Source organism: Emydura macquarii, unplaced genomic scaffold (genome assembly GCF_026122565.2).
Source record: "Emydura macquarii macquarii isolate MOO-44397 ecotype Brisbane River unplaced genomic scaffold, CSIRO-AGI_Emac_v2 contig_1390, whole genome shotgun sequence".
Lineage (NCBI taxonomy): Eukaryota > Metazoa > Chordata > Testudines > Chelidae > Emydura > Emydura macquarii.
Window position 1 is genome coordinate 19,044,812 of NW_027131527.1, and position 249,490 is coordinate 19,294,301.

General features: G+C 40.5%; 1 protein-coding gene and 3 long non-coding RNA genes across 11 annotated transcripts; 1 reads left to right on the forward strand and 3 right to left on the reverse strand.

Annotated features, from left to right (window-relative positions):
* Positions 1 to 20,377: 20,377 nt before the first annotated feature.
* Positions 20,378 to 187,384, reverse strand: SGMS1 (sphingomyelin synthase 1). 6 transcript variants are annotated; one of them, XM_067552770.1, is made up of 10 exons: positions 187,023 to 187,384; positions 116,758 to 116,810; positions 74,167 to 74,223; positions 60,991 to 61,077; positions 59,738 to 59,938; positions 55,004 to 55,858; positions 30,949 to 31,066; positions 24,647 to 24,800; positions 22,870 to 23,036; positions 20,378 to 21,958 (listed from the first exon to the last, which is right to left on the reverse strand). In XM_067552770.1, the coding sequence occupies exons 6-10, from the start codon at positions 55,642 to 55,644 to the stop codon at positions 21,791 to 21,793; spliced, it is 1,248 nt and encodes a 415-aa protein (XP_067408871.1). In that variant the 5' UTR covers positions 55,645 to 55,858; positions 59,738 to 59,938; positions 60,991 to 61,077; positions 74,167 to 74,223; positions 116,758 to 116,810; positions 187,023 to 187,384; the 3' UTR covers positions 20,378 to 21,790. The 6 variants fall into 6 exon arrangements, with proteins under 6 accessions (XP_067408871.1, XP_067408874.1, XP_067408872.1 ...); XM_067552773.1 differs by lacking the exons at positions 59,738 to 59,938; positions 60,991 to 61,077 and having other exon boundaries at positions 116,758 to 116,812; XM_067552771.1 differs by lacking the exons at positions 74,167 to 74,223; positions 116,758 to 116,810; positions 187,023 to 187,384 and adding an exon at positions 66,873 to 66,948.
* LOC137156115 (uncharacterized) lies at positions 165,855 to 173,790 on the forward strand. Of its 3 annotated transcripts, none has more exons than XR_010920671.1 (5): positions 165,855 to 165,940; positions 167,042 to 167,151; positions 168,048 to 168,460; positions 170,139 to 170,235; positions 172,443 to 173,790. It is a non-coding gene; the product is annotated as an uncharacterized lncRNA (long non-coding RNA). The 3 variants fall into 3 exon arrangements; XR_010920672.1 differs by having other exon boundaries at positions 168,048 to 168,125; XR_010920670.1 differs by having other exon boundaries at positions 167,042 to 168,460.
* A 10,330-nt stretch (positions 187,385 to 197,714) lies between the features above and the next one.
* Positions 197,715 to 202,600, reverse strand: LOC137156239 (uncharacterized). Its single transcript, XR_010920720.1, has 2 exons — positions 202,478 to 202,600; positions 197,715 to 197,781 (listed from the first exon to the last, which is right to left on the reverse strand). It is a non-coding gene; the product is annotated as an uncharacterized lncRNA (long non-coding RNA).
* Positions 202,601 to 206,389: 3,789 nt separating this feature from the next.
* Positions 206,390 to 238,103, reverse strand: LOC137156114 (uncharacterized). The gene is made up of 3 exons (XR_010920669.1): positions 237,320 to 238,103; positions 227,110 to 227,319; positions 206,390 to 206,518 (listed from the first exon to the last, which is right to left on the reverse strand). It is a non-coding gene; the product is annotated as an uncharacterized lncRNA (long non-coding RNA).
* Positions 238,104 to 249,490: the final 11,387 nt, after the last annotated feature.

Below are 249,490 nucleotides of genomic sequence, written 5' to 3' on the forward strand. Positions count from 1 at the left end.
CACAATGTCTGACCATAACTTTTCCTTCTATTTACCATTTCTAGAGTTCAATTTTTCATAATGCATGAGTTCACTAATTCCTAAAACCATTGCTTTAGCTAAATATTTTTCCTGTTTTCATTTACATACTGGTGGTTGCTTGCTGCAATTCCATTATACCAAACCTTTCTATATGTGTAGGGTCCAACCTGTGATTGAAAACAATTTGCTGCCCAAATTGGTTTCCAAAAAAAAAAAAAAAAAAGTACACCGTACAAATCTTGTTCTTCACTTCCTGCAACACCCAAAACTCCCACTAATATTGTGAATTCCCACTGAAATCAATGAATGCAGGTGTAAATCCTAATTTTTCTTAAATGCTTAGTTTGTGCATTCTGAAAACCAGGAGTTTCTGACAACTGCCTCTTAAAATTGTTACATACTTTTGTCTAATAGGATTCAAATAGTTAATATCCCAGTTATCCATGAGAATGATGAATCAAACTCAACATGCTACAGTCAGATAAATAATTGTATGACGCTGCAATTTTCAGAATAATCTTTTCAAGATATAGCATTTTCTGATATATTATCTTTTTGCAATGATACCAATAAAGAATTTATTGCATCTGCCCCATCAGCAAAAATAGGCCTGTTTTGCCATATAAGGTTTCAAACATACAAAACAAATGCATTTATAGTTATCACCGTATCAGTGACACTACATAAAGTTAACGTGTGCTAATAGCAACTTTCAACGAAGTATACTTCTGCCTTCTTTCTCTTCACATTAACCTCGGTAAGTGCTACTTTCTGATAGATACTGTATGCTTTATATAATTAAAATAACCAAATCCTAGGAAATCTCATATTTTTTACTAAGATATAAAACCTACATTGAGTGCAAAACTGTTAATCTGAAATTTTATTTTACATAAACAAATATATACACAGTATAATTCCAATCATCTAAATTCCCATTAACCAAAAAGCCTCGTTATCTGAATCCAAAATGTGTCCTTCCCCCCACTACCTTATAGCCTTTTGTTAGTTAATCATCTACTAATAAAGTCTCAAATAGCCTGTTAGAGCTAATCAACGGCTTTGTATGAGGAGTTACATTCAGTAACTGAGGCTCATTGTGTTAGCTGCTGCCTCTCAAGGAGGTGGATTACTCATGCCAACAGGAAAAGCCCACCCTTCAGCATAGATATTGTATACACAGAAGCACTACAGTGGGGAAGCTGCACCGGTGCAGCTACACTATTGCAGCAGTTTAAGTGTAGACATACCCTGAGACCTAATACTGCAGCGGCAGCAAGAGCAGCTTGGCAGGACAATATTGAAAAGAAAAATACCTATGTTGCATTTAAAGCAGAAACTAGAGATTCTCAGGGACCTAGAAAGGAGAAAAAGTTGGTGATGTGGCACAGAAGTACAGCATTAATAGGTCTACTATCTGCAATATCTGGAATGTGAGGGACAAGCTGAAGACCTTTAAATCTTAGTAAAATATTAGCTTAATTGCAAGTCTGCAGGACTAAAGAAAGTATTTTTAGTTGTAAAGCAATCAGAGACTTCTAAGGTTCTTTCAGCTCAGTAGATAAGATGGATAGTGAAGCCTTTAGTTCTAAGATAAATGGATTATAGCCAAGACTATTTTTCCTGCACTGGAAAAATGTAATGCGTTTGAAGTTTATTCTCTTAGCTCAAAGGATTAAATCAATGCTCTCTTCATTACAGATAACAAACCTCTGATGTTCTTTGATTCTAGCATTCCACTAAAGAAATCAACAAAGATGAGAGTAAAAGTAAAAAAAGTAAATATAAATATACTTTATAGATACATACTTCCTTGAGCAGTAAGATTGTACTTCTAAATCAACAGGAATGTGACATTCAAATGCCCTGCATACATTAGCAGTCTGAAAGATTTAAAATGCATATGCAGATGTAAGCACATATAAATGAGTGGAAAGCATCTTTACAACCCTCTCTCTTAACTCTTCATCACAGCAGAACCATGAACATTAAATGTCCTTTGGATCTTGTTTGAAAACATGAACAATCATTGCGTTGTTCTCACAGGAGAAAATAGGATACTATCCAGGAAGTTGTTACACACCAGAACCTGCTGCATCAGCTGCTTCAAACTTCCTTAAACTCTCACTACAAAGTGTAGGAACAATAGAAATCACTTTTGACTACTAGTAATACTTTTGAACTTAAGTAGCACTTATAGTTCAAGGATCTCAAAGTGCTTCATAAAAATTACTTAAGCTCTGATGTTAGGTATTATATGCACTGCATAAACAGATAAACTGAGACACAGAGGGAAAGCAATTTTCCCTAGATCACCCAGTACATCAATGGCAGAGCTGGGCAATATCTATAGCAGTCCTGATTCCAATTGCTTTTCTCTAATCACTAGAAAATACCATCTACTATGCTTCTGCTCTTCAAAGAAAACAGGGCATGTTAGAGTCTGGGTAACCAATAAAGTAACTAGTAACCAAGGGAAAAAACATGGAACACACTGTAGCCAGACTGTCTTCTTGGAAAGATGATGAAAGGGGAATGTTCTATTTCCATCCTCCCATTGCACATTTCATGAATAAACCTGATCAGATATAGTGCCCCTCTGTGTGTTTAATCAACAATTCATAAAGCTAACCAGTTAATCGTTACACTACATTAACCCAAATTTTTGCTTCCAAATTTAAGAATGTAGATATGTTGTTTCCTTGAATCTTGATCTCTCTTAGCTTGGGCTGTATGCAGCAATAGAGCTAGCTAACAGTCAAGAATTAGGTAGTTTGCCAGCTAGGTTCTGTCCTAATAAATTCATGTAATGCCTATATCTTCTCTATACATCTCATTAAGGTGAGCCCTTCTGTCTTGATTGTCCTCCTATGTCAGTATGCAGGTTTGGCTGTAGGAAAAAAAACAAACCTGTATACAGCACAGTTTAGTTATCATTTGCCAAATTTAGATTGTAAATTCCTTGGGACATAGCTCTAATTATATGATGTGCACAGCACCAAGCACATTATGGGGCTACAGAAACAACACATAACAAATCCCACTAGTCTTGTTTTTCCTGGACATCATGAATAATAGATTATTGGCCTTGAGATCCATTTGGAGTGAAATAAGCCAAGAACCAATTTACCCACATTCAAGGTGTAAGAAATATTAAAATAGCCAGGCCAAAAAAGGACCTAATGAAAAATATGCTTTTTCACACATTTTGTTCCTTTGCCTCCCCACCCCCCAACTTTTTCAGATATTGAATCTGGTTTCTTTTTTCCCCTCTTTCTAATCCTGCAGTTATTAATGAAAAATCATTTCACAAACAGAAATTAAGAGGAATAATTCATTAAACCTTTCATGAAAAGCCACATTGGTGTGTGTATCTAACCCTGCTGGTTATTACAGTGCAAAAATTTTAAGTGAAACAACAGCAGTATATTGAAACTTGTTATTTTAAGCTGTTTCTCTGTGCTATATAAAGTGAAGCATTGCAACTGATCTCCATTTTAAACTAATAAAAACTAAATGGAACTTATGCTAGTCAATGTGCATAATTGTGCAGACCTTGTTCAGGTTGCATTTTTGCATACTTATTGGCACAAGTGAGTAAAAGACACTTATTTTACTCAATAACAGCTTGGCATCTACAAATCTTTCCGGTGATTGATTAAATTGCAAAGAACCACTAAAAGGAGTCTCTGGCAGAGCTTACATTGCATGATAGGTAAATAACTGCTAAATATCTTGACACAGCAGAAATAGAAATAAAGCATGGTATACACTACATCGTGTCTTCTGATGATACATTCAGCTTGTTAAACAATTGCACAGCATTTATTAGACATCACATTATTGAATGTACTTGTCAAATTGATCAATGGCTTTACTTTAATGCATCATTTTTTCTTGGTCCAATGAAATGTAGAAGGAGAAAGAAAAAGATTACTAGCTTTAAGGGAGGAAAATCTATGTTGAATTCAACTGTGTCAAAGATCTTAAAGATCAACATTGTCCAAAAAACGTAATGAAGCCAATCTGACAGTGGTTTTGATCTTCATGCTACACCATTTCATTTGCCTTTAGGTATATGGTTATTGACAAATTAATACTCAATTTATTTATTTTATTTTAATTAATGTGGAACTAATGAGATGAACTAGACTGAAAACCCTGAAGACTCAATTCCACTGTTAATCCACAGCATAGCTACTGGATGGGGAGCACAGTTATAATGTTTTTCATCAGTGTGTCCTGGAAGAACCATATAGGAGTGTCCAACTGCAGTATCCAGTCAGTATTTGGGCACTCAGCTAAGACAACTAGTAAGAATATGAATTGCAATGGTACTTCTCCCTCTCGGAACTGGACTGAAACCACAACCTTTTACACTGGCCAAAGAACAGTCATTGGAGGATAATGGCTTTTGATTATTAATGATCTGTGCCGGATTCTAACTATATTTAATTTTATTGTTTTTTGGGTGTGGGAGGAGAAGTGCGAGTGTTTTCCTTCATGCTATGTAGAACAACAATTTTCTTTTGTATAAAGTAGTTGCCTTTCTGATATTATATTACTGTTCAGACATCAGTTAGAACAATAATCTGAAAGTAAAACTCTCACCATGCTTTCTTGCCAAATAAATCAATAACCCCCAGCTTACCTCTGATTTCAGCCAGAATAGTTTCAGGGTGAGTAGTATGTAGAGCAAATGTAAATGAACATTGTTCACATTTTAGATGGTCTTTTAGTAACTTTTATGGGTCTCAAAAATGACAGGGCCTCACCTAAGTCCTATGCACTACTTACAACCGCCAATGTGTACATGTGCAACACTCAATGCACATGTGTTTTGGTTGCATGATTTCACAGGCATTCATGCTTTTGCAAGTGTGGGCCTTCTTCTGCAACTAATTGTCAAAGGTGTTTTGTTTTTTGCCATGTTTATTTCAATACCTGAAGACTTCCTTATTAGCGTATTTGTAGATTCATAGGCCATGCCTGATTTTAAGTTAATTAAATGTTTCTAGAAATAATAGCCAGTTTGGGGAGTTGATATCTACAAGGAACCAAGCTTGTACAACAATCTTCCGTGATCATGATGTTCTGAAGTGACATTTCAGCTACCTGGGGTATAATTTGGATGTATTTATTTTTATTTGCTTCACACTGAGTGAATGTTAATGGTATGTAGGGGTTATGCGTGATGAATAATGCAATGACATTTTCTTTTCCTGAAGAAACACTGAATTTTTAAATACATTTTTTTAAGATTGGAACATTTTGTACGTTCTGCTGTGGAACTATAACTTCTGGCTGCATTCCCACCTCTACTGCCATCTGCTTATTAATGCTGCATGGTTTACATTCTCATTTTTTTAGTTAAACTTTCATATGTAGGAAGTTCACTTTCCATACCTTCAATGGTGAATCCTCTCCTTAAAAAAATACTTCGTGTAGACTTTTGCACTCCCATATCTGATACAAGAATCTTCTTCCATAAATAAATGCTCCTCAGCACTGGTATTTTGATGGCACAAACTGGACAAAATGTCTGTTCAAACCACTGCCTCCGCTTGCTCATCAACAGAGTCTTCCTGCAGCAGTAATATCAAGACGCGGTAAACTTTTTTGCTTACTATTTAGAGAAAGTCGAAACTGGGACTACTCAGCAGCCTCATGTTTTTGCATTAAAAGCAAATTCCACTGTGTATTGTAGTGCAAAATCTTATCTTGTCTTGCACAGATACATTCAGGTAGGGGCAGACTTTTCCAGAAACTGCTACCTTTTCTCACCTCCAACTGCACATATACACCAGCTGAACAGGATTCCAAAGGAAAGACACCTAGGTCCAGCTAATAGTTGTAATCTTTCAACTGTGTTGCAAGATAAAAAATAAAAAAGGGGGGAGAAATTACAAATACAAAGAAAGAAGAGAGCAGCCAGTCACAACTGTGGCGAGGCACCACCTTCCTCACCAGGGTTCAGCATTTCCCTCTCTGGTGGTGGGGGGCCTGGAGTAAATCAGTCCCACACCAGAGAGCTTTTATTCCTCACTTGGGTTTTATTTTACAATGATTTGCAAGGTGGGCCTCGGGGTAGGTAGAGTACTCTTCAGCCAAACAACAGAAACAAATTCATATCCAACAAGGGAATATTTTTCTCTGTCCCTTTTCCAGGGTGTTGCCTTGTTATTCTGGCTTCTGGGGGCCAGTTCTTGCCTAAACAGGCAGTTAGCTGGGTTGCTTTTCCTATAGTGAAGAGAGCCGCCTTGCACCGAGGAGAAACCTTTTCTCCCTGTTGCCACTAACCCTGCTGCAGCTTGTCTCTCATCCCTCCTCCCTCACCAGAAGAAGGGGTTTTTAAAGGTCACAGGCAACCTTTAATTGGACTCAGCTGAGGTAACCGCTTTTCAGCTCATGGGGCATAAAGCCTTTACATTCTTGGGCTGATATACCTGCCTTCCTCCACTTTCTTACAGCTTTCAGATCTGACTTTGTCACACGACATTGCTGACAAGGCTTGTCATAACATCTAAGAGGAACTTTAATGACTTGTCCTTGCAAAGGTGCAACAGAGGACAGCATGAATTCTCAAGCACACGGTGTGGTCATTAGCTAGAAAATTCTGGAACTGGAATGACTGGATGGAAGCTGCTGTTTCTAGAAAGGTATTTGTTTATCTTAGGTACTTATATGTGGCCCCTCTACTACCATAATAGCTGAGCACCTCACAATTTTATTTATCCTCACAACACCTTGATGAGGAACAGAAGTATTATCCCATTCTGCAGATTCATCGATTCCAAGACCACAAGGGACCACTGTGATCATCTAGTCTGACCTCCTGTAATACAGGCCATAGAATCTCCCTCAAATAATTCCTAGAGCAAATCTTCCAGAAAAACAACCTATCTTGATTTTAAAATCACCAGTGATGAAGAATCCACCACAACCCTTGGTCCAGTAGTTAATTACCCTCACTGTTAAAAAATTGTGCCTTATTTTCAGTCTGAATTTGTCTAGTTTCAACTTCCAGTTATTGGATCATGTTATACCTTTCTCTGCTAGATAGAGGAGCCCATTATCAAATATTTGTTTCCCATGTAGGTTTTATAAACTGTGATCAAGTCACCCTTTAACCTTCTCTTTGTTAAGCTAAACAGATTGAGCTCCTGGAGTCTATCACTATAAGGCAGGTTTTCTAATCCTTTCATCATTCTTGTGGCTCTTCTCTGAACCCTCTCCAATTTATCAACATCTGTCTTGAATTGTGGGCACTAGAACGGGACACAGTATTCCAGGAGTGGTCTCACCAGTGCCAAATACAGAGGTAAAATAACCTCACTACTCCTGCTTGAGATTCCCCTGGTTAGGCATCTAAGGATAGTTCTTTTGGCCTCAGCATCACACTGGGAGCCCACGTTCAGCTGATTATCCACCACCACCCGCCAATCATTTTCAGAGTTGCTACGTCTCAGGATAGAGTCCCCCATTGTGTAAGTATGTCCTACATTCTCCAGTCCTTGGTGTATTCAATTGCATTTAGCCATATTAAAATGCATATTGTTTGTTGCACTCAGTTTACCAAGCAATTCAGATCACTCCATGGCCTGGGTACAGGATATCTAAAAGACCGTTTAATGTTCCAGGATGAAGACTGTGGCCTACAACAATGGAACTTCCAATAATAAGAGTAAAGCTCATCTATGTGGGATGGTATGAGACAGTGCAATGAACTCCTCAAGAACTAGGGTGACCAGATGTCCCGATTTTATAGGAACACTCCTGATATTTGGGGCTTTTTCTTACCTAGACACCTATTACCCTCAACCCCCTGTCCAGAGTTTTCACACTTGCTACTACCTGGTCAAAGTATCAGGAACTAAAAAGAACTATCACAAACCTTACAACTTTCCATTCCAAGTGCTAGGTGTATTTCTTTGAACTTGCCTTCTCTAGTATAAACACAAACATGCATGTAAAAAAGATCTCAAAAAAACAACCAAACAACCTATCAAAACAAGACACTGCACTCCATATCTCCCTCTGGGGCAAAGATGAAAGAACAAACGTGACAGATGTGTAGACACATTGCAATATGGGAAGGTGCTCAGATCCTGTAGTGATTAACATAATGTAAAGAACTACATCTAAATTAGAAACGTGAGACATCCAAGCAGGCATGCAGAGGTGTGACAGAACTTCGGAAAGCATGTCACGCCCAAGCCAACACATGGCAGCCTGAATCTGACCAAACCCATGGGAAGGTATAAATAACTGTCACCCTTCATCCACACACCTGAGTGCTGATCACCAGATCAGGCTGAGATGCATTTGGCAGAGGACCTAATGGGTCTGCACTCCCCTGAGTAAGAGGGATTGATATTTGATATGTATCTTTCAGGTCTTGTGTTCAAGCCAATCTTTTATTGCAAAGCACTAGGAGTAATTGGCCTCTGTATTGCTCTAACCATCCCAGCACACCCAGGTTGTTGGGCCATTTCCATACTCACACCATTCTTTTCCAGGCTTTTTAGGTACAGTTTCTAGAAAGCAATTACAACTCCTTTTTGCTCTTGACTCGATCTCAAACTCTTACTCCATATCTGATTCCAGATCCTCTGACTTTAAATTCATTCTCTTTGAGCTGCTCTAAAAGTAATTGAGCACAATTTACAGTTTTGCTGTCCAATTCTAGTTATGGGAAATAAAAGCAAATTTTATTAGAATAGTACAGAAAACATTGCAAAATAAAAGACAATTGGACATAAATACATTAATAAGATTCAAAACAAAGTGTTGATAGCCAGTCACAATGTTTGCTTTACAAATGTATGGAAACACTAGCTGGTTTCATACCAGCGCTTTGAAGACTCTCTCAATCAAATATTCAGCTGCTCACATTTCTCACTTTTCCCAGCCAGGATAATTTTGATCATGTTTAGGATCATTCTGACATAACAGTTTTCAAGTATGTAAAAGGTTGTTATAAAGAGGAAGATGATCAATTAATTGGTTTTCTGAACCACTGAGGACAGAACAAGAAATAATGGGATTAAATTGCATGAAAGAAGAGTTAGATTAGACATTACAAAAAAACTTTCTTATCGTAAAGGTAATTAAATTCTGGAACAAACTACCTAGGGAGGCATGAAATCTCCATCTTTGGAGTTTTTTAAGAACAGGTGAGATAAACACCTGTCAGGGATGGTCTAGAATGCGCCAATCGACTGTGAGGGACAGTGGACTAATGAGAGACATTTCACCCCGTATAGACCTATGTACTCTTTCTATTAAAACATGCCCCCAATGGTTCTCCTATACATTGAAATGCTCCCTCATGCCCATATATCTCCTTGTAAACCTTAAACCTAACACCACCACTCCCCCATCCGGGATACTGCAGCCCACCCCACCACAGTCCTCCACAGACCCACCACCATGCATGGACTCGCTTGCTCCCCTTGCCAAACACCTCTCAGGGATCCTCCCCACACGATGGATAATGTCTCCCCCTCCCCATATATCGCCCTGCACCCTATTGTACTCCCCAGACCTCCACTCCCACACATGGACTCGCTTGCCTTCCTTAGCAAATGCCTCCCAGGGACCCTCCCCCCATGCTGGATAGCGTCCCCCTCTCCCCACGTACCCCCCTGCAACCCTCACGTCTCACACTTCCAGCCTCTCCTATGGGGCCACAGATCATCATGCTGCTGCCACCCCCTGATCCCCGATCACCCCCCAACCCGCCACTGCATACCATCCCTGGATATTGTATTACTGTGCCTTGTAAACCTTGACCATTTCTTTTTGTTTTTTTGCTTAAACATTTTCTAATAAAACGTTTAAATTTATTCCTGCCTCAGTGCAGGGGGCTGAACTAGACGACCTATCAAGGTCCCTTCCAGTCCAGTCCAGTCCAGTTTTGTGGTTCTCACCCAGTTTCAAAATGCCTAATACTTAACTTTACACTTTTCAGCTGCCCCATCGCCCATATAAATCAACTATATTTTTGCTCATCATTAAAGATTGTGGTTTATAGCCCAAAACAACATTTTCAATGTTACTTTTAAAAAGTCATTTAAAAGATATTCACCAACTGGAACTTCCACTGACGTCCAGACTCCTCAGTGCTCACTCCAGGCTCACCATTTGCCACTCATCTTGAGAAGCACATTCACTAGCTACCTCTGTATTTATATCAAACCAGTACAGCACACAAGCACTTTGACCTTCTTACCAATTTATTCAGTCAGATGACCATGCCAGTGACTCACTCACACCTAACACTCAGAGACCTCAAAGAGACTGGTTTGGAATGTCAGCCTTGTTAAAACCTTGCTCCTACAGCAGTTGCACGCCTAACCACCTGTTATTACCTTTTTACTTGCTCATTGTTGAACACAGCTCTACAACTCCTCCACAAATTGTTTAAATTGTTTAAAGAAAAGATCGTCCTTACTGGAAATCCCAGTCAGTTCAGACTCCTGTGCCAACTCTGCCAATTGCCTCTCACACTATCTGGGGCCTCTCAGATTGAGTGGTACTACATTTGTATTGCATTTGTGTTGCATTTGTATTTGCAACTTACTACTACTATTTCCAGCTGCTTTTGCATCTAGAGCACAATTATAAGCAATGCTCTTTGAAGACACCTAGAAACAGTTTCCATTAATAAGATATTTGAATTAGTATGTAATGTTTATTTTCTGCAGATTGATCTACTGTCCTATTTGAATACATTTCAGAGGGTTATTCTGCAATACCCAAAGCATTATTAACAACATCTCTCAAAACCAGTGAAGAGCATTCATTGATTTTCAACTCTTAATTAACTGAACGTCTATTTATTAATAAACTAATTTATAAACTAATTCCGTCAACTGGAATTTAAGGATAGCTTTTTTTTCTTTATGGCCCAGGGTAAGATTTTATACTGTAGTAACAAAGTATTCTCTCTAGAACAGTTTATCTAGGCAGAATTCGTATTGCATACACGCCCAGGCTACGAGACCAGTCCTACAAACATGTATAGCAGCAAGCAATATGATTTGCTGTAAATGCTTGGAGGATTGGTCCTTGTGCTTTCACCTTATTCACATTGTGTAGTGCCTTACTCTCTGAGTAGTCCAATCAATGGCAATAGCACCGCTTGTGAAACAAAGATAATATACAATGTAAGGGTGATAGAACTGAGCCCTAGTTTAATTTAATCACAGTTTAACTACTTAGAAGGGTCTTGATTTGGTGTCTAGTATTTGCAGGACAGAGGTTCTGTATGAGTTCTAGGAATATAAGACCCTAGACAGACTCCTGTACATATGTTTTTTTTTTTAATGAAAATTATTAGCGCTTTATAACTTCTTTAGAAAATTAGAATGGCAGAACCAAAACAGATATATTATATCTGAACAATTTCAGAGACACATGAACAAGTTTTCCTTGACTATGGGGAATGTGCAATATGTTATACTGGTTATTCTCTCATCATTGTAGCAAACCCCATATGCTCAGCAGCTCCACATTGATTTATGGTCCCTGCATGTTAAATTTTAACTTGTCCTATCTCTCAGAACTCCTACAGCATCTGGTCCTAGTGACTGGTTGCTGATTAATTTATCAATTTGTTCTGGTATCACCTCTTTTGAGGCTTTAGTTTCTGATGGTTTTTCATCTTTATTACTTGTAACTAAATAGGTATCTTCCCAAAATTCAACGTAGTGGATATTGATGCAAAGAAACCACTTAGCTTCTCTGCAATGCTTTACCCTTCTTAATTGCTCACTTTATTCCTGGGTAGTCCAGTTTTTGTCTCATCTTGAATTTTATGTTCCATGTTCCCAAATCCTCTCCATCTCATTTTCACATGGTATCCACTGGACAAAAAGTAACGCCAGTTGCCCAATGGTTATTAACTACAACAGAAAGTAATAATCAAGACAGGGTTCTTTAATTTAATGATAACTCGTGTAAATCAAAACATCTTTAGCAAAATTCATGCAGTAAGTCAGACACTATAATGCAGAATTGGGCAGATTCAATTTAATGTAATGCTCATACATATATGACCTGTGCTTGCTGATAGCAGGGAGATTGGGAGGCAGGGGGCAGAGTGAGGCAGACAGAGCCAGCAATACAAGCCAAGCAGCAAATGGGGGGCGGGAAATGTAACCGCACATGCCCCCCCTCATGCATTGCCTCTGCGCTCATACAGTCACACAAACGCCAATGATTTTTTGTGTGTGATCATGAAAACCTAGACAATCTAGTCACATCTGGGATCTTTCCCAAGTGTTATCAGCTTCTATGTTTTGTTAATTTTTAGATCAACTTTATCTCTGTGGTTGCAAATGTTATGATCTGGGTTATATTGTATTGAAACTCCTAAAGCATAAACACACCCTTCATTTAAAATAGATGTGAGAGACATTAGAGAGCCCCACCTAAATTAAGGCATAATGGAGACTGCCCAGCAACTGTAACCATGTGAGCAGAGGGTTTCACTAGGTCCCATTTTAAGTATTGGTTACTCACTGTCTCATAACTACTGTTCTTCAAGATTGGTTGCATTATGTCCATTATACTGTAGGTATATGTTTATCTCAGTACTCATGCCAGAGAGTTTCCACTAGTGGTACCAGTAAAGGTGGTCCCACTTACTCCCTGGCTTCCTCATGCTATGAATGAAAGGTATAAAGAGTGGATCCAAACTGCTCATCCTTCAGTTCCTTCGCAATGGGATTCCAATGTGTTGGGGAAGGAGGATAGGTAATATAATGGACATATGTAACGCAGCTCAAAGAACAACTTACAAGAAGCAGAGTAACCATTTCTTCTTCTTGTAGTGCCTGCATATTTCATTACACTGTATGTGACTACTGTGACAATAAGGGGCCAGATGGGGAGAACAGGGGATGTGACCCCCCCCCCCCAAAACAAACAAACAAAAAAAACCAAGCAAGTGAATCAACTGGTTGTATACAATATTATTGTGTAAGGTCTTTTATAAAAACTTGTAATGTTTTGAACTTGTCATTCGAAGGTGTGTACAGGTTAGGGTTATGAATATATGCATTTATGTGCAGAAAACTGTAATTGGTGTGCAACTACAGCATCACCTCACAGCAGTATGGGGACAGAAACAGGAAGGGAGGGGCACCTCCCTAGTTAATTGCTTACACAAAACTAATTCCAAACACCTAGCATTGTAGAACCCAGGGAAAGACAAATGTGGACCATTAATGTAATGGACCATTAAAACTGAAAAGAATACACCAATCTTCAAAAACTGAGGAAGGAAGGAATTTCCCTCACTCTGAAACCATGAATTACTACAGTCTGAGAAAAAAAAACCCCAGAACACTGCAAAGTTGCAAACCCTGATTAAAGGGAAGGGGCTTGAAATGAAGGCTATTCAGAAGCTGTCTGTGAAAACCTGGATCCCCTCTATGACAGAAGGCATGCCAGGAAACTGTTCAGAAGCAACAGGTAACTTGTGTTAGAGAAGGGAAATTAATGAATATAGAAATGGAAAGTCTGAGATTGCAGCTTTATGTATATTTTCTGAGTAACTTGTATGTTTGCCGCTTACTATTTCATCTTTTAATCTGTGATTTTTCTATCAAATAAACTTTGTTTCTGTTTATCCTAAGTAGATGTCTGTTATGCAGTCTGGATCGACTGTGTGGCCCCAAGTGGACTGATACCTGCAGGCAGGTTTCACTCCTTTGGGAGTGACAAACCAGAAGGGAAAGTGCAAGTATCTGGTAGTTTAGAACTTGGGGACCAGATTTGGGGAGACTCAGGACCAGAAGGGCTATTAGGGTATCATGAAAGGAGCAAATAGGTGGGTGGAAGCCAGCGCAAGACCTTTATGCTAGTAGGCAGGCTATTGGTGTCAGGACCCTTAGTCATGAAAGCATAGAGGCATCCAAATTTACAAGGCAGGAGGTAGAAGCCCTTTCTGTCCTGGGTGATCCCCAAAATGTCACAACTACCAAGTAATTATCGATGGAGATAGGGCTAGGAGTCTCATCAGAAGATGAACTCTGATTTTTCCCTAAATTTGTGTCTTCCCTTGATGCTGCTGTAATTGCACAGTATCTAACAAACGGGTGGACTGAAGCCTAAGTCACTACTCTATAAATGTCATCGATAAGAACATTTCCCACAAAAGCTGCGGAGGATGAGACCACTCTGGTTCAATGCACTGACAGCTTCACAGGAAGCTTGATACCTTTGGCAGCACACTGTGACAATGCAGCCACATTTAGAGAGGCATCATGCTGCAACAGGGTGATCTCTCACTTGTTCTGCGTAGGATATGAAGAGCTGGTAGAAAACCCAAGAGTTTTATTCTGTCCAGGTAAAGGGCTAGGATTCAGTGCACATCTATAAAGTGTGCAACTTTTGATTCATCCTTGTGAGTATGTGGCTTTGGAAAAGAGACTGGCAAGTATATAGACTGATTTAGGTGGAAATCACCTTGGAAAGGTGCACCTTTTTTCCTCATAAATTATAGCATATGGAGGGATCTGTTAGCAGCCCTTGCAGTTTCCCCATTTCTATACCAGAGGTGATGGTCTCTAACACAGCTACTTTTGCTGAGATGTGTAATGGTGAGCAGGAGGCTAGGGGTCTGAATGAGGGATGACAGTAATAAATTCAAGTCCCAAAGAAGTGCTGAATTCCTGATAGAAGGAAGAAGCCTATCTAAATCTTTTAGGAACTTGGTTGTCATAGGATTGGGGAAAAACAGCCCTACTGTAAATACAGTGGTGAAAAGCTGAATTTGCAGCCAAGTGCACCTTAATGAAGCTGACTGCTAGACCCAACTCTTTGTAATGCATAAGGCAGTCCAAAATCTTTTGTATTGTGGATTGCACAAGAGACTCAACAAGGCTAGCTGCCCAGATGGAGAAAAGCTTCCATTTACTACATGAAGTAGTTGTTGTGGAAGGTTTCCTGCTAATAAGCAGGACATTGGGAATTGCTACTGAGTAGTGCACCTCCTCTGTATTTAACCACTGAACCATGCTGCAAGGTGTAGCACTGAGGATTCGGGTGCAACACTTTACGTGTGATTCTGGAATATCAAGTCTTTGATTAGTGGCAGAATCAAGGGTTCTCGGGTGGATAGCCCATGGAAGTCTGAACACCACAGCTGTCTTGGTCTGGCTGGAGCTATCAGGATCATTCTGCCTTGTTCTTGCTTCAGCTTGATGACAACTCCGGGAATAAGTGGTACAAAGAGTTGTATGCATACAGCAGGCCCTTGCCTCACAGGAATAGGAAAATGTCCAAGATGGACCTAGGACTGGGCCTCACTCTTGAGCAGAACTGAGGACATTTCTCCTGGTCTGTTGAGTTGTGAACAAATCCACTGTCAGAATTCCTCCCATTCAAAATTCCGCTCCTAAAATGGCAATGTTGAGAGACCATTCGTGATCCAAATTGAAGGATTTGCTGTCTGAAGCCATTCTGAACTCCCAGCAGGTGAGAGAATGTATCCCTGTGTCACACTATACACACCACACCCACATTAAAAGTTTGCATCGTGAGATGTAATTTAAAGACTCAATTTGCTGATCAGTAATGTCATGGGATAATGCACATAGCAGCATTATATGTAAAGTTATAAAACATAAGCTGAGACCATGATTAAAATATTATTTTCCAGAGAAGTCTGGGGAGTGGCCAAACCAGTTCCTCAGAGACAAAGGTCAAGCTGATGGCTCAGCCAGGTGTAAACAAGACAGATGGGCCATTAGCTGCTATGTGGCCATTCTTTGGCAGGAAAGGGGGAATGGGGAAAAAAAAAATCTACATCTTCGCAAAGGAACAGCTTGGAGTTCCCTTCCTCACAGACTACCTTGTTCCCAGCTGGAAATACTTCTCAAAGGGAGGACAGGACTATAAAAAAAAGGGGGGCAAATGCCCCAAGGCACCTCCTCCCCCTTCCTCTCTCCCTGTTCATCGACTCACTGCACAAGAAGGGACAAAGGAAGCAACTATTGAACAGAAAAAGGGATCCTGACCTAAGAAGTTTGGCCAGTTAAGACTGTTGAGAGCATGTAGTGAGAAAAACTTTGCTTTGACTTTAACCTAGCTTGTTAAGTTAGGCACTAGCTGCATTTTATCTTTATTTTTCTTGTAATCATTTCTGACTTTTACACCTCCCAACTTGTAGTCATTTAAAATCTCACTTTATAGTTAATAAACTAATTGTATTGATTTAGCTAATCCAGTGTGTTTAAACTGAAGTATCTGGGAAACCCCATTTGAGATAACAAAGAATGCATATTATTCCTATTAAAGAACTATAGACTTTATATTAATTTGTTTTGTCCAGGAGAGGGCTGGGTAGTACAGGACATACATTTTTGGGGCAAAATCTAGGGTTGGGGGTGTGTTGGGGTCATCCTGCAATATAATCAAGACTGGTAAGAGCCAACGTGTGGCTGACTAGAGTACACGGGCAGTCTGCAGACATAGCTCGTAGTGACTTGCAGGCTGGAGGCTGTTTGTGAGCAGTCCAGAGTGGAGGCTACAGCAGCAAAGCAGCATAAAGGGCACCTCAGGTTAGAGGGCAGTGGTGACAGCTACTCATTAGTCTGGATTTTACCTCAGGTATGTCTCAGATTCCTTGAAAGTTACCAAGTTCCACAACCTGATTGCCTCCTAACACAGGCTGCCTGACCTAGCTCCCACTCCTGTGCTCCCACATAAAACACTGCTGTGGCGTCACTGGTGAGCACCTGAATGGTCCTGCTTGCAATGTGGGGCAGGAGCTGTTTACGTGCTCAGAATACTGCACACAGCTTGACAGCTTCAAACCATTTATGTATAACCTGGCCTTGTGGTGGCCCACTAAGCTTGAAGATTGCTCAAATGAGCTTCCCACCATATGCCTGAAACATTTGCTACTAAAGACAGAGGGGAGAGGAAAGGGATCCCTCCCCCACACATACTGTCCTAGCTCATTCACCAATTCAGAGATGACAATGTCTTGTCTGGGATGCATAATGGATGGTCTGGACTAGATGGTCCAGATGGTGAACCGCAGAGTGGTAGATTGAGGTGAACCGTGCCTGCATTCCCCAGATGTGCAGCCCTGCATGAGTGGTCCTGTGTGTACAAGCAGCCATGTGACCTAGGAGCTTGAAGCAGTTCTTCACTGTGGATCATGGTTGAACAACACATGAAGAGACTGATGTAGGGCCAGGAACTTGGGACACAAAAGCCCTGGCAGAGGTCAAGTCCAGGACTGCGCCAATGAACTCTATCCTTTGGAGAGGTGACAAGACTGACATTTCTCTATTTATTTTCAGGCCCTAGTTGCTGAAGAGATGGAAAGTCTGATGGATACTGGTCTTTACCTGATGACTAGAGTAAACCTGTACCAATTGATTATCCAGATAGCGATACCTGTGAACAGCCCCTGGCAGAGAGAGAGAGACTGCCACCACTGCCATGCACTTGCTGAAAACCCTGAAAACGCTCAGTGTTGATTCTAGTCCAAAGGGTAGAATGGTGAACTGGTAAATGATTTTCTCCTATCAGGAACCTCAGAGGCCTTCTATGGCCAGGGTGGATTGACACAGGGAAGTAAGCATCCTATAAGTCGAGGGCAGCATACCAGTCTCCTGGATGTAATGAAGGAATAATAGAAGGAAGAGAAACCATTTTACAACTTTTTGACATATCTGTTCAATGTCTGATGGTCTAGAATAGGTCAGTGAACCCCCCCGCCCACCCAGCTTTGGGTATTAGGAAATACCAGAAGTAAAACCCTGTGCCCTTATGTTGAAAAGGCACTTCCTCCGTGGTTCCCAAAGAATGTAAAATCTTCATTTCTTGTCTTAGCAAAGATTCATGAGTTGGGTCCCTAAAAAGGGACTGGGAAGGAGGGTGGGAAGGAGAATAGAAACTGTTGGGTATATCCTGATTCCACTGTGCTTGGCAGGCACTTGGCTGAAGTAATAGTCTGCCACACATTTAGAAGATGGGATAAGGCTGCTTTGAGCCTTGCGATTGCCTGGATGAAGCAATCTTTGTTTGTTTGTACCTAGAATGTCAAGCAGGCTGTAGGGGTAGAATTGTTATCTTGGATCGATCTGAGGATGATATTTTTCTCCTCTTTGTGGCTGGCGTGTATAGACCTAGGGACTTTAAGACTGCTCTAGAATAATTAATATCTGTGAAGCCTCATTTTTCTACCAGGAAAATAAAGCACAGCTTGAAAAGGAAGATCTTCATCGTCTGCTGTACTTCTGCAGGAATTCCTGATGACAGCAACCACAAGGAACGGTGCATAGTTACTGCCATTACCATGACTCTTGAGGGTGAGTCAATGGGCTGAGTCACTGTGAGCTGGTACTGCAAGGCAGTGAGCCCCCTCAATCTTTGGTATAAGAGTCGCCTTTCACTCCACAAGTCCCATACCAAGGACTATGAAGAAGTCAATGCCATCTTCTTTTTATGCTTCAGAGGCCAGGAGTGATCACACTTCTTATACCTTAAAAGGGACAGCCCCAGTGAAAGGGATCTCCTATGGTCTTTGCCTGCCTGCAAGGCTGGGAGAGCATTCCTAGAAGGAGAGGTTGATTAGCTCCCTTGTGATGATTGAGGAGAGTCTGATGCCAGGTGAAGGGCGGCTTCCGTGAAAATATATCTAACACACTCTTCTCTTGCTTCTTCATTCTGGATTTGAATCCATGGCAGATATGACAACTGTCTCTAACATAACCCTCACCCAAGCACTTTAAACAGCAGGAGTGTGGTTCACTAACAAGCATTGGCTTTTAACAGCTGAGTCGGTCTTAAAACCAGGGTAGCTTGGAATAGGATTCCCCTGGTACCAGGCAAGGCCTGAAGGCTCACTGGATCCAAAGAAAACAATAGGAAAAGAAAATTTGAACAACATAAAAAAAGACATCCAGAGGATAAAACAGCAAGAACTACCAGATAAAATGAACTAATTATAAGCAACCTTGTTCACAGAGGAGTGAGGCTGTTCAGCACAGAAATGCTCCAGCTATGGACCACAGACAGTAGAGAAGGAACTGAAGGACAGGTTGAGGTGACAACTCTTTATACCTTGGTTAGGAGCATGAGGAAGCCAGGGCACATGCAGGTCTGCTGCTAGGGAAAACTCTCTGGCATTGGTGCACAAGATGGACTCATCTACAGTGAAATGGACATATGCAAGCACCCAAAAAACATGTTTCCAAGAAGAGAAATTGTGAGTTGGTATTTTCTTTGATGCAATCTTGTTTATTTGCAAGGAATAGCCAAAGTAAAGTTTCTCCAAATGCAGGAAGAATCAAAAACAAAATGAAGCAGCTTCTTAGCTTACATGACCAAGCTTCTTTCAGTCAGAGTCTCTGACCCAGAACCTCCTCCAGACTTCTCCCAGGACCACTGCCTCTCAATCTCTCTATTTCTTATCTCCATCCACTTGTTTTTTTGTTTTGTTCTACCCTGCCCATACAAAACAATACCAGTGGAATCCTCTGCCCACACAGTACTACTTTCGGGCCAAAATCCATTATGACTTGTTTTAGGTTGGGTGCCTTACTTGTCTTTTAGAACTATTTGAAATGATGCAAGTGTTCACAGCAATCTATTTCAATGAGGTTTAACCAAAGAACCTTGCAAACATGAACTGAATGTAAATAAAGTTCTAAAGTTTGCAGATCGTCTCTACAGCCTCTCTTGCAGCTCATAGTTTTACCAAAAAATCAGGGTATGAAAAATAACCCTCTGGGGAGCAGTGAGACTGCTAAAAATCAGATCAGTTTCATTCTACTGTTGCGTAGAGAAAGCTATGAGAAGAAGCAGAGATGAGCACTGGAGATATTCACAGAGAAGGAGATTTTGTGACTGGGAAAAAGGATAGTGAAGTGCAGGTATAATGCAGAACTATCCACAGGAAAAAATATAGTAAGTTATATTTGTATCAAAATGTATTAAATCAAAAGTTGACAAAGATTTTTAGTTGTTTAATAGCAGAGGGCATAGCTTTGTGCGTATGGACACGAGTATTTTCCCCAGCTATGAGGTTTACATCTTGGATTACTAATTTTTGGGTAGATTTTTCAAGGCCTGGTAATGTTCAAATAATGGTTCAAAAGAAGGCTTGTCAGACCTACTATCACACCTTTAAATATTAGTACTATTGCATAGCATTTATTTAAAAATAAGGCACTGACTTGTTAAATGTGAACACTGGCTAAAAATGAATGTTGTTTCCATAAAGTCCCCAATTCTAAGGACCTGCTGATCAAGAAAACACATAAGGTAAGGTTCTGAAGTGTAAACCTACGATATTTAAGACATATTGAAAAGACAAAGGAAACTATATTTTTTAAAAGTCTCTTTATTTTCCTTCACCATTATTGTTTTACAATACAAATATCATCTTGTGAATACACAAAAACTCTACAGAAGATAATTCTGCTTCACGTAAAATACTGGCTGGATATCTTCTTCATTCTTAAAAAACTATTTTGTTCTGCACGTTGGCAAGTATAGGATAGAATACTTCCCCAAACATACAGTATGTATGGTAGGAGTGAAACTTAGAGGTACATGCAGTTTCTGCACAAATATATTTTAAAGAAATAGATTATTTTTGTTGTTTTTCAACAACATTTTCATTAAAGGATGGAGAAACTATTCAGTTTGAAGTCAGTGATCAGTAAAACGCCTGAAAAAAGGAATCCATGGCTGTTGTCTTGATACAGTTAAAATCCAGCTACTGAGTAGATAATAAAATAATTTAAACGGTACATTTCACCATGATCTGCCCACAATGTGTGAACAAGATCCGAGCCTTTGATTTGGTTTTTCCCCACTAATAGCAATTTCAACATTTTAAGTAAATTTCCAGTTTAATTTAGCTATAAATGTAAAATTTATTAATGTATACAGTACATATAATTGCATTTTCATGGAATATTTTATTTTAAATAAAAACATTTAAGACTGCCTACTGACCATACAATCAAGACAAGAAAGGCACTAGAAACATAGACAAATCTCTCTCTCTCTCTCTTCCAAGAAGCAGTTTTTATTTTAACTCTCTTTTCTCTGACATGTAAAAATCTTTTTAAATTTAATTTTCATACACATTTTGAAAAATAAAGTTAGGAAATACTTAGAAAATCACTTTACAACAGAATATTATTTTTTGCACTTTTTGACACTGTCACTGCAGATTTTACAAAATCAAAAGTTACTAAAACCTTTCTGTGTCTATTATTTTATTTGTAACATTGCTGTAACAGGTAAAAAGAGTTTTAATTTTACCCCAGGTCAGGTATTTAGAAACCTTCATATAGATATTTGCTAGAAAATGGCTTACAGCCCAATCTTTGGGGCAAGAGATATGAAAAGTATGTTTTCCCAAGAAAATAATATGCTTTATTCCCAGATGTGACTGGAAAGACCAGAACATATGATATAAAAGTTTTCATTTATGCTGTTAGATCATATACAAAGGAACATGGTGATGGGTAATGTAAATACCAAATCTATTAACAAGAAATGTATACAGTGCATGATAAGTTAAATTTTCTTTATTGTTGTCCAACGCAGATACTTTGGAGAGAAAAAAAGATCACAGTGCTTACCAGGTAACTGAATAGGTTAAGTCAAGGTAATGTTTAAAAGATAAAGGATTAGGGAGCAGTTCACTTTTTTGTTATGGCATCTTCTCTCGTGGAGTTCTGAGCATTTTGGACAGTTCCTTTCCCCCCACTTTTTATAGCTGTTATGTGTCATTCACCAGTCTGCTGTATTTAGCTTGCCTACCCAGATGCAGCACTGGCCAACTGTAAGAGCGAGGTACAATTCCTTGAACATTCTTTTCAAAGTACTGGAAGGGCCTGTACCACCACACCCGTGCAAGGAGGTTAGTTTGGGAAGCTTCTTTTAGCACCTGTACAGAGATAATTAGGAAAAAAATAATTACAAACAAGCTCAGCAATTTCTCTTCTGATTTTAATATACACTATTTGCAACCATTCTTTTGCAGTTCTCCATAAATTTATAGTTTCAATTTACATAATGCCTGCCTCATATCCCTGAGCACATTTACATTAACAATATGAACACATACCAAAAGCAATCTACATTGACAAAACTTCAGCAGGATACAAATAATTATTTTTCATATGCTTCCTACCCACTGCTCCCCAAAAACTCTCCGCTAGCCTCCCTTCCTCCAATAAAAGTCTGAATAAACAGAACATGTCCTAACAGTCAAACTGCAGCTCCACTGGACCAAGTGAGAAAGCAAATGATGGATTTGAGAGCCCTATGGCAACTCCCTATCCCCTAGGGGCTGTCAGCTGCTGTCAGGAACAGCAAGTTTCAACTGTCAAGAAGGAATCTTAGATGAGAGAATGTTTAAAGACAGCTGGAGGATCCACACTATAAAGAACTTTCCAGATATAAAGAAACATCTATAACAGGACCATATATAAAGCAAGTCAGTGTTATGGAGCACAGTATGCTTCTTGTGTGAAACACCAGTAAATAATTTGGTATTCAAGCAATGCAGTAGGTAAAGTTTCCAAATGGTTAGCCCGTAGCTTTTCAGCAACCCAGTCTGGAAGTTACTAAAGCATGAATGGCTATCGAGAGATTCATACCTGAAGGGGGAGGGGGGGGGAGGAGGAGTCACAAACCTGCATCCAAATAGGAAAAAAAAAAAAAAAAAGCAAAAATCCAAAACAGCATATTTCCTGGTTAAAAGTCTTCAAAACAACATATCAGAATTCATCCTTTGATGGTCTAAAAAAGAAGAAGAAGAGCCAAGGAGAACCAAATATTTGAGGAAAAACTCACTTGCTGATTGGCCATTGTGTGATACCACCAGAAAAGTCTTGTAGTGATGTAGTAAGCCACCACCACATCCACAGTGTAGTGGTCATGAGCCAAGAGAATACAGAACATCCCAACTATGCTAAGCGTCCAGCAAATCCAATGATACCACCAGAGTCGCCGAGGTGAATCTGAAAGCAAGCAAAAATAATTACTATTTCATCATATAAAAGTGTGTTGATAACATTACTTAAACTTTAATTTATTACTCAGGAAGCCAGTAATTTATAATCAGAAACTGGAGACTGTTAGAGAATTATACACGTGAATTGCACAATACGGTTTATGACAGGAATGACGGGATTGCAAAATAATTAATGTTTACTTCTCAGTGCGAAAAGTAATCAGAATAATTTTTTAAAATGTATTCATAGGTGTAGGAGAGAGAAAGCCTAGAGCATTGGGTATGGTGTAAGATCTGGGGCCTGAACCATAGTCTGCAAAGTTAGGCCATGTCATGAACCAAAATCATGTCATGTATCAAAAACAGATGCTTACAAGTTTACTATCCAGTACATGACCTTGGCAAAGATACTGCTAGTGTTGCTAAAACACTAGCACTCCTAAGAAGCAGCAAATGCTTGGTATGTGTGTAAAAACACTCCAAAAAATTAGCTCAGGTACATCCTGACCTAACACCAGATAAAAGGGTTTGACAAAAGTGATGAACAGGGATGTTTTGCCTGAGAAACCTGGAGCAAGATACAAGGAGAGGTAACAAGCAGATGTCATGAAACATGTAAGGTGATACTTAAATTGTTTGCCTCGGTCTATAAATATCAGGGTACCTCGCTTTAACCCTTTGTGTGGCCAAGGAGACAGCAGAGACACCCACTGCTGACTAAGCCACTCCTTGCCACTGGGCAGTCATGTGTTAGTGTACCTGTAATCACAGAGCCATGGTGCTAGTACTGTGCCTTGAGGCCAATAAACCTGGCCTTTGCCATTGAACCATGTGTGTGGTCTTTCTTTCTGGTTAGTACTATCGAGGTCTGCTGAACCAACTATCTGTGCTGGGCTGGGAGAGTATACAGAGAGAGCCTACACACATGACAACTGCCAACAACAGGCAGTCATATACTAAAAAAAGGAAAGGCTAATTGAATCTTCAAAAAATTACACCTGTGAATATTTGGCTGGTTTATCTCAGACTTCAAAACTCAAAGCCCCTATAGCCATATATAGTACTTTGAGTCTGTAATTATACATACTACATGGCTACTGTAATTCCTTTTTTCTCTTACTGTGTGTGAGAGAGAGAGTGTGTGTGTATGTTTACATGTACTTTTGGGCCCGATCATCCCTTCAGCTGTATGCACACAACTTCCAGTATCTTTGGGAAAGTCACTTAGCTTTTTTGTGCCACGTTTCCCATTCTGTAAAACAGATCTGCTAATATTTGCCTGCTAAACTGAGGTATGAGGAGGCTTGTGTTTTTAAACTACTGAAATACTTGGATCAAAAGCACTACATTCAGTGAGCATGAAGCAAGGTTCATATAATGTTCTACTCAAAATATACTTTAATAAGAATGAATGATCCAAGTATAAATCATACAGTAAAGTGTTTTATTCCATTTTTACCTGTTTTCATATTCAATAAAGCATTCATTATTGTTTTACATTACTGAATAGACTTGAACAAGCTGGGTTAGTCACTATTAATGGATCAAGACAGTGAACATTCTTTAGTCATTAATTATATATAAAATTAAATTCCACAAACATTGTCATGAACTTACACTCTTTGATAAATAAATATGTAAGTGTTAACATGACTGTGTGGCCACTGTACAGATAGTCGCCACACATGTTGTGGGATCCTGTGATAGATAACCCTCCTCCAGCAAGCAATTTCATTATCCTCCTGAAGTGGGACTCCCAATCTCCAAAGAGCTGGTGGAAGAAGAAAAGAACATATTTAACCACGGTTATTGCACACTGTGTTAAAATATGAAAGGTTAACACTTGGATTCTGAGAAAGGGAATTACACTGCAAGGTGTCAAGCATCTCCAATACAGTGCTGAACAATTCTGACTCTCACTGTTACCAATAGGACTTGAGAATGCTTACTAATTTATGTGATCAGACCCTTTATCTTGATAACTTTACATATGAGATATTTAATAAGAAAACTGCTTCCAAAGACTACTGCCAAATATCTATGGGACAAAAAAAGATAAGACTTTAAGACTACAATTACAATACATAATAATGGTGAAAAAAATAAAGGAATTATTTTGGGATTATAACATGCAGAAAACATTACTGGGATGTTACTGCAGCGTTACTCTAATTAAATGGATTTGTATTTTCAAAGATAGGAGACCAAAAATTATGGAAACTTGCCTAAGAAAATAAACTGTCAGGGACCTTCCCATTTCACAGCAGACAGCAAATAGTTTGGGGATATATGGAAACTAACAAATACCCCGCAATTAACTCATTCACCTTCAACTGAAATAATCAACATGATATCTTTTTGGTGCTGTATTGGATCAAAGTAGTAACTCCATCGGTACTGCCATTACATCTCACAATTAATATGCCATAATTTTAGTGTGCTATCAGTTATGGTAACACTAAAACAGGTAAGATGAAATCATTTCTGGTATGCATAAATATTTATAAGTGCTGCCATTTAAGACATTCCTCTACAGACATTTTGCTGGCAACATTCAATAATGTTCATTACTGTAAGGAAAAATGATTCTAGTGGGAGCCTTTAAAGTTAGGTAATTGTTTAGTTTTCTCAGTGGGAATTACATAGTCGTAACTATGAATACTTTGTAAGCCCTGTACATATATTGTGAAATCGTGGGAAAGAAGGAAAACAACTCTTAGCAAAACAGCTTTTCTATCTTCTTTACGTGAATAGCAAAGGAATTTGTATAGCAATAGAAAAATATCTTTTACATTTGGCTTTTTTCCCCCTAAGAATTAAACAGCCCAGAAACTAAGGACAGGTGGTCAAAATACAGATCTGAGACTGACAGATTAATCAAATGTATATAGTATTGCCTAGATCCAATTCCTAGAATTCAGGGTTTCTATTGGTAAACGGATGTATTTGTGAAGGAAAAAATCAGGTTATGTTACTACATTAGCTGTCATGCAACTTACAAATGTCTTCCAATGACTTATGGACCAATGCAAAGCAAAAAAACAATAGCTAGAAAAACATGGAATAGTTTCCTGGGATGATAAGATGATGGGCTAAGCAAATCAAGCAGCAGGAACATCTGTAGCACCAGTAAAATTCCATGCAATGAATGCCACAGACTGCAAATGTCTGGGTTTTTTTAAATCTCATCTAACAAATATTCTGAATCCCAACACCGTCACAAAAAGAAAGTATGTTAAATATAAATCAAATTCTTCCAGCTACAATCTGCAATTTTTGGGTGTTTTCACTAACTTTTGTAAACTCCCCATTTTCCTTTTCATTTGATAATGATAAACTGTAAACAATTAGGATGAATTAAATAAAGTCCCTTAGTGACAATGTTGTTCCTACAGAAGTTAATCCAATAGTAAATTGGATGAATTGTCCAATTGAATGAGCTTGATCAAACAGTAAATACCCCCTTGACATTTAATGTGGTCTGATAACATCTCAAATTTGACATAAAGCTCTCCATAAAAAAAGGTGTAAGCTATTATAGTTCTGATTATCCATATTCCCCTATTATTACCCCTCCCCTCATATGGCAACCAACCAGTGGATCCAGTGTTGAAAATGATTCCATAAATGACATACAGCATTTCCAGCTCTGTTGTATCATTTCCACAAGTTGGCTCGAACATCAGCAAGGAACACAGGACATTGGTCCTGTATTCAGTGAGTGCTAGACAACTGCGCATTCGCTCACTGGGCTGGCCATTTCCCTCTGGCTGTGGAACCAGGCTACCCATGCACAGGTTCAATACAATTCACTGCCTCCTTCATCAGGCTGCTGAATCTTCACAAAGCAGAACAGATCTCACACAGAAGATCAGGAAACACCATCACTTATTGGTTGTTATTCACTATTCCCACCAAAGCAGAAAAACTGAAGGCTGGTGCCTTGGCTATCTCCTGGAGAAAGTCAATCTGTGAACTACCTATCTACACCCTCCCTCTCCCCCAAAGGAAGATAAAACCATACCTATACTAATTATACCCCTCTGAAGAGGGGCTGAAAAACCCATTTGTTCCAGTAACCCCCTCTGAAGCAAGGATAGGGAAAGAGCAATTTACCCAGCCCAACCTTCTGCTCCCATGAGTCTGTGTTCTACAGCTGGTGTAAAATTCCCCTGCCTATCACAAGTGCATAAATGCACTGGGATGAGTAGGATGTGTAAGGTGACCATATGGATAGGCTGGAGAGACAGGTTAGAAAAAAGAAGAAAGAGGGTATTTGTGAAGAAGTGAGATTACTGGAGAGGAGAAGAGTAAGCAAAGAAAAGATAATGACTGAAGGAATGGAGGGGACAATGCAAAGAAAGAGAGAAAGGAGAAATAGGCGGAGGGGGAGAAAAGTGTTAACAATGGACAAACAGGTAATGAGAACTGAACAATGGAAGAAGCCAAACACTAATAACTACATTATGAAGGGAAATTGTGATTTGCAAGACAGGAAAGAAGATAAAACACAAAAGTCGGGGTGTCACAATGTTGTTTTCAAAAACAGTTTATTAAATAGAAAAATGATTGCTGAAGTACTAATACTAACTAGATACATTCATACTGTTTCCACACACAAAAGCTTATTAAAATCCAGTTAGAACTGCTAAGGGCAAAACATATCCACACAAATCCATAGAACAAAAGAATTTACAAGTTCTGGAAAACTTGTTTATAATACTTTAACACCCAGTCACAACACTAAATATACTCCACACATCCAAAGAATACAGACACACAAGAGACTCACCAAATTCATCCAGCTCACACTGTAATGAAAGCTCGACCTTTTTCAGTAACACTGTCATTTATATTTACAGCAGATATAAATGGGAAAGTGTATGACGTGTTCTTCTTTCATGTGGGAAGTACAAGTTTGGCGTTAAAATTCAGCATTACAGTGTCTCCTTGCCCCCAGCCTGAGGCAAGAAACAGTGTGCAGGCTTCTCTTACCTCTGGCGAAGCTCTAGTTCTTCAGAGGCTTACTATCTACCACAGGCTTCAGCTAGTCCACTGGAATGGAAAACCTGTCTTCCATCCCAAGCACAAGGAGTTATTAATGAGACGGATAGGGATGACCCTGCCTGTCTTTTTACATTTAGCCCCTTCCTCTCCTTATGATCCCTATTGTTGACCTCTGTTCATCTACACTCCCTGGAACACATAGATGCACTGGAGTATCCATATCCCATATTGGTCCTGGGAATATGCTTCCCTTTCCTTTCAGCATTGGCAGTCTGAGGAGCCTTCTCTAGCTCACTGGCATGGGTTTCACTGCCAGCAAACCACAGGCAGTCTGACTGTAAAACCTAAGAGGCCTCAAAACATTAGTTTCCATTCTGAAAGAAATTCAACTAGTGTAACCCCCCAGAGAAGGTACAAGCGTGTGCACAAACAACAATTAATTTACTTCAATTCAAACAGGAGGTGGGAGGGCCAGGTGGATTCCCACACACCTCTGGCTGGGTTTCTCTCTTCCTCTTGATGTTTTAACTATCCATGCCTATGGATGATTTAGGCTCAAATATACTACTGAAGAATATTTTTTATTTGCCTTTGGAATGCACCAGAGGGGAAACATATTTTTAATAAAATCTGTTTGTGAAGATTCTACTCCCCCTCCAAACAAAGGTTTTTGCGCATCCCCTGAAAATCACTATTTTATGGAGTGTTCTTAACATACTGCCTGGGCTGCTCACACTTGCTAGAGTGATTCAGATATTTGCATTCATTCAAAAGAGGCCTCTCACAGAAGTAACGGAATTTTTTACACTCTTTTGCAAGCATAACAGGGGCACATTAGGGTCCTTATTTGATTCAAAGAAAAGAACGTATTGCATGCCCACAAACTGCCCAGAAGCATAGGTTCTAACGGATTAGTGTATTAACCAGCTAGGATCTAATTGATTAGTGTAGTAACCAGCTAATTTTTCATGCTGGATCTTAATCTAATTTTTAAAGATGTTCACAGTCTAAAGTAACCATGGTAACCATTTGATAAATAGAACAAAACATGCACCATTGGAATCAGTCACTACGGATATGTTCATCTTCTGAAGACTGATATTCCTTTATTTTATAGCTCATACTTGTTTTAAAAATGCAACAGAAGGTATGAATTGTACTTTACAAACAGTTCTATTATTAAAGATCTGTTTAGTATCTTTCATCGTGATTATAAACACTTACATTACCCATAAAAGCCTAGAATGCTCCCAAGCCCCTAATCTTTTCCTTCAATGTATGACTAAGTGAAGAGATGACAAGTTATTTTTGGGATTGAAAATGTAAATCCCGTAGTAAGATTAAGAGAAGCTAATTAAAATATTAAAACGCTCAGCAGTACCAGAGTACAACGTAGGTTAGCCCTTGTTACAATGGGTATTTAAAATGTTGGCAAACCTGTGTAATTTCTGTTGAAATAAAGAATGCTCCTTTTCAGAAATGACAGATTTACTCAAGTTTGGAACTATAGTATCTGGTTTGTTTTTGTACTTCATAGTGGCTCACTGTTTGACTGGTGTTGATTCTCCTTTTCAAGTCCCCACCCATTCCTCAATTTACAAAGACTCATGTCTCCAAGCAGCCACATATGGTTTGGCAAACTCTCCACTGTCATCAAATAAGCAGTGTTAATTTTCCACCAATGAACAGTACACACACTGGAACTTGTTCTCTTAGAAGCCAAACATCCTGGGTTTGTCTACTTTAAGAACACATAAGCACTTTTCTTCATCAGTGCAGTTCCACCCATAAAAGAACAGTGAAAATACTGGTGTAAACTAGGTTCAGGGGTGTCGGATTTTTAAGATGCCTTGTCAACTAATTCTGCTTTGTAAATGGAGCTTCACCAGCGCAAAAAAATGTGGACAAAGCCATAGAGTGCTCGTGTGGGGGAGGTTTCAAATAGGGTGATTACATTATTTCTCTCAAGCTTAACAATTGCCATAATTAACATCTAGGCTGGCTAGGTAGAGAAATGCTGTAGAGAGATCAAGCCAGCACTATGTTTGTCTATAGTTTTTGTACCACTTAAAATATATTGGTTTGAAACTGGCATAGTGAAGTCGTATAATATAACCTCACCCACCAGTGCAGATGCAATTATACCCATATAAAAATGCTTATACCAGGATAGCTTATTCTTGTAAATGTAGGGGAGTATGTAGAGTTGGTTAGGAACCAGCCACCAGAAAATCATTAAGATAAAAAATGTATTGTCCACAAAATCAAATTTTTTTGTTGGAAAATTTTCATTTTTCCAAGAATCTTTGATTTTCTATTAGGAAAATGGAAATTAGATATTTCTCCTTGGGTCAGGTTCAAAACAAATTGGAATATTTCACTTTGTTTAATTGACCTGAGATGTTTTGTTTCAAATCAGTTCAACAAAACATTAAACTGCACTTCCCATCCAGTGTATTGCTCCATTGCTACAGGTCAGGTTCCCTGGAGAATTCTCTCTCTCATAATGTCATCTGGATTCCCCTTTGATAAAACTATATGGGGAACTGCGTATATTGTAGATATACTCCAGCTGTGAAACCTGGTCCATGGGGAGAATGGGGATCAACAGAATGCCATACTACAACTTCTATGTGGCAATGTGCCATAACACAGTTTAACATTGAACTAACTCATAACGAAGCATCCCAGCTAAGTTCAAGCAACAGAAAAGAAACCTGTGATTTCATAAATGTTTTGTTTTGATCGAAAAAGGAGAAAACATTCCTGATTTGAAAAGTCCCTGCCATTCCAACTTGTCATATAAGAGTTACAACGAAGAGGGCTGTTCATAGCTATTAAGGGTCTCTGGAGTACGGAGAAAGGAAAAAGAACAGAAGCTACAAAATAGAATTGCAGAGAGAAAAACTTACCTTTGGAGAACAGTTGAAATGCAGGCCGGGTACTGGGAGAGTAGTTACATATATTGTAATACACCGATATAGGTATAATGTGCCAACTATACAGAAAAATCTTCTGCTAATAATAGACCTAGGGACAGGGGGAAAAATGTGTCATTCAAAGAAACCAAATTGTACAAAGATTTGTCTATCAAACATGAAAGGTGTCAGTCTAGAATATCATATTGCCAATTCAAGCTCAGTAATTTTAATACTGCTTTATGCATCTATATCAGCTTTTGTCTAAGACTATTAAAGAACTTTGCAAACAGTAGTAAATAGAAGAGATTCCCCATTTTACAGGAAGAAAACAGGCAGAGAATGCAATTAAGATTACACAGTAACCTTGTGGCAGAATTCAGAATAAACCCAGAATTCCTGCCTTTTAGTTCTGTGTTCTAAACACTAACTTATGACCCCCTCCCATGATTACCATCATTCCTTATAAATACAAATAACTCCTAGTTTAAAAGTAGCAAACAATAAAGTCAGTCCATCTTTACTCTCTCTCACATGCCATATTAGACTAGTAAACTTAAATCTAGTTTGTGAGCATTTGTGCAAACACCCATAGCGATATTAAAGATAGCAAACAGAATTTTCTCCAGAAGATTAAATTTATATAAGAGTTGGAATTTGAAATTAAAGTTGCATTAAACAAGGCAGCAAAAATCAAAACATTTTCATTACAGGATTAGTAAAAAAAATTTCATCTGAAGCTCTAATGTGTTAATTGCAAAGGGCTTGTTTTAAGTGAAATGGCTAATATTATCAAAACTAACATAGGTGCCTAGCCAAAGAGGCAGAATTCCTTTAATCTCTGCAGAGTATTTCTGCATCTATGAACAGTGAATTATCTACCAAAAGGAGCAATCATATTAGATTTATTCACATACATAAAAAATGCAACTCAGGAAAGAGAATCAGCAATCCACATCACCAACAGATTTCAGATACAAGTATTACAAAGCTGAATCAGACCAAGCAATGACTAATGGAGGTTATTTACAATAAGATGTGTGGTCCGTATCTGTAGTCCACATGTGGGTACGCCTGGGCACCATGCACTTGAGTCCGGACATTTATAACAAGCAGTGTCCGCTGGCGCGCATATGTGCAGTAGGTCTCATTGTACTTCCGAGCAACAATATAAGAGGCAGTATCAGTCCACGCCCTCTCAAGTTCCTCTTCTCACCGAATCCAAACAGATGCAAAGCAGAGGGGATGAAGAGCAGGTAGTGGAATACAGATAGGGACCACACATCTCAAAGAACTTCCATTTACAGTAAGTATTCCTCATTTCTTCAAGTGGTGGTCCCTATGTGTAGTCCACACATGGGTGACTGGCAAGCAGTGCTTAGATTGGAGGTGGGTGCAAGATATTTGCATTACTACACATCCCACTACTGCAACCACAGCAGAGGTCTGGAATAGTGCACAATGTCTAGCACACGTGTGCATGGCACTCCAGGTAGCTGCTCTGCACATGTCCGATATTGGGACTTCCTGCAGGGATGCTACAGGGTGGCCTGTGCTCTCATGGGCTATTGCACTGCCAGGAGGCAGGATGTGAACTAGCCTGTAGTACTCGATGACAGCGAGAAACCCACTCAGAAATTCTTTGAAAGAACATGGTTTGAACTCAGGATCTCTCTGCTAATCTCTTTCTGATTGATTTGGTTCTTTGCAGGTAAAGAGTCAGCACACACTGGACATCGAAGGAGTGAAATCTCTTCAGAAGCAGCATGGGATTTCAGAAAAATGACAGCTAAGTCAATACCCTGGTTGATATGAAATTCGGAGATGACCTTAAGGAGAAATTTGAGGAGGCAGTGAAGGGATACCTTGTCCTTCTGAAAGGGGTGGATCTTGATTGGAGAGTGGGCTGACATCAGCAGAAGCTCTGAGAAACAAAACTGTGGGTCAGTAAGGTGCTAGGAGAATGATGCTGGCCCCGTTGCAATGTATGTTTCTCAGGACCTGTGGAAGCAAGGGAATGAGATACCTGAAACTGTTCATCCATGACAATGGAACATTGCCTTGAGCAATAGAGGGGGAATTTATTGGCTAAACTTGTGGCTAAAGCTTGATCTTATTGTATATAGGTTTGGTATATGCTACTACATATACCACGGCATGAATACGTCTGTCAGAACTGAGTCGTGGATTTCCCACTCATGGTCTGCTGAGAAGTGTCTGCTGGGGTTGTCTGCTAAGGAGTTGTGAATATCCAGGAGATATGCTGCCTGGATAGTTATGTTGTGGCTGATGAGCCGGTTCCAAAGCCTAACTGCCTCCAGATAAATCAGGAGAGGACTTGCTCCTCCCTGTTTGTTCATGTAGAGCACTGTGATGGTATTGTGCAACATCACTTGGATATGGAGGGAGCATATGAATGGGAGGAGGGCCTTGCACAGAAGTCAGACTGCCCACAGCTCCAGTATGATCATGTGTAGTCTGGCCTCCCATGGGGGTTCATGTGCCCTGTGCAGTGTAATTGTTCAGATGGGCACTTCTCCCCAGAAGGGAAACATTTGTTACAGTGGTGATCCTGGGAGTGGGAATAGAGAAGGGGACTCCCACTCTTACCTTTCCTGGGTTTGACCACAAAGCAAAGGAGGCGATGATCCTGGTGGGAATGGTCACCTTGGAGTTGAGGTGATCCATGTTGGGCAAGAAGACAGAGTTGAGCCAGGCCTGTAGCATCATAGATGAAGCCTGACAAAGGGTGTCACGTGGATACATGCTGCCATATGGCCTAAAAGTGACAGACACGCTCTCACTATAGTCCTTAGTCTGCAGGAAATCAAAGAAATCAGGTTGCACATCATTTAGAATTATCCTGGGGGGAGGAAGGCTCTTGCAAAAGTGCTCGCAGCCCAGCATAAATCATAGGAACCTCCTGTGGGAATATGCATCTTTCATGTTGAGAGCTGAGAATTACATGTCCTGAAGAGAGAGGATTATTGACACCAATGTAAGCATCCTGAATCTTAACTTCCGAATGAAGATGTTGAGTTGCTGAAGATCCAAAATGGGTATCCACCCTCTGTCTTTTTTGGGGACTAGGAAATTTGGCAAATAGAAACTTGTTCCTTTATACTGAGGATGGAGGTGTTCTATCACTCCTTGGTATAATAGGGATTCTGCTTCCTGTTGAAGAAGCACCTTGTGAGAATGGTCCCCGAAGGGAGAATGGAAGAGGGATTCATGAGGAGGGAAGAAGAGGAACTCTATGGAGTATCCCTGATGGATAATCTCCAAGATCCAACTGTCTGTCATGATTAACTCCTAGTTGTGGGTGAAAAGAGTAAGACAGCTCCCAAGAGTGATAGAAGAAGGGGTAGGTGGCATCAGAGACGGTAAATGGGTCCCGAATGAAATGTCAAAATTGGCTCCTAGCAGACGACTGGGAATGAGAAGCCATTGTGCTGGTAGAGGGGGATGAAAAGCGGGGCCTCAGTCTTCTGACATTTGCACAGAGGCTCGGCAGGACACTGGTGATACAAAGCATGAGGAAGAGGAGGAAGCAGTCTTGGCTTAGAAGTTTCCCTCTGGTGCTTCTCCACCCAGGGTTTCCTAAGGTGAAGCTAACAGGCTTCATGATTTCTTGGTGGAAATGAGCAACAAATACTGCACTTTGCAGAAATATGTGTCTCATCCAGACAGCAGACACACCATTGGTGTTGCCACTGATGGGAGAAAAATCTAGGGCAGGACTCTGAAGCCTAGGACTCTGGCATACGTCCAGACTGCAGGGAGGTAATCCCCAGTCCTGGGAAGGAAAGTACTCAAACTATACTAAAATTACAGCTGTACTAAGATAAAGAGAATAACTATTTACAATTCTATTTACAGGTTCACTGAAAGCTGAAGAAAGAGAAGATGCTGGATTCTGACTCAGGCCATGAGGTGGTAAGGAACTGAGGGGGGTGTCAACCTGCACTGCCTCTTCTACTCTAGCTCAGAAGCATGAGGAGAACAACTGCACGTATGCGGACCAACAGACACTACTTATTAAAATTTCCAGACTCAGGCGCATGCTGCACATGTGTACCCAGGTGAGGGTTACAGATGGAAACATGCACTTGAAAAAGAACTGAAGGTTTAAATACAATGGATCCACAGTGGTCTCATGAAAACACAATCAGTCATGTGTTTTACAATTTACCTCTATAATTACACCTGCAAGTTTTATCTATGCAGGTCTGTGAGTGGAAAACCTGCTAATTAGCTATCACTCTAATTTGAATGCACAAGTGCAAATTCATGTTAAACATGAAATGCAGGCTTTACAAGTACCAACTGCACATAAAGTACAAGCACAACTAGGTTACAGGCTGATGCCAGCCCAAAATTTGGCCCATTTAGCCTTCTGCTGCCAACTTTCAACGTAATCTTCAAAACATGGTAATAATAGTAGTAATAACATGATATGACAGACATAATATGCGGAGCTTTTTCTATGAGACAAAGACTCTCTATGGACCAAGCTCATGTAGCCTCATACCACTGAGATATGAAGATGGTAGTACCCTTCTTAAAGGCAATGAATCCTTCAAAGAGCACTGGAAGGACCACTACCAAAAGCTTCTAAATCGAGACTCAGCTATCACTGATGACACCACTGACTCCACCTCTCAGTACCCAGTCTGGAAAACTCTCAACAACCTAACACGTGAGGAGGTTTGTAAAGCAGATAAGCAAATGAAGAACAATAAAGCATCAGGTCCTGCTGAAGTACTGAAACCAGGAGGAGAAACACTGACTGACAAGCTCCATTTGCTATTCCTCAAAATCTGGCACACTGAAGAAATCCCCACTGACTTACGCAATGCTAACAATGTCACCATTTTTTAAAAGGGAGATAGGGCCAATTGGCATTGCCCTCCTCTCAATCATCTGCTACCTCTTGCAAAGGAAGTACTCCCAGAGTCCTGATTTGGCTTCAGACCATTATGATTATGAAGCACCAGTAACATGATTTTCACAACTAGGCAGATCCAAGAAAAATGTTAAGAACAATACCAGGAGCTGTGTATGGTCTTTGTCAATCTGACCAAAAGCCTTCGACTCTGTCAACTGTGAGGCTCTGTGGAAAATCATGTCAAATTTGGTTGCCCAAGCAAATTTACTACCATTGTAAGACTCCTCAATGACCAGATGACTACCTCCACCTGCATAGCAGCTCTCCTCTGAGCCCGTCAACATTCAAATTGGCGAAAAAGCAAGGTTGCGTACTGGCATCCACTCCCTTCTCCATTTTCCTAGCCGCTATGAAAATGTTAATCCAAGACCATCTGTCACAGGGCTTTGGGATCCAATATTGGACTGACAGCAAACCCTTCATCCTATCTTGCCTTCTTTCATAGAGGGCAACCATGGACGTTGAGATTCAGCACAGAATCCATTGTGCCAGCCTTGCCTTTGGCAGACTGTCCCACTGGGTATTCAACAACCACAATATCAGAACACATACAAAAGTTTTGGTTTATAAACTGGTGGTAATCTCAACTCTCCTCTAAGACTGAGAGATTTGGGTGACCTACAGAAAACACCTGAAAAACCTGGAAATGTAAGCACCAGCACTTTCTTTGGAAGATCCTCAATAAAGTGGAAGGATCGCTGTACTAACATCAGTGTCCTCATGGAGGCCAACATCTTCAGTGTTGGGGCCTGATTATCCAGAACCAGCTGAGGAGGAGCGGACATTGTGTGTGCATGCCTGATGCACACCTACCAAAACAACTGCTGTATGCCCAATTCACCAAAGGAGAAAAGAAACAGGGTAGAGGAAAGAAATGCAACACAAGGAATCTGGTGAAGATCTGGTACAGCTTTGTTAGTTACATGTTTTGTTGGTTTTGTTTTTGTAAAATAATCAGCATTTAAACCTGTGAAAGGGATAGCAAAATCCAGCTGAAAGTAGAATGCATGGGCAAGATAAAACATTATCCTTTCTCTCATATCGTCTCTATTTGCCAAACAAGGCCCAAGGTTACCCTATAATTATAGTTCATTTTCTGTAGAATACTTTAAGGAAAGCTGTCTGCAAGAAAGATATATAGTAAATATACTGAAAAGTTATCCCTTTCCTCTCTTGCTGCTCCCTTTCCCCAGGACTGTCTCTGTTAAAGTAAAAACTACGATCTTCAGCAAGGATTCCTATAGCGTTTACCTGTGACTGCTTTCAAATTTCACTTCTTTAAAAGTGTTTAATCAAGAGAGAAACACATCTAATACCATTTAAACAAACAACATTACAAAACAACCAGTAGCAAACTGAGCTTTCTTGAAACTCACAATTGGCTGGCAGTTTGATTTTTAATGACTTTTGGCAGAGTCAGTTAGTTGCAGTACTATTGATCTGACAACAGTGTGACTTACCAATGCCAGATCAATATTACAAAAGAATTTTAAATGCACTGGTTTGTCAGAAAGATTTCAAACAATTTATTATGTCTACACAAATGTTTCCAACAAAGAAGGATTACTTCTTCTTGAAACAGTAAACATTTTTGCAAACAGGAATACACTAAGAAGGCTTAATGTTGTACTATAGCTCCATGAATTTAAATATAGCAAGCTGGGATAAGGGAGTTATTCCATTAGAGAGATCAATTTCACTAAGGAACAAAGATGTTCTACTCAAGGCTGAACACTCCAGGCTACATCCATTTTTATTAAAATATGGCTCTTTGGTTTCAGTTTATTAAAACTAACTGGTTTAGCTGACTCTGTGGGTAAAGACACAGGCTACGATGTAGAATAAACTGTAAAAGGCAATGTGAAGTAAAAATTCAATACCACTGTTTTTCTGAGGCTACAAATGCTGACAAGGTTAACTTTGCTGCAACTACTAATAGTATTATAGCACATCAGAGGATAGATACTCAGACAATAGCTTTAAGATCACTAATTAAAAACCCCTTCTAACTTATAATATACTTCTAAGACCCAACTGTGAGGAGTTGCACTACTGTGTAATGGTTGCTATGCATTGTATGTAGGTAGTTTAAATTACAGGTGGATATTGCAACCATTACTCATACTGAGTAGAGCTGTGCCAATTGATTTTTGGTTGGTTAGTAGTTCTAGAACAATAAATACAAATTTGGTTCTAGTTGAACAGAAACCAATTTGTTTTTTTAGAGTTTTCAGTGAACCTAAGAAGAATTTCATTTGGGGTTGAACAAAATGTTTAATTTGGGGGTATTTTTAATAAAAGCAAAGAAAATGAAGGCTAGATTGACAAAGCCAAGGTGATGCCCTCTTTATATGCAATAATTCAGTGATTAGCGTATTCACTTGGGATGTGAGAAAGAGATCCCAATCCCCACTCTGGAACTGGGACCTGATCCCCCGTCTCTTCTGTTCCCAGATGCCCTAAACATCAGGCTATTGGCTATTCTAAGGTGGGTCTCTCTCCTGTTGAAAGTGTTGCACTTTATACAAAATACTTAAATATTCATTGGGATAGAAAGAATGACTCCAAAGCTCAAGTGGTTAGGGCACTGGGCTATTAGGTATAACAGGGGCAGCAACCACTGTTTTTGTGAATAGTACCTTAAATACCATTGGGAATCTAGCCTGAAAAGGCAAAATATTTTATTCATATAAGAAAAAAAATCCCACACTGCACACACATCATTCCTTGGGAAGAGGATAAGAGAACAAACACATGACAAACATTAGTTATGATGCTTAGAGCACTAATCGGAAGGCATGCAAGCACTATGGTGATGAGGTCAGTATACAAATCTACATACAATAGAATAGAATCCTCTCAGATAATGCTGTCAACATATGTGTCAGTAGTGAGCACAGTTTGCTCTTAAAAACAAAAACAAAAAAACCCCTCATGTTAAACTAATTTGCATTTCTTAGAATTATGAACAGAAATGTCAATTTTAAATTCAGGATGGTTCAGCATGTTTGGCTTTAATTAGGGCACGATTTTCAAAGAATTAATTATTGGTTTGATGATAGCATAGAATAAGTGACTAAATATTAATGCTGATCAAAAATATTCTCTAGAACCTGATAAAATCTCAAAATTCCATATTATTATTTTTTTATATAGTTTTTATATAGTTTTATATAGTTGTATCACATAAGTGATAAGAATTAAGCCTCTTAAGTCACTTCTTTACATGGTATGGCATTATTGCTGTGAAAACAAGAACAGGTCAAATCAGATTATCTCAGATAAATCCTCCTGTTAAATATATTTAGGATTAAATGTATTTATTATGATTTTAAAAAGTTAAAGGAATAACTGATTCACAGGGAAGCATGACTGCCAAGTTGTCAGAAAACTCATTAGGAAACTTGGACCCCAACACATTTTCTGGCACCAACTCACTATGTAGCTTTTAGCAAGGCTCTGATTCAGCAAAGCATTTAAGCATGTGCTTAACTGTCCTCCCTAAAAAAACAAGGTTACTTACCAGTAACTGTTGTTCTTCGAGATGTGTTGCTCATATCCATTCCAATGTAGGTGTGTGCGCGCCCCGTGCACAGATTCCCGGAACTTTTTTCCCTAGCAAGCCCCGCATGCCAGCTCAGGCACCCCCTGGAGTGCCGCGCTCATGTCGCGGTATAAAGGGCGCTGCTGGCTGCGCAGGTCCCCAGTCCCTTCTTTCTGCCAACTCCGACAGCGGGGACGGGGGGTGGGTTTGGAATGGATATGAGCAACACATCTCGAAGAACAACAGTTACTGGTAAGTAACCTTGTTTTCTCTCTTCGAGTGATTGCTCATATGCATTCCAATGTAGGTGATTGCGTAGCCGTACCTTGGAGGAGGGTAGGAGTTATTGGTGACCTGCTCTAGACAGCACGGCTCTGCCGAACCCTGCGTCTTCCCTTGCTTGTTCCACGATGGCGTAATGCGACGTGAACGTATGGACTGACGACCAGGTCGCTGCCCTGCAGATGTCCTGCAGGGGAACCCTCTCTAGAAAGGCTGCGGAAGAGGCCTGGGCCCTAGTGGAGTGTGCTCTCACCGGCCCTGGGAGGGGTACTCCTGCCTGCTCATAGCATGCTTTAATGCAGGCAGTAATCCACTTGGAGATGCGCTGGGTGGAGACAGGCAAGCCCTTCATCCTATCCGCCACGGCCACGAAGAGCTGTGTCGACTTCCGGAAAGGCTTGGTCCTCTCGAGATAGAAGGCCAAGGCTCGCCTGACGTCCAGCGAATGTCCCCTCCTTTCCTCCTCCGACCCATGGGGTTTGGGAAAGAACACAGGAAGGAAAATGTCCTGGTTACAGTGGAACTGAGACACCACCTTAGGCATAAAAGCCGGGGAGGCCTCAGCCGGACCTTATCCTTATAAAAAACCGTGTAGGGGGGCTCCGAGGTTAACGCCCTCAGTTCGGAGACCCTTCTGGCCGAGGTGATAGCCACTAGGAAGGCCACCTTCCATGACAAGAGTAGAAGGGAGCATGTAGCCAAGGGCTCGAATGGGTGACCCATCAGCCCGTTGAGGACCAAGTTGAGGTCCCAGGGTGGCACCGGGTCCCGCACCTGAGGGAAAGTCCTCTCCACCCCCTTAAGGAACCTCACCGACATAGGGTGAGAAAACAGTGAGCGGCCCTCCATGGGTTGGTGGAAGGCCGAGATGGCTGCCAGGTGGACCTTGAGGGAGGCCAAAGCCAGGCCCGCAGTTTAAGCTGCAGTAAGTACTCCAGGATGGCCTGAATAGGGGAGATGCTAGGGTGTAACCCTCTCGCTTCTGCCCACCCCGAAAACCTCCGCCACTTAGCTTTGTATGTTACTTGCGTGGACGGCTTCCTGCTGCCCAGGAGGACCTGTTGAACCTGCATAGAACAGGCCCTCTCTCCCTCCGTCAGCCACAAAGTCTCCAGGCGGTAAGGTGGAGGGAGGTCAGGTCGGGGTGCAACAATCTCCCATGGTCCTGGGAGATCAGGTCGCACCGTCTGGGTAGCGGAATCGGTTCGGTGATGGAGAGGTCGAGCAGCATGCTGTACCAATGCTGCCTCGGCCACGCTGGAGCAATCAGGATAACGTCCGCCCTGTCCCTCTTGATCTTTAGGAGGACTTGGGGCAGGAGCGGGACAGGGGGAAAAGCATACATTAACTCCCCTGTCCAGGGAACCAAAAAGGCATCGGACAGAGAGCCCGGCTCGCGACCCCTGAGCGAGCAAAACCTCGGGCATTTCCTGTTCTCCGCTGTAGCGAACAGGTCCAGACGGGGAGAACCCCACCGTTGGAAAAGGGAAGCCACTATGTCCTGGTGTAAGGACCATTCGTGGCGGGGAGAAAAATTCTGCTGAGGCGGTCCGCCTCGCTGTTTCGTACCCCCGGGAGGTGAGAGGCAGATAAATGAAAACCGTGTCTCACCGCGAAGTTCCAGAGGTGAATGGCTTCCTGGCAAAGTGCCGAGGAGCGTGCCCCCCCTGCCTGTTCATGTAGAACATGGCTGCCGTATTGTCCGTAAGGACTTGGACCACTCTGCCCCTGAGGAAGGGGAGGAAGGCCCTGCAGGCCAACCGGACTGCTCTGAGCTCGCGCACATTGATGTGCAGAGCTCTCTCCTCCAGAGACCAAAGCCCTTGGGTGCCCTGATCGTGAGAAATGTGGGCTCCCCATCCCCGATCGGATGCGTCTGTGATGAGCGTCACAGATGGGGTGAACTCTCTGAAGGGGACTCCCATCATCACTTCCCTGGGGTCCCTCCACCAATCGAGGGACGACAGCACCTGTGGGGGAACCAGGACCACTCTAGTTAGAGAATGCCTGTGTGGTACATACACCGAATTCAACCACGCCTGGAGAGGTCTAAGCCTCAATCGGGCCAGTCTCACTACATATGTAGAAGCCGCCATATGTCCCAACAGCTGCAGGCAGTGCCTGGCTGTCGTCATGGGGGACAAGTGGAGATCCGATATTATGGCTGCCATCGCCTCAAATCTTGCTTGAGGCAGGAAGGCTCTGGCTTGTACTGCATCTAACCTGGCTCCAATAAACTCAATACATTGAACCGGAGTGAGTGTGGACTTTTGCTCATTGATAATCAGCCCCAGTCTAGCACACAAGTCGCGTGTGAGGAACAGACTATGTCTCACATGGGCACTCGACCTCCCCCTGATTAACCAGTCATCCAGGTAAGGGAAGATTTGAACACCTTTACGGCGCAGGTGGGCTACTACCACAGCCATGCACTTAGTAAAAACCCTGGGTGCTGAGGAGAGCCCAAAGGGTAGGGACCGAAACTGATAATGGTGTCCCGCTACCACAAACCTCAAAAACCGCCTATGGGCCGGTAATATCGAGATGTGAAAGTATGCATCCTTCAAGTCCAGGGCGGCATACCAATCCCCTGGGTCAAGGACCGGAATGATTGTGGCGAGAGAGACCATATGAAACTTAACTCGCCTAATATATCTATTTAGGCCACGGAGGTCCAGAATGGGCCTAAGGCCTCCCTTCACCTTGGGGATTAAGAAATACTTAGAATAAAAGCCCCTGCCCTCTTCGGCCAGTGGGACTTCCTCCACTGCCCCCAACGTGAGGAGCGACCCAATCTCCTGCACCAGGAGCTGAACAGAGGCCGGATCCCCAATGGGGGACAGCCTTGGGGGGGTGTTGGGAGGGGAGGTTGTAAGCTGGAGGGCATACCCTTTAGCAATCACCTCCAGGACCCAGCGGTCCGTAGTGATGGCTTCCCATTCTGAAAGAAAAGGGCGAAGCCTGTCCCCAAACGGCCGACCAGGATCCCAGAGAGAAGGAAGAGTACTACCCTCCTGCTCTGGGTCAAAAACGTTTATTAGCCTGATTACCCCCTTTTGCAGGCCCATGCTGGCCCCTCGCAGAGGACCCCTGGCGGCCTCCCCTGCTGGGACCGCGGTAGCGCTCACGACCCCTCCTCTGCTGGGGTGGTCGAGGAGCCGGCCTGGGCGGGGGCGGTGGTTGCCCTTGGACCTGCGGTCTGGACTGCTGCCTGGAGGCCTGAGGAGTATACAACCCCAGAGACTTCAGGGTGGCCCGAGAGTCCTTGAGAGCGTGGAGCTTGTCGTCTGTCTTTTCCGAAAACAGACCCAGGCCATCAAACGGCAAGTCCTGGATAGCCTGCTGAACCTCTTGAGTGAGGCCAGAGGCTTGAAGCCACGAGCAGCGGCGCATCACCACCGCCGAGGCCATTGCCCTACTGGCTGTGTCAGCCGCGTCGCTAGCCGCCTGCAGCGCAGCGGTAGCCACCGCAGATCCTTCATGCAGAACCGTGGAAAAATCCGCCTCCTGGTCAGGGGGCAGCTGGGAAGCAAACCTCTGCATCGAGGCCCACAGGTTCTTATTATACTTCCCAAACAAGGCCTGGTGGTTCGCTACTCTAAACTGCAGCGCCGCAGTAGAGTAGATCTTCCTCCCGAACAAGTCCAGTTTACGGCCCTCCTTGTCCTTAGGGGTGCTACCCTGACCCCCCTGACGGTCCCTCTGGTTGGCCGCATCGACCACCAGAGAACTGGGCGCAGGGTGGCTGTACAGAAATTCAAAGGGTTCCTTGGGGACATAATATTTCCGTTCCACCCCCTTAGAGGTGGAAGGCAGGGAGGAAGGGGTCTGCCACAGCTTCCTCGCTATCTTCATGACATTGTCATGCACTGGCAAGGTCGCCCGGGAGGGTCCCAGAGAGCCCGAGGGCCCAAAGAGGGAGTCCTCCTCCTCAGACATGAGCTTAAACTCCATGCCCAAGTTCTCAGCAGCCCTCTTTAGGAGGTCTTGGTGGGCCCTGAAGTCAAACAGGGGCCCTTTACGATCCCTTGCTGCTGCCTCATCCGGTGACGATGAGGAAGAGAAGGGTAGGGGTGCGGAAGAGGGTCCCTCCCCAGGGTCCGAGTCTTCCGAACCCTGCTCATGAACCTTAGGGGCCGGGGGGACTGGGGGGGCCACCACAGAGTGCAGTGACACCTAGCCCTGGGGCATAGAGGCATTCCAGGGTCCCCAATACGGCCACTGCCAAGGTCCCTGGGCCCACCCCGCAGCCTGCAGGGAAGGCTGATGGAGCCGCACCGCCCTAGTGTCACCAGAGCCCCCCGTGCGTCGCTTATGTCGCCGACGCGTGGAGCGGTCCGATGAGGACGACGTGGACCGGTGCCGACGTCTGCGGTGCCGGCGATGAGAGGAGGACGCACCCGACCTGCCCCTGCGGCGAGAGGACTTGCGATGCCGCTTGCCCCCTCGAGACCGAGAGCGGTGCCGACGATGGTGACGCTGAAGGGAGTCCAGCCGTCCCGAGGTCGGTGCCGGTGCCATCACCGGTGCCGGTTGCAACGGTGCCATCATCGGTGCCGGCTGCAACGGTGCCATCATCGGTGCCGGTTGCACCGGTGCCGGAGCCGGCAACAGTGCCGAAGCAGGCGTCGGTGCCGGGATCGGCGGTGCCGCCAGATGTGAGTCGCTGCCTCTCGAAACGACCGACAGTGACCTCGATCGGTGCCGGGACGGGCTCCGCACCGTAGATCGTGAGCCCGAATCCCGGTCCCCGCTCGAATCGGAGCTGGATCTGCGGCTCCGGCGACGGACTCGGGACCGCCCACGGTGCCGCGGTGCCGAGTCGCTCGACGACCTAGAGTCGGAGCTCGGAGGGGAGCCGACGCTCTCCACCCTCCGTGACCGTCTGGCAGGAGACTTAGATTGGGAGCGTCTCCAACCACCGGGACCACCCAGCGCGGGTTTGCCCCGAGACGCGGGTCCCTTGTCCCTCGGCCGAGGGGGGACGGAGGCGTGGGCAAGGCCATGAGGGCTCGTGCCGCAGTAAACGCCTCCGGCGTCGACGGCCCTTGCAGGTGCACTCCCCCACTACCAGGAGTCGGGGGAGGCAGCCCGCGTGGAGACCCCGGTGCCGGAGTAATCTCAACGGCGCTTGGCTGGGGCGTCTCCGTACTTCCTCCACCCTGCGCGGGCCGGAGGGAGATCTTGGGTGCGGCCGAAGGCCGTGCCGTCTTCTTGGCCACTTTAGAGGCCCGCGGCGGTGCCGAAAGCGGTGCCGGTGGGGGGCGCTCCGCACCGACGACACACTCGGTGCCGACGGAGACCGGGACGGCTCGGAAGCTGGACGGAGCGCCGACTCCATTAGAATCGCCTTTAGCCTCGCGTCTCGTTCTTTCTGGGTCCGAGGCTTAAAGGACTTACAAATCTTACATTTGTCTCGACGGTGTTCTTCTCCAAGGCACCGGAGACAGCGGTCATGCGGGTCACTAATAGGAAAGGCTTTAGTACACAAGACACAGTTCTTAAAGCCTGTGGACCCCGGCATGACTCCCAGCAGAAGAGGACCCCGTCCGGGGTTCTAACTTGTCACTACAACTACAAACTAACGAACTCTATAACTACTACTATAACAAGAAACGTTGAAAACAGTCAAACAACTAGGGAATGAGCTACTTGCACACAGCAAGAGGCGATAGTTCCAGTAACCGTCACAGGCGGAAAGAAGGAACTGGGGACCCGCGCAGCCAGCAGCGCCCTTTATACCGCGACATGAGCGCGGCACTCCAGGGGGCGCCTGAGCTGGCCATGCGGGGCTTGCTAGGGAAAAAAGTTCCGGGAATCTGTGCACGGGGCGCGCACACACCTACATTGGAATGCATATGAGCAATCACTCAAAGAGAGAAGGGATGCTTTCCTGAATTAGGTGCCTCACCTTTTCCATACAAAAATGGAGATAAATGTTTAAGCAACATGTCAAATTTCATTTGATATATCAACAGGCTATATCAGGGACTTCCCAGTTATCTTCACTATATAGTGGAATAGTTATGTCTATGAATGTTTTTTCTTTGTTGCTATAGTTAGATCCCTTCTTAGAAGGTCAGGGATTACCTCTGACAGTTTGTCTGAGAATAATCCAAACTGTTTTTTTTATTACTAACAGCTATAAAGATAAAAGGCAATGAAAAGTTGTATTATAAATGTCCAAATTATGATGTCAGAGATTTCTCGTCTCCTAATTAGAAGGCCAATCACTTGATTGAGCGTATGAGGGTTTGGAATACTTACCCAAATGTCAGGCTTATAACTCATTACATAGCTCTCAAAATCTTCTTCCTCTAAAATGCTCAATTAGTTATGTCTCTATAGGGAGAAAAGTTTAGCCACAAATCTAGGAGGCAACCAACCCAAAGAACTGCGGTTCATCAAGATGTTGCAGTCGGTGTGGAACCCACACTGCAGGTGCACATGAGCCTTATGTGCACAAAATCAGATTTTTTAAAAAAAAAGTCCGTGCACCTCCTTGTGCCCCTGTGTAAAGTCAAAAGGGCAGAGAGGCCATGACCCTTTCCCTCCCCATTCAAAGGCTGTGGTAGCTGAAGACTCCAAAAGTGGGGATGGAGGGTGGGTTGTGGGATCCACACTGTACATCAGCTTGAAGATCCACTTAATATAGCAAAAGTAACTGTTTTATTTGAGAACATGTCTGTGGAACCCACTGTTGGTGACTGGCTAGTAGTATCCCCTTAGGATGGTGAGAATGAGTAGTGTCAACTATATGTAATGTAGTAGCCATGTTAGTCCCAGGATACTAAAAAGTGTGTGAGGTAGTATCTTTTATTGGAGCAACTTCTGTTGGTGAGAGACAAGCCTTTGAGGTACACAAAGCTCTTTCTCAAAAGTCTGTCTCTCTTAGCAACAGAAGTTGGTCCAATAAAAGACATTACCTCACCCACCTAGTCTCTTTAGTATCAGTTATAACAATTAAACAGTGATTGTAATACTGCTGTCCTAAATTTGGCATCTGATCTAGTCACTAGGTCCAATGCATTATGCTTGAAAAAGGTCAATGGGCTGGTTACTCTAGCAGATCTCAAAAATAGGCAGAGGATGTTGTCTGAGCTGTGAAGAATTTTTCACGCCCCTGAGTAACGTAGACATGCCAATGTATGTTCAGTGGGAGAGGTATACAGTGAGATATCTGGTGTTGTCCTCATACAAAACCAAATTGTAAAATGTGAAGGACAGCCTATACCTTAATAAATAGTTACATTTGCTACCTAATAAAGTAGGCTCCCCATCCCCACCCAAAAGTTCAGTCTGTTGCACAGCTGCTGGCTTTACAGGAATCAGGATCCAAACTTTCAGAAAACACCCCCAATTCCACAAGATGTTTTCTCAGTTAATGGATTCCGAGTGCCTTTCCCCATTCTGTGCTACAGTGAAACTATCTTTTACCTTTATTCATAGACAGAGCGAACCCTGTCTGTTGTAATGTTTCTTTTTTACTTTCAAGTGGTTTTGTCTGTTTGCAGTTCTCTGACTGTTTTCCTTTGATAGTCTTGGGATGGAGCAACTCTAGTCAACAGAGCCTTGCATTAAATCACTGGCTAACCAGGGAGTGGTGACAACTGCATTCTCCTTGAATGGGCCATCCAGATATATCACCCCCGATGACTAACTTTTAATTTAAGATCTCAATGCACGTTTCAACATAGTTACATTATTCCTTCAAATATTACCTATACATAAATCTCACAATAATTGAGTCTTGATAAGTTATGCAATTTCTGCAGATACCTTGCATGTTACCCCTTATAGATAAATACCTTGCAAGATGTGTTTGGTGCAGCGAGTTTGTCAAATATGAAACAAGAATTGCCAACCAGCAACTATGTCACACACCTCTTCATGGGGGCTGGAACAATTTTTATAGTGGTGATGTTGAGAGCTATTGAACCAAACTGTAAACCCTGTATATAATGGAAGTCACTTCAAGCCGGGGGTACAGCAGCACCCCCTGCACCCATAGTTCCAGCACCTATGGACCTCTTGTTCTTATGGACCCACATACAATTCTGGTGTGGATGGCCTAAACAGTGAAGCCACGGAGAAGCATGATCTCCTTTGGAGAGAGTGATATGCTCTGAGATGTGGGAGAATGGCCAGCATGGCCACAGTGGCCCATATTATACAGGTAGTGGCCAGGTTGGGGTGAGCAGTTCCAGTGCCACTCCTAAGCCAGCTGGGATGGCACTCTGACTGGAGGATTCCCAACACCCTCCTTGCGGTGCTTCTGCAATAGCAGAGAAGAGGAATATCTGCTCTAAGCTGGCAAGAAGGAATATGTCAGCAACGGCGTGGAGGAATACATTCCCTCATCAAAGGGCAGCACCAATAGATGGTATGGGCCCGGCATCCGGCACTGCTATTTCAAAACAAATTAATGTGGGCATGCATATCCACTGTAGGATACACACTGATGCCTATTCAAAGAGTATAAATTATAGTGGGGTGGGGGGTTTGTCTTCATTTACAGGACAAAGCGATTCAGAAATCAGGACTACTATGCTCACTAGATTTATACTGAAAGTTTTATGACAATACATGGAATTATTTTGAATCAGTATTAACTGTACTGTGCTATCAGAAGTTAATACTGTAACAGAATACACCCCTGTATTCACACCCTACACCTTACTGTAATAATCTTTGCAAGAGGTATATCTTGTAAGGTATGATTTGAAAACTCAATCTGCTGGCAGTATTGTCCTGATAAAATGTGTGGCAACATAGCATGTGGAGTTATAAGATTCTCCTGTATGATGTTATTAACACATTCCAAACCCGTGCGACAACATAGCATGTGGAGTTATAAGATTCTCCTGTATGATGTTATTAACACATTCCAAACCCCAGAGCCCTGCCTAGACAGAAGTCAGCAAACTGGTCTGTCCTAAACAAAGGAATGTGCCTTAATTTGCATTTAAGCAGTAAAGAGAGTCATTAAGCAGAAAGGGAAAATAAAGGAAGCTCAGACAGGCAGGGGGGAAAAAGCCAACAAGGGATATGCTTCCACACAGACTTGTCTCCTGGTTCTCAGCTGAAAATATTTTTCAAAAGGGAGCCTGAAACGATAAAAGTGAAGGGAAAACACACCAAGGCACCCCCCACCCCGCCAATCATATTCTCTGCACCTAAGATGACAAAGGAAATAGCTGTTGGACTCTCAGGGGGCGGAAGGAGGGTTCCTGACCTAAAGAGTTTGGTCAATAATCTTGCTGGAAGCAGGTAATGAGAAATGTTGCTTGTTAAGTTAGGCACTAGTTTCATCTTTATTTTTCTTGTAATCATTTCTGAATTTTATGCCTCATTACTCTAATACTCACTTAAAATTTCTCTCTTTGCAGTTAATAAACTTGTTTTATTGTTCTATATAATCCAGTGTATTTAAATTGAAGTGTCTGAGTAACTAAGGTAACAGGCTAGTGTATATATACCCTGCAGGATAATCAGAGCTGGTGAAAACCAGGCTGTACTGGCAGGCTGCAGTCATACAAACACATCTGAAAGTGGTCTGCCTGCTGATGGCTGGTTGTGAGCAGTTCAGGTTGGAAGCTACAACAGCAAGGCACTGCAAGGCACCCCAGGTTACAAGCCCACATGGGTCTGGATTATATCCCAATATGCCACAAACACAAACAAAGCTGGAGAGCAAGACTGTGTCAAATCTCTCTCCCACACTTTCCTTTGTATATGTGTAGAAATTAGTTGGTAATTTGCTAGTTTCAGAAACAGTTGTAAGAATAAGTGGCGCTCAGGCGCTATATACCTTTCTTTTATACTATACAATGGGGCACTATATACTTTTCTTTTAGCAATACAGCATTCACTGGAAATATAATGGAGTTTCAAGTATAAAGTAGTCTATTAAATGGGTAAAATGTCAAAAGGAAAGTTTGCTCAATTAAATCATTATGGGGGCACTTTTCAAAATTAAAATAAATGTATTTTTTGTTACCAGCAATAGAGAAGAAAACTTAATAATATGCCCCAATGCCACACAGAGTGATGGTAGTATACCAGGAGTTTGAAACGCCATAGGGTTGCAACAGTTTCCTAGGAAAACAGCATAACTAAAACACCAATGTATCAAAATCATAAGCTTTTATATCAGACTAAAAACATAGGAAACACCACTTCTTTTAAACTCCATTTTTCCATTCTGATCTTCAAGAAAAAAGTTCATCTATCCAATATAATGCATTTCAATTGGGGCTAAAGATGTGTTTTCCTTCCTAGATATACTTACTAATAACTATCAAATGATATCACCTATACCTCTCATCACTCACACTTTCGACTTTATTTCTTGTCCATGTTGGACATGGTAGCAGTTCAGGGTGAGTTGAAACAACAAACCCACCACCAGAGCAGGTTTAAAATGCAAACTATTTGGCAACAGATCAAGTACAGTAGAATCTCAAAGATCGGAAGACCAGAGTTAGGAACTGACTGGTCAACCAAACACCCTGTGAAACTGGAAGTAAGCAATCAGGCAGCATCGGAGAGGAGGAAAACAAAAAAACAAAGCAAATACTGTGCCTATAATTGCAAGCTCGGCATGCAGAGCAGAAACAGTCCAGGGTCTGCGCTGTTCCTAAGCCAAGGGTGCTGTTTCACCCCCTCCCACCCTATCCCACTGGGAAGGGGAAGCTGTTTTCACACCCCTGCCCCCACAAATGAAAGCTCCCTGCTTCTGCTGCTGCAAGGAACTGAAGGTTGCAGCCAAAATCTGGCCTGGAGCGGGAGTGGGAGTCAGCTGCACTCTGGAGGAGTTTTAAAGGGCCACAGCCTGTGCACTGATCCGGCCCAAGTTTTGCCCAGATCCTGGATCCTGCCAGCACCTCTGGGAATGCAAGGGACAGGGGAGCACCAACCCCCTGCCACCTGCTGCCTCTGGAGCGTGACAAGCAGTGCACTGAGCCTTGTAGTGCCAAGGGTGTGGGGCAGGCCATCGCAGTTCAGCCCAAAGACAAGGAACAGGATTCGGGCAGGGAGCTGCTTGCAAACCAGGCAGTGCTGCCACCTGCCACCTTTGCAGAGATCTCTCCCAGCCTGAGCTGGAAGACACTGACTGCAAGGTACTGTATCAATGTTTTGTTCAGCGTTATAAACATTTCAGCATTACGAACAACCTCCATTCCTGAGGTGTTCATATCTATTAGGTTCTACCGTATGATTATTTGACACATCACTATCCCAGGCAATGACTAGGGATAGCAAGGCATTGGCTGACCTGCGAGTCACCACAAATATGCGTGGAAAGGAAGTAACATCTAAGGAGGCAACACAAGAGAAATTAATCATTTCATTGTGTGGAAGTGTAGAAACTTTTGATCTGTAAACCACAGGAGATGACCAGAAAATAGAAATTTGCTCCTGGACAGCAGATAGGATGTGGGTGGTTGGAAGGTCTCAGGTGTAAAGTTCTTTCTTCTCCTTAAGCCAGCTAGCTAATAGGGGCTTTGAGGCAGTTGATACTCATACTGATTTGTACCCACATTTTGTGCCATAGTCCTTCATCCCCACCTTTCCAAAAAAAAAAGGAAATATGAGTGAGACTCTGGCACAGTCACTTTAAGACCTATAAAAATAAAACAATGAAAATAGAGACTCCATGGAGCCACTCAAAAGCAGAACAGACTTATTTCTTGACAATGTCTTTTGTAAATATAAAAAAAGCTATAAAATAGTCTATAGCTCACCTCTCTCACTAGAGAGGCAACTCCTGATTGTATTTTATTCTGTTCCATATATAGTGTACATAAATCTAGTCTGCATATATGAAACTGATACTTGTGCACAGCCTGCATGAGCATATTGGAAATTCGGCATTAGATGAGGGATTCATAATATTTTGGGGAATATTTTTAAAAATAGCAGATCCTCCTGAGACAAAGTTGAAGTGTATCCTCTTATTTATGAGCTCTAATTCATTTTCTTGAAGATAGCAAAAGAGCCCTTTGGATGGGTAGTACTCCTTAAAATTACTCCTTAAAAAGAGCTGGAAGTCTTAATACAGTGATTCCAATGGAAACAAAACTCACTATTCATACAAATGCCGCCACCAACATCAAAGAGCAGAATGGCAAAACAGAGGAATGGGTGGAGAAAACCCCACCCATCCTAGGAGCTGAGTAAAATTTTATTGCACTGAATTTTCCAAGCACCCATATTTTGTTCAGGGCCACATATGTCATGCCTGAGAACATCTGGAAATTGCTCTCATGCCCACCCACACCCTGATGTTGGAAAGACCTTTATATATGTCTGCAGAAATACAGGAAAATTACACAATTATTTAAACAGAATTTTTTAAAAGAGGTTTTACAATCTAAACACTACTCTATCAGAAGCTTGATTTCAAAAAAATAATATAAAATTCAAATTTGATAGTGTTTCTTTGAAATTGGAGTTGCTGAGATATTATAATACATGTAAACTTTCCTGGAATTGTACTCCTAATGGGAACATAGGAAATTCCCTAGCAGATCAGGGCCATTGCCCATCAAGTCCATTTTCCTGTCTCTAATAGTGGTCAGTACCCAGATGCTTCAGAGGAAGCTGCAAGAAACTCTGCCATAGATAATTATGGAACAATCTGCCCACTGATAAAGTTTCTTTTCACCACATGATTGGTTAGTGATTGGCTTGTGCCCTGAAGCTTGAAGTTCATATCCCTTATTTTTTAAACCTATCTGGCATAACTGCACATGTTCTCATTTTATATCTAAATATGTAATCCTTTCTTGAATTTTGCACAGAACTTCATCTCGACCATATCTTGTGGCAATGAGTTCCACATGCAAATATTCACTATGTATTAAAATATTTCCTTTCATCAGTTTTAAATTTATTGCCTTTCAATTTCATTGGATGTTTCTTTGTTCATATATTATGAGAATAATTTACCTTTCCATTCCCTATTAACTATTCATATCATGTGCCTGCTCGCTCATCTCCTCTTTATGGAACAGTCCTATTTTTCAACTTTCCTCACCTGGCACTCTTTCGGTGCATTTCTACACTGCGAAAAAACTGCAGCACTAAGTCTCAGAGCCTGGGTCAAGTGACATGGGCTCCTGGAGCTCAGGCTGCAGGATTATTATGGCAGTGTAGACATTTGGGCTTGGGCTAGAGCCTGGGCTCTGAGACCCTGAACATCTATACTGCAATTTTATAGCCTCACAGCAGAGCCCTGCAAGCCGAAGTCACCTGACCTGAGCCAGCCATGGCCAGGCCACAGGTCTTTCAGTGCAATGTAAACATACTCTTAGTGTCTCTAATAATCATTGCTTATTTCTGAACCTTTATAATTCTTCTCTCTTTTTTGTGATGCAATGACCAGAACTTCACACACTATTCTAGCAAATGTATGTAATATTATACATACATTCTAAATTTTTGTTCGATTGCATATATTTGATTTGCATTTGATTGCATATATTGTTTGACTGCAGGTCTATATCCCACTGCCAGTCTCTCACATAATACCTATGCCATAATGATATCTTGCCCTAACTGTGCCTGCAGCTCCTCCGTCCTTCCTCCTACGAGGCACACAAAGGGAGCTTCGGGTGGCGGGGGGAGAGTGTTGAGCAGTTGGTTGGGAAAGAGAGAGTTTCAATCACTGGCCCATTTCCCTCAGGCCCGAACTGCTCAGTTTGCTTGAAGGAAGAAGTGGAAAGGACCAGCAGGGAATTACTGCTGAGAAAATAAGCCAGGCACCAGAATCTAGGAGAAAAGATGAAGGGTTAGAGGTAACATGTGGAGATGGGGAAGGCAGAGAATACTGATGGACTGTGGGGAATGAGGGGATTAATGATGGGGGCTCAGATACATTGGAGATGAGCATAGTATGAAACCTCTCTAGAACAGAATGGAGACGGTTAAAGAAGAATTGTTTTACTGTATGAAAAGAGGAAATTGAAGGAATGTGCAGGCAGCAGGATGGATGAGAAAATTGATGAACTGATGGGAGGATGGATGGAATGCAAGGGGTATAATTGATATTGTGATGGGGGTAATTTATGGATTTTTTTAAAGAGGAAATTGTCGGAACCCACTTCGATTTATTTTGATTTATTAAGCAAATTATATGACAGTGTCATGCAATTTTCACCCCTCAGGCTTTTTTTTGGCCAAGCCCAAGTAGACAATTCTAACATGCTTTGTAGTCAAGGGCCATGCAGGTTTATGGAGCATTCCATTCCTTCCAATGACACTCTTGAACACATCATTTTGCCTGTGGCCATATTCTGTCAGCACCCACTGATATCATTAGTGGTCAATTCTTTCTAATGCAGATTAACAAGATTGCTATTTTTGGATGTTTAATAATTAGTTTCTGGATCTCAAATATGTTTATTCATGTTTGAAAAGAAAAGTGACCAGCTATGAAAAACCTGATACTGGTAAAAGTCAATGCTTTGAATACTTCACTGACTGAGCTTTAACATCAGATTATTTTATGTTAATCAGTTACCAAACTGGTTTATCTAAAAGTAACTTAAGTTAGGTATTATCTGCCCCATCTAAGAAAGACAAAAACCATACATCTTAAAATGCCTAGCTAAAATGCAGAAATCCCAGAATTATTCATGTGGTTCCATTCACATAGTATGGTTTGTGCCTTTTGCATGCATTTTATTATGCTGTTTGTTTAGCTTCTTTTACACTTTTAAAAAAGTGATATCATTTTAGCATATGTCTTTACTATACAGTTAGCTTCAGTTATCTACATTTCATCTGACCTAACTCAAGTGAGTGGCCACACTGACAAACTGAACACTTGAGGTACACAGAGTGATTGTGAGAGCAGCTGAAGAGTTGTGCTATTGAGCTGTGACCTAGCTTGAATTAAAAGCACCACCATATTCAGATGTTAAGGGTTTTTGTGTGTGAATTTGAGGCAACACTTGAATTCACTCTAAAGTGAAGACAAGCCCACATATTTATCAATACTTAACCATGGTATTTAGATATAGCTTCCTTCTGTACTTTATGAACAAAAATATGTACATTCCCAAAAAAAATCTATAGAGTATGTGATATATATTTAGATTTTTCTGAGTTTGCCAGGACTACATTGACTTTAAAAAAGTCAGCACCGCAAGAAAATGGAACACTTAAAAACACTTTAAAGATTTCAATTTTATGCCTTAAATACCTGCCTCTTCCAAAAGTGATTAGTATATCATCAAATACCAGCATTTCCAAAAAATTGTACTTACTTGTATTTTAAGAGCAGCCACTGAATTAACCAGAGTCCCATAAGGATCATGCCATTAATTTCACAAATAGAAAAGGCCCATTGTACACGGTTAAAACGGTCAAAAAATGCATCTGGTAGGGGAGGCTGCAACTCCTTAGGAGGCACTCGTTCATGGACGACTGAGATTGTCACTGTGGTAAAGATGAAACAGCAAAGTGCATAAAGAAAAGCCAGGAAAGTCTTCCCCCACTCCATAGGAAACTGGGAACGTTCTGGCTCTGGCATGGGGATCTTTATCATCTCCTTCTTATATCCATTTGGCATTCCATTCAGTCTAATTTTAGTGCTGAAATCATTTTCACTCGTGGTGACATCCATACTGATGTTGAGGTGCCCACTGGCATGCCCATTTTTGTGTGCCTCAATGTGATGCTCCATTTTTAAAGTTTCTATCATGTACAACAACCTCTGCCCATTGTCGGAAGACACACGTGACAAAGGTGGCTTCTTAAAATCCTCTATGGTTAGATTGATCAAATCCTGCCCAGTGAAACGTTCTAGTGGTTCACAGTATTCTGGAACAGCATTCTCCATCAGCCAATTTGCCACCTCTTTGGGTGACCAGAATGCCACTTCTTTCATTTCGTCAGGCAAATGCATGCAGTCTTAAGTTTACTTTAAACAAGGCAGCAGTCGCTATTGTTCCAGTACAACAAAAAACCTCTCTTTGGCTTGTTCATCCTGTCAGATGTAAAGCAGAAACCAGTTTGGCAAGTTCACAAATACATGTTTCTAAACACTTCGTAGAAATGCCGATATGTTGTGTGGCAAATCCAGGAAATAGTTCACTTTTCTTGCATTTATAGTTTTCTTTCTGTAAGGAAATAAAAAGAGGGATAAAGACATTATTTACCAGTAAGTTTGCATTTTACATTCATAAGAAAAAATTACCCCCAAAGAAGCAATATCTAGATAGGAGCATGAAGAAAGAAGTACTATTTTAAACTGAGACAAATGCATGACTTTCCTTTGTAAGTTTGTTTCTGAATACTCAAGACAGTTACTAGTTTGCTCTTCTGCATGTTTTATTTTAACAGTTAATGTAAGCTGTCTGGGGCAGAGAACCACTTTTTGTTCCATGTTTGCACAGCACCTGGCACAAGAGAGTCCTGGTCCATGACTAGGGGTCCTTGGAGCTACAGTAATACAAATAGTAAATCATTACAAGTCCATACATCAACTGTGTGATCTTATTAATGTAGCTCCTGTTCTCACACACCGCTATATGTTATGCGCACTCATTGTACGGCACAAGAAATTAGACTGTAAATGCCTCAGGGCAGGGACCCTTGCCTTTGTTCTGTCAAGCACCGAGGAAAATTTTGGGCACCATATAAACTAATCATTATAAGTGTTGTTTAAAGTTAGCAAACAATTAAAAAGCAGCAAGTGTGGGTTTTTTAGGTATGAGCTTTTCCCCTTAAAGTAATAATTTACTAATTTATAAAAGAAAAACTTGCAAGTCATCTCTTTTTATCAGTTTTGCAGCTTTATAATGAAAATTATGGCAGCTTCTTTAAAAGAGTTAATTTAACATTCTAGCTAGAGATGCACTAAGGAGGCAACATATAATTCTGATCCAAATCATGTTCATCTCAAGCTGTTTTCACAGAACTTTTAGCTGAAAATATAGATAGTTGACTGATGATGTGAGATTTCAGCCATCCTAAAGACTGAAAATCACAAGGTTTTGATCACACTTAAATCAGAACTGGAAAACTAGACCTTTTCAATTTTAGATGTGATGTGAAACCTAAGCAGAGGGAGTTGTTCAGATCCTTGATGTAAATATTAACTGTACAAACTTTGCAATAGTTCTGATTTTAAGTTATAGTTTATTTTCATCCGTACTTTTAACAACTCCATAGTGACTGCTCATTTCTGAAACAAACAACAAAATAAAATGTACTATATAAAACAAAATGCAAGCTCTAGATCATAGAAATCTAGGGCTGGAAGGGATCTCAAGAGGTTATTGAGTCCCCTCCCCCAGTGCTGAAACAGAACCAAGTAAACCTAGACTATCCCTGACAGGTGTTTGTCCAACCTCTTCTTAAAAACTGCCAATGATAGGGACTCTACATCCATCTGTAAGATTCAACTCAGGATCAATACTATGCTTAATATCACAGCACTTAGGCTATGTCTACACTGACAACGGCAAAGTCGCCAGCATCAGATCGACTTATTTGGATCGACTGAGCGGTCAGTGAAGACCCGCTCAGTCAATCCAGAAGTCGATGTTATTAATCCACCCCCACAAGTGGCGTAGCGCTGCGTCGACGGGAACGCGGTTCCCATCGGTACAGTGCAGTGAAGACAGCGCGCCGAAGAGAAGCCCAGCAGCCAACGGGAGTTCTTTGCATAACTCCCATCGACTGCTGCCAAATTGCAGAGGTAAATATAGACCAAGCCTCAGAGATGTTTATAGCGAAAACAAGAATAAATTTATTATCGAAGATTGAAGATCAAAGGGACAGTGAGTAAGTATACTGGAAACAAATGGCTCCATGTAAACCAAAATTATAATACACTTTATAGAGACTAAACTTAACTAACAGGTTAACCTCCTGTACAAAGAAGCTTATCTCACACAAAGTCCTCTACAGAGTTTTCAACCAAGTTTGGCTGAGGTCCTGTTTTCATCAGTGTAAATGTGATGATGTCCATTTACTTCCTAGATACAGGATAAGGAGTGTCTTCTCTGCCTCCTAGATATAACCCCAAAGTTAATTGTCTTTACTCTTAGCCAGGATAACCCCCCACGGTTTGTTTTTTCCTGTATGCTCTTTCCTGTTGACTTCACATCTCTTCGTTAATATTTGACTCTGTATGTAAATGGGCATTTATTGTGTTAGTTTACAAAGCATAATTGACATAACAAAAGACACAGAGGTGAATAAATATCTCGTCTGACAGGAAACATGTTTTTCACCTCCGCTAGTGACTGACACCTTGATATAGACTCTAAGAATGTATGTGCAGTATATATGCACAGCTCCTTACATAGCATCTGTACATATATTTCATGATGATACCAGTGCCACACTGCTTTCATTTGATTCTTCACTAGGGTATTTGGTGAACCAGAATGTACATACCAAAATCAGGAGATACCAGTCCCTTTCTGTGTCCCTTTGCTAGATGGCATTAAGAGGTTCTTGGATCATATAAGACTATGAAAACCAGATTTAACCAGTCTTAAAAACATAAAGGAATATGAATAAGCTAAAAACGTGTGATAGAGCTGCGTAAAGTAATTTTAGGGAAGTGGGTTTTGCCAAACATCCTACTGGAATAGGGTGTTTGGAATCAAACCTCCAAAAGAGTAGAATCAGTTTGCATAGTCAGCTGAGTAAACAATATACTTTTAAAAGTTTTCTAAAGACATACTAGATTAACAGTTTATGGAACAATAAATATTTACATAATTTTCAGAGTGTCCGTTTCCTCAATGCCAACATTAAACCCACAAACACTCCATGCTGCTAGTAAAGTAGATATACATTGGGAAATTTCAAGTTGAGACAAAAGCTGCATCTGAAATTCATGGAATTCTGTCTGGGTATTGCCGCTCATATTTTAGAGAACTCTCAAATATCTTGTCCAAATGCAGCACAAGAAAGCACTCCATGGTTCCATCCCCACATATGTATGGTCTACACTTGCCACTCAGCAAGAGCCAGTTTGGTAATTTCAGTTTCTTGATACCCACAATAGCAGACTATACTCTTCCCTTGCATGATAAAAAACATGGGAAACGCAGTCAAGCAGGGATAGATTTTGAAAGCTGGGGTGGAGGTGGGGGCAAGGAATGGAACCAGCAGGTTCAGGAAATGGTTTGAGTTAATTGACTAATATGATGCAGAGAAAAATAATGCACATTCACTATTTTTCTATAGATAGGAAAATTAACTAGATATAGCCAGATGTACAGGTACTTGCTGTCACAGAGTGACTGGCTCCATTAAGGGGAATCAGGCTCCAGTGTGCCTTCTGAAGACCTACCTGGGAGTAACTGACCGTTGGCTAACTAAAGATTAATTGGTGCCTGGACTTAATAGAAAGGTTACCTGAACTTAGGGCGGACATTTTCAAGGAGGTGGTGATTCTAGCTAGAAGGTTCTCACAGAGAGGTACACTCCTAATGACAGGGAGAACCTAGGACAGCTCACTAGGGTCACTCCTGAGAGAAGAAATCCCTAAGGAAAGATCTACAGTTGGCACACCACCAGAAGGGCTTGGTCCCACTGAAGTGATTTCCCAATGAGTGGCAGGAAGCCCAGTCTGTCAGGAATTATGGGCTGTCCTAGAAAACATGTGCAGTTGGCAGTTCTCCACAGACATTTAAAAAAACTCAGATTCTCATTTCATCACAACTCCTGGGGCTGCACCTTTTAAAAATCATCAAATGTGAGACACACAATATCACTGTTAGAGCTGGCAACAGTGCTAATGCAAAAACACTTGTGATAAACTCAAGATGTTTACATAGGCTTATTTTCACTTGTGTCTGCAATTCATGGTGTTGGCAATTACCTTTAAAGGTGGCCAGCAATAGAACAAGCTGATCTTATGTTATTTTGCCTCTTTATAATGTACAAAGAGAGCCTTTAAAAGGGGTTTGGTTGGTTTTATTTTTAAACTGTAAAGAAAATCACCCTCTCACCACCCCTTGCTTTTTCTCACTCACTAGAAATCCAGGTCATCTGCTCTGGAAGACTCTGGATGGCTGTAGAATGAGTAGGATTATGACATTACAAGCATAAAGGAGTGAAACTTCATTAACTGAAAGGGAAAAGTGATAAACTCTTTGGTGCAGGGATGGTCTTTTTCTTCTGCATTTGTACAGCACCTAGCACAGTGGGGTCCATGTCTGGGCTCCTAATCACTGCTGCAATACATACAAACAAATAAGTATTATTCAGCTGTTAAACTCCATTTTTAACATGTAGTAATACACTTGGGGGGGAAGGGGAAGCTCTTTTTTAAGGATACAATACCTTATTTTGTTTCCTATATAAATGTATGAGTCATACAAGAAGTTCTCTAACAAAAAAAGGCAAGACAATACTAGATACTCATATTTCTAAGAAAAATACTAATCCCTTTAAAACTTCATTAAATATAATCTCATATGGATAGGATGGGGAGGATAAGGAGGCACTAACCTTCTCCCCCACACCCCACCAGGTCTTCCTAAAATGCCTCTCATACTATATTCCATTACAGCAATTAAGATCAGTTGCAAAACATTTGCTGTCAGAATCTATTTGAATACCCCCTCTTTGCTTGTATAGCTTCCTAGGGCAAGTCTACACATAAAACACTATATCCGTGCAGCAACACTGATGCAGCTGGAGTGCTTTAATGAAGACATTCTACTCTAATGGGAGAGAGCTCTCACGCTGATGTTAACCCACGTCCCCAAGCGGCAGTAGCTCTGTCAACAGGAGAAATTCTCCTGCCAGCATAGTGCTGTCTACACTGGAGGTTAGGCCAGTACAACTACATCACTCAGGGTGGTGGATTTTTCCGACATAGTTACACCGATGTAGGTCTGTAGTGTAGACTAGACTTTAAGATTGTAGCTTCAGCCTCTGAAATTTGATTTCTTTGGTGATTTGTCAGAGTCAAGTGTAGTGACTTTTCAGGAATAACATGGTATTGCCAACCCCAAAAGCTAAAAACAAATCAAGCTTCTGACATGGGAGCTGGAACTCAAACTGATCTGATATACAAAAATCAAACTTCCATTAGATGGGAACCATTTTTATTCCCTCTTAAACAGCAAAGGATTCAAACTAAAGGCTTACAGATAAAAGGTGCTATAGTGCATTAGTAATGCCCTGAGTTATTAGTGTTAATGTTACACGTTTCAGAAAGAGGCTGATTTTCTGGAAAGGTAAGTTTATTAAATCAAGTTCTGATATTTTTGGAACTTACATAGGTTGCATCTTCCACTTTCTGGAAACAGGCTTAAGCTTCCAGGCTTTGCTCTCACTTTCAAACACACTTTCAATCTGCCATACCCTATTTTTAAAAGGAACAGCTCCCATTAACCAAGCGCAAATAATAAATGTAGCTGTAAAGCCAATATTAGAACAACATCCACAATCATTTTAAATGCAATGTCTAGCAAGATAAAATTACAGCAAGAATTTTTCCTACCCCCCCATGAGTTATCAGCAGACTTTGAATTCACAACCTTCAGATCCACAACACAGATCTCTTCTACTTCAGCAATAAGAATAATTTGTACAAAGAAAACATCTTATTTTCTGTATGGCTCAGCCCATAGAGTGAGCCAACACACATAGTGAGTTACACAAATACTTGTGAAGTGGCACTGAAACTCGAGGAATTAGGATTTGTTTGTTCTTTTCCTGGCTCTGGGAGCAGATTTTATAGACAGCATAGCCATCTGTACCACCACCCACATTTGAGTCATCTGCAGTGCCTGAATCTGGGATCTCTGAATCTGGGATCCAGCATTGCCAACTATTTCAGATTTATCCTGAGTCATTAGATTTGGCCCCTGCTGCAAGCAGTCTTGCTGATGGGCCAAGATTGGGCCAGTGCATGATTTTGAGGAAGCAAAATCAGAGAGAGAGTGATTCCCCTGCAATGCCTGTAACCTATAGGATAGGGCACTTGATTGCAAGTCCAAATACCGTGAGTTCTAGTCGCAGCTCTTCTACTGACTGCTGCATCTTTTGTGCACACCACAACCTTTATTATAAGCCAAGATCTCATATTGTTGTCTTGGGGGAAAACTATTATTCACGCACTTTGCAGATAGGATAACTGAGAACTTGCAGAAAGACACCTCATTCACCCACTTTGGGCAAAGCTGAGAATAGAATCAGAGTTTCTGATATAACTGAGCCAAGTCTCATCGCTTTTGCTACGCAATATTTCAGAAGGAACATGGCAAATCAGGTGCTTAGGTAAGTATGGCTCTGTCACACTTCATCAGCTAGACCTTGTACAAAGGTTTATGACTCCAATGCTGCTTTCATGCCCTCTAGCTTAAGTGGTAGAAGCTTATGCATTTACATGAAGGTTGCCAAGAAAGTCAGTGAAAAATCCAAGAACAGAACCCAGATCTCCTAACTGCCTGAAGTACAAGATCCTCATTCTTGTTTTGCGTTTTTATTCTCTAAATGAAGCCCTTTCCTATCAAGGCAGCAGTCACTACAGAAATTAGTGAAGTAACCAACAGCCAGTTCAAAGCTGTGAATAGCTATTCACCAATAGCACTGCAGCCGTGAGCTTCACTTTTATTTTTAAATAGCTTAATATCTGAACAGGCAGTAACAAAGTATTTTTTAAAACAAAAAGCTCCATACATCACCATCTACATTATATGCATTCTGAAACTGCACATTCTGCAACTGCACACGGTGATAGTGGCATTACTTTTATTGTTAAGATGCAAAAGCAAGCAACAAACAAAAAAACTTCCTAAAATTGAGTTTATCTTCCTTTAGCAAACACTGATTTTGAAGCCTAGTCAAGTCAACAATGCCTATTTAACAAGTATCAAACTAAAAGAAGACAAACAAGAGACTGTAACAGTCTGAATATTAATTAGCGATAGATTTTAGTGCCTAAATATATATATTACCAAAGTTATCACCGATATTGGCATGAAACAGTTTGCCCTAGTACTTAGATTGAAAACTCTCTGGGGCAAAGATCAACTTTTTTGCTCTGTATTTGTTCAATGACTATCTCAGTGGGGTGCTGGTCCATGACTAGAGCTCCTAGATACTACAATACTACAAATATTAACAGCAATACCAACACCATTCCACCACTCCAACTGTAATATACCAACAAGCCTACAAACCAACATCCCCCAAAAAAAATAATAAAGCAAGTGTATAACCAGAGCATACAACTCTAGCATGTGCATTTCATATCAATGAGAAAAATCTATATCTACAGGGAATATTCCAAAATTGCTGCTGCTCCTCCCAGTCCTTCCCTGTCCTGCCCTGCCTTCAGTCATCTTGAAATTGTACCCTAGGTGATTAGCAGCTGATTTCTACTGGGATGTAGTGTCTAGGAGATGGCCTCTCAGGTAGACTGATTAAATAACATAAGGCTTTAAAACCTCACAGTAAAACTTGAAGTTGGCTTAGAGAACTGCAGGCCTCACCAAATCTTGAGCAAGAGACTCTTCAGCAATTTTCATGTTGGATTTTGAGATAGTTGCAACCTTTGAGTGGATTCAAAGGGTAGCCCCATGTACAATACAATGTAATAATCAGACTAGAGGTCATAAAAACCTGAGTTACAGTTACAAAGTTCACATTCTGAAAGGAAGACTGCAATGAAGATGAAAAGATACTCTCAAACACAGCTGAAATAATTTACATGTTCATCTTTGGAAAGAAAAAAATCTGTTTAATACCAACTTAATAATTGATCAGCACATTTTTAACATTCCAGGGAAGAACAGAAATCTTTTCTGAACTGTTAATATAAATCCACTCACAGTTAAAGAATGCAGTTAAAACCTATGCAGTTAAAAGGTATCTAACAGAGAAAAAATGACACAAGTGAGAAAAACTGAGTTACAGTTAAACTGATACCTTAGTTATGTCAGATTGATAGTCACTAATACAATTATCTTCAAGAGGCATTTGGGATATATGATAACGAATAGTTATCTAATAAATGCTTTTAAAAATAACATACATTCTTTGTATTATGACAAACAAAGAAGATGAAGATCTCTTTCATTCAAACCTCATTTGGCTCATTTCCTTTGACTCAGTTCTTCCAGTCATACCCATAAAACTGGTTTATCTATATAACTTTTTCTCTTCTTCTGCCTGCTTCTGTGAAGTTGTTATGGCGACAACAACTTCTGCCTGCTTCTGTGAAGTTGTTATGGCGACAACAAACATTATTGTGCTAGGTTTTCACCAGACCCACAAATTTATTAACCAAATAGTTGCTAAGCAAGCCTTTGTTATGTTGCTATGGAAATACTACTTTATCTGATTCACTGTTGTTGACTAATATATGCTGGACTAGTATATATACATATACACATATATATATCACTTTACTAATACATATTATCAGCACAGTACATATATCAGTATGTATTGTGCACATAATAGTAATATAATAGCAATTATATAGCCTAAATTGGCCTATGTTTTTTATATAATCTTGCTCACTTATGCTAAGTACCCCATAATTCGTTGCATTCACTGAAGTGAGTTATGGTTTGAACAAATAGGGAAGTTTTTAAGATCAGGAGATGAATGCTTTATCAGAGCAAAAAAAAAAAAAGGGGGGGGGGGGGGAATTTACTCTCACAGGCCTGTATGGGAATGTCCCAAAGGAAGATGACATATGATTGTACTACCCTAGTACAGACCTAAGATGTGTCTTCATGTCCTTTAGTACCTGGAATACGTGTGTTCAGAACACAGATATAAAGGGTACAGCATAGTACTACAAAAACAGGGTAAAAAGCGGTTGGTTAAATCTAGTGTCAGATGACATACACAGTACCTTTTTATTTGTAAAGAGGTGGATATAAGAAGGCATAACCTTGGGAGCACACCTTCTATGTGCTGCATGAGACAGCTTTCAGAGGCTGGTATCATACTGAATCTTTTTCCTGAACTATATTATTGGCTTAAAGCAATAAACCTGACTGATATTGATTATTTGGTCTCTTGAATACATTTTCTAACAAACCAAAGTGTAGTCAAGCAACTAACTATACCATTTATCAGCACCGTTGAGTTTTCCTGACAAATTACTCTCTTTCTATTGTATAACAGAAATCAATTGTGTTTTCCCACAATGTATATAACCAATACACAGACTTACTCTGTATTACATAAAAGAATTGAAAGAATATTAAAGATTTAAAATCAAACACAAATTATGGTTGCCCATGTATTCAATCCCATTATATGCATGCATTAAGATAGTGTTCAATTACATGATTACACACTTTTTTTCCCCACTGTACAGAACCCTTGCCTCCTACATTCACCCTTTCTCCTGCAATCATGTATTGCCAATTCTCACATATTTATCACAAGTCTCACACTATTTTGAGAGATAAAGAGTTCTAATGAATTTCTCATTTTTATTTTCTCTTACCTAGAATTTCTACCACCTTCCATTACTGTCAATGAGACTAAAGCCACCAACTGCCCTCAATAAAATGGCTGCTATGCTTCTTTAATCTTTGCAGGTGCAGGAGAGGCTCCCATTAGCAAAGATAGTCACTTCCCATTGTTCCCAGTGAGGTTGAAACCCAGGCTAATCTCAGGGAAGATGGTGGTCGTTTAGGTGCCATATGAGGGGACAGGAGAATGCGGAGGTGCTGAGAATGAAACTGTGGATGCAGGTGTTAGGGTAAATGTGTTAAGAAACAGAGCGGATCACTGAGGAGTGAGGGGAGTCTGAGGAGCAACAGGCAAACTAAAGTACATGGGAATGAAGCATGGCAGAGATGATAGGAGAGGGAGGGAAAAAGGAGGGAAACATGGAGAGCATATAGGGGCAGGTGGGGGATCAGAGATTGTGGGGAAAAGTAAGTGGGGCAGCTGTCTAACCTGGCTAGGTAGGGAAGGGGATACAATAGCTGCTCCCTACATGCTAGGGGATAGAAGAAGCTAAAGTCTGCTCCAACTAGTAATGATTGTGGGAGTGGAGTGGGGGGAATGCTAGGGCTGGAATCCCAGCTACTGCCTTTTTTACACTCAAGGCACAGCCATGAAACACATGGAGGTTTTTGCCCAACAGCAAGGAAAATTCATGTTAAATTTCTCTCTCAGTCTTTACCTGGCCGTGTTGCACCTATATACTGTAAAACACAACCAAAGCATTTATACTGAGCCAATCACCACTGTAATGGAGTATCTGCAATGCTAGGCATAGACTGTGTGATAGCAGATAACTAACTTACAATAACTACCTTGATCACTAAATTAAAAAGTTATTTCAAAGATCCTGAGATAAAATGAGCTGAAATCTAAGTTATTTTTGAACAGCTGAGATATGGTACCAACCTTCCACTCCGTTAGGGATATAAGGCTATTTTAAGAGGAATAAGATTGAGACAGGACTAACATAATACACTTACACAAAAGTCAATTTAAGATTGCATGGCCAACCTCAACATTGATATTTCTTAATTTCTGAGTGCTTGACTATGGAACATGAAGGTTTTTTAAAAATATAGTGTTAATATGTAATTTCCTACTTTAAAAAAAAAGCAAACTAACACTCAAACACACCTGAAATTCCACCATGTGAAACCATATTAACCCCCAGATGATCAGTATTTGAACCCAAGACCTTTAGCTCTGCCGCAGAGTCCTCAACTACTTGAACTAAGAGTAGTAGACTTTTTTCCTATATGTGGACAAAGCCTCTGGAGGATGACAAACTTTACTTGTAACCTTGTGCAACTTATCATTTATCTGTAAAAAAGCAGAAAGCGATGCTTGCTTGTCTCCCGAATTTATGGGTATGAGGTCTTGCTGAATAATAAAGGATGTGTACCTCACAGGTACCTGTACATAGACCAGCTAAGACTAGAACTGAGAGTCTTCTTCTGGTGCCCAGAGAAGCATCATTTCCCATAGGTAAAAGGGGTGTTTGCTGCTGGGTCCTGTCCACAGCTCAAGAACTGTGGAGCCAGGAAGCATGCTTAGTGCAGATGAAGGGTCAGTGATGCTGGAATATGCTCACTGCAGAGTAATGGTCATAAGTTTTAGCAGAAAACTTCTCAAAACATCTACCAATTGTGTGCAAATGACAATTTTTGAGGCTTATACCTTAGTCAAATCTGGCTGAATTTTCATGGGCACAATGAAAGATCCTAGCATGAGCTCCATCAAGGTTCTAGTTCTCGTTCCAAACCATGGAAGAGCTAGAGTTCAAAGAAGCAATAAAAAAAATGAATAATACCAAAACTACTCTTCCCCCCAATATACCTCATTCTCGGAAATGGCTGTGCTTTGCCCAAGAATTTCAGCCTGTAGCAGAAAGCAAGAACAGAAAGCTTCATTCCAAATGGTTAAAATTTGGCAAAGTTACAAGTAACCTAAAACAGGGGCTTATCTTGGGAAGTGTTAGGCAATCTTAAATATATGTGTCACCATCAGCTCCCCCTATAATAGTGTATCTAAGGTTTATTTAAAATATTATTTTATTAGCTTATTTGGGAAATAGTACTACTATGTAATAAAAAACTCCTGTATACATTACGAAAATGAAATCAAACTGCCAAGTTTCTCTGTGCTTTATTTGGTTGTTGAAACTTTGGATAATTATGATTTGCACTTACATAAGCATTGTGTCTTATTAACATGGAAGATAAAACTCGATGCCAAAAACCCTATTAAACCCAGCTATCTGATAGTTCAGAGCAGTTAGATGCATATCACACCATCAATACACTCATGTGTAAAATGAAAATAAAGTCTTTTTCCTTAGTTGTTTGTGAATGATTGCCATCTTACAGACACTGAAAATGGAACCCCTTTAAACTTCTACAGAAGAAAATGGTTAAATACATGTACACTATTTCTCAAACCAGAGGTAAGATCATTGCCCAAATCCACAACTGTCTGCAGCTTTGCAACCTCTTTCCTTTCTCCATTGCAGAGCATTATTCTCTCAATCACAAATGAAAAAAATATTCTGACCACCAACCAGTGTACAGCAAAACCACTCTCAGCATTTTTATTAAGGTAGTTTGCTAATGTCAGAACTAGTTAGTGCCTGAGGAGGAGCTGTGCTTATTTTGTGAATTAGGCAAAGTCTTAAAAGTAAAGATGGACTGCAGTGCTGTGGAGTCTGTTCAAGAAACTCCCAGGAAGCAAGAACTATTACACAGACAAGTCATTTGGCTGCCTACAAAACTGAAAACTCTATGGTGAATGACTAAATAAGTGGACACAACTAAAAGCTTTCATTTTTACAGCTTAGAAAATATAAAGTAAAAACCTGAAGAAAAAGTATACACTGGAAACCAGACCACTGTTTTAGCTTTATCTAATTAAAGATGCTAAATGTACTGACAGAAATTCTTTGAGTCCCTGAGTATATATGCACTTGGTTTAAACAAGGTAGGTCAAGCCTTGTGAGCCACATGTACTACATCACCCCTTGAGCCACTGGCAGAATATTAAAAGTTGTGGAAAAAATTCTGACCTATCCCTGGCCCAGTGACAAACACATTAAAACACATTCTGCCAAGGTAACCCAGATAAGACAGAGTGTTGTAGCACACATATATAAAAATTGAAACATTTGTCAACCTTCTTTTGTTGATCATCCAGGGTCACTTTGTGTTTCTGGTGTTTATTTGTCCAGGTAGATAGTGAGGTAGGGACAATATCTTCATCTGTATTCTACATAGGCGGTTGCATATACTGTCCACACCCAGCAAATAATAATAATGTAGCAGCAGTATCTGGGAAAAGGTACAAACACCGTGGTTTCACCCTGCCTTCCACATCACAGACTCCCTTCCCTACAGCAAAGGAGGATTGGCCATGCCTTCCTCTAAAATGAGTAAAAAAAAGTGCGAAGAGCGGAAAAGATGCGATCAAGGCACTGTTGTAACATTACTGGAAGTCACCAAATGGTGTTATTGGAGATACTTTTGCTAGTTCTGCTTAATCAAATGTTCAAGCAGTTAGCCATATAAGAAATGCATAGGCAGCTGTGTGTTACTTCTTTTTTTAGATATTGAGAATAGCAGCAGCAATCTCTCTGATTGAATCATTTTCTTAGTTGCAAACTGCTGACTATACTTACACAAGCAAATACAACATTATAGTTGATTTTTTTATTTTCCCTGGAAGAGGGTGGGAAGAGCTTGTGAAATTAGGAGGATCTCAAATCACTAAGATTAGGATTAAAAAAAAAAATCCAGGTCATGGATGTCATATCTGTCTTCTAGAAAAACTGGAATATTACAATTTCTCTCAGGTTTCCAAAAAGTAAAAAAAAAAGTCTGTGTCGAGCCTCTGTTGAAAAATAAAGGGTTGTATCCTGGCCTGGTTTTGTATCTTTGCTAACACTAGCAAAGTAGCAAAGCACACATTTGAGTGAGTGATTTAACGTGAGTCAGAAGAAGTCACTTAACAAGTGATAACTTTCCTGCACGGAACTAGCCCTGATGTACCTTACTGGGATCAAAAGACCCCGTCAACTATTAGTAAAAGGAATAATTAAAGGAATATTTCAAAATATGATAACTCATGTCACTTCAGATAGGTCCAGAAAGAAAAGGTAAGTTAAAAAGCAGAACTCACTTACTGTTGGTTATTTTTAATATAACCAACTTTAAATGTTTCCTGGACTCTCTAGAAGAGTAGCTTTTCCATTCACTTCAGTCTTTTCTCATCCCTCTGCCTGCCATCTCACTTCCCCCTACTGTCTTGGAGGCTTCTGAACTTCATCTGCTTATTCAAGCTGCAGAAAATGGCAGATCAAGTAGGAGGAGTACACCCCCTGGGGTTGCCAACACTGTATTTCAAAGATAAGGTACTGTTTTCTTAGCACCTCCGCTCCAACCCTCCCTCCTAATATTATCATCATCATTAATAATAATAAAATAATAAGCAGCAGCACTCACCTACATTCACATGGGGTATTTCTTGCTGCTTTTTGCAGCACTCAGCAACTCCAATTTTGTTGTACAGAGATAAAAAAAATAAGTGACTGTTTACAACCCTCAGTGAGCTAAAAGGCAGGAAGGAAGGAAACTGCTTTTTCTTAGACGCAAAAGAAGAGGAGAAGAAAGTGAAAAAAAACCTAGAGAAAATTGGCAAGAAGGAGATTAAACATATTAAGTCAAGAGCATTTAAAATGTATTATATACACAGATTTTATTTTTAAAAGTTAATATGTAAGTAAAGAAGGCCAAAAATCCTTAATTTAGTATACCAAAAAGCCATTATTGCTGGAGGGTCATCAATATTTGTGATGAGCCTCAGGCAATCTAAGTAGCAGCAGTATAAAAAATGTTTCCCAAATGAAAAATTAAAAAAAGGAAAATTTAAAGGAAAATATGAATAAAAACTATCAAATGGTCTATGAAATACGTACACTAATTCAAAATATTTTACAGAGCCAGCCATAAAAAGTCGATACAAAAACAAAACCCCCTAAAAAACCCACAGTACAAATATGCACTATTAACAACCACCTTAGTGCATTTAATGTTTATGAGAAAATCCACTTTTTTTTTTTTGGCTAGGATCCATAGAATGGCATATCAAATAGCTCCTTTAATATGAGAGAAAAAGTACTTCATTCAAACCATTCTTTCGTTATGACTAAGGCAAAAGCAAACTAAGTTTTCTTACAGAACTGAACTTGCACGCTCATAGCCTCAGCCTCACAACACCAACATTTATGTTTCCTTTCTAATTCACCTAGAAAAACAGCTGACACTTCTTCTCAATGTAAACCTTCCACATTGTGTTTTCGGACTATACTGTGCTTAATATAGCTTCATATGAAAGCAGATGTTCAGTGGAAACTGTTTAATATTTCATGTGACAAATATTTTATTACCAGTAACATATGACTTTAAAAAGTAGTTTCTGGTGGGGAATGTAAACATCCACAGATCCATCCACAGATCCATACTACAGCTGGAAAGAGACCAGGAAACAATACTGATTCCTAATTTCCAGCACAAATCACTAGCAACAATACTTGAACACAGATCTTCTCTATGCAGCATTATCTGTATGTATTGGTTTATTTATATTGAGTCACACAGAAAATTGGGCGTTTTGGTTTGTATTTTCACTATCTTCTGCTGCAACAATTGGCAATTGTGAAGTTGTGAGCAGCCTAGGCAGAATCCTATTGCATGAATAGTCTTGGAAAACCAAAAACCCAGTTAAGAGAAGAAAAAATAATTCCTGATAGACTGTTAATCTTTCATTTTAATCCTGGATGCATTGCCTGACTACAGTTTGATCTGCAGGTCCTTTGCTTCCACTTCCTTGTGAACACTACCGATCTGCAAAATAAATAGGTGATTTTCCTGCTGGGTTTGCTACTACACAGTCTTTTCAACTACTTATGGTGTTGCTCCCTCCCCTCTTGGAACAACGGGATAGCTCTTTTCTGCTCCGGTCCTTCCTGCAATGAGCCATCTGGGAAGTGGCAGAAGAGGAGCCTGCTGCAGCTTCCCCCTGAGGTCTGGGAGAGGTAAAGACACCCAGCAGCTGCAGGAGGAGCAGAACTGATTTGGGGACTGAGGGCAAGCAGATGTGAGATCTGGGAGGCAGAATTAATTGCTGGGCTAGAGGAATGTGGGAGTGAGGAACACAATTAATTAGAATTTTAAGGAAAAGCTGGAAACTGCACCATCAGGCAAGCCAGTGACAGTTCTGACCACAGGGGCCAAAGTTACTTTACTCAATAAATTTATGAGAGTTGGCAACAGTAACAGTCACACATGTTGGAGGAGGGCAAAGGGATTTCCAAAAAAAAAAATCAAGAGACAGACCAAAACACATAATCATCATCTTTTTTTTTGTATTCCATATGGAATTTGGAAAGAGTTCACATTAATTATTATGTATGTGCCTTCTCAAAGCACAAGATGGTTAGTGCACAACAGTTCTTTGGTAAAGTTTACATGAAACTGTGGCAGAAATAAGGCCAGTTTTCCCTTTCAGTGTCAGGTGTGACATGCTAGTCAGTCAGTCAACTAGGGTTTTTAATTATAGGCCAAATCAGATCAGAAATTTGCCCTTAAAAAAGAAAGACAACCTATATTTTAACTAATAGCCTATGTAGAGAAATCACTCCTGCTATGAATATCATAATTTAAAAATAAATCAAGACAATATTTAAGATGCAGCATTTCGTGTTACCTAGCTACAAATTATGTACAGTACTGTAAATCTAAAAATAACTTAGATAAAACCAAAAACTCTTAATTCAATGGCAATACCCACAACAAATCTCAGTCTGGACAACAGGCAACAAAACAAAATTGCAAATTATGATTCATCAACACTACAACACAATTGTGTGGGCGAACCTGTTACAACACTGTTGTCCTGTTATGGTTTTAAAATATAATATTATGTAGATGGCACTTAACCATGTGTTCATAATTCATATTTAAACAGTAAGCACATACATATATGAACAAAATATCTTAATTGCAAATCTTAAGTTTCTTCTACTACTATGTTTCTATTTTAATGTCTCTTCTCTACAGAACAAGGAAACTGTCACTGGTATTTAATTTTGCATGTGTGATTAATTAAATTGCTTATGCAAATACAATTAAGTACCAATAACCCTGTTTTTATAAACTTAGAGAATCATTTGGGATGGGTGAAACTTAGACTGCTAATGATATATTTTAATTATATTCTTTAACTTTAAATTTTCTATTGCTGAGTACAACACACATGACAAATTGGAGACCTAAGAGACTGATTGATTATTTTGTTTTCACATGTGACGACAATATAGAGAAAAGTAATCTAGATTTTAATGTAATATTTTCTATCCAAATTCACTTAGATTCTTCTGGCATAAGGCTGAGTAACATGTCTGTGTAGTTTCACAGCTCCCAACCCACCTTGGATTATGCAAAATCACTACAGTCTTGTTTTCTATGCCAACTCAGCACTTAATCATATGCACACACAACACTTTGTCCCAAAAGTGTGCAATATTCACACAAGAAATTAGTGTTTTCAATATTCTTAATATTTCTAGATGTCATGTGGTAAACAATTCTTTTTTAAATTTGGAAGAAAATTTTAGAAAAATCTCACTTCTATGAAGCAAATGAATGCCCATTTATGTCTTCCACATGAGAGCAGTTCAGTGATTTTCAAGGTCATAATCTATGTTGCCCAAAGGAAATAGAGCTTGTTCAGTGAGCAGTCACAAAATCTGGGAAGCATTTCTTGTTTTAAGTATTAGTATCAACATATTTTAAAAGTTACTGAGTCAGTATATTATGTGAGAGATTTACACAAATAAAAAAGATACAGAAAACAGGATTTCAGCCATGTTACTTATATCAGCTATAGCACTGTTATAGAAATTCTGAATATTTTAATGAAATCATACAGAAATTAGAGTTTCAAAATGAAATTCTTCTGACCATCCCTCTCCCATGCTTACTTATTAACATCTTGTTTCTTACTTTTTCTTTTATCTTCTGTTTTACTTAAAGATATTGGAATTGTCACAGAGGAATATGAAAGAAATATTAAATTTCTTCCTACCGTATTTATGAAAGTATACATTAGCAACCTGTCAACTCGTTACTGATTCCCTGACATACATTATGTAGAATTCTTTTCAGTCATCATCCCTCTTTCAAATAATTATTTCATTATCTGCCATACAAAAAACTGAAGTCTTGTTTTCTTTTTTCTATAGCAGTGGATTTTAGTCAGTGATGCATGGCACGAAACTGGTGTATTTTGAATGCTTCACATTAAAATAACCCAAAAGCCCTAGTGCCAGCTAAAACAAGAGATTTGCAGTGTACAGTTTCAGTCTACTATTTAAAGTACAGTATAAAATACTACTAGATTTCACTCACTTCCTCTCTCTACTGGCCTAGAACGTAGTTTACATCCAAATAATTTCAGATTTAAAAAGAAACACACTCTTGGGGCATAAAAAAAGAGTGATACTTATGCTATTTCCATAAAATTGCTATGAACACTCAAAACTCAGAGCATTTCATTAGATGTCAACCAGCAGGTGGCTCAAATATTCTACAACGCATATTAATGAAAAATAGTTAGTTTTCCTTATGTGCATTTGAAAGTTTAAATACGCTTCTGAAGGTTTATAAATGCTTTACCCTATAAACTGACACAGAATCCACAGCTATCTCCAAAATCTTTACTGATTTAATATTTAAACTTGATATACTCTAGTTACCATATACCTGATTCCAGACCTGATTCAAAATACAATGTACAGTTAGGGATCAATGGTATAGTAGAGGTCTGATTTTTCGCTTCACTGATGAGGTAGCAGTAACTTCACTGAAACTAAGTCAGAGACGGTACAAAATTCAGAAATTATTCATTAAATCTGTATACTTACAGTAACTGAGCTTGCTTTTTCCTTTCGTGTATTTTAAAATTTGGAAATTAACATCATCTGTAAAAGAAAATTAACGGCGGGTTTTATTTGAACATTTCAACAGACTAATATTTTCCCCAAATTGTTCTAAAATCCCAAATCCTAAAATCCCAAATTGTTCTAAAATCTAAAATATTTAAAAGTTTGTAATACCATAAATAATATTACCATTATAGAAACCAATATCCCAATAATTTTTTTATAATTTTTATAATATTTCTCCTGTCTTCCACATTATGATTTCTCAGGACCAAATGGTAGTTGCTGAAGAGAGACAAAACATGACTAAGCAGAAACTGTATTTGGTGAAGTAAAATACGATCGCCTATTTATTTACAGTCCTGGCTAGTTTTATACATGACAAGAGGTCTTTATAGATTCCAAGATTAGAAGGGGCTTTTATGATCACCTAGTATGATTTCCTTTACATAAAAGGCCACAGAACTTCCCCAAAATAATTCCTAGAGCCTATCTTTTAATAAATCATACATCCCCTCTAATGTATCCACTTCAGAGAAAGAGTCACATGCACAACTAATTTTTGCCTAGCATTTTAGTAATTTCTGAGATCCTAGCTTTATGTAAAATAGTTCCTAGTGTTATCATAAAAAAACCTAGTCTTTAAAAAAGATATTTAAAACCATTATCCTGATAAGGATATTAAAAGAAATTGTGAAGCCCTAGTGAAAAGTGTCAGTTTATGGTGCTAGAAGATGAAAGTACAGCACTGTAACTCACAGGAAATACCATTTTAACCCTATTAATAGAGAAGTTGAAAAAAATAACTGGTTTTGAGAACTAATTTGCTTTTTTTTTTTTTGTGGTGCAACTAAAAAGATGCAACATTTCACTAAAAACAGGGCCAGGCAAAAGGAACAAAATGGAATGGAACTTCAACCAAAATCTCAAATCAAACAGAAAATGCTACAGTCGGTCAATCCATGATTCACCTCATCCAGTATTCTATCTTTGACTGTGGCTTATACCAGATGCTTCAGAGAGAAGTACAAGAAACTCCTACTGGACAAATATGGAATAATACTCCCACTGAGGAAATTTCTTTCTAATCTGTCAGTCAGTGGTCCATTTGGACCCTGAATATAATGGTTTATACCCTTTACACAAAAATACTTTATCCTACCTAGCATAAATGTGGATGCTCTAATTATCTATATACAAACTTATGTGTTTTAACCTTTTTTTAAACTAAGCTCTTTGACTTAACGTCTTACAATAATGAGTTCCACAGGTTAATTATGCATTGTATAAAAAGTATATCCTTATATTAGTTTTAAAATTTATTGCAAATTACTTCTGAAATTTTGCTTTTTAAAAGACATTTCACTATGTGATGGTTTGACATAGAATACTTTGTTAGGACGGGGTTTTGATATAGGAATAACGTCTTGATTGCACCAAAAAAGTCTTAGTTCATTTAAACTATCTGGGCAAATCTGACTTCTGGAAATAAGACTTGCTAACATCACAGAAATAGAACAAAAATACTGGAGCTTCAAAAGCTATATATCAGTAATATCAGAAAAGGCAATACACATGCATCCAGAATTACCACTCACAATTAAGACATATGGCTGACTGCTTTAAACATTAAAGAAAATAACACTTGTTAGGGTAACAAAGCTTATGAAAAAGGTCTAAAATACATGTTTTATTCCATAAAGGCTCAATCATTGCTGGTAGACACAAACATGAAAGCAAGGGAGCTGGAGGAGTCCCTTTACTGCCTTGCATGTACTGGCATTGCCAGACACTGCATGGGTGGGTGAGCTGCTACTGTTGCTTCCGCTTCACCAGGGAGTAGGTGCAGTCCTGATAATTCCACCACCACCACTGTGCGGTGCAGCAGTAGAAGTAAGATGTGGCAGGGGAGGACCACAAACTGAGTCTCAGTCAAAATTCAGTATCCACCTTGCTTCTTGAGCAGCATAGGTACATACTGCCCCTTATTTAGCCTGGACTGCAAGCTGCCAATCTAGCCTTAAATGGTTTTCTTTTCCCACCTGAAGACAATGTGTTTTGCTTTTGCTGGTAATGAAAGTCACATATACTGAGCTCACCCCCAATCATGTCTTCCCCCCTCCACTAACTCTTCTAAAAATGTTTAGCTTTTAAAAACTTGTGGAGAGGTAGTACTAAACACTTCAGATATCCAATAAATGACATAAGAATAGTTTAAAACTTTACTTCCTCTTTATGTTGACTTGAAATCCTCTGGCTATTACCATGTTAGGTCATCTTTGCACTAATTACAAAGAGATGAATTCTCCATAACTCACTAATTAGAGGTTATTAACCATCTTTTTCATAGTACATCACTCTTGTGTCAGCGTAATGCTGGTTATCTTTCTGCTCTGCTGAGAGAGTACCCACACTCTACATTACTTTGCTATAGCAGAAGAGGCCTCGGGAGAGAGAGGTACAACTATCCCATAAATTAAGGATGTGACTTTGGTCCTGGTAATAGTTCACAATCTATCATAACACAACCGGCCATGTACAGTGCCACACAGCTCCAATTTATTTTATTCTGCCACTACTAATCACTACTTGCCCCAAAGTTTATGATCATACAGCCCTTTATGAATTATGTAACATTATCTCTTTCTATGTTGCTCTCACAATTAAAAAAAAAAACTTACTGAAAGATAAATTATTTGGGCTGGATTAGAAATTGAAAAGCTACTTAAATCCTTTACTTACTGGATACACAAATACAGACATCTGAATAACCATTTAATCAACCAATGCAGCTACGTAATTCTAAAGAGTATATTGGTAAGTGGACAAGGCTTACACATAAAAGCAACTAAAAAACCCCCAAGCCCAGAGGATAAATTCTAAAACAGGACAGGGAGCTAAAATCTGTAGTTGGTGGATGCTGTAGCTTCATGAACAGCAGCTGGAGTAAAACCCAAATTTGTAAAGTTGTTAATGAAAGTAAGGTGATAAAGTCAGTGAATTCTGGATACACTCTGGCCTGGTGAAGATACCTGTACAAGATTGCTGGCAATTGCTTTCATTGGAAGATTACCTGAAAGAAGCCACAGCTCCAACACTCTTGAGGAAGGCAGGGAGAAAGAAGCATGTTAAAATATGACAGAAATATAGCACAATGATGAACAATACTGTAGAGCTTGGCAATTTATATACCATGCATTTGTCATTTTGATTTTTGCTTAATGAAGCAGCAATGGTAATGTGTTCGATAGGGTATAACTGAAGGCCTGTCTACACTTAAAATGCTACAATGTAGATTCTATCTATGCTAACGGGAGGGATTCTCCCATATTCATAGGTACTCCACCTCCCTGAGAGGTGATAGCTACGCTGATGGAAGAATTCTTTTGTCAACCTACCGCTCTCTACATGGGGCCTCAGGTCACCTTAACTATGCTGCTCACAGGTGTGGATTTTTCAGACCCCTGACTGACGTAGTTAAACTGACCCAAGTTTCTTGTGTAGGCCAGGTCCGAGATACAGTGATATTGCTAACCCAACCTTCAGCAATAAAGACTGGTAAGAATGTTGAAAACAGAAGTTGAGACATGCCAGATAGTCCTTTTCTTCACATAGATAAAAGCAGAGCATCCTTAGATTGATTCATCAATACAGTACAGGAACCTGTTTTGGGGTGGTTTTTTTTGGTTTTTTAGAGGATTGAAATCAGTACTGTACACCTCAGTTTTAGTGTACAGTATCTGGAACGGAGGCATTTTTATATAATTCATCCTAGTACATTTAAAGCACTTTTAAAAAATAAAACAAATTGAGGATCATTAAAACAGTGTCCCCCAAAGTATGGGAGGTACAAATGACTATCCAAGAAGGGTGTCACTGGGAGTCCACTATACTCCAGAGTGCCAGCTCTTTTTTAAAATATTTTTCTTTAGTTGTTATGGTAGTAAAGGAAAACCTTGAGAACCACCCGCATGTAACTGATGCAGTGATGTCTGCCTGAAACAATAGCTCTGAGGAGTGAACAGCCCCAGTCATTTCAATGGGTGCAAATTCAGATGTCAGTGATGATAATTCAAAATGTCAACTTTGTGAACAATTTCATTGTACATTAAAACATGTAAAAACAAGAAGTAGCATCACAATATGAGTATCTACACAATCTACTCGGAGTGACTGTTCATTTTGTCTCGGCCTTTGATACTACATGATAGGGACAAAGGGAGGAGTATCTGGTTTCATTTTCCTGAAGGAGGCAAACACTGACTTAAGTCATGCATGATTTATAATTCCACAAACAAAAGGGTGAGAAAAATATTTTTAAAAACTCTAAACAAAATCTATTATAGAAAGATAAAAATCCATAAGACAAGTTATAAAGATTGCCAGAAAGACCTTCAAAACTGTTAAATCTTGCCATGTAGAAAATATTGACATTTTAAAATACTAAGAGAAACACTGTTCTGGTTTTTTTTGGAAGTTGTACAATGATTTTTAAAAGTGTTAAAATATTATCATATTCTGTCCATTTGCAGTTAATCTGCACAGCACAAATACTTACAAAATTATTTTTAAAAGCAAGCACAGTATTAACTGTCCTAAATGATAAGGCAGTTCAATATTTAATTTAGTTTTAAAATACTTATTCAAAAGTTCTTACTATGGGAATACTCAATAAGTCATCAGAAATCCTGACTGAACATGAATGTTATTTGTGTGCTAGAGTGAGAGTACAAAAAATGTGCTTTGAGATGGAGATTTTCACAGCATTAAGGGCGAAAATGAAGCAACTTCAAATATGTTTTTAAGAAAACATGCTCCATACTGAATTGTTCTTCAACAGCCAAGTTATAAACCCATATGGGGTCTAAGACAGATATGCTGACTGACCAATATATACTGAGCAACAACTAATATTGTACATTAGTTGCACAAGAAAAGCATCTCAGACACAACTCTTAAATTTAAGAATGATTACATTCATTAAGAATTAGCACTTTTACTGTGTTCCAAGCTTTAAAAAAAACCCAAAACACCACATCTTCAATTTCTTATTTTGGTTGAGAGTGAGTCAAGTGTAAATGAATAAAAAGTGATGATTATAGTGTGTGAACTATACTAGACCACTCACTGCATTTATAGATCTAGAGCAATTTATGCTGTCAAGCTTACATACAAAATTGCTAAAAGTGACAATGTATGAGTTAAGACTTGAGGGTCATGACTAAGCATACAGGACCAGTGGCTGCAGCAGAACAGATAGTACATCTCACTCTCCTCTGCCTATGACATGTAGGATCATGTGGCTTCTTAAGCTCCTTAAATGTCACAATGGAATTTTTAAGAAATGCAATGTGAGCAGTAATGATACCCGGCGTCACCCTCCATTCAAATTAGTAAAATGGGGAAGTGTAACACTTTGGAATCATCACAAGATTCTGGGAAAGAGGACCACTGTCAGATCAATCCACCCTCCTCTTATCACCAAAGGATGGTAAATGTAGGAAGGAAGAGGACATGAATGGTATCACCCCAAGTTGAATGAGATTTCATGAAACACTCTGATTTGATGTTGGGTCAAGATTGTAGCCAAATGACTGTAACAGCACTAATAAAAAAAACACAGCTTGCCTAACTGTGGTTTTATTTTGGAGACTCAAATTTGATTACCAATAGCAGTCTTTTGCTGCCTAATTCATTAGGACCTGGTAGTGCTGCACTTTAAAAATTTGAGACTGATTTTTTTTAAAGAGCTATGGTTACAAGTAACAGCTAAAATTACTATAGCTGGAAGACATTACAGAAAATTTTTTCTTTCATTACTTAATGCACTTCACAGCACTTTGTGGATTCAGTTTCCTGTTGTGTAAGGTTTGCCCCCAGCAAGAGAAACATTTTAAAAATAAGACACTGATTGTAAAGTTGTTGAAATTCTCATTATCCACCAAACTGTCTGAACTTTTTTTTAATTCCACCAAACATTTAGTCTACATAACATCTAGGAGCAACTATGTTCAACAGAATAAAATATATGAAATTTAGAGTAATATTTCCTTTTCTCATTTTTAAATTTGTTGCATTTTCAGTCTCACTGAATGCCCTCTTGTTCACATATTATAAGAAAGGATAAATAAGAATGCTTAATTTCGTACCATTCATGATTCTGATGGCAAATTTTTTCAAGCCCCACCTATGCCCAAGATTGTTAATGGGTCAGCTTGCTAACTAGGATTTTAACAATGTTTCAGCTTTCATTTTAGAGAACATATTAAACCTGGGTGGTTAAATCTTTAGCCTCACTTTTCCAAAATGAGGACTGTGTGATTACAATCTTGATGTGTTAGCAAGGTGACTGAGCTTGTAGTTTGGGGAAATCAAATAAATGACTCTTTTTTAAAAGAATATATAAAAAACTTGTGAGTTAGGATACCCTATATTAGGCATTAAAAAAAAAGCAGGGAAGGTAGAGGAATTATGGTGCAACTGGCAAACACACTCAAGCCAGTTCAACTCTGTTAAGCCTAACTTTACGTTTACCAGTCTTAATAAAGCTCAATATTTTCTTTCCTTTTTATGTTCTCACCCCTTCCACCCTTATTCTATAACATAGTAACATTCATAAAAAAAAAGTCATTTCTGACAGGAGTATTTAGGAATATTGCTCAACAGTTTTAATGGCAATTTTCTGCATATTATTCCATCCGTCCTATGAAAACCAATTCCTTTTACAAAGTAGCAGCTTCTATATTTTCCAGACTACTAAATGACAAATTTTATGAAGATCATCATATTGGTTACTCGCTTTATTAAAATATGCATTCCAGATAAAAGTGAAAAATATTAAATATAGACACATATGTGAGCAACAGACCCTGTTATTGTGGGCTCACCACTAAAAAACGACCTGAATGAGAGTTGTGTGCCCAAAGGCAAGGATTCATGAGCCTCAGGGTCAATTAAATGGTAGAAGAGTTTATTTAAAAGCGACTGCTGTTAATGCAATATTGTTTTTAAATAATGTAGATTTTAAAAAATATGTTTCACATAACCTGATACAGCAAAAATCTCTCCCTTCTATGAATTATTCACGCAAACCAATGGGGTAAAAGACTGTTGAACATTAATTGTTGTTTGCAGCGTGCGAGACAAGCTCTGTGCAGCTCAAAAGCTTGCCTCTTTCATCAACAGATGTTGGCCCAATGAAAGATATTACCTCACCATCCTGTCTATCTATTGAACATTAAGTCACTTCTCAGATTATTCTTAATGTCTCCGTAGCAATTATTAAACCTCTTACAAGACAGAAAGAACACCTATTAGCTTAATAATTAAACCAGACTGGCTGAGACAAAAGTTTCTCTAGACGTTTCCTAATAGCTCCTTGGAAAGATGAAAGCAATTTCAACTGCCTTTTTGAAACTGACTGTGTGAAAATGGGTGAAATATTTAGGCACATGCACAAAATGGAACAGTGTGTAGTGTGTGTTTGCAATCTCGTGTCAGTGATTACTACTGACAACAAAAATGTAGCAGCTTTGCAAACACAGTTAAATTCCTTAGCAAATTTTCACAGGAATATAGCAACAATGTATATTCCTCGAATCATGAACCTCTCTCAGAGCTATTATTGCAGCATGCGCAGATTCAGGCGTACACTACATCCATTTTACACTCTTCTTATTTTGAAAGGTTATTTTCACAGCTTTGAGGATTACGGACTGATTTTTTTTTCCCCAAAGAAAACTTGTCTACATGGGAATTTACAGGAAAATTAATCTGAATTAACTAAAGGTATGAATTGAAAGTGGATTGGTTGAACGACATTAAACCCCTGTGCGGACATTCATGGTATGTCTACACTTAAACTGCTATGCTGGAACAGCTGCACCGCTGCAGCTGTGATGCTGTAGTGCTTCAGTGTAGACACCACCTATGCCAATGGAAAGGATTCCGTTGTCTGCATAGGTAAACAACCTCCCTGAGAAGTGCTATCTAGGTCATCAGAAGAATTCTTCCATCGACCTAGCACAGTCTACACTGGAGTTTAGATTGGAAGAGCTGTCTCTCTTAGGGGTATGGATTTTTCACACCCCTGAAACACACAGGTATACCAATGTAAGTTTCTAATGTAAACCAGGCCTCATTCAGAATTAATGAGCCCTTAACCTGGTTTATCTTAATTCACTTCCAAAGTGAATTGAGCTAAATTTAATTTAAAATATTTTAATTCTGAATGAGAGCATCCACATTGGGATTTAATGAAGTTTAACTAATTCACTTTCAATTCACACCTTTAGTTAATTCGGATGACCTTTCCTGTGTGTCCTTGCATAGACTACCATAGGTTCTCAGATACAAAAGGGCAGCTTCAGAAAATTACGGTGTTTTGGAATTTTATGATTTTTTTTCTTTTTTATATTATTTTTACTATTACATGATTTCATGACATGTTGATAGAAATTCTGAAATGAAAATGTTCCAAAATGAAAAAAAAAGTTTCAAAATATCTTTCCCCTCCACAGGAACTTTTGCCAAAACGGACACGTTTTAAAAACATTTAAATGAAAAAGGCCATTGTAAAAAAAAACTCCAACCACCTCTACTAACAGTGGTAATAGTAATTTCCAGAGGTTTGCGGCATGGCCACACAACATAGGTGGTTCAGAGGAGAGATGAAGGAGTGCACAGGACTTTATGTAAAAGTGCAACAGAAGCCATCACTGTCTGTCCAGAGGGACTGTTCCTGTCTGAGGCAAACTACCTCCAAGAGATGCTGCTGCTGGCATGAAACACTTGTACAAAACACCCCTCCCCTCTTTATCTATGTGGCTTATGCCTTAGCCTGCAATCTAGCCCCGAATATGTATAGATGATAGATTAAAATGACTACAGCCCTGCAGGGCAAAGACAAAGCAGAAAGAGCTGGTGAAAAGGTTTAGTAAACAGAGAAATAAAAAAAGAAGAGTTACAAAGTTTATATTTTCCTACAGACTTTTTTGTTCAGAATGTATGTGATCTTCTTATATTTGAAACTGTTACAAAGGCAATGATTTTATATCGGCCAATGAAACACTCCATAGTGTCACACAAAATTTTATATTCCTAGAAGCCAGGAGTACCGACCAACATATTCATTTAGCAGTGAAAAATCATCTTAGCCTCTTATGGATTTAGAAAGGCATCCATAAAAGTCTTGTATATTCTGAATGCCAACTGAAGTTTAAAGTTTACAGCATCATTAAACTTATCAGAATTCTGAGTAGCTAATTTCTACTATATTCCATTTCTATTTCAATTCATTGTAATACTGGGACACCTACTTAAAATTTGTATACAACGATCGTCAACCACATATGCAACAGGTCTAAAAGTTATCACAAATATAAGGAAACCATCACACTTCTTTTCTATTTCCCAAAGATAAAGGTCTGACCACAGTGCTACTAAGCATCCTGGGCTAAATATGATTATATAGGTCCAGAGAAGTAGCACTAGCTTCTTCCATAGCAGTTCCTGCTTTCCCTGTGATGCTATGGTCTACATGCTATTTTAAATCCTTCTAATGTCGCCTGTTGCATCAGGAGCAGCCCATTGCCATGTTGGCTGCTTCAGGCTACACAATATTCTTTACCTAAGTACTATACTTGGTATACTAAGTGCCATACTTGGTAGTATAAGCTATGTCAAGTCCTTAAAAAAACCTGAAAGGGAGATTGCGGGCATGTCTGCACTGCCATAGCGGCAGGCATCGATTGAGTGGGTCTGTGTAGACCTGTTCAGTCGATGGGAGAGCACTCTCCCATCAACTGAATTAGTCCACCTTCCTGAAAGGCGGAAGGCAGCGTCGACAGGAGACGCTATCCTATCGGCGTAGCATGGTGAAGATGCTGCGTTGTCTAGACGCAAGTACGTCAACGTGAGATATGTTAGTTACATTATGTAACCAGCATAGCTCTCGTCAACCCAGCACAATAGTATAGAACCAGGCCTATGTCTCACAGTAACAACTTAGTTTTCCAAAGACTCTATTCCAGTCTTGATTCTTCTCTTTACCTTACGACATGGAACAATCTACCTCACTTGGCTTGAGCAGAAAATTGTCGAGCATTTCTAATTTTTCTCCTCCTTTAATGTTTAAGAAACATTTATCGTCAGCAAACCACCTTAAAATTTATGTTCCTAACACTGTTTTAATCTCTCCATGGGATTTTGGCAAAAATGATACTATTTGCATCTCTGAAGTGACTCAGGTGCTTTCTACTACAAAAACTTTGAATGGGATGAAAAAATTTCATTTCCACCTACCTATTTGTTCTAGAAAAGGCTTCTGGTAGCAGTCCCTCCGCCCAAAAACATATAGTTTTGTTGACTGTATAAAGACAGATTCATTGGTATACAGCTAATTCTTTGAGGACGGAATCATTCAACTGTTCATGCTTTGGCTGATTTCTGATTGAGCCTCATTACATAAGTTGCGTAACAGAACTAAGCAGAAAAGGAACTGTGCTGTAAAATTAGCTATCCTTCAAAACAACGCTAGCTGTTTCAGAACTTATTTTTCCAACTTATCTGCCTTGTTTTTTGTTTTTCACTTTAGCTCTGGTTTAAAACCTGTATGTCTGACTCCCTCCCCCAAAATGATTCAGGTCCACAAGCAGAAACATTTGAGGCTAAAAGGTCAATTGACATTAAAAAAAATCTAAATTTTGAAAGGCTACTAAAACCAAGATGGATGAAAGCAGTGCAAAATCATCATGCAAAATAAGCAAGAGAATATTTTAGACAGCTTTCTGACAGAACAGCCTCAACAGTCTAGTAATGAAATTCTCTCTGAACCATACAAGCCCTTTTTCTTCTTTTCAAATAACATTTTTAAAAATGACTGGAACTGTTAATCTGAAATGAATTTGACCATTGTAAGTAAATTATGGCATCATTCACCAATTAGCTCATCAGACTGCATTCAAATGAATGCTGCAGTAAGCTTTATAATCACTCAAACCAAACCACACTGAATGGGTCACTAATGTGCTGATGCTCAATTATTTCTGTGAAGAAAGCTACAGAACATTAAACATTAACAAAAGTCTAAGCCTACATTACCATTCTCCAAAAATAAATCTAATTCAATACTGCATGCTTCTAGTTTAAATAATCTTGAATTACTGGATCATTTCCCCTCCACTTTCCTTTGTAATGACTGAAATGGAGCGAAGCCATGATGTACTTTGGTGCAACACACGATTAACTTGACTCATTAAAATAAATGTGCTGAAATTCTATTTTCTTTGATACAATATTAAACCTTTAGTGTACTTCTCAGAGAAATAATGTGTGATCACTTTAAAATCCCACACTCAGGACGTTGGCAGCGTTTACTAGGAAGTTTGTGTTTTACAGGATTCTGATTTGTTGTTCAAGAACTGCCAGAAGAATGCTTCTCCTACTAGCTCCAATTCTACTACAGTGATCACCAGAAACAGACTCCCTCCTAACCATGAATCCTCCTCTCCAGCAATTATACTATTTTGGAAGCTCTTAGTATTATCCTAAGATAAAAGTAAACTTATTTTATTGCAACATATGTGCTTATTTTCTCTTCTTGGTTGTAAAATGTAATGGGACAAAAAATCTTTTCATTGCCTGCAGCAGCCCCAACCTCTCTAAGTTACTTCAAGTTTGATTATGGTTTATTTACATGAGAAAGTGTCTACAGAGCTATGTAAGGTGCTAAAAGATGCTCGGGTTTAGACAGTCAGAAAGGCTCTGGAAACTTTAACAGTCTTTAACTGAGGCTACAAAAAGCAGGAAGCTTCACCACTGTAACAGAAGTTCCACAAACTGCAACCACTCTACTTGAAGGAAGGGCAACGTGTCAGGGATTTTTAAAAAGGCAGAATTTGAAAAGACAACTAGCCAGTATCATTTAAAAACATACAATAAAGCTATTATAGACCACAGAGACAAGGAATATTAAAGTGGCATTATTTTCAACTTAATGAGTTGAACTTCTTGCTAGAAATTTCTTACTCACCTTGGATATCTAACACCTACAGTCCCAAGATCTAGATCCCTGATCATAACTGAAGATTTTAACCTAACAAATTATTACTGTTCTCTCTTTTATGAAGAAAAAATAGGACATTAATTTTTTGCACAACAGAAAGTTGCAATCAAGAAGAAAAGTTATATCTTTCCAATTTAAAAAGAAAGGAAAACGAAATTTAACCTGAACTTAGTTATTTTTAATGGAACAGCCTAGAAACAATGAGAGAAGAGTCTAGGGCAGTGTTTCTCAATTATATTTCGCCGCGGCACCCTTGTGCGGCCATGCAATACCCTCCGCCGACAAGTCCAGGAAATCTTCCCCTTTTCAGCAGCGCGGTGTAGGCTGGTTTCGGCAGTGCGCTCTGTAAGCAGTTTTTTGCGGCGCGATCAGCTGTTCGGAGGCATGTTCACATTGGTTCGGCGGCGCCATCTGCTGTTCCGCGGCGCGCGATTTGTGTTGATTTCGGCAGCGCAGTTCCGCTTTTTCGCGGAACCCTTCAACTCAGCCTGCAGAATCCCAGAGTTCCATGGAACACTTTGAGAAACACTGGTCTAGGCCAATGATTCTCAAAAGCGGCCACCAGGGCGTTTCTGTGCGTCCACGAGCAGCTTGGGGGGGGAGGGAGGGGCAACGATCCACCAGGCCCAGCCAGGTTTCACCTGATCACAAGCCGGGACTTGTTGGGTGCAGCGCCCGCAGAGTGAATAACCCCCAGCCCTTGGCTCCCAGAAGCACCTTCCGCCACCAGACTGCAGTGCCAAGGTAAGCGACCCCCCGCGTCTGCCCTGGGGTCTGCACCACTCCCTGCCAGCCCGCCAGTGCCTGGGGTCCCGCCTCCCATCCCTTCCCTCCCTGCCAGCGCTCGATTGTCTCTGCATGTGGGTCTGACTCCTTGCATTCATCCAGTCACCCCAATGCCTCTGGGTTCCGACTTCCACCCACTTCCTTCCTTGCCTTTCTGGCACCCACCTCGATTTCCTCCTTCCCTCCCTGCCAGCCGCTCGATTGCCCCCAAGGTCCTTGCATTCACCCACACATCCTCCCCTCCCTGCAACCATGCAAGTGACCCCCCAATAACCCCCTCCCTAAACTGCAATTCTTCCCCCACAAAGCAGCCCCCTCCCTGTCTCCTGCCAGGTGGCTCACTGCAGTTGCTGCACATGTAGCCAGACTGGCTGCTCTGCAGGGAAGAACAAGTAACTCCCTCCAGCCAGTGCGAGAACCACTGGTCTAGGGAGGGAATCCAAAACTGCAGAAACCTTATCTCAGGCCTGGCCTACACTTAAAAAATAAATTTATCTAGCCATGAAGCTCAGGGCTGTGAAAGAAGTTGTGCCCTGTATGCCATGGTAAGGTCAACCTAACCCCTAAGTTAGGGAACTTCTAGTGCGCACCAACCAGTTTTACATGAACCAATTGATACACAATACATTACAGTGCTTTAACAGTCGCACCACTGTAGCACACACTACTCCACCATGTAGACATGCCTTTAGAAAGACAATAAAGGAGGATTATTTGGTCTAGGGAGATTTGAATTTCTCTGAATTTCTGTAAATGAATGTAAAGAACAACAAATGCACATTATGGGAAGCCTTTCAAGCTCAGAGTCTTCTCTCCCTATTCACAATTTTTCTTAATTATTTTCTTATTAAATGACCACTACATGTGTAGTTAAAATATGGTTTGATATTTTCTCTAGCGCATATGTTTACCTGAAACCATTAAGTAGTTTGAGAAATTTATCCATTTTCAAACCATAGAAAAAATGTACAAAATATCAAGTTGGGCCCTTTAGCCCCAATAGTGGATTGCTCTGATAGTTGCCATATTTATTTGGCCACTAAGCCTAAATTCAAATATTGCTTGGTGCCTGAAAGGACTAAAACCACCAGGAGGGATGCTGTTACAATTATATGCCCTTACCACACAAATTACTCCATGCAGACAGACCCCTACACACATGCAGCACCCTAGTGAAATCTTACTTCTGGTCTTATGAGCGGAAAAGACATTTACAGTGTATTTCAAGAGAGAAAGTGATTCTGTGATAGTGATATTTGTGGGTCTTTATTATTCTTAAAACCTTTTCCTTATCTGCCAGTGTAAGATTGCTGAAAACAGCATAAATCCAGTCTACTTGAGAAAGCTCAGTTACTGTAAGATACAGATGAGAACACAGGTAAAAAAATCCAGTTACTAGCCTTCCATAATTCACTGAGATGTGTTGCTCACATCCATTCCAATGTAGGTGTGTGCTCACCCCGAGCACTGCCATCAGAAAGTTTTCCCTTAGTGATATCTCTAAGGTCAGCTCTGGTGCCCCCTGAAGTCATACCCTCATGGCGCCAGTATATAGGACCCTGCTGCCACTTCAGCTCTTCCTTGCCAGCTAATTCCAACAGAGGGGAGAGGCAGGGTATTTTGAAATGGACACGAGCAACACATCTTGAACAACAGTTACAGAAGGTTAGTAACCAGTTTTTCTTCTTCAAGTGCTTGCTCATGTCCATTCCAATGTAAGTGACTCCGAAGCAGTTGTGCAGGCGGAGTTCTTTGGCTTACTATCTGTGGCACAGCATGGCCAAAGTCCACATCATCTCTAGCTTGCTGGATGATGGCGTAATGTGATGCAAAGGGTGGACTGAAGACCACGTCGCTGTTCTACAGATGTCCTGAATTGGAACTTGCATCACAAATGTAGAATGGGCTGTCAATGGAGGAGCTGTGACCTTTGCTGGGTCATAGTATGTGCAGATACAGAAAGCAATCCATGATGAGATTCTCTGGGCCGAGACTTCTCATTCTGTCCGTGATGGCTATGAACAGCTGGGTGGACCTCCTAAAGGGTTTAGTACTTCCACTTCTAACATCCAGCGAGTGGAGTGTCTGTTTCTCCCTGTTAGCATGTGGCTTAGGATAGAAGACTGGCAGAGATATCCTGGTTACTATGGAATTGTGAGACCGCCTTTGGCAGGAAGGCCAACTGTGGCCTCAACTGTACCTTGTTCTTGAAGAAGACATTGTACAGTGGCTCAGAGGCAAGAGCTTTGATCTCTGAAACCCTTCTGGCAGAAGTAATGGTGACTAGGAAGGCCATCTTCCAAGACAGGAAGAGCAGAGAGCTGCCATTGGTTCAAATGGAGGTCCTGTTAGCCTTGCCAGAACAAATTGAGGTCCCAGGGAGTGGTTGGCGTACCTGCGGGTACAGCAGTTCTAGCCCCTTAAGGAAATGGCTACAGATTGAGTTTGAAAAGATTGACTGGCCATTCACCCCAGGTGAAAAGCTGAAATTGCAACTAAATGGACTCTTACAGATAACACTTATGTCTTTTTGCTTTAAATGGAGTAGGTAATCTTAGAATGAAGGGCAGTGATGACTCGGTAGGCGAAATGCCCTTTAGTGCTGATCAGATCGAGACTCTCTTCCACTTTGCCAGGTAACTGGCTCCAGTAGATGGCTTTCTGCTCCCTAAAATCACCTCACAAACAGGCCCAGAGCAAGCCAGTTCCAGAGGGTTCAGCCAGGAATCTTCCATGCCGTGAGGTGAAGAGATTCGGATAACGTAGACAGCTGTGATCTTCAGAGATCAAATCCGGAAACAGGGACAGTCTGATTGGTGTGTTCACTGAGAAATCTAGGAGGGTGAAGAGGCCAGGCTGGGGCTATCAGGATAAGACATATACCTGTCCCTTCTGACCTTCAGCAAGTCCCTGTGTATGATAGGGATGGGAGAGAATGCGTAGAAGAGCTGGTCCATCCAAGGGAAGAGAAAGGCATCTGTGAGTGAACCTGAGCTATTGCCTAGGAAGCAGCAGAACTGAAGACACTTCCTGTTATAGCTTGTCACAAACAGTTCTACCTGGGGAGTTCCCCACCACTGGAAAACAGTGTTCACGACATCTGGGTGAAGGGATCACTCGTGATGGTTGGAAAAGGATTTGCTGAGATGACCCTGGGAGGAAGGAGGCCTCGAGGTCGATCGAATGGGCTATAAAGAATTCCCATAGGCAAAGAGCCTCTTAGCACTGGGGAGAGAAGCGCACTCCGCCTCGCTTATTTATGTAAAACACTGCTGTTATGTTGCCTGTGAGGACCAACGCACAATTGTCCCCCGGGGGGTTGGGATGCCTGGCAGGCTAGATGCAGCACCTTCAATGCCCTCACATTGATGGGTAACAACTGAATTGAAGGGTATATCCCACTTCTATCATGCGTAGCACCAAGCGAGTTGAGGTAATGCAGGCCATGCCCGGTAGAAGTAGGATAACTGGTCCACAAACGTAGGGGAAATTGGATCCGTATAGTGCCCTGGTACATTGTCCCTGAGCATCCCATCAAAAGGCCTGCTCATATCCCACCGAGTGTCTGGGAGGGACAGGTATTGGGGCAGATGAGGATTGGGACAGAGGCCCCCTCTTGTAGCCTTTGTTCCTTTTCTTGCTCTTCTCCAGTCTCTATTGTGGTGGATAGAAGCAAGCTATTGGTTAGGACTTGTAGTGCTTCCTGGGGAGGGATGGACAGATGCAGCCCCAGGGATTTAAGGGTGGCTCTAGAGTCCTTTAAACTATACAGTTTTGAGTCTGTCTACTCCAAGAAGAGTGATTTGCCTTCAAGTGGAAGATCCTGAATTGTTTGCTGGACTTTGGGCAACTGCAAAGATTGAAGCCACAAACTTCACCTCATGACCACTACCAAAGCCATGGAATCAGCTGCAGAATCTGCCGCATCCAGAGCTGCCTGGCCACTGATTTCCCCTCCTCAACTAGGGCTGAGAACTTGCCCCTGGACTGCTGTGGCTAAAGCTCCTTGAATTTTGCCATTGCACTCCAGGAGTTGAAATCCTACCGGCACCTGATGGTTAACAATTCTGAGCTGGAGGCCACCTGTTGAGTAGATCTTTCTGCCAAAAAGGTCAAGTTTTTTGGCATCTTTAGCCATGGGAGTCTGCCCCTGTTGACCTGTCTCTCCCTCTCCTTTGCCACTGAAAAACCAACGAGCCTGGTGGGGGAGAGGGGAGGTGTATACAGAAATCCGTACCCCTCGGAATGGACAAAGTACTTCTTCTCCATCCTCTTTGCAGTAGGTTGGAGGGATGCAGGAGTTTGCCACAGAGCTTTTATAGGCTCCAGGATGGCATCGTTCAATGGCAGGACCACCCATGATAGTCATAAGGCCGCTAAAATATCCACGAGGGTGTGGGAGGATTTGGAGATCTCCGCTGGATGCCCAGGTTCGGGCTACCCTCCTCAGGAGCTCCTCATGTGCCCTGTTATCCTGGGAGGGCTCTACAGCTGTTCCTGCCACCATCTCATCGAGAGAGGAGGAAGAAGCAGCCTGTACAGGAACAGATCTATGTTCTTCTCCCTCTGCCCTGGATGGGTCCCATGGGGGTGAGTCCTGCAGGTAGGTACCAGGCTCAGGACTGGGGATTGATCACCTTTCTAAAGGTGGGTGGAGGGAAGCTCTTGATTCTGATATAACAGAATAGGACCTTCTGGGCTGGGGGACCAGGAGTGGATGGAAAGCTGAGGGGTCCCAGAATAGCCACTGCAGTGGCATTTGCCATTGCACCTGTCACCAAGCAGTCAGCGGCATGCCTTGGCTCATGTCAGCTGTAGGGCATCGCCGATCAGAGCGGTGTCTCCTGCAATTCCACTTCAGAACTGGAGTCTGAAGAGCCATTTCTCAGCGACCAGGGCAGAGCGGTATCAATCGGTGCCGGAGAACAATGCCAGGAGGGAGGAGATTGGTGCTGCACTAACATGGCCGGCTTGCCTTTCAACGGCACCGGCCTTGGTAGTCCTTGTTTCTGGTGCTGCCACTGTCAGTTCCTGAATAACCAGGGATGGCAGTACCGAGAGGGATAGTAAGTCCTTTGCTGCCTCAAACAGCTCCGGTGTAGATGAGCCAGGGTAGTCAATCCCCGATCACTCTCATTCCAATGGCACTGAACTCAACAGTGCCGTTCCTGGGGCCAGAGTCAACGGTACCACATGTCCCACTGGCATCTCTGAGTGGTCTGGCATGGGTCGCATTCTATTGGAGTCTCTATGGCCTGTAGACCTTGGGGTTGGAGAATGCCCCAGTCAGTCTTTCTCTGCTTCTTTCTCAGCACCAGTGATGGAGAGCGGTGCCAAGAGTCCCGTGCCAGAGTTGACTTCCTCGGCGCTGGGGATGTGTGTCAGTGCTGGGGAGGTGGAACAGCACTGCGCCTCCTCAGAGATGCCAGGACACACTTCACAGAAGTCAAAGTGCTCGGTACTGAGTCCACATGACTCAGCTCCAAAGGGGGATGGAGTGCAGCTTCCATGAGGAGGAACTTAACCTTAGTGTCCTTAGTGTCCCTGTCCTGTTCTGGGCCTGAAGACCCTGCAAATCCTGCAATGCTCCTGCATGTGGACCTCCCCCAGGCACATAAGGCAACTAGTGTGCAGGTCACTAACTAGCATCAATTTGTGGTACAACGTACGCAGTTTGAACCCCAGGGACTGGTGCCACTGAAGGGCTAAGCAGCGTTTGCTACTGACTATACTACTAACTAACTAATTAACTAAATCTTAACTCTAAAAGGTAACTATTTACAATCTACACACAAGTCCACTGAGAGAAGGTACTTGTGGAAAAATGCAAGCACAAGCAGAAATTCCAGCAATCGTCATGGGTGGTAAGAAGGAACTAAAGGAGCGGTGGGGCGCTATATACCTGCGCTATGAGGGTGTGACTCCAGGATACCACTGAGGGAAAACTTTCCAGCGGCAGTGCTTGGAGCGAGCACACACCTACACTGGAATGGACATGAAGAAGAAATGAGAAATTCATATGTAGGAATCAAAGAAACCTGTAGTGCTAAAAGTGTTCTAATAATATTCTCCCTGTAAAGATTTATAAACTGGAGCAGATAAAATCCAAAATACAATTACCTGTAGGAATAAGCAACTTTATTGCCAGGATAGGTCTATTCAGATACAATCTGCATGCAAAGTTATGATTTACTAATTAATGAAAAAGACTTCTGGTCAGTAGTGACTTGCTCAAGGTCACACAAGGCAAGGGGCCATATAACCTTGAAGTCCTGCCTTCCATTCACATACTCTACCCACTAAACCACAATGCACTGTTGAATGATGGAAACTGCATCCAGCGAAATCTGTTCTGGCAAATTAGATGCAGGATAACTTCATTATTATAACTTCATTATTTATTTTGCAGTAAGTGACAATGTTTAACTCTAAGACTTCCTTCTGAGAAAATCTACAGAAGTTCACACTGCCAGCAAACAGATAAAAAAATCATTATAACAACTCGTTAAATTGACAGCACTATAAACATATAGTTTACAAAAAGTATAACATCAGTAAAAATCAGCACACACGTGATTACAATGAAAACCCAATTTTAAGAACTAATTGCGGATGGAGGACTTCATAAAATTGAAAATCTCAAAGCTGCAGGACAGTGCATCACATCACTTTTTTTCTTGTCCTTTAAACCCTTGTAGAGCAATTTCCAATGCCCTGAAGGCATCGGACAGTGAAGAATGATTGACTTCTTCCTCATCAATATTTTCGTTATGTGAATTTCTTTCCCCGTGCGGAAAATGGTTCATATAACTGGCCACCAGTAGCAGTGAGTTTCAACTGTATTGCCTACTAGATGTTAGATAGCATATTTAAATTAGAGCAGTTTCAAAGCTGCTGCAAATTGTGCTTCCTGAACAACCCCCCAATGGCTCTGCCACTGCCCCAGGATTGGCAGAGCACAGCATACTCCTACCACGGCATGGCATGCCCACTATGCAGGTGGGCCATGAGTGAGTGGTGTAAAGCCAGCATTTCATGGAAGTATCTTGATCAATTTAGCTAATCTGCTACATTGTTAAATCACTCAAGGGTGTTTTTTTAAGATTCTCTTTCCCATGGTGAAAATGTCCCAAACAGGTTTGCAAAATAATGTGTATTCTGGTTAGGACCTGGGTTTTTTCCTCCTATACATTATGAGACCTGGTAAATCAAACAAATCTGTGTCTGCTGTGTGTCTCAGATGCCTGGTTCCAAAAGCACATCCAAATATGCCAGTCGTGTCAATGAGGAATTGTACAAAATGCATATATGGAGAACTGGAAAATCCTGGAGGATGAACCACAGAATGAAAATGAATGTTCATTCCTACCATGAGTTGTATTTCAATCACAGCAGCCAGTTTAGTTTAATTGACCCACCTCCCACTCTGTCTCTATAAAAATCACAGCAGCCATTTTCAAACTAAGAAGGTTCCTCACCTAGACAACTCCTAGCTTGGCAGCTTATCTGACCATCATGTAAAATACCAACAAATCTCATACCACTGATTCAACATTGCTCAAGAGAAAAAGCTGAGACAATTAATTAGACAGTGAAGGAGAATCTGCTGAGGTTTTTTAAAAGCTGATTAAAAACTACTGTATTTTTAAAAATCTGTTTAAAAGATATATTTATATACATCACTTGATACTCTTATAAAGCACAGCCCTGGACTCTGTGCAGTGCTGTCTTCACTTGCAGCTAATCAGAATAGGGGCAGGGTTCAGCACTGGAATATTCTACAACAAGGTGGTGATTATGCAGGCAAATCCACAACCACTAACTAATAGCTAGGGACTGTGCCCCAAGGGGAAGATTTTCAAAAGTTCCTAAAGGATTTAGAAGTAAAAATCCCATGGAAGAGCTTTTGTTTATAAATTAATAAATAATATCAAAACACTAATTCCTAAGCTTTCCTCTTCAGTGGGAGTACCATGGAAAGCATAAATCCCTACAAAATTATTAAATTTATTTCCCTTTCCTTTTCCAATATTACTTTGCAAACTAAGCCCTGGTCTACATTACAAATTTATATTGGTATAACTATGTCGCTCAGAAGCTTGCGATGTAGTTATACTGACCTAACTCCTGGTGTAGACAGTACAGTACTGTGTTAAACATAAATCACTTAAAAAATAAAGGGAAAGTTTAAAAAAGATTTGACAAGGTAAGAAAACAATTTCTGTGCTGGTTTCATTCAAATTAAGATGGTTAAAAACCACACTTCTCTTCTGCATAGTAACATTTCAAAGCTATATTAAGTCAATATTCAGCTGTAAACTTTTGAAAGAATAACCATAATGTTTTGTTCAGAGTTACGAACATTTCAGAGTTATGAATAATTTCCATTCCCAAGGTGTCCATAACTTTAGGTTCTACTGTAGCTACTGCCTCTCAGCAAGATGGAGTACTTATGCCGATGGGAGAAGCTCTCCCATAAGCATAGGTAGTGTCTTCATTAAGTATTACAATGACACAGCTGCACTGGGGCAGCTACACCACTAAGTGTAGACAAGCCCGTAACTTGCAGTCCAAACCTAACCCAATGTTTTCCTCTTGAAGTTTTAGAAAAGAATTATGGTCATGATAATAAATTTAAGATCCTAATTGAAAAATATTTCTAATATATAAAAGAATATTCTTTGAAGCAAGAATCTTATCTAAATCTACTGCCTCATTGTATATCTAGAGAAGTCTGCTGCTGTGCTTCTATGGTGATGTGCATCTACCATCAGAGAGTGAAGTTTGCTCTAGCTATCAATTATCAACCTTCACTAAAAATTCATTTTTGTCCACCAAACCACATGGCAAATCTCTTGATTTCTGTTGAGATCTTCCTAGTTTCATGAAACCCCTATTATTTCAATGCAGGGACTCAAATTTTAAAAGCAAGTTTGATAGTCCTCCTCCTAATCCATCTGACTGACAGTGGTACAAAATGCTGCCCACTGGCCAGACTAATTAGTGTGGCCTGGAACAATCCACTTGCCAGTAATGATTGGGAAGATTTATTTTGCAAGGTGGAGGTCATCAATCTCTGAAGAATTTAAGGTCTGATTACAAAATATTTCTATTCCTAGTGAGATTTCTATGTAAAAGTAGTATGTGTTGTGTTCTGTGGTTTATGTATAATTAATATCATATAAAGAGCACTGTCTACTGACCAATATAAAATATAGAAAAGATGGGCAATAAGAGTAAAACCAGCATGTAAAGAAAGACACACATATCTTAAGAGCAATGCCAAGCTCAGACACGTCAGTACAAGGACAGCTCTACCACCAAGCAGCAGCAAGCAGACACAATAACACGACTGTAGTCACAGTCTTTGTGCTGCTATTCACAACTATGCAGACAGCATATCACTTTCTCACTAAGGCTTTGGAAAACTAAGCAAGCAACGGAAGCATACAATGGATTTATCCATAGTGGAGGAGAACCCAAAAACAGATGCTGGGAGAAGTGGGTGACTGAAGGCCTCTTCCCTCCCCACTTCTGATTACAGGCAAAATGTCAGATTCGGTGGTAGGAGTAGTGGTAACCAGCAGAAGGTAGGAGTGAGGTGTAATGGAAAGTCTTTTCCCTTCCAGAATCTTGAGAATACGGAGCTACAAATATATCAGTTACCTACCAACGTAAGACTAATATTATAGATCAACCTTAACAGCAGGATCCAAGAAGAGCTACCAGATAGGAATTCCCTCTTCCTTTCCAGAAGATTAAGGGTGGAGGGTAGTAAAGGGGGAGCTGCCTTCTCACTAGGAGAGTTCCTGCTTGACTTCAATCCTAGGGTCTCCCCTTCACCTACACCTGTCTCTGAGACCTACTTCATTAGGCATATGTTACTATTTTAAAGCCCTGCTTACTGACACCTACTAACTCTATAGTCACTCTACTCACATCTTCCACATGGACAGAATCAGCAGCTTCATTTTAACGAGACACAGAAGAGAGGCTGAAAATGCAGTGAGTTTATTTGCTCTTTCTGCAATCAATCAGAGCAAGGTCACTCTGCCATAAACATTTGCAAAGCTGCTATCTGCCCTCCTGAGGAAAGAGCATAGCACTCACACCAGTTAGACCATTAGCCAAAGTTTTACGTAAGAAATTGTTTTAAAAAATATTGCTAATTCAGCCTTGTTCCATTCTTTTCACAAATCAGGTACTAAAATGTAGGACCCATAAGAAATAAATTGATGTGCTTTTACTTTCCATATGTTCTCCTACAGTAATTTATCTTTAAATGCAACTTGCTCTCCTCCTGGTAATACAATAACCATTACAAAACTTGGATTTTATTCTTCAACCAAAATATATGTACTTGCATACAGTATTTTAAGTTCTATTTAAATTTCATCAAGAAATATAAGCCTATGAGAAATCCCATTTATATGTTTTAATTAATATTGCAATAAGGAAAGGAGAAAAATGTAGTAGACAAAAATTAACAAACAGTATTATGTATTAGGAAAACTTTACTAAATAGCTAGTTAAAACACAGAGTCTAGGGCCAGGGTTATATTCTCTCCTTGAAACTTGTTCAACTCAGCAACAGGTTTTCCCTAGCTCCAATGAGGGAAGAAAAGTCCCATGAGTCACCAGGTTTTCTATAAAACCTGGGTCACCTAGTTAAATGCTAGGACACCAGTTCACAAGCTAGGGTCCACACACCAGTAGTGGTCTATATAAAGCTTCCTAGTCACATGGGTCAGACTCACCTTATTTCCAACTGATAAAATCATATTGAAAGAGGCTAAAATACATTAATACTTTCCTGACGAAGTGGGTTGCAGCCCATGAAAGCTTATGCCTGCAGAAATTAAATTTGTTAGTCTTTAAAGTGCTACAGGACTCTCATTGTTTTTGCTGTATACAGACTAACACGGCTACCCCTCTGGAACTTTCCTGCTATTATTTTTCTACATAAGCAATTGCTGCAATTGCCTCAGGAATGTTATACAGCTATTAATTGGACAGGAGGAGGCCCACATACATACCTGTGAGAAGGAAGAGAAGTGGTCCATAAGACTTTTAATGTGACACCCATGCTATGAAAATGTGAGAGACCCCCTGCTCTAGAATATCTCACAAAAAGATACCTACCAAAATTATTTAAAAATAAAAAACCACAATCCAAAACAAAACACCCAGTATTTTCACCACCATTTTCAGCCTGAAGTAAAGTCAAATATTCACTAAGGAAACTTGATAAACTAAAATAATATATAAAATTGAAAGTGTGTGTGAAAACTGCTTCCCCTTTTGGAGATGTTTACTCCAGCTAATGATAGGAAAGGCACTTAACGTTCTAGCTGGCCTTGACCAACTAAGTGTCTTAATGCAATTCTTCTAACACTGCCATTAAAAAAAAAAAAAAAAAAAAGCATGTACTCTTGACACTTTAAGATGCAATAGTAGTTTATTCTCTACCCTTACTCCATTGTGCAGTCTCAGGCCTTCTGTTTTGCTTTGGACATGTCTTATGATTAAAACAAGATCTTTCAGAATTTAAGATTTACTTACATTTTGCCATCTAATTCACATGACATAATTTTTCTCTCTTTGGCTTTGCTGCTAATGGTCTGGGAATTACCCTTTTTTCTTATTTTAAGTGTAAATTCATTTAGAGTTTGCCAATTCAGCAAGGACCGATATCTATAAGATCAAACTTCAGAATTCCAGTTCAGTGTTTCAGCATGCTTTTTACATACTAAGCTTTCTCTTCTCCAAACTACAAAGTTCACATTACACTTCCTCTCTTCTCTACTGAACACTCACAGTTCATACAGTTTTCAAGTGCTACAGAACTCTCGTAGTTTTCAAACTGTTTTCCTCTGTACTTCACTTTTAAACTCAAAAGAAATCTCTAAAGCCTCCCTGAAAACAGTTACAACAACACACACTACCTTAATTCCACATGTACAGATACAGCATTTAAATAAAGCACATTCTCACCGAACACACGCCTGGTTCAAAGATTGCTTCTTCTCCAGCTGTATTTTCTTATCGTACTGTGTACAAATGACATCAGCAGCACTTAGGGAAAGAGGAGGAGAAAAAAGCATACTGGGAAATCCAGTCCAAGTGGAGAAAGCCTGTGACTTTTGTGGGTGGGTGGAACTATTTCCCATTATAGACAGCTTAAAGCATATAGCTGCTCATCTGAGGGAGCTGATCCATTTCACTACAGTTTGCAGAGGTTAGAGGGGAGATGACGTGTCTACAGAAAGCAGCTTTCATGGTATGCAGGGTGTGGTACTGCTTAGCTGGTTTGCCTTTGCTAAAGCTTAAAGAGAATGAATCAACCTAGTGGATTTTTAAAACTAAACATTTTCATTGTCTGCTAAAGAAATGCAATCTTTCTAGCTTTTTTTTTTTTTTTCAAACGAGTTAACACAATTTGGAGTTTTAAATTTCTTCTGAAGTTTACCATGGTTTCATGTGGCAGTTTACATTTCACTTTAAATTTGTTCCAACTCTTTATCAGTAAAACAATCACTAACATGAATTTTTATGAATCAATTTACAAACTTTAGTACAGCTAAATCTGGTAATTGTATTGAAGTATCTAAGTTAATTTTATCAAAGCTAAAACTCAGCATACACGGGAACTAAACTAATAAGAAAAACAGAAAGCAGGGCTAAAGTGTTAAATCACAAAGTTCAGAACCAGCAGAGAGAGGAAATGTTCATTCTCCAACATACAGACAGCTTGTATTTCAGTAAGAATCTGAGTCTAAAGCTGGTGCCACACCTCAGCAAGCAAAAACTCTAACTTAATTCTTTGACCTCCCTTCCAAACTACATACTACTAGGCGCCACATATGTCAAACTACTACAAAAACCAAGTTTCTAAGGCAGACAACATTGTTATTCTGTGAAGCAGTATTTCCTAACCCTCCTCCCCACTGGTCATGAGAGAACAGTTTGAACAGGAAGGGGCAGGAAAAAGAAGTGGATGGGTCAACTTTGGTGTAGAGAGACAGAGAACAAAACAATGGCCTATTGGACATAGTGGCTCTTTCTCAACAAGGAAAACCAGAATTAGAGAAATGAACAGATGAAAAGGAGGTGACAGCAACTGAATCTGTGCAAAGGGAAATGGAGGGATATTCATCTGCTATTCAAGCTGGGGTAAGATCTCATAAAGTTGGTAAACATTTGTTATGTGGAAAGAAAAACAAGAACATTACTGGATGCATTTCTACATCACAACTTTTCAAATATCATCACTAAACCTCCAAACAGATGAGGAACCATCTGTTTCGAGGAAAAAGTACAGCTCAGAAACAATACAGAGAAATTCCCTCCACATGGAGTGCAAATGAATCCATGAGTTTGCGGGCAGTAAGTCTCATATATATGAGGCCTGGCAGTCTTGCCTGGTCTATCCTCATTTCCATTAAGATTATGCAACCCTTCAGTCACACGTTAAAAGCCACAGTGTTTCTATAGTATGCATTCCTCCATGCATTTTTACATAGTTTGAGGACATAGAATCATATAACCATAGGGTTAGAAGAGACTGCAAGGGTCATCTAGCCTAAGCCCCTGACAAGTTGCAGGATTTGTTGTGTCTAAACCAACTAAGACAGATGGCTATCCAGCCTCCTTTTGAAAACCTCAGGTGAAGCTTCCACAACATCCATAGGCAATTTGTTTCACCATCCTACTATTCTTACAGTTAAGACGTTTTTCCTGAGATTTAATCTAAATTTGCTATGCTGTAGTTTAGTTAAAGGAGTGGACTGTTGATGTTTTAATGAAGGCATATTTGCTGCTAATCAGTTTTTGGGCATTTGAATTTAATTAGTTAACAAAAACAGCTGTACACAATACAAACAAAATCACTTTCACTTCTCAGTTAATCAGATCTGACCTGCATGGTATCAGACGGCTTGTCTTCACTACATGGCTCTATCAATGTAAGGTACAAATAATGTAACTGAGGTCAATGTACCTTACATCAACTAGCTGTGTTCTCTTCATCACACTATGTGGATGGGAGATGCTTTCCCGTCAATATAGCTTACGCTTCCCGTTCCATTGGAGTACCCGAGTCATCAGGAGAGCACTCTCCCATCAACTAAGCGTGCCTTCACCAGACAAGCTGTGGCACTAATTTAGCACTGTAGTGAAGACAAGTGCTAAGAAAAACAGGACAGACAATATCCGATTTGCTAATATAAAAGAAAAACATACAAATACTATTTTTAACACACAAACATCCCAACTTTCAAGCTTTTATTTAGCATAGAAAATAAAAAATAGAACAAACCTATTTTCTTTCTTTCTTGCAGGTCAACTTTAATGAAGCAGTCAGACCCTTGTTCAGAAATTATCACTGATTATCACACTGTTGTGAATCTTCCTTTTGGAAAAGATTTTATATTAGATTGTGGTGAAAATTCTAGCAGAATAGAGTAAAGTCTGACCCCAGTCAATTGATTTTAAGTCCGGGTACAGAGTTAATGGTGGTCTCCTGGCTGTGCCCATGTTTCTTTTATATACTAGCTGCCTTGGACTCCTGTCCATGACACACTAATAGATGGATTTGCTCAAGTTGGTCCATCTTGTCTCTGAAAGATCACGGTCATATTGGTCAATTGTTCACATGCCTCAAGAGCTCACTTATTCAAGGTCCCAATAGGTTCTATTCTATCACTTCCGTCAAGTCAACGTTCATGAAACATGACTTGGAGGATTAGTGAGAAAGTACATTACACGCTGTAAAGCCTTCAATATGCTGAAGAAACCCAGCTTTATTTTCAGCCAATTCATACCTGCTGTCACAGTAAAACTGCAGTCTAAAAGGGACCAAGGCATGGATAAGGTTCCTATTAGACTGTGGTTTTACTGCACCAGCAGATATGGATTAGCTGTTAACAATACCCAGTTGCTTCTGAAGATCCAGATAAGAGCATTTGCCAAAAAAAAGCTTTTTATTAGCAGTAGTGGACAAGAATGATGTGATTTTTTTTTTATTTCAAAGGCACAGTAATCCATGTCTTTGTCACCTCTAAAGTAAGTTACTACAGTGCCCACTACACAGATAATGTGATCTTAAAATATATTTTAAAATAGAAATGCTTAGATCTTAAAGCCATTCAGAAACTCGTAGCTAGGACAGATCATGTCTGGTTACTTCCTAAGTAGTATTTTCTGACAGAACTGCTTTGCTCTAGTGCTCAGTGAGCCGTATTATCTACCAAATGATTTCCAGGTCACACTTATGGTTCTGTTTGTTGCCTCAGCACTGAGGATCATCTGACGCACACAAGAGCTTTAAAAAAAAACAAAAAAACCTAATTTGAACAGCAGTACATTCTCATCTGGTGGTTGTAGGCTTTGCAATTAAATTCCACCATGGTCCACCATAACCTCAGAGCATAATGCAAGACACTCCTGTTTTCCCATTTTCTTTTCCAGGAACAAGGGGTGGATTGGGTTTGGCTGGTATTATGTGGGTAGATAAAGGGCAGTTTGATTTTGGAACTGAGGTAGTCTTTAAGGAATGCCTTTTTGATATGTTTTAAAGTGCTTTTTCCAATGCATCATGCGGACTACTTTTAAAAATGATCAGAAATGCATAATAGGGTCTCTCGTACACAGGGAAGTTACTGGATCATAATTCTGCAAACGTACGCATCTATTCATTTTAATGTAAGTATTAACAGGTGCATTACTTTGACATTTTACTGGATTCAAAACATTTTCAAAGCAATCTAAAGTAATATTTCAAATTAGAACAATGTTGAGCACAATACAGGTCACATTAAAATATATGATACTGAAAAGCAATTTAAACAACACTTTTAATACTGCAACAAGCAATCAAGTCTCTATGAATATGTACCAAAGCCACTTGTTTCCTCAACCATTAATAAATCAAACTAAGAAAGAGGTAGTTTCTCATTATTAAAATGTTACCGTATATGCTGCATTTCGCCTTGTGAAACAGTTTTATTCCACGCTGCAATAAATGCCACCGAGTGCTTTTTCAAGAAAAATCAGTCTTTCATTCGGAATCTCTCTCTCTGGTTAAGATAAAGGAACGCAAGAATTCAAGATGCATAAGAAATCCAATTTGATAAATGATTTCTCAGTAGACTTAGGCAGGCAACTAAACAGCTTGCAGGATTGCATCAATTCATGTCAACTAGTGCAAATAGATTGTGTGTGAATATGTTATGGGTATGTTTGGCATCAAACTATGCATGGCCTTATGCTTGCTTGATTCCTCTAAACTTCAGCATCTTTCCTTCCATGTTGGTATTCACCTGACTTTTAATTCAAACTACTTTTAAATTTTAAGTTTACAGAAAGTGAAAAATGAACCAAGTAACATGCGCGCACGCACACCTTACGATTTTTCAGTATTGACTTCAAAGGGAGCAGAGTCAGGCTAGCACTGACCACACCTGAGAATTCAGGCATTCTCTTACACTTCTATAATCACGGTCTACCAGACACAAATTATACACCGATAAAACTCTAAGATAAAGTCACACTCTAGGTTTTTCTATAAGAGTAAAATACACCATTTGGGAAATATTTTCTAGAGATCCCCCTTAAATTGACAAAACAGAGATTTAGAAAGGATGTGGTTCACATCCCATTTTTTGTACTACCATCAAATGGAAAAATATTTTTAATGTTTTCCAAAACAGATATTTTAAATGGAAATTATGAAGGCCTTTTAAAATGATCAATTTTTTATTCTGGACAAAGTATTGCCAAAGATCCTGTGAAATGTATGGCAAACATAGATACTGTAATTGTAAAAAATCCAGTGTCCTCAATTTTCTGGGTATCCAGCTCACGAGCTGCAGTATTAAACAGGCTAAAACTATTGCTGAAACTAAGAGAGGTTTTATAAAAGAAATGGGAACTTGGTGACAGAAAAGAATTTTGTATGTCACTTGCATCATTCACTGATAACAGCTAACACACTGAATAATCTTTTGAAACAACAAGGAACTGGTTTTATAGACAGCAATGGAAATTCAATAAATTAGTACAGTTTCGAAGCGTACATCGCTCTCAATTTTAGCTCTTAGTGAACACTGGACAACAAATACTCTTTGAAAGGAATTATTTAAAACAAAATACTTTTGACCTACCTAATGAGCAGATAAATCCTAATTACAAAATTACATTCTAACAAACAGATAAATATGAAAGAATGAATTCAAATAACCATCATTTTTAACCTGTATGTAGATTTATTGCACTTTTCCTTGGTGATTATTCTTGATGCAGTCTAAATTATTTTGCCCAACTGTGCTTTTTTGAATTTTTTAATGAGGTCTGACATAGCAAAGCTCAGTTAAGTCTCCTACAGAAAGAGAACATTGCTTACCTATAATCTTCTTTGTTGTACACATCACTAAGGCTAAGATTTAGCCATGGGTATTTTTAGTAGAAGTCATGGACAGGTCACAGACAATAAAAAAATTCATGGCCCCTGATCTGTCCATAATTTTTACTAAAAATACCCATGACTAAATCTTACCTACTCCTGGTGTGCTGCTGTTTTGGGAGGCCCTGAGTGCTGACTGCTGCCCCCTGCTCCAGGGGTGGGGGCTGACTGTCCCAGCCACCCGCTGCTCTGGGGCCCCCAGTGACCGCTCTCCAATGTCCTTTAGGGCCACTGCTGCCCCAGCAGTCCCTGAGATGCCCCCCAGGACCGCTGCTTGGACAGTCTCCGCCCCACTGCTTGGGCGACCCTGACATCAGCTGCACTGGCCACTGCAGCTGCGGAAGTCACGGAGGTCACGGAATCAGTGACTTCCAAGACAGACTTGCAGTCCTACTCATCACATCTTCCCTGCATCCTCCCAATTTGTTAGGTGTTCTGTTACTGTATCTCCACCTATCAGAAAGCAAGACGACTATGGAAAGTAAAAGGAAGCCTAAATGAATAACAGGGGTTTCCCATTAAAGTCTCTGAGCATCTGTCTGAGCAATGCACTTTGTTACAATTAGCTTGAGTAATAATGAAAGAAAACATCAGTGAACACTTCTATATGGCTACATTATCAGCAGTATCTTTACTTTGGGTACAATTTATATCTAAATTTTGTGTCGACACTGGGTATGTAGCTGCAAATAGGAATATTTCTTCTCCTCTTCTTATCTACAGTACATCATTTGATGACATCAGGAGTTGTTTCTGAAAGCGATAGGCACCATTCCCTGCATCTTATGAACAATAACATGGTATTGGTAGGAGAAGCAGACAATCAAACAGGGAGAAATCTGAAGTAACAGAAAAAAAGTTCTCAAGTAACAGAAAGAAAGTAAAAAGCAGTGCATAAGCAGAGCAGTGTTTACGGGATGAGCAATGTTGGATGGTAGTTGGAGGAGTATTTGAACCACAGGGGCTTGTGACAGAATGGTATCTCACTGAGAGGGTTAACTGATTGGCTGGCATTTAGCTGAGGCACAGCAGATGTCAGACTCCATCTGGATGGCTGGGAGCTTGGTTCAAGGCTTGCTCAGAAACTCCAAACCTGAAAGATTTTGCGAAACTTAGGAACTGAATTTCGGCAAAGGCCTGCTCCAACTTTAGAAAAACTTAGTCTGGAATTTAAGTTAGCTTTTCAGAGCCTGGCCTAAGTAGAAACCTCTTCCAGCCTTGAAAGGAAGAGTTTAGCCTGGAGACATGACAGAGAGCCAAGGAGAAGATGCGAAATCCACATCACATGTAGGTTCAAAACTTTGGATATCAAAATTAGAGAGACAACCATTTCACAAAGCTCACACCTGGATTCCAGCTTTCCCACAGCTCAGGAGTGTTCAGATTACTGTATTCTGATGTGAGCCCATCTTTAGTCAGAATGTTAGGTTTGGTAAATGTTGCTGTATCCAGATCAATCTTTGAAGGGAGATGGGGAACAAAAAGGGAGGCAGAAAGCCTGGTTAGGATTGCAAACAATTCTGAGTTCCAACACCTATCCCCTTTCCTCCAATATTAGATTGCTTATTGGGAAACTGGAGAAAGCAGGAATGAAGCTAGATTTAAAAAAATATAATATAAAAGGAAAGTCCTTTAATTTCTTTAATACTTCTGCTTCCAAGAGTCAAGACACAGTAAGACAAAGGCACAGCTTCTGCATGTTACATTGCAACTTCTATTTTGTTCTGAACAAATTTTGAAGAGCACAGTAATCCCAATATTCTCCTCCATCCCCAAATAAAAGTAGTACCTCTCCCTAAATTCTGACCTAAATTCTCTGTAATGAAATTCTATTCAAGTAACTGTAATTTAATAATATTGCCAAAGAACAAAGGTACTGCATGAGAATTGATTCAAAAAAGCCATTTCTTTACCTAAAAAGTTAAGTGCTGCACTGACAAAAAACTGTTTTCTCTTCCAGATTAAGTTACAAATCTAATTCTCTTTCCTACTGAATGATTATATCTGAATGACAAAGTGAAAACTCTGAAACTGCAGTTTCTCTATAATACAGCAGTAATAGTGCTATTTTAGCTAATTATGACAACAGATGAACACAACAAAACTGTCTTTTTTAAGACAGCTTTAGTCTAAAATAGATGATGAGGTACAGATAAATAGGGACATAAAAAACAGATGGTTTAAAATTCCAATAGAATATAGTCTTTATTAGAAATGCTCACCAGAAATTTGATTTAATTTTCAACCCATTTACATAAGAAGGGTGTTTCCCTTCTTATGAGAAGGGTGGAACATATCTCATGCTTTGGCAACTAAAGTTCCAAATAGAAATGCTACATCATACTCCACGAGTCACTATATCTTAATGTGCAAAGGAAGCAGTTTCTGTTCCCCTTCCTATATACTGATTAACTTAATTCAACCATCCCCTCCCCCCCCGGCGCGCGCTAGTTTTCATTCCATTTGTGACACATTTGTGACACATGAGAAAAATAATTTGCTCCAAAATCTCTAAATGAATTTAATAGTCACAAATTTTCAGATAACACTGATCTAAGACTGTCCTACTAAATATATATTCACACACATAACAGCAGCCTTTCACTGTGTAAGTTCTTCTGCTGTTCCTAGTTACACATGGCTTTTTCTTTTTGGAACATCCTTAAAGTTGTGAAGATTTTCCCTGTGGTGGCTGAACTATGGCAAGCCTGATTACCAACACCACAATTTACAGTATGGAACTTTAAAAATAACGTCTATAGATTCTTTACCAGAGATTATTAATAAAGTCATATTGGATAATACACGACACAGTTACAGTTTCACTTTCAATCCGTTTGAAATTTTTTCAAAATGTACAAGGTATTATGCAGTTCAAATAAAACAGGTATTCAAACACTAGTATGGTAAGTTTCAGATGTGTTTTAACCAAGAATAATGAAGCTTACAATAAGTTTACTCTGTGAAACATCTCCATTTCAGTTCAGCATCATATGATTGAAATAAACATTTTCACATAGTAGGGACTTTGTATGGTGACCTGTGGCACACAAAGCTTCATTCTTGACTGGAAGATAGCATTCTCAGCATGGGAAAGAAAAGGAGCAGTTGCACTTAGTACCTTCACTTCTCCTTAAAAACCAAGGCCTTATTGCTTTGAGGAGTCATAGTCCACAAGATACAGAGCTTATAATGTATAGGGTTCATTCTGGTAAAATTCTTCCTCACAGAAAATAAATCATAGCACAAAGAGCATCTCACTTTTATAGGGAGAACACATTATTCTTAAAACTTCCTTACTAAGTGCCACAAGAGGCATACAGTGTGGTAACTAATCCATATTTGATGTTCTCTTAATATATTTGTTTTTTCCAGAAAAATTATGTTTTTACTGTTTCCTTTTGAATTACTATCTATTAATTTGCTTTTGTATATTGATGGCTTGTCATAAATCTGGTGAATAAAGTTTTAAGTTCTGCCTCCTTTCAAAGTTTAGGTGACCTGAACATTTTAACATATATTAAAATTTTAAAATGTAATGCTTTAGGCCAGATACTGCCACTATTACTCAGACTGAACAAGAAGCACTTTATTAGGCAAATGACTCCTCTGATTTAAAATAGGACTGTGTCTATAGTAAGAGAGTAGTTAATATGCATACATTCAAACATGTAAGTAGTGTCACTGAAGTTAAATGTTTGCAAGATTGGGGCTTTGACCTTTTTGTTCCTTTGATTATTATTTATGTAATTAATTAATTTTTTAGAGGAACATTATCTGACACCCTGTCTACTATATGCACAATACCACAAGCACACTTTTCCTTCCCATTATACATTTAGAATATATACACTTGTTCTCAGGTCCAGAAGCAGGTGAGAGACAGACCAATTGAGAGTCTACAGGCAAGATAAAAGGGGTAAAAAACAAGGGTGACATCATGGCAGAGGTCAACCATAGACCACCAAACTAAGAGATGGGAGATGTGGGATGCATTTCTAGAACAAACAACAGAAATACCCAAAAAACAAGACCTGGTTAGTTATTGGGGACTTTAACTGCACAGACATCTCTTGGAAAAATAATATGGCAAAACAGAACATTTCCAATAAGTTATTGCAATGTATTGTGGACAACTCTTTGCTCAGGTAAGTGGAGGAAATAACTAGGGGTACAGCCACTGTAGACTTGATTCTGACCAACAGGGAAGAATTAGTAGCAAATCTGAAAGTGGAAGGCAATTTGGGTGAAAGTGATCATGAAATAATAGATTTCACAATTCTAAAGAAAGGAAGGCGTGAGAGCAGCAGAATTAAAACAATGAACTTCAAAAAAGCAGATTTTAAACTCAGAACTGGTAGATAAGATGCCATGGGAAGAAAATCTAAGGGGAAAAGGAGTTCAGGAGGGCTGGCAGTTTCTCAAGGAGACAATAAAGACACAACAGCTAATTGTCCAGATACAAAGGAATGAGAGGAAGAATAATAAGAGGCCAATATATAGCTCCATTAGGAGCTCTTTAATGACCTGAAAATCAAAAAAATAATCCTATAAAAAGTAGAAACACTGACAAATTGCTAAGGAAAAGTACAAAAGAACAGCACAAACTGTAGGAACAAAATCAGAAAGGCTAAGTCACAAAATGAGTTACATTAGCAAGAGACATAAAAGGCAATAAGAAAAGCTTCTTTAAATACATTAGAAATGAGAAAAAGATGAAAGAAAAGGGTAGGCCCTCTTCTTTGCAGAGACGGAGAGCTAAGAACTGATGACATTAAGAAAGCTGAGATGATGTTTAATACCTATTTTGCTTCAGTTCTCACTAAAATGGTTGATAGTGACCAGATACTCAACACAAATAATATTAATAACAAGGGGGAAGGAATGCAAGCCAAAATAGAGAAAGTTCATGTTAAGAATATTTACATACGTTAGATGTATTTAAGTCAGCAGGGCCTGATAAAATTTATTCTACAGTACTTAAGGAACTAAATGAAGTAACCTCTGTACCATTAGCAATTATCTTTGAGAACTCATGGAGGATGAGTGAGATCCCAGAAAAGTGAAGAAGGGCAAATATAGTATCTATCTTTAAAAGTGGGAGAAAAGAGGATCTGGGGAATTATAAACCAGTCATTCTAACTTTGATATCTGGAAAGATACTGGAACAAATTATTAAACAATCAATTTGCATGCACCTGAATAATAAAAGGTTATAAGAAACAGTCAGCATGGATTTGCCAAGAACAAATCATGTCAAATCAATCTAATTTCCTTCTTTGATAGGGATACTGGCCTAGTGGATAGCGGGCACGCAGTAGATGTGATATAGCTTTATTTAAGCAAGGCTTTTGACGTGGTCCCTCATAACTTTCTCATAAACAAACTAGGGAAATGTGGTCTAGATGAAATTACCATAAGGTGGGTGCACAACTGGTTGAAAGACCATACTGAAAGAGTAGTTATCAATAGTTTGCTAGTTGTATCTAGTGATGTCCCACAGGGGTCAGTCCTGGTATGCTCAGCAATGCTTATTTATATTTAAAAATAACTAATTTGGTAGAAGAGCACTAAAAATTGAACTGAACACATTGCAAAATGGTTTCTATCTTTTTTAACCATGTCCCTATCTCACCTTAATATTTATATTCTCAAATTTCCTCTGCATTTTTCTAGCTTCAGAGCACAATTAGACAAGTGACAATTGTTCAGTTCTATTGACACTGTCTCAGTGTTCAAATATGAATCTCAGTTTCTTTTATCTAGAACTACCCATCTGGAGCCAGCACTTTCCAATATAAGAATCAATCAGGTGCCAAAAAAAAAAAAGAAAAAAAGGTACAGTATGTGATTGGCCTTGGATGATCTGGGCTAATGTTAAAAACAGAATGAGTCAATTTCATTGTCTATATACCCTTTGTGCATCCCCACTGATTCTTTTGGAGTTGCTCAGAGTGTAAATCTGAGTAGAGTTTAGCCTTTCATCTGCACTATATTTTAGCTGCATGTAAAAAAGATGTTAAAATATTAATACCCAAAATACACTATTTATAGACGTTGTTCAGACATGTCAAAAGACAGTCTCTGCCCTGAGAACTTACAGTCTGAAAGGCAAAATAAAAAACAAGGGTTAGATATGGAATAAAATTTACAATATATGTGAACAGGGTAATAATTATGAATGCAATACAGTATTATTACTGTATTATTACAATAATACATTATTATTGGTGATCGAAGTAAGTAATAAATAATCCTTACTGTGATCTAATTTTCAGAACATATGATCAACGATACTGTAATACTAAGTGTCTGTACACTAGGGGAAAATGACAAACATGCACACACATGTACCTCTCGCGGAATTAACTAGGAGCCACATTGACTCAACCCACGGCAGAATATGTCCATTAACATGTGCAGAGAAAAGAGCCAGCTATATAGTAAACACTATATTACTGCCTTCTCTATGTTACACACCATAACTCAAATTATTTGGTAAACAATTGTGCAGTTACATCCAACAGTCACAGGTTAAACTGTATCCAGTCAGCTCATTTAAAAGACCTACTTTATAAAAATATAGCTGATTTATGTTGCAGCAATAAGAAAGGCTTCAACTATCAACATTTCCACCCCTTTGCTCCCATGACAAAACAGACTAAGAAAGGTTGGAGTAACAAACAGGACTAAGTGTTTTCTATTTTTAAAGCCATATACAATGATAAATAATTAACCTTCAATAATCCTCTGATGTACACTTATATATAATAACACTCATTTTTACAGATGAGTAACACAAAATCTGAGTGACTTGCTCATGGTCACAATACGTATGATGTAGAGCAGAGTACAAAACTCAACAGTTTATGGTTCCTTGTCTCCCACCAGCCTTCTAGTGCAGGTCTTTTATGACCTTTACTCATCTGATGCAGATTAGAGATAAAGATCAAGGGACTTTCTGTTTGCATCTGATGATGTGCTCTGGTATAGAAACTCTTGATGGCTTTAGGTAGTGTAGAAAGCCAGTGTGGTTCATGTGGGTCAACTCCTGTAGGAACTGGTATCACCCTGCTAGGAAAGCCAAGGACGCGGACAATGAAAGAGCTCTTCATATTGTTAAAAATAAGGAAACAATGTTTCATTTGCATCAAATCTATAATACACTGTTTGCAATTCTGCCCTAAAAACAAGTTTAAAAACTACATAGTAACCACTCTAAAATACGAAGAGTATGCCTGCCTTGATTCACAAACCAATCCTAATTACCTAATCAATTGAAACTTGCACTGAAACCCCTTCTGAAGTTTCTGAATAAGAAGTTGATTATTAAATACAGTTTTCCAATTACAGCTTTGTATAGTTGTTTTAGCCATCCTGGTTTGACCATATATGAACATAATGCTCAACAATTTCTGTAAATATTAAAAATTACTAATTTATCCCTTCTATGCCAAAGTCAACCACAGAAACAAAATTAGGCTTCAAAACGCAGGAGTATTACATCACCTGAACATGCTGCCATCAAGTGGTTATACATTTTCTTAAATTCATCAAGTCTCTTAAGAAGATGCCTAGCTTTAAATACTTGAGTAGTCCTATTGAACTCCATGTTTAGTACCTTGTTGAACTGTGACCTTAATGAATAAAAGAACTTGCTGCTGCTCCCATTCAAGTCAAGAGCAAAGCCTACCTCTATCTTTAACACATACAGGACCAGGCACAAAGTTATAGTTCACTTGAGTTTCTAATGCTGGAATTACAGAAGCATTTTTTACAATAGTTTTTCTTGACCCATGCTAAGAGTCTTACTAAGGTACAAGTTATTAAGCAGCAGAAGTGCCATGTCTCATCATCAGTCTGTAATAAATCAAATAATTTTCTTAAGTTCCCAGACACTATGAAACAGAAGTACTGCCAAGATTTAGGTGAATCATATCCTAGGCTCACTAATAAGATGTACAAAAATATTTCTTAGTGACACAATTCATTTAAATGCTTCTCATGGAACTTAAGTACTTAGTTGCTTGCATTATTCAAATGTCAGTTTAATTCTAACTCACACTGTGCTGGATTCACACTTTACAGATACAGTCCCGTATATCTGTGGCCAGATATGTTAGTATTATATTATAGGAAAACATATACAAGCAGATTACAACAGATTCAGTTTTTATACAGGGAATTCACAAGCATTTATACTCAATGCAGATTCTCTGTTTAAGGTCAAGTATCTGTTCACAGAGTAGCATGGCATAGGGTTGATGTTGACAAGTAATGGTGATTCTGCTCATGGAAGCTGTTTGAAGTAAAGATATCATGGTTCTCAAATAGAAATAGAATGCCTATAAGCTTTCAAACTATGGCTTTAATTTTATATAAAATGTAACAAGCATCCCCACAATTCACGCTTGAGGATTCAAATAGTTTACTAAATATTTTAGGACGTTACCGATTTTTGAAGTTGGAATTTAAGATTCTAGATGTGCACATTTTTGCTGCAGGTGCCTATTAGTGCAACTGATAGTTCTTCAGCTGACAGATATCATCTTGACTTGCTTCATATTTATATGATGGATCTTCATACGCAGTACATGGTACTAAAGCTATTCTCATTATTCCTTTCAGCACTCCAAAACCCATGTACACCTAGGTCTTATCAATTCTTTCTGCATAACATCTCTAAGATATGGCTTTTCCTATCCAGGCACACAGCTAAAACTCTTGTCCAGATTCTCAGCTTGCATCTTGATTTCTGCAACATCCTTTTCTCAACAAACCATTAATAATGTTGCTGTAAAGGTAATTTTTCTAGCCCATTCTTTGACCATGCCTCTCTTTGCATTCTGTTCACTGGCTCCCTGTTCTCAATCCTATCAAACTACTTGTCTTCTCTTTGAAGGCTCGTCATGATGACCTATCTCCACTCAAACTATCATCTCTCATTCAGCAACAGAAGGTCAACTCCAGTCTCCTATCAGCCCATCATGCCAGCCTCCACTGCCCACTGAAAATTGTTAAATTTTCAAACAAGCACTTAAGGGTATTGTCTACATTGCAGTTAGATACCCATGGCTGGCCCGGGCCAGCTGACTTAGGCTTCCGGGGCTCAGGCTAAGGGACTGTTTAACTGTGGTGTAAGCATTCAGGCTCTGGGGCCCTTCCATTTTACCAGGTCCTAGAGCCCAGGCTGCAGCCAGAGCATGAACGTCTACACCGCAATTAAATTACCCACTACCCCTAGCCCAAGTCAGCTGGCATGGGCCAGTCATGGGTTTTTAATTGCAGTGTAGAAATACCCTAAGTACTCTCTCCTTTGCTGCCCCTTGTGCTTGGAAGGAGCTCTCGGTAAACATCCACAAAGCTACCTCATTATCCTCCCTCAGATCTCTCCTTACAACTTTCCTCTGCTATGAGGCCTCAAAAAAAAAAAAAAAAAAAAAAAAAAAAAGAAAAGGAGAACTGACAAGTTAGGCTACTGATGAACGGAGACCACAGCCTGCCATGCTGACCACTACTGTCTCATTGTTTCCTTGTAAGTCTATCTGTTATCTCTTGTTGCATACTTAGATTGTAAGCTGCTTGGGGCAGGAACAGTCTTTTTGTTGTGTGTTTGTACTGTGTCTAGCACATTGGAGTCCTGGACATAGAATCATAGAATATTAGAGTTGGAAGGGACCTCAAGAGATCATGGAGTCCAACCCCCTGCTCAGAGCAGGACAAACTAGAGGTAGGGGGGATTGAACCCACAGCCTCATACATGCAAAGCATGCGCTCAAACCACTGAGCTACAGGCTCCTAGACACTACTCTGATAATTCTCTCTCTAATACATCTTGCTACATTCAGAAACACTCAAAACTGGCCCATACTCTAAGATCCTTTAGCATAGCACTTCTCAGATTTCAGATCCTCTTTTTGAAAACAAGTTCACAAAATAAACTCTGGTTACACTGGTGACAATCACAGTTACCAGATCACATGCAATCCACAAAATCTGATATCACTCTCCTCAGTAATGACCCTTGCAAGTGCTCTGGACCTCCAACCAGCAGTGATGGGAACCCTCTTCCTTTTGACTGCAGTCGTTTACAATATTGTAGAATAGTTTTATTTTAAATAAACTGAGTAAATGAGAATTACAGAGACAATGCAGAAGCAGGACAGGTAAAATATAAAAGTTTTTTAAAATTCAGTGATGGTAGAAGTATACCAAGCAGGTATTAGACACAACAGCAAACCCAGAAGAAGAGAGGTCAGTGAGGCTGAATGGATGCCTGAGTGGCAGCAGAGCCACACATGAAATCTTGTACTCTGACATCTTCTCATATGCTGTACTAAGATCACAGGAAATGGTAGTTTCACACTTTGTAACTTGGTGCTGCAGTACTTGTTTTCTTAAAGACCAGGCTATCTTTTATTACACTTGAGCTAAACGAATGGTGTAATCTCACTGTGTATCATTTTTCTTGTATCACAGAAGTACTTCCAAAGCAAAAAATTCAACTGTTTTCTTCACAAACTAGGGGCCCAATACCACACACACTTGGACTCATGAGCACCTTAGAGTTAAAAGCCAAAACGGACCAACACATAATCTAGCCTCACCATATGTGTATCACAAGCCACTATACACCACCCAACCACTCCCACACCCCAAACCCAACAAGAATTAAACCAAATTATTACAGATTTCAGGAGACTAAACTATTCCATGCCACAGGCAGAGAACAAGAAGGACTGATGCCCTAGACCCCTGCAATGACTCAGAATTGATTTAAGTAAAATATACCCAGATGATGCTAGCAAGTAATCCATGCCCCACACTGCAGAGGAAAATAAAGTGGAATTTCCTTAGGTCATTAGAATGGCTACAGTTTATTTTTAAAAGGTCATTTTCTATTACTTTGATCACAGAAACCATGCAGTGATAGTCCACAAGAAAACACGGTGTTAAAATTCTTCACAACTTGAAAAGATTAAAGACAAACAAGTATGGAGCGCCAAGTCTAAAATTATGGCATTTTTAGTTTTCCACAGACAAATACTTGCTGTTGTTCCCCCTTTACTTCTTTTCCGTTAGAAACCTCGGGCAAGATTGGGAAGCAAATGAGAGCTGCTAGGTGCTCAGAACTTTTAAAAACCAGGCCGATAATTGTACTGCCTAATCGCAAACTTAGAATCTTAACTTTAAGCACTATGTTTGGCAAATTTTGGCATTAGAGTCTATTTCATGTTACTATCTCTTATGCACATCTCCTTTTACAAGTTTACAAGCAGTGAAAGAACTCCCTACTACTGTAATCTTTGTAAAGAGCCATCCAAAAACCCACCTAATTTCAACTAAAAATCCATCATACCCTTTTCAATACAATCATAATTATACATTTAAGGGCATAAAACGGCAAAAAGTAAACTCTCTATTTTTTCAATGAGAGAAAAGACTAACTGGTTAGGAAAAATAAACTTCTGGTTCACATTTTAGATACAAATGTGAAATAGTATCTTCTGACAGACTGGAAGTGTATCCTTTGACTACTTACCAAGAAGCACAAAGGGCTCTTTACAAAGAATACAATAGTAGGGAAGATCATTTACTGCCTGTGAACTTGTAAAAGGTGATCTGCATAAGATTTAGAGAGCCATATCCTGCAGTCCTTTCTCAGTCTTTACTGTGGCAAAGCTAATGAGAGCTTGAGCAGAGTAAGAACTGAATAGGGACTGCAAATCTGCATCCGTGCAACTGAACCTATGAGGTGTGGAGCACTTACCTTAAGGCTTTACTGGAACATAGTACAATGATTGCTACTGTATATTACAACTATTATTTTCTTAAAATAAAAGATATTGTATCAGATATATCACTGTATAACTGTATTACCTTCACACACAAGTGTGTATTAAACCCAAATTGCCAAATTAAATTTGTTCAGCATCTCTCAAATAGGTCTAGACACAAAACAAATGTCCACTGAAAGCAGACTCTCTATACTTGAAATCAACAGCATATCCCATAATGGATTCAACACTATACAGCAATGTGTCGTAAATTTTCAGGTCCTAAGCCTTTGAAGTAACTGGTTTCTCATCTCTAAAAACTCAATTTTAATGGAATTATTCCATATTAATGGGGTTTTTAAATTAACTTGATTTAAAGTATTTTGTCAAAATTTGTTAAATGATTCAATGACAATTTTCATACAAGTATATTCTTTGTTGAACAGCATTCCTGAGCAAAAAACGGAAAGAAAAAGGCCACTTACTTTTACAGTGTCATTCACCTTCCCATATTAACAATCACTCTTCAGGCCTCTCTCTCTACCAGAAAACATAAAACAAAGATCATTTTACTTTTCATATTCTCCTTTAAACAATTCTGCTGATTAGGACAGATTTCTTAGCAAGTATCTTTAAAAAGTCACTTTTATATATATATATATATATATATATATATATATATATATATATATAGATGTAAAATAATGACAAAATAAAGCAGAAACTTTCAGACAGAGAGAAAGAAAGAACAGGAGATGGGAATAAGAACTTTCATTTTGTATGCCCGCATTTACCACAGGCTGTAAGCAACAAACTGGTTCAAGCAGTTAAATTCAGGTACACACTAGCTTCAGTCCTCCAAGATACACAAGTATCCTAAAAAGCATTCAAACACCTATGGCTTTTTACACAGCAGTCAATTTACCTCGCCTTGTGATTAACTGAAAATTTCTTGTTTTTATGACTAACAATGTTTTGCATTTCCAATTTACTGAGAAGTTGTGTAAATAGCCAGCAACAGCTGATCTTTAGCTACAACAACTTACAACACTTCAATGCAAATGTCAAAATACAGGTAGTTTGCCCATTCAGTACAACGTTTAAGACGTATCCATGTAAAGTTTTCATATTACACAAATAAAATGGTATCAGCGGAAAAGTCATCACTCTCATTGAACAAACATAATTTATAGCTATACACTCATCATTTGTATAACATCATTGTACAGATGGGTCAAACACTGACTTGGCAAGTTAGAATGAGATAAGCTACACTTGTTTTAAGAACTGTCATTCAATGTTATTAGTCTTGAAGGTTCTGCTTGGACACAGATTAGAGAAAAATGTCATACTCTGCAAGTGCCACTTCGTTGGAATGCCCTTTCCGCTTGTACTCAACAACTACATCTAAATCCTGCTGTTAGAGGCCAGAAATAGTGAATATGATTATTAATGGGCTGCTGGGAGAGATTTTCAGAGGCTGTAGGGGTTTTATCTCCTAAATCTGCCAATATGGCCTCAATCCTCAGTTGGATTCTGTACATTTCTACTCCAAATATTTACATTTACAAGTTATATCCTAATATTCTCCCCAAAAACTTTAAGATATAGCTATTTAATTTTAGAAATCTTTACAGCTATATAAAGAGAGAAAAAACTCACATATGGCTCCTATGACTAATGTATTTTATAACCACCCTCCACCTCATTTTGTTAATCTCATTTCTTTGAGGAATGTTTTCCAAATAAAAACCTTTCATTTTCAGTACAGTAATATCTAAACTCACCCTTTCTCCCACTCCCACAGTCCAAATTAATTAACTCTTTTAGTCAGTTCTCTTTGACCTACTCTTCAAAATCTTCCTTAATCATGTGTTTGTTCCCTTTTTGTACAATGCATCTCTTTCTGTACACTTGTAGGCATTATTTGCCAGAACTTCAACTTCATCTCATCTTCAGATTCTTCTCCCTGGGTTTCACTTTATTTCTGTTTTCTCAGTTCATGATTAGAGGATCTCTTTACTTTCTTACAGGCCCCTGAGAATAAAACTATATTGTAGAAGGTCAAATCCTTACGTCTCTCTTTCTAAGCTCTTCACTGATTTACTCAGATCCTGCTTTAGCTATAATGCCAGAGAACATAAGTCATAATACTTATCTTTATATTAACATTTCCTTTAACTTCTTGTCTTTCCTCATCACTGCATTTTTTTTTTTTAAATTAATCCCGGGGGGGCGGGCCTGCAAACACTAGCTGAGGAAAATAGAAAGTGTGCCTTATTACTGAGACCTGACTCTTAAAAATGCAGATTCAACACCTTTTCCTACACACTGCAGAAACAGTGAACTCCTTCTCTTGAGGTTCCTGGCACTCCCTGGCCATACCTCCTCTCTCCTCCCTTTCCTTCCCACCACACATACTTGATTTTATTTGCTAAATACATTTATCAGCATCTGTGTCCAAAGAGCTCACTTTTTCTTTGGTACATTTTTTATCAGTTAATTTATTGAGTATGCCTGTTCATTGGCCTTAAAATCCAAATAACAACTGTGATCTTTGTTTTTGTCCATGACACATTTTTCCTTTTCAGCATTAGCAGCCTTGTATGTCACATATTCCACTAATCCTTCAGATAAAGGTCCATCTTTCTGCTATTACAGTCTCAGCTTTTCTTGCATAAAAACTGTTTCATGCTTTTAGGGAAGGTTATTGAGTATCTGTGGAACTGGATTTTAGTGGAGTGCATAAGCATGGGAGGAGAGCCTGATGGAGGCAAACTTTGTATCTGCTATCTTGGAGCAGCTTTCCTCTGCTTCTATATTTAGGCGATCTTGCTTCCCCAAAATGGGCTTTTGTTTACTGACAGGAGTACACTAAATTAATTTTTATCTTTAGAAATCCTTTCCTATTATCAGAGAAACTGATCTATTTGTGAAAGGGACTAACAGTGGCCACCACAACAAATTCAGTTTGTGCTGCTTGCTCTAACAAGCCAACAAAAAGAGGCATAATAATGGCCCACAAACTCACATGAAAATGCCAACTATTTCCTAATACGAGGAGCTGTCAATGTGAAACCATTACAATAAACCCTCACAGAGCCTTGGAACATGTCAAGCTGATGAATTATACTACTGGAACTTCAGGATTTTGGATTCTTCCCACTTCTAACCCACACAACACACAACAGCAAGCCCATTTTCTCTTGGCAGCAATAAAGAAAAGTATAAAGTACTATATCATACTAAAATTAAAATAGAAAGTAGAACCAACTGAACACAAAAAATAGCAACAGCACACTCTTGCTTTCTGGACTTGAAATGGAAATCAAGATCATTACCATAATTCTGGTCAAGCCAATTTCCTTCAGAAATGCCACAAAGAACATTGATACCAAAGTGCTTCTTTATATAATACATTAACACTGGTGTTTTGTTAGAAAGGTAATTTTAGTGCTCATGAATGGTGTCCAACTGATAGGACTTGAAAATGAAATAGACTCTTTGGTTCTTGTACCAGAACAACACGAACAGCAACTGTGTAAAAACTTCCCCTTTGGTACCCATCCATTGTATCCAGCTTTGACCTGGAAAACTGAGGATACTCAGTTTCCCTGACCACTCAATCCTCAGTCAGCTACCATTTGTGCCAAATGTGCTGTTAAGTTTGTATAACATGGGCATTATCCTCCTAGGAAATTGATGGACCAGATAACGTTGTTTGAAACATGAGCCTAAGGGAAAAACTGAAGACTCCAAAAAAAAAAAAAAAAAAGGATGTCACTAAGCTGTTCATTGTAACAACTGCCATTAATTTATTTTTACTAGGCAAAAATGTAAAGCCACTAAACTTAGTTATATTTTAAGCCATAACTTAACAGTAAGGGATATGTAGGATTGCAACACTAATCTTGGAATATAATATTTACTTTCATTATGTACATGGTGGGAGTTGTTAACTAAATGCAAATGATTTATTCTAAGAAAGTATATTTTATTCATAATGATAAAAGGATTTATTTTAAACTGATTCTTCAAGAAAGGAACAAGAAACCAAGTTTGAATCTGGTACCGTACTTCCGCAACATTAGTGTGCGTTTGGATCACGGTTTTAATATGAGCCCATCCCTATTAAAATGACTACAAATGTCTCCATTTAAATAAAAGCCCATGCATAAAATAAGATTTTCCCAACATTTCATAAACTAACTCTGATAAAACCCAGAGGAAAATTGAAGTTTAAAGTAACATAAGAAAATATGGCCTCTCTCTCTTCACAGATTCCCCAAAGTCCATGCCACTTATACAAATTTATTAGGAAACACAACACCTATAAGGCACGACTCAATATTAAATTCTAGGTAAACAGTGTCAAACCGTTTCTAGATCCAAGAGGAATAGTCAGCTTTTTCAGCATCCAGGTTCATCATGAGGTATCTTGCTCCGAAAAGGGAAAGAAAGTGGGATTTCCATTTCAAATTATTTTTCCAGCCACAGAAAGAACTTTACCTGTGCTTTATTTTTTTTTAAGCAGCAGTATACAAATATTATACAATGAAGATTGCTGGAATGAAGCTGAGGACCAAGGTGCAATGGCCTAAAGCCTTGTCTACACTTAAAAAATAAGTTGACTTAACACAGGCCGACTTACAGCCACCACTGTAATTACAACGCCAGCTCATAGCCACACTGCTCTTCTTGGTTTGGTGGAGTGCATTCTCACCAGGATACTTCCACCAACCTAAGGGGCAGTAAGGAGAGCTGAGAGCCTGGGGCTTTTCTGTCCCCCTCTCCACTGAACAGGCAGCCATGTCAATTTCAGGGCTCAGTGTAATTGACAAGGCTGCCCTGAAGAACACTGGCTTCTCACCCCAGCTTCCAGCTGAGAGCAACAACCAGCTGCCTGGGTTTACAGCAGAGGGAGGGTTGGACTTTCCTATTAATTTCACTGCTCCAAGTAGACAAAATGACAGCCCCAACTCCAATGTAAGGGGATCCAGTGTCTACGTTGATACTGAGTCAGCCTAACTAAGCTGACAAAAGCTCCCCTACACCTGTCAAGGTGGTTTTATTTTGTCGAAAAAATAGGGAAGTTTTGTCACCAGGGGGATGATTGCACTGTGTACACCACCTTTGTTTTGTTGACCAAAGCTGACTTCAGTTGACAGAACTCTCTAGTCTAGACTAGGGCTAAAAGAGGATTTGTGTGTTTTTCATAGATTATATGCCTGAAAGGACCATTCTGATTATCTAGTCTGACCCCCTGCACAACACAGGCCATAGGACTTTGCTGAATTAATTCTTTCTTGAAATAGAGGATACATTTAAAAAACAAGAAACATAACGTCTTGATTTTAAAATTTCAAGTGATGGAGAATCCACCAGACTTGTTAAGTTGTTGCAAAGGTTAATTACCCTCACTGTTAAAGGTTTGCCCCTTATTTCCTGTCTACTAAATTTGTCTACTTTCAAAGTGTGTTGATGCACAGTACTGCAAAGCAAAAGATAAGAACATTCAGATTTCCACTAACACCAACTAGCACTAACAAACAGTTAATAAAACTAAGTTGCAAATATTTAGCCTGACTTTTTCCACCTTCTTGTTGCCAGGTTGCTCATCTGTGTTTTCTAAATTTCTCTTCAGTATCCAAAAAGCAGAACACTACTTTTCCAAAACCTTACCTTCCAATAATTTTGTGGGTTTAGCCACTACACATTTAACAGCAAATGTTTGTTAATGGCAAAAAAAGAAATTTAATTTTAACCTGTGGAGAAGTTCTGGGCAATAAAAACACCAAGGGACCAAATAATTCAAACATACATTCTCTCTGTTTTCCAGGTTATTTTAATACTGTAGAGGTGTTTGGTGGGTTTGAGTATTTAAATCATGTTTAACTTCTTGTGGTGTCTTTCACTTCTTCTGGTACTATCTCTGGGCAATCAGACTTTGCATGAGGAAGCAGGCCTCTGAGAGGGGAATGGGGAATTGATTTTTTTCACACAAGGATCAACTCCTGGGCAGCTATGGAGCTTCAATGCACACCCTCCACAGCCATTATTGCAGCCTCTGGTACAACAACCATCCCTCTGCGTTCCCCTGTGCAGGAGTTTGAGACACACTAGAACTGCATGTGCACAAATGCAGTAGCTTCCTGCCCCAGTCCACCCAGGTATGACTCTTTCTCGGTTGATGTATTTGGGGCTGGTATAGAGAGTTGTGGTGCACAGAAGCAGTGCTTAAAGTGTATGTATGGCAAGAGGGAGTGTTGCAAGGGATGGCAGACCCACCAAAAAAATTTAATTGAGCAAGGTCACTATGGGGTGCACCTTAAATATTATCTTACTAAAGCTGCTGCTTCCAGATTATGATAAACCTCCCACTTTAGACCACTAAGTACTGCACAGAGGATGCAAAGAGCTAATCCATCAGTCCACTTCACTTCCCTAAAGGGATTCAGTGGTGCATAAGGATTTCCACATGGGTGAATTTCACCTTTTATTTCTGACTAATCACAGATCATACTACCAGAACGCAACAACAATTATTTCTGACTTGGCACTGTCAGTTCCATTTCCAGCAACACAAAGTGCCACATTGCAGGTGCAAACTTAAGAATAAAAAAATGTATTCATTCACTTCAGATCTTAATTCTCCTGGGGGCACAGCGAAAGAAAGCATACAGGTGTATGTTTTAAAACCTTATTACTATATTCTGTAACTTCACCTTTGTAGAATAAAATAAATTATCTATGTTCTTAGGCTTTAATTCTTTGAGTTACTGCCGAAAATGCTCTGTAAGGCCCTTCCTGTCCAGATCTCTCCAGAGCTACCCACCACCTAGAGCAGCAGTCTTAAAATAGAATGTTCAAACAATTTATATCATTTACAGGAGCTAACCACTGTTGTAACATACAAAATATCCCTCCTCTTTTTTTTAAACACACTAGAGCTGATTGAAAGAATGGAGGAGGAGTAGGTAGATCAACAAAATATTTCCCATTTTTCACTGAAATTTCAAGTCTGTGAATTTGAAGTCAGTGAAGTATGACATCACTTTCTAAAAACCCACAAATTACTTGTACTACACAGGGATACAAAATTTAAAAATACAGAAATCACACTGCAGTATCAGCTTAGTAGTGCTCTGAACTGCCATGAAGAATAACAACGCTTGATTTCCTGATCACGGCAGGCTCTTTTCTTTTCATTTCACACTTAAACAACAAACATCGCTCCATCATTCATTCATGCACATCGGGTGGATTTTATTTGTAGCATATTAGGGTCAGACAATACTCGGAAGATACTCCGTTTAATTTGCCAGGCACAAAAAACTGGGGCTCCAGCTGCTATCCTAAAGTTAGATACTGAAAAGACCTTTGATCAAGTGGAATGTCCATATCTATAAACAATCCTGAGAAAATTAGAATTTGGATCTAAACCGCTGACCTGGATTGATATTATTTACAAATCACCCTTAACACCATTTGTCAGAACAGAGACATCTCCACTTTTTAGTTATATCAAGGAATGTATTGGGGTGCCCCCCATTGCCTCTACTATTTGAGATAGCCATGGAACAACTAGCAGCAGAAATCAGACACCTCTCCACTGAAAGAACTGCCATTAGAATAAAGACTACAAAGTCTATGTGCGAATGATATTCTTCTCCTCACTCTCAAAAATCCTTCCTCTTCGATTCCACCACTGCAGTACACTAATTTGGTAAGATATCAGGATTTCAGATAAACAGAAAAGTCTCAGATGATGGATGCTTCTTGCAGAACAAATCCATTTAAAATACAACCATTCTCTTTCATTCATGCAAAGAAATAACCTGCTTAGGCATCAGGATATGCTCTGATTTAATCAAAGATAGTACCTGCAAACATACTAATACTCAGAGAAGTGACAAAAGACCTGGAGAAATGGCATTCACTACCAATATCTTTACCGAGAAAAGTAGACGCTATTAAAATCAATGTAACATCAAAATTAATGTATATATTTAGCTTAATTCCAGTTAAATTTCCTTCTTCAACTTCCACAAGAATAAATAAATCTATACAACAATTCTTACGGAATACGAAGACACCATGGATATCCCACAAGATACTTAAGAAACTGCAAAATTGGGGGGGGGGGGGGGGGGGGGGAGAGTGTGAATTACCTGATTTGTATTTATATCACCTGGCTTTTAAATTAAGATTTTTAATAAAATGGTTGTCCTCCCAACTCTCCCCAAACCCCAGTATGCCTTGAGATTGAAGAAAAGTTAGTTATCCCCTTTGAATCTTTCTCTGCACTTACATTTTTTAAATAGCTGCTTGCACTTTTAAGAAAAAATAAAACATTTACCTCCTCTTGGTATGTTCCAGTGTGTGGTGCTCTAAAGCAACCAGGGTAGGGATTACTCCTTTATCAAGCCTCTGTGTTTTGAGCATTCTAGAAGATCCATCCTTTTTGAGGAACACCTAAGAAATAGATTGCTGCAGCATGTACAGTGGCCAAAAGTCTTTCTGCAAAAATGGAAATCTGCTATTACTCCTCACTATCCTCAAGGAAAAACTGACAATCTAGAAGAGCACAAAATCCAACTATGAAGACACCTGGGTCCTTCATGACAGCAGCATTACAAACTGACTTCAGATACACTGGGCTTCTGATGCTTCATTTTGTAGGGGGAGCAGCAGTAGATAGAGAATTACTTATTTTATAATCCTCATGAGTATTTATCTATGAATATTTCATACTGTGATATTGTTAAATATGTACTCCTGTTTTGTTTTCTTTGTCACTGTATTTGAATGTATCTATGGATATGTTAAAACATCTGAAAAATAAAATTTTAAAATGTTGACACACTGGGCAGTTGCCTACATCGTTGGTTTCTTCAGAACCAACTTTGCAGTGTAATTTTCTTCATCCTTTTTCTAGTTTCTACTGCCATCTGCAGCTTTTCATTGGCTTTATACCTGGCAGACAATTGAATCTTGCAACATGGTTTTATGTACAGTATTTGCTAAAGAAAACTGGCTTTTTTGTTTGAGCCAGCCACATTCACTATTCAACAGCTGTCATGTGCAGTTTTGTTTCACTTGCAGCCTAAACAGGTTTTGCTTGGAACACATTTAGGGCAAGAAATAAAGGTGTCTGGGTTTCGTTTGTTTTAAACTAATATGTCACTTTCTCAGCACAATAGCTACTGCCTGCTTAAAAGCTCAGAAATGTCCGTTAATAAAATATACTTTCTGATCTATTTCCCACTTTATTTATGGTAAGAAATGTCTTGACTTCTGGACTGAGCAAAGCGAAGAGAAGGGGTTTTTTCTTTGTTTTTAAGCACAGCAACTAATGAAATGAAACCCAACACTCTCACTTTGTACTGGAGAGATTACAAGCAAATAGGCTCTGACAAATTTTATGAGAAAGCTACAAGCAAAAGATCTTCAACACGGTAAAAATTCAACATAATATATATAATGGAAATACCACTCCTTTAGCACAATACAGACTATTCAACGTATTAACTGTAGCTACTAGGAAATGTGCTGCAATACTGTAATTTACAAAAAAGACTCTAATCACTAAGTCATGATTAGACAAAACACAACGGAAAATAAGATACAGGACAATTACAGCCATTCCCTGAAGGAATTTTTTACCTGTGCATGCTGGTCTCATATTCAGTTCTCCATTGGCTAATTCAAAACCTTATACTACTCAATTCTAAACACAAAGTACAACCCCACTTTATCAAACTCCAATTACTTTAAGGCCATTACAACCTTTGGAACTACACAAACTGAAGTTCTGCACCTGTATTGCTCAGGAACTATGGGAAACCTCTCTTCCTCTTTTGTACAGACTTGACTTGCTTTGTAACTGAACCCAGCTAACTGAACCCCTGATTTTACAAAGGATGTTCAAGTCCTTTGGAAACACAGGATTTCTCTCTCTCTCTCTCACACACACACACACACACACACACACACAGAGAGAGAGAGAGAGAGAGAGAGAAAATAATTCTTGCATTTATCTTTCCTTAATTAAGACAAAACAAAAAAAGTTAAGGTTTCACTTATCTCTTCTTCCCTTTCCAGAAAAGAACCATCTTAGTGCTTGCTTATGGACAAAGGGTCACATAGAATTGGAACGGAGGACCCAAACTGCACTATTCAAATCATTTTTCCATTTACCTATATACTGTAATATCATTAAAATATCAATCCTGTTGAAATAAAATGCAAGAAAACTTAAGTATGACTTGAAAAATTATCAGTATCTCCTGTTGTCCATAGACTTACTTTATTTCTTGACCAATATAAGGGAACCTTTTCATCACCTTCCACTGTTACGAGTAGTCTATTGTTTCTGTTCAACCATGTAATAATTCTGATGTAAACCCAAGAACACTGAGCTCATATTAGCATGCCAGACTGTGTTTAAATAAAAATCTAAGAGAAAGTAATTCTGTTAAATCACATTAATGACAGTGCTTTGGATTAAAAGCTTCTTCTGAGCATAAAGAAAAACAAAGGTAATTATCTACTTTCTGTGCATCTACAGAAAGGATATAGATAACATCTCACAGAAATGTTGTAAAATCTTTAAATATATTAGTTTATGCATGTTTGTCCTATAGCATACTTATAAAAAATTGTTAACAGTTAAGGTTGCTAACGGCAACCACCACCCAGCTTCAACTCCCAAAACCCAGAGAACCAAAAGTATGCCCTAAAGCTACATAATCACCCTCCCACCTAATCAGAATAAACCACTCAAACGCAACATCCCTAACGAAGGTAAATCAAAAATAATCAGGCACAGTAACCAAGATGAGTCAATATTGTGCAAGGCTTTAAACTTAAACCTTAGGAGGCGGGCAAGTATTTCCCCCATTTTACAAATGAGCTAACTGAGATGCTATGCAAGGTCATTTCTGGCTGAGAACGTTTTTGTTGCCCTCTGCTGGACTCTACAATTTGTACACATCTTTCCTGTAGTGGGGGGCCAAAAACTGGATACAATATTCTAAATACAGCCTCACCAATGCCAAATAGAGAGGAATAAACTATGATGGCTAAATGTAGCCCTGCACCTTCATAGCTTGAGAGCTAGATGTGGTACTCCTAAGGTCCCATTACAAGATTGATTAGGGTCCAGATCCCATTAAAATGGGTGAATGAAGTAAAAATAAGAACCAAAAATATCAAGACTGAACTTAAAACATTAAAATCCTTATCAATTTCATAGATGAACAATTTTCAAATTAATAAAATAATTCATAACAAGCATCAGTTCCTATGAAAGTTAAACAAATCCTCTTAAAATTCACATCTCTTTTTTCCTAGAAAGAAGAGGAATGTGACAGAGGAGCTTGATTTTATGTTAACTCTGAAAGCGAAGTGGCTTAGGTAAATCACAATTAGCTTACAGCTTTTTGAAATTTAGAAATGTTTGCATTGTTGATCATAATTTTGCAGCCAAGCTACATGACTTAAATAAATTGAGAGAGAAAAGACTTCTAAATTTTGTTTTAGCCAAAGCGAAACATAGCTGCAATATTTTGCAGGTTCACATGGTGTGCAGCCTTCTAATGAAGTGAAAAATCTGTCATGAAAGCAATACAACTTCTAATATATGGTGTCTACCTTGTCAAAACAGAACAGTTATTCCATCATACTCTCAGCCTTTAAATCAAGGACATTTAAAAGATGTATTCCACTTACAAAAACATTTATCTTTGCTTTTTTATAAGCTTTACTATAGCAAACATTACAACATTACTATATGTAAACACAGTGACAGAAGATCTGACCAAGTTTTTCAGAACATTCATAGGGAAAGGTGGGAGCTTTATCTTTTTTTCAGTATTGATTTGATTAGCTATTGTAATAAAACAAACCTTACTAAAAAAAATCCCAAATTTCAGACATCCAACTGCTCTGATCACAATTGTAAATTCCACTACCTAGGGGTCACAAAGACTGGAAACCATATACATGCACACCCGCATGTTTTTAAAATGCCTTTTCCTGATTGCTCACATGGGTGAGCACAACTAGCAACTCACCCTTGCTGCGTGCAACTGCCAACCATGCTGGCTCCACATATTATATGCACTACTGAATGTGGTATACAGGAGGTACTGGATCTCTTGGGCATGTGGGGAGAAAAGACTGTGCAAGCACAGCTATGGACCAGCCACAGAAATATGGACATATATGAACAGATTGCATGGGGGAAGCAAAGCAAAGGGTATGAATAGGGATAAGAACCAGTGACACATGAAAGCAAAGGAACTTCGCCAGGAATACCTCAAGGCCAGGGAGGCCAACAACAGATCTGATGGTGCCCCACAAACCTACTGCTTTTACAAAAAAAAAAAAAATGCATGCCATACTTGCCAGGGACCCTACAAGCACCCCACAGACCATTGTCTTGGAGGACTCCAATACAGAGACCCCTCCTGTGAACACAGTGGGATGAAGAGGAGAAGGGGGGAGATATGGCAGGGAGTTCCAGCCATGCCAAAACCCAGGATCTGTTCAAGACTCTGCAAGTCAAGCCAGTCCCACCAGATGAGCACAGGTGAGCCTGATGGAAGAGAAGCGTGTGCACAGTTTTTTCCTTTTTATGTTTAAATATAAAGATGGTGCCTGTCCCATCCCCAAGTTAACAAGCCAAAGATATCGACTTTTCATTGTTTTACTTCTACAAGAAAAGGCAGAGGTACAACAAACAGACTGTAAAGTTTGTATCTGCTTGTCATCTCGGGGGGGGGGGGGGGAGGAAGGGGCGGGAGCATGAGAAGCAATTTGTTTATGTACATAGAAACGTTCCTTTTATCCTCTGAGAGATCTCGATGAAACTTTCATGGAGATACTCCGCAGTCCATTCCCAAAGGTTTCTAGGGATAGCTGCCTTATGTCTTCCTCTGTGATAGGACACTTTCCTACATCACTCTGCAAGGAGTTCAGTTGGCACCACTGCAGTAAATAGGCTACCGGCATATGCGCGTGGGTGGCTCTGTGTCTTTATTACCTGTTAGCAGTGAGATATCAGATAAAACCACCACCGCCTGTGGAAAATAGTGCCAATATTCAGTGCCCTTGCCCTTTACTCATATCCATGGAATAGGGACTGCAATTTTATTGCTTTATGCCTTGCACCTAGAGGGCCACATTCACCATGATTGGCACTGGAGAGTAGTGCTGTGCCAAGGCACTCCAAAGCTCAAGTGTTCATGACCATTTCTTACTCAAGGTGTTTACAGGAATAAGAGAAGGGTGTTTTGAAACTTATCTTTCCCTTTCCATTGTGACTGTGAATCCAATGGTACACCTGTCTGTTTTTAATCAGCAGTTTCTGGCGTGGCGGCTTTGAGGGATGCCCCGTCCACACCCATTTCTGCATAGCTATTCACTATGTCCTGCGCATTACTGTGAATTACAGTCCTGCATAGCAGGTTTTGAATAATGACCTTACACACTTCCATAACAATGGCCTTCACTTTGGATTTTCCAACATCAAAATGATTTCTCACCGACAGGTAGCAATCCAGTTTTGCAAGCATCCAGACGTGATTGCCACTCACTTCTCCAGTCAATGCAGATCTCATTCTGGTGTCCCTGAACTGGACTGCTGGGGCGAGCTTAACACACAGATCCAGGAATGTGGCCTTTTACATCCAGAAGTTCTGCAGCCACTACACATTATTCCACACCTGCAATCCCACCAGTCAGTATTCATTTCTCAGGTGCAGAAGCAGCACTCCACCATCTGCAACTGCTCTGTGAATGCCATTAAACACCTTGAATTGTTTCTCGCTATATCCCTTACCAATTGTCCTTGAAGAAATCATCATGTACCCAGTTGTTGCAGTCTGTCTGCAAATACAAGAGAATCCTGTGTCCTGTATTTGCAATGCTCTTGAGAACAACAAGGATCTCTACATGGTCCATGCTTCTGTCTGTGGAATCAGAAAAATCACTGACAGAATACCTTTGTCTGAAACTGTGATAGAAATGCTAAGTTCAAGTGGAATGTCTTAGCCCTACCATCCACATGCAAATTCGCTAGTCTATGTTGTAGAACTTAGCCACCTTTGAAGTCCTAACACGGACATCCCGTCAGATAAGATAGCAAGTGTCTGTACGTGATACTAGACTTCCTGGCACCAGAAGACCCACCAGGACAGGCTAGCACTGGGAAACCCCCATTGTGTGTTCTAATTACCTTGCAAGAGGTAATAAACCTGTTAAGAAACTCCACTATACGATCTATATGTAAATGAATCTAAAACAAACCCATATAAGTCCTTTGTATCTGATGGCAAGGCGAAGTTCCAGAGATCAGCACAGGGGCGTGCTGATGGGCTTCCCTATAGCCATAGCTCTCTGTGTCTGTCTACTTGATCTAACCCTAAAAGTGAAGCTGCGTGATCTTTCTTCCACGACATGTCAGAGATGGCAAATGCTAAAAAGTGACGGGCGAGTTTGTGGAATTTTTTTTTTAAAAGGCGTGAAAATTATGGGATAAGGATGGCATTATAGGTTGGAGATCTGGTCTACACCTAAAAATTAGATCGACCTAACATCACCACTCAGAGCTGTGAAAAATTGTGTGCACTCTGTGACACAGTTAGGTCAATCTAATGCACAATGTAGATGTACCTAGATTGACGGAAGAGATAGCTGCCACCTCTCTGAGAGGCACATTCACTACATCGATGGAAAAACCCCTTCCATCAATGTAGGAAGCATTTTCACTACAGCAGCACAGCCACAGAACCTTAACTGTGGCACGTGTAGACGTGGCTGAAGAAAGTTGCATGGTTGGAACTTGACTCCTAACTCCCCGAAATCCCTGGGTGCATTATTTCTACCTCACAACACACTGCAAAAATTTCCCAAAAGAAATAGTGCCATATGGCAGTGCACAGCACATGGGGACATCTACCTATGGCACACCATAATTTGCTGGTGAGTATGTGCAGTGATGACACAAGCAAGCAAGTATGCACACACCTGAGCAAGATACAAACTTTGGTGGCAGTATGCAAACATAACTTCCTCGGACCAAAGTTTGTAGTGAAGACATGGCCTCAGTAAGAAAATACCAGATTTTAAAACAAATAAGCCATTTAATGCTCTAAAATAAAGGACAGACTTTTTTACCTTAATGTTCCTGTCACCAGAATCTCATTTCTGTCCAACCACTACTTCACAACCAAACGATCAGATCTAAAAGATCTGTGTTGGGCTTGTCTCTTCCCTCACACATCAGTAACCTGATCCCCTATCTTAAATAGCCATCTAACCGCTATCCAATGTATATTTACATTAGCGTTCCTTTCTATTAGCAATAGACTATTCATTTCACAAAGAAGTACAGCAAACTATCCAAAAGTAAGTGTTGCTATTATCTGTTCTTCCTAAAAGGCTGTTGATTCATTGATTGAATAACCTTTGCCACGGAAATTATGTTGCATCATAAAAACATGTAGTCAGCCCAATGGAAAACTACACAAACTAACGCTAGAAGCCCAACACAGGAATCAAGAAATTCAGAATCAAGTTTGCTGCTCCATCTTCAACTTACTGGTTGTACCAAGGTATTGCAGGGGTCTCTGAAATATGGAGAGCACATGACAACTGATTTTAAAATATTAGGCTGCCACACTATGCCAACATATGCTGTTATGTCAGCTTGAAACTTTTGTTACTAAAGTTGAAGATCTTCCTCTTGCAATGTTCTCTCAGATCACAAAAACAAAACTAGTAACATATTCAAAAGCTCCTTCTCCAGTTCTGACTACAATACACAAAGTAAGTGCTTGATTTCAGGAATGAAGGAAAAACTGAATGAAAATGACACAGCTGTCACAATAATTCCTTACAGTGCCTGACAAGTATCAATAGTTACAAGAGGCAGGTTGAATATGGTGTCTAGGACTCCTTATAAAACAAATAAAATGCATGGCTTGAGCTCCCATCTAGAACTGTATTCACAGTTCTAGGAAAATAAATAAAATAAATCAAATCCCTGATCACCTAAGTGGCATTTTTTCAGGGTTCTTGGCCACCCATGAACGTAGCCAATTTTATTTGTGGTAGGGTGGGGACTAACTGGCTAGCTGGGGGTGGCTCGCCAAACTCTGGCCACCAACAGAAGCCCCACCTAAACCTCACCCAATCCAGTCTGACCCCACTTTGCTAAAGACGCTGCAGAGGCTCCCCATGTTGGTCCCACTGGGGGCTTGCTCAGACTGCTGACATTGGGTCTATACAATCTGTCATGCCCAGCCAGAGTCTTTCTAGTCCACAGATGCCAGTTTCCATCCAGCCCACTGCCATCAGGTCCACAGCTGGAGTCTCTCTCACCAGAGCCAAGATATGACTCTGGAAGAAATCCCCACTTTCTTCTGTCCCTGCAGGGCCTGACTACCCAGTCTGAACCCACAGATTTCCAGATCAGGGTGGCTCACTTTCTCCATTGAATAATATCCATGAATCCAGTTTTGCACCCAGTGATGAGTGTCATTATATAATACATGTAATGCAATTCATGAGGTATATGGGGAACTATGGATGGCACAACTTTTTGGGCACTTTCTGGGACTCCATTGAAGCATATGAAAATGATACATGAGAGCAGGCAGGAAAGCCCCTCAGTTTTACCCTTTTATGTACAGAGGCACTAGAAAACAGCATAGGCAAATTAACGTGGCAGTAGGTAGGAACACTCCTTTATTCTTCAATATCACAGAGCACCAAAAAGCTTCTCACCCCCACCCCCCATGAGTCTATTAATCCTGGGGCTTACATCACATTACTGTGTAGTATCACAAAGTACATCTCAGCCTCTCTACATCTGCCCTCCATGCTTTGTTAGAGACTAGAGAGTCCATGTTCTGGATCAGGAGCCACGTGCAGCATGACAGTGGGGAGAGGAAGGACCCTGTACTCTTTAAGGGTCTCTGCCCAAGCCCAAAGAACTCTCCAGAGTAGTGAAGAAACTGTGTCAAGGAAAATAGGTATAGATGAGTTTATTATTTTGCCTATATCTGTACTAAGTAAAGAGTAAATTATGTTTAGAATCCTGTGCAAAGTCTACATGTTTGTCTGCTTCCACTATTGCGTGCCTCTGAAGAGTTGAACTGTAAGCCAGGAAGCTCACACTTCATGTGGGATTCTGGGGAACATGCAAGAGTTGCTGAGGAGGCTTGAGGGATTAAGCATTAGTTTCAGGGCCTAGGCAATTGGACTGCAAGGGATTCCTACTACCATAAGGGGTGTCAGACATGAGATCTGAACATGGAGTGTGTCTATAGAGGTCCACAGTCACGACAGTTTCTAAATTCTGCCCAGCCCCAACAAGCAAAAAGCATGTGGAGTTCAGCATTTGGATTCCCCTTACAGCAATCTGGCGAGTTTCTAACAGGGGATGCTCAACCAAATCTGTGACAATACAGTGCCTAGGCACAAGGCCATTCTATGGTGGCACCAAGTACCACCATAATACAAATAATTAGTATGAGAAGCTCAATTAGCAAGAGACAAGTACATCTTTAAAAAAAACAAGAAAGAAAAGTGGGTATGAAGAACATTCATGACAATTTTCACCAACGAGAAATCATACTTTAAGCCACTTTTCAAAAGTTTAAAAATAGTACAGATCTCGCTTGCCAAGTGCCATTGCACTGTAAAAAGGAAAAACTGACAACACAAGCCCCTGGAGAACTGCATTTATGCCAGAAACAGCAACAAATCTACAGTGTTACAAACACGATACCACTCTGATAAAAGCATTGTAAACATGTTTTGAAAAAATACATTTTAATAACTCTAATACACTTTCAGAACATAACTATATGATAAATACTGAAGCATCTCCACAAGAGATCTACATTTGAAAGAGTAGGCATTAAAGTTAAAGCAAAAATTCTTAACCAGAGTAAGAAACGTATTTTAAAATGTAAAACATTTTTTAAAAACTTATCTGCTATTCAACTAAAACCAACAGAACAATGTAAATGCAATAGAATTCAAAACTCCATACATGGCACAAGTAGTTCTGCAGTGGCAGAGCATGTTCTGCAAAAAGAATAGTATAACATTAAAGCAAATAATTAGCCAGAATATTCATCAAAAACATTTAGTTTCTTTAGTTTTATTATTCATTTCATTAGCCTTGCCAGGTTTTTCTGCAGGCTGAAAATAAATATTCATGAAACCAACTACACTGAATTCTTCCTAGTTTTGTATAGTTGTTCAGGTTGAAGAAAAGACATGGGAAGAGGTCACCGATTTTGGTTGTGGTGGTGAGTCTCCAAGTCATGAAATGATGCAAAAACACATCTTGTTGAGACAGAATCAGAACTTGAATTGGACTAATTCAGTGACCCTCTTCCACCCCACCCCCATTTTTGGGGTGCATCTTGTGCTCAGGAATTATTTACAAAAGGAAGGCTCTACCCTATGCCAAGTATGAGAACAGCGTAACTGAAGCAGTGATATCTGCCGGAGAGCCTGTAGCAATTTCTCAGGGAGGTAGGAACAGCACAAGTTCTAGAGATTGGGGAGGCATGCCCCCCCTCTTTAAGCAGAGGGCCATACACCTCCCCACTTTTTAAAATCTGCACAGGTTCACGGGTGGGAGAGAGCACACCACTGGCCAGCTGGCATCTCTCACTCTGCGTTGTGCTGTATGCTGGACCCTCACCTGCCAGCGGTTGAAATTGCACTAGCAGCTCCTCTCACTGCCGGGGATCAGCCCAGTCCAGGAAGCAGGACGGACCTGTCACCCAAAGGCAAGGGGCCCATCAGCACAGAGGGTAAAGTAAAGACTGGAGGGTGGAGGAAGTGGCTCTGGAAGGGTCAAACTGGTGGAATGACCTCCCTTGAGGGCTCCAGGAGGCTCAGGCTGGTGAGGGTGGGCACCTGTGAGGGGAAGAGAAGGATTCATTGTTGCCTCACAGTATTACTAGCCCAATTTCCCCAATGGAAACAGCACCAGTAAGGGTTTCCTTCACTAGGCAGATTAGTACCTGGAAAGTTATTCCTCACTATTCCCAGGAGGCTAAGAAGTTACTTTCTAGCTCTGGGTGGAGGTGTAAATGGATGTAGTTCCCAGGCCATTTCTGTGCTTCTCCCTCTATCCATCCACCTAACAAACAAACAACAACAACAACAAAAAGCCCCTCAGGAAGGAGAGTGACATTTTGTTTTATATCCTAGAGCAACATGCAAACCACAGCCAAAGTTCCTTCCTGTCTTACCTTCTATTTTCTTTCCTCAGAGTCCCTCAGTCTTCTTTTACAACCCTGAAATGGTGTTAAAACCCAATCTGACATGGCTGCCCACGGTAAGTCAGTAAAATGGCTGTGCATTTTCACATAGATGTCTGAGCCTGGGGCAAAGGAAGGTAGAGTAGAACCTCAAAGATACGAACACAAGTTATGAACTGACCGGTAAACTAAACACCATGTGAAATCGGAAGCAAGCAATCAGGCAGCAGCGGAAGAAGGAAGGGGAATAAAAAGCAAATACCTGTACTATATTATGCCTTTATTGCCATTGTAGACATTCAGAACAGAAGCAGCCTGGGGTCTGCGCTGTTTCCTGTAAGCCAAGGGTGCTGTTTCACCCCACCCCAATGGGAGGGAGAAGCTGTTTTCACCACCATACTCTGTCAGGAGAGTCAATCCCGAGCCCAAGAAAGAAGCTACCACAAGGAGTTCCTGATTTGCTGCTGCAGCAGCAACAGCCAAAATCCGGCCCGAAGCTGTGCTTTGGAGAAGTTTTAAAGGGCCACAACCTATGCACCAGTTTGGCCCAGGCTTTGCCTGTGGCTGCACTCCTGGATCCTGTCAGCACCTCTGGGAGTGCAAGGGGCAGGGGAGGAAATCTGGCAGCGGGCTGGCACCTGCTGCCATCGGAACCTGGCGAGCAGAGCAAGCCCTGGGGAGAGGCAGCTGAGGGCTGGGGCTTGTAGTGCCAAGAGTGCGAGGCAGGCTCCCCCAGTTCAGCCCAAAGGCAAGAAATAGGAATAGGGCCTGTGATCCTTCAGGCAAAGGACAAGAAGAGAGAAAGGGAGAGGAGCTCTCACTCTCTGCTTTTGCCAGAAGTAGTGAAGCTGAACTCTATACACAGCATCTTCGGAAGAGTCTCTTCAAAATTAACATGGCTCAGACAGACTGTATGGGTTCCTTGAGTGCGCTGTGAAGGATCAAAGATGAAACACAAATGCCTTCAGCCTCCTGTGAAGTATAATTTTAGGACACGTGTATCCTATGGAGTATTTTAATATACAACCGCACAAGTCATAACTGCTGTAAGACGAGACCTTGATGGACACAGTGAACAGTACAGGTATTTTGGTTTTGGGAATTTATAACATTTTCAGAGGAGGAAACTATAAACCTGGGCGCTCAAATAACTTAGGAGCAAGGACTGTTGCTGAACACTGGACTAAGGTTTCCAGCATCATTATAGTTTTACAAGCCTATTAATTAACCCCAGAGCAATAAATTTACTAGCTCTAATGGCTAAACTCATGGAGCTTGTATCTTGTGCAAGTGAATTCCTCAGAATTTTTCCTTTTATTCTAAAAATGGCCCAGGAAATTAAATGCAAGAATCTAGAGTTGATTTCAAAACATAACTGCAGGTTCAAATATTCCTCAGGTGTGTGTTGTGTTTTTGGGGTTGGTTTTTTTAAAGTTGTTGCAGGTGAAAGTTGTGTTCAAGGTAGTGTCAGAATCTAAAAGGTCAGATCCAAATTTCATAACTGAGCTGTATCTCCACAATGATACATTAAGGAAATTCTGAAGCAGAGGGGAAGGAGGGTGGGTAGTGGAGCACCAGTAGGACACATCTCAAAGAGCTACAATTACTGCTCAGGGTGAGTTTTCCACTTCAGGGGACTTCCAAGCAGTATCCACAGAAGCCTTGGAATAGAGTCCAGTACTGAGGACAAAACTGCACTGCCAACTGACGCATCAGAGACATGGACCAAGGCATAATGTTTGGTGAAAATATGTACTGAAGACCACGCAGGGTGTTGGTAGCATCATAGCAAACAATAATACACCTTGAAACCTATCTTGATATGGTAGAAATATTGGATCCCTTACATCTGCATACAATGGAAATAAATGACCTAGAAGTCCTCCAAAATGGTTTGGTCCCATCTAGATAAACGAGCAATGCTCTTCTCATATCTCAGATATGGATAAGCTTCCTATCCTGAGCTCTGTAGTTTTATGGGGCAGGAAGGTAAGAGGAGGTAAATGGATAATCTGGTTCAGATGGAATTCAAACCCCCCTTAGGCAAGAATTTAGGGTGTGAATGCAGGGGAACCTTGTCCTAGAAGAATACCCTAAAAAGAGGATCTGTCACCAAGCCCCTGATTTCTCTAACTCTTCGCTATTAAAACGGCCATCTTCATAGACAGGTTCAGTAAGGAACGGGTCACTATTGGTTAAAATGGGTGTCTTGTGAGACCTCTGAGAACTAGACTGACTTTTACTTGAGGGAAGAGGTTCCCCAAGTCCTTTAATGAACATCATCATTATAGGGTGAGAAAACACTGAGAACCCTTCTACTGGAGAATGAAATGCTGTTATCACAGCCAAATGAACTTTGACCAAGCTAACTGATAAAGCAGTTCTCTTCAGTTGTAGCAGGTAATCCAGAATAAGCAAAAATGAAGAATATTCAGGTGTGAGTTGCTGAAGGTTGAAACTAAGCCTTTTCAACTTCTGACGGTAAGTACTATGAGTAGATTCCTTCTTGCTGTTTAATAATACCTGCCGTACCTCTCCAGAGCAAATATCCCCACAAACCATCAAGGAGCCATGCCTGAAGATGGAGAACTTCCAGGTTGGGATGAAGCACTCAGCCAACTTTTTGTGAGAGCAGAACAGGGATGCATGCATGGAAGATTGTTTCATGGTCCAGTGACCAATCAAAATAGGTAAAGGTATCAGGCTTGTCTCAGCCACGTTGGGACTATTAAGATAACTTTGGCTTTGTCCTCCCTGACCTTGTTCATCACCGTTGGAATTAGAGGTGTTGGGGAAAATGCATAATACAGGCCCTTCATCCAAGATAGGAGGAAGGCACTCCCCAGGAAATGGCGGCCTAGACCCTTCTCTTAAACAGAAAAAATAACACTTCATTTGTAGTGGTGGCAAAGAGGTCCACTTCCAGGCATCCCCACATTCGTAATATATCATCTAGGATTCGTGGATCCATGTTCCATTCATAGTTCTGGAAGAAATGCCTGCTGAGGGCATCAGCTGTGGTTTGCATTCTGGAAAGCTACATGTCAAAATGTGAATGCAGTGTACTTTGCACCAATTCCATAACTTTATTGCTTTGGCACTCAGAGAGAAAGATCTCTTGCTGCCTTGCTGGTTGATATAAAACATGCAGCATTGTCTGTCATGATCTTGATACTTTCCTCTTATTAGAGGCAGAAAATGGAGGTGGGCATTCCTGACAGCCCTTAGTTCCAATAGGGTGATGTGGAGACTGGCCTCTTCAGACAACCATTTGCCCTGGATTGCATAAGCATCAAGATGTGCTCCTCATCCCAGCAGTTATGCATCTGTTATGATGACTGTTAACACTGACCAGAGAAATGGAATATCGGTCCTCTCACTAGTAAAACTAAACTAACAACTATGTTAGTTTAGCTTAATACCAGAAAAATTTCAACAACAAGGCATGCTCAAGGCGAACATGCTAAAAGCTCCGTCTCAGGAGCCTCAGTGTGGAGCACGAGGATATGTAGGGCACATATCCAGACTGAATGGTCACTGCTAGCAAAATTCTCCAATTGAAGGCATATGGGGCACATGAGAACCTAAAGCAAAACATCCACAGGGACATTACTCAAAGAAGACATTCAGCCTCTGTTTACACTGAGAAAAGAAAGGAAGATTGCGGAAGAGTAAAATCTGTGGAGATCTGCAAGGATGTCTCTCTGAAAAGATGTCCCTCTATGCACTTAAACTCCATTCACACATATGGTATTTCAACTACAGCATATAAAATACAGTTCATGAGTATTTTCCATCATGATCTCAGAAACAATCAGCCAAAATGCATTTCCACTAAGTTGTCAGCAACCTTAATGGAAAAAGTGTAAGTTATCACTGCATGTGAAGAGCTATAAAAATAGATACAACCAAAAACAGTTATACCAAATTTAAAAAAATTTCATCTATCCTGACATCAGAGGAAATGTGAGAACAAGAGTTGTAAAGATTAATCCTTGTTTTAAAAGCAATAATTCAATTATAATAATTCCAGCCAAACACTAATACAGGCATATTTATGTTAGCATTTTAAAGTTCATAGGTCACTTTTTAAAACCTCAGCATTCGCCAACTGTTAATATTTTTAACTACAGTTAGAAAAAGCAGTAACTGAACAGTAATATCTCTCAACTGTTGACTTTAAAATTGTTAAACTCAGATGCTGTAAGCAAAAAAAGAATCCAGATACATTTAAAATAGCAATGAAAGTCACACACGCAATCAACAAAACTAAGCCAAAGTGGGAAGGAGGGAGAGAAAAAGTCATTGAGAGGAACTGCTAATCAAAGGAAGGCAAAAACAGTTGTTGATACACCCTGAGTAAGGAGGACTTGAACCAAGCTCTACTGGAGTCCCTCAGAAGGAATTTGATAGTCTGGGTCTGCAAGCAAATCCCCACCTCAAGAGTGATTCAGATGGAATCTCAGATGTTGAGTAATGACAAGGTAGCTATCTTAACTGCTCTGAAAAAATATGCTCAACACGTTATCATAGACTAAAGACTTCATATATATTTGCAAATAGAACTGGTTGAATAAATGCACTGTTTGATTTGCTAGTAATTTTGAAAAATAAACATTGTTTCAGTTCAAACAAAATGTTTGGTTTTATTTTTAAATCAAAAATGTTTTGTTACATTTCAACCATTTAAAATGGCTAGATTTTGATCATTTTGAATGATTTTTAATAAAAATTGAAGGAAATTTTGAAACTGAAAGTCTTTCTAAATTGGGAAAAAAACATTTTGTTTCAAAATGTTAAAATGAAATGTTTATTTTTTGGGGATTCTTTAAGGATTTTTTTTTAACCTAACCAATTAATTCAACATGAATTAATTAAATGTTTCACTGTCACCCAAACTTCATTTTTTGCAAATAACTTTAGTCAAAAAAATTTGTTCAGCTGTAATTGTAAACAAGGATTTGAATCTGTTGGCTATTCAGCAACCAAAGCAGACAATCAATGTAATGGTCACTTTATTTGTTCAGCATCAGCCCGCTCAGTGTTTACTTACTCCTTCACCAACAAATTAAAAGTCTCAGAGTCAGTTTCAAGGAAAACCAACTAAGCAACAAGGTGAAGAATCCAAAGGTGTCCAAACATCCCTATATGTAATCTAAATCAGGTGTAAAAGCCTACTACTGCAATATTTTACCTACTACTGTCTCAGCCAGGATAAAGTTATTAGTACAGCAGTTCCAAACAGTGGGTCGCAACCTCAGATAGGTTTGCAGTGCCCCTATTGTGTGGAACACACCATTTTGCTTCAGGCAGCATGAATTCATATGTATGATGAATGTGAGGTCACCATGCACAGAGGACACCATTTTGCTCCACAAAATGGCATCCTCTGCACTTCACCTCACACACACCATACACGCAGTGCAGAGGACACCATCTTTCCATGCGGCGTGACCTCACACATATGGTGCATGCAAAGTCTCACTCCATGCCACGAGGCCTCACGTATATGATGTGTGTAAGGTCAAAATGTGTGAAGGATGCCATTTTGCTCTTCAAAATGGCATCCTCCATGCTGTTTGGGGTCCCAGCAGAAAATAATTCATTAAAATGGGGTTGTGACAACAAAAAGTTCGGGAATCTCTGTATTAGAAGGAACCCTTGATACATTCCTGCAGTTTGCCAGCTTATTGGCTTTCCAAAGTGTAATGTCACTACCTGCACGTCAAATTATAGTTTTTGAAAGAAGGGAAGTATTGATTTAATATTCTTATATTTAATATTGTTTTTCCAGAATTAACATGAAATCAGGATGTAATTCTTATAAGAATCCAAGAGTCAAGGTCTAGAATCCAGAGCACTGTGAGGGCCCTGGACCTCTGACACTCCCTCACTGCCACCAAGGGAGACGGCTGAAGCAGCATCTCACTAAACATGGAATGTCAGGCCCCATAGGAAATCCTATTGGAGCACTCAAGACCTGCAGCCACCTGATTAGCTTATACCCCCTATTTAAGCCTGGGTGGGCTGGTCAAGCAACTGTGCAGACTTTCTGCTGCTGCCACATAGGACCCTGCTCTTGCCAGCCTCCTGCAATCTGTATCCAACCATGTTCCTAATTTCTGACCTACTTCTCACTCCTAGCTCCCACCTTTCTCCTGTTCCATGCCTGATCCTTGCCTGCCCTTTCACCTTGCTCCTGACCATCAGATACCAATCATAACTCTGACTCCCAACTCCAACTTCTGATTCCAACTCTGGCTCAAGCCCTGGCTCTGGAATTTGGTATCTGACCCCGGCTCCATCCTCAGCTTCAATTCCTGGTCCTGACTCAGGCTCTACCCTTGGCTCTGGCACTTGGCAGTTGACTCTCGCTCTGAACCCCACTTACATTCCCTAACCTGGATGTCTGCTCGGAAAACTAAAGCCAAACTACCTGCACCCCAGTTCCTAACAATTTTTGGCTCACTTTTGCAGAAATTTTCCTTTTGCTGCCAAGCAGCTTTTAAGCATGCTGCTCTGTGCATCCAACAGGTTCATAAAATCAAAATGCAGTAGTAGAACGATTCCATGTTTTTCAGTGTAGGAAATATGTTGCAGTAAATTTTAAATTCTATTTCAGCCCATAAATGGAACATTCACACACATTCATTTCTCCCCAGAAAAATGTTAGCTTCCTCATCATCTTGCAGACCCAATATACTAGACTCCAATATCAAGATTTGGGGGCTAGGAGGAGTGGGAGTGTATGGTGAAGTTTAAGAAAGGGGAGTGGATACATTCTGCAATCCTGCTTTTTAGATCAGATCTATGCCTTGTTATTTAGGTCTCTGCTCATGAGTTGACCCAATTTGGGCTTTTATGGCTGTGATTGAACAGAAAAATCACCTCAAGTTCAATCCAGCTCATCTCTAAAAGCCACTACAGGCTTTTTTGCATAGATCAGGAATGACAGTGTTAAGCTTTGCATGCTATTAATTACAAGAACACCAAAAGCATGTCATTAGACAATACAAGAAATGTGTAACCCACCATGTGTCATATACAATTCATCAAGTCGAGATGTTGTGGGAAGGGGGATTTCCGTTACAGATGCAAAAATTTGATTACATTATTGCAGGAGAGACTATTTGACCCAAAAGTTGAGTCTGTACACAACAAAATTACAATATATTTTAGAATTAGGAAAGAATTTCAATGCACTAGAAAGAGCTTATTTTGAAAAATGCTGTCAAAAAGTGACAAATTCCAAGACAACAATTTCAGCCTCCATTTTTGCTTTCTTCTTAAAAGTAAATTAGAGATGGAAATAACCCATACCCATGAGAACAGTGCAAAATATGTTGATACACCTTTAGTTTTTGTATTAGTAAAAAAGGAAAAATTTAATTAAGTAATGTTCTAACTGTGATGTAGTATCATGAAAGTCCTTTCCAATTATGATGCAATACACCCACAAAGTACCAATCTGTTTGAATAATCTGGTCTTTGAGTGTATTCACTAGCTGCCATAGTCTTTGCTTTATGTTGCCCAGAAAAGCAATTTAAGATAGACTACATGAGAAGTTCCCATTTTGCCTTTCTGGATGCAAGCTTTCCCCTAAACAGCTACACTGGATATACACTGGGCACATTATGGAGAGATGACCTTTGGACATTATGAAAATATAGTGAAGCGAAACTCATACCATCAGTTCTGAAAGAATATGGGTGAGCTGTTCAAAGGCACACATGGGAGTTCAGCACCCAGTAGTCCATTGACTTTCAATTGGAATTGGGTCCCTAACTGCTCTTTGTGCCTATGCAAATCTCCTCCTTAAAGACTATGGTGCAGATCCTCAGCTGGTATAACTCAGCATAGCTCCTTTGACCTCAAGAGCAAAGTCGATTTACAGCAACTAGGGATCTGGCCCTCAATATAAGAGACAATAAAATAAGATATAATAAATAAAGGAATTTTACTTCAGTTAATCCTGTCTATTTAACAATATTGGCATGACAATGACCTTCCAGATCATAATAACTCTTGCATATCAATCTTTCTCCCTCGTCCTTTCATTTAATTGGACTTTTTATTATGTGAGAGGGAATCAGTATAATTAGCATTAATGGATACAAAGGTCAATGCTAGACATGACAATGTGAGATTCAATTTGCTTCTTATTTCATCAAATTACTGAAATCAAGCTAGCTAATGAAATAAAAGTAAAAGTCCTAGAACTACAAATATCACTGGGTTAAACCCCACCAATTCTGGACAAACTAAACATAGGAATTATCTTATATTTTGACCTAAGACCCACTAAAGTCAATGGAAAGATTCCAACTGACTTCAGTGGGGATTGGATCAGGCCATTAGCTCCTCAAACTATACCTTCACTGTCTAGCAACAGCTGTACAGTAGTCAATAGCCACAATGGCACTGACTCTTAGCCAATAATGTAGTCTGACTCCCTCAGATAGAGGACAAGGGGCAGCTTGCTGACAGAGGGATGAACAATCAACGTTTATGTGGACTTTTGTCATTGTTAGTATGGGTACATTCAGATAAGTGATTTTTCTCTATCTGCCCCACATACTTGTTTAAGATGTTGCTTATAGACTGTACAGATGTGACAGAAGTGGCTATGTAGACGCTACAACATTCCATAACCACCTTCCCCTTTCTCATACAACAGCTTTGATCCCGTGACTATATAGAAGGGCAAAAAGGCAGTGGAGATGGGGGAAGTATTGGGAAGTATGTCTAACTTTAAAGAGACTAACCACCCTTTTATATAATCTCTCCAAATGAGCCTTGAACTGTATTGAGCCTGCTGAAAAGCAGGTCTCTACCCTTAAGTCACATCCCTCTTTCAAGTAGCAGTTCTTAACTGTGGGTTGTGACCCCAAGTGGGGTTGCTTCATCAGCGGATGGGGTCACAGCAATCCCAAGCATGCTGAGGACACCATTTTACAAAATGGCCTCCCCCACACAGCATGATCTCACACACACTGTATGCACAAGGTCACGTCGCACAGGGGAAAGCTATTTTGCTCTACAAAACAGTGTCCTCCATCCAGCATGACATTGCACGCACCATATATGTGTGAGGTCATGCAGTCCAGAGGATGCTGTTTTGTAAAGCGAAATGGCAGCCTCCTTGCAGAAGGACCTTGCATGTACAGTACGTGTGAGGTCATACTGCATGGAGGACACCATTTTTAAATGGCAACTTTCATGCAGTCTGGGGTAGTGGGAAACAACACATCTGAAAATGGGGTCATGCAAGGAAAATGTCAAACAAAAATGATTTAGTCTAAGTAGCAGTCCCCTTCAGCATAAATTTAAGATTCTGATATGTAACAGGCACATCTAGCAGAATTTTTCAGACCAGACAAGGCCAATAAAGTGCAAAAAAAACCCAGCAAAATAAAGAAATCATCAACTGCAGAGCTGTGTATTTACTCCCCTGCATTTTACAGTTTACAGCAATACTATATATGATCATACATGAAAGATTTATAAAAATTGTTACGCCTTGATTCAATTGAACATGCCACTTAAGAGATTAATCCAAAGTACAGCTTTGACATTATTTGTTGTTTTATAAAGCTACTTAGGGACAATAAATAGCAACAACTGTGGTATAAATTCAAATGGATATTTTGTAAATTATGTTAGTTGTCAAGTATTAAGGCACATGCATGTCTTCAGCACAGATGCAGAACTTGGAAACCGGTACTGTGAATTGATGTAATTTGTATCTAATTTTTTTTTTTAAATGACAAAGCTATGGGATAATCCAGAAGGGGGAACGTTAATCATTTTATGCTGTAAAATGCCTTCACCTGACTTTGTGATGTGGAAGAATGTATGTTTGTGAAGGGAGGAAGAAGGAGAGTGTACATTTGTGAAAACAAGGTAACGCAAGTTACTTGGAAATGCACAATGAGGGAGAAAATATAATAAAAAGGGCAAAAAGCCCATCAGTCACAGAATATCAATGCATCCGGTTTCCATGATGACTGAAAAGAACAATTATTAATTCAGCTTTTTGGAGCATTTTGAAAATACATGCTTTGATAAATTTACACATCTGGTGCTTGATCTAATTCTTGCATAAGTCAATGAGAGTCTTTCTATTGACCTAAATGGGGTTTGGATCAGGCCTCTGAGGAGTAAAAAGGCAATGCAACATTTAAAAAAGAATACTGAGATCTAATAATATAGCTATACTTAACATATTAAACAGATTTCTGAACCAATATAGCTGCTATTTGTCAATTTTTCATAAATAAGCTTTCAATGAAAAACATAAAAGCATAACCTTACGTTGGACTGTGAATGTTTGTAAGTGAGAATCGATGAACAGCTTCAAAGATGGTTTAAACATCTTAATTTCAACACCATGAAGCAAATCCTCAGAAACAATAGTAGTAGTAGTTCTCCCTGAAGTAAAATGAGATATCCCAATTTATACCAGATGAGGGCAGTACCTCTAAAACAAGCAGCACTCATCAAAGAAAGCTGAACAACCACAGGTCATTTCAAGAAAGCCAAAATCTAACATCAGTTACAGAAAGGCTGTCATACAGTGTCATTCTTATACATGGTCAAAGCAAGACCACTTGAGGCAAATCAAAAACTCCAGATAGCTAATTTAGTTTGATGTTTTTCATACGCTATCACATGACTGGCAAGTATGAGGAAGCATTTTTTTCTAACAGATTCCCAAGAGTAATAAACAAATCAAAGATGTGAAGCCTCATCAAACTGCTCTGAAACACCAAAAACTAAACTGTCAGAGTGCTGATGAAATGAACGGTCTAGTGGTTAAGGCTGTGAAAATTATTTCTGTATCTATGGAAAGAGAAAACCAGTCTGGACATAAACAGCAAAATGTAGAGCTTACATCCATAAAGTTCTCTTTGACACATTATACGCAGAGTCAAGGCAAAGGGCAGGTCCTACAGCTACTGGCACAGTACCAAGTTCAACGAGAAAATAATTCACATCTTCGCTTCTGGGCCTTACTGGTACCAGGTCAGACCAGCGAACCAACTAATCCAGTATTCTCTCTTCAACTGTAGCCAGTACCATATGCTTCACAGGAAGGTACAAGAAAATCCATACTGGACATTTATGGAATATGATCCATAGATTTGCTTGCATATGTCCTACCTCTCTAACGTTTTTCAAACATCATTAACAATGATGTAGTGAAGCCTGCACAAAGGACTACCTTCTAATGGAAACTTCCCTGTCAGTTAACTCCTTCAGAGTGCTTAAGGCTTATTTTACAATTTTATTTGAGCTTTAGCTATAGATCAGTTACACAATAAGTTTCAATCCCCAGGTGACCACTCAAAGCCACTTTCACTGTGTAACAATACTACTAGGCAGGAAGTTGAAATAAGACTAACAATTGTATCCTTATGTGCACCAGTTAACTCATTTTGACATATGTACAAAATGGAGCATCACTCAAAACGAAATAAAGCATCTCTTATCGCAGAGTTCCATGTATTTTATAATATACTGATGTGCAAGAAAAATATATTTAACTTTAGTGGTCTATGCAACTGTTGCCTATTTAATTGTCAAATACATAGTTTATTCAAAATATACCAAAAATTGAATTACTTGCAAATTATTTATTATCATCTGTACTAAAGAGTTTAAATGACCTCTAATACAATAAGAGTTTACAACAGTTAACAAGGTACCATAATTTCTAAACACCACCCACACCAATTTTCTAAAGATTCCTTATATGCACCCATGTGAAATTATCTTCATGCATGAATAAGTCATTTACATACTCATAAGTCTGAAAATAGTAATCTACAAAATCCCTCCAACAATAAATTATCAGTAGATACAGATATTTAGTTCTATCAGTAATATATGAACTACAGTGAAAATTAGTATTTGCCAATATAACAGGAATGTGACACTAGATACTTAAAGTAGATTATTCCTCGTTTGTATTGCAGTAGCCCCCAAACACCGCAATCAGAACTGCTGTTAGACATTATACAAAAGCATAAGAGATGTCTCAAAAAGCCAACAATTTAATTTAAGATTCAACAAGTGTTCGTAAAGTACAACAGGAGCGAAAATGAGTGGCAGAATGAGGATAAGAATGATAAAATGATACAGATACCATTTCAGCAACTGTCCAGTTTCATTAAGCTATCAAATGAGATGGACATTTGTTCACCTTTTCTTAAAGAAAATGATGTAAAAAATATTAAATGAGAACAATTAATTTCCAGTACTAGCAAAAATGCAATTCAAGACATTCGAAGGACTGCATCCTGTTACACCATTATACTGAATTCTTGGATTTAATCTTCACAATAAATGAAGATAAGTATCACCCATGTGTTTTTCAGCTACCATTATTTTTGAAAACTCACTGGTGGTACATATTGGGAGAAGTGTGCAACCAGTAGTTGATAGCCTTCAAGTCGAGTACAAATCATTCAAAACAAAATCAAATGCCAGATCTACAGTCATATCTAGTATCAAACCTTTCTATCTACTAAGGAAGGAAATGTGTGTCTTTTACAGGATCTGTGCTTATATGTTCAGCCCGCTGAACCTACATAAATCTTTAATTAGCAGATGACTAAATTATTCATAGCATCTGTCTATGAAAAGGGAACAGAGAAGCTGAATTAACAGGGTGCTAGTAGTTGCTGTTGCCAGGAGAAGAGAATGTGTTCCATCATTAATATTTATGTAACTGAAAAAGTTGGCAAGGATTTTTAATGAATCTTTGATGAAGAGACAATGTAGGTTTTATGGAGGTTTGTCCAGAACAGTTTCATTTAAGGTGGCCAACTTTCTAATTTGTGAAAACCAGACATTGAATGCTGGAACCTCACTTGCCCCCCCTGCTTCGCCTCTTCCCCCTAAGGCTCTGCCCCTGCTCTGCCTCTTCCCTCTAAGGCCTGCCCCTTCAATCAAGGCCCTACCCCTCTCTCTCCCACCCATTGCTCACTGCTCTCTCCACGTCCATCGCCCCACCAGCTGAGCAGAGCTCTAGGCATGGAGGGATGACTGGGACAGGACAGGGGAGGGAAAGCTGCACTCCAGGAGGGGGTGAGGGGGAAGAATGGAGGGTAGAGTCATGCCACAGGTGTGGGGGAATGACCATGGCAAGATGGAGGAGGGAGAGCTGTGCTCCAGGGGTGGGGGCGGGTGACTAGGGCAGGGGGCAGCACCCCAGGGGCACAGCACAAAGGAGGCTGAGAAGAGGGCCCAGGCAGTGAGCCCAACCATTGGCCCTGCTCCTCAAACTCCATGTGCTTCAGAATCCCTCCCCCCAGGTGCTGGCACCTTTCTCTGCCAGAGTCAGGCAGTTCGTGAGCGCTCCTCCAACTCCAGCAGCAGCAGCTGCTCTTACCAGTTCCCACCCTCCTCATGGCAAAACAGAAGACAATTGTGGATAGTTACTCAGGTGACCCAACTCTGTCAGGTCCCCTTTTTGACTGGACTTTCCAGTCAAAAACCAGACACCTGGCAACACTACATTGTTGTTCTTAGAGATGTGTTACTCATGTCCCTTCCCAATTTAGGTGTGTGCACATGCCACATGCACCGGTTCCGGAAAACTTTTTCCCCCCCTAGTGGTACCCGTACAAACCGGCTCTAGCATCCACTGCAGCGGCACACACATGTGCACACATATAGGCCCCACCAGCTCCCCTTCCCTCTCAGTTCCATCTTGCTGGAACTCCGACTGAGGAGGAGGAGGACGGGTATGGAATGGACATGAGAACCAGATCTCAAGGAACAACAGTTACAAGGTAAGTAACCATTCTCTCTTCTTCGAGTGCTTGCTTATGTCCATTCCCAATTCAGGTGACTCACCAGGAGTGAATTGACTGCTGGACCTCTGACAGGAGACCCAAGGATTGTAGCCATGATGCCCACCTCATCAATATTGCCAAGGCCATCGTCTTGGCTGCAGAATCCACTGCGTCAGAAACCACTTGCAGAGATTCCCTGGCTATCTATCTCCCCTCTTCTAAGATGGCCTCGAACTCCTGTTTGGAGGAGGGGGTCAATGAGTCCGTGAACTTGTCCAGTGACTGCCAGATATTGAATTGACATCTACCACGCAGCACCTGCTGGTTCGCCACTTGTAGCTGCAGGCTGGCTGTGGAATAAATTTTTCGACCGAACAAGTTGAGTCTCTTGGCGTCTTTATGTTTAGGGGTCAAGCTGACTTTCCCATCTGTCCCTTTCGTTGGCGGCCATGACCACTGGAGATCCCAGCGTGGAGTGGGTGTAGAGATATTCAAATCCTTTTGCCGGTACGTAATATTTTCTTTCTGCCTCTTAGACATGGGGGACAGGGAGGCTGGGGTTTGCCCCAGGGCCTTGGCCAGTTTAACAACCCTCTCATGGACTAGAAGAGCCACTCTACTAGAAGCTGCTGAGGGCAATATTCCAAATAGCTCATCAACCGGCTTGTCCAGCCCCTCTATTCTGAGGTCCACATTGGAGGCGACCATTTTCAATAAGTCCTGGTGCGCCTTAAAATTGTCCATCAGCACCGCAGATGAGGGTCCCACGACCACCTTGTCCAGTGACAACAAGGAAGAGGCCAGTATCTAAGCTGGGGGAGGGGCCTCTGCTCTGGGCGGGGTGGAAACACCCCCCTCCGCCCCCCACGCGGCCCAAGACACGCAAACATTCATGGTCCGAGTCCGTGTACAGGTGCGGCGCTGCACTCTGAGGAATGTAAGACTGTGGTACTGACATTCTTCTCACGGAACCAGCCTGCGGAATCCCACAGGGAAACCCCCACCAGTAAGGCCACAGTCCAGGACACTGACCTTGCAGCCACGCCGCCATTGGCAGCACCGTGGGGAAACCGGGCACCTGAGCCAGGGTTTGTTTAGCCTGGACAACTTCCTCGCTAGCTGAGGATGGGGTGCTGTTATCCAACGACCAGGGCGGTGCTGTCTCTGAATACCACGCGGTGCCATGTGAAGCGCGTTGTTGATGCACCAGGACCAGTGAGCAGCATGAAGAGCCCGAAAGATACGTGTGACAGGACTGGCAGTTGTCCTTGGGCTTCCTGTATGGGCTAGGCGAGCAGGGTCATGGTGCCAGAGAAACACGCCATGAGTCTGGCAACCTGCGTCACTCCATGGCTCCATAACGCTGCTCCGCTCAGTGCCGGTCCTCTGGAAAACAGCAGCGGGTGCCTGATCTGGCGGTGTCCTGACCCAGAGAGGATGGCCTCGACTCTAGAGATCACCTGCGCACCGGTGAACAGTGCCTCAGTGAAGGGAACTATCAAGCCAATCTGTCTGTAAATAGGCTGCCCATAGGCGCTGGTGCCAAATCTCCGTCCTACAGCATTTGTGGTACCAGCAGCGCTAGGAGGTCCTTCATCACTTGGAAGGCCTCTGGAGTCAACAGCACCGCTAGGCAATGAGGGCCTCTATCTCTAACAAGAATTGGTGGAGGGTCCGATGCCAGGGCGATGCTCGTAGCAGCGAGGGATCCTTCTGAGGCGGGAAGGATTGGCGACCCGACACGGGTCTTGCCTGGTCCCCTTTCTTTTCCGCAAGGGAGCGCCCCCACTCCATGCGAGTCGTCTTTGGACTCTTCTTCGGTACCAGGGATGGTGAACGGTGCCAAGACAAGGAAGAGAGCACAAGAGGTGCACTGCCCACTGATCTGCCGGTCTCCAACACAGATCTAAGTGCCAACTCCATCAGGATGGCCCTGAGACAAATATCTCGTTCTTTCTTGAAGTCCGAGGGTGAAAACTTTTACAGATTTTGCACCTCTCACGGACATGCGCTTCTTCCAGACACTTTAAACAGCTCTGATGTGGGTCACTCCTTGGCGTAAGCTTCTTACACGAAGCTCAGGGTTTAAACCCCGGTGAGTGGGGCATGCCCCAACCCTGTGATTCTAACAACTAACAAACTGGAACTAAACTATAAACTATATACACGAGAACAATGAATAAACCACTAGGTTTTAGAAAGAGAACTTGCAAAGGCAAGAGACGTTCCAGCATCATCCCTGGCGGCAAATAGGAACTGAGAGTGAGGGGGAGCCGGCAGCACCTATATGCGGTGCATGTGCGCACCACTGCGGTGCGGCACTAGATCCGGCTTGTACGGGTACCACTAAGGGGAAAAAACTTTACAGCACTAGTGCATGTGGCGCACGCACACACGCGCACACACACCCCTAAATTGGGAATGAACATGAGCAAGCACTTGAAGAACAATGCTTCTTGTTCATCACTGTGAAGTACTTGGAAATCTAAAGATGCAAAGTGTTATTTCCTTATATAGTATATGGAAAGCATTATCTACTTTTTTAGAGATGAGGAAAAATCAATTAGAGAGAGGTTAAAGGTGACCTGTAAAATACTTTTTAAAAGCTAGGTTTGTGCATCTGTATGCTAGATGAAGGGCTGAATGTTTTGGGTTTATTTATTTATTTAAATATTTATTTTAAGGACAGAAAAATAACACCTTAGAAATATCAGGAGCATCCAGTTCAGTTTTCACTGATTTTCTGGAAGGCTTCTAGGAGATGCAAGCAATTTAACTCTTCAAATAAAGGAGCGAGGATACTGAACCTCTAACAAAAGGGCTTCCTTATTCACAACGTTAGTCCTCGAAGTAAAATGTTTGTTAACAAACATTACAGTTTTAACCATTCTCTCTCAAAATCCCTTCTCTTAGTAGCTCTCCTTTCATTCTTTTGGCTCCTGATATCAGTCTCTCTCTAGTGCTCTAGTAAGAGTCAAAAAGCTTTCCAGACTAGTAAGAATTGAAATCCTAATGGAAAAACAAGAATTTGGAAAAAACAAAGGACACTTGCAGGAATTTTTTATACACAGCTTAAAGGATCATAAAGAAGCATAAATACGTATACCATAAAACATCAAGAAAAGGTCCCAATTTCTTTTCCCTTAGTAGATCATATCACCTGCCAAAGTCACACAGCAAGAAAGGCAGAGCTGGTAACAGAAGCTAGGTATTGTGGTTCACAATCTGGTACTCTTTCCAATGGACCACATGGTCTCCAGCAGCAAGGACAGCAAAGACTTAGAAAGAGTCCCATTAGAACAATTACACTTCATTTACATAAGAAAAAAAAAAGATATTTCTTCAAGATGATAAATATTAATTACGAATATTTTCACATCTAACCTGTCTTAGAACAAAGAATTTACTGCATTAAGTGCTGTAGTTTTTCCCTACATGCAAAAAGTGTGCATAATGCCAAAAGCAAGGTGGCGCAGATAATGTCTAAGCACATTGCTTTGATTTTTTTATCATATTCTCTATAAAGCCAATACTTTTCAATCAAAGCTTTACTTAAAGAAGCCATCAAGTAAACTAATCTCCCAGGGGAAAAGAATCCCTTTCCAAAAGTTATTTCACAGGAGAAAAGGAAATGTCTGCTCTTCTCAATAGACGCAGAAAGACTGTTCAGCAGACATGTTAGTGGAAGGAGTTTTCAATTAAACTAAAATTAAAAAGAAAAAAAAGAACTTTGCCTCCATTTAAGTGGATTAGGCAGAAATACTCTAGGAACTGCGGTCTTCTGTCCAAAGCAGTAACACCAATACAGGAGAAAGTAAATTAAATTTCACTTTTAGATAGGAAGAGCAGAATCCCAAATAACCTGTTATCAAAAACCAAAAACTCCAACATGCTAATTTCAAAGATGGTCCTCGCAATTTCAAACCCAGCAAAAAAAGGTTAGCTAGAGAAATTTGGAAACTTGTACTAGATTTTAGTCACCGTATAGATGTTGCTACTACTACACATAAATGCAGTCTTTCTCACAGGGAAAGTTGCCTATAGAAGTGGCTGACTGAAGCTGAATTCACCTTTATACGGCAACCCAAACAGATAGTCCCCCACCCAATTGTAACATATGGCAATTTAGTTTTTGGGAACTGAGTCAGCTAGACAAGCAGAGAGAATGCAAAGAGGCCATACAGTCAGAAACTTCCTCCTTATTTGACAGCTCTAATGTGAAGTGATTCTTTGTCCAACCCCTCACTGTGTTTTAGGGGATGGGAGTCTCCCAGACCTGCAATATGGGTTTGTGACCTTGCTACCACAAATGGGAGGGAGTAAGAAACCCACCCCATGTCACGCAAACACATTCTCAGTCAGGAAGAGGGCCTTATGTGGTATGTTTAAATGAAAACAGCTCTCCCTACATTCTTTTCCACTGTGACCACAGTCACCTCCATTTACAGCAATGCTACTCCCTACTCTAGGCCAATCACTTTTCTCCCCTTTCTGTCTCCCCCCAAATCCTGGTACACCACAACAACAGTAAAGTTTGCAAAATGTTGGCACTATAGACTTGCATGAAACATCAGCAGCAACCCAACTTAAGTCTCATATTAACCTCACTACTCTTTGCTCAGGTCCAATCACAAAGTTAGAAGGTTTAATGTTTTCCGTGTTTGTGTTACCCAGGAACAAGGAAAATTTAAAATTGAACTTCCCCTACTCAGCCCGCCTTCCTAAAAGGTATCCCAACAGCTTTGGAAAATTTGTGTCAGAAGAAAGAACAAAAAAAAGCACCTTTGGGCTAAGATCAATTGTGATAATTTTCAGTCCAAATGTAATAAGTCTGAGGAAGAGAAAGCAAGGTTATAATGGAAGATGAGTTGGAAACGTAACAGAGAGTTTACATCAAGTGAATTAGTGCTCAGTATTAACATGAATTTTCAATGAACAATTAATGAAACATGGGGTGCATTTTTACATTGTTATGTATGCACCACAGATATGCTAGATATCAAATGAGTCTTCTACCAACCCCTGCCATATACAGAATTAGTGCTGATAAAATTATTCTTCCAAATATAATTCCCACATCAGATTTCCTTATAAACAACTCATACTGAAAGATAGAAAAATCAGTATCAATTCCACTCTCTACTAATTTATTAAATGAGATTTAAAATCCTACCCAAACATTTTATTCTAAATTCTAAATAAATATATGGTTCCTTTTTTCTACTGGAGCATTAGAGGCACTTGGCAAAAATAAATACTATATACAGTTTCTTCGCCATTTCTTTTAATTATGCCATTCAAACCTCCCCAACTTCTACCCCAAAATCAACAAAAAACACTCTTCCTCATCTCCCCAGTAACACTTATCGCACATTTGGATTTAGAAAGTCTTCGGCCAATATTTCAAATCTAGATACCTAAACTTGTATTCCTAGATCATCATTTAGACACTAAGACGGATGTGGCCTGTTTTTCAGAAGTATGTCATAAGTCATAATGACATCAGTGGTGCTGTGTATGCACAGCATGTCTGAAGATTAAGCCACTTCTATTTTAGTGCCATGTAAGATTTAGTATTCTAGCCTTAGGCAGCAATGTTTTTAAACACTTTAATGTTCACAAAATAGGTTATACAAGTCTCAGAGCAGTAATGATGGTTGTTCATGAAGATTATGGATTCTGTAGTTACTTGACAATTGGTTCCTTAAATCACAGGACAGTTACACTTTGTATTGACAACCATTCTTAATACTCAACTAATGGCTTTAACCCTTACATACAATCTAAGTGATCTTGGAAAGAACACTTACAGCTTACTTGCAACTTAATCACCATTTTAGAATGTCTGACCTGATATATTGTGACTAATGGACTCAAAGATTAGGAAAGGTTTAGAGTCTTAACTGTAGCAGTCACTAATACCTTAAATACTTTGCAGCTTGCCTTGTCCTTGTACAGGTCATTGATATTTACAAGGTTTCCAACGGTTTAATTTGTTTAATTAAAATACAAACTACTTCTTCAGGAAGTCCCTGCTATCCTTAATACTGATCAAGAACGAAAAATGCAAGGCCCAACTTTGAGCCATTATTATGTATTATTTGCATTATTGTAGCACATAAGACTCTATTGTGGACCAGGACACCATTGTACTAGGCACTTTACAAACAGAACAATAAAAAAACTGTAAAGATTCATGAGAGTTGATGGCACTCGGTTCCCAGGCACAGACAACAACATCACTTGAGCCACCTGTTTATAAAATTGCAGTAGAAATCCTTACATCAGCAATGTCTACAAAGTAAGCATGTGGTGATAGAGAGGGTGTCCAAGCATCTCCACTCACTTCCTTGTGGACCCTCTACTTTTATCTAGTTAATGCCCCTTTTGCAACACAGCCACTAAGAAATGCTCAAGAATCAACTGTCACCTCATCTCCCCTCCAGCATGAGGTGTAAGGATCAGGAGTTTCCTCCAAGATTTCAAAGTAACACACCCTCCAAAAGGCCAATGCAGACCAAATGGCTAAAAATTGATAATTAAAGTGGCAATTACTCAAAAGCGTCATGTTTATTCTTTAAGCAGAGCTTTCACTTTCAAGTTTAATACAGCAAAAGACATGCACAAAAGAAACAATGTGACATTACTGTACTGCCATGAACAGAAGACAAAAATGCCATAACCTCCCTCCTACACACACACACACACACACACACACACACACACACACACACACACACACACACACACACACACACACACACACACAGGAAAATGAAAAAAAATCCCTTAAAATACACAAAATGCCATCTAGTCTTTGAGTAAGTGAAAATAAGATTTTACTATATGAACCTACCTTTTGGACCATTACAATTACTAGATTCAATGATGACCTGCAAAGATTTTTAAAGTTTGCTTAAGTAACTTTTCTTCTGTGTTTTATTCCTCAAAGTTCACCTCTTGGACATATCCCTTTGCCCACGGCAGCCAGTGCAATTTTATTTTCTATAAAATAGCAACATCACAATCCATATAGACACGTTAATCACCACGCTGTAATCTAAGTTGCTCCTACTCTGTGTTTGCTTTCCACCACACTTTCCTGGGAGGCACCAATGTATCAACTTCACTCTAAACAATGTAGTAATATATAAGTAAAGAGCGAGCGCAAGGAGACTATTTGCATTTGTTTGGCATGTAAATAGCTCTGATGTCCACAGAGGGCAGAGCTTTAAGTCCTCTTTTGTGGTTTCTTCTGGGGGAAAAGGCATGAGGGTCAAAGCCACTATTTTTAATTAAGTCATGAAAACAAAGGGTTTAATAAAAATTAAAAATAAAGCAGAAGTGGCTCTTCATAGACCTTAAGTTTCAACCCAAAAATGTGAACAGACTCAAAACAGCTTTTGAGGGTCATCTTAAAACCAGAACTTATTTTTAAAGCTGTACTGATATTTGCTCATTAAAAAGTCAACTGAACAGTATTTCTACTCACATATTCTGTTTACAAATGAATACAAGCAAATGAACAATTTTTACCTGCTACGTGGCAGGACACTTGTCTGAAGGACTGAGTAACACAGTACTCCTGTACTGGATCAGACTAGTGGTCCATTTATTCCAGTAGTCTCTCTCAAACAGTGGCTCGTACCAGATGTTTCATAAGGTGCAAGATGCTCTGTGGCAAAGAATTATGGAATTACCTCCCCAAGAAGCTTTTTCCTAGTCCCAGTAACTCTTTTAGTATGGAAACCTGTGAATCCCCACCTTACGCCATAATGAAAATTGACTATGTACTCCTACTCTGTTTTCTGTCTCTGAGGCCTGGTCAACACAGTTTTTAAACTGGTATAGCTGTTTTGGTTAGGGATGAGTGTGATTTTTTTTCCCATAAATTGTTGTACCAGTACAATCACTAGGTGTGGGGACAGTTACCCTGGAATGTACATGCCTTATAACAGTGTGGCTCATTCTCTTTCCCATATGGGAGTAAGCTATACTGGTTATAACAGCATCAACACTGGAGCTGTACCAATTTAACTTTACTGATGTAGTTAAAGAGATACAATTAAAAGAGATACAATTAGTAGCAACATATTGGTGCCCTTTTGCTATGTTGCTCCTAAGTGGCTGTTGCTGTTATGGGGTATGTTGACATTTCACAGTAGGAAAAGCGATCCCTGGGGAAATGCTGCATGTAAGCAGCAGTTGCTCTTACAAGGTGTTGCTGCACACAAGCGTCTACTTACTATCAATTATTGAAATATTGCAAGGTGATTCAAACAAGCTTTAGCCACTAAAAACTAACTTAGTTTGACTTCTAATGGTGTCATGTTTCAATGAACTACAAGTGAAACTGCAAGAGAGAAAATGAGATTGAGCTCAAAAGATGCCATTCTGCACACAAAAATCATATTTTGAATTTTCAATAATAAAATCCTGTTAAAAATGTATTGCCTATTTACAATTGAGATTATTGCCCATTGTGACCATTTTTGAGTTATGAGAATCACAAGACAATGAGCACACTAAAATATACTTGCCTCACTAAGCCACTTACATATGCCAGTCAAATATTTTTTAACAACACAGAACAGCTCCATCTGAATAATTAATGCCCCTGTAAGCCTTGCCTCACAGATCACGCAATGTAGAAAACATTTAAAAATGTGAAAAGAGCAAATGACTCCATGAACTGAAAAGCTAGTTAAAAATTCACAACTTCAAAAGGCCCAATTTGATTTTCAGACCAAAGGAATACCCTTAATAGTGAAAGGGGATGTGAGTTTCAGAGGTCCATAGAGGTACTAGCTTATATATTTGGTTTTAAAAGACTCGATGAAATCAGACCTTGACTTTAGTCAGTATTTCACTGTTATCATGTAATATTTTTGCTACTCACCTTTCCACAAGATAGTTAACTACTTCCAAAGTATTACTGAATTTTGCACCAAATAACTATTCATTTAGAATATGAGATCCACCTTTACCACAGCCACCAACGCAGCAATTACATGCTGAGGAAACACACCTACACAAATCCAAAGAAACTGTGATTATTTAACTGCTCCAAGTTTGGGTTTTGGAATTATTTGTATCGCTTTATCTCTTTATTTTCAGTTGAACTGCACCCATCTTGCCCACACATCCCTTGCAGAGAAGAGGGATACAGTTTGGAACTTTGCAATATGCACATAGTTATAAGCAGAAACATCCAGCCTATCAGCAGTAAAACAGTTAACTATGTTGCTGTGTAAACTGTCGTTGTTATGTTTCAGATTTAATAGTGCATTTATATGTCTGGAGCAGATTACACATTAACTTTTGTTTCAAGCTGTCTAGAGACTCATGAAGTCATCACATCAGTTTAAATTTGGCTCTCTCATTTTCTAAGTGTGTTTTGACTATAAGGGCTAGAAATTTATAGAGACTGTGCCCTAGCAAATTGAGACTTCTAAAAATAATTTATATTTTAACATAAAAGCTGGAGTAAAATAAAAATCAGTAGTTTTCCTCTGAATTACAGAGAAACTGAAAATTTCTTCTTTATTTCTACGTAACTTCAATGAGACACTTAACATTTATAATATGTAGTGAATTATAACTGGCCCCTAATTACTGTATCTTCCAAATCCACCTCTTTCCAATACAGATTTTGGCAGGTACTATCCTATATATAACTAAAAGTATACTTTCTATGTTGTGCAAGAAGACCAGTCTTAAGGCCACTGCAGACAAACAGTGCTGAATTAGTTCTCTGAATTGTCTTATATACAGGTCAAATGTCTAAGCATCTTCTTTTTTCAAACTGATGCACCACTTATACAATGTCTTCTATGTGTACAAGAGTGTCTTCCTATGAGGTAACAGTGACAGGAAGTGTCAAGGAAAAAGTCATATGAAATGAAAGATCTGGAAAGTTGGTTGCTGCCAAAGTTCTCCAACAAGTGAATTAATATTTTCTGTTTCATCAAAAACAGTTAAAGATGACACTCAACTCCAATGAACATGACAGGGTTACGACAGCTGCAGAAAGGGCCTCTAGAGAAGTGACTCTTTAGACCGGTTAGAGACAGGGAGTTATTTAAATCTGGAAATTGACAAGCAGTCATGAAGGCTCGAAGTTAAGTCCCTAGTTCATACTACCATGGCTTCAAGACACATTCTTTCTTCTGGGCACTGACAGCAAGTGCTTCCCCATGAGGAGAGGGAATTAAGACATAAGGAATCCAGCTGAGATGCAAGACAAATCTCCAACTTACATGGGGATGGTCTGCCCACACACACGAGCCACACAAGAAAAAAAATCCAGCTTCCTTTATATCGAAATTCAGCTTTTAGAATATGATGCATTTTAGGCATACGCCTTGATGATGAGAATCTCACGAACACAGATTTTGCCAATGACATAGCACTAGTTGTCAAATCAATGAACAAGCTAGTTGCAGTACTTAAAGCCCTGGAAAGCTTAGTAGCAAAAGTCAGCCTAAAAAGGAATTGAGGTAAAACTAAAAAAATTTTCAGTCAGTGATTTCGAACACACTGAAGGCTCTAGTATCTTAGCAGACATCCACCAAGTCAAGACTGGTGGTGATTTCACCTGCCTCAGCTCTGCTGTTGATAACTTGAGCAGCATCAAGAAAGAACTTGAAGCCCACACTGCAAAAGCATCATCAGTAATGGGGTGCTTCATCAAGAATGTCTTTTCCAAACTGAACACTCTGAGGATATACAATGGTGGTCAGTGTGCTGACCTATGGCACATGTCCCCTCATTGTCAAGATTAAAAAGATGTTCAACACCATTTGGATGAAGCACTGCTGAATGATCAAACAGTATGAATTCAAGTTGAATGAATAGATCTATTTTCTAACTAAACAGGTTCTGTGCTCTCAAACGGTTGCCCTGTGCTCTCCAAAATGGCACGGTCATATGTGCCTAACACCTACCAACTTCCCTGCAAAAATCACCTTTGACTTCAACCCAGTGAAAGCAGGATGGGATAAAAACCTGGAAGACCTAAAACACAAAGGCTAGACGGAGTCAGACCCCTGTCCCTCACAGGCCTCCAACCCCCATATATACCAGATTTGGCTTGGGATGGGACAAAATATCATGGAGACACATCATGCATTCAGTGGCCTCTACACTGTCCAAAAGCATGAGAACAAGCCTTATCTAACCTTTGCACAACAGGCCTCTTCTACACAGGGGAAATTTACAAAAACACACTTGTACTGATATCAGAATAATGGCAGCCAGACCCATTTTTACTCCCATTTTAAATGAACTTGCTCATAAGGAAGAGTAATAGAAAAGGTAATAAAAAGCGATCCAAGTCAACATAGCATTGTCAGGCCAACTAATGAGAATTTTTTGTAAGTTTTTCCAGTGCAGGAAGCCTCACAGTGCTTTCTATCTGAGGATCTCCTAGTGTTATATAAACATTAGTTAACTTAACCTTATTTATTGTCCCAGAAGTCAATGACAGCCTTTCCATTGACTTCTATGAGCACTGGATCAGGCTTCATATGAGGTTAATATTTTTTCTATCTTCGATTCTTATATGTCCCCCAATACCATAGTATCTGAGAGCCTCACACAATCTTTAATGTATTTATCTGCACAACACCCCTATGAGATGTATAAATGCTATTATTCTCATTTCACAGATGGGGAACTGAAAGACAGACAATGTGGCTTGCTCAAGGTCACACAGGAAGTCTGTGATGGAGTAGGGAACTGAACCTGGGTTTCCCAAATCCCAGAGGTGGCAGTCTAATTTCTCTCTCTCTCAGATTCCAGGAAAAATGGTCCACTGGTGCAAGTGCTGTTATGGCCAGAATTGTGAATATGTGTTTAAAAAAAAAAAAAAAAAAAAGCATTTTCTTGCTCAAGAAGCTCATTGTGTATATTGAGTCATATCGGCTTCCATTGCTGACCAAAAAAGACCTAACATTTTTTGTTTATTAACACTGCAGAATCAATACAGCTATGGGACAGTGATCAGGACTTCTCTGGCTAGCAAATCACCAACATTATTAAACTCTGGTGATGAGAACAAATACAGCTTGACTTTCAAATCCCAGGTTGAGTTCACAAGAATAGCAGCTAAAGCCATATTGTTTGTAAGCAAGTAAAATATACACAAACGTATCCCCACAATGCCAATTTACTGTCACTTTCAGAGTAGAATCACTCTTTAATACAGCTGTTCACACTGCCCTGTGCCCATTCCACACACAGAATGATTTATATCTTTAGCTACCTCATGCCCCACTTTTAACTGCACCCTTCTATTAACAACTGAATTAACTATTCCTAGAAATATAAAAGCAGCAGATATTTGCAGCTGGAAAGGGATGTCTATGTGCCAAACTAAAATGGTGGTTCTCAAACCCTGCTCCGACGTAGCTAGCATCTAGCTGTGCTTCATTCCATTTACCAATACAGGAAGGGCAGAATAGCCATGACTTCAATAGCAGTTCGCAGCTCATGGTTGAGAACTCATTTTAGAGCAATTATTTCAGGCTGCCTGCAGATTTTGGCAGGCATCTTATCAGTTTGTGTGTGGTTCATATTTTTTAGGTTCTCCCCACAACCACACAGGCTAGAATCTTATTTTTGAACTAGTAGAAGAAAGCCCACACTGTCACACAGGTGTAATTCATAAAGTTATGTGTAAAAAAGCCAAAAATGGGGGCTCTTGGTTCCATGCGCTGTGCTGTAGTGGGAATATTGCTGTTTGTACATGTTCCCCAAAGTATGAGCACAGAGCTGCCCCCAAAATTGAGGTATAACCACCTCTTTGTTATCCCATGTAGCACTTACTCCCACCTTCTCTGATCAACTGTCACATTCCAACTGCCACAGAACCTTTGGACTCCAACATTCCATCTGGTTCTCAGAGCACCCAATGATGATTGAACCTGGTGATATTCTAAGTAAAAACAACTCTCAACCATGCTTGTAGCAGTTCCTATCACTTCACATTGATTCTGACATTCTGGCTTCACAGTGACACAGAGTGACAATCCTGCAAGAACTGTGCTGATTAGAGCTGGTGGTGAATGAAGGGTGTAAGAAGCTGTGGTGAGGGGCTGTGTGTGTTGCGGTTATTGTGTGTTCTGGTTGTATTGCTGTGTGGGTGGTTCTGAAGAACTATGGCAGCTGGACCAAGTAATTCACCATCTGTGCAATCTCCCTCATACAATCAATGAAACTGTCACATACAAATTAGCTGTACAGTAAGGGTGGTGGTTGGTTAAGTTACCTCTTTTATCACAAGAGTCTAGGACTCTTGGCATAGCATAGATACATGCCTTACTGACACTGAATACCACGCTGGTGTAATTTGTAAAGTCAAAATGGCCGAGAACTTAAAAACTGGACAGTAACAGACCATGAAAGGCAGTAATGATTCAGCCTGGTGATATTTTGAACAAAGAGAATTCTCATTGACACTTGTAACTGCTTCCATAACTTCACATTGATGCTACAGACATATAAGTTTTCAGAGGCACACAGAAGGACCCTCCTGGAATTGTGTTACACAGATGAAAGTAACAAAAGGAGGATGGTTACAACCTGCAGGTTAAGAACCCTTAAACTACTGGCTTTACTCCCCTTCCTGAAGGGAACATCTTATTTCTTCAATTCTTATAAATTCCAATATGGAACATCCAATGAAAACTAAAACATTAATTTTCCCTGTAGGTCAGTCATTACAGGGCTACCAATTCGGACGAAGATTGTTCTCCTTGATTTGTGTCTTATGTTGATTAGATTTAAACATACCAAGTGAATCCAAACAACTTTGACTTTTACAACTAAAAGTTCTTTATCTGTATGGAATGTGAAGATTTTCTGCAATTTACAGTCTAAAAAAAAGAAAAGAAAAAGAAAAACAGATCTAGGAAAAAAATAACTCAATTATCCCAGAGTATCAAAAGGGGCTGTGTAACATAGCCTCCATTGTTGCTAGCAGAGCTCAACAAATGGCCAAAAACACAATAGACACTACATTTCCTTTAGACTGTAACAAACATTCTTTCCCAAAGAAAAAACAAAAGAGCAGCAAAGTTCCCAGCTGGAGAACAACAAACTAAGTATCCCTTCACAGCATTGTCTGAACTGACAAATGATAATGCTGGTGTATATCTGATAAGATGGAAACTTCACAGCTGCTATCTCATAAAATGCTCCCTTTTAAACTAGGATTAACAGATCCACTTGCAGAAAGCATTTCTATTAGACTTTGCTTCTGCTGATGACAGAAATGTTGTGTAATAAAAGCATCAATATTTAGATATGGCTTGAACATTTGAGTCCAGTGAGATAGCCTCATCAAAGTTATGGGCACCCAAGTTATGGGCATGAGTGACTTGGAGGATAGTGATGTTGCCAATAGTGAAGGGGGGAGGCGAAGGCCTGAGGGAAAAGATCAAGAGCTCAGTTTTAGATGTGCTGATTTTAAGATAATTACTGGTTAACCATAAAGATGTCAGAAAGACAGCCGAAGTACTAGATTGGATGAAGGGAGATATTTCCCTCCACTGATGAACTATTTGTCAGCCATCAGCATGAAGATGGCAGTTAAAGCCATACTTGTGGATAAAAGCACCTAGAGATAATGTGGGGAGCAGGAGGGGGTGGCTCTTAGGACAAAGGGAGAGATGGGAGGAGGATGAATCATGAAAGTAGTTAGAAAGTAGTCAGACAGGTAAGGGAAGAGCTATGAGAGAGCAGCACCACAAATGCCAATGAAGGACAATATTTCAAGAAGCAGTGAGTGGTGTACAGTGTCAAAAGCCACCAAGAGGCCAAGGACAGAGCACACACAGGCCTTTAGATCTGGCCAGGAAGCAATCATTTGAGACTTAAGTAAGAGCCATAAGTATAGAGGCCAGGAAGCCAGACTGGAGAGGATTCAAAATGAAATTAAAAATAAAAACTTCAGACGGTGATTGTAGACAGCATGTAAGATCAAAGTGGAGCTGCTATGTAATGATGTTTTGAATATTGTAAGAACTGCTATTCAAGAATCTAAGAATATTAATATGCAATCTAATTATTGGGAGAGACTGAATAGTATACGGGAGTCATAAAATGCTTACATGCCATACAGCTGAGTTCAGAAGGGCTGTGGGAAGAACAGATAGGGAAGCTGCACAATGGATCCTAGAGGAGACCATCTAGGTATACACCAAAGGAAATGTGCCAAGCTGTTGGCTTCAAAGATCCTGTATCCTGTTTCCCAACACATTGTAAACCATGATTTGCCAGAACTGGGAGTTTCCAGATCCAAATGCTATAAACAGTTACTTAGTGTCTTGATTCCAGGGGAGGGGAAGAAGAGAGTTGTAAGGGGCTGCCTAAACTCTGACAAGGATAAGCTGACACAGACACAATCTGTGGAAGAGCCTATAAGAAGTTAGTCCTTCCATGGTCCCCTTGTGGGTGATAGACACCTGTAAAGCATACAGTCTTTGTGACAGAAAGGGAATTTCCTGTAGTATCATTGGGGTCCATTGTTTTAAATGGATGGTTTATGTATGATTGGGTTCTATTCCACTGGGATGGATTACCACAGTGCCTCCAGGATCTAAAAATAGTGGGGGGTGATTAAGGCAAATCAAACAGGTTGTAAGCTCCTGAGAGAAGCACCACCTGTGGGGGAAATTTGGAGTCTGCTCCAAACTAGATTCTCTAGTGGCCAATAGACAAAAAAAGGACTTTTGATAAATCACCTGAGTTTCAATTGATTCAGGGCCTTTTTTCTGATCCAGCATTCAGACAGGACCTTATGTCCAAGGGTGGGGAGGGGCCTCCAATTCCTGCAGAAGGTTGGAAGAACTTGATATACTAGAGCCCCACAGACTGATGGGTGACCTCTGGTAAGCTTTTATCATGTATATAGGAACTTGTATATTTAGGAATTTTTTTTTTTGTATATTTTTACTGTAATACTTTTACCTTAAGAATAAATGTGTTTGCTCAGAAGAAGTTGTGTAGTAAATTATAACTGTGGGCAATATACTGGTCATAGCCTTTGGAGAGAAAGTAAAGCAAAGGCATTGGCCTATTCAAGTAGTCTGTAAATCTATGTAGTCTATAAATCCAGGGAGCTGTGCAACCTTAAAACCCCTCGTTAGGAAAGAGTAAGATGGAAGTCGCTGCCCAGAAGAGGTGATGGCTGGTGCACGAAACCTTTAAGTGGGTACCCTCAAGGGACCGGAAAACATGTGCAATTACCCTAAAACTGTGACAGGCTATTTTATTATTTTTAAAATATGTGGTCTCTGAAGTACTTTGGCTCTAAATAAATAATGCTTTGCTTTAGGAGGTTGTTTGGTAACTGATTACATGGTCATTGCCCCAAAGGGAACAGAATAGCAAGATATGGGACATAAGTCAGACCCGCTGACGTGATCCCAGCTGATATAAGGAATACTACAACCTGCCATCCCATCTGAGAGTCAGAGAATCACATGATTCCATCCCAAGAGGAAGTGACAGTCAGAAGCCTGAGACCTAGAAGGAGTGCACTTGGAAAGACCAGGAATGGTCAGAGGTACAGTTTGCCTGGTAACTAAGAGCATGTTCAATAAGTCTAAATATGAAAGGAAGGAAAAGAGATTGGGTGATTATTTGAAAGAAAGGACCAAGGGTGGGTTATTTTAAACTAGAGAAGACCAAAGTATGGCTGTACTGGGACGGATAGGAACCAGGTGAGAGTGAGGGGTTGAGAAGAAGAAAGAGCTGGTTAGAGCTCAGCGAGAGAGAGAGAAGCAGCAGACAAGAGAGGATGGGGTCCCTTGGGTCTCTTCTGTTCTGTATGTCTTTTCTGTCCTCTCTCAACAAAGGATGAAATAGTACAGGGCTGCTCAGAGGTGCTGACGGAAAGACTAGTATGAAATTGTTTGAGCAAAAGGATAGTGTGTTGCATCAGGCAAAACCCTTCTATGTGGGAGTTTGCCACACAGTGGTTTCTCTACTCATATAGAGCAAGAAAGTTTCCCCACAGTCCTGCACTTAATTTAATTCTGGGTAATGAAATTTAAATTAAAAACCCTTGGCTGGCCCATGCCAGCTCACATGGACTCATGGGGCTCGGATGAAGGGGCTGTTTAATTGCAGTGTTGATGTTCAGGCTTGGGCTGCAGCCTGAGCTCTAGGACCCTACAAGATGGGAGATTCCCAGAGCTTGGGCTGCAGTCTGAGCCTGAACATCTTCACTGCAATTCAACAGCCCCTCCCCTGCAAGCCCAAGTCAGGATAGGCCAGCTGTGGGTATCTAACTGCAGTAGACCTACCCTCTAACACTTTGTGTACAGTTTCAATGTTTCCCCTGCAGAGGTAAACACTTCCTCCACTGCTAACAGATTTTGTAAACATCAACCAAGAAGCAGAAAACCCTTATATACTTTTAAATAACTGTTTACAAAGTCTGAAATACTTTCATAGCATATTATTAAAAGGTACTCTGACAGAAACTGGATTTTTTTTTTAAATTAGTCAATTTTTAAAAAATTAATTTGAGTGTCCCTTCAATTTCTTTCTTCTGTGTAAATAACTACAGAGAAATTATATATTCTAAGTATTACATTTAAACACAGTATGCTTTTAGACAATTTAATTGTGATGTATACTGTTAAACTGCTGGTCTTTGTAGGCACTTCAGAATCCACATGCATGTTCTGACGGGGTGATGGAGAAACAGCACCTATTCAACTACTGTTACATTTGGACACCAATGACATGCTGAAGAGGACTCGTTCAGATGTAATGAGGAAAAATAATGTCAGCTTAACCTTGACCATCCCGTCAATGATAAACCATAAGTCAGACACAGCTTGGAAGTCTCTCCAATTGCATAAACTGAGTTATTTATTCTGTAATGAATTAGGAAAACATGCCCTCATGACCCGGAGGTTTGATTATTGACATTCCCTCCTCTGTCACTGGCAGCTTGCTGAGAATACAACAGCTGGCTTGAGCAATCATCGTCATATTACATTCACACTGCCTCTAAAGCAGCAGGTTTATTCTAAATTGGCATATATAGTTTTTAAAGCCCCAAGGCTTTATAGGTAAGTGTAATCCTTACCTATATTAGAGACCAACTAGTTGACAGGTATTTGCACTCTGACACCACCTGCATTTTAGGGATCCCGGCATTATTTCCCTGATTAACTTGCCTTACCTGCAATGAGCCCTAAAGAATGGTCATCTCTCCCTACTTCTCCACTCATTCTTCTGACTTAAATATTAAGGTTTTTTTAAGCTGCCCTCATGTTTGTTATTCCTCACTGCCTTATTTTTTGCATTGCACAAACTCATTTGCATCTGATATTAAGAGAATATTTTTAGTGTGTTTTTAAAGAATTATTGAATAAGTGTGATATCCCTCTTTCCCCTTGCTGGAAAAGATGTTTGATTTTTTTCCATCCTCCATCTTTTCTTTATCTTAATGGTTAGCTGAGATTTGCACTGTACAGCAGATATGGGTGTTTGAACTTTGTTATACTTATTTACCTATTATGTTGATTTAAGTTTAATGTTCCACCTCCTTAAGCACAGATGGGCTCTTTTATACAATCCAAATAACTTGAGTACTCTATCAGGGCAAAACAAAAATTAATATTAGATTATAACTTTTTTGTTCGTCTCTCCAATAGTTTGTCATCCCCTTTGGTATCAGGCTTAAATACAGGAAATATCAGCTGAACAGTGCACAGTTTCTTCAGTGTTAATAGGTAACTATTAATATGATAATACAGAAAGCCCAAAATTGGCTGTACAAACAGATGCCCAAATGCACACAAGAACTAACGTTTAAGGATGTCTACCTTCCTGTACACAGTAAAAGGTGACAGAACAAAGAAATGTAGTCAGACTCACCTAATTGTAAGTTATATAATTATTTAAGTAATTTTGTGAATGATTTTCACTTGCACAAGATTTTATTTACACATATGTACTTCACAGCAAAGTACCCAGCAAGAAACTATTCACTGACCAATATCGCTAACAAAGGAATCCTGCTTTCACAATATCAATACTGTCTCTTGGTTTCCACGCAGAATTTAAGGTGTGTGTTTTGACCCATAAAGCCCTAACATTTTTAGCACCTGCCTACTCAAGAAACTGCCTCTCCCCATACAAAGCTGTGCAGCCAAGATAAGAAAATGTATACAGTCTAGCAAAACCAAGGACTAGTTCCTTTAGAACAACATGCAATACAATGTACTCCACTTTTAAAGTCAGAGCCTTTTACAATACAGCTCATTATACTCAGCTGACTCCAGCTTCAGAGTATGGACAAGCTTAATCTTGGGAGAATCTCATGGACTGCTTATACAGCATTGAAAAAACACTCAGTTGCTCAAATGGCACACTGCTAACTGCGTCAGTCACTCTTCTTTCACAACTGCACTTTTAAACTTTAGACTGAGGAAGACAGCTTAATCACCCTGCTTTCCCCTTTCTGCTGGTAAAGCACGTGGTTTACATTACATAATCATGTGAAATACAGACTACAACAACCTTCTCTCTGGAACAGAACATATACACAAACTATCTACACCTCCTAAGTGAAGAAAAGATATCTGAAAAGCTGAAGACCAACATCTGTATTGCACAAAAGCTTTTCTCTTTCATCGATAGAAGTTGGTCCAATAAAAGATATTACCTCACCTACCTTGTCTCTCCAAGACAATGAAATCATTCAACATGTTCCTAAGTCTGTGACCCTTTGCAATGGAGAGCCCTTTAAATATTAGATAATCACATGACCAAATTACCTTTGAAGGGACATATTTGTTTCTGCAAGTTCTTCTCCCTACCATTCCTATTGGAGTACAACACCCAATAGTGAAAGTGAGCAGTTTAAAGATTTAATAATAGCAATATCTTTTTGTAAAAGAAACAATCTGAGTATCAGACTCAAAGGACTAGATAAAAAAAAGTTAAGCTTTTTGTACCAAATTCTGCTTTAAAATGTGTGTATGTATTTCCCATTGAAATCTGTTTAATATTACCTTAGGGGACAGAATTTGATTTTTTATTTTTACTTCATCTCTTTGAACCAGATTTCCTTGGACAATCTCTTCTTTTCAATTGTTTTGGTGTGTTAGCTTAGCTCCCCCTTATACAGTTTAAGTGGTATGGGGAAGAAAGGGGAGGTGGCCATGCAGGAATTTTTAACCCAGACTGGTAGGATTAGTTCTCAAGTCAGTAGCTGTCTGAGAAATATTTTAACCCCTACGCTGCTAAGATTTTACTCTACACTGCCGTAGAGGTGAATCACCTTATGAACTACCTGTAACAGATTAACCACGAGGCAAGTAGAGCTAGGCTCTGGAAAGAGTAAAACTGGTTCTGAACAAAGTAACTTGGTAACTTTTCCCCTCCCCTTACGTACACTAATGTACTAGCCCCCACTATTTTGAACACTTCTTCAAGATAGAACAGTATTTTATCTTACTAATACAAATTTCTGAAACAAATGAACCTATCCTTTTGGGGGTTTTAATTGTATAACTTCAGTCCATATTAAAAACATTGTTTTAATAACATGAAAATGTTTACTTCTGGCTTGAGACCATATACACAGTTCAGTTACTCTATAAACCCCATGAAACAGCAATCTGTCGTACCAAAGACACAGGCACTTACATTATCAAACCATTTGATAACCGTAACTACAGATTGTAAGCAGATTGTATGTGTTACTGTGATAGCATTAATCACACACCCTTTTTTTTAAGAGATGAACAAAACAACTTGAAAATGAGCACAGATATGTTTTCACCAAAGAGAAGTCTTCTATACCCACAGCACTTAGCTCCCCATTCAGCAAAAAATGTAAGTACGTGCTTAAATCACAATTTAAGGGATCAAGCGGCATGCAAAGCATGAAGGAAAAAAACACACATTTTAAAGAAATATTTTAATTATCAACTCTCTTCATTCTATTTAGCCATTAGTTAGTAACTGTCTTTTGAGAGTGGCCTCTGTAGTAGAAAGTAAGAGCCTGAAACATAACAGGCCAGATACGAGGCCTGAGGCCTAGCATAACAAGTCAGATACAAGGCCTGAGATAAAATAATGGTCAAGTCTGTTATAAAGCAAAGATAGCAGAAGTAATGCTGTGAATGCTGGCAGGCTCACAATAACTGGTAAAAACAGAGCTAGTATAACAAACACATGTTCCAAAGAAGTGCTAGGCATAAGCACATTCCACAGAAAGGTTTCAGGACATCCTAATACCCCAGAGATAACAAGAGATCACTGACCTCCTCAAATATCACTATAATGGATAGAAATGGCTGTTAATATGATGAATAGAGATGTTTTGACCGAACCATCCAGTACAAGGTAATGGGTGGTATCTTACCACGTCAAAGGGTGGTACCCTGCCACGTCAGGAGGTGGCAACTACACATGTTAGAGGGGTAATACATAACTTGTTTGTATCAATGTATAAAAGAGGGTCTTAGAGGAAACATCTTTGGCTGGCTGAGGTGGAAAACAGTCCCACCATTGTAACAAGCATACACGTGTTAGTGGTCCTGTAGAGTCTGCGGGATACTAGGACCGTGCTTGCCCACAATAAACCTGGCCATGTGCCTTTGTTGCTGAAAGGATTTGTGTTCTTGTCAAATCATTCAATTGTGGAATGGTGTCTCGGTTACCCACGCAGAGCTGGGACAGCACACAGGGAGCACATACACGCAGCCAACAACTGACAACAGCCTCCATAAATTTTCCATAAGCGTGTAAGCATGGAGAAGTACAGCAAAGTCTAGGTTATCTGTAACTTAATTGATTTGAAAAAACAAATGACTTCACTTAAATAAATATGAAATAAATAGGGCCCTACCAAATACACGGACATGAAAAACATGTCACGGACCATGAAATCTGGTTTCCCTTGTGAAATCTGGTCTTTTGTGTACTTTTACCCTACTAGGAAAAAAGTTACAAAAGTACACAGTGTTTCTCAAACTGGAGGTCCTGACCGAAAAGGGACTGCAAGGTGGGGGGGGTTGCGGTATTGCCAACTTTACTTCTGCACTGCCTTCAGAGCTGGGTGCCCAGCTCTGAAGGGAGCGCCACCAGCAGCAGCAGCAGTGCAGAAGTAAAGGTGGCAATACTACGACCCACTTCTAGGTCGAGACCCCAAGTTTGAGAAACGGTGACTTAAAGACGTTACATGTTTACATTTTGCTGTTTTTAAATACAGATTCATGCTTTGTTACAACACCATGAAATTTAAGAGTCAAATATCTGAAACCAAATAATATGACTGTGAAATTTATGCAAATGAGCCATGAATTTGGTAGGGCCCTAGCAATAAAGTTTGTTTTATTATGATGATAATAAAACTATGCTACATCCCACCAGCAATAAGGACAACATTCAAAGCAACCTTTAGCCCTAAAAGAGATGTTGCACTGTGCAACACAATATTTACAGAAGAAAGAACAATCCTGAAAATAAACACCCATCCCAATCAGATTTTGAGACATCCCATTAAAGTACTTCTAGATGGAACTATAACCATTTCTTACATGTACACAAAAATAAATTTGTTTTCAAGATTACATACCTTTGTTATAGTATTTAAACGTATTTGTACGCTCCCTTGCAACCTTTTTATTAATTCCAGAAAGAGTTCTCCCTTTGTGTGAGCACTATCAAGAATTACACACTGTTCCTAAACAACCCACAAGAGCACTTTAAGCCCAGAAACTAACAATAGGGAGTTCTCATATATACAGAGGTTGCCATTAAAAAGTCAGCATTTGCCAAAAGTTACCCCACACAGATATCCCTATATTTAGAGTGGGCTATAAATGATTATTGTTGGCAAATATTAATTTAATTGGCAACCACTGTGCATGTAATACATACTCCTAATATAAGGGAAAAAGTGTGTATCAGAAAATTGCTCTAGAAGATAGTTGTAAAACTAAGCACAACTCAAACTTTAGCATTTGCAGCAGCCTGCCTGATAAGATAATTAAGAGCACAGGTGTATCATTTATGAATTTTCTGATTCTTTGCAGAGAATGAAGCCTTCGAAGTATTGGACCCAACCCTCTCACATTGAAGTCAATGGCAAATCTTCACTGACTAATCAGAGCAGGATCTGACTCATGTAGAACATGGAGACATTTGCAACACCACATTGTGGAAACATTTATATTTACTGCCCTATTGGTCATTGATATGCAAAACATACACAACATAATCATTAATCACATTCAAGCACAGAAGGCAAGAATTACCCCCAGATTCTTGAACAGCTCTGTTCCTTTTCCTTATAGAAAAGTTAACACTTAGTGGTGTCCAAAGAGATCTCACTTCAACAGACATTCAAAGAAGAACAGTGCTGCCCTCATCCTGCAAACACAAATTATAGCAATTAGAAGAGCTGTTTTAAAAATGCTGCTTTAGCCATAAAATGTTCACTATGTAAGATAATTGACCTCCTGAAAACCTTACTTGACATTGGATGATTTCTTGTGTAAGGGAGGAAAAAAGCTAGCAAGAATACATGTCAAAAGACCCTGCTCTTAAACTTCACCGGAATGCATGTATCTCAGTAACCATCATGCCCAGGACATGCTAGATCATTTTTATTTATGATACCATTCATTCTATCATAAGAATAATGCTAATAATATATTGGGGTGGTGAGTTGGAGGGGTCAGTAATAGCTATCATGGAGTAATCCATACAAGCTGAAGCAAGTCAGATTGCTGTGGTGAAACAAGAATCAACATTTTAGTTGTGGTTATGTGTGTACCTATAAAAATGCACATGTACCCACAAAACCCTACATTTGCATTCACAAATCCCGTAACTGTATTCCTAGGTTCGAATACTGCAACTAGAACTGTGCCGACTCTTATGTCCACACAGAGTCCCAACAGAGTCAATAGAGCAATGCCCTAGATGTCTGCTTGAGCCTAATTTTAAAGCCCACCCCAGACCCAAACCCGACCTGAGCACATCTGACTCTAACCAAGAGGGCAGAATTATTTTCAGACCTTGAACCTGACACTTGTAGTTGGGTTCTGACAGATTTGGGTTGAGTTACAAAGGCCACTCCATCAGTGACTGCAGTATCAAGTCCCTAATGTGAAAAAACTGGGACACACTAGTTCATTCTTGTCAGTATATGTATTTTAAGCTATATATTTCACAGTAAAAATAAAGCTGATTAGAGACATTTTAAACATTTTACCCAGCTCTCTCTGTACTCAAATTTAAACCTGAACAAGTCATTTTGTAGTTATCTGTTCTTTAAAGAAAAAAATTAATAAATAAAGCAAAATCTTCCGAAAGTTTACAAAAAAGCCTTCAAGAGCAGCAATTTTTTCCTGTCCCTCAAAAAATACACTGGGAATAAATATTCATCACAGTGAGGCCATTCAAAAGACTGGCCCTGGCCTTACTTGAAAACCTCCCTCCTTTTTTAGAAGGATAAACTAAACAAACATATTTTTATAGAAAATCCATGGTTTCACTTATGGCATTAATTGGCCCTTCATTCCCCTACCTTTTCTTAGGCCATTATTGTTACCAGAGGCAGCTTGTATTGAAGTTGGTAATAAATAATAAGAAGGGCTATGACAAATTGACTCAAGCCATACACATAAGGGAGGTGATTTTGCTCTCCGTTAAATTAATAAATTCTGGAACAATTCTCAGAAAGACAATGGAGTTGCTCTAGATTCACGCTAATGTAAATGGGAGCAGAATGTAGCCATCATATAAACAAACAAAATGTATGTTTAGTGACAATTAATGTTGCATCAGGACCCAACCCCTTCTACCCAACTCCTTCAAGGCATGCTAACAAATTTAAGGGACAAGTATGCAGCGTTCCTTACCATCTTCACATTGCCTACAATGCTGCTGGTAACACCTTATGCTCCAGAAAGTATTCACTTCCATCTCCAACAGACAGAGAAATCAATCCATAACCCAACTTAATCCTACTCACTCACTCCCTCATGTAAAACCTCAATAGTGACCTCATATTCTCATATCAAGAGATCATCACTTCTGATTGTCACAGTACATTCATTTGGAAAGTTATTCTAAATCAGAGGTTGTCAAACTGGGGGGGCACAGAATGTATTCCAGGGAAACAGGGGAAGCTTTGGGGGGAAAGCCTTATTCCGCACATTCAAAGCTGGGTGGGTGGAGAATGCTTAAATTCAAGGGACTACTCACATTCTTTAAACTAAACACGACTGTGAATGTTTGCAGGACTGAATTGTATGCCAATGACTATATATAGTATCTAGAACAAGGAGATGAGAGAGGGAATTTTCTGATGTCCAGAACAGGTCAATTGCACTAATTTGGTAATAAATGTTTATATTCATCTTTTTTGAACAAGGTGTATTGATTCAAATCAAGGCAATTTAAATCAACAAATGGAAAGCCTCAATTTAAATAAAGCTTTCCATTTGTACTTCAGTTAAAGAAAGGTGGTCTCACTGGTTGATATAACCATTAAAACATGTTAATTTACAACTAAATAAGAGCCTTGACACTAGATTTACTACAACTTTTTAGTACCTAGGAGGGTACAATGCAATTATATACACTTTTATTTAGGCAATTATATAACAGTATTTTCAGATTCTTATTAATTGTACATTTTTAGTATGTTAGAAAATGGTGAATGATATGTTGCTTATTTATGACAACCTGCATTAAGATGGCAACTTAATACCAATATTGGATCCTAACACTGCAATACTTGATATATTGGTTACCATCCATTCAGTAGGTTGTCTGGAAGAGAGCATCTATAACGAACAACTGGATCTGCATCAACTACTGGTGTACCCCACAGCAATACAAACCTGAAGAGGATTGCACACAGCTTGGTAAGCCAGGTATATTTTTGACATCACAACTCCAGTGTGTGGTCGCAATGGTTCAGCACCGTGCAATGACACACAGAAGCTAGCCACTCCTGTCTCCTGCCCGGTAAAGCTTACCAAACCATGACAACCAGCAGTAAGGTAACAGATAACATGAATAGGCAATGCTGTGTAGTAATTAATTATATGGAGGCCTCACATGTAATGTCACTACTCCAAATTTCTGTTTTACTCCTCATGTATATAGCACTGTGGGACATCTATAATAATGTCTACCCCAGTTTTTCAAAATACATCTATTATCCAAAGTGAGTCCTGATACCAGGATGAAACTGAAACTTACCCACAAATTTTTAATATACATATTAACCGACTTGCTTTAAATATAAAAACCACTACTAAATAGAAAAAAGATACTTTGTTCATGTCATGTACAAAGCAGAACAAGCCCTGGGGGATCTTGAAATACTGATTTCCCACATCTGGACAGAGATTACACTGAAAGCTTTGCCTGTGAGGAGGGAAAGCCACGGGAGGCACATCCCGCACTTAAGCTACCTCTACACTACCACTTACGTTGGTATAACTCGTGTTGCTCAGGGTATGAATAAACCACCCCCTTAAGTGACCTAAGTTACACCAACCTAAGAACTGGTGTGGATAGCGCTGTTGGTGAGAGCTTCTCGCGCAAACATAGCTACCACCGCTCGCTGGAAGTAGTTTAATTATGTCGAAAGGAGAGCTCTCTCCTGTCAGCTTAGAGCAGCTGCATGAGAGAGTTTAAAGCAGCGCAGCTGTGCCACTGTAAGCTCTCTAGTGTAGCCATAGCCTTAGGAAACAATGCTCTTGTCAATTTACAGTCACACTCAACTTTTTAAAAAAAATAACCTTTCATCATGTTTCTTGCTATCCTCTGGACTCTCTCTCTCTCTCTCTCTCTTCCCCACATCTTTCCTCAAGTGTGGCACCCAGAGATGGCCACAGTACTCCAGATGAGGCCTCACCAATGATGAGTAAAGTGGGAAAATTATCTCTCATGTCTCATATGACACACCTGTTAATACACTCCAGAAAGAATTTTCCTAAAAACTTTGAAGAAAAGTTTCTTCGCTTTCAAGCCAAATCAGTGTTGGTAGCCAGAGCTGTGATTGTTGAAAGAGGGAATGAAGGGGAAAACCGCAGAGAACTGGGTTTGCAATGAGAACTAGTTGCAAACTTAGAATAAACAATAGCTCAATTTTTATAAAAACCCCACACAACATTTCTTTGCAATGAGTAATCATTATATATAGATTCAACATGACTGTTTTTACAGCACACTTCATCTACAAACACAAGTACTACAGAACACTTCACAGCAAACTACAGCCTACTCTGTATATAAACGGACCTTTTATAATTTGGCAGAGCACTGAAATGCAGGCTCAAACTTTTGAATATTTACTAAGTTATTACTTGAAAGTAACGCTCATGCCAGAAGAATGTATAAAATGCCAAGTCAGCAGCACAAAGGTCAAAGTGGTACAGAAAGATTTCATGAAATTATTTAGAGACAAGCTTAAAAAAATCACTATGCTATCTAGAGAGCAGCAGACGGTTTCTTCACAGTACTAAAGAAGTGTGTTAAACACAATCTTATTCCTTTTATCAAGGATGTTGTCTTTAACTCACTATTTATAACTGTTTTGATACCTAAAACTCACAACTTAGCCAGTGATTCTCTCCATCATACTCACAGTAAAATGTGCAAAATGCTCATTCAGTTTAGTGTCCGTAAAAGGCTCCGACTGAGAGCCTTGAAAAACAAAGTTTTGTTTACCCATAGAGGAAACCATAGAATCATAGAAACATAGGGCTAGAAGGGATCTTGAGAAGTCATCAAGTCTAGTCCCCTCCACTGTGGTAGAACAAAGTAAACCTTTACTATCCCTGACAGGTGTTTGTCCAACCAGTTTTTAAAAACTTCCAATGATGGGGATTCCACAACTTCCCTGGGAAACTTATTCCAGAGCTTAACTACCCTTATAGTTTGAAAGTTTTTCCTAATATCTAACCTAAATCTCCTTTGCTGCAGATTCAGCCCATTGCTTCTTGTCCTACCATTAGTGGACATGGAGGACAATTAATCAATCAATCTTCTTTATTACATCCTGAAGACTGTTATCAGGTGCCCCTCAGTTTTCTTTTCTCAGGACTAAACATGCCCGTTTTTTCAACCTTTCCTCACAGGTGAGCTTTTCTAAACTTTTTATCATTTTTGTTGCTCTCCTTTGGGCCCTCTCCCATTTTTCCACGTTTTCCCTAAAGTCTGGCACCCAAAACTGGACACATTACTCCAAGGGACGCCTTACCAGTGTCATTAGAGAAGGACAATTAACTCTGGTGTCTTACCTATGACACTTCTGTTAATACACCCCTGAATGTAAGTAAGTAAGTAACAAAAGCAGTAAAACCATGGCAACATGGAGAAGTTGCCTGAGTATATATCCAGGGACTTGGGCAAGCAGGACTAGTCTGTGAAGTCTGCTGCCCTGGCTCCCCTGCTGTTAGCTCAGGTATGTCAACACATGCTGCAATCACAGCTCCTGATACAATGTAGATATATCTGGAAGAGTTGTCAAATACAATCCACGCAAGAGTTAATGCTGCTCCATTCCTCTAACAGGAACAATAGGTATCTCTACACTGCAATGCAAGCCCAAGACTCAGGCTTCCCTTTCATCTACACACAAATATCTTAAACTCAGGCTCAGGCCCAGGCCCAGGGTCCTAGGACCCTGCAGGGGTGGAGGTTCAAGCCCTATTGCTTTTTGCAGTGTAGACATAGCCACCACAGACTCGGGTCCTGGGAGTCCGCCAGAAGTATCCCATCATCCCCTGGGCCAACTTCCTTTGTCCTCTCTATCCCATGAATCACCAATCGATTCCAGGGAATTAGAAGCAACCCCCTCCCCTGGCTGTAGTGCAGCAACTCGTTAAATCAGAGTTAAACCTTCCATTGTTTTCTGACCACTGAGCTGCAAACACACCTTCAGAGAATCTTCTGCATTTGTAATGGAAACCAAACAGAAGAATTCCTTTACACAGCCACATTATGGTTAATCTCTGGCATGAGGCCAGCAAAACAATGGATTTTAGTGAGAGTACCAGTCCAGGGTTAGAGGTTGGGTTAAGGCTAGGGAAATGAAACCTCTTGTGAAATGACAGAGAAATCTGTTGTAGCCACTGACTGCCCTGAAACCAAAGTTACTCTGAAATTTTTAGGAAAAAGAGCAGCTGTGATTTTTTTAAACTTACCCTTGTCTCTGCAGTTCTTTCACTGCAATCCAGCTGTGTCCCTCTCACAAAATACTGAAGTTCAGTTCGGAACAGTAACATTTTATCTCCTTTACATTCCACAAGGATTTTTTCTGTGCTCCTGCACTGATCTATGTGAGCCAATAACCCTCTGTGTCTTGTCCTATTGCAGGCCCCTCAACTCTACAGACTGCAGTACCTCCACAACTCACCAGCACTGCAGCAGAAACCTGAGCCAATGTACCCTCACCAACCATTCCAAGAGGGAGCATTTCTGTGATGAAATGATGGCTGAAGGGCCAACAAGCAGGTCCAGGACCTAAGACAAAGGGACTTATGGAAAGAGGCAAGAGCAAAGGCTCAGGCTGGCTGTGCACCCGGACGACAAGGTTTGTGTGTGGGAGCAGGAACTTGCTTTGCAGTTCCTGGCACTGGAACAGAGACTAAGGAAAGGGAACAGAGTTTAGCAGAAAGAACTGTCTGAGCCTCTTTTATCGCTAATGACTTCAAGAGAACCAGCCCCTGCTGCACCTGTACCATGGCCTGAGTCCTGTCCGCGGTACCCTGTGCTGCAGTCCAGGGACAGTCTGGACAACTCTACGGTTGGGTAGCCCATGCAACCAGAGCCTATGAGTGGTTGGGCTGCACAACTTTGCCTCATGCTGTCCTCCATACTGATCCCCTCCCCGGCACCTAGTGCATGGCAAATGTGGAGAGAAAGGAAAGGAGAATGGGGGACGGGGAGTACGCAACAGTAGACGATTTCTGTCTTGTACATAGCTTCACTGTTTGCACTTGGTCATGAACTTAGTTTTTTTGGAGGTTTTTTAAGATATTTTTAAATGGTGTTTTGGTGTAGTAATGGCAGCTGGTCTGCCTGGCAATGGATTAATGTTGTACTTTTCTAATACATATACATAAATAAAGCTTTTTACTTTATCAATAAGGTTTACTGCTATCACTCCATCAATCATACAATGTGTATTTCAAATAATAAAAGTAAAAGTATGACCATGGACAATTCAGAATTTGTATGCAAATACTATTCCTCAGTACAGTTCTCTCTATCAGTCCATACATCAATCATTTCCTCACAACAATCCATACTGTGATTCACCCTCACCTTCCCCACCAAACACACTTTTGATAAGTGGTCCAGTCAGTACATAAGCAATCAACCCCAACCCCCCCCTCCCCCCAAGCAATCAACCCTCCCCACTACCACAAGCACATTCATATTTTCTATTCTCCCTCATCCATTGGGCCATGCAAGTCCATAATATGGGAGCACAGAGCATCTGTGACTACTATTGCCCGAGTGCATCCACCTCCAGCTGTGGTAGGTTTACTTTCTGGCTGAGCATACAGATTCAGCGGCCCCTCACTGTCATAGGTCCATTCAAGGAGAAATGGATGATTCAAAGATGATACTGGAATCCAAATGGGATTCTACAGACATCTCCAATGGGATTTCAATCTGCCAAAAGCATATTCAACCACCATTCTACACCTGCTGAGAGTGTAAACTTTTTTTTTTTTGCCAGGGCTTCTGATCCTAAGGTACGGTTTCACTACCCAAGACAAAAGGGGGTCCTGGGAACCCCCAGAACAACAGTGGGGATAGTAATTCCATCCATGTCATTTGATGGAAACAGTGTCCTACCTTGCCCACAAATGTGGACTCCCAATCGGCAAAAACTTGGCATCATGAACTTTTCCATGGTGGCCCATGTTAATATTCATAAATCAGCATCTGTAGTCCACAAGGACCTGCGTAACAATGTAGTACCCTCCGCGGTTTATGTACTCCTTGAGGAGAGCAAACTATGGGCACATAAGTCCCATCAATGGACCAGCACCATTTGGGATCCCCATTCTCTCAAAGCCAGCAATTACTTCAGGAATAGCTTTTATGTCCACCACTTTGGGGTAAACCACATGCCTGATTGCTACAGGTCTGTTGGAAAGATGATTGTGGCTAAAAGTGGCAGTGGAGGTTTCTGAGGCAATCTGGGGTAGCCAGTTTCCAGACAGTTATCACAATCCACTTCTGGACCAGCATGGCCACCCTCGTACATGTGTCCTTATAAGGGAGGGTTGGGGCAAGCTGCTCACAAAGTTTAAGAAATATAGCTTTCTTCATGTGAAAGTCCTGAACACAATGCTGATGATCCCAGGTCTGCAAGACAGTGTGGCCCCAGCAGTCTGTGCTTGTTGTCCTGCGCCAGAAGCATTGGTCTACGTAGTGGGCATCAGCAGCTATACCAAACGTCATGAGCAGCATCAGCTAGTTCAAGTCTGCCATGTCTGTATCCTCCTCCTCTTCCTCTAACTCCATCATAAACTCTGTCAGGTGCCTTCGGTGACTCAGAAAAGGCCACCGAAATGTTCACCAGCGTTTCATGGAAACTCTGCCCTTTTCCTGAGACAGGAGTGAAAGCACAAGCAAGAGAAATTCTTCAAATGGTGACTCATCCCCATTGCTGGTGCTGGTTGCTGGGAGCACAGATGAAATGATGGCTAAGCAGGATGTGTCTATGGGCTGTTCAAACTTCCTGTAATGTGCAGCATGGACAGTCACGTTTTTCCACATTGAATCACGTCAAAGGGCTAGAGAGGCCATGTTTTGGGAGGGCGCCAGGAAGTCTGAGATATGGTTGGAGGGCTTCAGATCTATGCGCTGCAGTGTAGACACCAGAGCACCAGGTTTGAGACCAGGTTAGAAAATTCTTAACCTAGGGTGGAATAATCGGTGTAGGTGCTCAAGCCTGGGTTTTCTAACCCAGAGTCTGCTCACTCAAGTCCCACTAACCCTGTGCTTTCATTGCAGTGCAGACATACCCTATAAGTTTAACAGTTCATTTATAATTTTATTTTTACTCTGTCTCTTTTCAGATGAAGGCTCAGCACACAATGCTACCCAGTCACCATTCTCCACTACTCAGAGGTAGGAGATTGTCATGAGTGTCATTTAAAGTTAAGTAAGGAGCATTAAAATTCACAAATGCACAGTACTAATTGACTGGTTAGGCAACAATAATCTGTATTACATTCTATAAATAAATTCTATAAATAGTCTAGGGCCAATTGTAAGATGCTTCCCTCCTGCTATTCCCCTTCCCAAGTACAGACACACACACCCCGGATGACAAAAAAAGTTTCTACTGAGCTCTACTATATTTCTTATGTAAAACACACTGCTTCTAGGGTTTCCAGTATTGCAAGGAGATGTTTATGATTTCTTAAGAGCTAACAGCATGCTCAGCACTGACCACCATAACAAATGTAGACTGCCTACCACAAAGAACTTACAATCAAAGAGACATAAAAGGGAGAGGACAGGACATACTGGGAAGCCTAGAGGAAAGAATAACTGAAGAGCTATGGACAAATGAGGAAGGGCATTTGTTTATTTATATCCACATAAGGTTGTGCATGTGAAACATTAATGGAAATATTTTCATGATTAAGATTTCAATAAAAACATATTGTTTGGATACAAACACATCCCTGCAATTCTGAAAACCTGAACAGCACTGCACCAACAAATAAACAGAGTAAAGGGATAGAAACTATTTAGTGCTGTCTTTTTCCATGTCCAAGGTGATTGAAATGAAAAAATAAAAATACATGAACAGACAGAAGTAAATTAGATTTTAAAAAGTCTATTCAGCTTTAATAAGCTACAGGACATGCAACACTGCTTTCTTTTCATCAATCCTTGATTTCAGAGGAACTTTTGTCTGAATAATAGTATCAGAATAAAGTCCAATGTGGTGCTAGCAAAAGGGGTTTCCTTTTGAAAATATATTTTTTAACTTGATGGGTAAAGATATGCGTGATAAAACCATAAATCACGTAATCAGAAATTTTAAAGAAAGTAAAATTACCAAAGCTATATTTCCATGGAGTGTATTTTAGAGTATATAACTTATTTATCCAGATCAATGAACATTTAAGTAAGCTGAATCCATCCCTATAGACTACTGCATCCCATTTTATCATCCGAAGTTCTTTTTTTTTTTTACCTGCACCGAACACCGCCATGTCTACACTATGGGGATTATACCAGTATAGCCAAACACTATAGCTATGCCAGCATGAGCCTGAAGCGTAGATGCAGCCTACAGCAATGAAAAGAGTTTTTCAATCACTGTAGGAATACCTCTTCCCTGAGCAACATTAGCTAGGCTGACGGAAACATTCTTCCATCGATCCAGCTGTGTCTACACCAGGAGTTAAGTAGGCACAGGTACAGTACTCAGGGGTGTGAATTTTTCACACTCCTGAATGCCGTTGTTATGCCCCCTTAAAAGTATAGACCATGAAATTCTACAAAAAATCGATGAGGTTTTCAGAATTGCCAAAGAGATTCAGTAGTAGAAGTCTCAAAAGAAGTCAGTGAGACTTAGACTCTTAAATCTCTTTTGTGTTTCTATGACTCCCACCTGTGGAAAATGGTGGCATAATTTGAAATTTTGTGTCCCTATCTACCTGCATCAATACCCCAAACACTCACCCATAACTTTTTCCCCAGCTTGAATGGCCTTGCCACTCGGGCACAACTCACAACTCCCTGACTCAAATGGCCCCCTACCCGTTGTGCCCCTCTAATAGCCCTGATATCTGATTGTTCATAGTCAGCTGCAAGGCAATCCACCTCTGCGTTCCACACAGGGGGAAACTTTTCACCTTTAGCTTCACAAATATGGAGCACACACAGCAGAAGGCTATAACTATGGAATATTTTCCTCATTTAGTCTAACTTGCCATAAAAGCATTGCCAGCGAGTTTTTAATCTGCCAAAAGCACATTCAATGGTCATTCGACACCTACTCAACCTGTTATTGAAATGCTCCTTGCTGCTATCCAGGTTGCCTGTATAAGGCTTCATGAGCCATGGCAGTAAGGGGCAGGCTGGGTCTCCCAGGATCACTATGGGCATTTCAACATCCCCCATTGGCATCTTTTGGTCTGGAAAAAAAGTCCCTAATGCACTGCGATCCTCTCCACCTTCCCACAACTCCTAGCAGCACAAAGTGGCGAGTTGCACAGTGGGATAACTGCCCACAGTGCACTGCTCTCACTTTTGATGCTAGAGCACTAACTGTGGAAGCACTTCGGTGACACAATAAGTGCTGTGTGGACAGGCACAAGGATTGTAATTATAGCACTTTTTGATCATCATTGTAACTTGTGTCGACAACACTTCCTAGTGAAGACAAGGCCTTAGTCATGCTAAATTTTTAATTTACAGTTAAACTTCTAAACTAAATATTTAAATTCTACAATAAGTGTTTTAATTTAGTTTATATACACCATTTCCTTATATGCAATAGATATTGATTAAAAATAAAAACCAATGAAAACAAACAGTTCTACATTGCTTCTAGAGTAATATGTGAAAAACAACAAAGCACATGATATAGGCAGTTTGGAACCATAATCCGTTTTCTACACTATAAATCCAGTTTGAAAAGGTCTGGGCCAAATTTAATTCTGTTACATACATATGAAACTGCAGTAAACTCTTAGATATCAATGGGGTCACTCCAGATTTAGTCCTTTGAATTTAACAATGAAGTATTTATCTTCCACTTTCAATCAAATGAAGTTTTTGGTATGTTCTCTCCAATTTCCAATCACTTAATCCATACAAGTATAATGTGTGTCATTCTTATCTGCCAAAATACTACACAAAATAAAATGAAAATCATACATAATTTCAATCAAGAACACAAAAAAACAAATTAAATATAACACAGAGTCCAATTCTACATTCTATTCAATAGCAAAACTCTCCCTGACTTGAATTGTGCAGGATCAGGTCCTTAGTTTTCTTTATAATAATTTGAAAGTTACAAAATAACACTCATGTCATTTTCACCTACTCAGGACTGAAATGCATCAACAGATTTTATTCAACCTCTATGCAATCTGTTGATGCAGACTGACACATTGATGCGGACACCAATCAATCTGAGAGAAAGGATGGTTTTGGGATTAAAGCATTGCACTGGGATTCAGAATATGTAGATGCAATTTCCAAATCTGGCAAGGGATCCTGTATAAATTACAATCCCTCTGTAACTCATTGGCATCTCACTAGCATGGCAGTTCTCATGTCTCAAGTCATAACAAAAACTCTAACAGCAATAGAGAAGTACTGTTTTACAAAACTCACATCTAAAGCCAAATATGAGCTGAAACTATGCCTTGCCTCAGAAAAGAAAGCTTACATCTGACAGCCTTTTCAGTAGTTATACATTTGTTCTCCTTATTAAAAAAACTGTGCACACTAGAAGGCCCTGTAATTTCGGGGCCATACTTCCATTTATCATTTTAAAATGCACATAAGGTTAAATATTTAAGTCAATGTTAACCCGATTTTTGGGGTGTAGGGTGGGTGTCTCTGTCTCCACACACTTCTGCTCCTAACAACAGAAACTAGAAAACTTAAGGTTTCCAGGCACACTAACACTCTACCCACACTAAAAACCCGTATCTGTGGCCCAGTAACACACTACTAGCATGCTATCCCCTACTACAAAGCACAGTAACCATCCCCAGCACAACATCACCTGCCCCCCACAAATCCATGGTTCTTTGAGTGGAAGCAATACCAGGTCTCTTCAGTACAGGCCTTCCCAACAACAACAACAAAAAACCATCAGCCTTCTTTTATGTACAAAAGATGGGAATTCAGATGAGGTCTTTATAATTTGACTCCAACATAGTCCTCAGACAGGGCTATTGTACTCAGATGACCCTTCCTACTCATTTGGAAAGGGAGGCTGGGGAGTTCTTGGCTGGTTGTATGACAATCTCTGAGTTTTTGAGCTAGGACTGCTGAGTCAGAGGGAGCAACACCAGTCCAGGACTCTTTATTCCAGGCCTCCCTTACACAAGTGGACAGCCTCCCTGGAACTGTGCCTCCAACAACCACCAAGAACAAGAAACAACATCCAGCTATCTAACCAGCAGTGCACAAGAGCCAGGGAGCAATCACCAGCTCCCCTCTCCCAAACTCAGCCAAGGAGGAATCGATTCATTACTGCTGCCTTCTTCATTTCATATAGCTCTGGGGTTTGCAGGGAGCAGAATACCGGTAAGCATTCACAGAAGAGAATTCCCACCTATTGCTGAACTCCCAACTAAACCTGAAATTTCATCCCACAGACACCTAGACCAGCTATTCCCATTTCACCGCTCCCTGGTGAAAGCAGAGATGTAACCAACAGCTTTGGCCTTAAGAGATGTCATTCTCCCTCCCTCAAGAATTCAGAACTTGTGACTGCACCTGCTTGTCTACCCCAGGTTGTAACTCAAAACTCATCTCTGGGCCACTTCCACCACTAAAAATAATGTCCATAAAATCCTATAAGCACCTCTTGACAGTAGAACAGTTAGTGAGAAGGTAGTCCTTTTATACACCTGCTTGTTGCAAATTGAGGTTCCAGACACTACAGTGTTAAAGCATTTAAAACCCTGAAGGCCACCACAGCAGCACATTCATTTCTCTCTCTCTCTCTCTCTCACACACACACACACACCCGTCTCCAGCAGCAACTTTCACTTTGGCACTCTAAGCCCCTCCATCCGTCACCTGTGCGCCCCCATCCTTGGCACACTAACCCTCCCCCTCAGCAGCCACCTCTCCACTCTGGCACTCTGCACCAATCCCAATGGCAAACAAGCCCTTCCCTGGCTCACTAACCTCTGCCAGCACTAGCATATCATACCCTAGAACACAACCTCCCCACCCCACCCCACCAGCTATCCTCTGATCTGGTACACTAAACCCCCAGCCTCCCAGACACTTCCCTACCTGCCCTAGCACTACCACATCACAACACTCTCACCCAGCATCCCCACTCCCTCCCCGCACACTGACCCCCCAATACACACCCACACCAGCTGTGTCCCACTGCCCTGCCACAGTGACTGTCCCCACCCTTCCTGGCACACTGACACCCTCCCCACCCTAACAATCCTGCCTCCCTGGCCCAGAAACCTGCCCTAATTCCCTACCCTCACCTCCTGTCCTGGTCACTCACCCTCACCCACTCCAGCATGCTAACCCCCAGCCAGTGCCACAACCACCCCCGACTCGTTAACCATCAGCCTCCTCCTCCCCCCCAACTCAGCTTACTAGCCACCTCCACCCCCTCCCACTAACCACCAGCTCCCCCCACTCAGCTCACTAGCCACTTCCCCCACTAACAACCAGCCTCCCCAACTCGACCGGCTGGCTGGCTGGCTAGCCACTTCCCCTCCACCCCCCACTAACCACCGGCCCTCCACTCAGCTCGCTAGCCATCCCTGGCTCACTGGGCTCCCGCTGTAATGGGCTCTCGAGGGCGCAGCCGGGCTACCGGGACGGGGCCCGCTCCGGGCACGGAGCCCTGGGCAGGATCAGGCCGGCTGGTTCGCGGCACTCACCGGGCTGCGGGCCGAGCCGGGCCGCCTCCTGTAGCCGGAGCCCAGCGCAGGTGGGCGTCGAGGTGCTGGGGACGGGTCGCCGAGCCTACGTGCGCCAGCAGGACCCTCCACGCTGGAGCGCACGGCCGCGGGCGGAGGGACTGACGGAGTCCCCTAGGCGGCGGCGGCGGGTGGCCCGTGGTCCCGTACGGCGAGGGGCGGGGACCCGGGGAGGGCTAAGCCACGTGATGGGGCCGTGTCATCCATCCTGCGCAGCTGCCATCATCCGCCGGGCCGGGGCCGGCCTGCTCCGCCTGCCTCGGGGGGATCCGGCCGTACCGCGCCCGCACAAGAAGGAGCACCCCACGGGACGCCAGCCCACGCCGGCGGCAGCCCAGCCCCGGCCCCGACCCCGGCCTGCACACACAGGGCCCTGTTCGGGGCGGAGATTGGAGACCGAGGGTGCGTGCGCCTTCGGCCCGCTGTGTGCCTGAGCCATGACGTGTAAACACCATAAAGACGCCTATAAAACATACGCGAAGTGTTATTCGATCTCAGGTCTTGCAGTGTAAACGTAGCTTGGTGGAACTAAAGATAAACACAGCCTAGGCGTCACCATTGCCAAGTTCACCCGTTACGCTGCACACACGCACCGGATCAGCCACCAGGTGGCCAGAGTACCAGCCAAGTTATAGAAAGTGTAAATCAGGGGGCTGGGCCGATCACCCCCCCGCTGCCTCTGCCCTGCTGTCAAAAAGGCCAGTTTGGCCTGACCCAGTAAAAAAAATGCCCCGGCCAGGAAACAGGCCACACGCGAGCACTGTGTCTCACTCCCATAATAAACAGGGATCGAAAAACCCAGACCAAAACAAGTGAAAGGCTGCTGCAAAAAAATCCACAAGAGGAATCAAATGGGGTCAGTGGAGGGGAAAATGACACGATATGGAGGCCAAGCAAAAGGGGTGCTGCACACTCTTCTCCGGGCTGAGGTGGCTCACAAAGCAATTTGATGGTTTTAGTGCCTAGCAAGACTCACCCCTGCAAGTCACCACAGGGGTTAGGGACTTGATACTTGTACAGATCCTCCAGACCAGGGCCATGGAGTCACTCAGGGACTAATATAACCTCCAGGAAGTGTCAGGGAGATCCGACGGGGCAGCATAATGCCATACCTTGGTACAGAAACCATAGAGCTGCTTCTTGTTCATAAGTAGAAATGCAGCATCTATCAGCCCCTTCCAGAACAAGAGTCTACCCAGCTGTGAAGGGAATGCAAGAGTGCCCCCTGCAAGAACAATCACTGCAGCAATCCTGTGTAGATACGGAGCACCCTGTTGAGGGAGCACTGGCTGTAAATCAGAGGAACTCATACCCAGAAAATGCACAGATCGGATTCCAGCCTGAGTAGGGAGGGCTGCCACCGACCTGCAACTGAAGCAGGCAGGAGTAAGCACGTGGGGTAAGCATGGTCAACCCAGCCAGGGTAAAAGCACAGAAACATGCTCCTGAGGAGACAGTCTTGCTGGGAAAAAGAGGGTAAAAAAACCACAATATTGTTCAAGAGCCATGGCTGTAAAATGTGTGCTCTAGCTGAACACTTTGCAGGAGTCACCAAGAGTTGAAAAGGCCATTGTGGAATATAGACAAATCCAGGTTTTCTAAGCAACCATGTCCTAGCAAAAACAAATGAGAATCAAGCCCATCTCTCCTGCAAATCAGAGAGTAGGGAAACCACTGCAGAGACTGAATGGAAAAAAAAGTGACCCCCTACTGACCAGGTCAATGACCCCCAGCCTTCTCTCCTCTATCAGCAACAACAACAAAGCAGGGTACAACTAGATGTAACAGTTACAAAAAGTGGTTGATGTGCTTCTGAATCCAGTCCAGGAGTCCTGAGGGAAGGCCCAGACACAGCAGTAAGCGCTCCAACATTGAGGTCATGCAGTCGTTGGTAACCAAAACCCATCTCCAAAAAGAAAGTGCAGTAAGGAGCCAGCACCATTGCTGCAGGTGGCCTTGCACCTTCCTCAGCTGTCTCCCACATCTTTCACCTATATTGTTCAGATAAAAAAAACCCTCAACAGTTTAATCCCAGAGGTGCCCAATTGCAATTGCTGGGACAGCAATTGGGGAGTACTACACTGCCAAGATCCCAGTAAGATCAAATTGTTTTTGCCCTGTTGATTCGGGTAAAGGATACCTCTTCATATTCCTGCAGACAGAGGCAAAGTGTCTGCACATCAGTCTCAAAAGTGATAAAAACTGAGATGTCATCAATGCAGGCTGACAGACAAACCAGGAAACCATCCAACCCCTTGGGCACAGGCAGGCCAGTCAGTTGGCTTCTTATGACATGCAAGAGTGGTTCCAGGCTCAGGGCATGTTAACTCACAGACTGGGATCTGCTATTAGTGTGCTCAGGAATTGACACGACTCTCGTTCGATAATGACAGAAAGGCTTTAATTACTATACTTATAAACATATAAAATGAGCCCCCAAACCAAAAGTCCCGTATATTTTAGCTGCAAAAGCAATTATCCTCACCAATGCAGGCAAGAGGCTATGATGGTTTCTTAGCAGCTTCCCCCGAAAGCCTGGATCCATGGTCTCAGAAGGCAGCTGGGCAAGATGGTAGTTCTCAGTTTCTTGTCAAGAGTGATTCTTCTTCTCTTAAAGCTTGCCTGCTTGCTTATTTCCATTGCTTCTCTTTTATATTCTTGAATCCAATGTTTTTCAAAGCATTTTGGTCATTTACATGAGTAAACACAGGAATTCCAGAAAACAATACAAGGAGGAGAGACCCATGTGCTTTAATTAGTGAAAAGGTGCTAGCCACCTAGATTTGTTCTTTAGCTTCAGTGTTCCACCCTTCAAACAAAGGGGTATTGGGATTGTTGTGATTAAATTGAGCAATACCTGGGGTGGTATCCAGCCATTTGCTTTGATCACAGGGTATTTTGAGAGGTCTGGAGCCATGGAGGTCTAGCACGCCCTGCATTTAACACATTTCTGTTTACTGCATGTATGAGTTACTCCCAGAGGATAAATTCATTAGGGAAAATGGTCCAGACAGAGAGGCAATTAATAAACAGTTACCTTAATGAAATACCAGACATACTTTGAGAATAGAAAGACAGCATGGGTATGTTGCAATGAGAAACAATCACTCCTTTTCAAAATGGACTCCAGTCACCATTTCACATACTCTGCAATATGCACTTATTAATTTGGTAGTTTAATTTTATAAGTAGGCCCATCTTAGCTGAAATTTCACGGTCTACAGGGCAGATAACATCCCAGACACAACACACTCCTGATGAGCACTTCTGCATACTGGAATGCAACAGCAAAGACCCCTGTTAATCTTTAAAACACTAAAAACTTTATGGTACCGTAAAATATGAAGTAACTGGCCCAATCCCTAATGCTTCTAATGTTTTAAAAAGAGAGACAAGTTCAAGTCGATCAAAAGATTTCTCCTAGCCCACTGAAATAAATCCCACATCCAGATTTAAAAGTTTGTGACAGTAAAAAATATAAAAATCACAGAAATGTAGGGCAGGAAGGGACCTCAAGAAGTCATCTAGTCCAGCCCCCTGTGCTGAGACAGGACAGGTAAACCCAGACCATCCCAGACAGGACCAACCTGTTTTTAAAAACCTCCATAACCTTCCTTGGAAGCCTATACCCTTATAGTTAGAAAGTTTTTCCTAATATCTAACCTAAATCTCCCTTGCTGTAGGTTAAGTCCATTACTTCTTGTCATACCTTTTGTGGACATGGAGAACAATTGATCATCATCCTTGTTATAATAGCCCTTAACATATTTGAAGCCCAATATTAGTCTTCTTTTTCTCAAAACTAAACATGCCCAGTTTTTTTTTAAACTTTTCCTCATAGGTCAGATTTTCTAAACTCTTTTACAATTTTTGTTACTGTCCTTTGGACTCTCTCCAATTTGTCCATATCTTTTCTAAAGTGTGGTGCCCAAAATTGGACACTGTACACAGTATATCACAAATTAAAAACAAGTTATCAAAAATACAGAGGTTAAAGACAAAATACATTTGATCAAGATGTGTCCAACAGTCCAGATAGTTTTTCAGCTGATTCACCAAGGCAATGATTACGCTTTTATAATCAGAACAGTGAAAGGGAAATAGGTCTCCAGTTCAGTAAGTCACAGAGGTCCCTTTCTTGGGCTGCAGGGTAGTTACTGCCCTGCGGTAGATGAGGGGTAGCTCCTGCTCTTGGACACACTCCATCAACAATAAAATCTGCCCATAGATTTTTCCTTGTGTTCTTTTGCCTCCCTTATCAATTTTTTATAATTCTTAGTTTCTGATTTATATTCATTGCTATAAACTTCCCCTTTCTTTCATTTTATATGTATAGATATTTAATATCTATACATATAAAATGAAAGAAAGGGGAAGTTTATAGATATTTAATATTTATACACATTTTTGTAGCTGCTTTCCCTTCCCCTCTAAGCATGAATGGTTTCTTAACCAGTGTGGCTAATGGGCATTTAGTAAAAAAATTTAAGCAGTTCCCAATTATCATTCACATTTTTTCCCTAAATTCTTTCTCCCAATGGATTTGGCTCAGAATTGTTTTGTGAAATGGGTCCCTTTTAAAGCACCAAATATATTACTGTTTTAGACTTTAGGCTGGCCTAAATAGATGGAGTCCATCAAGCAGACATCAGTGATAAGTGCTTATGTGCCCCAACCTGACTCAGCCAAGTGTCAACGCTTGCTGGAACCTTCAGTCTAAATTTGTCCTACTCACCTAATCCTTCCAGATGAAGAATCCTTCTTGAAGCCTGTGACCTGACATATTTTCCCCTCCCTCCCCACATTATTTTATGGCACAAGCAAATGTGAAGGCAGTTGTCTTGTATGCTTATATGATTGTATAACATTCATTAACACATAGGCAGGCATATGAAAGATGGTCTGTCTTGATATCATTTGTACAGTGTCTGGAGCTTTGGCTACAGAAAAGTTTCCCATTTTTGGCCAAAGTAAGTGTCTGACTAAATACATATATACAAACATTTTTTCGATATCCTATTTGAAATTTCAAAGCACAGAATCCTATACTTTCAAATGATAGCTCTGTCCTAGCTGGTTTTAGTTACCATGGCTAAAGAAGAATTTTATTGCTTCAAATGATTAAACATTCTTGTCACTGAGGAATGATTTTTCCTAAGTAATTTTAAATGCAGTTTGGTCCTTTTGGTAGTTTTCCAAATTGACTGGATTATGGTCTGATTTTACTGAGACTCAGCACAGTTAGTTTGCAAAAGTAAATGCGATAGTTACAGAGAATGGTTTCCACGGCATCCATCAGAGACATGACTACATCATTTTCTGGGATGATTGCCATATTTCCTGTTGTAATTCAAGTGGTGGTGGAAGGATGAATTCTGGAGAGTCTAGAATAGATTCTAGCTCTTATTCCTATCTATTCCTTTTCCTCTATTCCTTTTCCTATCTATTCTGGAGTTTTCCACATGACATCATAATTAAATTTCATTCTATTTCTAGTACTGCATTAGCACTTGCCCCTGTTCCATTTCTCTATGTCTTTTTCCCAAGATTTTCTTAAAAGAAATAGGTTTCCTTACATTGACGCATTTGGGAGGGTAATAATCCAAAAATTGGCATAATCTCATTAATAATTTAGGCCCTGATTCAATAAGATACTTAAGCAAATTTAAATATGTGAGTAGCTATATTTACCTCAATGGGAGTTAAATTTATATCCATAGGATTCTATTTACATCAATGTGCTTAAAGTTAGGCTCATAATTAATTATCATGCTAGATCAGGGTCTTGTTCCTTATTAGCAAAACTTCAAAACTGGATGAATTATGTCCATAATTGGATGCTCTATTCTTGTCTCTGCAAAAAGCATGGTTTATTATTGCTTCCTTAATACATATTCTTCATCTTGACTATAGATGAAACAATCGGATTAAATGGATTCCACACATAAAAGATTTCTCCTCAGTTGTTTCCCCAATGTCTCAAAAAATGCCCTTATCCAAGAGTATGCTCTTGGATCCAAGAAAGCTTCTACAGTCAGCATATCTGCAAGATTATCTTTTAGGTAGCCTGTTATCTTTTCCTTTAGCATCAGGCTTCTCCAAGTAACAACAGCTCACTTCAAACAGCAAATACCTTCTAGGATTCTATGGATTAACTACCTTTACAGTGATCTCTTTGAAGATCACATTTAATGCAGACAAGACCTTCTAATTTTTATATAATATTTAAATACATTTCTTTATGGAATAATAAGGTATTTTTGAGAGTGTTTTGGACAGTACGAAGAACTGCAAGTAGGGTAGTCAGGTCAGAGAGTGGGAGATGTGGAACAGAATAAACCTCATTTGCATGCCAATATTCTACAGCCCAAGTTAACCTCCCGCATGCCTCGTCTACAGTAAGGTTTTTTCTTAAAATCTCTGACTGTTGCTCTGGTAACAGTACAGCTCCACCAATACTGACAATGGTAGACGTGCTAAAGTTAGAACTGCCACTTGTGGTTTTGTCACCTGGTTGCCTAGACCTGCTGCTTAGTGCACTAGTTATCTCCCAGTCTCTTTGATAGAGCTGTCATACACACTGGCCATTGACACATTTACCATTCTGTAACCCATCACAGTTATTAGCCATGGCTATTTTATTATTAAAGAAAAGATTAAACAAACCAACACAAATGATAAACCAGTTACTTCTGTTACAATCTCTTCTCTGTGCCTCTTTGTAGGAAGCTCTTAGCAGAGATGACACCTTTGCGAGTACATCCACCGTTGGTGGGGGACATTTTTCTTCGTAAATTGAGACCAAGGTCTTAGTTCCCAAAATTGTTGCCAGTTGTATCAGAAGAAAACAGAGTGTTTATAAATAAGCAAAAGATTTTTTTTCTTAAGGACCTGTGGATCCTATTGGTTATTACTAATCACCAGTTTGCAGAAGAGCAAAGTAAATAATTTTACTAAATCCTATGAAAATATATAAATCAGTCACTTCGAATAATCCATTTAAGGAGTTGTCTTGAGACAGGCCCATAAATAAGTATTAAGAATCTTAAATCCAATTGAATCCTACTATTTTCCGAGTTTGGTGATTAACAGGAGAAACTGTTAATATCTTAGGTATAACAGCATTTCCATAGCCCACTAAAATCATAAGTTTTTAAAAATCTAATCCCTTGGTAGTGTCTTAGTTAATGTCTTACCACCAATATGTGTTGAAGTCTTTAGAAGGTTTTCTTTGGTTGTCTTGCAGTTTCTCTGGTATTAGTTTCTTTGGGGTTTTTTGAGCTGTCTAATGGCAGTTTGTAGAAATGGACAGGATAAGTTGATGACTGCTATCCTCCTTAAACAAAACATCAGAGTGTGTGTAAAATAGAATACAAACTGAAATGAGCACCTCTTCTCCTTCCGATTTTCATGAAATTATAGGAAAATAAACCCCTTTCAGGCTTTTTTAGATTTAAAATTGGTTCCTGTCATCTTTTCATTGGCTCAGTACCTTCATGGGTTGTTGTTATTGGGAGCCTCGTCTTATGAACACGCAGTTTGTTAATACATCTATGCATTAGGGCCAGGTTGTAATTCTTCCTGACAGTTGTATTTCCTTTGTCATCTTTGTGGCAGGAAATTCCCAGAACGTCTTTACATTTAGAGTTTTAACTCTTTTTATTCAGCCCATTTTCTGAGATATTCATTCAATTTTATTAGAGTTCAACAGGTAATGAAATTGTTTTCAAGTAGTACAAACATCCCTGGTTTGTTTGTTTTTTTGGGTTTTTTTTTTTTTAATTCTCATAATAGCCTTTTTAAAATTAAATAATACTTAAAAGAGTCCTTACCTTAAATAATTATTAAAGAAGTTGTTGACTCTTAATCATCTCTGCAAAAATTGTTATCATTTTTGTCTTCTTGACTTGGGTGGGGGAGTTGCTTGAGTTTTCCAGATAGTTAATCAGTTCCCCAATGATATCAATATTCTATACCTAAATGACTTCTTACATTAGGATTAGTTTAGCAAGATCATTAGATTCTATTTTGGTACATAAAGCAATTTACCATTTACATAGCTATGCTATTATGAAATTACATTAGAAGCTTTGCATTTAGCTAACATATTGGCAAGTAAGCATTTCTCTCTCAAAGGTGTTTGTCATTTTACCATTTAAGAAATAGACAAAAAGTTTAAAACATTTCCAACTATTTTTTTCCAAGAGACTTTTTTGAATGAAGTTTTTAGAGTGATTATAAAAAATTCATTTCAACAAGGGTAGTTCTGGAATTCTTTATGTGGGCTTATATACATATTTTTCTTGGGATCATGGGAAAGCCCACTTTATAAAAACTAGATCTATTGCTCTGGCAACACATCCCTACATTATTTTTTTACACAATCAGGTCTTTTCTTAAGACACGTATGTTTTACATGGTTTGCTTTCTTGAGATAAGGATTACATTTGTAGCACACTTTTTTTTTTTTTTTTTTTTTTTTTTTTTTTTTTTTATACAAAGGGAGATGTCCTGTTCTTGATAAGAAATTCTGGTTTAGTTACCTTTAGAGTAAATGGTATTTACCAGTTGCAATATACAATTTGCAGTTAATACTCTTAATAAATATTCTATACAAAGCACCAATCACACATCCATTTTTCAAAACATAGCATAAATGACATTGCTATAACAATTAAAGCAAAATAGGAATGAAAAACAATGCATTCTGGAGTTTGTATAAACACTCTTGGGGTAATAAACATCGCCTTTGCAGTGACAGAAAGCAGAACCCTCCTGTGATTTCTTTTGATTAGCTTGAACATTTATAACCACCAACTAAAACAAACAGGTAGTGTTATATTTTCAAGCATCCTTGCTACACATACTTGTAGTTATCTTAATATTCAGCAAGGGTGCAGACAAGTTTATAAAGGTCTACAATTATAAGAATAAATTATAATTTTATTAATATGGTTTTTGCATCAGTATTGAGGTCTCTCCACAACAGCATATTCTTCTGCCAACTGAAAGACACAAGCCTATTATGCAGAGGATGACACTGATCCTAGAGTTGTAGTAGAGTTTGTGGATGTCCTTTCTCTGGATATGATCCAAAGCTCATTGTCTTCAATGTAGAGACTCCTATGGCTTCAATAGGCCTTGAATCAGGCCTTTTGGGAAAAGAGTGTCTGCTGAGCTGTTTTTAGAGTTTGTACTACAATCTACTTTCCCATTCACACATATCATCACATAAGGCTGGCTAAGTGCCATCCCATACGGAATGAAGGTGCTGCCTGCTGAAGACGGAAGGAATAAAAGCAGCAAAAACTAGCATGGAGATAGCATACATGTTTTTTAAAAAATGAAGATATGACTGTTTGCTCCTCTGTACTATCAGATTAGCATAAACTTGATTTGTGTTTATTCTAGGCATTCTCTCTCCAAGTTTCTCCCCACAATACAGGAAACTCATATTAATTGGCAGTTGGCTTTAGCTTGCTAAATTAAAAGCTAAGCTTATGCATCACTGATAGCCCAGGAATTTTCAGTTTAGTCTGTACATTTTCCACTATTTCCAGAATACTTCACATAAATTTCCTTAGTAATTGTAAAGGTATAGTTCTGTAGTCTAAGCCTCAAGTTAGACAGACCAGCACTGCACTGTTTTGTGCACTGTAGCAATTTTCACATCCTTAAAATATTTAAGGGGCAAGGACTGCCTTTTTGTTCTGTGTTTGTACAGCACTTAGAACAACGGGATCTTGGCCCATGATTAGGGTTTCTAGGTGCTATGATTATACAAATAATTTAGAGGACAGCACGTATGAAACTATTCTCAGAACAAACGAGAACTAAACATATGATAAATGGGTGTCACATGGCACACGCATAGATATGTCATGTTTAAAAGAATGTCAATGGAACAAAATATTGACATAAGATAACGGTCTGCTACTGCTAGATAAATGCTGAGGCTCAGTAGAAAACTTATTTTCAACAAGTGCAAGTTGTTTCCAGTTAGTTTATTTTGCTGCTATTGTATTAAATGATTAATGTTTTAGGTGCTGTCATTTTTGCTGATCAGTGACAATGCTCATTGAACCTTTCTTGAAAAATTGCATTCTGATTGTCACAGATTGTACATTTTTCCTATATACTTTGACCACTTAGAAAAAATTATAAACTGTATTTCTGTAAATAAATTTTTTTACAATTCGTTGGAATATACTCTTTAAAATATCGGCAAAAATGAGGTTTTCTTGGGGAAATGCTGCTAAATTTGAAACACTTATCTGACAGGACAGTAGCTATACAGTAATGCATCACCGTGTAAAAGACAAAAGAAGGAGAAAGAAAATGGAAAGAAAGGAAACTGAAAAAACTAGAGAAGGAAGTGAAAAAATGGGAAGGCGAATGAAAGATGACATGAAAAGCTTTAAGGTGATCATATATATATGTATTTAATATTATTCATATTCTGGTAGTATCCCTGAATGTTCATGTGTATTTTACATATATAGGAAGACACAGCTACTGCCCCAAAATGCTTGTAATTAGGTATCAATTGGAAAATGTGTCATTTCCACAGAAAATTAAAGGCAGTCACACAGTTCCCTAGAACCTCTTGTGGTCATCTAGAGTTGGACTCATTCTGAGCATTTTCAGTCCCAATAAATAAATAAACCTTTTAAAGTAAAGCCTTTCCTGTAGAGTCCAGCCCAAATACTGGCTTCTTCACCTGTCGAGAAGGCACAGTACTTACTATGTTTTTTGTTTTTTAATATTTCTACATCAGGTCTTTGCGACAGTGGTGGTTGGATGGGAATGATTGGATGGAATATTTCTGGTGGGACAAGAGTTCAGTTGCTGCTCATTGCTGATTCATTAGATTCAAGTGCCCCTTAGAGCAGGGATTCTCAAACTTTTTTTGGGGGACCCCCTTTGAAAATATTTCAGGCTGTGACAACCTCACTGCCAAAAAAAAAGTGATGACCTCCCCCATGCCCTGCCACCGTTACCAGCATGCATGGGGGCTGACAGCTCGCAACCCCCGCCTTCCCCCCATAAAAACCTCCTGCTGATCCCTTGAGCAGTCACACCCCCCAGTTTGAGAACCTCTGCCTTAGAGCTTAGAGGAGCAGAGAGCAGCAGTACTCAAGGCTGAGCAAATACTTTCCATTCCCCACCCATGTAGCCAAGCTGTACAGCCTTCAGTACAATGCCAGGAGTGTCGGGAGGAGTTTCTCAAGATATATAAAAGAAAGAATGAAGTTCTGGGCCTAGGGGACCGCTTGGGTTTACGATTTATTACAAGGAAAATAACATGCATACATTTAAAAAGGCTATGAGAGAGAAAGTATACAGATTATCAATAAAGCCTCCAGTATGTCTTCCTTTACATGTATCCCTAAAACACATGCCTTCCCAGAGAGCTATACCCTGTTATTTACCTCACAGTGGAGCTGGTAAAATGGATGACAGGAAAAAAAAAATGTGGATCTAGAAGTTGTGGCTCTAAACCAAGGTATGCTTACTACTATCACTACTCTGTCACTTCATTTTGTTGTGTCCCAGTCCATCTTCTACATCTCCATGTTCAATCTAGACTAAGATTTCTGGGCTGGGACTTAATGTTCATATTTTCTGCATTGCCTATCCCAAGCTTTCAAAAGGGAAATGGAAGGAATTTTTCATCCCATGTACAACATGGTACAAGTGGCTAGGTGCGGTAGAAGGAAGAATTGCCTTCCTCTGAAGTATCAGGTATTAGGTGCCAGAGACAAGTTATTAAGCTTCATAGATTACTTAATTACATGGAACATGAATTAATCCAGTGTGGCAAATCCTGAGCCAATTTGTCAGAAGTCCATCCACTCAGCATAGAAAGCAATGGTGCACAAATATAGGTGTGCTGTGTCTAATCCAATCCCCAGTTTTCGTATGCAGAAGAGTAGTCACACTTTGGAGAATGTAAGGCCCTAAAGGCTTTTACAGACCTGTGCCATTCACACTAAGTGTTTCCAGGGAGGCTTCCACAAACTCCTTCTGCATTGACATTTGCGTGTAGAAATGCATAGCTGATTTAATTAGGCCATTCTACAATCCAACACCCTCTTGTGAAACATATCCCTTGTGTCTGCATCACATGATGAGTGGCCAAAGAAGTAGGAATGTGAGCTAACTGGCTAACCTATTGCTTATCTCTGCACATGAATCTTTTCCTGATGCCTTTTCTGTTTTCCGGGACTCAATACGTGTTTGTTAGCATTACAATAGGCATGGGTGAAACCTTAGTCAGTACTCCTCGATACAAGGGAAAGAAGAACAGACTAAAGTGAAAAGACATTTTCTCTTCTCAGATTATTTTTCCTATTATTGCACACACAGATTGTGGCAAATTAACTGCTCTCGTTAGGGGAAAAAACCATAATACAGGGTTTTAGGTCAATTGCTGTGGCACCACACGTTCTCTATTACATGTCCAAAACATAAGACCTCCTACTTCCTTCAGGCCAAAATTCCACAAGACAAAAGGAACATTTTTTTCCAGCACACACCTATGTTTTTGAGAAAAGGCTTTTTCTCATAGCCAATTAGATTGCAAGGCCTCCTGGCTACTGTCTTTCATATTCATCTTTTTGTTAGCTTTTCAGCTGTTAGTTTACATCCCTGATCCTCTGAAAACCAAGTGTATGCTCCTAGTTAGGCATGTTAAGGTTCCCCTCAAGAATCAGTCCTACCATTCATTTTTGCTAGCTGTCAAATCCTATTTCTCTTCCCCTTTGCAGTTCCAGTAGTGATTTAAATGGCGTCTTGCTGCTGGGGAGGATTTTAACCTCACTAGCTAGTGTAGGATTTATCTACTGGTCACAAAGGTATTGTAATTAAAGGCTGATTAGTACCTTCCCCTTCACCCTGGCTGAGCTGGAGGAAAAGAATCTAGACAGTGAAGATATAGGGTTAACCTGCTGCATGCAGGAAGTCTGCAGTAGGTGCAGTAGAAGGCTGTACAAAACAGTGTGCTGAGGGTAGGAACCACAGGGGCAACTGCATGTGCACAGCAGGACGATGGTGTAGGGGGGAGCCTATTGGCACTGTTACTTATATCCCTGTATTGAACTACAACTGGGCACAATTTTTGTCCAAAATTATTTTTAGACCTGAAACCTTTTCCCCACCCCCAGAACTGCCAGCAAACTGAGAAGGCAAGTTATTCGCACAGCTCTATACAGAACTGTTCCCAGGGCGGATTTAGGAACTGTAGGTTTGATTTTATTTGTAACTGTTAAAGTAACTGTTCCTAGGGTATGTGAATCATTAATTTTCTGGCAGCCTTAGTATTTGAATCCCGTTACTTATCTGAAATGTGTGTCTATGGGGATCCAACAAGGGCTGGAGACTGCTGAGCCTAGTGCTTAGAGCTAGAGCTTGTCAAAAGATCAAATTATTTATAACCATTACTGAAACAGTTATTGATTTTTTTTCACTAAATATTTTTACCTGGCTTTCAGTAAATGAAAAAATTCGATAGCCATTTTGATAAAAGTTTTCACTAAAAATATTTTCAAAAAAGTTGGCAGTTTTTCACAAAATTTCAATTTTTAAAAAAGGCCACTTTTCAAAATGAAAACCTCCCCTCCCCCGCCCAAATGGTTTTAAAAGTTTCCATCCTGCTCTACCTGGAACACTAATAGCACTTGCCTCTAAGTTCATAGTGCACAGAGCATGCAACAAGCACCTAGTATGTCTTCACTGAACAGTTAACCTGGGCTCTTTTTCTGGTTTCAGCTTGAACCCACACCTACCATCCAGACATAAAAAGATTTTAACTGGGTTTGGAGATGCTAGCTTATCTGACTGGGGATATAAATTAGAATCTCAGCTCCACTTTAACTTGTGCTGGCACCTGCCCACTTCGCAGTGAGGACACAGGCTCAATCACTCTAGTTCTGATAATCATTCAGTGCCTGTCCACAGTCCTCCTCCCTCCCTTTTCAAAGTACAGACAAGTTCTCTCAACTGACTGGGAAAAATAATAGAGCATATCGGTACAAAGAACCATGGGATATGCTCCCAGACACACATGGGTGAATGTACGAACAGTGAGGACACAGTAAAGAAGGGATGGCTGTAGAATGGAGGTGCTCAAAGCAAGGCTAGGCTAACCCAGGCACTCAGACCCAGCCCAGGTACCAATCCTTGATTGTGAAAAAACACACCCCTGAGCAACAGAAGTTTTGCTGGCATAAGCGCTTGTGTGCACAGTGTTATGTTAGCAGGAGACGCTCTCCCACCGACATAGCTACCGCCGCTCATTGAACTGGTTTGATTATGTTGACGGGAGAACTCTTTCCCATTGGCATAACATGGCTACATGAGCATGCTTACAGAGGCACAACTGTATTGGTACAGCTGTGCTGCCGTAAACTTGTAAGTGTAGACATGGCCTAAGTGTGTGAGTGTAGGAAAGGTGCTGGTAGCTCCTTTCCTTTACAGTGAAAAGCCAGAGTGTCAATATGTATGTTATGGGGCATTGCTCAGAGAGGACAGAGCTAGTCATGGAGGCGTGTACCTAAACTCTGGTTTTTCTGGTTTTCTGAAGCTAGAGATTTGCTGAACTCAATGTTATGGAAGGGCATGACCTGGCATTGGGAAATCTTAACTCTATGTTAATTAAGGTTTGTGCCATTTCATTTCCTAGTATTTTTTAACAGAAAGAAAATGTGTTGGTAGGTCATTGTGGCAGTTATGAACAGCATGCAGGTCAAGTAGACCACAGATCCTGGCCCTTCTTCCCCCTGCTTCTTTGCGCCACTAGCCAAACTTGTCCCTTCTATTCCAGCCACACTCCCAGATGGCCCCCCCACCACACTATTTTGTTCAGGCTTCCCCTCACCCCAAGTGTGGGGATGGGTCCCTGAAGTGTGCACGTGGCTGGTGTATCCAAGTTTCCAACTGTGCTTGGCTTTCAAATTCTACTTTCCCCTTAGGAATGATGAGGGAACCCAAAGGCTCTTCTCAGAGCCACATCAATTTTCTGAATAGAAGCTATATTCTGTGCACTGCCTGGCCAGTCTGGGTGAGCCCTCACATCACCCCCAACCCCGTTTACTCTGGGTAGGTGCAGCATCCAGCTCTACTAATCCAGGTGGCTCAGAGAAGTGTGAAATGGCCCATTCATCTCAATGTAATACTCTCACCTGAATGAGAACAACTCTCAATGCAACCCCAAACCCCTCTGACTCAATTACCCGATTCTTCCACCCCCTGAAATGCCCCTTCCCTGGCAGGAAGCATTCATATGTCTAATTATTTAAAAAAAAAAAAAAAAAGATTACATCATTGTTCCCCTCCTCCCCCCAACAAAGAAAAAACAAAAACAAAAAATCCAACCTAACCAACCAAAAAAACCCTGACAAATTATTGTAACATACCTTCCAACTTTTCCAAATTTCTGCCCAAGGTAGGACTCAGACAGACACCAGCTGGTTGGACCAGATGCAAAGAACCACTGCTCTCCTCCTTGAACTATCCAGCTGGTATGAAATTTTAAAGTCTAAAAATCCCATTAACATCTCTGTTAATACATGATCAGTGTAAGCTACTAGGCACATGAGCTGAAACTCTTAGAAGAGTTGAGCTTTAAATGGAAAACTGGCCTTAATTTTAAGGATAATAGATCAATAACTCTGCTATAATGCCATCTTTTGGCTTTCGCACCAAGCCTCTCAATTCCCTAGCTCAATCTACACTAACAAACATGTCTCCATTTCAGATTTGCTGATAATTTATTGCATTGTTATTCAGTCTGTATGAAATAGTGCTGTTTGGCTTTCCTATTAACTAGCACCTGATTTTGAAATGTTTACAAGATTTCTTCTTTCCATGTTTCGTGTAGGCTCACACACCTTCTGAAAGCAGGTGCCAGAAATTCTGCAAATGGAAGAATGAATAGAGAGCAAAAACGGAAAATGCCCACAGGATTAGAAACCCAGACAATAAGTGAGCAGGAAAAAAAAAAATATGTGCAGCCTTGCCCAAGAAAGATATAAACAAAGGGGAATTTCAGGATTTGTTTTCAGGATTATTGTGCAAATATAGACTGAAGACAGAATTCGCAATGATCCAAAAGTGCCTATGTCTGTGAAAATTGAGTTTGTATCGGTCTATCCTGTGGCATTGAAATTATTTTTGAAGGTGCTACAAAAGTGTTTTTTTTATTCTGTAACAGAAGCCCAAAGCTACTTAAAGTGGCACTGAGAATTTTCGGTATTTGCGAAATCAACTTCTCCCATGGAAAATCTCTTGCTCCCTCAGAGACGTGTCTTGAATCTCTGAAAGGATCCCCTCATGGAATTTCTCTCCTTTCATTCTCTTGGGGACAAGTAAGGTTTGTCCACCCCTTCCTCCTTCCCCACCCCCCACCACGCTTGCAGAGCTGGTTGTGGGATCCTCCCACAAACCTAACAGATTCCGAGCAGTCTACAGGAGGCCAGGGCTAATCATATGGAGACCCTGTTCCCTTGGCACAGGATCTGGCCCCCAGCAGTCCACCCCCACACTTTGGGGTGCAGAAATGAACATTAGTACACTTTTAATTGTAAAGGCTTTTTCTTATCTTAACATCTTAAAAGTACCACAACCTGCCACTTAACTGTATCATGTAGGGGTGGGAGAGTCAGCTAGAGTTCAAGTTCTGATTCTTATGACAAATCTTGGCTAATTTGCAGAATTTGAGCTAAAAACCCCCCATAAAATATGATAAAAACAGAACATTAGACCTAGAGGCCAAAACAAAACAAACTGGGCAAAGTCTCCCTGATTCACACAAAACGTACTAGCTACTGCCAAGCATGGAATTACCATTTAATCCCTTTTGAAAACGCCACAAAATTAGTCACTGCATAATAGGTGTTTTGTACCTCTACTAAATAAATAAAATGCCGCCAAGAAACCAAATCGGTCAACCAAATCAGTGGTTCTCAACCAGGGGTACACGTCCCCTGGGGGTAACACAGAGGTCTTCCAGTGGGCATAGCTCACCTAGATATTTGCCTAGTTTTACAACAGGCTACATAAAAAAAGCACTAGTGAAGGCAGTACAAACTAAAATTTCATACAATGACTGTTTATATTGCTCTATATACACTGAAATGTAAGTATAATGTTTATATTCTAATTGATTTTATAATTATGTTAAAAATGAGAAAGTAAGCAAATTTTCAATAATAGTGTGCTGTAACGCTTTTGTATTTTTATGTCTGAGTTTGTAAGCAAGTAGTTTTTAAATGAGGTGAAACTTGGAGTACGCAAGACAAATCAGACTCCTAAAAGGGGTACAATAGTCTGGAAAGGTTGAGAGCGACTGAACTAAATCATTGAAATATTGCACTTGAAATCTCCCTATCCACATCTCTGAATATCTTTCAAAGCACTACTACAGTGGTGAAAATTTGCTGAAGGAATTTAGGGTCTGTTTTAATAATTGAGCCTACAATTTTACCCTAACTGGGAGCTCAACTGTGAGATCGTGGATAAAAGTTGGTGAAATGTTCCAATCACATATATTGATAAATGTTGATGGGAAGAAGTATAAAAGGGAGACAGAAAGGCTGAATTAGTCCAAACAATTGCCTATTGATATAACTCAAGGACTGTGGTAAGATCATATATGGTAAACAAGAGAAGTGTGGGACTGGAAATCAATGAACCAAAGACAGCATGTCAGAATTTAGAACTAACTGGTGGACAAAATAAGGAAGGAATAAGCTATTTTACCCATCATTCCTTTTTGAGGTACTTAAATAAAAAAAGATGTTGGGAGAAAAAATTATCAGATACAAATATCGACTGACTGAAAAACAGAAGAATGGGAAGGAGCAGACATAATCATGGCAGCCACGCCTCAGTCTCCTGGGGCCTTGGGATCCATTGTGAAATCACTGGCCTCTGTTATCATAATCCTGAGACATGTCCTAATCAGAATGGGCCAAAGAGAAGGACCCAGATAACATCATGACCTCCTCAGCTCTGGCTAAATCCCAAATATCATCTGGTAAATGAAACTTTCTCCCTTTCCCCTCACGTGTCCTTTTCCTTCCCTATCTTATTTCTTCTCTTTCCTATCCCTCTTTTGTCCTTCTCCCTAATAAGAGTCTAACTTAGCTGGCCAAGAGTGTATATTTTGCAACATTCTAGCTACAGGCTTACAAGCAAAGACAGCTAAAAGCAATACCCTCAACAGCCCAATGCTGGTAAAAGTTTGCCAGGTCCTCAGAGTAGCAGTAAGATCATGGGCCATGCCTGTGTTTTTCCAGCAGTAAGTTGCAAATAAAAGTCAACACTGAAGACAGAAGCTGCATTGTCTATCTTTGCTCTTCTTTCCTTTCCCCTTTTGTGTGTGTGGTTTTCTCCATTAGGAAACAGGGCTGGACTTTAACAACAGTGGCAACAACTGCTCCAGCCCCTCTCAACTGGCTTAGTCTTTTTGCCCCCTAAATACAGTCATTACCATTTTTAATGCCATCTAAAAGATTTTCAAAATTGGGTTTTCTTAACTCTCCAGGTAAGGAGAAAGGAAACAAGGGATATTGTTAAAATGAAACCCTTATTTAATACTTTATATTTCAAATTTCAAGTGTTTTCCCTTCTTTTCTGTCTTTAATAAACAGTTTAAAAATTATTTTTTTCCAACAGTCTTTTTCCTTAGTACTTAGCAGGATGAGGTCATTGTATACCAAACCCCAAACCTTATTTAAAACTGTTTAATGTTGGACATTTACAGGGTCATGTTAACATCACTGACACTTTGGGCCTATATATTCCACCTAAATTAATATAGCAGACCCAATCCAGCTCCTGCTGAAAGGGAATTTTGTCTTTAACTTAACAGGAGCCAGATCAGGCATGGGCCAATTCTGCCGTCATTTTTCTTGTTAATGGCACAGGGACTAAAGTTGGCATTTATTGGTTCTGATAACTTGACTAATATTGTGAAGCCCATAAAAGAGGTCATATATCATGTTTTACCTATTATTTGCTTCTACCATATCATCTACCATGTCATACGTCCTTAGACTTTGGCAAAGTAGCCAAAATTCAATTTTACAGTAACACGCAGAAAGGAAAATCTTCAGATTCGTTGGTAACATCCAAATCTCTTCTTAAAAACCTCACATCAAAAATCCTGATGCCCAAGCAGCCTTTTCTCTTGATTCACAAGTAGGGATTGCAAGCACCAAGCCATAGAAGTATATACAGCTTGTGTGACCTGAATAAAGAGATCTTGTTTGTTCCTGAGTAGAGCGTGTCGTGATCAAAGTGGCAATATAATTACCCTATAGTTCAACAGGAAATGCAGCTGACATCATAAGGCTGAATTGAATTTTGCCAAAGCTTAAAAAAACTGTAGGAGATGAAAAAGATGAGATGTTTGACATATGTTCTAAATTTCAGGCTCACAGGTAAACCTAGTCCTAAAAAAAAAAAAAAAAAAAACATTCACTGACTTAGCACATCTTGTTACATGGACTGAAAACATCAGCCACTAGAAAATCATGGTGGAGCTTATTTGCTTTGTAAATAATATTGCAGTCACTGCAATCATACTCAGTTTGGAGTAAATTTGAATTGGCCATCCATAACACAGCTGTAATAATTTATATTAAATTTACAGTCTGTGCCATTAGATCTCATGACACTCATTTGTTGAATCACAGTCACTGCAGTGACAATGCTGTCACAACACAAAAGTTATTCTGCATTGAAGGGTATCAATTATTCTTCAGTAATAATTCAGTTTCATAGTCACAACAAGTGGTGTACCAATCACATTGTTTTTTACATCAGTGGTACAGTAATGCTACATAAAAGCCATTGTGAAAAACAGCACTTCTTCTCAAGTCAAGACACAAAATTTAAAAAGCAACAAACTAAGTTTTGTTAAGTAGAACTGTTTCTAGTGACTGATAAACATTAGTGTAATGGCCTGAAAATGCAGTTTGTATACAAAATGAGAGTTCCTTTTTCCCCACCTTACCAAACGAAGATCTGTAGTAAGCTTCCCCAGCAAGCTTTTTCTTGCATGGGACTGTGTCTCTCGGTATACCAGTGACAACCGCCAAGCAAGGTGCTCAAGTGGGAATTCAATCTTTTAGTCTACCACTGATGCTGAACTACAGGAACAAATGATAGGGCAGGGAGGAGGTACTGAACCTTATTTCAGCCTTGTGTATTTGTAAAGAATAGCAGGTCTGATTAGAAAAAGCAACGTGTTGTGACACTAGGCAGTCTCTAACTGATCCAATTCAATACTGCTGGAATTATTGAAAAAGGTACATAACCAAGATTACAGAATTTGTCTGAGATGTGGATTCCAATTAAGATTCTTCTTTAGCATCTCTCAAACTAGACTTTTTGTTCTCAATAAATCATTTCCCTTTCTATTGGATGTCTGGGGATGTAGCCTCCAAACATTGCTCAAATCCAAAACTAATCTAATTTACTTTATTTTAGATAAAATGCACTAGCAGATAGAGCTGACAGAATGGTTAAAAACAAACAAACATGATGCATTAATTTTATTTGTGAATCTGAGCCCAGTGTGAGTCAATCCCCTGCTGTGTTTTATTATTCAGAATGGGCATTCATGAAAGTGTTCACAAATCCTGAAGTTCTGAGAAGCTTGCATAAATGATTGTTTGTCCAATACTTTGTACCAGAAGTCGATTACTCATTAGTAATTATTTGTTATTCTCTGGTTTAAAAGAGTTCACTCATTCCATCAGGGATCAGATCCAATGTCCTGTGACTTAGATGATCACATGAATAACAAATTGTGAATAGTCATTGAGACCATTTGTGAACAGTAAAGGAAAAACATTAATCGGGATGAAATTCACTCTGGGCAAAGCCTTTAGGCAGCACAGCCATGAAAACTGCTTATGTGGGACTTCAGAAGTGTGTAAGCTTGTTTAATTTCATCCCCCAAGTATCTGGTGGATACTTATGCACACAACAAATGCATTTGGAGAAATTAGGATCAGTTTGTGAACAATAGATCAAGAACAGGCTACATTCATAATGAATATTGTTCACAGTGAACAACCAGATCCACTTTACTGGGGCTATAAACATCCACTGGCCAAGGATATAAAGCTTTTTGGAGCAGGGTCCTTGCTTGCATACATCATAAAGATCTTGGAAACCCATTGAAGGCTATGTAAATAATGATTTGACTTCTAATAGTGAGATGACTAACCTAAAAGTAAAAATATGGCAGATACACACAATCTATGGAGCAGGGGTTCTCAAACTAGGAGTCAGGACCCCTCAAGGGATTGCAAGATTATTACCGGGGGGGGGGGGGGGGGGGGGAAGAGGGAGAGGAGGGGGTCACGAGCTGTTAGCCTCCACACATGCCGTGGCTGCTGCTTTCAGCCCTGTACATGACTGACAGCCAGAGTCCTTCAGATATGGGTGACTGGAGAGCAGCGGTTGCTGGCCAGGTGCTCTGAAAGCAGTGCCGCCTGGAGCAGAGTGCATAAGTAAGGGTACTATGGCATGGGGGTGGGGTTGACATGGCATGGGAGGGTCATCACAGCCTAAAATATTTTCAAAGGGGGTCCCAGAAAAAAATTTGAGAACCCCTGCTATGGAGTATGGGCCAGTACTGATCTCTTTCTTTAATCTTTATCTTCCTGCACCTTAGGATGCATACGGCATCCATCAGTGTCCACTGTATCTATTCAGAGGATTCTCTTCATTCTGAGGATCAAAGTAGTTAAATACATCTCTCTTTGTAATAAATACTAATGTAGTGCAGTTATAAGGCATGTTCCATTGCAAAAGATTCTGAAGGAGGGCAGAAGGTATTATACAATGTTCAAGCAGTAAAACGGAACCAGGACAGTGCAACATTCTGGCTTTATATCTTTCTCCATGTAGAGTGCGCTGCTATCCACTTCCTGAAAATAGAGTTCTTTAAGTAAGTGTCTACCCATCATCATCATAATATAATGCTCCTAGCTAAGAATATGTTTATCGTACCTTGATGTGGGCGAAATTTGTAGACTGAAATTTTCTGCAGAAGAACGCAGATTCAGCAACAACACCCCATATTTCAAATAGTCATGTCAGTTTCTCAAATTTGTTCATTTTGGGGGGAAAAACCCCAAAAAATTCCAAACAAGCATTTCAATTTCAGTTTACACCTTGCTTTTTCATTTAGAAATTTCCTTTGATTTTAATAGTGTTAAGCACTCAAAATTGAAGACAAAACTGTTTCAGATTGAACTAAATGCTTTGTTTGACCAAAATTAATTTTCCTTTGATTCACCACAAAAATTTAAAAAATTTGTTTTAGTCGAACCTGAAAACAGGTTTGTTTTTTTTCCTCTGTCTTTTTGAAAAGCCAAATGAAGAAAACAAACAAAAAAATCAGTTACATCCAGCTCTAATGCCGGCATCATTTGTCACATTTGAGAGCACAGAATTAAAAGATGAAAACTATAAACTGCCTGTACTCTTAGCATAAAGTGTATTTCATACCACCAACTTTTTTTAAACTAACTCTTCACTTGTTTGGTAACGAAGGTATTTCCTCTGCTTTTGGGAGGGTGTTTCTTTCACTACTTAGTACAATACAAAGTCTTGTGTATACCCTACACACAAGGCAGTTAGATGTTGAGCAAATGAGAGTTTCCTATGGTGACAGGAGACTGCCTTGTGCTTGATTCTTCTGGTGCTTTGAGACTCTGTTTCACTATCGATTGGTCACTCATTGGCCTGCATTTCTTCCATGTCCTGATGTTTGTGTCTCTGCAGAGCGCATATTTCAACACCCTGAATGTCCATGTTTCTCTTTGTAGGGGTGAACATGCCCCCCCACAAAGTATGTTATATGAACAAGGATTTATCTGTTCATATGTAGCTTGCTTCCAAGTCCATGATTTGTCCCAAGTAGTTTGATCTTGACAGGGTTTCCCATTTGTAGTTCTGGAAGATCTTTAGCTTGTGTGTCGTCATAGCCTTTGGCCTCTGCAGGTCTCTCTGCCCTTTGTCTGCTACACCTTCCACAACCGCCAGTTGTAGCAATACTTGGGCTACAGGCACCAAAGTAGGTTTGATATCAAGATGCACATGTTGGACTAGGCTCTTATTAAAGCCTTCTGAGGGGGTTTTTCTCCACTCAAGAAAGGCTTTCTATGTATTTTCTTTGCTTTTTGCAGCTCTCTTTAGTAGCAATTTTAACTGCTGATTCAACTTTGCCATTTGGCTGGCTGTGGTATGATTGAGTTCTCAGTCCTGGATAAATTGTGCACTCTCTTTGCAGGTAAACTGGAGTCAGATCTCCAAACACTGCAGCAGGTACAGTATCCCAAACTGTGAAATGCTTCATTGTTTTCTCTGTGTTGGTCGTTGCAATATAGTCTGACCATTCATCTAATTCACAGAAGTATACAAGTAGTCTACAATAATGAGGTGCTTTCTATGGCTTGCAGTGAAAAGATTTATTCTGACTTTTCTCCATGATCTGTTGGGAATGCTGTGCATTTTCATTGTCTGTTACTTGTCCTCCATTTCCTCACCTGTATCACAACTGCTCATGTCTTTAATATGCTGGCCAGACATGACCAGCCAAGGGATATGGTGTCTCTGGAAACCTAAAGACATGCTTCTATTCCAGAATGTGTCTGATGTATTCTTGGGAGAATTTGTTCTCTGTGATCTCGGTATTATGATTCTACTGCCTTTATATATGATGCTGTCTTGAACACTCAGTTCCTCTCTATAGTTCCAGGATTCCCTGGGAGGCAAGTGGGCTTCTCCTCTGGAGTCTGGCCATCCTGACAGACAAATGGATGCAAGCACTTCTAAATTTTTGTCTTACATAATTGGTTCTCAGATTCTTTCTAGCTTCTACCTTGAAACAGACACATAACTGGCTGGGTTGATGCTTTGTCTTTCTGTGTTTGATATTTCTGTCAGTTTAAGGATCTCATTCTTGTTCAGTTGCCTTATTTTGACTTTCTCAAACAAACTACGGAAATACAACCTAGATGGAGCTACTATAAGGTGGGTGCAAAACCATTCCCAGAAAGTAGTTATCCATGGTTCACAGTCATGCTGGAAGGGCATAATGAGTGGGGTTCCGCAGGGATCAGTGCTGGGTCCAGTTCTGTTCAATATTTTCATCAATTTAGATAACGGCATAATAGTACACTTAAGTTTGCAGATACCAAACTGGGAGGGGTTGCAAGTGCTTTGGAGGATAGGATTATAATTCAGAATGATCTGGACAAACTGGAGAATTGGTCTGAGGTAAATAGGATGAAATTCAATAAGGACAAAAGCAAAGTACTCCACTTAGAGAGGAACAATCAGTTACACACGTACAAAATGGGAAATGACTGCCTAGGAAGGAGTCCTGTGGAAAGGGATCTGGGAGTCAGTGGACCACAAGCTAAACATGAGTCAGTGTAATGCTGTTGCGCCAAAAAAAAAAAAAAAAAAAAAAAAAAAAGCAAACATGATTCTGGGATGTATTAGCAGGAGTGTTGTAAGTCAGACAAGTAGTAATTCTGCCGCTCTACTCCGCGCTGATTAGGCCTCAACTGGAGTAGTGTGTCCAGTTCTGGGCGCCACATTTCAGGAAAGATGTGGACAAACAGGAGAAAGTCCAGAGATGAGCAACAAAAATGATTAAAGGGCTAGAAAACATGACCTATGGGGCAAGACTAAAAGAACTGGGTTTGTTTAGCCTGGAGAAGAGAAGACTGACGGGACATAACAGCTTTCAATTACATAAAAGGTCGTTACAAGGAGGAGGGAGAAAAATTGTTAACCTTTGAGGACAGGACAAGCAGCAATGGGCTTAAACTGCAGCGAGGGAGGTTTAGGTTGGACATTGGGAAAAAATTCCTAACTGTCAGGATGGTTAATCACTGGAATAAATTGCCTAAGGAGGTGGAGATTTTTAAGAGCAGATTAGACAAACACCTGTCAGGGATGGTCTAAATATTACTTAGTCCTGCCATAAGTTCAGTGAACTGGACTAGACTAGATCTCTTGAGGTCCCTTCCAGCCCTATGATTCTATGATTTTCATGTGGCCAGACTATTTTGGAGAAGAAGTCAGCTATGTACATGTCAGTCTCTTTCTGATCGTGTACCTCTGAACTGTTGAAACGGCAATGCTACAATATGCTCTGAAGGCATTTTGGGGCAATGGCTTTTAAAAAATGCTCTATAGGTTAATGATAACTTTCTATTCAAATAGTTTCCCATCCTTGAAAATTCTGATTGAATTTTTCACATGTCACCACTATTGCAAGACATTCCTTTTCAATTTAGGCATGTCTTTGATTGGTTGGCAACAATGCCTTTGACGCAAAAGAAGTGGTCCCTTTCGTATGGATGGTGCCCTAAACTCCATTGCACTGGCACCACATTGTATAGTTGCATTTTTACTCACATTATATGTTTCAGGATAGGAAGTTGGTCATCTCAGCAATTTCTGAACTGATCTTTAGGTGTGGGCATCTACTGTATCCTGAGTGTTTTGGGGTCAAGTCATAGCCTTTGGTAGATCATCAGCTGTCCCATGTATAGTACTGCAGTCAATTGAAATTTCACCTTGTTTTTATTTAATATTAAATTTATTTCCCCAGGTTTTTCTAACAGACAGATTGGGTAGGGTTGTGATCTGTCAGCTTCTACTATGCTATCTCCATGTCCATATACTGGACTTTCATCAGCTATGATGCTGATTCTTGCAACTCAAATTAGTTCTTCTTGCTGGTAGCATTGATATTCTTCTGCTACAGGTTTGATCCCAAATAGCATTCTCAACAGCAGTATCAACCTTGTAGTGTTCATAATGTGGTGATGTAACTGCTTTCCTTATCCAGTTGCACTTGCCACTATCCATCTTTGGGATCAAATAGGGAGAATATTTTTGCTTTGGACAGGTGAAGTAATATTTCTTTAATTGTAGGCATTTGGTACTGAGTTCTTCAGTGCTTTAATTTATTTGAATCTAAAAAATGAGTAGCTTGCCTGACTTCTCAGTAGCTACCATGCTGCTCATCCAGCTGGTGGACTGTGATTTTAGCAATGATGTCTTGTTCCTTTTGCTTCATTGATTCTCCCACCACCACCTTTTTTTCCCCCCCTTAATGCACCAGGTACTCTGCAAGTAACTTCGTGTACTGCTGCCTTGTCTTTGCATCTGGTGTGTGGCTGAATCATTTGATCTATTTCTAGGTGTAACATGCCTGGAAGGCAATCTAGTCTTTCAAAAACATCTAGTCTTTTAGCAGCTTTGCTGCAAGAATGCCACAGTACATTGTCTGCTCTGGATAGATCTGTTTTGCTTGTGTGTCTGTGGTATAAATTGTCACAGTTTAGTGTTACTAGGTTCATGAATTCACTTGTTTTAGCTGAAAGCAGTGGCTTATGTGGTCTGTACTACCTGAAATTTCAGCCTGTATACTTTTTCTTTGGTATTCTGCTTGTAGTTGACATTGTCCTGGTGGCATTATGATTGTGCCATTGTATAATTTTAGTTTGGCTTTGCTGGGTTGCAATTGCTCTTTCTCTTGCATGATGCTGAGGAAGTCTTTATAGTTTACCACAGGCACTGGTGCCCCACTGTCTATTTGGCATTCAATTGCCTTTCTGTGCTGCTGCCTTGTCTTTGCATCTGGTGCTAGTCAGAGCTTTACAAGCCATATTTGCCATTTTGTACTGTATTAATGCCAAATACAATAAAATCTCATCCTCTAAGTCACTGCTTATTTTCTTGATAGGACACACATTTTTCTTTGCTTTTCTTGCCTGCAGCATTGGCATAGAATTCCTCTTGCCACAATTATTGCACATGTTGGGAATTTTCCATGGTCTGGTTTTTCTCCATGATACCCACACATCTTCTTTTGCACTTCGTCTCCTCCTCTTTGTGTTTTCATTTTGCACAATTTTTTATAGTTTTATGCTCTCCCTAGGTTTCCTGGTGAATTATCTGTGCCTGATCCACTTATAGTCTGCATTTGGATGGGAGCTTGTTGATTAGCTTAGTATATGTCTACAGCTCTTGTTAGAGATAGTGTGGACTGTGCATTCTCATCTCTATTACTAGCGTATCACAAATTAACTTTTAAGATTTGATAATTTCATACATAATTCATGTTGTATGGTTGGCAATATACTGGTATATTGTTTCTCCAGATTCTTGCTTTCAGTTGTTGAAAAGATACCTTTTGCATATGACATGTTTGGTGGGATTTTACATTGGTTCTTCCACTTTCCTGCTGATATATCCAGCTAATGGATTATGTGGCAGCCTTTGCCCACAACCATGCTAAAAGCTGTAGCTTGTGAACTGCTGACTTGTCTCTTTCAGCTCAGGAAGGACCCACACCCAAAGTTTACTCAGGCCCTTCCATCCAGGCACAGTTCCAGTTTATGTTCTACATAGAAACCCAGGTTTTTCCTCGACCTTGAGTCTTCTGCAGAGGCCTTTCCCCTTGCTTCTCCCCCACCTCCACTCCAGGACCTGCCACAGGATCCACACTGCTTCCTACAGCTCCTCATCAAGTGAGTCTTTTACAGAAAGCACCAGACCCCTTCCCCAGTACAGCTCATAATTCTATCGTGCAGGCTGAGATGTCTGTTTGAAATAGGCTCTGTCTAGCCTTGGAAGGGATAGACTACCCTCTTACATTTCTCTTTTCTTTTTATCTAGACTCTGTGCATTTCAGAAGTTTTCCCATTCTGAGCTAAGGAATGTGCAATGGCTAATCACCTCCTTATGACTGTCTGCTCAGGAATTGGAATCTTTTATTCTGGGTTGATGTTCTCTGGGTTTGGTTTTGTTCTGGGATTTCCCCCCCAATATTCTTAATTTGTGGATGTGCAAGAGCCAACTCACTTCTGACAGCTGTTTAGAGCTCATACGTTAGAAAAGAGAAAGCCGAGACCCTGCTATATTCCAGCTTTATTTCTTCCTCCACATATATGTCTTCACATACAACACTCTCCCCCAGCACTACCCAAAAGTAGAGCTTTCTAAGTTCCTCACATTGTCACACTGAAGTGCGCCGCCTGGGGAAGCTATTTTTTGTAATAGGCGTAACTAGAACTTTGTGTTCCAGCTATTCTGAGCAGCTGCAGTGATCCGTAAATCTCCAGGGCTCTGGTGTTCAGTGATCAGTGTACTCAAGGTGTTTTCAAGAGCTCTGGTTTATTCTGTGCCTGGTTCCAAGGGCCTGTGCATATTGTAACAGATATTGCACCTGCATACCAGACATGGTACCATGCTCCATTAAGTTTATGAATGATTAACGTATGATAGGGAGTGAATGCAACTCCAGACTGGGAGGGGTACCACGGCTCCTTCAGTAACTAACATAGTGGGGTTTAATTAAGGTGAATCACTTAGGATATAAAACACCTCCAGAGAGTACCAGCCCCAGGAAGGTTGCCCTTTACTAGTTCAACCTGAATTTTATCAAACAAACAGAGACCAACACACAATACAAGGGCTTTTGGCATAAAAGGGCTGCATTTAACCTGACAGCCTTTTTTCTCATCCAGCAGACTGACAGGGCCTCCTCCTCCTCAGGCGGGACCTCCAATCCTTGTGGAAGGGTTGGAAAGACTGTCTTGCTAGGGCCCCATAAAATTGTTTGACCTCTGGTAGTTCTGTCACCTGGGTGTAGGTTATTTTTGTGTGTTTTCTCTGTCGAGCTTTTACCCTAAGCCTAAATGTATCTTGTTTTGTGAAGGCTGGTTGGTAACTGTTGTGCATGGTTATAGCCCCTGGAGAAACTTTTACCACAGATTGTGGACCCTGGTCATATCTGCTGGAGAAGTCACAGTGAGACGCAGAGGGATTGCAAGCCTAAACCCCCACTCTGGAGAGAGAGAGAGACATGGGTATCTGCCCAAGAGAGGTGACAATTGGCAGCCTGTAACCTTCAGTAAGTGAAAAAGAAGATGGAGGGTAGGGGAGAAGGTCAAAGGTACAGTTTACCCTGAAACTGTGACCCATACCTAAGGCTTTACAGTGCACTGCCCAGACTCTTCTGGGAAGCTCAGCCCTTAAAAGCATAGCCCCTAATGTCATAGGGGCGAGCACCTATAAGTTAGAGCATCCCATAGGACTACTCTTACTTATGGGGGACTCTCCCCACAAATTAGGACTCTACAAAGGGCATATAAAGCCATCTTGCTCCCTTCCCAGAGCTTGGATTCAACCTCAGATCAGAGCAAATCTCTAATGACAACTTGTGGCCGGATTGTTGGTTTGACTTCAGGTGATGACTTCAGGCCTAAGTATGATACTCAGCACTAAAAACCGACACATGGGCCAGGGTGAGAAGGCAGCTTGCAAAGCATAACATTAAAGTATAGCGCTAATAAATTCTCCAGTGTCTTGCAGCTCCAAGGCAATGATCAGAGGAAGTTAATAGCATGTCAATAACTTCCGTGAGGCTGAATCGAAGGCCTGGTCTACATCTAAAATGTAGGCCCACCTAGCTTATCTCAGATCTATGAAGAATTTCACACCGTCATGTAATTAAGTTGACCTAACCCCCTCTGTAAACACAAAGATAACAGAAGAATTCTTCTGTCAACCTAGCTACTGTCTCTCAAGAGTGAATCTACTACAGTGACAGAAAAAACCTTACTAGTGTAGACATAGCCTAATACAAGTTGAGAAACACTTTTTGATTCCAGGGACTGGCTTGCTGCCTTCCTAAACTGAGTCAGGAAGATCTCAGGGACTGGCACTTGTCCACAGACCGATCGTTGAGAAACACTTATAATAGTTTGCCTGGTGCAGTCTGTGAGCAGATGTCTGGTGCCATGATGCTGGCTCTCATTTCCATCTGGAAGGAGCAGAACAGAGAGGTGGGGATGGGAGATGAAAGAAAGAGCAAAGGAAGAAAGTGTGACTGACTTTTCCAAGAAGTTCAGACTCTTGCTACGCTAAAGACAAAAATGATACTAGGAAAGTCATTTTTAACTATTCAAAAATGGTTGTAGTAGCCACAGGGATGTGGGTCACAACGGAGAAGAAAAGTTGGCCTGCCTGATGGTCCACATGAACATGAATAGGAGAAGTATTCATGAGACATTACTAAAAAGTGTAAGAAGCCCTGTTAAAAGATAAGTCTCTTCTCTTAACAGGGTGTTTGTGGTTTAACAGAACCAAAAGTCCCCAAGATTAGAGCTATTAAAATGAACAAAAATCCATTGTCTGTGCTGATCAATCACAAGAACATCTCCTGCTCAATCGTATGTTTGTGAATATGCTTCCAGAACTAATTCCACATAAAAAATGAAGGACATGGAGAGAGCCTTGCTATCTCAGTCTTCTACTTTTTGAACTATTGAGAGGAAATTTAACAATGATTGTCATACTGCTGCATTTGTGGCCAGTAAACAGTTTCTATTTACAATTGAAAATATGTTTATTAGCTCTATTTTTTCACTTCGAAACACTTTTAATGCACATAATTACTCTTCAGTGACGTGCAATTCAAGGACACCTCAGTCCCACTACAAATTGCACAATGCTGGGTTAAAAACTGAGCCAGCTGCCACACAGGAGCTGTTTCAAAGAGAGATCTCAGAACTCTCACTTTTCAGACAGTTGGGATTAGACTCAGACTTTAAGGTCAGAAGGGACCATTATGATCTAGTCTGACCTCCTGCACAACACAGGCCACAGAACCTCACCCACCCACTCCTGAAATAGACCCCTAACCTATGACTGAGTTATTGAAGTCTTTAAACCATGAGTTGAGGACTTCAAGGTACAGAGAATCCACCAGCAAGTGAGTCATGCCCCACACTACAGAGGAAGGCGAAAAAAACCCCAGAGCCTCTGCCAATCTGCCCTGGGGTAAAATTCCCTCTGGACTCCAAATATGATGATCAGCTAAACCTTGAGCATGTGGGCAAGACTCATCAGCCAGACACCCAGAAAGAATTCTCTGTAGTAACTCAGAACCCACCCCATCTAACATCCCATCACAGCATGTTCACTGCTATAGTCAAAGATCAGTTAATTGCCAAATTAGGCAGTCCCATCATACCATCCCCTCCATAAACTTACCAAGCTCAGTCTTGAAGCCAGCTAGGTTTTTTGCCCTCACTGCTCCCCTTGAAAGACTGTTCCAAACCTTCACTCCTCATGGTTAGAAAGGTTTAGGAGGGTTATGGTAATGATTCTACTAGCTTCGTGCCTCCAACTTCAAATTAGTAGCTCAGTTTCTCAAAAGAGGACAGTAGTTTGATAATATAGCAAGGGAAATCTCAATTTTCATATTTCCTTTTTCCCCCCCCCCAAAGTGCTTTATGATCATATATAATCTTAAAATTAAGATATTATTCAAAGTTTTAATACTAACCATATAGGATCAGCTTTATCAAGGTCTTATTGCAGAGTATTCAGTCTCTATAGCTATTAAAAGGAGAGGAACAAATTTGCCCTCGTCTTCTCTTTAACATACCATCATACCAAAAACATCGGTTCTCTGTGGCAGAAATCTGCTGGGATCAGAGATAATTATTTACATCCACATGGATTTTATACAAAATCCAAGAAAGTTATAGCGTGTTCTAAGCTTCTGATTAAATTTAATTTGAATCCTGTATACAATAGGACTGAGTCTTTCAGGAAACCTTAAGGCAAAGGCCAATCCTTTGTCTCAGTCATTTTAACGGAACAAACTGCATCCTTCTCCTCCAAGTGGCCACATAGATAGCAAGCAAAAACCTTTCCTTTTCTCCCTGTAACTTAGAGGTCACTTTCCTAGTTAATTTTAAACCATCTCCTCTTCTTGAAATTTCAGTCATTTTATCATCATTAGTCACAGTAGCTCATCAGCAAGGGCCTATGGTAAAAAACTGTGGTGGGCTGTAATCCCACCAGTCTCAGAGTTTGGGGATGCAAAAAGTTTCCTTTAAAAAGCTATTTATAAACAAAAACACTGTCAAAGAGCATGGCTGCTCTGTAGCGACCCCATCTTACCTTCTGTTGACCCGTCTCCGTCTAGCCTTTACCTCTGAGGCCCCTTCACATTTCCCATTATGGGGTCCAATTTATGAAGTCCTGCAGTAAGCTTTTCAAAAGAAACCAAACTTCTGGTGTCTTCACCCCAGTTCCAAGTGGCACAGTCTGTCCTCCCTTGGGGGAGGGAGGTGTATCTTCCTACTTTCCTCAACACCTTTTGCCTTTTCCACAGGCCTTCCTCTCAGATGTTTCCTCCCTGCTGACTCAGAGCTCTGTAGGAGCCTAACTCACTGTAGTGTATGCAGGCATCTGCCAACAGCCTGCAGCTGCTCCCCTTGTGTAAGGTGCAGCTACCTTCCCTTAAGCCCTACTGGGCAGCAGGTAATCAGCCCTGGTATACTGGACCCCATTCCCTCTAAGAGGGAACAGTCACCCTGTGACAAACATATCCTCCTTGCCCCTTTCAGGAAGATCTACTAGCCTCACATTTCATCATCTTGCTCTGTTCCAGATCTTCCAATCTTCTCAGGCTGATTTTTGCCAACTTGAGCTTTATGTGCATCTTCTCTAGCTTTATTGGTCCCTTATCCAGCACTCTGCCTCAGTCTCTTGGAAGTCCTCGGGGCCGGTTTAATATTGTTTACTGCTTTATAAACAGAAGTCAATGACTTTGCAAGAATGCTTGTACCCTTTTGTATTTCTTGCAGGGATTTCTGAATTGTAGCTTCTGGGTTTCCCCAGGCTAGCTTCTCTGCTTTCTGACCGGGACCTAGGCAGGTTATGAATAGCCTGTTTTGCACTGGAATAGGCTGGGAAATCTTGGTTAAAGAAAAGTCAACTATTTTACCATTTTCCCATCTACAAGCCTGGTTCTTAGAGGCTGCCAGGTTGTTGATTTGGGAAGAATAGCGGGTTCAAAACTATCCTAGAGAAAAACTTGTTTAGGTCAGAGGTGCACGCCTATCAACCTGCCACCACTTGGGTCATGTGATCCTTTTTTCAGTAGGACTTTGGGTTGTTTATATTATGAATTTGATGAATGAATAGCATTTATTTTGGTTCAGAGTTAAGAGTGTTGTCTAAACCAAATAAGAATGAAATATTTACCATATGCTCAGTGTTGCATTTCGTTGTACTTCGAGTGCTTGGGTTTTTAAAAAATGATGCATTTGTCAAACTATCAACATGAGTTTTGTCCTTAATTGACTTTGACAAGAAGGCAATTTCTGAAATATATGACAATTCCTGCCTTAGAGCACAAGAGGCAGTTTTCAAAGGCCCTAAAGAGGTAACAGTAGGTTTCACTAAGCCTGAAAGTAGTGCTAACTAAGCTTTAATAATGCACTTGGCCTTACTGAAACCATTCAAGTTTCTTTGGGCATCTTGCTTCTGCCTGCACTGCAGCACACCACATCTTGCATGAGCCAATGTCACTATCTACATGTGTTTCAAATGGTGTGGTGTAGAGTAATTCAATTAGGGCAAATAAAGGGACACAAACATTGGACATCACAAAATTTTCAAAAGGGAGATTAATTCAAACCCTACTCAATGTATTCAAAGCTTTCAGACCACATTTTTCAAGCGAAGATCTTTTTTTCCCCATTTTTAGAACCACAAGGCAGCTCACAATCAGCCTTATAATGGTACCATAAGGAAATAAACACACTTGTAGAGTGAACCTCGGTACATTAGCCCCATGTAGATCTGTTAGTTTTCAAATACAGAAGGACCTTTATTTCTAAATTGCAGCCAGCCAATAGAAGGCAACATGCTCACATGTATCAAAGTCCTCAATCCTGTTCCACTTAATCGATGGCAAAAATCCTCTATTGACAAAGGGAACATTATTGGCTTCAAAAAACAAGAGAATCAATATCTTTACTTAAGTACAACCAATTTACTTTTAAATAACCCATGCATGATCTTTCAATGGGGTTTAACTGTATGGAAAATTTGAAGGTAATTTTTGAGTTAGAGGGTGATGAATGTTAGGCATATGCCAAAATTTCATATTACCCTAGCACTAGCAACTTGTAACTCAAACTGACAAATTATCTCCATATTTTACATAAATATTCTCCTTTGCTTTCAGAGTATATCTAGTAACTTTCAGGTCAAAGTTATAGGGAAGCTAAAATAGAACTTTATAAGAAGAGCTAGTTGCAATTGTAGCAGTGGAGAGGTAATATTTTACAGTTATACCATAGGTTCTCATCTTTTATTTCCATCTCGTTCCAGCCTCATGATTTCCCCAAAATAGAAACTCTTTGAATGAAAGTTTCATGGGGAAGCGTCACACTTAGCCTGATTCAGCTAATGATATTTCTGCTCTTGCACCGGATAGGATTAATTGTCCTATCCTGTTAACTGTGTGATTAGACATTGTGCTAAAAAAGGATGCAATTGTATTTTAAAGCTACTGAACAGTTATTGCAAATAAGCTGTACTTTCCATAACATATCAAAAGTAAATCTTTTAGTAAGAAGACATTTAAACTAAACCATTTCACAAAACAAGTTCATTATGTGGCCACAGAACTGCAACTTCTGATAAACTGTCTGCCTGAACTAAAAATAATTAAAGTCTAGTTCCAGAAATAGAGGAGGATGAACAGTATGTGCAGGCAGTAAGGTAGTACAACTAGATCTACTGAAGTCTGACCTTAATAGATATTAGTATGTAGTACCCTACATAACTATCATTAAGGGCCAGATTCCAACACATTTCAGTAGTTGTAATTGCATAATAAGGTACTACTCAAGAATAATGGTGACAGGAATGAAGTCCCAACTTAGTATTTTAATATAAAAGTGTTTATAAATACAAATTATAGCTAGGCAATTAAATATGAAATCAGTAGCAAACTCATCTATTTTGTCCTGTGACTTTCCCTTTATTTCCCTTCTGCTGGGGTCAGAAAATTGCCACTGCCAATAGAGGGAGATGTTCTCCCTGTGCAGGGGAGGGTGACATGTCTATTTGACCACCACTTTCAAATGTAGTTAAGCTGCCAGTCACTAAGAGAGGGACCATTGTGGAAGTTCTGGTGGCCAAGAGCTCAGAGTTTATGGGAACTAGTTGGGGAGCTGTGAATTAGTCAGTTTGGTGGGGAGAAGGTGGAACTGATTTTTTCCTAAAGAGGACCATAAAAATTCAGTGATTGTTATGAAAAAAACCCGATCAATTTACATCAATAAACTAATCAGCATGTATATGCCAAGGAACAGCTTTGTTCCACATTTTCCAAAACTTCTCTTCTCAAAAGCTTCAAAGAAAATGTAATCAGTTGCCATTGCAAAGGTGAAACTATGCTAAATATTTGATCAAAGTATGATTTAAAGTGAAAGTATAGTATATCCCACTATAAGGAAATGGATCAGAGATCATTTCAATGGGGGGTAAGTTTGGAGATAGTTGTGGAAAGATAGCAATATACAATAAAGGAAGTCTTAGCTTTCTCCAATCATAAATACCCCTTTCAATTAAAAAGACTTGTATTTACAAAGCTTTTCATTTCTAAGAACAAATCTATAAATATAAAAGGACACCTAGGGCCCAATCCAACTCCAGTCAAAGTCCTCCAGTTAAAGGGTAGTTCCTATTGATTTCAGTGGAAATTGGATCAGGCCTTTTAGTTAAAGTTTGTTGTTTGCGTCCACTGAAGTGAAGACCCAAATGAAATTTTGCCAGTGGTAGAGCCTTTAGTCTCTCTCAAAAGACAGACTCCACCCCACAGAGCAAACAATTGGCTTCATATACAGGTTACCCTGTCTGACCTGAGCAGTTAACCAATATTCAGGGTCTTCCAGGTAGTTTGCATTAGTAAAAGAAGCTGACAGAGTCAGGTATTTCTTTGATGCAACCCTGTTTATTGACAAAAAATGCACACCAAGTCCTGTTTCTCTGAACAAAGTAGGGAGGAAACAGACCGTTCCTTGTTCAATATTCCAAGCTCTGAGTCCTCCCACATTTTAAGGGAAGTTCAGATCCAAAGGTTGGCCTAATCCAAAACCCTCAGAAGTCAATGGATATCTTAAGCCTATGAGACACTGCTCTGCAGTCAAGGCAGATCTCTAGAAGACAAAAACTGGAAACTCAAATCTTCAAGCCCCTAAACTTTGAAGATCGTTCAAGTGAGGCAACAAAAAAACAAAAAACAAAAAAACCCAACTTCCTTTTATTGGGGGGAAAAAAGCTACACTAATGATGTCCTAAAGTCTAGTAAAATGCTATTTATAAGAATTACTATAGAATTAACTTAATTTATTAAACAAATGTTTATCGAGAATATTTTTCCATTAAAAATGTTGTAGCCATTACATTATAAGCAACACATCTGCAAACTCAGAACTTCTCAGGTGTGACTAAGGCACTGCAGTTGCACCATACCTAGATGCTTTCTACATCAATAAAAGGGTCTCTTCTCTGAGAGGTGGTAGACTTCCTCCACTGCAGAAGCAATTAGGTTGGTGGAAGGGGAGATCGCCTGAACTATGGCCATATCTACACTACAAACTTTAGTCAATGCAAGTTACATTTAGCATAGAGGCTCTGAGTTAGCAGGTCACTTCTGCACATATCTACTTGGCTACTTCCATTGACACTGCATGTATGCACCAGGAGGGCTTGTGTCAATGCAAAGTGCAGTGCATGATGATTAGGTATCCCTGTGCGCCACTCTGTCACAATGCCTTTCAGGGATTTTTTGCAGTGAGTTTTGGGGCACACATGAGTCCTGGAGGGGAAGGGCTGGGAGCAAAAGGTCAAGTTCCAAGTATGCAACTTCTCCATCCCTATCCCATAATTTTCATGCTTTTTTTAAAAATCCCACAAACTCATGCAGCACTCGCCACTGTCCATCTCTGACAGAAGCATGGAGCCCATGCACCTCTGTACAATTGTCATGAACATAGGTATGAGACAAACAAGTCTCTGTTAGGTGCAGAAAGTACTGCAACAATGAGGGACGTGGCAATTTCTTTGAGGACTGATATGGAACATAGCAAATAACCAATTCAAGGTTGTTGGTGGTGTTCACGGAACAGCTGTGGGTGGAGTGCTGCTTCTAGGCCTGAGAAACAAGCCCTGACTGGGGAGGAGGGGAAATCACAGCAGTGGCTGCAGAACTCTGATGTGAAGGACCAACTTCACCCCAGCTATGGGACACCAAAGTCAGAGTTGCACTGACAGTTGGAACGTGAGTAACAATCGCACAGGGGAAGCTTGCAATGCCAGATTGCTACCACTCCATGGGAAATCATTCTGAGCTGGAAAATCCATTGTGAGAGCTGTCATACAAGTGCATAGGAACATTAATTGAATCCTGCTACACAGGACTGAGACAGGCAAAATGCATGTTATGAATGGATTTACAGTAATAGGTCTCCCAGACTGTGGTAGGGCAACAGATAACATGCATATCCCTATTTTGGCCCCAGCCAACCTTACCACAGAGTGAATCAACAGAAAGGAAAAGTGCATGATTGTGTTCTTACAAGATGCAAGTCTGTTCAGGAAGCTGCAAGCAGGGACTTCTTCCCCACCAGCAGATTACCCTGGTGACTGACATGCCATTATGACCTTAGGGGACTCAGCCAACGTCTTGGGCCTCTGGCTCATGAAAGCACATGTTGGCCACCTTGACAGCCAAGGAAAGATTCAGTTAGCGCAGAATCGGGGCACTGGAACCAGAGAGCAGCCAGAAGAGCCATGCGCCCCTCCCCCCTTTTTAAGGTGTGTAGTTGGGGGGAGGGGTTGTTTTACCCTCCCCCACACTACAAGCTTCTGGTAGGCAATGCCAAGCAACACCAGCAGGGGCAGTTTGCAGCAGGGGAAGCTGACAAGATGATCAGCCTCTTCCCAGTGGGGGGCTGAGGTGGGCTTTAGCCCCCCCTTTACCATGGGGCCTCATCCCTGCTTCTCTTCTCCCTGAGGCTCCCCCTGCCAGGCCAGAAGCCAGAACCGGGTCATGGTAAGAGCCACACAGGGAGCCCAGGCCACTGTGGGGAACTCTGCACCTTCCAGGTGCCCTGAGCAAGGGGCCAGAGAACAGCCTCCAGCCCATGTTCCTGCTCACCCGTCCCGTTCCCCCCCCTCCGGCATGCTGCCCAGGACAGTTAGAGGATCTGGGACTCCCCACAGTGGCCCGGGCTCCCTGCTCAGCCCTTACCATGGCTGGTCTCTGGCTTCCAGCCATGGAGGGGGCCCTCATGCACCCTCCCCCCCAAAACCACCCACTTCTACTGAAGTGCTGGTGCAGAATCACAGGTGAAGGCAGTTTTGTTAGATTGAGGGGAAGCAGCTATTGTTTACTTACAAGACTGGATCTCAGTGAAAAAATAATTCAACAGTTACAGCCGCCTATCATGTCAAAAAACCAGACACAAAGGCCCTTAGAAGAACAGGTGAGGGAGGCCATGAAGGAGTACTTTATCATCCAGCCACAGCAGCATCGTGGACTGTGCTTGTCTCGGCCCTGAAGTTTGGGGACACTATTAGGAATTTTGCAGGGGTTGGTGTACATTTATGAATACTGTCTTTTAAATGAGCCTATACATTAGGTGGTGCTTACTTTAAGGTTATAATTACAGTAATTTTCACTTGAAAATATTGTTCTGTGGTCCTGGTCTGTCACGACTCCAAGCACACAGTATTTTAGGTTATGAAGTAATGAAAACACAATTTTAAAAAGTTACCAAACCGTACACAACATTAATATGCAATTAAAAGCCAATACAGTGCAAGCTTACAAAACAGAACAGAGCTGTAAACATTAGAATGGTAGAGAACGTGTGTTCATTTCTGCCAAACATACACCACCTCTGGCTCTCCCAGGTCAGAATAGGTGAAGCTGCGGTTTTCCTAACTGGCCCCCAACAAGAAGTGGTAGGGGGACGATAAGGAAATGCGGCCCATGATACCATGTGGAACGAGCTGTCGAAATGTTGTTCACCAATGGCTGCAAAGGGAGGCGAATCTGTAACTGTTGGACCTGCAAGTCAGCATAAGTCTGCAACATTTGTTCGCACTGCCTGAGAAGCCCCATTATGGCCCGATACTTCCCCCATCTGCTCTTTCCTTCTCCAGGCTGTCTGCAATATTTACCCTCCAGGCCCTCTGTTCACAATGCAATGGAGCACTGGCTGGCAGAATCTCAGAGAACATGTCCTCCCTAGTCTGCTTCTTGCTTCTCTTCATTAAGGTCAGGCATGCCATGAGTGTGGAGGGGGCATCCCTCAAGACCACAGCAGCGGTTAGACAGACAGACAAATATCATTTCATTTATAGTCACAAGTGAACATTTCAGATCTTCCTTCCCTTCGTCCCATAAGCACGTCTTACTTAAAAATGCTTGACACTTCAGCTTTGGACTGCCTGGCACAGCACTGCTCTCCAGCTGCAGCCACAGTGAGGATGGCCCCTCCAGAGCCAAGGGTGGGTGGGCAGCCAGGGAAATGGAGGGAATTGTTCAGTTGCATAAAAATATTAAACCCCTGCTTCCATGCATATGAGAACATGGCAACAGCAGAGTACTGACACTTTTCTACAGACAATGGTGAGAAGGGGCTTGCACTCCTGGGGGTTGCCAAGGCACAGAACACAGCTGCTGCTGAAGTCCCAAAGCCACCTGGGTCTGTATGCTGCCAGCCTGTTTATTGCTGTGCTACCTGTTGAAGTGGTCACTAAGAGGCATGAGAATGCTTCCCATCACCGAGGAAGGAACAAGGCACCTATCCCAAGGGAGAAGATTGCACCTCTCCCTAAAAATCTCAGAGAGAGGATTGCAGAGGGTCTCCAGGGAAGTTTAACTGAGACCTCTCAAGGCGATACAAGGGACATCCTTATGTACATAGGCCACCTTGCAAGTCCCACCCCTCGCCTAACTCTACCAGGGAATGAAAAGCAGATTGTTGTACCTCATTCTTCCACTTCTTTGAGAAGAGGAGAAGAGCAGATGCATTTGTCTTGCTAACTTGGGGTTGGGCAGAGCACCATCTTCATATTTAATCATTTTAGGGGAGAATGCACACACGCTTACCTGAGCATCCTTCCCTGAACTAGGTTCATCTGTGATCAGCTGTTGGGAGTAGCTAGACTGCAGAGGATCCTCAAAAAGTTCCTGACTCATCGCATACCTGGACCTCCTCTCACCACCCCATGTCCCTCCTCCTCACTCTTCACAGCAGGGGTCTTCTTCTCAGGCTCCATTGAAGTATCCACAGTGATCTGTGGGGTGCTGGTGGAGTCTCTGCAAGTATGGCATGCAACTTGTAAGAGGAGCAGGTCTGTGGTTTGGCCCCACCAGATCTGTTGTTGGCTTCCCTGGCCTTGCGATATACCTGCTGTAGTTCCTCTGTTTTCATACCACATTGCACAGGGGATGCAGACAAAAGGGTATGACAGGGATCAGCAGCAATCTGCTCAGATGTCCATGTTTCTATGACTGCTGCATAGCAGTGCCTGCACAGCCTCCTCTTCCCACAGGCCCAGGAGATCCAATACTTCCTGACTACTCCAGGCAGGAGCATATCTACAGCATGTAGCTAGCACAAACAGTTGGGCAGTGCTGGTAGGTGTGAGAAGGGAGCTAGTTGAGTTTGCCAAACTGGGCAATCAGGAGCATTCCAGAAATACTTAGGGCTTTTAAAGGGGTGGCTTCCCGTCTCTGTGACCCCTGGGCAATAGTAATGTTCACAACTGTGATCAAAGCAGTCACTTTGGAGCATCGTGGGACAGCTGCTGGAGGACTGTTCAGGTCAACATTGGTCATGCAGTGTCTACACTTGCACTGTGTCAACCATAGTACATCAACCATGGCTAGATACAGCTTGGGGAAGTGATGTTACTGCAGCGCTATAACAGGGCACTTACAGGAGGAGACAAATTTGAATGTTGATACATGCACAAAGAAGTAGACATGGTAATTTACATAAACCTAACTTTGTAGTGTAGGCCAGGCCTATGAAAATTTTCCACAGCCCTGAAGGATGTAGCTAGGCAGATATAATTTTTAGAGGTAGACGAGATGTAGTAGGTTAGACTGAGTTTAAGGAGTTAGGAAAACAATCAGATGTTATAAATCAGTCAGCTTTGATAGTCCAGAGATAACGTTAATAGAACCATCCATCACTGGAAGTTAGGAAAATACAGAGAGTGGACTCAACCTTCAGTAGAAATACTTCATCTTCTACTAGGCCCTAAATGACCATTAATCTTCATTAAATCCAGCCAGGTCACCCATTAGACTAGAATGCCAGAAAGGGACAGAAACAAGCAGTCAATATCTTTGAGAACAAAGTGTGAATTGAATTAGTTTAAAAACTTTACTGCCTCCAAAGTGATAAAACAAAGATCTAGCTAAGAGATCATTGTCTAATGCATGCATCAATACAGATGGTAATTGAAAGGCTGATGAATTTAATATATAGAAGAAAGTCTGGTAAGCCAGCCAAAATAGTATGTAATAAGTTTCAGAAGTGGCACAGACATATTTCATCAGTGGGAGTCACATTGTGGGCAGGGATGTAGCTACTTTGAAAATTAACCCTATCAATGAATTCTGGGGTAGATCATGGCTCCTGAAGGCAAGGCTATGGTAGAATGCATGTCACTTTCCTAATGGAGGCACAAGCATAAATTGGAGAGGGATTCATTGTTGTCAGTGCTGGGATAGAGGGGAGGTGGTGTGTTCAGTTCCTGACACTTTAGGACAGTCGTCAGGGTGACTGAATTGCAGGTAGGGATAGCCTAGGCATAAGAACACTTCAGCCACACATCTTGTACCAAAGGCTCCTGCAGGGAGCTGCTTAAGGCTTTGTCTACACAAGTACTTTTGTTGAAAAAACTTGCTGGTCAGGGGTGTGGAAAGAAAACCAACACACCCCTGACTGACATAAGTTTCACTGACAAAAGCACCCATGTGGCTAGCGCTATGCCAGTGGGAGATGCTCTCTTGCCAACATAGCTACCACTGCTTGTTGGAGGTGGTTTAATTATGCCGACAGGAGATTTCTCTCCAATTGGCATAGAGTGGCTAAATGGGAGACCTTATAGTGGCACAGTTGCAGCAGTACTGTGCTGTGCTGCTGCAACGTCTCCCATGTAGACATAGCTGAAAACAACTGTGCACCTATCCAGGGGGCCCTTAAGCTGGGTGTATTCCCCATGGAAGCCTTACTGCTGATTTGAAGTTGCTATATAGGCACAAACAGGATGCACCACAGGGGTGAGTTCCTCCAGTGCTTCCCAGCTGGCTATGGGGAGCATGCTTGCTAATGGTCCTTACAAAAACTTTGAGAGAAGTTGGGTCATGCTCTCAGTGAGGCTCTGGACACCCTGCCTCATGCACAATGTAACAGGGCAACCACATTCCAGCTGCATTCATCTAAGCCTCTTGTGGAACATTCACAAAGTCAGCAGTACTAAAGGCAAGCCCAATGCCCAGAGCGCACTAAGCTACATTATGGCAGACTCCTGTCTGAGAACTCCCTCTTCTCTTTAGTATCCCTAGCACACTTCAACTATTGCTGCTTTAGTTGGGCTCTTGAATATTATTTGGTGGCTTTTTCCAGCAGTTTCACTTGGAGTTTACTTTAAGCCTACTGTTTTCTTTCAAGTCGGATATGAAAGGTTCTTCTCTCCCCCTCAAGTCATTTAATGACTATGAAAGATACCAGCATGGTACTACTGGAAAATGTACTTGTTTAGCCACGTGTCAAATACTGACACAGGCAGTGGTTTTGCCAGCTTCATGAGCCACCTTACCAGCGTGCTTCAAGCTATTTCTGATGTGATCATGTCTATGGATAAGGTGGTAACGCAGCTGCCTGGTCCACTCAGTTATTAGCCTTTCCACTGGGACAACTAAAATATTTACCTACCAATTGTGTCAACTGCCTTGGATACTGTGACCCTGAGTTATTGTTGACATTGCTGCAGACTAACTGGGGTAGAAAGAAATGCACCCACATGGTTCCATTCTTCCCTTAGAAGGGCCAGTGGGATGTTTGGGTAATTGCTCTCTCTCTCTCCCCACTTGTGCGAAGTACTGCAGAGTTCTATTCGATTACATCTCCTGTTCATTGAATATGGGAGGCTGCTGTTGCAGAATAGAGGTTAACATACAACCCTACATTTCTTTTTCCATCTCATCTTAGTGGTGCAGTCTCAGCTTTCCTAATGGCTTATCATGTCTGGGATCTGGATGAGATCTAAGAGTCTAAAATATAGTCCAATCTAGGTGAAAGATGCACCGTGTAGGAAAGCTCTTGGCTTTCCGTGTGAGATACCCAGAACACTCCCTTGCCAGTTGGCATTGAGGTTATAAGAATATCATGATACGGACATTCTGGTTCATCACAGATGACCATGTGGCATCTTTAAGAACTTTGTCACATTGTCATTGTGAAATGTATGTATACTAAAGATATGTTCCTAAAGTCTGTATCAAGGCAAAGTTGACAAACTGATTTCTGCCAGAAAAAGGATGTTTATTCAGCTGTCTGTCGATCTGCACATAAGTTAAGTATCATAAGTTAACAGGGCAGGTCATTCACATACAAAGTCAGCAGGAGAATGCACACCAGAGAATAAATTATGCAGGAGTGGCGAGGGGGAAGTAGAAGGAAAGGGCCATCTTGACTGAGGTACAGAAAATGGATTTTGGGGAATTTAAGGAGAAGGCAAAGATGAGAACCTTTCATCCTGTATTTATGACCTTGTCTACGCTACAGTTTTGTAGATAAGACAGTTTTCCTCACCAGAAGAGCGGTGCACACTACAATGCTCCTCCAGCCGATTTAACTCTCCTGGTAGGCCAACAAAATAAAACCACCTCAACAAGAAGCATAGAGCTTTTCATGTGTCAAAGTTAGATTGAGGCAGTGTCAGCACAGACACTGTGCTTTCCTATGTTACTGTAAATTGGAATCTCCTGGTCTGGAAAGTAAGTCCCTGCTTGCAGCTTTCTGTACAGGCCTGTGTTCCTGAAGATGCACGAGTCATGCACTTTCCCAGCCCAACCTGTGCTGATATCACTGAAATGATCCCAGTGATCCACAAACACCTAAAATACCATAGAGAAATAGCCCTTTCTACTGATGTACTCCGTCACTAAATGGTCCAGGGCCAAGATTGGGATATGAATGCTATCTATTGCCCTGTCGTAGTTAAGGAATCCTATTGCTGCAAATCCAGCTACTATTTCACAAACATTTCCCAGAGTCACAGCCCTTCATAGCAGGATGCAATTAATGGCCCTGCAAACTTGCATGAACACAACCTCCCCCACCCCCCACGGTGGACTTCCCAACTCCAAACTGCTTCATGATTGAGCAGTAGCTGTCAGGAGTTGCCAGCTTCCACATGGTGATTGCCAGGCACTTCTCCACCCAGAGGGCAGCTTTCATTTTGGTGTCCTCGCACCACAGGGCAGGGGCAGGCCCAGCACACAGTTCGAGGAAGGTGACTGCATCAGAAAGTTTTGCAGCCACTGCTCCTCATCCCAGATCTGTACAACGATGCAATCTCACCACCCAGTGCTTGTTTTCTGAGCCCAAAAGTGAAGGTCCACTGTGTGCAGCTGCTCCATGAATGCCAAAAATAAATCTGGAATGGTTTCTTTCCAGGAGGGCAGGCACTACCGATTCCTGTTCAGATTGACAGCTCATAAAATAAGACATGATCAGCCACGGTGTGTTCATAACACTTATCAGAAGAATAAAGAGTAGCACTGGATCCATGATTTTTGGCAGAATGATTCAGCTCAGAATCATCTCAAGCTGGTGCATACACTGTTCTTAATGTGAGTGTTCAGTGCCTAAGGGGCCAGACACCACAGGGGAACACTCCAAAGGGATTCGGGGACTGGAGTATGGCTATTGTTAACCTGCAAGTTGAAGAAAGGGAAGGCATAGCCAACAAAGCAATCTCCTCTGAGCTTATAGCTCATTAACTAATGTCAGGACTGATGGAGGCAAACAGGCTATTCTGCCTCTGACCAGAGAGAAAGTAGGATAACAAGGTTTATCTGAGCACTGACTATTGAGAACCATCATACCCTGAAAAACCAGGAGGGCCGACATGAGAAAGTTAACCAGATCAGACAAGAAACAGGATCCCATCTTCGTGGATGGAATTTGGACCCATCACCCAAACAAGCACTTTGAGGAATGTCTGACATGCTATGTGTAAAATACACCCTTTCCCTTCTTGGTAGGTGCAATGTAATGGGAGACATATGGCCTTGGGGAGCACCAAGATCATCAATGCTTCTGTCAGAGAAAGCCAATTATTAGATGCCCTAAAGAATGCCATTTCCACCAATAAATTTAAACCGTCAGTCTTCAAGCAGCCTAAAATTCTGATCCTGCATTTTTAGGACTGGGACAGATATCATCCACTATAAATATTTAATTTGCTGGACTACCACCAAATAGGTGATTTGATCATAAAGAAAGTATGTCTTATACCGTTCTAATTTTAGAAGGTTGGGGGCCATTCCAGACTGCACATATACCAAGTAAATTGACAAGTTATGTCCATCTCCAATACTTTCTACTGCACAATTTTTAATGAAATCTGACTTTTAATGCAGTGCAGAACAGAGTCACTAAGTTTTTAATAGGGCTTCTTGATGCTTATCTTTCCACATGTCACTCAAAACTGCCTCTCATCTTTTTTGAATAAAGGGTCTGCCTATCAACATTTTCATTATGTAACCCTTATCATCATGGGCCTATAACTAGGCTATGAAATTGTACTGTGGGCTGGAACTTATATTAAGTTAGACCTCTGGAAGTGAGATAAAGAATAATGTTCTACATAACTTCATTTGGTCATGTGAGGTACAGGAAGGTACAGTTTAAAACTTGTGCTCAGCAACTTTTTTGTGGTTGCTTTCAGGAAGAACTCTAAGTCACAAACTAAGTGTTTTTGCTGTTTTGAAAGGAAAATAATGTTGCACTTATATAGTGCCCCCTGCTGGACATCTTCTGGCATTCTACAGACATGAATGAAATCTGCTCCCAAATCCCCCCAGTTAGGCAGGTAGATTATCTCCATTTTACACATAACACAACCAAGGCAGAGGTATTAAGGGACATGCCCTTCTTGAAGTAACTTCCTCCCTGCTGCCCTGTATAATTTATCTTCTGCCCCAGTCAATGGGCAGGCAGAAGAGCTGCTCCACAGTTACTACTAATCTCTGTAGCTTGTCCACAAGGAAGGTTTCCACCAATAAATTTGCAGTCTGGTGCACAGCGATCTGGTGTTCCCCTGTCCCCTCACCCAGCTCAGCAGAGATCTGTACACTGGTGGCAGGGGGAGAGGACCACCCCAACATCAGCCCCTGCCCACCCCCTCCCCAAGCTCTGCACAGTCCATCAGGAGTCTCGTCTCTCCTCCTATGGCAGGCATGCTGGCAGCATGGGCTGATCCTGGGGAGAGCAGGATTGGAGTACTGTGTCCAGTTTTGGGTCCACAAAAAGGATGTGGACAAATTGGAAAGAGTCCACAGAGAACGACAAAAATGATTAGGAGGCTGGAGTACATGACCTAGAAGGAGAGGCTGAGGGAACTGGGCTTGTTTATTCTGCAGAAGAGAAGAGCGAGGGGGGATTTGATAGCAGCCTTTAACTGAAAGGGGGTTCCAGGGAGGATGGAGCTAGGCTATTCTCAGTGGTATAGATGACAGAACTAGGAGCAATGGTCTCAAATTGCAGTGGGGGAGGTCTAGGTTGGCTATTAGGAAAAAGCTTTTTCCCCTAAGAGGATGGTGAAGCACTGGAATGGCTTACCTAGGGAGGTAGTGGAATCTCCAGCCCAAAAGGTTTTTTAAGGTGCGGCTTGACAAAGTCCTGGCTGGGATGATTTAGTTGGGGTTGGTCCTGCTTTGAGCATGGGTTGGACGAGATGACCTCCTGAGGTCCCTTCCAACTCTAATCTTCTATGATTGATGAATCAGTTCTCCCATAGCTTCCTCTCCCCACAGACCCAGGAGAATGATCTCCCCCTCCCCTGTAGTCCAGGCAGGAGTGCATTCGTTGCTAGGAGCTGGCATGCTCAGCTGGGCAGTAGTGGTGTGAGCTCTCAACATTGTGCAATTTCAGAACTTCCTGGAGCTTTGAAAGCAGAGAGGCACATGCCTGTGTAGCTGAAATTCAGGGCAGTGCAGCAAAGTTCAAAACAGGGAGCAGAGCAGTCAATGGGCATTGTGGGATAGTGCCTGGAGCCCAGTTACAACTCTAACTTTGCTGCAAAAAGCTCTATGCCTCTCAAGGTGGTTTTGTCACCAAAGCAGGGGAGTTTTGTTGGCGGGGGAGCATTGTCGTGTGTACACTATCACTGTTTTGTCACTAAAAGCTGACTTTTGCTGACAAAACTCTGCAGTGTAGACCAGCCCTTAGACGGGCTAGTATTTTTCTACAGTTTTCCTCGTGGCAACGCTTTAGTACAGATCAGAGTTAAGGCACTGAGGTAATTCTAACTGTACATTTCCATAGCTTGGGGGAGATTATATTTCTTTTAAGTTAAACCTTGAGTTGCCTGGGTTTGTAATACTTGTTTTGGAGATAGTTGTAACATTGTTCCATTCGTGATCCAAAGATTATCACTAAGTACTCAACCTCAACTCCATTTTAACACAGCTTTTTATCTGGGAATAACAAAGGAATAAATATTCCTATCCACTTTCAATCCCTGATTAGTGAAAAATACCAAGAGAACTTTCTTGTGACAGTTAGAATTCCCATGAAAATAGGTTGTTACGTGCACACAGTGAAGAAAACAAATCAGGTACTTTGCAGCTCACAAGAGTGTGTGAAAAGAACCAGTTCAGCACATTAACTGGATGCCATGATTTTTTTTTTTAAGCGTCCAAAAACCAGATAAGTTTAATTTTAAAAATAAACAAAAAGTTTTGAAATGCCAGTTAATGTGAGATAGCACTTCTAGTGTACTCAGGAGGTCCACAGTCTGGACTAGCTCCTTAGGTTCTCTTTCAAGATGGAACCCAATGGCCAAAAAATCCCCCATCTCCAGACCTAGTTTCAGCTCTCTTGCATACCCATTACAATCCAACTATACAATTAGAAGCTGTATGTGACTTCTGTTCTTTTCTCCTGGTTTGAGGACTGGCCACTCGAGGGTGCTGAAAATTGGCCAGGATAAAGAGCTGGGATGGAAGCTGGCATAAAGGGACAGAAGAGCTCAGATCCTTACCTAGAAGGCTATTTCTAATGAGAGCAGCATGAAGCCTCCAGGTGAGTAAAGAAGAAGCACCAGGTCAAGAGAAGCAAAATGGAAGTGAGCTATCTCTCTGGTTTAAAAATAAGACGATAAAGGAAAATGAAATAGACTAAAGTCACTTCAACTTTTAAACATCCTCCATTGACAACATCCCATCTAGTAAATAGTATACATCGGATTAATTTACCAGACCAGCAGGATGTGCAAGAAATTAAGAACAAACAATAGTTTATGGCCAAATGGACCGATTTGAAAATGTCTTGTCAGGACATTAGCTGCAAAAGAAATGTTGCCACCCAGTGGAATACATCAGCAAAGCAAGCAAAGCTGCAGTAGGAATAAGAGACCTTTCCAAGGAACCCAGCTGGATATTGTCAAAAGAACATAATGCATTAATTTAAATTGCATTCTAAACATAGCTTCTATATTGAAAATTGATGTGCATTTAAAAAGAGAAGCAAAAAATGAGTAAATCATACTGATCAGTTTCTTGAAACCAATTTGGCTTTGCTACAACAGAAAAGTGTTCATGAAGCCTAGAAGGTAGATGCTACTGGTCAATCACTAAAATGAATCAGTTTTTGAAGTGGAAATAAAAAATAAGCAATTCAATATGAATAGAGAGTCAAGCAAGATTACAGTTTTCTACAGTCCTCTTCTGCTACAATATTATATTACTGGATGAAAGTGACTATCTCTAGACAAGTACTTTGTGCATGAATCACACTGTATCAGGTCTTCAAATGAGGTGTTCCCATAGAAGTTAGCACTCTATAGGAACTTATACAGGGTCAGATGGTCAATGCTCAGCAACAACAGTTGCATCCAGATATTCAAAACAGCTTGTCTCCCATTTAGGCATCTAAATAAGGGCCAGATACACCAGAGTGCTCAGCACAGAGCAGCTCCCATTTTTATGGCCAGATTTTCAAAAGAGCTCTGCCACCACTCACTCACACCTAAGCCATTGTTAGAAGAACAAAGCTCCTAAGAGCATGGAACACTTCAAATAAGGAACATGTAATAAGAAACGAGTCTCTCCACTCATGTCTTTTAAAGGACAATGAGAAGGAAAAAAATACACAGAAGACACTCCTCTTAAAATCAATAAAAATTTCTTCCTTTATGCCAGACAATCAGATTTTTAAAAGTCATCCAGATTACATGGTCAAACACTCAATGGGATATTCTGACCAATACAACATGATGCTAAGGGTGTGGTGGTGGGGAACAATTGCAATAGCCAGGAACTCTTTAAATAATGTTTCCTTCCCAAATATGTATCTATCATTGCATCAGTTTTAAATTGAATCAACATTTAAAATTTGCAATTTATAGATGGTATTTTCAAAATGGAGACTTGCTTCACTATAGGCAAGCCATAAAAACAAGCTCTTACTTGATCTCATACATATATGTATACACATACCATTCGTAATAAGCAGTTAGAACTAATTACACACTTATTAGCTTTTAAAATCTATACAGATATTTGAGACACATTCAATTTACATTTAGTTTGTCATCATTTTAAAGATACCACAACTAATTTTGTTTTCTCTGTGCAGTTTATAATAGCTTGAGACAACATGTTCTTAAAAACCTCCTTAATCTTGAATCTGATGTTACAGGAGATTAAGAATGATCAAGCAAAGGAAAAATAAACCCATCTTGTGGGTAAATTAAGTTACTTGTGCAGTTTGCATAACATATGAACAAGTATCTGAAAACATCATATAGCTTTTTAATCTGTATGCCTCTAATCTGTATGACCACACTGATGGTCATATTCTCATTGCATCTGTGCCAATATTTGCTATAGATGCATCTGCTCCAGTCCCTCTAAACTGGAAAAAGGACAGTCAGTAATTTTGGATACTCCATTTATTTTTTTTTAAATCAAGATAAGGATTACACATCACTGGGGAAACAGCAATGAATCAGAGCCAAAAAGACACTTCGATAAAACAAGTGATTGAAATTTTTCTGTCAAAACTACTCACCAGCCAGCACACCCCCACACGGCTGATGATAGCACAGCAGGCTCTCTTCATGTTGTGTCCCTGCCAACAGTTATTCCAGCCCTGTGCTGTGGTTGTCTGCTTTTTCTTATGACTCAGCTCTCCAAAGGAGGGACTTTGGAGTCTCACCCCTTGCAAGGTAAGAGAATCCCATAAACAAAGGCCCAGCAGCCTCACAACCAGTGCTTGATCTAACTCTAGACTCATTAGTCATTCTACTGCTGATCTCTTGAGTCTATGCCCCACCTTTATCAGGATACCTATAGGACAAGCCAGATCCTATCTTTTCTCTAGGTTCTAACCCAGGTAGCAGGCAAGTTCTATATATTCAAATCCTTTCTTGTCCTTCTGTGGACATCTGCATACTTCAGCCTATCTTCAATCCTTTCCCTCTGCCTCTTCCTTGACTAAGCATATATCTAGTTATTCTCTTAGACCTCTTAAGGTCCACTCTTTTTTCCAGAGTAGAGGTTCCCAGGGCTCCCCCTTGAAGACTCCTAATAAGGCTCAAACAAGAACAAATTCAAACTACTTCTACCCTCCTCAGTCACAAACTTTCATTCCCCTCAGGGTGGTTTTTCAACAAAGCATCTCCCTGGCTGTTGGGATTCTAGCCTTTCATGAAGGCTCACCACTGAAGCTTGTATCCTCTCAGTGGCTTCTCCATAACTTTCCTAATCTTTTGCTAATTCTCTACTTCAAAGAGGATTCTAAGACTGCCTATTTCCCTAAGCTTCCTCTACAACCCTTCCTTCAAACAAGAAGAAGAGTATAATATCATTTCTCAGGGTGGGTGGGCTGACCTTCCTTTCTTTATAGTAATCACTTAACTACTTCCTCACTTGAGACCCATCTTTAATTGGACCTGGCCCACCCTCCAGGTGCAAACAGATTCCCTAATTAAGCATTCCAGCTCCAGTTAATTATTTCCATGTCAGTATACACCCCATCACAATCTGTCTGTCATGTCTATTAGTTTGTTTTGCTGATTTTTAGATCCCTCTATGTTATGTGGAGAAAGTGTGATTGTTAAGGTTGGAGTGCTTTCACTTCCCCTCCACTTCCCACCCAGTAAATGTATTTTCCATAATTGATCTGGAATTCCGCAGCACACCTCAGTCATGAAACACTTATGCAATAATTAAAGGTTTTGTTCATGTCTTGTTAGCATACCTTTAAAAAGTCATTAAAATTAAGCAGCATGGTAATTTTCACAAATGATGTTGTTCATTATTAGGATCAGCTTCTCTGGATCAGCAACTGTTTATGAATTTTAACAGGAGAAAATCATTTGGGGCATGGAAATGTTCCTGGAAATATATTTTGAGTAGGAAAATAAAAATCAATTAACTGAACACATTTCCCAGATTTTGACACAGATTACCGGCATGTGCATCTTTGATTTCAAACTCTTTATCATCTGTAATCCAGATGAGGTTCTAATTTATCTGAAAACTATTACAATTATTATTTGGATTATTTCTAACCTCTAGGAAGTAGATTGATCACAAATGGAATGAGTTTGCCAGTCTCTCAGCGTAGTCCTTTAATGACAGTTATCCACAACTTAACATTCAAGACAGACTCAACCTAGGAATAGGAGAGTGCAGATCAGGACTGAGGTGCATAGGCAGAGCTAGGGTGGGGGCAGTAATGGAATAGAAGAAAGTATTGCAGGTTAAAAATCAGGTACAAATGACAGAGCTGTATGGGGAGTCAGAACCAAAAGAGCAGGGTGGGTTTTATTTATCAAGTGAGGTTCCTGAGCCCTGGTCTACACTGACCTGGCGATTTGGCGGCAGTCGACGGGAGTTACGCAAGCTACGCAGAGTAGCTTGCGTAACTCCCGTCGACTACTGTGCTTCCCCTCTGCATGGTGTCTTCTTCAGTGCACTGCGCCGATGGGAACTGTGTTCCTGTCGATGTCGCGCTACACTACTTGAGGGGGTGGTTTTACTCAGTCAACTTCTTGATCGATTGAGCGGGTCTACACTGACCACTCAATCGATCCAGAAAGATCAATCTGGCGGTGGCAACTTTGCCGCCATCAGTATAGACATACCCTTAGTAAAGCTGTATGGAGATGGATTGCAGAGCACACTGCTTGCACTTTCCCAGCCGTAGTCTAACTAGTGCTCTCCATTTCACACATCCATGAACTCTAATATTCACATCCATTTTTCAAAATCATTTTTTTTTTGTCCCAGGTGTTTTTGCCATCAAACACTTTGATTTATGTGTCAGAACTGATTTGCCAGAAATGTCACAAGATGTATTAATTCTTCCCCTCTACCTTGGTGTCAAAATCAGCCATGCTAGGGTAGGAGAAAGGTATTTCCAAATCCTTAGTTTCAGCTGTCTGTATGAGCAACTCTTTATTATCACTAGTCAGTCCCTTTGATTTTTAAATCATTTTAGCTGTGTCAGAGACCTGATCTACTGATAGGTAGGTCTCTACCAAAAACCCTGAGCAAAACCCTTAAGGCAATGTCATTAGAGACAATTATCCTTACTATGTATGTTAAATATCCCAATCCAGGTTAGTGAGGAGACATAATTTGCTAAATGTCACATCCTCTCAAGCCTACAGTGGTAACAAGTTTCCAGTCTAGCCAGATTCTTCTGTGTGATAATTATATTTTGCAGTACTATACTATTTCCTCTTTGGGGCTCTGAACATATTTTACAAACATTAATTAAGCCCACACAACACTACTGTGAGCACTTCCTCACCCTTGTGTCCCGCCCTGACACCAAGTGGCGGGACCTGCTGCCACCTGCGGAGAGAGGGGGTCCCAGGTGAGTCAGTCTGTACTCCATTCTGATTCCATGGCCTGTTGGAGATATTACTTGGTGACTCCTCCATGGAGCCTTGAGCATGGGCATATATATGGCATATTGACACTTGTCCCTTCTGCGGCAAGAGGGATACCCTGGTGCATGTCTACATAGAGTGAATCAGGCTGCAGTCTCTTTTTTGGCTTCTCCAGAACCTCTTATTGAAGTTCTGACTTCATTTTTCCCCTCACTGATTTATCCTATCCATGATCCCACAAAGTTTCAAGATCTCATCAACCTCCTTCTGGTGCTGGCCAAGATGGACATTCATCACACCAGGAGGAGAAAACTAGATGGTGGCACTCTGACTATTGGGCCTATTTCCAGTCCCTTGTCAAATCATGTCTCTGGGCAGAGTTCCTCCAGGCAATGTCCACTGACTCCTTATACATGTTTGAGGAGCAGTGAGAGCTGTCTGGGTTCTCTGCTCAGTATCCCCTTCTGGTTCCATGAGTTTAAAGCTTTGATCTTCACTCCCATTTCTGGTTTTTCATTTGTTGCCCCAAGTATTCATTTGCGGCCTGAATTCAGTAGTTCCTCTCCCTGCATGAGGGAGAGGGCCTTTAGTTTTAGGGGGTCTAGGCCTGCCTGTTCCCAAAGAGTGCAGTAGGCACAACACTACTGTTAGGGCTGGTCTACACTAGAAAATGAGATCAACCCAGCTACATTGCTCAGAGATGCAAAAAATCCATCCCCTGGAGTGATATAGTTAAGCCAACATAAGTCCCTGTGTAGACAGTACTAGGTCTATGAAAGAATCCTTCTGTTGACCTAACTACCACCTCTGAGGAGGTGGATTACCTACACTAATGGGCATAGGTGGTGTCTACACTGATATGCTACAGCTGCAGCAGGGCAGCTATTCTGCTGTAGCATTTCACATGTAGACAAGCCCTGAGATAGGTAAGTAGCATTATGTCCATTTTTACAGATCGGTAATCTCAGGTACAGAGAGCTTGTGCCCTTATTCAAGGTCCTCTAGAAAAGATTTCCTGACACCTTCTAACAAAATGATGAGCCCCTTAAAAGCCAAAAGATCTGGTGTCTGTGTCTGTATAGGTCTAGTTAGCCCTATTCATTCAGCCCTGTCTGTGCCATAATTGGCTGCCAGCCAGCCTGAGGGGGCAAGGCTAACTGGGTGACAGATGACAGCCTGCTAACACCTCAGCCTCATAAGAGGGCTGAGAAGAATAAATTGGAGGAGACTGGCCCAGAGGAGGGGGTGGGGGGGAAGTGATCTCCTGGTCTGGGCTTTAGCTGGACACAGGATTACACAAGAAGGACAAATACAGATGGAAGATTTAATGAATGATACTGAAGCTAGTTTAGAAAATGTAGAACGGGATGGCAGGGAGGAAGAGTGGTTGCAGGTTAGAAAAAAGGAAAGGGTGGATCTGCCTGATCCAGAAGAAAGAGCAGAAGTGGGAGGTCAGGCATGAGCAGTGGGGAAAGCTAGTTGAGCATGTGGGAGATGTACTATAGCAAAGCAAGCTAGGAAAACACAAAAAACTAAGCTCCCTAATAACATATATGTGAAAGCTGTTAGGAGACATCAAAGAAAAAAGAGGAGGAAGAAAGGAAGCCCAATAAAGGAAAAGAAATAACAAAGCAACAAAATAATGGAAAGGATGTAATGAATGATACTGGGGTAACAGAAATGACATTCTGTGTACAGAGAAAGAGAGAGGTTCAGAGTACTTATGATAAAGTAATAAACTGCACATCTCAGACAGGAACAAAAACAGAGAAAAAGAGAATTCTGGTTAAAGCAGCTGAAAAGTATTTACATACTAGCAGTAGTATGACTCCATGCTTTCCTAAGTGAAGGTAGTGTTGATGGTTAAAATTAAAGGGTGGTGAAAATGTTTATTGGAATACACACAGCCTCATAGTGCATAGGCAGGAATTAAAGAAAAATATTGCTGACATAAAAACTAAACCTGATATTATATGTATTCAAGAGGAATGGTTAATAGGGAATCTAGACTCCTTGGATATAGCATATATAGGAAGGATAGAGAAATAGGAAGGGGTGGAAGCATCTGTACCTTTATTAAGGAGAATCTAAATTATTTTGAACTAGAGGTGAAAATAATATTGAGTGTAATGGTATTGAGATTACAATGCAAAATAATTCCATATCACTAAGAATGTATAACGTGAACAACCCATGCAGCAAACTAGTGGCCAAGGAACTGAAGGAGATAACTGCAGGTGCCACAAACCCATATATTATATGTGGAGATCCAAAAAACCATAACAGATTGTGGGAAAGTAGGAGAAATGATAATAAAAGAAAATGTCTAGGGCAGTTCATTGATGAAAATCATTTAGTAATTCCGAATGATGGAGCACCTACCAGGTTTAATACAACTGATGGAAATTTGTCCTGTCTAGACCTGGGAATTGCAACAAGCAACATAACAAACAAATATAGCTAGGAAATCTATAGAGGAGGGAATGGGAAGTGATCACTTCCTGACTCTCATATTTCAAGGAAAGGGTAATACTGAAAACAATGTCTCTCTACTTGGAATCTAAAAAAAAAAGCTAATTGGGAAATCTTTAGAAACAAGTATTGAATATGTAAATGAGCAGTGTTTAAGTGAGGAAATTGAGGACTTCAGTAGTAATATCACAAAGGGAATAATAAAGGCAGCAAGCCTAGTTATACCTGGATACCGAATTATCCTGAAGACAGAAAATCTATACTGTGGTGGAATAAGGAGTGTCAATGTCAATTAAGGAAGGAATAAAGCATGTAAAAAAGCAAAAAGTACAATGAATAATGAGGACTTAACAAAATATAAAAGAAGATCCATGACAGGAAAAAAAATTCATTGAAGAAAACTATGAGATACTTAAGAGATAGGAGGAAGATGTAGAAACTCTCTCAAATGAAAACTTCGGTATGAAGGAACTTCACAAAGCTATCAGAGAGAGCAAAAATTCAGCTCCAGGCAAGAGTGATATGAGCTTTGAAATACTTAAACACCTAGCTGAAGAGAATCTGAGTGTGATAGTAAAAGTGTACAATAGCATATGGGGAAAAGGTGAGCTGCCAATGGACTGGAAGCATACAGTTATTGTTTCAGTAAGAAAACTGGGCAAGCTGATATCAAGACCTAATGCATACAGGCCAATTGCCCTTAGAGCTTTTTTTTTTTTTTTTTTAAGGTAAAACCATGGAAAAAATGGCAACTGAGAGATTGGTTTAATATTTAGAGGGAAAAAGACTCACAGATAGTACACAGAGTAGGTTTAGGAGGGGAAGGAGTGCGATCGACCACATTCTAAGGATAGAAACAGAAGCACAAAAATATATGAGAACTAAAGAAGTGATGATAGTAACTTTTCTAGATATTGAAAGAGCTAATGATATGTGATGGAGAGTGGATTTACTTCCATGAAGTGGCTGCCAAGGGTATAAAGGGAAGAAACTTCTGTCCACAGATTCACAGCACTTCCTTTGTGCCTTGTGATTGCAAGGTGCTGGTTCACCAAATCCTGTGCTCTAATGTTAAAAAATCACTTCTGCTGGCTCCTTTACAGGACTGAGCAATGTCATCCCAGCACATGGCATGCATGCTTGCCTATTGTATTTCTCAGAGGGACTTTCACAAATGCACAGCACTTGCATGCCAAGTATTTGGATGGTGTGACCCAAGGATCTCTTGAACCCACTGGAACAGTGCATAGGGGTGCAAAAGGGTTACAGGGATCGCCTGGAGTTGGTATTTAAATACTACTTCACCAAAGAATGTCTTGAAAGCTCATGTCACCCTGATCATAATCTTTGTGAAATGTATGTATGGATAATATATAAGGAGATATTTGTGTATATATATTGGAAATTATGTTCTTGAAGCCATTAAATTAAAAACAGGTCACCCAGGGGAGACATGCCTTAAGATAGGTTCCACCAGATAGGAGGCTGAAGACACTTTTCTCCCTGGCTCAACATTGTGTGTTTTACAATGGAAGTCTATTTGCATACTGAGTTAAATGCTGATGAAGGGCTTATGGTGATTTCAAGAGAAGAAATTAACAGAAGGGGTGAACAGTGAGGTGGGGGTGAGAGAAACCCTGTTTACAGGTGAAAAACAAGGGATTAGTCTGATATATCTAAGGGTGCACAGAGTTGTTCGGACATCTTTTATCTGGACAAGCTGCCAGCAGGCTTGGTCTCATGAAAGGAGGGTCTCAGCCATCTTGGTTGCAAAGCTCTGTGGGAAAGATTTTGGGTAAGCAGTACCTCATTTAACAAGAGAGCATTTTGTTAGTTGAGTTCAGGCTCTAGAATGTATGTTGGGATTTTATGTTTAAATGTAACCTTTTGTTTCCAATATTTCTGTGTGCTATCATTTGAATCTCTGTCCTTTTGTTAAATAATCTTATATTTGCTTTCTCAGTAAACAAATCTATGTGCTGTGAGCTAAGCAGAGCTGTGTTCTGAGGTGCATCTACTAAGCTGCAATGCACTCTTCCTTTGGGGACTGCAGGTCTGTCAATTCTCTAAGTCACTCTGTCCACTTTATCCAGCGGATAAGAGGCTGGATACCGCAGGGGGATGCTCAGAGAATGTGGGGGTTGGGGTGTGCCTATCGCTAGCCTGCATGAGAGATAGAAGAGCCCACTTGGGCTGAAAGGGGATTGTTTGTGTTGATTGTATCTGGGACATTCATGGAGCTGACCCTTGATAGACAAGACATTCTCACTCTATGGGCAGCTGGTTGCAAGGTGTGTCACAACCTTAGGTACCCCCTGGGAAAATCACACAGGCCATCTACCTTAAACTCACACATGTACTTGAAAATAACAGGCTTTTAAATAACAAAAAGAAAATAAATATTTCTGAGCCACCTATTGGTGGTGGCCATCTTCTTGTGAAATGACACTCTACTCACGTGGCAGATCCTAATTGGAAGTAGACAGGACTGACTAACATCTTGCAGAGGAACTGGGAGGGCATATTCCCCCAAAACTGTTGGTTATGCTTTTTTATAATGGTACCAAGTAGTTCACTTATCTGTGATGTTGTATAACAAGGACCTCATGCTTATATGGTACAACTTTGTGCATGTAAGACAGGCTTGGTTCATAGGCCGAAAAGTCTGACAGGCATGTGCTGAACCTCTGGCTCTGTAGCACTCCTCTGCAGTTCTGTTCTGTAGGGTTAGGAGCTCATCAGCAGGTGTTCTGCAGCAATATCAAGTGCAGCAGCTCACCTGTTGCCACTTCCACTAAGAGAGCATGATGAAGGCATAGGTGTCCTAATACCCCCACCCCTGCTCAAGGAAAACTTACCCAGGGTAGGCTACCCACAAGACTTAGTCCCCTGGAAGGGCTAGGAGGACACTCTGGCTAATTGAAAGCCAGTGAGCCAGTTAAGAAAACTTCCCTGTGGCCTCTCAAGAGGGCAGACAAATTAAGATCGGAACTGAGGAAAGCTCTGCAGTGCTAGCCCGGAACCAACGGGGCCACATCAAGGCCTTGGCTTCAGGTGCTGCAATTCAGTGTTTCTCTACAGACACAGGCAGCCAAATTCTGAGTTAGTTATTTAAGTGTTTAAAGACTGAGGTTAAACTTATGGCACTGGCCATCCTGCTCTGAACAGACTGCTCCAAGCAAATCAAGGCAGAGTCCTTGCAGCGCTGCATGTGGCCCAGCAGGGATGTTATGGAGCAGCCCCATTTGTGTCACCATGCATTAAAAGATCATGTCATTCAATTCCAAGGAAAGGAGGAGAGAGAGATGCAGAAGACAAAAACAGAAAGAAGCAACAATTTAAAGAATTGGGGGAACATCACTTGGAGACAAGAACAAATAAAAGGAGAGATTGTCCAAAACCCTTTCTCCAACATCTGGGGTAGGGAATCAGAATTTAAAGTAAAATTCCTAGACAAAAAAACCTAAAGATAATTAAGGTTGTAAATAAATATTACTTAAAAAAAAGTCTGAGCTGCAGTTTATAAAATAAAACAAAAAAGAGAAAATAATGTTGTGCAAGGACCTGTAACTCTGTGCTATGTGAGGACTTCTATCAATTCTATACATAGGAGAGGGGGTGAGATCCCCTGGGTCATTTGGTTTGTGTGGAAAGGTGGAGCTAATCAAGTGTTTTTCTGATGGTATACTTACTGAGGATAGGAGATAAGTGCAAGATTTTTATGCACATGCAAATCCAGATCTTCAAGGAGAGTACTTGTGTAATTAAAATTAATCAAGTGCTTAAGTGGCTGGATGCATTGGGGGCTGAAATGTAGAAATTATTTTATTAAATTGACCATACTCCTGATTTGTTTTTTACTGCATTGACATAACAGGTAGCAAGTCAGCCGTGTGCTGGAGTCCTGTTCAGCAATGAGAGAATTGCCTTAATTCATTTTAGATCATCAGTGTTGGGATTTTTGTTTTAGTTTTTGTCTCTTTTTTTTTTTCAGACAGCTATATTTCTGCCTTGTAATCAATGAGCAGCATTAGTTCTGTAAACAGAACTTGCCATGAGTTATCTCCTTTTGTTCTTCCATTTCTAGAGTTGACTATACAGCAGCACTGCTTTCTGCAGTATGGCTTTATGCCATGTGAGCTTTGATGTGTCATGGGGGACCTGTAACCTGTATGTATCTCCTAATTAGTCTTTCATTGCTCTGTAAGAAAAAGTTTGTGACCATCTCACATTGAAACATGTAAATGAAGTTACTTGCAATATTTCTACTTTGTCAGTGTTGCTTTCCCATGCAGTATTGATTATTACTATTACCTAGATAGAAGATTCAGCCTGGAAATATACAAATGAATTCCCCCTCCCCCCTTTCAATTCTCTTGCCCCTGTTACTGATCCCTTTAGATCTCCTTGTTTCTATCATCACTGGTGTTTGTGTCACCCACCTAAAACATAAGAGGTTGTGTCTGTTTGCTGCCTCCAAAGCTGTTCAAAGACAAGCTGTTGGTGGCTGGTAGGACAGGAGGGGTAAATTTTTATAAGGAGTCAGTGGAATTTGTGCATGCGTATGAATGCAGAATTCTGCCCCAAAGTTTTGCCCCAGATTGTTTTTGGAGGCCCATTTAAAGGAATTGCCAAACAGAACATCTTTTCCCCTTTAAAAATGAATGATATAAACATAGCTTTTAAAATTATTAAATAATTTTTATAATGGTAAAATATCAGGTTCTCAAAACTCTCTTTGGCAGAAGACAACCCTGGGATCTCTGAAATATCTGAATAATGAAGTCATGCAAGCCTGTAGTCTGGGCTGATGCTCTGCCTCCCCACAATTGGACTACCAGGATACTGACTTTTAGGCAATATCACCCTGCTTATGCAATTGCAGTGGAATTCCATGTAGCGTTGGGTATGCCCTCCCAGATTAGAGTGCACCACTGGGACCGAAGAGGGAGAGAGTTGTTACTCAGGTTGCAGTTTTATGTACCCCCACTGTTCAAGTTATCCAAAAGTATTCAGGGTCCATAACCAGAGAGGAAAATGGAGCACCTAGAACATCTAAAGTAAATAATAATAATGTTCTTTGCAGTTTATTGTTAACATAGTTGTAGAATAAATATGAAATGAAATAATTAGTCACCTTAAATTTGATTAAGGAAATGTGTTGTAAAGAAAGTCACTGTTTAGCAAGTACCAGGAAGACCTTGAAAGTTATAAGTGTTAAAAAAAAAAAAAAAAAAAAAAAAAAAAGTGTAGAGGATGTCTGGATCAAAGAATAATTAGTGAGATAAGGAAAAGTTTTTAAAAAGGCCTCTGACCAACAGAGGTAACTGCAGGTGGTTATAAATAAAAGAAAAAATCTATCTTAGAAGGAGCCAACATCAACCTTCCCACCACACCTGCCAGTCTTATTTTAAAGAGTGAACCCAGGTGTAACAAAAAAAAAAAAAAGCTATTTGTCAGCAGGAAAAATGAGTAGCCTTGGGGAAGAGAGAGATTGTAAATCTTATCTGAATTAAGACTGGAAATAAGAGTTAACTGTTTCAGATTGGTTGTTGGCTAAAGTAGGTAATTGGCTATGACAATTTGTTTGTTGAAGGGTATAAAAAGAATTCTGAATGTCAGGTTTCTTTGTCAGACCCCACTTAACCATAGTGGAGAATGTCAAGATGAGCTGGTTTCTCCCTAGACTTGGCCCATTTGTAAGTACACTGATCACATGCTTATGAATACTTGCTTACTGAATTGGTATAGTGACTGCTTATTCTTTAGGCTCTTCTGTAATGCTTTAGACCTTCTGGAATATTCTCACACTGTATGCATTCCATAACAGCCCTTCTGGATTGTCCCCACACTCTAAACACGCTGGGACATTCTTGGGCTCCAGCCCTCATCTTCTATTTGGGAATTTTTCTATGTCCAAACATTCTGCAGTGTCCCAAAGTATCCCCCCTGATTCTGAAATGTGTCTGTCTCCACTGTAGAACATTCACACACATTTTGCCCCCTCCCCATATTCTGGAACAACCTTGTGCTTCCCTGCATTTTAGAATACTCTAGGCATCTCGCTACATGTTGGTATGCCCCTGTACACCTGCTGTGATTTACCAAGCTACAGTCCAGACCAGTGGGGGGGGAATGTCATCTCTGCCCTACAACCTTGGATGCCTTAAAATGCCTTGCTGAAGTAGCTCCCAGCTGGGCTGCTTACAAGGACCCTTCCAGCATACAAGCCACACCCTGAGTGTTCGTGTCTAAGTGTAGCCTGACAGCCACTCTTCAGATCATCCTGCAGTATAATCTAGGCTGATGAAAACCAGATGTAACCCACCACACCCCCAGTCTCAGATATGGTCTATGCTGCCCAGTCCTCTATTAGACAGTACAGATATTTTAAATCTATTACTCCCTGGCGGGACTAACATACCATTTTATTACCTCATAGTTATTCAGCCACTTTGATTTAAGCACACTGGATTGGAAAAGACAGTAGAACAAGTTTATTAACTATAAAGAGATGGATTTTAAGTGAATACAAGTAACAAGGCATAAAAGTCAGATATAGTTACAAGGAAAATAAAGAAAACATTAACACCTAATTTAACAAACTATATTAGAGTCAAACAAAGTGCTCACCACAGGCTTTCAGTAGTCTTACCAACCAAACTCTGTAGGTCAAAACCCCTCCCCCTAGAATCCAACAACTACTTCCTTTTTCTCTTCAGGTGCCATAAATGCAATAAGTAGGTTGAGGGAGTACCTTAGAGTGTGTTTATTTCTCCTTTTATAGTTTCAATCTCCCTCCTGGAACACATTTCTAGCTGGGTACTAGGAAACAAAGAGTCTATGGGGAAGGAAGTTCCCTGCTG

Excerpts from the sequence above, each read along its gene's own strand:
- SGMS1 (XM_067552770.1), bottom strand. The coding sequence starts at position 55,644 with ATGCATTTGCCTGACGAAATGAAAGAAGTGGCATTCTGGTCACCCAAA. Across the intron at positions 23,037-24,646 it reads ATATTTATTTATCAAAGAGT|ATTCACCTCGGCGACTCTGG; the intron begins GTAAGTTCATGA and ends GCTTGCTTTCAG. Across the intron at positions 21,959-22,869 it reads ACACAATGGCCAATCAGCAA|GTGCTAAAAGAAGCTTCCCA; the intron begins GTGAGTTTTTCC and ends ATCTCTGTACAG.